This window comes from Haemaphysalis longicornis, unplaced genomic scaffold (genome assembly GCF_048455015.1).
Source record: "Haemaphysalis longicornis isolate Haplotype H1 unplaced genomic scaffold, Haemaphysalis longicornis Haplotype H1 scaffold_10, whole genome shotgun sequence".
Lineage (NCBI taxonomy): Eukaryota > Metazoa > Arthropoda > Arachnida > Ixodida > Ixodidae > Haemaphysalis > Haemaphysalis longicornis.
In genome coordinates this window covers 156,247,551-156,535,908 of record NW_027526204.1, presented here as the reverse complement: position 1 = coordinate 156,535,908, position 288,358 = coordinate 156,247,551, and the positions used below count along the sequence as shown (strand labels likewise).

Sequence of the window (288,358 nt, the reverse complement as noted above, 5' to 3'; positions counted from 1 at the left end):
CAAAAAAAGCATACACTGCTCAACCACCAAAATAGACTATCCATCTGCCAATATGTCTGTATAAAAAGTGCACAAGGAAAGTATACACAGCTCAACCACCAAAATACACCATCCATCTGCCAATATGTCTATATGCGGAGTTGACATGGAAAGTATACACAGCTCTACAATGAAAATGGACCATCCATCGGGTAATATGTCTCTACGCAGAGTGCACAAGGAAAGTATACACAGCTCAACAACTAAAATCGACCATCCATCAGACAATATGTCTGTACACAGAGTGCAAAAAGAAAGTATACACAGCTCAACCACAAAAATGACACACCCATCTGCAAATATGTCTGTACATGGAGTGAACAAGGAAAGTATAAACAGCTCAACCACCAAAAGAGATCATTCATCTTTACATGTCTGTACATGGACTGCACAAGTAAGGTATACACAGCTAAACCACCAAATAGAACCATCCATCTGCCAAAATGTCTGTACACAGAGTCCACAAGGAAAGTAAACAGAGCTCAACCAAAAAAATGGACCATCCATCTCCAAATATGTCTGTACACTAAGTTCACATGAAAAGTATACACAGCTCAGGCACCAAAATGGACCATCAATCTGCTGATATGTCTGTACACTTAGTTCACAAGGAAAGTATACACAGCTCAACCACCAAAATAAACCATCTATCTGCCAACACGTTTATACACAGCATTCTCAAGGAAAGTTTACACAGCTCAGCTACCAAAATAGACCATCCATCTGCCAATATGTCAGTACACAGAGTTCACAAAGAAAGTTTACACAGCTCAACTACCAAAATGGACCATCCATCTGCCAACAAGTCTGCACACAGAGTGCACAATGAAAGTATACAAAGCTCAACTACCAAAATGGACCATCCATTTGCCAATGTGTCTTTACACATAGTTCACAAGGAAAGTATACACAACTCAACCACAAAAATGAACCATCCATCTGCTAAAATGTTCTACACGAAGTGCACAAGGAAAGTTTACACAGCTCAACTACTAAAATAGACCATCCATCTGCAAATATGTCTGTACAAAGACTTCACAAAGAAAGTGTACATAGCTTAACTACCAAAATAGACCATCCATCTGCAATACAATTCTGCACAGAGTGTACAATGAAAGTATACAAAGATCAACTACTAAAATGAACCGTCCATCAGCCAATATGTCGGTACAGAAAGTTCACAAGGAAAGTTCATAGCTCAACAACCAAAATGGACCATCCATGTGCCAACATGTCTGTACATGGAGTTCACAAGGATATTATACATAGCTGAGCTACCAAAATGAACCATCCATGTGTCATTATGTCTGTACATGGAGTGCACAAGGAAATTATACACAGCTCAACCACCAAAATGGACCATCCCTCTTCCAATATGTCTATGCATAGTGCACAACGAAAGTACACGCAGCTCAACCAACCACTATCCATCTGCACATATATCTGTACACAGAATTCACAAGAAAAGTATACACAGCCCAACCCCAAAATGGACCATTCACCTGCCAATATGTCTGTACACACAGTTCACAAGGAAAGTATACACATCCCAACAATCAAAATGGACCATCCATCTGCCAATATGTCTGTACATGGAGTGCACAAGGAAAGTATACAAAGCTACACAACTAAAAAGAACAATCAATCTAGTAATTGGTCTGTATAACAAATGCACAAGGAAAGTATACACAGCTCAAACACTAAAATGTTCACTCCATCTGCCAATGTGTCTGTATGCAGAGTGCACAGGGAAAGTACCCACAACTTACTCCCCAAAATGGACCATCCATCTGCCAATGTGTCTGTACACAGAGTTCACAAAAAAAGTTTACACAGCTCAACTACCAAAATGGACCATCCATCTGCCAATATGTCTGTACACAGAGTTTGCAAGGAAAGTTTACAGAGCTGAACTACCAAAATGAACCATCCATCTGCCATATGTATGTATGCAGAGTGCACAAGGACAGTATACACAAATCAGGCACCATAACGAACCATCCATCTGCCAATATGTCTATACACAGAGTGCACAAGTAAAGTATACAGAGCTCAACCCCCAAAATAGATCATCTATCTACCAACATGGCTGTACATAGAGTTCACAAGGAAAGTATGCATAGCTCATGCACCAAAATGGACCATCCATCATCCAACTATGCATGTACACAGAGTCCACAAGGAAAGTATCCACAGCTCAACCACAAAAAAGAACAATCTATCTGCCAATATTGTTGTACACTCAACCACCAAAATGAATTTTACATCTGCCAATAGGTCTCTACACGGAGTTCTCAAAAAAAGCATACACTGCTCAACCACCAAAATAGACTATCCATCTGCCAATATGTCTATCTGCAGAGTTGACATGGAAAGTATACACAGCTCTACCACGAAAATGGACCATCCATCTTGTAATATGTCTGTACGCAGAGAGCACATGAAAAGTATACACAGCTCAACAACCAAAATCGACCATCCATCTGCAAATATGTCTGTACACGGAGTGAACAAGGAAAGTATAAACAGCTCAAACACCAAAACAGATCATTCATCTTTACATATGTTTGTACACGGACTGCTCAAGTAAGGTATACACAGATCAACCACCAACTAGAACCATCCATCTGCCAATATGTCTCTACACAGAGTGCACAAGGAAAGTAAACACAGCTCAGCCACTAAAATTGACCATCCATCTCCAAATATGTCTGTACACTAAGTTCACATGGAAAGTACACACAGCTCAAGCACCAAAATGGACCATCAATCTGCTGATATGTCTCTAGACTTAGTTCACAAGGAAAGTATACACAGCTCAACCACCAAAATAAACCATCCATCTGCTAATATGTCGGTACAGAAAGTTCAGAAGGAAAGTTCATAGCTACACAACCAAAATGGACCATCCATGTGCCGACATGTCTGTACATGGAGTTCACAAGGATATTATACATAGCTGAGCTACTAAAATGGACCATTCATGTGCATTATGTCTGTACATGGAGTGCACAAGGAAAGTATACACAGCTCAACCACCAAAATGAACCATCCATGTTCCAACTATGCATGTACACAGAGTCCAGAAGGAAAGAATACACAGCTCAACCACTGAAAAGACAATCTATCTGCCAATATTGCTGTACACCCAACCACCAAAATTAATTTTACATCTGCCAATAGGTCTCTTCACGGAGTTCACAAAAAAAGCATACACTGCTCAACCACCAAAATAGACTATCCATCTGCCAATATGTCTGTATAAGGAGTGCACAAGAAAAGTATACACAGCTCAACCACCAAAATTGACCATCCATCTGCCAATATGTCTATACGCAGAGTTGACATAGAAAGTATACACAGCTCTACCACGAAAATAGACCATCCACCTGGTAATGTCTGTACGCAGAGAGCACAAGGAAAGTATACACAGCTCAACAACCAAAATCGACCATCCATCTGCCAATATGTCTGTACACAGAGTGCAAAAGGAAAGTTTACACAGCTCAACCACAAAAATGACACACCCATCTGCAAATATGTCTGTACACGGAGTGAACAAGGAAAGTATAAACAGCTCAACCACCAATAGAGATCATTCATATTTACATATGTCTGTACACGGACTGCACAAGTGAGGTATACACAGCTAAACCACCAAAAAGAACCATCCATCTGCAATTATGTCTCTACACAGAGTGCACAAGGAAAGTAAACACAGCTCAACCACTAAAAAACACCATCCATCTCCAAATATGTCAGTACACTAAGTTCACATGGAAAGTATACACAGCTCAGGTACCAAAATGGACCATCAATCTGCTGATATGTCTGTACACTTAGTTCACAAGGAAAGCATACACAGCTCAGGCACCAAAATGAACCATCAATCTGCTGATATGTCTGTACTAGGAGTTCACAAGGAAAGTATACACAGCTCAACTACCAAAATAGACCATCCATCTGCCAACACGTCTGTACACAGAGTTCACAAAGAACATTTACGCAGCTCAACTACCAAAATGGACCATCTATCTGCCAACAAGTCTTCACACAGAGTGCACAATGAAAGTATACAAAGCTCAACAACAAAATGGACCATCCATCTGCCAAGGTATCTTTACACAGAGTTCACAAGGAAAGTATACACAACTCAACCACAAAATTGAACCATCCATCTGCCGAAATGTCTGTACACGAAGTGCACATGGAAAGTATACACAGCTCTACCACGAAAATGGACCATTCATCTAGTAATATATCTGTACGCAGAGTGCACAAGGAAAGTATACACAGCTCAACAACCAAAATCGACCATCCATCTGACAACACGACTGTACACAGCATTCACAAGGAAAGTTTACACAGCTCAACTACCAAAATAGACCATCCATCTGCAAATATGTCTGTACAAAGAGTTCACAAAGAAAGTTTACATAGCTAAACTACCAAAATGGACCATCCATCTGCAATACAAGTCTGCACACAGAGTGCACAAGGAAAGTATACACAACTCAACCACAAAAATGAACCATCCATCTGCCAAAATGTCTGTACACAAAGTGCACAAGGAAAATATACACAGCTCAACTACCAAAATGAACCATCCATCTGCCAATATGTCGGTACACAAAGTTCACAAGGAAAGTTCATAACATGTCTGTACATGGAGTTCACAAGGAAATTATACATAGCGGAGCTACCAAAATGGACCAACTATGTGCCAATATGTCTGTACATCGAGTGCACAAGGAAAGTATACACAGCTCAACCACCAAAATGGACCATCCATCTGCCAACATGTCTTTACACAGAGTTCACAAGGAAAGTATACACAACTCAACCACAAAAATGAACCATCCATCAGCCAAAATGTCTGTACACGAAGTGCACAAGGAAAATATACACAGCTCAACTACCAAAATGAACCATCCATCTGCCAATATGTCAGTACACAAAGTTCACAAGGAAAGTTCATAGCTCAACAACCAAAATGGACCATGAATGTGCCGACATGTCTGTACATGGAGTTCACAAGGAAATTATACATAGCGGAGCTACCAAAATAGACCAACTATGTGCCAATATGTCTGTACATCGAGTGCACAAGGAAAGTATACACAGCTCAACCACCAAAATGGAGCATCCTTCTCCCAAAACGTCTGTACACAGACTTCAAAATGAAAGTACACACAGCTCAACCAACCGTTATCCATCTGCCAATATATCTGTACACAGAGTGCACAAGAAAAGTATACACAGCCCAACCCCCAAAATGGACCATCGATCTACCAATATGTCTGTACAGATTGTAGGGTTTACCGCCCCGACGCAATGCAGGCGATGAGGCGCGCCGTAGTGGAGGACTCTGGAATAATTTTGACCAAAGGGACAGACAACCCATTTTTGTCGCGTATATATTCTCTAGCTCATAGGAAAGCCAGCGTTTTATATAGCCCGGTAACCACAAGCAATTTCTAAACAAATCGGTGGAAATAATTTTAATTTGGCAGCAAACTTCCCGAATAGTGTCTAAACTTGGCACTACAATATATGTCACTGTCACGTGACCTGCAAACCTAGCAGCTACTGTAACGGCTGAAACGTTTATTTAAGTATTGAAAACCTTTCAACACAAGTATTTGTACAAGGTTAAATTGTATATGTATTTATAAAAATTATTTTCCAAAACAAAACAACATTATTTCTAAGGTTAAGTCTCCTGCCACGCGCGTGGCCCGAGCTGCGCCCCCCTGGCAACGGCTGCTGCCACGCAGAAGTGACGTCAAGCTAAAGTAATCACGTGACTTCCTGTGACGTCACAAAACAAACGTCATATTTACGTCATTTCATCATGCCGCTTTTGAGTGTTAACGACGACGGCAGCCGGGTGTTCACGTCTTGTGTCCCAATGTTCTCCGCCTGTGGTTCGAATGGCAGGCCTGACGCATCGTTACGTCCTTATCTCCCTGTACAGCGGCTGCCTCGGGGCGCTTTTTTCTTGTTGGGAGGTGTGCTTGTAATTATTTAAATTGGGTATTTTTTGTGAACTTGCTGTTGCACGTCTTGGTAAGCCTAACGCATTGTTTTTTGCACGCTGCTTCGCCCCACTTTTTACATGCTCCTAGAACTGTAGTGTTGTCGTTTAATATTGTGTAAGCTTCACGATGTCTTGCAGTTCGCGTGCTATCGGCTTTACGCGCCTGCATTCGTTGTCTACTTGTGCCTCGCTTCTTCCATGCCAAGCCTTGTGTTCTAATTGTGGAGTGGTGGCTCAATTATAAAACGTGGGGATCAGTATTTTCCATCGCGTCGCGCCGTGGCTAACGAGGTAGTTTGATGACATGCCAACGTGAGCGACGTTGTGTCAGCGCATGCACGAATCGAGTGTCGTCAGGTAGCGCACGGCATCATCGAACGCAATCCGACCTCGCATGTAGCTTCTGCAATTTTTCCCCCTGGGGCAGTAGTACTATCGCCGAGAAATGTATCCCGACTATTCCGTAGAAACGATCTGTGCACGCGGCGCTGCAGAATCCGTGCAGGGAGCGCAGCTTCACTTCCGTGGGTGCAGCCCAACTGCCCGTCCAAAGATATCTACTCAAGATACCACTGAAACCATTCGCTGACTGGCTGGCTTCTTGTGCAAGGAGGGTCAAGCTTCAACTGTGCAAGCATGGGAGAAGTGCAGCCGATAAGATCGCCGTGTGAACCAAGTTTGGAACTTCTGCTAATAGTCCTTTAAAAGTCTGGTGTGCATAAGGTTAACAAGTGACAGTTCAGTTATTGTTCATCTATCCCCAGATTTGTTGCTTAGAGTACCATTGTGCTTTATCCTTAGAAACTCTTAATGAAATGATAGGCAAGGCTTAAAATTACTGCTTGGCTTTTATTTCACTTTCCTTCGCTCCAGTACCTTTCGCCTCCTCTAACCTGGTTAGGCAACAAAACTTCCTCCTGCATTTGCTTTGAGTATGTATTTTGATAGGATCGTTCCTTCTTTACTCTTGTGTTTGGCTTGGTTGGAATTGAACATAACCAGCCACAATACTTTCATTCACTCTCAGCAGGATGACCTAATGATGATGAGAGCTTATCTCGGAGGCTTGCAGTCTATGCACAAATTCCAAGTGGCTGTGACATCTATATGCCCATCCCAAGCACTCTGCGGAGTTCAACTTGACACTAATGCTTGTATTCGCAACTGGTGAAGCTTGCTTAAGCGTCTACTGTCCAAGCCTTTTGGGTAGTGAACAGGAAGAGTTTCCAATTGTGAGGGGACGTTTCACATTCTATTGCTTTTTAACTCCGCACTGTGTAAACTGTTTTGGAAAATTGCTCAAGTGAATTTACTTAGTGGTAAGGGGCATTATAAAATGTCCCTCATTTCGTTCACAATGATGCAAGTCTCGTCAGAAGCCAGCTGCTAGAAAACACATTCACGGGTTGTGTGTTGTGTGCCCATTAGCTGTTTTTTTCTTCCACAAAACGGGCACTTAAACAATCCTTTAAGCCAACAGGCTTAAAAATAAGTGTATCAAGTACAACTTCGGGGTAATGGTTGGTGTCGAGCGTGACATTACCCACACCCGAGAGTTCTTCTTAATACCTTGTGCAAGAACTGGAGCCAAGGCCACGTGCGTGGATGTGAATGTCTGTCGGTGTTTGTGAAAGTTGCAGTACAGCTTGAAGTTGTATGGATCATGGGTGGCTTTAACAATAAAATGATTGCTGAACGTACTTTTGCTCTGGTATCAATGAGCAGCATGTGAGCATTGATAGGTGCTTCACTGTTGACATTTTTATTACACAAAAGCAGGCCATGTTAAGGGCCCCCTGGCAAATATTCATGAAAAACACTGGACCAAAAAGCTGCCAACAAATGGAAACCATGTTGATCACGGCACCTTTCCTAGTACTTCTGTACCGTTTAACAGCGCAGGGTTTTTCCCCCCAACTAGTAAACTATCCCAGCGTTGCACCTTAAGCCAGAAATCAAACACTTGCTTGTCAATGACAAGTGATCTGCCAAACTTCCGTGTCTATGCAAAAAGTGAGTAGCTCTACTTTCTGTGCACTGTTTGTGCTGTGAAGCTCCATTTCTAAACAAAATACCAGGGTTCTTCTGGAAGATGCACAGCATTAAAACCTCAACAAAAAAGGAATAAGCAAACGATACTTTATTGCACTACAGTAGAGTCCTGCGGGAAAGCCAAACCAGCAAGTGATCTTTTTCTACAAAGCGCTGCAGAGGAGCCAAAAAAAAGATTCCTTTTTGCGGACACCAAAGCTACGCTGGAAAGCCAAAATGTGTGGTGTCTGTTACTGCAGATTAGCTGCAAGATGGGCATGTTCACGCAAAGATTTATGAACCAGGCTGGCGGGGTAACAAAATCATTGAATGAGGTTACAACAAAATGTGTTATGAAAAATGATATAATACTGTGTGCTATAAATAGCAATTCGAGGTATAAAATGGTTTTGACACTAGTTAAGTGGCCTGTTGGAAATCATTGGCAAAACCTAAAGAGCAACATTTCATACAGCTGCAATTGTAGAATAGCAAAGCGTGGTTGGGGCCTCAATTCCGCAGGCATGCTCCAGCTGAGAATGTATAATTGCAGAGCAAAACCATTCTAAAGGCCTAGGGAAAAGGTGAGCTTAGTTGAGTTACCACCAAGGTATTTGGTAGAGAGAATTGTTACAAAAATAAAGTAGCAACATGAGAAGCTTTATTTCCCCCGATTTAAGTTTATCAGCACTGAGCTTCATGTTCTGCATGTCCCATTGAAGAATGTTACACCTGCATGCACTCGGCACATTACATTTTACGGTATAACACAGTTTACTTCGAACGTAGGTAAATAAGAGAATATTGCATAAGCAGTTCATTTATACGTGAAATAGAAACAGCAGGGTTTTTAAAACGAAGCCCGTAAATGTGCTGAATGAAAGGCACCAATGATGAGTTTATGTTGTCACTAATTACAAATTTCAACGACCTTGTCAGTAACAAACCCCTTCCATGGAGGGACTGTGTGTAATCATAAGATTTTTTTGATTAAAGGTTGTAAATGCCATGTAAATGTATGTCAAAAGGTATTTTAACACCCTAGTCGTGGCCTGTGAGTCATCGGCGCTTTTTTCTGGTGTTTAGATGATCAAGGGCTGTTGTACGGGATCCACCTTCTCTTCTCACTTTGGTCACTGTCTTTCTTAGTCACTGCATTCATGTGCTTGGTCAGGGAGCTAGCAAGCGAGGACGACAGTCGGCATCAACTATCAGCCGAGTTTCTTCAGGCTGGGACAATTGCTGGGGAGGCTAAACAATGTTTTTAAAATCCCTAACTGAGAGCTTTCACTTTTTGTTTTGTTAAAGAACATTTAGGCAACCCTTCAAGAACTGTCCGAAATAACAAAAATGACTATTGTGCCCGTTAAATAGTTAATCTACGCACAGTGAACAATGGCATAAAATCTATCAATGCGAACCTACCCTTTGAACCTGCTTAATATTTAGCAGAGACTCCCTCCATTCATTAGCTGTTTTATGGCACTGTGTGGGTGGGCTACTGGTTTCCACCTATGGAGCCTGTGGGCCGCGCTAGTTTCCAGTCCTCCTGTCAAATGTTTTTGGAGACTAGCACTAGTGTACGAGCCATGGGTTCCTTGGGTTGGCCATGGGAAATTCTAGTGAATCGTTACAAGCCATCAAAAAAAGTGAGCATTTGTTTATCGACCACTGTTTTGTGGCTATGTAAAGTTTCGTTCGTGCGTTCAGGAAATGTGTAAAGCAGCCGGAGCTCCATAGCCACTTTCCAGCTATTTCTCCATGCCATCACAGAATTTTGTTTGTGCGACTAACAGATGCCGACCTATTCCAATGCAAAGAAACATAACTGGGTGATTGCAGTGGGCCTCTAGTTCTGTTTGATCATATCACTTGAGTGTTTACGTACAGTTAACATACTGACGACTGTGTTTATGGTGCATGTACATATAACATCAATGTAGTTTGAAATTGGGATCTTTTTCACCATTTCTTTTTGTTAAATTCGCCCTATGACAGCCTTGACGTTTGTCTATCAATTACATTTGCAGCATGCTCGCTGCTTATACCTGTTTACACAAACAATCCGTTGATGCTTTCACGTTCCAGGCACATCTTAAGATTCTCTTTGACGTCGCTTATTGAGCCTGTGCAGAACACATAGGTTTTCATATGCTGGAGTGCACTGCATGTATGTGTATTAGACATGATGGCCGGCCAAGTGTACACCCTTCCTATTACCGTCTGTACAGCCTCTTCTCTGACCCTATCGTCTGGGTGTCCTGAATTAACTTCCTTTGCATGAGGGACTGAGTCAAGACTGGCCAACATAGCGTATACCACGGCCAAGTGAGACGTGAAAGTTATACCAGTGCAGTAGCTATGAGATGAAGCGCATAGCTAGTCTACCTTTTGAAGGTCGCAGGTCCTAAACTGTCGTAGAATCCCAAGAGAAAATATTCTGCTGGTTTCTGCTGGTCCCCGTTGAGGTGGTTTATGGCCAAATTCCCAGCTGGGACCAGCAGGCTGCTGGTCCCCGTTGGGACCAGCAAGCAGCTGGGACCAGCAGGCTGTTGGTCCCCGTTGGGACCAGCAAGCTGTTGGCCCCAGCAGGCTGTTGGTCCCCGTTGGGACCAGCAAGCTGTTGGCCCCAGCAAGCTGTTGGTCCGAGCAGGCTGTTGGTCCCCATTGGGACCCACAGGCTTGCTGCTCTCATCTAGAATTAGTCACTTGGTGGGGAAAATATATATTGCCAGTGGCATGTGCCTCCAGCTAGAACAGCATGATGTAGACATTACACATGATGCACTCAGATGCATTTTATTTACCAGCAAATGTTGCAACTGCCATGCACACTTCCCTTGTCGTTTTTACAGCGACTTAATTTCGTGGCGTCTAGAACTCCTCTGGACAAATTATACAACGGCCATTGAACAGCATTCCCATTATGAATTTATATCGGAACGGCATTCACCTTTGCACAGCAAGTGATGCAGGTAGCGTCTTTTCACAGGACACACGAACTCTAACAAAGACATACGAAGCGGCGAGTCCTACGTACTACACCATGACGCCGCGAAATGCGGCCGTGTTCACGTTCACAAAAGTTCGGTGGGCAAAAAAAACATCTTCGGCAACACTCCATGACATGACGCCGACTGTTTTGATGTAGAATTACGTTACAAGATGCTCAGTTGGCGCCGTATTCGTCCCGCGCAAACACACGATCACAGAACCGCACACCGCACTTTGTAATCGTCGCCATGTTGGCTAGGAAACAACTAGCTTGGCACGGCTTCAGTTGGCTTCGCGGCCGGCTTGTTAAAAAAAACGTTGCCGGTACGGCCGGTACGTTAACGAACAATCAGCGACAAAAATACATTTATAGCTTGAAGCTGCAAATTCAGGTTCCTTCTACGAATGTCAGCTTTTAGGTCCGCTCCGACTTGGCTGCTTTATGAAGCGAAAAGTGTGGGTTAGGGCATGGCTGATTTTTGCAGTGTTGGTGGGCGAGGGTCCGTTTTTCTTTCTCTTTCTCTTGGGAATTAGAATAGAATATTCGGCGAGTATATTATGCCTAGAAATAGCAAAAAAAACAGGACTCAAGAAACGAATTGGGCACATACACTGCAGCTCTCCAATTGTTTCGGGACCAGGCTTATATTCGTTTTAGGAGCACAAAGTTGAGCTGTAGACGTCCTACGACCTTCGGCTAATGATTTGCTGGTTCCAGTCGGTCTTTATAGCAGAGACCATCTGGGTACCAAGAAGTCCTGGGAGCAACTGTTGGTCCCAAATGCAGCCCTTATGGTCCCAACTGCAGCTGGTCCCAACTACAGCCTTGCTGGTTCCAACAGCAGCCCAGCTGGTCCCAACTGAAGCCTTGCTGGTCCCAATAGCAGCCCAGTTGGGACCAACTGGAGCCCTGATGGTCCCAACTGAGGCCCTGTTGGGACCAACAGTGGCCTAGCGGGGACCAGCAGCGGCCCAGCTGGGACCAGTAGCGGCCAAGCTGGGACCAGCAGAAACCAGCAGCGCCCCAGCTGGGACCAGCAGAAACCAGCAGAGACCAGCTAAAACCAGTTCATATATTTTCTCTTGGGAAGCTACAATTTTGCCCACTAGAAAATAAGAACTTCCCGATTTTCGGAAGTTTTCCTTGCTAATATTTCAGAAGAGGAGATCTACTGTGGTGGTACGTACGCGGTACATGTGTGGGGACACCAAGGATTACCTTTCCTATTCTTGGCGCAATTGTCTGTAATTGTAATGCGCACATGTGTCTAGTAAAAAACAATTGCCGCCACTACCCTTCGTCTTCAGCACTGTACATTCCGATTATCTTTTGGCGCTGCTAAGTTGTCTTCATTTCGAGAACACACACCGCGATTTCAGGTCGCCCATTTAAGCATTCTGAACTTGCCGTGGTGCAAACTGTTGATAGTAGATGCCGCCGCGCCGACATGCGTCGGAAGGTTCACAGAATTACGCTCGGACGGTGTCTTTTCTTGTGTGGAACGTAGCTTGTTCGAACGGGGCCACTCGGCTGTGCGATGTCGTCTCACGTACGCTGAAACTGTACGCAAGTACCATCGGCGTACACCAAGCATAACCAAGCGGTCACAGGTCAACATTACTCGACAACGGCTATTTTGCTGCGGTCTGGAAAGGCTGGCTGGGTCCCCACGCAATACATAATCACAAGCAACTTTCTCAGGTTTTCAGATAGTGCTTCTAACAATGTGAACTCCGGTTTATCTACGTTGTCGGCCCGATAAAATCGGAGCTTCGTCCCGCTTTCGGTTACGCGACTCCATGTACGCGATACGGCAGCTGGCAGCAGCAGGGCAGCAACCTCAAGAACAAAAATTGTTTGTTTAGAAAAGTTTTAGCAGTTCAATGGTGCGTGATTTTGTACTGCAAATAAAAAAATGTGTATTTTGGACTACACTACACAAAATAATGACAATTATTAATGTTATGACGTCTTCATGACGTCATTATGACGTCACGCGTGGCAGCAGCCGTTGCCAGGGGGGTGTGGCTTGTGCCACACGCGTGGCAGAAGACCTTGCCTATTTCTAAACCAACATTAATTCTAAATTTCTAAAACAACATTATTTCTAAACAAAACCAACGCCGCCTGTATAAACATTGCCTAACGCGTGAGCGAAAAATGGCCAAACAGCCACTCTCCTGTTGCTCTCTCCTACCCATCCCCGCTCCGTAGCCTTCCAGCGTACTTTCGTGTCCGCCAGCCAGCGCTGCTTCTCGGAAACTATGCAAAATAGTGGAAAGTTTGTTTAGCGTTCCCGAGGCGGCGCTCCTACGCCTTCTTGTTTTTCACCATGCCTGTCCGTCTTGGTCTGCAGCTGATAAAACTTCCTTTGTCACGAAGCAAAATCCCTTACGCTGCCGCAGGCTGATGCCGGCTTTGCGCGCTTATCTACTTGGATCACAGGCCATGAAATTTTCTGAGTGGGGCATCCCACCTCTATCCCCTCCGCATTTAGGTATTGTTTTGACCCCGCTATTCGCACTCCGCATCGGTACGCACTTCTAAAATTGAGGACCGTACTGTAGAAGCGCCCGGACAGCGTCGCGGGATCCTAGCTGCTTATCCTTTTGTTTCCTATAATTTTCTGAAGTTTACATGCACGTGATATTATTGGAAAGTAATCGTAGAAGTGAGTGCCTGAACAGAAAACGTGCACGCAATTTTTTTCTTCTCTAAATACTCCAGAAAGAAAAATATCAGTAAAATAATGGCTGCCCCATCCGAAAATATCGTTTTTCTGTTAGCTATATGTCTACCCGATCAGAATGGGGTGGGGTGCATATGGCAGACATTCTCAGATAATGAATAGCAGCCTACCATTGTCGCTGAAGAAGAAAGTGTATGACAGCTGCATCTTACCGGTACTCACCTACGGGGCAGAAACTTGGAGGTTCACTAAGAGAACGACTCAGCGGGCAATGGAGCGGAAAATGATAGGTGTAACATTAAGGGGCAAGAAGAGAGCGGAGTGGGTCAGGGAGCAAACTGGTGTTAAAGACATATTAGTAGAAATTAAGAAGAAATGGACGTGGGCAGGGCATGTAATGCGAAGGCAAGATAACCGCTGGTCATTAAGGGTAACAGAGTGGATCCCTAGAAAAGGCAAGCGTTGCAGGGGGCGGCAGAAAGTTAGATGGGCAGATGAGATCAAGAAGTTTGCGGGGATAAATTGGTCACAGTTGGCACAGGACCGAGATAATTGGAGAATAATGGGAGAGGCCTTTGCCCTGCAGTGGGCGTAGATAGGCTGTGATGATGATGATGATGATGATATGTCTACCCGACAATCAGTATGTTCTTACACTATTTCAGTCCGCCTCCGTCTTTATCTTTGGAAAAATGCAGCAAGTATGAAGCGATCGACACGTTGAACGAGATCCCCAGTGCGCCACAGAACTAACGCCCCGTCGCGGCTAAGATGTAAGCGAAACGGCCCTTGAAGCCCAACAGGCAAGCTGACAGACACACGTCGTAGAAGTGGGTGCAGCGTTCGCGACTCGCGAGCAGTGACGTAAGGTGAGATGTCCGCCGGCACGCGCCACATAGCGGATCAGTGCCTGAACTAAGCGTCCCTACCCTTCCCATTGAAAAGCGCGCGACGCGTCAGGCAATGTTAATACAGGCGGCGTTGACAAAACAAAGCCCGCCGCTGCTGGGTTGCTCTCAGTGTGGCTAACTGAGCCACCATGCCCAGAATCAACGGCAGCGTTCAGTAAACAGACCCAGTGAAGGAGCTTTGACGATTCTCCCTGATTCAGAGGCGTTTGTTCTGCCAAAATATTTGATTTCAGTTTCCAAATACGCCAACGGCAGCCTAAAAAAAAACGTCGCGCCCGGGAAGAATCGAACTTCCCACCTCCGCAACGTGAAGCCAGATTCTACCTATCGTCTATCCCAACAGATGGCGCATTCGTGCACAATAGACTCGAGTTCCTGTAAATAGCTCCCGCAGGGACCTGGAGCTATATAAAGGAACTCTACAATAGACAGCTGCATTGAAAAAACACATAAAGGAACAGGAAAGCCTGGGATTCAAACTTTTTTTGCCGGGGACAAGTTTTTAAATATCGTTTTTCATTTCGCATACAGACAAAAGTATGTTGCCGAACTACTCTATGTCATGGTTGCCAGCATCATTTTTGAGGGACACATACGGTTCGCAGATCTAAAAATTTCGATTTAAAAAGTTCTAGGGCGTTATCAGCAAAACCGTTTCTCGTCAAGGTTAAGTGATGCCCTTTCGTTTGGGATAGACAATATATACTCGACGAAAATCGGTTGTCTGTCCCTTTAACGTGCGCCGAAATCTCGTACACACGGGCGTTTTTGCTTTCGCCTCCATCAGAAAAGCGGCCACCGCGGCCGCCTCCCGATCCTATTCTACTAAACATAAGATAACTACAGCATTCCACCCTCAGACTAACGGACTTGGCGAACGGTTCGTATGTTCGGTTAGCCCTTACCGAACAGATGGCTGCTCCGGACCTCGGCCATGACTAGTGTGTACACTCTGCCACGACTACTCGAGACGGGTGCCGGAAAACGAGTGTATATTTCACGCTGGATTGGCGTGAGAAGTGTGGTTGCCAAATGGCACGAGATGATTAAAGGGACCCTACAACACTTACCATCGACTACTCGGAATGTATTTTGGGGTAAAGTCTATTGTCCCAGCAATCTCCTCCCGCAAGAATTACGAAAATCCGTTCGCTATCACCGAAACTACGCGCGATGAAAAATCGCGCATAAATGTTCCCTCTCAACTCAACCGCAGACAACGCGACGAAAGCTGCGCGCTCTCTCCCGGACATAGAGATAATATACTGACTCTAGAGGGAAAGCGCGCTGCTGAGCCAATGCATTGGAACCGTACGACACACAGTGGCAGACATGATACAACGATTTGAAGGTGGCCAGCTGAACTTTTGCTTACTAAAAACGGCGAAAGCGATGGGTTGTAATATGGCAACGTGCTACTGTGGCGTTTCCGCGTCCGGCTAGTGAAGCATGCCGGGATTAATTGTAACATGGCGGACCGCTGGCCAGGCGGATTTTGTGTAGGCGGCGTCGACAGCATTGCGTAGTTTATCGCCTGTGGGTAGGTAACCGACGTGTTTTCGGTTTAGCGTACGTGTGACTTATATGTACTGAGACTATTTGAGCAAGATGTGGCAACGCTCACACAATACTTGCGCTCAAGCTCGAATGCGACTGGTCGCATGCGCGAAGACGCCAGTCAGCTGATTCGTACTGGGCGCACAGAAAAATGAATCTCCCTCATGATCTCCGTGCATTTTTGCGCTGTGCCGCTTTATTTGCCATTCTGCGACATTTTGCGAGTCGCTCAATGCTTTTCAAACAAAGTGAAGTGAACTGTGGCTTTAGCTGAATGTTCAACCTTTCTCGATACCAAAAAAAAAGTTATCGCATGGGAACGCTGATATCGCCGGTGAGTCGCGGCCCTTTGAAGCACAGGAACGAAAGATCGCAGTCGATCGCAGGCCAATGGAGTAGAAGAATGAATGCATGCGAGGGAGTATGCGAAATACAGTCAGCGGCGTGTCCCGTTTTCCTTTCTGTCTGTGTTCGTCAAGTTCTAGCTGCTTTTCACCCCTTCAAAAGGAAAGCTTACGGGACTGAATGGGAAAATTAAATGGCCAGCAATTTGCCGCACAGAGCGCGCGAGGAGAGAACATTGACTTATTGACTCATTGTGACTGCTTAAAAAAGAAACCGCATTTCGTTACCCACTTTTTCGTTCTACCTTCACGAACATTTGCGCGAAAGTTCGAAGCACGAAGAGCTGTAAGAAGTTCAATGAATAAAACAACTGGAACCGAACAATTATAAAAGCTCCTTTTATTTCTCTTCCAACGGGAACGATGGCTGGCTGCCACTCCGTAGCCTATAGTGAACTTGCGGTAGTCAAGGTCAGATCGGAATCGCTGTTCCGGCGTCAGTTCACGTGTAATAGATAGGGTGCTCAACGCGAAGAAACGAATGACAGTCTCGCAAGCGCCCGGAGGGGCACTTGCTCAGCGCGTGCATCCGAGTTGTGCACATTTTGTACGCACGCAGATTTAAGCTGGAGACTGCATACACACTGCGCAAGGGCCTCGCCACTTCCTAGCACACTTAAAGAAAATCGAAACCAAAACTGCACTGCGCACTTACTCTTTGTTCGCTAATTAGAGCTTAATTACACTAAAAGTTTTTTATAGAGCTAGTTTTAATTATTGAGGCAATTGTTTGTAACTATTTTGCTTCAGTTCTTTGTTTGAGTTAATAATTACGGAACAACTTTTTAGAAGGCTGACTACAATTGATCTGGACACCATGGGAATTGTATCATGTCAGCGCCTACGATTCGTACGGTCCTCCATGCGTACGGTCTTGGAGCTTGCTTTACCTAGAGTGAACTAGTTCACTCTACTTTACCCCCCTGCTCCCGGAGAAGGGGCGGCGCGCGGCGTTCTGTTCGGCGGCCTTCGATATGTCACAGGCCGGGGAGTTTCGTCCTTTACCCCGCAACGTGGACGGGTCTATTTCCGGTCTGGTGCCACAAAAAAGCAGGCATGGTGGCCTGCTTGCAAGCAAGCGCTCAGGCTGGTAGGGCGTTTTCGGAGCAATAAACGTTTGTTGTCTAGTGGGCTCGTTGAAAGTGGAATATTTAGTTCGTCACTCAAACTCCGCGCACTCAAAACATAAGAAACACCAAAAGCATGCGGACAGGTTCAGACATAGAAGAGGTTCATAGGCCTCCTGCGCTAGAGTTTTGGCGACAGGCAGCGCCCCTAGCGGCCAACGCCTCTGGGTAGTACAAAAGCAGACGACCCTCGCCGCCCTCCATGTGTTTTCAATTACAAGCCATAGTGAAAGTTCGTTGTGGCGCTTTGTGGCGAGTTTAAATGACTGCATATTGTATGAAATAGCCCTTAAAGTAGTTGCAGAGGCTAAACAAAATAATATCCGCTAAAAGAAGCCGATTTGTCGGCTTTCTTTTTTAGCGAGCTTTCGCGATGGTCGCGGCGTGGGACAGTATCGCCAGGTCGGGTGGTTTAACTGTTTCACGACAGTTAGTTTTTTCTTCTTGCGTGCGGTCGACAAAGGAAAGTTCACGAGTAGCATAAACACGGAACGCTGCTCATCCTATATCCTAAGGTAACTGCAAAAGGTTGCTTCAGCGGGAGCATGCAAGCGAACGCAAGAATTGCGCAGCCGACTCAGCTGACACTGCTGGCCTGGCACCGCCTTTGAAACGAGTGGAAATTTTGTTTCGTATTTTCACAAACTAAATGATTCTTGCGTAACGTTTTATGCCGCACGATTTACGAACGGGAGGGTACATGTATACTAGCGCGTAGGTGGGGCAATAGCGCCAAATAAACAAATTAAGCGCTATTAAAGGACGCAAAACATGCACCAAATCGCACGCCCGCTGCCTGCAGAGATGTGTACTTCTATAACACCACATAACACAGCATAACATAACACCGCCGCATACACGGCGCGGGGCCCCGAATATTTACATACGATCATCACTGACTGTGTTGGTTTTCTAGTGCAGGGGTCGTCGAATCTGAAAACCGACACGCCAGTTTTGACTTCAAATGGAGTTAGACAGCGAGGCAAGAACAGAGAATTGGCGTCCTCCAGTTGAATTGCACCCCCATCTTCACACTTCGCCAGATTATTGTCAAATATTATTAGAAATTCGCTGAATTTTTTGTCTTTGCATTCAAAGCCCCCCTCCTCCCCTTCCCCCCCCCCCCCCCTTCCGATTTGCCGTCCAGCCCTCCGCCGTGTGGGCTGCATGGAACTCAGCCGTTGCTGACCCTCATTCTAGGCTATTAAGTGCGAACTGGGAATGTATACTGCAAGAGCGTAATTAGGTTAAGTGAGAGCAAACAAGGAAAGTGAGCGGCCTCTTAGTTCACCCGACCACTTCGTTTTACGGCCACTATTTTTCGGAATCGCAAAACAGATTTCACGCTTCTGACGGTCGCGGCATTTTGTCACTGAGACACGCAACAAAACGGCAAGCTAACGCTGCACCGTGTATTCGTAACGGCGACGCAAACGAGCACTGTTTAATGAAAGTGCACGCATAGTTATGCAGGTACGCAAAAGAGCGGCGCACCGCAGCAGGTGAGCCTGCGGTTCGCCGGACTCGCTGGCTTTTTAAAGCGCGATCATCACCGATTGCGTCACTCTTCTTGGCCTTTTTGAGAAGTCTCCATCACCTAGAGTATAAGTTTAAACTAGAAATTTCACTTAAAATTTCACTTCATACGACCATCGATCGGTGAACCTGCGAGTAGCAGACGCCGTCACGGTCCCGGCACTTTCGTCGGTGCTGTAAACTTGTTAAGCGCTGCAAAGCTTTTTCCCCTAATGCCAAGTTGATCGCTGAAATAGATCGGACGCGTCGGGGATGAGCTGGTGACCACGTCGCAAAATAATCGGGAGCGTCGAGCTCATTTTGCTTCTGTCAACACGGGATCCTATGGGACCCGCGCAGCTTTGTACTACCCGGAAGTACTGCCCGGAAGCCGCTTGCGCAGCGCCCCCTGGGCAGCGCAGGAGGCCTATACACGGCGCCGACTACGGCTGATCGTCACAGGAAATGCCAGAATTTAGCCGCGAAGTTGACCAGCGACAGCCAATAGGGCAGCCAGGACAGCCATGGCCCGATTGACGTCGCAGAGGCCATGCCAGGGGTGCATAATGAGGAGAATTGAAGAGAGAGCGGTTGGTTTTTCCGCGTCTTTCAGGGCGATTTGCGCGCTTACCGCTTCACGTGCACGTGTAAAATTTGGCTCGGGTGTTCCTGGAGGTCTAATCTAAACGTCGCGCAGGTTTACTTGCACTGCACGAAGAGTGTTGCGGGTCCCTTTAAGGCACCCGCCTTAACGACGCCTAGCCCAGCGTTTATACGTCGGCCTAGCGAGGCAGACGCTTTTGCTCGATATTTGAAACGGTGCTTGTTGCTTTTGAAGGAGGCTTCACTAGCGGCTGGTTTCATGGGGTCTGGGTGTGCGGTGTAAGCAGGCACACCGAGCGCTTGGGCATTTCAAAGAGTTTCTTCAAAAGGGTTTCCGTCGGTCAAAGTCCAAGCCAGCCTCCTCGACCGGAGCATGGCGATGGCCTGAGAAGCGTTTGAAAAATGTTTAGAACCGATGGGAGTAGCGGAATGGAATGCTTCAACTGCCCATGTACGCGCGTGCATGGTGTCATTACAACACGACCAAGCTCGACATTGACGCGAACGAGCGCCCAATGAAAAAAAAACCGAAGTCGATTTGGAACTCATGTACGTGCAGCTTTTCCAGCCGTGAGCGGACTGCAGGATTCATAAGCTAAGTGATAAAAAACAGCCCAAACAGAATGCAGAAAGTCAGACGGCCCCGTCCCAAAAGCAATGCTGACGCTTAGAATATCGCACAAGCAGACGATGCGCGCCACCGGATGTTCTTGCAGACGTCCCTGAGAAGAAAGTCATCATGGGCAGTCACGCTCGCGCGATGCGAGCTTACCGAAACGATGAAGAATCACGGCGCTGGCGAAAATGCGCTGTTTTGATTTGCAATAACTCCACTAGTACTCGTCGCTGTGACAAAATTATTGAAGTATATAGGTGATTACAAGGACATTGATCTACCTGAAAATGTGAACACCCATGTATCGGCAAAACCTCTTTCAGGGCCCCTTTAAGTGGGATACTCATTAAGAATATTTTATGAAGCCTTTCGTGAAGCCCTCCAGTATTTTCCAGTTTATAACTTGTTTGCGCAAAGGTTGATGGGTTGCTTGGAACGTCGTAAGGCTAACTTAAAAGTTAAGGTTTAGCCTTAACATAGGACATAAGGCCTATCATCGCTGTAAGGTTTAGCGACATCAACCAGTACCGGTGGAGAAAGTACTCTGTACTTATTGTACTCATTGTACATATCAAGCTAAGGGTACTGGTTAACGCTGTAAAACCTCAGAGTAAAAAAATGTTAGGACAAAGATCAGGCACATATGCGACAGTTACTTCTGCTGGTCTAGCAAAGTGATACATATCCACAGAATAGCACACACTTCCAGTAGTGTATTTATTGGTCAGTGCTTTTCCAGCTATGTACATGCTGAAGCAAGCAATAAATAAAACTCAATTACTTTTAATCAGAGTACTGTGAAGGTCGTTCCGAATAAATCTTTGTTGTACTTTAAACCTTGTGTGCGTACTCTGAAAATCACGAAGTAGCATATAGCTGCTGTAAGGCATTGCACGCTTTTAGATGCCGAGCATCTGATTCACTCGCCTTGTCCCTCCGGCGTCGTCGTCGTCGTCGGCGGCGTTGTCCACCCCTCCCCCATTCTCCTCGCCGCGCCAGCTGCGCTCTCCGCTGCTCACCCCTTCTCCTCTCCGATAGCGAACACTCTCTCGCGAGCGGCATTTGATTGGATTCGATTGAATTGGATTGGCTTGGCTTGGATTGGATTAAAGTGGATTGTGTTGGATTGTGTTGCGTCATAGCCGCGGCAGACGCGCTGGGGCCGGCGCATGTGCAGTACTCTCTCTTCCGCGGTTTCCTCTCCTTCGGGCGCGCTGCGTATTTAACCGGTGTGCTGTTCTCCGGCGAAGCAACATCCACGCTTGGCTCAAACACCTAGAGTCCACACCGCTTTACAAGTACGCCAACGTCATCATCGACATGGACCGGCTTACGCAGTCCCCCCCAACGTTATGCGCGCTATAAAACGCGGTCCCTTCACCGCTCCGCCTATGCGTCGCATCTACACTGGGGTTCCCGCGAGGGGAGGTGGGAGTTTTTTTTTTACACAGCTAGTTGTTTTGCAAAGCATACCCCGGCAGGCCCAGCCAAACCATTCTAAAATTTTTTCGAGCATTGCTGTCGATGAGTCTGACTGCATAATATAAAGGTTAAGTCTCCTGCCACGCGCGTGGAACGAGCTGCGCCCCCCTGGTAACGGCTGCTGCCACGCAGAAGTGACGTCAAGCTAAAGTAATCACGTGACTTCCTGTGACGTCACAAAACAAACGTCATATTTACGTTATTTGCACATGCCGCATTTTTTGTTATAACGACGACGGCAGCCGGGCGTTCACGTCTTGTGTCCCGATGTTCTCCGCCCGTGGTTCGAATGGCAGGCCTGACGCATCGTTACGTCCTTATCTCCCTGTACAGCGGCTGCCTCGGGGCGCTTTTTTCTTGTTGGGAGGTGTGCTTGTAATTATTTAGATTGGGTATTTTTTGTGAACTTGCTGTTGCACGTCTTGGTAAGCCTAACGCATTGTTTTCTGCACGCTGCTTCGCCCCGCTTTTTACATGCTCCTAGAACTGTAGTGTTGTCGTTTAATATTTTGTAAGCTTCACCTTGTCTTGCAGTTCGCGTGCTATCGGCTTTACGCGCCTGCATTCGTTGTCTACTTGTGCCTCGCTTCTTCCATGCCAAGCCTTGTGTTCTAATTCTAGAGTGGTGGCTCAATTATAAAACGTGGGGATCAGTATTTTCCATCGCGTCGCGCCGTGGGTAACGAGGTAGCTGTCTTTGATGACATGCCAACGCGAGCGACGTAGTGTCAGCGTGTGCACGAATCGAGTGTCGTCAGGTAGCGCACGGCATCATCGAACGCAATCCGACCTCGCATGTAGCTTCTGCAATTTTTCCCCCGGGGCAGTAGTACTATCGCCGAGAAATGTATCCTGACTATTCCGCAGAAACGATCTGTGCACGCGGTGCTGCAGAATCCGTGCAGGGAGCGCAGCTTCACTTCCGTGGGTGGAGCCCAACTGCCCGTCCAAAGATATCTACTCAAGATACCACTGAAACCATTCGCTGACTGGCTGGCTTCTTGTGCAAGGAGGCTCAAGCTCCAACTGTGCAAGCATGAGAGAAGTGCAGCCGATAAGATCGCCGTGTGAGCCAAGTTTGGAACTTCTGCTAGTAGTCCTTTAAAAGTATGGTGTGCATAAGGTTAACAAGTGACAGTTCAGTTATTGTTCATCTTTGCGCAGATTTGTTGCTCTTTCAACTTAGAAAGCCTTAATGAAATGATAGGCAAGGCTTAAAACTACTGCTTGGCTTTTATTTCCTTTTCCTTCGCTCCAGTACCTTTCGCCTCCTCTAACCTGGTTAGGCAACAAAACTGCCTCCTGCATCTGCTTTGAGTATGTATTTTGATAGGCTCGTTCCTTCTTTACTCTTGTGTTTGGCTTGGTTGGAATTGAACATAACCAGCCACAATACTTTCATTCACTCTCAGCAGGATGGGCTAATGATGATGAGAGCTTATCTCGGAGGCTTGCAGTCTATGCACAAATTCCAAGCACTCTGAGGAGTTCAACTTGACACTAATGCTTGTATTCGCAACTGGTGAAGCGTGCTTAAGCGTCTACTGTCCAAGCCTTTGGGGTAGTGAACAGGAAGAGTTTCCAATTGTGAGGGGACGTTTCACATTCTATTGCTTTTTAACTCCGCACTGTGTAAACTGTTTTGGAAAATTGCTCAAGTGAATTTACTTAGTGGTAAGGGGCATTATAAAATGTCCCATATTTCGTTCACAATGATGCAAGTCTCGTCAGAAGCCAGCTGCTAGAAAACACATTCACGGGTTGTGTGTTGTGTGCCCATTAGCTGTTTCTTTTTCTTCCACAAAACGGGCACTTAAACAATCCTTTAAGCCAACAGGCTTAAAAAATGGTTTATCAAGTACAACTTCAGGATAATGGTTGGTGTCGAGCGTGACATTGCCCACTCCCAAGAGTACTTCTTAATACCTTGTGCAAGAACTGGAGCCAAGGCCACGTGCGTGGATGTGAATGTCTGTCGGTATTTGTGAAAGTTGCAGTACAGCTGGAAGGTGTATGAATCATGGGTGGCTTTAACAATAAAATGACTGCTGAACGTACTTTTGCTCTGGTATCAATGAGCAGCATGTAAGCATTGATAAGTGCTTCACTGTTGACGTTTTTGTTACACAAAAGCAGGCCATGTTAAGGCCCCCTGGCAAATATTCATGAAAAACACTGGACCAAAAAGCTGCCAACACATGGAAACCATGTTGATCACGGCACCTTTCCTAGTACTTCAGTACCGTTTATCAGTGCTGTGTTTTTCCCCCCCAACTAGTAAACTATCCCAGCGTTGCACGTTAAGCCAGAAATCAAACACTTGCTTGTCAATGACAAGTGATCTGCCAAACTTCCGTGTCTATGCAAAAAGTGAGTAGCTCTACTTTCTGTGCACTGTTTGCTGTGAAGCTCCATTTCTAAACAAAATACCGGGGTTCTTCTGGAAGATGCACAGCATTAAAACCTCAACAAAAAAGGGATAAGCAAGCGATACTTTCTTGCACTACACTAGAGTCCTGCGGGAAAGCCAAACCAGCAAGTGATCTTTTTCTACAAAGCGCTGCAGAGGAGCCAAGAAAAAGATTCCTTTTTGCGGACACCAAAGCTACGCTGGAAAGCCAAATGTGACGGGCATGTTCACGCAAAGATTTATGAACCAAGCTGGCGGGGTAACAAAATCATTGAATGAGGTTACAACAAAATGTGTTATGAAAAATGATATAATACTGTTTGCTATAAATAGCAATTAAAGGTGTAAAATGGTTTTGACACCAATTAAATGGCCTGTTGGAAATCATTGGCAAAACCTAAAGAGCAACATTTCATACAGCTGCAATTGAGAAATTGCAAGGCGTAGTTGGGGCCTGAATTCAGCAGGCATGCTCCAGCTGAGAATGTATAATTGCAGAGCAAAACAATTATAAAGGCCTAGGGAAAAGGTGAGCTTAGTTGAGTTACCACCAAGGTATTTGGTAGAGAGAATAGTTAAGCGCTAACCACATGGAGCGATTTTTCCAGCGACGCGACGAGCGACGCGACTAGGATCCGCAGTCGCCGAACCGAAGTCGCTCGCCGAGGCAACCACATGACAGCGACTGCTCGAGCGACTGAGGATGGCGATTTCAATGTTGCCGCACACACGCGCTTGGTACGCTGGTTGTTTGCAAACATTTTTTTGTTCATTTGTCATAAAAAGCATGACTAAAAAGTATTACGCCTTTCTACCTTGCTTTTTGCACTTCATTGCATCTTTAAAACTGGTTTGGGTTAGCGATAGCGCACGCTTTTCCTTCTGCGCCTCGTCTCTCGGCTCCAACATGAACGCCGTGAAGAATTCGCTTTCTTGACGTCATTTTTCCCACACGGGTCTCACCCAGTGTGTGCGGGAGCCTTCTTGCTCCTGCTTCAGCGTGTACACAAGCTTTGCCACGCGAAGCTTTCTTTTCCGCTGCACCGCTGCGGAAAATCCGCTGCTCCGCTGCGTGGATTTGCAAAGTCGTCCCCCCGTTCTCTTCCAAAACCGGAGGTTGCGTGCTTACGTAGGGGCTCTCCTATTGGCTAGTCGCTGAGGCCACTTCCGGGAGGCGAGCGACTGTTTCTGGCGGCCCAGAACCGAGCGATTCGATGAGCGACTTGGTCCGCGGCGAAAAGTAGTTCGTCGCTAGTCGCGTCGCGCCCCAAGTCGCTCGCAAAATCGCTCCATGTGGTTGGGGCTTTACAAAAATAAAGAAGCAACATGGGAAGCTTTACTTTCCCTGATTTAAGTTTATCAGCACTGAGCTTCATGTTCTGCATGTCCCATTGAAGAATGTTGCACCTGCATGCACTCGGCACATCACATTTTACGGTATAACACAGTTTACTTCCAACATAGGTAAATAAGAGAATATTGCATAAGCAGTTCATTTATACGTGAAATAGAAACAGCAGGGTTTTTAAAACGAAGCCCGTAAGTGTGCTGAATGAAAGGGACCAATGATGAGTTTATGTTACTAATAACAAATTTCAACGACCTTGTCTGAAACAAACCCCTTCTATGGAGGGACTGTGTGATCATAAGATTTTTTTGATAAAAGGTTGTAAATGCCCTGTAAATGTATGTCAAAAGGTATTTTAACGCCCTAGTCGTGGCCTGTGAGTCATCGGCGCTTTTTTCTGGTGTTTAGCTGATCAGGGGCTGTTGTACGGGATCCACCTTCTCTTCTCACTTTGGTCACCATCTTTCTTAGTCACTGTATTCATGTGCTTGGTCAGGGAGCTAGCAAGCGAGGACGACAGTCGGCACCAACTATCAGCCGAGTTCCTTCAGGCTGGGACAATTGCTGGAGAGGCTAAACAATGTTTTTAAAATCCCTAACTGAGAGCTTTCACTTTTTGTTTTGTTAAAGAACATTTAGGCAACCCTTCAAGAACTGACCGAAATAACAAAAATGACTGTTGTGCCCGTTAAATAGTTAATCTACGCACAGTGAACGATGGCACAAAATCTATCAATGCGAACCTACCCTTTGAACCTGCTTAATATTTAGCAGAGACTCACTCCATTCATTAGCTGTTTTATGGCAGTGCGTGGGTGGACTACTGGTTTCCACCTATGGAGCGTGTGGGCCGCGCTAGTTTCCAGTCGTCCTGTCAAATGTTTTTGGAGACTAGCACTACCCTGCAGTGTACGAGGCATGGATTCCTTGGGTTGGCCATGTGAAATTCTAGTGAATCGTTACAAGCCACCAAAGAAAGTGAGCATTTGTTTATCGACCCCTGTTTTGTGGCCACGAAAAGTTTCGTTCATTAAAAAGACTAACAAATGACATCAATTTTATTGCAAACTTCAAACAAATAACTGGTATTACAGAAAATGTGTAAAGCAGCTGGAGCTCCATAGCCACTTTCCAGCTATTTCTCCATGCCATCAGAGAATCTTGTTTGTGCGACTAACAGATACCGACCTATTCCACTGCAAAGAAACATAACTGGGCGATTGTAGTGGGGCCTCTAGTTCCGTTTGATCATATCACTTGAGTGTTTACGTACAGTTAACAAACTGATGACTGTGTGTATAGTGCATGCACATATAACATCAATGTAGTTTGAAATTGGGATCTTTTTCACCATTTCTTTTTGTTAAATTCGCCCCATGACAGCCTTGACGTTTGCCTATCAATTACATTTGCAGCATGCTCGCTGCTTATACCTGTTTACACAAACAATCCGTAGATGCGTTCACGTTCGAGGCAGATCTTAAGATTCTCTTTGACGTTGCTTATTGAGCCTGTGCAGAACCCATAGGTTTTCATATGCTGGAGTGCATGTAGGTGTATTAGAGATGATGGCCGGCCAAGCGTACACCCTTCCTATTACCGTCTGTACAGCCTCTTCTCTGACCCTATCGTCTGGGTGTCCTGAATTAACTTCCTTTGCATGAGGGACTCAGTCAAGTCTGGCCAACATAGAGTACACCACGGTACACTGAGACGTGAAAGTTATACCAGTGCAGTGGCTATGAGATGAAGCGCCTAGCTAGTCTACCTTTTGAAGGTCGCAGGCCCTAAACTGTCGTAGAATCATGTATTCTACTACGAAATCTTTGGTTTCTACTAGGAAATCTTTTTAAGCGCTGAATATCACGCAATTATGATGCTTGTGGCGCATGCTCACAAGACTTTTCTGCTCATAAAACGTATCGTGGGTGTAAAACAAATTTTAAGCTACAATTTCGCCCACTAGAAAATAATAATAATAATAATAATAATTTTATTTGCAAAGTCAGTGTGCCCACCCAGGGGCGTGCACGGCTAGGCAGAAAGGTAGAGACCCTTACGCAGGTGCGCCTGCTAGCCCGCCACTGAGTGGGTGGAGGGAGCGTAAAACGCGTTGAATAAATAGACAGGGATTGGAAAGAAAACAAAACAATAAGAACTTCCCGATTTTCGGAAGTTTTCCTTGCTAATATTTCAGAAGAGGAGATCTACTGTAGTGGTACGTACGTGGTACATGTGTGGGGACACCAAACATTACCTTTCCTATTCTTGGCGCAATTGTCTGTAATTGTAATGCGCACATGTGCCTAGTAAAAAACAGTTGCCGCCACTACCCTTCGTCCTCGGCACTGTACATCCTGGTTATCTTTTGGCGCTGCTAAGTTGTCTTCCTTTCCAGAACACACACCGCGATTTCAGGTCGCCCATTTAAGCATTCTGAACTTGCCGTGGTGCAAACTGTTGATAGCAGATGCCGCCGCGCCGACATGCGTCGGAAGGTTCACAGAATTACGCTCGGACGGTGTCTTTTCTTGTGCGGAACGTAGCTTGTTCGAACGGGGCCAGTCGGCTGTGCGATGTCGTCTCACGTACGCTGAAACTGTACGCAGGTACCATCGGCGTACACCAAGCATAATCAAGCGGTCACAGGTCAACATTACTCGAGAGCGGCTATTTTGCTGCGGTCTGGAAAGGCTGGCTGGGTCCCCACGCAATACATAATCACAAGCAACTTTCTAACGTTTTCAGATAGTGCTTCTAACAATATGAACTCCAGTTTATCTACGTTGTCGGCCCGAGAAAATCGGAGCTTCGTCACGCTTTCGGATACGCGACTCCATGTACGCGATACGCCAGCTGGCAGCAGTAGCAGCATCGCCGGCTGCTCCCGCAGTCCCGCAAGAACGAAAATTGTTTGTTTAGAAAAGTTTTAGCAGTTCAATGGTGCGTTATTTTGTACTGCAAATAAAAAAATGTGTATTTCGGACTACACTACACAAAATAATGACAATTATTAATCATAGAGTTAATACTACTGACTCTAGAGCAAAAGCTGCCCGGCCAGCCCGTGCATTGAAACCGTGCTACACCCGGGCGCTGACATGATGCCACCCTCACAGCGTTGCCCGCTGCTTTTTTGCCTACTAGAGTTGGCGGCAGTAGTCGGTATTCACCTAGTAACCAACGCATTCCATCATGGCAGCCACCGTTGCTGCGAGTGCGCCGTGAAAACTTTGCTGCGCAGAAACGTTGTGTGAAGTTTTTCCTGTGGTAGGTAGCGAACTTTTGTGCCATGCTGCCGCGTTAGATGCAGTTTTGCATTCTCCGCAACTGAAAAGGGTAGGGCCTAGATTAGCGGGTACTTCGTACGCTCGGAGAGGTAGCTTTTGCGATTGCGTCAGGGGAGTTCGGTCGTCGATTCGGAGTTGAGCGGACGTGTTTTTTCGTGCTCCTGTGCTTCGGAGGGGCTTCATTTCGGCGGCCCGTTGCAAGCGCGGGCCGTTGGACGTCGCCTGGCTTTCGCTCTGCTGGTGTGGGCGGTCGAGTGCCAGCTCCCGCCTCCCCCAGTACCCGTCTCCAAAGCGGTCGGGGCCGCCGCAGACTTCGCTCTTCGTCGCACCATGCTCGCCTCCGCGCTTCACTGTTCCCTTCGAGGTTTCTCGTCTCCCGGACGCAGCATTACGCCAGCCAACAGTGTTCGCGGTGTGTTGTGTGCGACGGAATCGACCACAGTGGAACTACTCTTCTCTACTCCCTAGTAGCACAGAATGTTGCCCGAACATTTCCACAACGTTTCCCCTTAACGTTGCCAAAACGTGGCTAATGTCCGCTTTTTTTAACGTTAGTGCAATGTTTCCCAGAAACATTGCGTCAACATGATTTTAGCATTGCTCCAACATGGGGGCAACGTTTTAAGGGTGTTGTTTTAATGTTTGGATAACGTTGTTTCTGACGTTCGTCAACGTTGCTACACTCTTGGAGCAACCTTCCAGCCACGTGCGGGACACATTTGAACAACGTTATGAGACGTTTTCTGATGACATTGCAGCAACTTTTCAGCTACATTTTCGCAACGTGCATACCACAATTAAGCATATCCCTGTACCATTCGGACGTTGTGATAACATTGCTACAATCTTGTAGCAACTTTAGATCCACACTTTTAACATGAAGTTAGCATACAAAGAACGTTGCTACAACGTTCAAGCAATGTTTTTATGAAGTTGCAATAACATTCCTACAATTTCGCGGTAACTTGCCAGCTATATTTTTCCAACGTGCGGGTAACATTTAGAAAACATCGCTATCATGTTCAAGCGATGCTTCCTACAACGTTACCGCGACTTTACAGATACGTTTTTTCCCCACGAGGGCCGCATCCGCGCACTGTTGATATGACGTTCAAGCAATGTTTCTCTTACGAAGCGATGATATTGCAGCAATGTACAGGTAACTTACAGTTACATGTATCTAATATACATGCAACAATAACTAGATGAAAATATTATAAGTTAACTTTTTCCTAGACAGACGATTGTTGACTGCATGATAAGCGAGCACTTCAAACGTCGTCCTCATAAACTCCTGAAAGGTATAAACTGGCATTTTAGACTGCATGTTTATACATTTGATCCCTACACTGACCAACACACACAATTAAGGCAGTCCGCCAAAATAACAAACTAAGAAATGGCGGAATTTTAAAGCAAGGAACATGCCAGCTAGCGTAAATAACAACACTGACACTCTTTAAGATGAAAGAACATGTGCGTTTTATTTTACCATTAACAATCGATCCGAATACGTATTGTGTTAAAGCAATTGAATTTCGCAAGTACGCTGTTTCAGCCGTTGTCTTCGTTTTTCTCCTCCTGGGCTTCCTTGTTCTTCTGCCTTGACAAGTCAGTTTGATGACATACTTGACGGCCATGAACCCAGTAACATGGGGTTGTTACTGCCACGCTTCTGCGAAATGAAAAAAAGCTGTAGTTTAGGAGAAGTTGCAAAGTTGTTACAGCATAGACAATGTCTCACCTCTCAGAACACCAGGACTTTTGGCATACAATATGTCTCACCTCTCAGAACACCAGGACTTTTGGCATACAATATGGCCTCATCAATTTTCTTGTACTGGCACTTCAAATGAGGTTTGACTGCCATTCCTGGAAAACAAACAAGATGGCATTGCTCTAACACACAGGGTGCTCAGAAGCTCACCTGCAGTTTGGATGACGCTTGCTGCCAGATGAGCTTATTCGTGTGTCAATGTTGTGGTGCTGGTAAATCATAAGGTATTTCTGAAACAAAACAGAGTGTATAGAAGTGGTTCAGAAAACTGCAGTGAAGCAAATTTTAGCTAATAGAGAAAACCTTACCTTTAGGAAGGAATATTATAGCAAAACAGGCCTCTTCACTTTTCACTTTGTCTTGCTTGTTTAACTTTTTCTAATGCCCGTGCCAACTTTATGACGCACATCGCTTGAGTTGGTTTCTCAAGCATCCCTGGAAAACAGAAAAGGACAAAATACTGAATTATATAAAATACCTTACAGCTTTCTTTCCAGGCCATTGAGTAATTAAGTGAAAAGACTTCGATCAGACAGCTTGCCAGAGAATTTTCAATTAACAAGAGAAGCCGACCAACTGATGACGACGTGGTACGTCGGCAATCATTGAAAGAGGACGATAATTACCTCAATGGCCATAAACATAAAAACGCAACGAACAAAAATTAGTAAACAGGCAAATGTAAAGAAGGGAAACATTACATGTACAACTAGATGAAATTACAACCGTGTATTTTCTTGGTTGCCTAATTTTACCTTTTGCTCTCGAAAAATGTGCTAAAAACTGGCTTGAGCTGTTTTATTTTCTTATTTTTATTTATTTTTGATCATTTTATTTATTTATTTTTATTTGTCATTTATTTTCTTTATAGTTATAAGCATCCGACGTAGACCAGCCTTTCACATGGAAAATATGTGAATACTACAAAGACGTCAGGCGTTGTTTTACATCGTAAGATGGTTCGCATAAGCAGCTGATAACATATGGCTTAACTGCAACGCTAAATTGTGTTCCGTTACAGCATGCCGCCGAAACTCGCGTGAAATTAAACATAACAAAGTTATATTTATTAGTTGTATTTTTCGCGTTCGTGAGCAGCTGCGGCGAGAAGTAAATTAAAAGCCAATCGTACATATCAAGGTTCTTGCAGAACATATATACACTCGATTTCAGCATCATAACAAAAAATCTACTACTGAGCGCCCACCTGATTTCTCATTATACTCTTTCCATAAAATTTAAGTGAATACGTGTTCCCCTTTTACAACCGTACGCATTCACAAAAGCAAGGATATGCTTAGAAGTTAGAAACGGGAGGGCAATCCTGTTCCCGCTCTTTTACGAAGTAAACTGCATTCGAAAGAACGAGGCGAGCTCAGAAAATCGAGCGCTTACCTTCACTGGTCGGTTGCTATGAACTTTCCGGCCCGCAAATATTCGCCGTAACATGCGGCCACACAACAATATTTCGTATGACATGGTTCCTTCTCCATTCCGTTTGATTGTCACTATGGCTGCTCCTTTCTGAAAAAAGCGCGCGCATTTCGTCTACTCTTCCCAACCCACCGCCGGCTGCCAGTCGCAAAGGAGCATGAGGGGAGGACCCCTCTGCGAGGGGCGCGCACGTGTGCGCGTGTGAGAGGAGGGTAGGACGCTGGCCAAGGACAAAAGCGTTTTCTTTCTGTCTTTTTTTTTTTTTTTCGGCCATCCCCAACTCGCGCTCGGCTGCTGAAACTTCCTTCGCGACACACAGAAGGGACGGGACGGGACGGAGCGTCGACGAAAACAAAAAATAAGGCATGCAGGAAGAAAGGAATGCGCGAGACAGCGTGCCTGATTCCCAGCTGAAGTCTCGGAAAAAGGCGGGGTTCCGAGAACGCCTGGCGCCCTGCTGTACTTCGTTTCGCGCCAAGCAGAACGCGACAAGTGTTCGATGCATTGGAACCTCTTACGAATAAAAATTACACCAGGAAAAATCTGAAGATAGTGTGTGCAATGCTATTGGAAGGGAACAAGAGCAAAAATTTTCAGGTTACTTGGAACGTTCGTTTGTATAATGAGAAAAGATCCTTGAAATAGGCCAATGAGCTTTCGTACAGGCAGTATCTCCTGGAAAATGGGTGTCACACCAGGGTTAGGTCTTTGTTTTGTTTTATTGTTTCATATATGTTACAATATCATGGTGCTCTGACTTTGGCGCTCGAGGTAGGTGAAATGTCTATGGGGAAGTTGAAATATAAAACAGCCCACTTCATGTTGTCTATTTCAAACAAAGGTGCAAGGTGTGGACTAGTTGGAACGTTCGCTGATCAGAGGGGCTATAACAGTGACTAAATGTCACAAGAAGGGGGCAATTTAAAGTACATGAACTTTGGGCTTGAATCTATTTCATAAATCAACCGTAATTACTGCGGCAATGTATATATGAAGAGAAAACACACGATTGTAATTAGCTGGCGACATGAATACGGCTCGCACACCCATATGATGCACAGAAATTTATATAGCTTGCATATAAAATTTCTCCAGTAAATTAATTTTTTCGAGCAATTATGAGGATCCAGCAACAAGGCAATGTTTGAGCCTTCTATCTATATTATTTTTGTTTAAGGATATACAGGCGGCAACATAAAACAACCCGGCCATGCATGCTTTAAAGGGGCCATAAATAGGCTTCCGAAGGTCGCCATTGTAATCGCGCAATCGCTAGAATACCCATTCACGGCAACATTTACCAAATATTACACCTATTACACCTAACGAATAAAAACATGAAGCAAAAATTTGGTGTCAGTACTCCTTTAAGAGAGAAAGTTAACAGTGCGAGTCGCTTGTGAAAACTTAGCAAAATGGAACTGGAAATTTTCCTTGTCGATGCACGATTACCTTTTTATAATGCAACCGTTTACTACCAAAGGAAGGCGCGCAATGTTTTAACAATAGGAAAGGAAAGTTGGGAAGTCATTTCTGGATGCTGTTTTCAGGCAGTTATGAAAGAAATGTGCGCGAACTTCTTAAAGATACGGCCAACACGTCGAATGAAAAACACGGCGTATACCCGATCACTTTGTCTTTCCATATGGTGCACGTTTCCCAAAAGAACACATCTCCATTGTAAAGAGGCCGCGTTAAATTTCGGTATGATGTCATGGTGAAGTGAGCGGCTATGGAACGTAAATGAAGCCAAGTCGGAGTAGATACCATTTGACGATGGCATAAAAAGCTATTTTCTTGTTGAAATTCCAGTTTGTTTATTTATTCAGCAAATAATGATTGCAAGATAACACACGGCAATGAAACCCAAGTTCTCATTCGTGCCTCACGACGTCGAAATGCTGCGCCGTCCGTTTCACGCGCGCGTTGGGTTAATTAGCAGGCGCTGTGCATTTGGTCAGTTTCCTGGATATGTGCGGCATGCACATGGACAAAAACGCACCCGAGTGGCATTTGTAAAAGACTCACGAAAACAGCCCGATAGTTGGCCATACGTGACAACGCACAGTTGAGGGTGAAAGCTGCGCGGCTTTATCGGTGCTCAGCAGCTGTGTTTTGCTCTTTAAGTTTAATGATGTGTTAAAATCGCCCTAAAATATCTGATTTGACTGATTATGAGGTTTCATGCGCCGACGCTACACAGGCGATGAGGCGCACCGTAGTAGAGGGCTCCGGATTAATTTTGACTACCTGGGGATCTAATTAACGTGCACCGAAATCCCGAACACACGGGCATTTCCGCTTCTCGCCTCCACACACACACACACACACACACACACACAAAAAGCGGCTGCCGCGGCCTGCAATCGAGCCCGCGTCCTCGGGCTCAATCCTTGGACTCAGCGCTAGCACAACAGCCACTGTGGTGGGTTTCTAGAATAACTAAATCACACTATAAGATGAGACAATCGGTATACCAATTGCATGAGCGACACGGCCTGCAGGGGCTGGTGCGAACCGTTGAGCGCACGGATGTTCCAATAAGAGCGCATTCGCAAAATGGAAAAGTTGGTTTCGTACATCAGTGAAATTCTGCTTAAAACACGTCATTATTTGGGTGTCATTTACACGGATCTAAGTTGATTTACACTGCAGGTATTGATTTTTCAGAGCGTGACTGTCGTGCCTAATTGATTGGCTTTTTACTAGGTGTGGCACAGTGACGCTTCATTGCACACGTTCACAAATTTCGCGGGGACTGGACTTCACGGAAACGCGTCCATAGCCAACAAAAGCGGCCGCTTAGAGTTATTGTAAGTCCAATCTGTCCTCAAGAAACTCATGTGTCAGATGCACGCCGCCAAGAAATTTTTGCGTGTATACGTCGTATGCGTATATAATGAAAAAAAAAAAAAACGGGTATAGAAATAAGGTGCTTCGTTGTTGAGTCATATCTTCAAATTATTGTGGGCACCTCACCGTAAAAAAGTAAAAATTTGTTCATCAACTCCATAAGAAAAGTGCGACTAGCACGACGAGTATAGAAAAGTCATGATTGCTTTTGAAAGTGACTGTTTTTGAGCGATATTACGAAGGCTGAAGTTCAAATAAGACATATAAATGGAGCAGGGATAAGCAACAAGTAGGGGGCGAGGGGGAACACAAACTTCTTGTTATTGCATGTTTACTGATGAAAACAAATAACGCGCTGCAAAGATTGGCTTAAACTGAGCTTGCTATTCCGTAAAACTAAGAGGAAACATGTAGAATACAGATACAGTAATCCCTCGTTATAGCGAAGTCAGCAAGACGGCGAGAAATTTCGTTATAAGCGGTATATTGATATAAGCAACCACTCGAGAAAAGCTAAACCAGTTTAGCTTATTATACGCCACAGCTGCGAGGAATCAAACCATAATGTATTCACTGAAGCAAAACGTTATTCAGAATAAGCTGTGGTGGCTGTTTCATGTTCTTGCCGGGCGAGAGCAACCCCTGCTACAATTTGACCATTTGACCAAGCAATGCAGGAGGCTATGGTCGCCGCCCACAAAAATTGGCAGCGGCAGTGCCCCTTTTATAGGGGGGCGTGCGGGCGTCACGAAACGCTATACGAGAGTTTTGCGCTGAAAAGCGCCGCAGATGCCGTGGCTCGAGACGGAGGTTGTTTGTTGAGCTCAAAAAATAAATAAATAGTAATAATAAAAAGATTAACCGCTAATTGGGCGTACAAAGCACAATCATGAAAACTGATCGGTTTCGCATTAGGGGCATTGCATGATCACTGGGAATTGTTTTCCCGAGTTGTGCAGCCGTGAAGTTTGCAACACAAGAGTTCTTCGGCGCCTCGTTGTCGGCGACACTGCCAATTCTACGGTTCGATTGCCAGTGTTCGCGCACCGTCGTGTCCACGCCCTTGACCAATGTGTTGCGACGAAGTTCAATGACCCTACCACGCATTTGGACCGTTTGCCCAAAATGGGGATCACCCGAATCGAGCATGACCGGCTCGAGAAAACCGCCGGCGAAGTACCAGCTTGTGTTGACCTGCCATGTTGACAGCCTGACTCGCCACTGGGTCACCGCGGCACGGCGACGCCTCCGCTCGCCACTTAACCCACACCCGCCATGTTGGAATTAGCTCTTCTGGCGCTTCGAGTAATGCGGCCTAAAATGCATCCGTTTGGGTTGGGACCAGAATAAATTTCGAATGAAGCGATTTCGTTATAACGAGTGACTACTGCATTTATATTTATTGGGCGTAGTTTTTCGATGATTATAATAATTACGCCTGCGTGACTAATAATAGAAGTTCGATTTCTTACACGTGGAGGAAATCGCCGCGGGCTCATGTGCAACACAAAGAAATGCCACTGCCAACACGATCATTGCGGGGGAATTTGCGGATGACGCGAGCTCACGCACGACACTGATAACTTAGTGAGGCTAGAAAGTATTGACTATGATCGGGAATCTGCCTGCCTGACCTGTTAAAATTCTGTTCTCCAACGTAAACGAAGCCTGTTAGTGTATTTTTTTAGCTTTACAAAATGATACAGCAATAAATGAGTGTTTTTGCAAGTTTTTCCTGAACAAAAAATATTTTGTTCGCGCTCAACCTTCCATCGAAGGTGCCATATTTGTGGTATATTTTCATTAACACCAAGAACAGCGATGAGATTTACCCGCTTACTAAAAAATGAAATAAAAACGAATTTCATTCATGGAACAGCCGGCGGCCATCTTGAAAAAAATGACCGTCTTAGAACGGTGCAGCACCTGGCTTGTAACGCACGATGCGCGGAATGGCGGTATTATTTTATTCGAGGCTGCATCCACTCTAAGAATTGTGTGATCATCCAACAAATGAGGGACTAAAATAAACGGATCTGCCGCCGAGTTTGGCTACGCCATCCGTCGGACCGGCACCACGCGTTTCTTTCGTTTTGAGAAACGTTCAAACGTTCACGGTTCCTTTAAGATTTCATGGGGGAATCTACACGCTCAGCGTGACACTTCTCCACATGCATTTCTGCAGTTTTTCGAGAGCTGTGTTTCTAAATGATCACACATCGATGTAGGGTTTTTGCGGTCTGCCTCTGAACCCAGCAAACCACGAAAGTCCATAGGATATCCACAAATGGTCACAATATCCAATGTCATTTCAGGACATTCATGTGATGTCCATACAATATGTTTCACCCAAGATCATCTGCTTGTGGACATCCATGCGATATCACTGCAAGTGTGTTATAACATCATTACGCGATATCACTAGGATGTCCACAAATTTACATTTTTCCTTACACTGAGAATTCGCATTCATAGCATGGTGTACATATAGGGGCCCCAGCCACACAAAGTGTGTCTTAGTTCAAATCTCCCCTCATCCCCGTCTTTCCAGCTCCAAAATATTTTCTGGCCTGTTTCTAACTCATATTTTAAATGAAGAGCGGGTAGTTATTTGATTTGGAATTTGAGCGAAATCTGGTTTGCCTTTTTTTGATTCGCGAATTGGATTCTATATTTTAGGCTGCTTGATTTATGTGGATGAAGAACAAGTGGGACTGTTGATTTTCTCATTCAGTTGTAGGTGAGCACTGGTACGGAGGCTGCAGTACGGAGCCAGTTACGGAGCCTGCTGAGTAGGCAGGATTCTTGTCACCCAAATTTGATGCTTGGGATGCGAGCGGGTGCATTGCATGATGCAACCCACGCGTATGGGTATTGCTTGTTTGGTTCTTGCGCGATGGAGTGGCGGGCCTCGTCCAGTCTTGTAACGTCGGGGGAGATGAGGGTGACGGCCGAGTAATTTTGCAGCGTTTTACTGCATCGTGAATAGCCTCGTGGCGTAAGCGGTCGAAGGCTTTGCGAATGTTCAAAAGGACGACAAAGGCCACGGTTTTTGGTAGCCTTCGCGTTTTCTAGTGCAGAGACAAGGTCGGCAATTGAATCCAATGGCACTGCGCTGGCGAGGAAAACCCATCTGCGGCCCAGGGTTCAAGTTGCATATTCGTGCATACTTGTAATTCGAGGCGGGCGAGCGCCATGGATTCGAGAATTTTGGAGGCAACGCTCGTGAATGAAATAGGACGAAAAGAGGAGAAAAGTTTGGGAGATTTGTTCTTTTTTAGGATGGGAGGGACAAGTTGGAGGCCAAATTGATCAGGGAGGGTGCCGGAAGACAAGTGGAAGTTGCAAAGTCAAGAAGGCGCGAGTGCTGCCTCTCGGCTACGGGCGCACTTTTCCTTTTTGCATTTTGAATGACCCGCACCAGCTCGGCCGCCATGAAAGGAGCTTCAAAAGCCGTGCTCAGGGCGAAGGAGGGAGCCGGCGCGGGGGCGTCAGATTCTTCGTTTTGGGCTGCGGCAGGGTTTGCGTGAGAAGAGAAAGCTCGGCCACGTTTTTTCCCCTTGCGATGGAGCGGGCGAGGAGGGAGGGGGGGGGGGGGAGGTTGTATGTCGGGGCAGGTCGGGGTCGCGGAGATGGCGCGAAGCAAGTGCCGTGCAAGGAGGAAAGAATACTTTTCTTTCCTGCATGGGTGAGGCCCTCGTCCTGCAGTAGACAGGCTGACGATGGGGATTTCATTTATGTGCGTGCGTGTGCGTGTAAGTGCCGTATTATATGCAGCTAAAGTACAGTAATTAAAGTACACGAGGCGATGGTACAGTGAACCAACATTTTCTAAACCAACCTAATCTAAAAACGTTGCAGTGAACTGTGGCTAAGACGTCCATTGGGCATAACCATTTGAACTTTTATAGGCGACGTAATTTCTCCAAAACATGGGTTAGTGTGGTGTTTCACATAATAAATAAATGGAAAGGTGCTATACATTCAACATTCCTCAATATTGCGGCAACCTAGATAAACATGTACACAGACAATGTTAATTTGAAGGTTTTTCGTGAGCATTGCTAAATATGTAGAAACTGTACGTACGCGTTGATCACTTTTAACCACACTCCCGAAATTAACGTATCCTGTAACTATATCGCAAACATTCAAGTGGGCTGTACGGGATCATTTGAATTTTTAGGCAGCTTATGTAACTCCACGTGAAATCGTTTATCATCATAAATATGACATTTGCCAACATTGCTGCAACGCGAAAAAAGCGTGTAAATGGCAGTTTCTCATGCGTTGTTTTTAAACGTTACATGAATGTATCCAACGTTGGCCCACATTTGGCAACATTGCTGCAACGCAAGAAAATGTGCATGTGGGCAACATTGCCTATGCGTTAAACGTTGCGTGAATGTTGTTGGATGCGTCCAACACTGATTTTTCGTTGGCCCACATTTGGCAACATTGCTGGAACGTGAAAACACGTGCATACGGGCAACGTTGCCCATCCGTTGTTTGTAAACGTTGCATGAATGTTTTTGAATGGGTCCAACGTTGGCCCACATTTGGCAACATTGCTGAAACGTGAAAAAATGTGCATACGGGCAACGTTGCGCATCCATTGTTTGTAAACGTTGCGTGCATGTTGTTGAATGTCTCCAAAGTTGGCCTACATTTGGCAACATTGCTGTAACGTGAAAAAACGTGCATACGAGCAACATTGCCTATACGTTGTTTGTAAACGTTGCGTGCATGTTGTTGAATGTCTCCAACGTTGGCCCACATTTGGCAACATTGCTGCAACGTGAAAAATGTGCATACGGGCAACGTTGCCTATACGTTGTTTGTAAACGTTGCGGGAATGTTGCTGAATGTGTCCAATGTTGGCCCACATTCGGCAACATTGTCACCACGTTGTGTAACGTTGCCTAACGTTACACAACATTGGCAACACGGCAGAAACGTTGCGGCAACAATTTGTGCTACTAGGGCTCTTTCCTCACCTTTCTAATCTTTACTTTTCTTTCTCCTATCCTATTTCCCCAACTATTCCCGCTTCCGGACTGTGTTTAATGCAGGTGAGCTCCCATGAGAGCTTAATAATATCCCCATTCCATTTATTTTCCTGCTTCCTTTAAAAAGAAATCACTTCCCCCTGATTGCTTTTTTCCCTTATTTTTTTCCTGATGGCTTCCCCGGTATTCGCGCATGCGCTGTTTCTGTATATATCATTTTGTGTGTGCTAAAAGAGTTCAGTTGATATGCAGCGCTAGTCCTGTGTAGTCTTTTCTTTGTTGTCCCGTCTGTACAGCGCTATTTTAACATGTTTCACACGCCTCCCCCCCCTGTATGCGGCAGCTGATTGTTTTCGCAATCTATGGAGGTGCTCTTTACAACTACTTGCTTTTCTAGCGAATGGAAGTTCGAACTGGACAACGCTTCCAAGAAATGCATGTAAATGGAAATCGTATTTGTGACTGCACTTTATGCTAAACAAACATGCTTTCTGTGCCTGTTCCTGTGCCTGTCTACGAGGCCACTGCAGCACGTGTGTCAACTTTTTTCTCCAGTTGAAATGCTTTTAGGTAGTGGCCCTTGCATTAGCTTAGATTCAATAACCGTGAAATACCCAAGCCTAATATTACTAAGTTATGTGCATCAAGAAACTCTCTCAAGATATTTTCCGTTTTTCTAGGTACGCTTAGAGGATTTGTCATTAATTGTATGCTTGGGGACGTCACACAAGGTACATGATTAATGTTGTCAGGTTACATTAGGTCGCAATAATTCTATTTAATAGCAGCTTAAGCAAAATCTCGACAAAAGCAAACCAGAGACTAGAAGATATCATGTAGAACACGCATTTCCATTCTCGGTTTGTGGTACTATAGCTTTCAGTAATTCCAACTACAAAGAAAGTAGTGCAAGTGTTCATTAGTCGCTGCAGGGCTCTTTACCTTTTAAAATTTCATGCCCCCTCTCCCAAATAAAGAAAGAGGAAAATTGTGTGAGGAACTAACTATTTCCAGCAAAGCTATGACATGTTTAAAGCCAATAAACAGACAGGGTTAAAAGCCAAAAAACCTTTTTGAAGAAAAAACAATTTCATGATAAAAAACCTAAGCACTGGAGAAGAGAAGAATGAAATAAACAAATACAAGCAGACGCAGCATAAAAGACCAAAAAATGAACAAAGCAAATGCAATTCTACGAGGCAGTCGAAAGCTTCCACGAAGGAACAGACACTTCAGGAAAAATTTTAAGAAATTAGAAATTATGTACCCTATTTACATTATGTACACAGAAAATCAGACATATTTCAGTGGTTTTAGACAAGATGGAGCTGAAGTAGCCAAATCAGTTCTTGCCTTGAAGAAGCAGATTGCAGTGACTAAGAGAGAAAAACAGTCACAGGGGCTGTAGGGGTGTTACCAGCATGCAGCATCCTTCGTTTGCCCATTTTGTCATTTTACCTGCTTGTTTTATGCCTATCTTTTTTTCGCCCATGGTGCTGTCTTTGTACTGGCCATTTCCACGCCATGTTTTCTTTTCTCCCGAATTTGTTATCCTTTATTTTATGCCAGTCCTTTCCTTTCAAGTTTCCTGTTCCCATTTCCACATGTAGCACAGCCAGCTGGACAGTTCTTCTTCTTTCCTTGGTTACCCTCCCTAGCTTTCTTCTACAGTTTCTTTCTTTCTTCGAAGTCGCACATTAGGTCATCTTAGCCTTGCTCTTACCATCACAAACTTCCCTAGAGGTCTGGTGGTATTACTGGTGGTGAAATAAAATTTGTTGGATGAGAATTGCTTGTACATATGACCCTCTTGCTTTTTCTATGTTTTTTTTTCTTATGATACACGGGCTGATGGCATTGCGATGGCCCATTATTTTTGATGAAAATAAGAATGCTGATGACCCCAATCTGAATGAGCATTGGCCAGAACTTTCATAATCAGCTACAGCATTACTGGAACCCAGCTTCGGTAATGCAACTTCGTCATCATCCTTGTTGCTGTGAGCACGCTGGAATGGAAGCGTGGAAATTCTACAAGGTCTGGTGTGACACCTTTGTGGCCACCGGTTCCAACCAACCAACCACCGGTTTGATGTTGGCATAAATGAGAAGGCTGTGCTACACATATCGAATTCCTTCGTTCTATCGCGTATTGCATTCGCATATCGCGTTCCTTCCTTTTATCTAGCGTATACAGCTGAAGAACGTCTCCAGATGGCCCTGGCTGAACCGATACGTGCAGACGTAACTGTCGCAAATAATAAAATTGAGAGTTCAATTTATTGTCGGCTTTCTTAATGACTGCCTGAAGTGTCTGAATACTCTATATTAGCGATTGATAGTCTCATGCTAGGCAGTCTGATTCACCTACTATAGTTATGTTTGGCAGCTGTTTCAAAATTAACCACTACGATTGAACTAATGAGCGGCAATAACAATTTATAGGTGCACTCAAATTAATGTACTTTTCAAGGGGACGTATATCCTTCGTCGACTTCGCCTTGCACAAAATACATGACGGTCCCATCGCGACCCAAGAAAGCGCATATGTATGTTACCTCAACATGCTCCCTAGGCGGTTTCTGTTGACAGACAGATTTCCGGCCGAACCCGCAGGCATTTCAGGCAAAACCGCCTGCAGGCGGGGTGGTCCTGATAATTGGGCGTGAACAGAAGTGGCCGTTTCCGTTCATTGGCGAAGGCACCCAGGGAAGGACAGAATAACTTTTCTTAACGCCCCACCACACGGGTGCCCATCTCACATGAACGAAGTTTACTCCTCCCTCACCTCCTCTGTGCAGGTATATACATGGGCCATATGAGAGCAGAGGTGCAAGTATACGTAATTAAACAACGTCGCTGATCCACCGAATTTAAGGAATGTGTCATGCAAAGCATCAAATATATTCTCGAAAATTTCAGATTGCGTGTTTCAGCGATCGAAGCAGCATGCACCAATCGCACACACCCAGATTTCTGCACCTACATTCGGTGTTACCTTTCGGCTTCGCCTTGTCCTCCTCTAGAAAACCACCTTATTGTGCAAATAAAGTCACCATTATTATTATTAGTTGGCGGTTGTTTTATCTCTGACTCAAGTAAAACACCGTTCAGTGAAAGTATAACAGCACCCGTAAACAAGAGCCTAGTTATACGCTAGGCATGGTAAAATGGTTCGTACATTTGTTAGTTTTTAATTTACGAATCATATACGATTAAAAGGAGCCGATCTGCCCAGACATGTTTCGCGTAACATGATATGACCGGCTGACGGCGAGTTCAAATCGGCAGCAGCCACTACGGACATGTAGAGAAGGTGTCCTTGAAGATAGGCGGCGGCGGCTTTATTCCGCATCGTCGGCAGTCTTTGCAAGCTTCTCTTCGCTAGCAACGAAGTGACACAGCAGACACTAAGGCGTGTTAGAGTGAACATTTGTAAATTAGCCCCACACGGCTGACGCTCCTCACAATATACCGAAACTGAATTTGGCGCCTCAGCCCGATGTCCTCTTTTTGCTTATAATTTCATTTATTTTTGTTCGTCAAGCATAAATACTTCAAAAAAACTAATAAAAAGCATACAAACTAGTACAGAAACTCAGTTATTGCCATAAAAGTTGCCTAATTTTAGCTTAGGGCCCTAAATTTGTGCCTCATTTTCAAGAAAAATTGTTAGCCATATCTTCAACTACTGATCTGGCAACTACAGCGTGGCATCATGGCGGCATTTGTGTTTAGACTAGACCTGTGCGCCGGTCAGAAATCGCCGGCGGCGGCGCGCCGGTGTTCCCACCTCCGGCGGCGGCGTGTAAACGGCGCGGGGGTCCCCGGATCGGCGGCGGCGCGGCGCGGAATAGCGGGTGGTGGGGGTGGTGGTGGTGGAGAGAGAGAGAGAGAGAGAGAGAGAGAGAGAGAGAGAGAGGAGAGAGAGAGAGTTACGAATTTACTGCAAGGAAAAGAACGCTAACAGAGGCGGAGCATTAGCGCCTAAAACCCAATTTCGAAATTAAATGTTAAAAATTACTTACGTTGTTAATTTATTTCCCTTCTACCTTTTTGTTTTTATTTTAGCAGTCACGTGAACAGCTCTAATATTTTAATTCAAGTTTTACCGAAAGGCTTTGATTTCACTTCACCCACCGCTGCAAGACGCTGCTGCTTTTAGTCCATTCCTATCTCCCCCTCCCTCCCCCCTTCCCCGTCCGCCAAACCACCGCGAAAAGAAAGGAAACGAGCTAGCTTAAGCACGCGTGCATCCATTTTAATAATTTTCTCTGCCGATTTATTCTAGCAGTCAGTGTTGGTTCTACTCAAAAACTAGCCATTGATCGCACTTACGGTGGAGTGGCTAAAGGGGTGGGAGTGGGGAGGGCTAAGCTCTGCCAGGTATAACCAGCAGTGCTTATACCAGCCCCCTTGGTAGAGAGAGGGGGTGTCACTTGTGCTTCTTCAAAGTGTAAACTGGGCATCGAAAACGTGAAAACGACTGTCGCGGCTCTCGCAAAACCAGCCTATTCAAAATTTTCCCCTCTTACAATAGAAGAAAAGGAGGAATGTCTGTGGTGTCCATGATATGCGCGACTTGAAGAGTTAATTGCAGGTGGAGCGACTGAAAGGAAAGACGGCGGTTCCTGGAGAGGGGCGCCTTCCGTGTGGCCTCGACGCGCGGAAGCCTTGCAGCCATCGAGCTTGTTCCTCGATGGGGGTGACAGGCGCCAACGATCCTGGTCATTGTGTCCTCAGCGACTTTTCGAGTGGCTTTTTGTTGTGCACTAGAGAGGTTGTGTGAGCTCACGCCAAATGTATCGCTTTTGCATCAATGCGGTGACTCTTTGGAGAAGGTGATGGCCGCTATGCCAGTAAGATTTTCACGGGAAATTAAACATATTACTGAAAAAGAAATCTGGGCAGGCTAAACCTTTCAGACGGAGACGGGTAGGGGGGGGGGGGGGGGGGGGCTGGAAGAATTAAAATGAAATGAAAGTAAGCATGTAAAGCTAAAACGGAGGTTGGTTTGACCGAACAGAATTGGTGGTATTTGTACGCACAACCTGTACGCGCTTGATCAGCATTGCGGAGATATAGAAGCTGCAGCTGTTTTCAAAAGGCCCGTTCTTCCTCCGCGACAATATCCTAGACTTGTCCATAAAAAAAAAAAAAAAAGCTGGCGAGAACAGTGTCTCCAAATTCATTTAAACATGACAGCGCAGCCTAAATAAACTTTTCATAAGATTGTCTGCATTTTTATGGGAAGCCGAATGTTTGTAATGTTTTGGATTGTGAGAGTGTGCATTTTATTTAGAAAAAATTACATAAAGAATGCGTTAGCCATCGTAAACATCAGCTAATTGTCTTTGCTGATTAGCATGCCCCAAGAAAGAGCGAATAAATAATGTCTTGTCGTAAATAAAAAAAACATGGGCAAAAGAATTCAATTAGCTGGCTGCAAAACAGGTGTTCCCTGAACTATGTTCAGTTTCTAAAAATACCTGGAAAAAAATCGCGAACACGGCATCAATATTAAAATGCAATCGCTGCCCTAGATTGTTGTCCAAAACCCATGTTAAGCGAAAATAAAAATATAACGGCTGTTTCAAATTAACAAGCACCCGATAATGCGGTCACAGAAATGTTCGCGCAAGGAAATGCCGTGCGCCGAAACGTCCGTACACCGATATGTGCGTCCACCGAAATGTCCGCACCGAAACGTCCTGCACTGGATTATTCCAACTCACTATACTGGAATGTCCAGCAACGAAATGTCCTAGACCTGGGACGACGCTGTGCGCTTCTTTGGTGGAGCTCCCACGGCTTCTAGTGCAATTTTCACCGATACTGATGAAACCTCGCAGCGTAGAGCTTCTATGACATTCCAGACACTGGGATGGCTAGCTGTGTCCGACTAAGCTACTAAACCGACGGTTCCAGGCTTCGCAGTTGTTGTTTGTGCGGTTTAAATGCAATTACTTGCATTAAAATTTTTAATCGGTGCTCAGCCCTACCATCCATCCATCCACCCACCCACCCATTCATCCATCCATCCATCAAACCGTCTGTCTGTCGACCCAATTTGGTTTGTTAGGTTTTAGCCTCCAGAGGCGTTAATTTCTGCACCTATAGGAATATTAAAGCATTCAATCTCTTCCTCAACCCTGTGACTAAAACGCAAAGGGGTAATATCAAGGGAAACATGTCGACTGGAGTATGGGACCATTTTTTCCTATATGGCCACTGGGACCATTTTTTTCCGTTTCCGGGGTTCACCCATCATAGCCACGGTGGCTGCTTTTCTGATTGAGTGGAAAAGCGAAAACCCCCGCGTGTTGAGATTTTGGCGCACGGTAAAAATCCCCAGGGCATCAAAATTAATCCGGAGCCCCCCACTACAGCGCGCCTCTAGCCCATGGGTTTTTTTTTTTTACTCACAGGTGTCGAAAAACACCTGGGCTATGAGGCGCTTCGGATTAATTTTGATCCAGTGCGGACGACCAGCTTCGGTTGGTGGAACTGGTCGTCGCAGCTGGCACCACGAATGGGGTCCTGAAATGAGGACACTACTCCGCAATTTTTGTGCTGTCGAAATTTATTTTCTCTCTGTCTCGCTCTCTCTCTCATAGCCCATGTGTAGCTTCGGTGCGCTAAATCCCACAATCAATCACGTTCACGTCACGCAGCAAGCGTTATTAATATACAACTTTCACGTTTCAAAATCATACTTTTTGTGAATCTTGCGAAGCGTGGACATTGCACGTCGAAGCTCTGTTTGGGCACTCATAGCCTAATTCGGCTGTAAAGAACTCACAATGAACGCAAGGAGTAAGAATGCATTGGTAGACAACCCTCTGAATTTCTGTAGATTTTCTTATGGTACCTTTCACCATTATTTCTGAATTCTTTTTCTCCAAATCTTCTAGGTAACTGGCTTCCAGCGCAGAAAGGGCAGCATGACGTACGCTCCTCTGCCCTCGGGGACGCTATTTTTTCACAGCTGCATGCTCAAATACGACATTGGTTATCTGAAGTTGTGCGGGTATTAGAATTTCCTTCCAATTTTGTGTTTCACATTCGTTTAAGTAATGCATTGCTGACGTTAATGAGTTGTGAATGCTTGTACCAGGCTCACAGTTGCGGAGATCCTAGCTGCGCTTTCATAGACCCTTCCTGCGTATCAGGACAGTTCATTTATTGACCCGCTTCCCGTGCACTCTTCCCGTAAAGACGCTCACAATTCAAGCTTGCGCGCTACTGCGGCGGCTTCTTGTGCACTGTTCCCGTGCTGATTATGGGGTTTCTTTCTTCGATGTTAGCGGCTTGTCCCCTTGAGAGAATCGACGAGTGGTGCGAAGGAGCTGGCGCACTGATTTTGGAGACTTGTGTACTCCGGTCGTTCTCTTTCATCCGCATTTATTCTTCTCAGTCTCTCTGCGACCGCTACATTTGTGTTAATGTTTTATTTTCCTTGCAGTGTATACTTTTATCCCCGTTGGATGATGATGTTATTATTACGCCAAGAGACCGGACTTTATCAAGAAGGAAGGTGCTCAAACACTTTTGCTCATGTTTGTATAGCAGAACGAATATGGCTTGAGGGGCTGAAGTTTGCGTTCGCTCCTGTCCTCCGTCCTAGCTCCCTTTGGAGAAGAAAGAAAGAGGGCTATTGACACAGAGAGAGTTAGGTGGGCCGGTTTAACCATGGATGCCTTGGAGTAACATGGGTGCCTGGTCATTTTAGAGTTTCTGAGAAAGCGGCTAAAACAAGAAAGATGTCGCGCTTGTGTGGCAGCGAGAGAAGCTGGGGTGCTCTAAGAGGATTCAGAGTCAAGCGCGTCGAGACGGTAGGCAATCACGCATTTATCCTTTGTTAACAAGGTCGCGGTACGCATACAATGTAAGAGGATTGGTACGGGACGGGCCGGGAAGAAAAGGTATTCGGAGAAGGAGGAGAAGGAAGGGGACTAGAAGTCTCCCCACACGAGCAGCAGAGTGAGCTGATTCCAGGCAGAAAGTACAAATCATCCGTTGATGCATGGTGTATCGCGATTATTTCCCGACGAACAGCACCTCTGAGAGAGGCATTTCTTGCAGAGGGAGAAACGACAACTTCCAGCGAAGCGACGTGTTTTCCTTTCATACTCCTTCGTTCTTCAGAAGAGTCGCCCTTCAGCAGCTCCCCTCAAAGAAAAGAATAATAGGCGGGGCGCGGGGCCGGCGGCGCGCCGAAAATTTTGCCCGGCGGCGGCGGCGGCGTGCTAATTCCCGCGACTTCGGCGGCGGCGCAGACGGCGCGACCAAAACAGACGGCGGCGGCGGCGTGGCGCGGAGGCGCACAGGTCTAGTTTAGACACATTTTTGAGCCAGCTTTACCCGCCTGTTATTAATGTTATGACGTCATTATGACGTCACGCGTGGCAGCAGCCGTTGCCAGGGGGGCGTGGCTGGTGCCACGCGTGTGGCAGAAGACGCTGCCTCCTGTAAGCGCGTCACTGAAATCCCCCTAGCGGCCCGTTTCGAAAGTAGCCGCGGGAGTTCCCGGCCCGCTCACCACCGTCGCCGCTGCTTTTGCGACACGTTCCCGTTTGTACGCGTTGGAAATACATATTTATGTCGAGTAATTTATGTAGAGTAGTCATTCTGTTAGCAAATGTGGTGCATTAACGAGAGCGTAAATGTTTCTGACGCTTAGTGTGGTATATTCGGTTTTTATAAGCGCCAGGCGTGTGTCACAGTCCGGCGCCGCGAAACCGGCATTTGCATGTAGCTAATTGTAATTTCACTGCCCGGAAATTTACTATCTCCGCAAGCATTTCTTCAAAGGGTCATGCTACGGCTATACGACGTAAATTGGTTTTGCGTGCTTACATAATGTAGCGGAGCACTCATACGTACCTGACCACGCCAGTTCCGCTTCATACCTCAGATATAGGTCGCTACCCTTGACAAGCCAGTGCGGCATAAATTTCACGAACATTCTGTGAAATAAGTGCGATGGATAATTCAAAGTTCCACGCGGGCATCAGCACGCGAGAAAAAAATCACCTTGCCATGAGGTGAGCGCTCGCAATCGATTATCTGCTACATGTATCTCCCGCGATCAGCACGCGAGAAAAAATTCAATGCTGGGTCACCTTGCCGTGAGGTGAGCGCTCGCAATCGATTATCCAGCTGCTCTCCCGCGAGCAGCGCGGAGACGGGCTTATAGAGTCGTCGGCGTCCGCGACTAAACGCGCATCTTGGAAACATCGTCATACGACACATCGATCCTGCAGAATCTAGTACAAACTGAAATCAGAGGGCCTTATAAAATACCGCTCTTCCAACGACACCTTTAGTCGCTTGTGAACTTACTGTATACTTAAAAAAATGCGTCCGACGAATGATCAGCTGTTAGGTGAAGTAGAAAAACAAAAGCAAAGTGAACGCGCAGCTTGTGTGTGTGGTTACTAAAACGTTCATTCCTTGATTTCGCTCCGCATTTGTACACAACGATAGTTAGGTGTCCCCCTCCCCACCCCTTTGTGTCTTGAAATATCAGGGCATTTCGCACACAGTTGGTCCGGTGAGTCCTACCTTGCTCAAACGTCGTTTGCATTTCCGAAGCTGCACTGGGTTCTTTTTTTCATTCCCGTACGAGCTGTTCTGTTTCTTGCGGACTTGGCAGACCATTTATTTTTCCGTGGTTTCATTAACTTTCCTTGGTGCTATTATCAAGTATTGAATAATCACATCCCCGAAAGATATTTTTCTACGACGCATATATTCGATACAAAGCCGCATTCGTTGTTCCTCGCTGTAAAACGAAACCAACCTCTCACACGTGCTATTATCAGGTCTCAACGAAGCGACAATATAATCAGCTTGTTCGTATTCGGAGGTGACAGTGGTTATATGCAACTGCCGTCGCCGACGCCCGTAAAAGCGACCTCGAAGCCCGCAGAACTGCGTCCTTGCATAGCTTTGTTGGTGTTCGACCACTCTACCAAGACGCAGCTATTTTTTTTGCCCTAAATTAAAGTCCCTTCATCAGCTTTAAAGGAGTACTGACACGAAATTTCAAAGCTGAGATAACTATGTAAAATGCTTCCTTTTTATCAGGCGATATCTCCCAGCAAGTTTCAACAGCAACCGTTCAGCGAAACATATTTAAAATCCATTTTAATCTTCGCCCGCACGAGAAAGCCCAGAGCGGGCCGACGTGACATCATCTGCTACGTGCCCCAAACTGCCGACGTCGGGGCTCCCGTGACGAAGCTGACGCGCTGGCTGTGGTTGGCACGCGCTGCTAGGGCGTGTGTACACGTCATGGTTTTGGGACTGACGTCATGCTGCCCGGGCCTGTGGGGACGGCGAAGACCTCGGCCGGTCTGGGCGCGCGCGTGCGCTCGCTAGCGCGCGCTTCCAGAGAGGCAGCGATACGGCAAGAATGGTGACGCCATGTCATACATGCTGTCATGGCGGCCGCTCGGCGTTTTTTTGTCGAAACCGAAACTGGCACGAATAAACGACGCCGTAAATGAATGTTTACGCTGCGCTCGACCGTCTAATCTGTCATTCTATGATTAGTGGGCTGGTAGGCACGCATAGCAGCGAAAAAAACGTAACATAAAAATTTCGTGTCAGTACTCCTTTAAACGCCGATCGAGGGACTTTACCCTAAATGTACTATTTGCTTACAGACATCACCTTAACAAGTTGTTTCGTGCGCGAAAAGGGAAGAAAAATCAAAAGAAAACCAAAACACTGCATGAGCTACTATCAGGCACGCAGCGCGCCTCCCGCAAGCGCCACGGAGAAACGGCTGCAGGAGGCGCAGCGATCGCAAAGCTCGAGGCGTATAGAGCTTGCGAAGGGGGGGTCTTGGTGTGCGTCAAGTTCAAACTTTTCCGTGGACTTCCGTGGATAAAAAAGGCTGCCGGTTTTCAATAGATAACTACCGACCCATATCTTTATATTATCTACATGTTCGAAAATAATGGAGCACATTATTGCCAACCACATAAGCGATTTTCTCCAACGTAACTCTGTACTAACCGGGCATCAGCACGGATTTGGGAAAGGCTATTCCACATCCACACAATTAGTCTCTGTTACTCCTTCGCTTCGGTACTAGATTGCAATGGCCAAATTGACGCAATATTTTTGGATTTTAGAAAAGCCTTCGACAAGGTTCCCCATCACAGTTTAATCAGAAAATTAAGGAATATTGGACTTTCTAATGTTATTATCTCATGGATAGTGGACTACCTATCTAATCGTAAGCAATTTGTCTTGCTCGGCGATGAAAAATCTGACTTTCTTCCAGTTCACTCTGGCGTTCCCCAAGGAAGCGTCTTGGGACCATTGCTTTTCTTACTTTTTGTGAATGATATCGTATATGAAGCTTGCCCTGGTGTGGAAATGCGGTTATTCGTGGACGACTGTGTCCGGTTTGTAACATCAGCTCTCCAAGTGACCAAGAAAACCTGTCTTAAAAGTCTCGGTAGAATAGGTGATTGGTGTTCCCGCCGGGGAATGGTTTTAAACACAGAAAAAAGTGTCATAATGCGCATTACACGCAAGAAAGCGCCTTTAAGCTTTAACTACAAGTTGGGATCATCAGCAATGAAAGAGGTCACTTCTGTAAAATATTTGGGTTTGACATTAACGAATACTTTATCATAGAACGAGCACATTGACAATGTACGTTCATCTGCGTTTCGTAAGCTGTGTTTTTTAAGACAAACTTAAAGCCGCACCCTCTAATGTTAAGCTGTTGAGTTATTATTCCTTGATTAGACCAAAACTCGAGTACGCATGTATAATTTGGGACCCGTTCACATCTTCAAACATCAGTAAGTTGAAAAAAATCCAAAGGAAGGCCACCAGGTTCATATATTCTAAATTTTTCCCTTACGATTCCCCCTCAGATTTACTGCGTGATAATAACATTCCATTACTTCAGGCACGTCGGAAGAAACTCCGTTTAGATTTCCTCTCTTGTCGTCAACATAAAGCTTGGGCTAGACCCCAGTAACTATTTAATTCCTTTGTCAAGAAGGTCTACACGCCACTATCACCCAGGAAAGTTTACGCCATATTTCGCTCGCACAGACCTGTTCGAGTTCTCTTTTTTCCCCCAAACGATAAATGATTGGAACGCTGATATTCAATCCCGTTGTGTTAACTCCCTTACTTGATGTTCTCATGTTTATTGTGCATGGTTGTTTATGTTCTTCTTTTTTGCGTCTTGTTGTAAAGCGCCTGTCCTGCTTGGACCTATGAAAGGTCTGCAGTATGTACATAAATAAAAAAATTAAATTAAATTAAAGCGTTGTAGGGGCAGTTTGCATGATTTGTGACGTCACGTTTTAGGGGCCAATGAAAAGGCGGGATAAGCCTCCCTCCTTTTAGCCATACGCCGTAGAGTTACCGAGTGCCCTTCTGCCCCCCCCCCCTTCTTTTGTTCGCTGGGTGTTCTCCATTTCGCAACATGAATTTCAGATGGTATGAATTTTCGCGGTTCCAAGTGATTGCGCCATTACTACTTTATCAGTGAAACAAATGAATTTAATCTCATTTAGCTTGTCACAACTTAGATATGAGACAAGGAAGCGGGGATCTGTACATAAGTGTTTATTCCAAATTCATCAGCACTAGAGGACCCCCGCTCAGTTGAGCGTCTAGAATAGCTTTCCACTGAACAGGTCTCCAGCAGGCTAGGATGTTGACCTAAACTGGTCTAAGATGTAGCCAGGAACATGGTTGAGAACCACCTGCACAACATGATAAAAACTTGGGTTAGATGAGCAGTAAGCTTTCGGGCACCACCTTTCATGACAATATAGAGCCATCCTGTGAACACTATGGCCAAGACAGGTTTACTTCAAACGGTCCCCATCACAATAATAAGTACTATAGCCCGGACAGGTTTACAGAAAGGTCACCACCACAACAATAATTAAAGTTCAGATTTTGCAGAATACCGTATTTACTCGCGTAATGAACCCACCTTTTTTCCAGAAAATTCGGCATGAATTTGGGGGGAGAGTTCATTATGCGGGAAAAAATTTGCAACAAATTTTTTAAAAGTTAAAATTCCACACAATAAAGTTGCTAAGAGAAGCGAGGCAGAGCCTTACCATTACCGTAAAAACACCTGGGTGATTATGTAATGGAATTTCTTTTTTATTTTCTGAACATGCCAGTGGCCCTTCCTACTTCACATGGAGCAGTCCTCCTCACTGAAGTCGCTTGCGGCTTCACATTCGTAGTCGGCCCACAGCGCACAGTCTTCCGTGCCGTCAAGGCACTCCAAAACTTCTTTTCTCACACCCAAAACTTCCCTTTTTTGGGCCCACGAAACACCCGACGATCCTTGTTCACTGACCAAAAACCTTGCTTTCACCCGTAGCGTACACGCAGTGGGTCAACACTGAAATGCTGCCCAGCTGCGCGGTTTCCATGTGCATCAACGCATGCTCCACCACCTTCAGTTTAAAACCGTCTGTGCAGCTCGTACGGCGCACACCAGGAGCACAAAAAAAAATTACCGCGCCTTCCCGCGAGGGGAACACGAGTAAATGCAGAGCATTGGGGCCTCAGTACTGGTTGAAGGCAGTGTTGCTTCCATCGCTTCTTCCGTGATGCTGGAGTAGCAGACACGAGTAAACGTGGGAGCGAGCGTTAACCAAGGAAGGAAGGAGCAGTGCAGTGACTGAAGCACGAGCGACCGCTAGCCGCTTTATATTTGCAGCGCGCGCAGTAGAGGGAGAGCAGTACGGGGGGGGGGGGGGGGGGGAGAGCGCGCATGCGCAAGCAGCGCGCGCCCTTCCACGCCCCACCGCGCTGCTATCACGCACCTGTTACGCCGAGACCGCGACGGAGCGAACGGGCTGACTACGACGCATGCGCGCGCCAGCTGCTGTTGAGAGAGAGGAGGGAAGGAGGAGAGGCGCACCTGCTGCGGACGCGGAGCTGTGGACGCCATCCGACGCAGGAAGAGGCGAGGCTAAGAAATGCTCTGCATTTAAAAAGGTCGGAACACAGCCGAACAACAACACCATGGGTCGTCATGGCAAAGTCGCGGAACAGCAAGAGCAGTAAAGTGCGGAGTACATTTAGTGCTTTGTTCGCACGCCGCCAAAACCAGCCGGAATGGCAAAGAGTCGGGAAGGAGTGTAGAGTCCGTTTTGCGCTTTGTTCGCACGCCGCAATGTTTTTATGGCGCAAGGTTTTTGTGTTTAGCAGGTGGCACACCGCAAGCATGCAGTTTTTAAATTGTGAGCCACAGCATTCTCACTCACGTCTCCGGCTAGTGTTGAGATTTCTTTTTGTTGTAATACGTTTTTAGCATTTATGCATGTACTGTGGCGTGATATCAAGTTACAGCATCAGCAACCATGCTGAGATGAAAATATATCTCCGCTGCATTTTTTATTCAAAGTGACAAAAAAGTAAATTCTCAAGAATAAAAAATTACGCCCACCTCCCCTCGCGGGAACCCTGGTGTGATGCGACGCTGAAGGGGTTCCATTTTGCGTTTCCGTTGGGTCGATTACTCAAATTGCGTGGGCAATCGTCGGGTAATGCAAGAGAGAGAGAGAGCAAGTGTAGCGCGGACGACCGTCGACTGAGAGACCGGCCGGAGCGCGGCACTCCGCTTATATGCGCAGCGCGCCCTAAGGAGAGGAGACCGCGGAGAGAGAGGGCGCTGCACATACGCACAGCGCGCTTGCGCCGCGCGCAGCGCCACCCACCGGCGGAGTGAGAGAGCGCACCGCACTGCACGCGCCACAGATGTTGGGGGAGAGGGCGCGCTATCACGGCGAGAAGAGAGGGGGTGAGCGGAGGAGAGACGCAGCTGTGCGGACGCGGACAACGACGACGCAGGAAGGACAGGGCCGAGAGTAAACATTTATTTTCTGAAAATTGGGTGAGGGTAAAAAGGGGGTTAAAAGAAGACGGGCAAGCCGGCAAGAGATGCTCCTCTCAGCGTCGCATCTAAAAGTGGGGCGAGGGTTCATTACGCGAGTGGGTTCATTATGCGAGTAAATACGGTATTTCAAGCTCATAAACACCAATAATTGTAAAATCTTCAGGGAAAGGTTGCATGCACATAAGATATGATGTTTCCATCAAAGTGCAGCATTAACGCATCATCACACCTGTTGTTAAATTCCATTCCTATTCGCCGCGAGCTCGACATGTAGGTGGCGACAGAGTCGCGCTGTGGTTCGGTTCCTCAACGTTCAATGTATACACCATTTTCCTTGCTAGAGGTGGGCGCCGCCATTTGCTTTTTCTGACCAGACGCTAGCGCCGTCTATGAAGCGACCGCCGAAACCTCCGCGCTGGGCTGTTAAGTGCGCCGCAAAACGTTGGTGCGCCGTTCTTTGCGTGCGTCTGCTCGGTATCCGTGCATTACCGAGTGAACTGTAGTGGTTTGGCGTTAAGTTAACGGTTGCAGTGCTTGTGTATGTGTGTTCTGTTTTGTTTTCATCATCTGCGGACGGATTTTAGGTCCTAATTTGCTGACAGAGCGGGAAATTCCGACCCCGGCTGTTGCGAGCAGCAGTAGCAGTGTGGTGGTGGTGCCGGTGGTGCTCCGCAGTTCCGCGATGCAAACGGACCGGTATGGCACCGACTGACATAGAAATCGATATCGGGGAGTAAATACGTCTTTTCAATGCCACCGTGCTTGTTATGTTCACCGATTAGTCATGTTTACGGAAGCGCGGACGTCGAATGCGGAGCGCGCACAGCATATGTGGGTCACGGTGGTCCGTGCTCGCGATGGATTTTCGACGAGGCGATTGCTACGCTGTTGACATTGCAATGCAATATAATCTTTCTTAACTAGACTTATGACGGTTACTGACGAAACGAAATTACCGGGCGGTAATTTAACACGACCGGGCGGAACACGACATTTCACGGGCGGAAAATAACACGACCGCACAACCAGTCAAATTACTATTCGAAGGTTGAGCAAAACGGTTGACGTTCGGGCGAGTTAATATTGGTTGATCATGATCGTGATCATGATTGACCTAACTCTGCGCAGCGCATGTGGCCTGTCGCTCGGTGCCCACCTTTGTGAAACCGCTGCTTGCACCACAAATGCTTTACGCGACCAGCAGTAACTGTTTTGTAATTGTAATACTTTAGATTCCGTGGCAACGCAAAAGGATTAGAAGCTTTTCCTTTGACCGCGTTGTGAACAGGTTGAGCTATTTTCCAAGTGCAGCGTTCACGCGTATCTCGAGCTGCGTTTCCACATCTGCCTGCTTATCCTCGACCAGCAGTGTGCGATGGAGAAAGTTATCCTTTCATATCATCTGGCAGTGTAATGCGTTGGCCTGAAAAAAAGTAAACAAAACGCTGTGATTTTAAAGGTTAGATTAGATGAAAAGGGTATTGTTTAATGCCAATCGGCTGTAATGACCAAACAATATATGGCAGTTTAAATTTACTACAAGGAACCAGAAGTTATTGTAGTGTTGTATTGTATCGGTGCTCGTGAAAAATCCCCAAGTGGTCAAAATTAACCCGCAGCCCTCCACTACGGCGCGCCTCATCACCCATGAAGCGTCGGGGCGTTAAACACCATAATGAATGAATGAATCAATCAACCAATCAATGCTGTATTGTAAAGGATAAAGTTGCTTCTAACATTTCAGGGGGTTCCGTTCCCTGTCGCAGCTTTGCGTGTGATAAATGGATTTTGCTCCGTCTGCTTGCCGTCCAAGTGCACCCAACAAACCCTGGAGTTGGCCGTTGGTACAAAGTCGTTGCGATTTATCAACGGAATCCACCGATATCTCAACTCGGCGTGCGTTGGGAAGCGATGCCGCAAAAACACGCCGCAACCGCACTGCATTTTCTCCAGGCAGTGTCGTGCACATGCGTGCTGTCAGCGACTGTTTCTCGCTTTTTCTGGCTGTTCAATAACCCACCACCGCGCAGTGCTGACCAAGCGACGTTTGCGCCTTGAACGGCATCGCAGCATTGGCTAAAACAGTTGAAAGTTCCGCAAAAACTAAGCACGTGGTGCGAAATACTCCTGAACTACGCAGCAGAGCACAACGCGCCGAGCGATGTTAGCAGCCCAGCGCGCTCAGGCAACGCTGGTCGGCCGCCGAAAGAACTGGTTTGAGAGTATTTTCCTCCTTTCCCGGCTGTTTATGGAAAATGGTGTATAGCTTGGAGGCGGCAGTCAGTTTTCATTACTACGCCAAAAAAAGCAACGACTCATCGGGAATCTCAGAATGGCCGTAATTGTCACAATGAACTTGCATGCTGTGGCTCGTAGCAAGCTCGATCTTTCCAGACCATGGCTTTGAGCCTTCAATAAAAGCATAAATAGAAACAAACCAGGAAGCCTCGATCTCTGAAATTCAGCTTACAACGGCAATGACGCATTCTTGCATTTGTGGGATGCCCTGAAATGATAACACTACTAAACTGCCCCGAAATTCTTTCTAAGAGCTTACGATATTTTTTGTGTTCAAAAGGCAACATACATTACTGAATTTTGATCAGCGCAGAGATATAAATGTAACCGCTCTAACGGGTCTTTTAAATGAAATTTTAACGACTCTGACCGAAGGTTTGATGAATAACGGTTTCGGATCACTTATTTACGGCTTTCATCACAAGTGAACTTGCGAAATGAATTGTCAATGCCGCAGTACAATCAACATCTCATGTTTAGCTAGGTTTTCGCAAAGTGTGCAAACCAAGCTTCTGGGACCTCACAGTGAGCACAAGTTTTCTGTTGCGGCTGCTCTGTTGACCATTTGCGTTCCTTTTAAAATCTAACAGGTGCCTGCAACAGCGAGATGTGTTTGCATTCTTGCGTATAAGGTCACTTACAAACCCTAAAGATGGCAATAAATGAAGTTGCGCTGTTGCAGATGTAGTAAAACATTTCCTTTTTATTTCTCGTTGCGAATCAGCGCAACGGGTTCCCAGTAACTACTTTGTTTTGTAAACTGAATAGCGCTTTTGTCTTGGCATGTAATTCTTGAGGATTGGTTAAAAAATAAAATTCTGTGCATTCAGTTTTTTTTTCGGTAAGGGGGGTGGGGGGGTCCTGCCAACTTGCAAGAGCAGCGAGAAGAGAACGCGTGTTAAACTATAGTTAAACTATAGTTATCAGTATTACCTACAATCGAAACTACACTAGGCGTCGTGATCTGTAGCGGTGAAAAAGCAGTACGTATTTTAAAAACTGATTAACCACCCTTTGGTCCGGTATTGTCCAGGAATTGTGGCTCGCCTTTTTCAAAATTGTATTGAAAGCAAGCATTGTGGGAAAAAATAAAAAAAAACAGCGGGCACACACCCCTCACACATGTGGGCAACAACGCGCATTATATTACCCGTTTTCCCCTCTTTCTTTAAACTTACGTCCACCTTAAGAGGTTAAGACGTGACCATATTAGGCATTTGGTTATGCTGAGTGAGACACGTTTCTGGACAAGGTGATTCATGTCGGATTTGGAAATGATATATATGAAAATGACACACGAAATACCACATATGACAGACGCAAACTCACAACTGCTTAATTTCACCGAAAAATCCCCCCTAAATACTCCTGCGCAACCATAGAAACGTATTTTAAATAATACGTAAAATTAGCAACTCGATACAGTTGAATAAATGTTTATTCCTCCTCCTCAGTATAAACAACGACTGTCCAAAAATGGTATTTATTTTAGGAAAGGTACGGGAAGGACACGATCACACAGGCGCTTGCGGGTGTGAAATACGTGTCCCATAATGTATGGGCGATAGTGCACGGGTCGTGTGCAGTGTAAATGTTTTTGTTTGTTTCTTCTTTGTATACAAGGGTGCGGAATTTGCACGCGTATGCACAGGTCTTGTCGCTGCTTACCCGTTTCGCGTACTAAACTTTTATCCTTTAAATAATCACCACGCCACCTTCAAAAAGCACCCTTCGACGTTCCCGAAACGGCAGACGACTGCACTCAACAATAAGAAAAGTGCAATGTGTGGAAGCAATGTTTACAACAAGTTTCACACTCAAGCGGTGACCAGGGCGAAGATGTTTCGTGGAATTAAACCAGCGCATTAACCCTCAACGGCTGCTGATTATTGCGTTTCTAGAGGAAATGCGCAAGCAGAGGTAACTATGTCATTGCTTACTGCCAAACGAGCACACATATTGGCTGTTTTGTAGTGTGGAGCACGCGTCTTGCGCCGCACGCAACATGAAAAAGCAGACGACGCGAGAGCGCCATCCACACTAGGAGCGGTTCGTCCCGCCGCCGCCAGGGGCCGACTGTGTTTGCGCTTGGGGCGAATAGGGTGTATTCACAGAGCCTTGAACCGCGCAGCGGCGCTACCTGCGCGACGGCGGCGATGGTTGCACTCCGCCGCGCGGGCAGCACGTTTCCCGACGCGAAACGTTGTTTGCGGCGTGGTGCTGGCAAGAACGTTCGTGTGGACGGTGTTTTCCTCTGCGTGATTCGTGTGTTTGAGAATGCCTGGTCGTAACGAGTAGCCAGCATTGTTTTCGCTGCGAAATTCCGGGTGCAGCCGGATTACAACCACAGACCCGAAGCATGCCGAACAATGAAAGCAAGCGCGCCTTTTTTTTTTTTTTTTTTGCTGCTGTTGTTGTTGTTTCGAAGCGAAGGCCAGGGCAGTGCTTGAAGACGATATGATTTCGCGGGACGAATGCAACTGTCCGATGGTTTGACAGGCGCGGCCAGCGGCGTGAATAACCCGGTCCGTTTTGGCGCTTTTACGCTATCTAGGTGTCATCCCCGTGCGCCGATTTCATTATTTCCTCCGTTGCTTGAAGCGACCGTGGCGCGAGTTGAGGAAATTTCTTCACCCAAGGCTGATTGATTTGATTTGATTGATTGTGGGGTTTAACGCGCCGACGCAACGTAGGCGATGAGGCGCGCCGTAGTGGAGGGCTCCGGATTAATTTTGACCACCTGGGGATCTGTAACGTGCGCCGAAATCTCGTACACACGGGCGTTTTTGCTTTTCGCCTCCATCAGAAAAGCGGCCGCCGCGGCCGGGAATCGAACCCGCGACCTCGTGCCTTCACCCAAGGCTGCAAGGATATTTTATGTGGTGGTGGCGTGTGAGAGAGGAGCTGGTTTTCTGCGAAATTCCGGGTGCACTGTTCACGTCTACAACCGCAGACCCGAAGCAGGCCGAACGACGAAAGCAAGCGCGCCGTTTTGTTGTTGTTGTTGTTTCTAAGCGAAGGCCAGGGCAGTGCTTGAAAATGGTATGATTTCGCACGACGAATGCAACTGTCGATGATGATGATGATGATTAAAGGCCTCCCCTTTGAATCGGGGTGATGGCGTGCGCCATCTAGCCTATCTTAGTAGTTTGAATTTAAATTTAGTCCCTCAACTCGGATTTCTTTTTAATTCTGCCCTGCCGCTACCCCTGGATGGGCTGTTATTTTATCGACTTCCCTGCTTTTTTTCCACCAATACTCTAGCCGCTGCTTAGTAATACCTACTGCTGACCAGTTCCATCTATTGCAAAGCCCAGTGCCTCAGGAAGTAGGACTTTCCCCCCAATTCTATCCGGCTGAATCTTTTGGCATCCTATTACTATGTGGTCGATTGTTACTTTGTTTCTGCCACCTACAACACGTCTCATCCTGGGACGAATATTTGCTCATGTAAGTTCGAGTTCTCAAGCAGCCAGCCCGCGCCTCAAAGAGCAACGCACTACCTTTATTGTTGTCATAAAAGTTCTCTTTCCGGATCTCTTTTTTGCTTGCTTTGTAGATTCCCAGCGATGCCTTCTTTTCCATCCTCTCTTTCCACATGAGCGTCTCTGTTTCCTTCACTTGCTTTTTAACTGCCCCCCCTTGTTTATTTGCCGCGGTCAAGATATATTTAGTCGCCAGCTTTCGCGTCCTCTTCCGCCATTGGGTGTCCACACTTTTAAGGTACATGTACCTGTGCACTCTGGCTGCCCAGTTCTTCTCATCTAAATGTCTCAGCCGCTCCTCAAAACGTATTTTGAACGTAACGTATTTGAATGAAACGTATTTTTAACGTAGTGTGAACAAGGCTCCCATTCGGGGTGCCGAAACGTCATTGTTTTATTTTCTCTGGTGGTCGGCGTATTCTTTATTATGTACTTCAGTGTCATTCCCGACCAGACGGGCGTCTGTCGAAGCCTCGATTTCATTTCAAAACATATTTTACTTTGCGCTTCCCTCGCCTCAAATGAAGCCCAACCCATATCGCCTTGTACCGCCTCATTTGTAGTCTTACTGTGAGCTCCCAGTGCTAATCTGCTGACTGCCTTTTGGTTAACCTCCAGTACCGACAGGATATCGGACTTTAAGCATAATACGGCATTAGAGAACGTGAGCGCCGGCACCATTACCCCTTTCCAGATGCCTCGCACTACCTCGTACTTATTGTAACCCCAAAGTGCTCTATGTTTCATTACTGCTGCATTTCGTCTCCCTTTCAGTTTGAGGTGTTCTTCATGGGCATTCAGGTAGCCTTTTCCTTCATTCAGCCAGATCCCCAAGTATTTGTACTTATTTACTAATGGTATGGCCTCCTGTTGAATTCTTATTGGTGCTGTATGAGCTTCCTCGTTGAACACCATGACTGCAGATTTCTGTGGGTTAAAATGTAGGCCTAGGTACGTTGCCTCATCACCACAAATGTCGGCCAGTTTTTGAAGGTCTTCCGCATTATCTGCCAGCAACACTATATCGTCCACGTACATCAATTCCGGAATCCTTTGCTCCACCAACTCTCCATTGCTTCGGTACGACAAGTCAAAGCCTAATCCACTCTCCTCCAATCGTCTTTCCGTTCCTCTAATGTACAGTGTGAACAGCAATGGCAAAAGGGGGCACCCCTGCTTTAAACCTCTTCGAATGTATACGGGCTCTGTGCCTGTACGCCCTTCCCATGTAATATGCGCCTTGTTATCCTCATATATTGCCCTTAGCAGCCCCACAAAATCTGACCCAATCCCCTCTTCTTCCAGTATATGCCACAGCAATCCTCTATCCACGTTGTCATAGGCTCCCTTTATGTCCAGAAACAGTAGCCATGTTGGTCTGCCCTGTGCTGCCGAAATTTCGATGGTCTGGGTTATTATGAAAATATTGTCTTCTAAGCGTCGACCCAGCCTAAATCCATTTTGCAGTTCCCCTAAAATACCGTTACTTTCCACCCACTTCAACAACTCGACTTTGATGGCTTGTATCGCTAATCTATAGAGCACTGATGTGACTGTAATCGGCCTGTACAAGCTCGCCTTGTCCTTCTCTCCCTTGCCTTTATAAATCAAACTCATTGTGCTTTTTATAGCGCGCTCGATGGCTCTATACAAGTGCGTCTTTCCCGCTGGCCCCAAATGGTTGATAATCTCTATTGGGATACCATCCGGTCCTGTTGCCGTACTTTTGGGAACACTGTGTTATGCCTTTTTCCAGTCCAAAAATTCGATATTAAATTCTTTATCTGTCGCTCTTCTATTGGCCACATGTGTCCGGGTAGCCGATATCTCACGTGTTTGGCCGAAAGTATTTGCTATGACTCCATGTAGGTATTTTAATGCACTGTCCCCCAGAAGAACGTTACCGTCCCCGTCCTGTATCTGAGTCTGCACCTATTTAGTAGTTGTTCCCAATGCTTTCAAATGATTCCAGAATTTTTGGGGGGCGCTCTTATCCATCTTACGTATACCTGATACCCATTTCTCACTCGCAGTTTTAATCTTTGCTTGTACTAGTTTTTGCACCTCAAATTTCTTTTCTCGGTATCGGCTCCACCGTAACTACACCTCTTCATCCTGATATCCCATTTGTTTTGCCTTTCTGTGCAATCTAGAAGCCCGTTGTCGCTCTTCAATAGCCAGTTTAATTTCCTTGTCCCACCAGCTTCGTGGTTTCCTTTTACCCCTCCAGCGGTTTTGTTTCCTTACTTTGTATATTTCCTTCTGTATACAACTCACAACCTCGTCATATTCCCACACCTTCGTGGGCTCGGCCTCTAATTCTCTTTCGATGCTATTGACAATGTCTGCTACCTGCTTTTTGCTCAATTTCGGGCGCCCAACCTCCGGTGTTTCCTGCCTAGCCCCTCCACTGTAAAATTTCAGGATTATACGCCTGTGGTCGCTGCCCAGGCTGTTTTCTCCTTCTTCATCTATCGTCATTTGGTTCCACCGCTCGTACGTGTGCTCCGAGACCAGGCCATAGTCTATGCAAGACTGTCTATTGCCGCTTTGCCACGTTATCTGCCCGTCGCATTTATGCTCCCGGTTAACTATTACTAGTTGCTGTTCTTCACACATATCTAGAACCATTGAGCCGTTATAGTCCGTATATCCATCTAGATCCTCAATGTGGGCATTTAAGTCGCCTACTAATATCACCTCGCCGGATTCTTTAAATTTCTTTATGTCCTTCCTGAGGCAGTCCACCAACTCTTTATTTTGTTCTCTGGCGTCATTCCCTGTCCACAGATAGGCCACTCCCAACCGTGTCTTTTTTCCACCCACAGGGGTGCTACTGACTAATTTCAATTTGGAGCACAAATATTTAGGTTTTGGATCACTTTTGGAGCAGCCAAATACAAGTTTTGGAGCACTTTGGAGCAATAAATTATGAATTGTATAGAGACATATAGGAGGGTTTTTTGGGAGGGAAATCGCAAGTAACAATGGGTTGCATCGAGAATGAAATGCTGCCTTAGGAAAAACTAGTAAATGCCTAAAATTGGGACACTGAACACAGTCAGAAGATGATCACAATTTGTTTATTTGAAATGAAACTGATGACCCCACTGCACCGCATTCTAGAGCTTCTGCAATTCTACATTGACAGCTGCCAGCTTGGCCATGTTCTCGGCAAGGCTAGAATTAGCCTCAGAAAGTAGCACCTGGCCACATTCAACATCATCCGACTAACAAAACTCTTGAGGCTAGGGCGCCGGGGGATTATATGCCCTCAGGAGTGTCCCCCCGATACAAAGGGGCAGCCACCAAGCCATCATCATCAACCATGCTCCTCCTAGTCACACCAGACTTGATGAGCCCCTGGGCCCTTTCAAGCATTGCCTTTGACGAGTCCAGTACTTTTTCAATCCTTTCTTTCTCGTCACAAAGCTTCCGCTTTTTCTCAAGAGTGGACTGATTAGCAGGCGATGGTTTTCTTTTTTGTGCCTCCCGGTCTTCTGCTTCTCGTTTTAGGCGCTCCGCGTAGGCTTTGTGTGAATTTCTGACTGACTTGACCAGCTCTCGTCAGTTGCACATGGGAAGGCTCGCTTTCGTAGCGCTTCAAATAGCTCTTGACTTGGCGGATCCCATTGATGGTTGTGATAGCCAAGCGTGACCGGTTATACGAAATATGCTTATTCTCACTGAATCCCCTTTCACAATCGGCATTGCCGTGGGGAAGCGGTAGCATATAGCACACACAAGCACTGAGAGGAGAGGGTATTTTGCGGAGTCGGTGGCCAGCAGTGAAGCCCAGTAGCCGTCAACTGTGGGATGATGCCCCATCAACTACAGGCCGGCAATGAAGCGAATGCCATTCGCCAATAAAGCAAGTCACCTGTTCCGTTTTGACAATATGCGGAACACAAGCTGCAACGTACTTCAATGACTGTACTCTTTCTTCCATGGTCAGGTGGCTAGATGGATCCAGAAAGCGCAAGTGAAGAAGCAACTTGTTGTCAAGTGGAAGCTGCTTGATGAGATGCATGGCCGTCGCAATGTATAAAGCTTGAGCACCAGTCCTGAAGGCTTCCTTTTCTTGTGGATCCCAAGCCTTTATCTCTCTCTCTGTGTCTAGACCAATCTCGGGGGCTTGTTTAGACCAGTCGCTGCACCCACATCAAGACAAAGAAGCATACACTTCATGTCTTACGAAGCGGCTCAGCAACTTCTTCACGAGATTGACACACTCGCAGTACACAATGTGAATCAGCGGTTCATCTTTCTTAAAACTTGCCTGAAATACTAGAAATATTTCAGCAGTGTTCCGCAGAAACAGCATCTTGGCCAGCATCTTCTTGTCAGCAAGCGCAGCTACCAGTCTAGTCTTGAGCACAGCACCCGATGGTCGAGAATCGGTCTGGGTGTTGAAGTACGCCTTTAGTGCTTCATGCTGTTCAATTACTCGTTCAAAGCTGTCTTGAAAAGTCAGCCATCTGTTGCCGACGTGTCCAAGGAAAACGTGCTCTTGTATTCCCAGCTCTTTTTGATGTTCCTTGAGGTTCGATGATCGAACGGCATGCTTGAAGTAGTAATATACATCTAACACCATGAGCTCGACATCACTGCCGAAAGAGTTGAGGCCTGTGCCGAAGGCATTGTGCACTTTATGCAAGTTGCACTCACCGATGTCCAAAAGATTCGGACAGACTCCTTGCTTCAGCTTTGTTTTGACACTCTTCATAGTGTTAGGGCCGTCACTAAAAAAACAAAGGAACTTGTTCCTTGGCAGGTCGGCAACACTTTTTTCAATACAGTCAACCAAAATGTTGGCTGTGGCACGACCCAAGTTAAAAGACTGCAAGTGTTCAATGACAACTTTGCACCAAGCACAGCACATGAAAGAAAACACAGCATGTTGACGGAGTCACGAAATGCTTTCACCCGCGGCTGTACCGTTCAATAGCATCCCAAATCGAATGCACTGAAAACGCAAGTTTCTCGCACAAGGGCGAAGACAAACGCAAGCGGAAAGAAGAAACTTTTAGGGCAGAGACGCAACTACACCGCGGCCGCAACTTTCAGCCCAGTGGACCGGCCGCGCACGCCGTCAACGCTGCCGCCGCAGCCGCCGACACAGCGCAACTCGCGACCGGAGCGCCCTCTCAGCACCTAGGGTAAAGTCGCGCCCGCTTTGGAAGGCTCAGTTTCGAAACTGGTGAAAAAGTATTTATAAACGTTGTACCGAGTGGTACCTGTGACAAATTCAACAAATGGCGCCGAAGAGCAATGCCTACACGCCTACAAGCATACAAGGCCCGCCATTCTCGCGCTGTTTTGGTCCGCCAGGGGGCGGTAACAACTGACAAAAAAATGCAGGCAGTCATTTTGGAGCACACTGGCGCAATATTTTGTGTTTATATCAGTTTGGAGCACAGAATTTGCCTTGGCGCAAATTGGCGCATTTGGCGCAAGAATGGAAGCCCTGCACCCACCGTTCCACAAACCCATAAGTGCTCCTTACAGCCCTGATTCTCCCTTTGCCAATTCCCTCCTCGCCTAATCAACATGCCCACGCCCCCACCTTTCCTCTCTCCCGCTGCCCTGTTGCACCCCACCCATACGTAGTCATTCATCACTGGTGGCTCCTCCATATCTCTCAGGTGGGTTTCAGTCAGGGCGTACACGTCAATTTCTTCTTTCTCGAGTTGGGTTTGTATCTCAATCCCTTTTTCCTGCTTGCGGCCGCCTTGCATGTTTATATAACTAATTTTAGTTCCACGGTTTATTTTCCTTTTCTTTGCTTTACGTTACCACCGCCGTGCATCAGTGCCCCCTCCCTCCTGACCTTTGTTACCGCCTCCACTCAGTCCTCCTTCTTCTTGAACGTTCGGGGCCCCCCTAAAAAAGCCACTGCGCGGGCTGCCAGTCGGTGCCCTACAGGCTCAGCTAGACGGCCACTGAAGTGTATGCCGTCGAACACAAACGCCCCGTTGCGGCCTGCACAGACCAGGTCCCAGTTCAGGTTGACCACCTCAAACTTCACCGTTTTACCCAGGGTCCAAAGCTCCCTGTTTGCCGCAACCACCGCCCTTTCTAGTGGACCCCTGGTTTCTGCACCTCCGGCACCGTGCAAACCGCAATCTGCACATCCTCTGAGACCGCCCTCAGCTCGGTGACCCCCTTCGCAATCTGCTTTGCGAACCCTCCCCCGCGTCCCTGCAACGCATCGTTCACACCCCCCCTTATCACTACCAAGCTGCGGTCCTCCATTCTATCCCACAGTTGCCCCTTTGCTTGTTGCATTACTTCCCCGACTCTTTTTCCGGGAAGCTTACTCACCTTCACGCGTTCGTCGTCTCCCACCCTCCCCTTAATCACCTCTCCCACCCTGGCCATGTTGGAGTCGCCGACAACTATGACTTGGCGCCTCCTCTCGCCTTTAACAGGCCCTTTTGCATGTGTTCGGGGTCTACTGTGGTTGACCACGGCAGCAAACGACCTGGCTGGCGATCCACCACTTTCCGGCGAAGCCTCGGTGCTTTCTTTGCGACCCGAGTCCGCTCGGCGTTGACGGACACCGCTCTTGCGCGCAGCATCAGTCGCTCCCTGGGGTTCTGCGTTCTTGCCGGCGTGCCGCTAATCGTGCTGATGCCGCGCACTCACATCGTCTCCTACCGCCGGAGTGACGAGCTCTTCCACCCGCTTTTCCAACTGGGCCTGCCTTTCTCGCGCTTCGCCTAGCTTGGCCATCGTGCGCACCAACTGGGTGGTCTTCGCCTGCCCCGCCTTGTCAAGCTCGGCAACCCGCGCCTCGAGAGCCATCCGCGCTTCTCTCTCCTCCCTTAGGTACCCCTCCAGCTCCTCCACCTTAGCATTACACTGCTTCTCGAGTCGCTCGAAGCCTTGTCTTGTTCGTTCGCAAGGCCTACATTCGAAGGGCGCCTTCTTAGCGTCGGCCACATGCTCAAACTCGGTCTCTCCCAAGTAGCACCAGCGCAGGCACTCTTGGCAATGCACTTGGTCTTCGTCCCTAGTCCTCGGGGCCATCGTTCGGCCAACCCCTAGGCCTAAGTCGCCCCGTCACACAAACAAAGCCCGCTTAGAATTGTTTTTTTTTTCCTCCACTCGATCCGATGGTTTGACAGGCGCGGCCAGCGGCGTGCATAACCCGGTCCGTTTTGGCGATTTCGCGCTATCTCGGTGACATCCCCGTGCGCCGATTTCATTATTTCCTCCGTTGCTTGAAGCGACCGTGGCGCAAGTTGAGAAAATTTTTTCACCCAAGGCTGCGAGGATATTTGATGTGGTGGTGGCGTGTGAGAGAGGAGCTGGTTTTCTGCGAAATTCCAGGTGCGCTGTTCACGTCTACAACCGCAGACCCGAAGCAGGCCCAACGATGAAAGCAAGCGCGCCGTTTTGTTGTTGTTGTTGTTTCTAAGCGAAGGCCAGGGCAGTGCTTGAAAATGGTATGATTTCGCGCAACGAATGCAACTGTCCAATGGTTTGACAGGCGCGGCCAGCGGCGTGCATAACCCGGTCCATTTTGGCGATTTCGCGCTATCTCGGTGACATCCCCGTGCGCCGATTTCATTATTTCCTCCGTTGCTTGAAGCGACTGTGGCGCGAGTTGAGAAAATTTCTTCACCCAAGGCTGCGAGGATATTTTATGTGGTGGTGGCGTGTGAGAGAGGAGCTGGTTTTCTGCGAAATTCCGGGTGCGCTGTTCACGTCTACAACCGCAGACCCGAAGCAGGCCGAACGACGAAAGCAAGCGCGCCGTTTTGTTGTTGTTGCTGTTTCGAAGCGAAGGCCAGGGCAGTGCTTGAAGACAGTATGATTTCGAAGGGACGAATGCAACTGTCCGATGGTTTGACAGGCGCGGCCAGCGGCGTGCATAACCCGGTCCGTTTTGGCGATTTCGCGCTATCTCGGTTACATCCCCGTGCGCCGATTTCATTATTTCCTCCGTTGCTTGAAGCGACCGTGGCGCGAGTTGAGAAAATTTCTTCACCCAAGGCTGCGAGGATATTTTATGTGGTGGTGGCGTGTGAGAGAGGAGCTGGTTTTCTGCGAAATTCCGAGTGCGCTGTTCACGTCTACAACCGCAGACCCGAAGCAGGCCGAACGACGAAAGCAAGCGCGCCGTTTTGTTGTTGTTGTTGTTTCTAAGCGAAGGCCAGGGCAGTGCTTGAAAATGGGATGATTTTGCGCGACGAATGCAACTGTCCGATGGTTTGACAGGCGCGGCCAGCGGCGTGCATAACCCGGTCCGTTTTGGCGATTTCGCGCCATCTCGGTGACATCCCCGTGCGCCGATTTCATTATTTCCTCCGTTGCTTGAAGCGACCGTGGCGCAAGTTGAGCAAATTTTTTCACCCAAGGCTGCGAGGATATTTTATGTGGTGGTGGTGTGTGAGAGAGGAGCTGGATTCACCGTGCTACTCAGGCATGTTGCACACTTCTTGAGGAGTATGAGAGACGGTGAGGTGCTCTGGTGACAGTGTTCTGTGCGTTGAACGCACGAAGGTCGTCCATTTGAGCTCCTAATGAAGCGGAACAATTACGCACAGGGTCTGGGTGGAAACCATCGCGAGGTAAGTATGTGGTAAAATTAGGTATGGTGGTGACAACAAAGATCCCACCGATGATTTTCAAGTCTTTTCTTTTCGGTAAATACGAAGCGGAAATTATAAGCAGAACAAGATTATGGAACACGTACGCTTTGGCTACTTCGAAAGCAGCGCAGAGACAAGTGACAAAGGCTGCTCTAGTTTGTCCCTGCATACGTTAACGTTTTAGTCTCTGCGCTTTTTTTGAAGTAGTCAAACTGTGTACCCAGCGTCAAGCTTTAGTGTCTGATCACGTAACACGCTTGGTCATTAGAGAACAGTGAAAGGGGACGAAAAAGAATTGGATCAATTTGGATGCCCGCAATTACCTGGGAAGCGATATTGCATGTACGCGGGCGTTCACATCAACACTCGAAGTATAGCCCATGTTGAGGCTGGGAGGCCAGTATGGTTCGTCTCATCAATAAAGTACGCCGGCTACCTTAATTTGTGAACATTTTAAGTATGCGAATGTTTCAAACATGTGACGAGGTGCGAGGTGAAAGCTCCGGCACCCATCGTCCCGGGGCCCACCTAGATGAAACAGGTTCCAACAGATTCGATACTGATTAGCCATATTATCGATAACTTCTTTGGGAATTCGTCGAATGAAGACAGACAGCTTTCAAGCAGTGCCCTAGCCGTCGCTTCGAAACAGCGAAAGAAAAAAAAATACACGGCGCGCTTTTTTTATTGGTTAAGTCTCCTGCCACGCGCGTGGCACGAGCTGCGCCCCCCTGGTAACGGCTGCTGCCATGCAGAAGTGACGTCAAGCTAAAGTAATCACGTGACTTCCTGTGACGTCACAAAACAAACGTCATATTTACGTTATTTGACCATGCCGCTTTTTTGTTTACGACGACGACGACGGCAGCCGGGTGTTCACGTCTTGTGTTCCGATGTTCTCCGCCCGTGGTTCGAATGGCAGGCCTGACGCATCGTTACGTCCTTATCTCCCTGTAGAGCGGCTGCCTCGGGGCGCTTTTTTCCTGTTGGGAGGTGTGCTTGTAATTATTTAGATTGGGTATTTTTTGTGAACTTGATGTTGCATGTCTTGGTAAGCCTAACGCATTGTTTTCTGCACGCTGCTTCGCCCCGCTTTTTACATGCTCCTAGAACTGTAGTGTTGTCGTTTAATATTTTGTAAGCTTCACGTTGTTTTGCAGTTCGCGTGTTATCGGCTTTACGCGCCTGCATTTGTTGTCTACTTGTGCCTCGCTTCTTCCATGCCAAGCCTTGTGTTCTAATTCTGGAGTGGTGGCTCAATTATAAAACGTGGGGATCAGTATTTTCCATCGCGTCGCGCCGTGGCTAACGAGGTAGCTGTCTTTGATGACATGCCAACGCGAGCGACGTAGTGTCAGCGTGTGCACAAATCGAGTGTCGTCAGGTAGCGCACGGCATCATCGAACGCAATCCGACCTCGCATGTAGCTTCTGCAATTTTTCCCCTGGGGCAGTAGTACTATCGCCGAGAAATGTATCCTGACTATTCCGCAGAAACGATCTGTGCACGCGGTGCTGCAGAATCCGTGCAGGGAGCGCAGCTTCACTTCCGTGGGTGCAGCCCAACTGCCCGTCCAAAAATATCTACTCAAGATACCACTGAAACCATTGGCTGACTGGCTGGCTTCTTGTGCAAGGAGGCTCAAGCTCCAACTGTGCGAGCATGGGAGAAGTGCAGCCGATAAGATCGCCGTGTGAGCCAAGTTTGGAACTTCTGCTAATAGTCCTTTAAAATTATGGTGTGCATAAGGTTAACAAGAGACAGTTCAGTTATTGTTCATCTATGCTCAGATTTGTTGCTTAGAGTACCATTGTGCTTTCAACTTAGAAAGTCTTAGTGAAATGATAAGCAAGGCTTAAAATTACTGCTTGGCTTTTATTTCCCTTTCCTTCGCTCCAGTACCTTTCGCCTCCTCTAACCTGGTTAGGCAACAAAACTTCCTCCTGCATCTGCTTTGAGTATGTATTTTGATAGGCTCGTTCCTTCTTTACTCTTGTGTTTGGCTTGGTTGGAACTGAACATAACCAGCCACAGTACTCTCAGCAGGATGGGCTAATGAGGATGAGAGCTTATCTCGGAGGCTTGCAGTCTATGCACAAATTCCAAGTGGCCCATCCCAAGCACTCTGCGGAGTTAAACTTGACACTAATACTTGTATTTGCGTGCTTAAGCGTCTACTGTCCAAGCCTTTGGGGTAGTGAACAGGAAGAGTTTCCAATTGTGAGGGGACGTTTCACATTCTATTGCTTTTTAACTCCGCACTGTGTAAACTGTTTTGGAAAATTGCTCAAGTGAATTTACTTAGTCGTAAGGGGCATTATAAAATGTCCCATATTTCGTTCACAATGATGCAAGTCTCGTCAGAAGCCAGCTGCTAGAAAACACATTCGCGGGGTGTGTGTTGTGTGCCCATTAGCTGTTTCTTTTTCTTCCACAAAACGGGGACTTAAACAATCCTTTAAGCCAACAGGCTTAAAAAGTGGTTCATCAAGTACAACTTCAGGGTAATGGTTGGTGTCAAGCGTGACATTGCCCACTCCTGAGAGTACTTCTTAATACCTTGTGCAAGAACTGGAGCCAAGGCCACATGCGTGGATGTGAATGTCTGTCGGTGTTTGTGAAAGTTGCAGTACAGCTGGAAGGTGTATGGATCATGGGTGGCTTTAACAATAAAATGACTGCTGAACGTACTTTTGCTCTGGTATCAATGAGCAGCATGTGAGCATTGATAAGTGCTTCACTGTTGACGTTTTTGTTACACAAAAGCAGGCCATGTTAAGGGCCCCCTGGCAAATATTCATGAAAAACACTGGACCAAAAAGCTGCCAACACATGGAAACCATGTTGATCACGGCACCTTTCCTAGTACTTCAGTACCGTTTATCAGTGCTGTGTTTTTTTCCCCCCAACTAGTAAACTATCCCAGCGTTGCACCTTAAGCCAGAAATCAAACACTTGCTTGTCAATGACAAGTGATCTGCCAAACTTCCGTGTCTATGCAAAAAGTGAGTAGCTCTACTTTCTGTGCACTGTTTGTGCTGTGAAGCTCCGTTTCTAAACAAAATTCCAAAGTTCTTCTGGAAGATGCACAGCATCAAAACCCCAACAAAAAAGGAATAAGCAAGCGATACTTTCTTGCACTACACTAGAGCCCTGCGGGAAAGCCAAACCAGCAAGTGATCTTTTTCTACAAAGCGCTGCAGACGAGCCAAGAAAAAGATTCCTTTTTGCGGACACCAAAGCTACGCTGGAAAGCCAAAATGTGTAGTGTCTGTTACTGCAGATTAGCTGCAAGACAGGCATGTTCACGCAAAAATTTATGAACCAGGCTGGCGGGGTAACAAAATCATTGAATGAGGTTACAACAAAATGTGTTATGAAAAATGATATAATACTGTTTGCTATAAATAGCAAGTAAAGGTATAAAATGGTTTTGACACCAATTAAATGGCCTGTTGGAAATCATTGGCAAAACCTAAAGGGCAACATTTCATACAGCTGCAATTGAGAAATAGCAAAGCGTGGTTGGGGCCTGAATTCAGCAGGCATGCTCCAGCTGAGAATGTATAATTGCAGAGCAAAACAATGATAAAGGCTTAGGGAAAAGGTGAGCTTAGTTGAATTACCACCAAGGTATTTGGTAGAGAGAATAGTTACAAAAATAAAGAAGCAACATGGGGAGCTTTACTTTCCCTGATTTAAGTTTATCAGCACTGAGCTTCATGTTCTGCATGTGCCATTGAAGAATGTTACACCTGCATGCACTCGGCACATCACAGTTTACTTCTAACATAGGTAAATAACAGAATATTGCATAAGCAGTTCATTTATACGTGAAATAGAAACAGCAGGGTTTTTAAAACGAAGCCCGTAAATGTGCTGAATGAAAGGGACCAATGATGAGTTTATGTTGTCACTAATTACAAATTTCAACGACCTTGTCAGAAACAAACCCCTTCCATGGAGGGACTGTGTGTAATCATAAGATTTTTTTTTATAAAAGGTTGTAAATGCCCTGTAAATGTATGTCAAAAGGTATTTTAACGGCCTAGTCGTGGCCTATGAGTCATGGGCGCTTTTTTCTGGTGTTTAGATGATCAAGGGCTGTTGTACGGGATCCACCTTCTCTTCTCACTTTGGTCACCATCTTTCTTAGTCACTGCATTCATGTGCTTGGTCAGGGAGCTAACAAGCGAGGACGAAAGTCGGCACCAACTATCAGCCGAGTTCCTTCAAGCTGGGACCATTGCTAGAGAGGCTAAACAATGTTTTTAAAACCCCTAACTGAGAGCTTTCACTTTTTTTTTTGTTAAAGAACATTTAGGCAACCCTTCAAGAACTGTCCGAAATAACAAAAATGACTATTGTGCTCGTTAAATAGTTAATCTACGCACAGTGAACAATGGCATAAAGTCTATCAATGCGAACCTACCCTTTGAACCTGCTTAATATTTAGCAGAGACGCACTCCATTCATTAGCTGTTTTATGGCACTGTGTGGGTGGGCTACTGGTTTCCACCTATGGAGCCTGTGGGCCGCGCTAGTTTCCAGTCCTCCTGTCAAATGTTTTTGGAGACTAGCACTACCCTGCAGTGTATGAGCCATGGGTTCCTTGGGTTGGCCATGTGAAATTCTAGTGAATCGTTACAAGCCACCAAAGAAAGTGAGCATTTGTTTATCGACCACTGTTTTGTGGCTACAAAAAGTTTCGTTCATTAAAAAAGACTAACAAATGACATCAATTTTATTGCAAACTTCAAACAAATAATTGGTATTACAGAAAATGTGTAAAGCAGCCGGAGCTCCATAACCACTTTCCAGCTATTTCTCCATGCCATCACAGAATTTTGTTTGTGCGACTAACAGATACCGACCAATTCCAATGCAAAGAAATATAACTGGGCGATTGCAGTAGGGCCTCTAGTTCCGTTTGATCATATCACTTGAGTGTTTACGTACAGTTAATATACTGATGACTGTGTTTATAGTGCATGCACATATAAAATCAATGTAGTTTGAAATTGGGATCTTTTTCACCATTTCTTTTTGTTAAATTCGCCCCATGACAACCTTGACGTTTGCCTATCAATTACATTTGCAGCATGCTTGCTGCTTATACCTGTTTACACAAACAATCCGTAGATGCTTTCACGTTCCAGGCACATCTTAAGATTCTCTTTGACGTTGCTTATTGAGCCTGTGCAGAACCCATAGGTTTTCGTATGCTGGAGTGCATGTATGTGTATTAGACAAGATGGCCGGCCAAGTGTACACCCTTCCTATTACCGTCTGTACAGCCTCTTCTCTGACCCTATCGTCTGGGTGTCCTGAATTAACTTCCTTTGCATGAAGGGACTCAGTAAAGTCTGGCCAACATAGCGTATACCACAGGATATACAGAGAGACATGAAAGTTATACCAGTACAGTAGCTATGAGATGCAGTGCCTAGCTAGTCTACCTTTTGAAGGTCGCAGGTCCTAAACTGTCGTAGAATCATGTATTCTACTATGAAATCTTTGGTTTCTACTAGGAAATCTTTTTAAGCGCTGAATATCACGCAATTATAATGCTTGTGGCGCATGCTCACAAGACTTTTCTCATAAAACGTATCGTGGGTGTAAAACAAATTTTAAGCTACAATTTCGCCCACTAGAAAATAAGAACTTCCCGATTTTCGGAAGTTTTCCTTGCTAATATTTCAGAAGAGGAGATCTGCTGTAGTGGTACGTACGCGGTACATGTGTGGGGACACCAAAGATTACCTTTCCTATTCTTGGCGCAATTGTCTCTAATTGTAATGCGCACATCTGCCTAGTAAAAAACAGTTGCCGCCACTACCCTTCGTCCTCGGCACTGTACATTCCGATTATCTTCTGCGCTGCTTTCATTTAGAGAACACACACCGCGATCTCAGGTCGCCCATTTAAGCATTCTGAACTTGCCGTGGTGCAAACTGTTGATAGCAGAAGCCGCCGCGCCGACATGCGTCGGAAGGTTCACAGAATTACGCTCGGACGGTGTCTTTTCGTGTGTGTAACGTAGCTTGTTCGAACGGGGCCAGTCAGCTGTGCGATGTCGCCTCACGTACACTGAAACTGTACGCAGGTACCATCGGCGTACTACACCAAGCATAACAAGCGGTCACAGGTCAACATTACTCGAGAGCGGCTATTTTGCTGCGGTCTGGAAAGGCTGGCTGGGTCCCCACGCAATACATAATCACAAGCAACTTTCTAACGTTTTCAGATAGTGCTTCTAACAATATGAACTCCGGTTTATCTACGTTGTCCGCCCGAGAAAATCGGAGCTTCGTCCCGCTTTCGGTTACGCGACTCCATGTACGCGATACGGCAGCTGGCATATAGTGTACTAGAATAGCTGGCAGCAGCAGGGCAGCAACATCGCCGGCTGCTCCCGCAAGAACAAAAATTGTTTGTTTAGAAAAGTTTTAGCAGTTCAATGGTGCGTTATTTTGTACTGCAAATAAAAAAATGTGTATTTCGGACTACACTACACAAAATAATGACAATTATAAATGCTATGACGTCATTATGACGTCACGCGTGGCAGCAGCCGTTGCCAGGGGGGCGTGGCTGGTGCCACGCGCGTGGCAGAAGACGCTGCCTTTTTTATTTTGTCGTGTGGCCTGCTTCGGGTCTGTGGTTGTAGGAGACCAGCGCAGTCCGGATTTTCGAAGCGAGAACAATGCTAGCTACTGGGAAGGACGAGGCATTCGCAAACGTTCTTGCCAGCAGCACGCTGCAAACCACGTTTCGCGTCGGGAAACGTGCTGCCCGCGCGGCGGAGTGAAACCTCAAATATGGCGTCGTCGCCGCCGCGCAGGTAGCGCCGCCGCGCGGCCCAAAGCCCTGTGAATACACCCTATATTTCTGCTAAAAAAAAGTCTGGAGTTTTACTGCTCCGTTCTCATCTGGCAGTACAGCAGGTACTCAAACTGACAGTTCATGGTTATTCACTACTATATGCAACAAATTTTCGTAACCAGCAATGTTTGTAGAACAGTTTAGCTAAGCTCGCTGTGCATGGTTGCAATGACCTCCAAACAATGCAACAAACGAATTCCACCCACCTTGCGGGGTATATCACAGTGCTGGACGAGAATCTCAAAGTAAGCCAGAATAGATGTCGTCTCCGTGGAAGCATCGGCAAACTTGGTAACGCTGTAGAGAGAGGATGATTAGATTAGGACTAGAATACGGCTAGACTGGGTTCGATTGGATTAGGGCTGAAGGATTAGATTAGATCGTGGGGCTTAACGCGCCGAAGCTACACCTGCGCTATGCGGCTTGTTGTAGTGGAGGGCTCTGGGTTAGCTCTGCCGAAATCTCAACGCTTTTCCCCTCCATCTGAAAAGCGGCCACCGTGGCAAGTGCAGAACCTGCAAGGTCCTTGGACTCAGCAACGCAACGCCTCAGACACTGAGCCGACAGCGGAGGAGCACTGCCACTGATGTTTCATTCGAGGTGTGCCAACCAGCGGTGCCACCACTCATGATTAGTGGCTGCTTTCTCTAGCCATCCTGAAGAGCGCCCACAGCGTGGAGAGGTAGCCGACACTCCAAGCAGGCAGCACAGCACTCTTCCACAAGGAGTGCACACACCTGACAGAGCCTTCCTCGAGCAGCGAGCGGACGTACTGGCCAAGGTAGGCCAGGAACTGGGTCAGGTTGTCCTGGTGGAACTGCTTGAGGAATGTGAAGGAGCCCAGCACGAAGGGCAGGCCGTCCAGGGTGTCCACACCCTTCTTGCTCACCAGGCCACCTGCGGCAGTTTGGCTAACGCATCACCCCAAAGTCTCCCTCTCGGCACCCCTGCAGTTGCTCCTTCAAACCCGCTGCGATCAAACGTGCAAACGGCATGCGAGTCCAAGTCAAAGTCCGAACTGTCTGCGAGTCAAAGTCCAAACGCAGACAAGAAACAAAAACTCCCTCACAAGAAAGCTTCGTGTTCAACGATCGTCGCGATTAGACGAAGGGGTACATCATTTTTTTATCACGGCACCAACAGTGAGTCAGAGTATGATTCGACTGCTGCATTTGCGCACTGATAGTAATAATCAGTGAAATGAGCTGAAATTTCTAAAGGTGGCCATATGAAACATCAATTTTCATCCTATCACAGTCCTAAATACCGTGAAACGAGTTGCAAACAGTTCAATATAGCTTCCGTTTCACTTCTGTGCTGCGAAATTTATACTTGGTAGTGCTACCCACCTCCGAGCTGATTTGCCATGAGAACCTTTATCAGAAGTTACTGTTTCTCGAATAAAAAAGGTTCTTGTAATTTTACCACATCTACACCCAGTTTGTACAATAAGAGCTCCAGATGCAGGTTCAAAGATAACAAAATGTCGTTAAAACAAGGATAGCACTTCAAATTGGCCTCGCACACTGCTAGCTGACTGCCGACCAGCTTGGTTTCCAAATGTGGGCGTGCGTTAAAAATCATACCGTATTTACTCAAATTTAGACTAGCCTTGATTCTAGGCCGACCCACGAAATTGGGAAGGTCAGGAAATTAAAAAAAGAAAGCCTACCTCGATTGTAAGCAAAAAGGCATAGACTGGAACTAGAACATGCACTTTATTATGCTTGCGGCCCTCATTGTAGCATGTTCAGTGCTCACTCATCATTGTCGTCTTTGCTGGCATCACTGTCCTCTTTGTTGCTGGCTCTTCCCACAGTGCACTGTCCTCACTTCCGTACAGCGCATTCAAGGTGCTGCACTAATGGGAGGCCTGCATAATTAGCTCGGCCAGAACTTTGCCCCATGCCACACTGACCAGTTCCCCACTTGGCTGAGTGAAGCGCATTTGATGGCAATCTTGCAGCGTCAGCCAGTCGTTGTGGTGCTTCCACCGCCTGTTCTTAAATGGCTCATTGATGGCCATGTCAAGCATCATTACCGCAATGTCCGTGCGTCCCCTGAAAGCACGGACTTAATGGCATCTATGAAGTCACCGCGGTACGAGCCAAGAGCCAGGAGTGAATCCTTAAACAGCAGAGCCCCAGCATGGCGTTACCAAACAGTCTTCAAACCCAATCTTCCACAAGGGCCCTACTCATCCACCCATTCTCATGAGCTCGCACAACAACGTTTTTAGGAAAAACTTTCCAGGTGGCAGCATTCATCCACTGGCCATGCAACACAACAACACGGTGGTGCGCTGCTTCTGTAGCCTGCAGTTTTCACTTTCACTTGTTTCACACCCTTCTCAATCACTGTGTAGACCACAGGCATGGCAAAACATGCCACGGTTTGATCAGTGTTACCAATCTGGCGCAGTCTGTACGCCTCTTGCAGCCACTTCTTGATAACAAAAGACTGGAATGGGGCTAGCTTCTCCTCAAAGACAAAGGGCAGGTTTTGGCACACAGAGGTCTGCCGTCGCAGGCTCAACCCGAACCACTTCATAAAACGAGTGACCCCAGCCCCTGCTGGCCTTGAACTGAGTCCGTGTGACGCTTCTAATATTTGTTATTTCCCTCGCCTTCCCCTGTATTATATCCATCGTCACAAGCATTCCACTTTCTTTTTGCTTCCGGACAAAGCCAGCAACATCCTTCTCCACCTCATTGTGTTGACCTTTTTTTGGGTCCTGTGAAAGCCATTCACTTGGCAGTGCAGTTGAAAAAAGTTCATTCCACTGCTTCCGCCATCGGCGCACATTCATTTCATTTACGCCGAAGTCGCGCAGTGCTTGGAGGTTTGAAGTTCTCTCGGCCTCCACAACTACTTTCCACTTCAAAGCCATGGTGTGGGGGCACCGCTTGGTGGGCGCTATTGCGCCGCGAACACGGGCGCTTCTCGATCTCGCACGGCGACGTAAGCACGCAAACACAAAGCGCTGAGAGCTGTGTTCACAATGTTCGAACAAGCAAAATGGAGTCTTCAAGTGGCAAGCCTGTGGCCGCAAGATGGCGTTAAGTGTCTAGCGCCTCGTCCTCAAAACGCTAAGCTGACCCCCTGACTTTTGTAAATGATTTTTTAAAGACAGAACCGCCCTAAATTTGAGTAAATATGATAAACAAACACGTTGTTTCTCTAGGCATACATCCTGCGATTCTTCGGTGCAACTGGAATATCTGAGTTAAGGACTATACAAAGATATGTTAGGCAGCCTTGTTTTCATGGCAGTCCACATATAGCGATGATCAGTCATAACGATAGGTACTTTTTTTCGGATTTTTCGATGTTATTACACGGAGACTGCACTGTGAAACTGTCGAGTCCACTAGCACACATCTTTAGCAATATTATCTATGGGTGCTTCGCCTAGTTGAGCTAAATGTCCTTGGCGGAAAGGAAGTCCTCGAGGGACTGTTACCACGCGTTGGGCCTCTTGCGAAGACCCCCCTATATTGTGGACTGGAGAGGGAAGCACGACGCAGACGCCCTGTTCGCGTGAAACAATGGAACACACTCTGGGCGAGGCTCCACTTTGTCCTCCTCTTCACCCCAGCTATTGCCCTCTGCCTACGCCCATGTTATTCTTTATTTACAACTCACTCCCCCCCAGCCAGAAGGGCTCAAGGCTCGCCTAAAAGTTCAGCCTCATTTCTGTGCCAGTGGACTGGCTGAGTTGAGTGTTGCCGGGGTTGTTTCATCGGCCGAGGCAGAGGTACGGTAACGTCATGTGCGGCAGCAGGTTGTCGCGGTGGTAACGGCACCCTGCTCGTGCGCCGTCCCCCGGGAGATCTGAAGAGGAGCGCGAGTTATTTGATGAGCGGTACAACAGTGACGAATACTGAGAGCAAAAGTGGTGTCACCTTGTGGTGTCACACGACCGAGATCAATGTAACCATCCTCGTCTTGCACACTTCGTTTGACTATGGCTTGGAGAAAATGCGTGGTGCTTCAATGATGGCAGCTGTGCTCTGCAGTTTAATAGAACATGCTTATGATGATGATGGTGGGCACGAGCATACCTGCCAACCTAGCAACATGAAAATTCGGGAGACCGCAGCGGGAGGGGGGGCAAGGTGAAGAGAGAAAAAGGGATTTTTTGCAAATTACTGAGACTGGAGATTGACAGCAGAAAGGGGTGAAGATGTTTATTTTGAGCTGCTTTGTTCTTTTCCCGAAGTCACGATGCACGGAAACTCAGCTGTGTATGAGTCCAGAAATACTTGCAAATACTTCTTTGCTTTCGACAGCGCCATCGATCTTACAACTGAACTCGGGAAAGCATGCAACTGACGCCTAGGCAGGCGGCGTAGGCCTAGCGTACAAAATGCGCTCGCACTTTCTTCAAACCCGGCCGTGCTCTAAACAACGACCTGCCGCATTCATGAAAGACCTGTTTTCAGTGGTGGTAGCTAGCGATCCTTGCGGAGGTCGCTCGCAACACATTTCCGCACCGACGGCCACGGCCGCCTCGGTCGGCGCCGCCTCTATGGTGCGCATGTCCCCCTTCCACCGAACCAACCGATCTCAGCAGTTGGTGATTCGAAGTGGCCGGCGTTGCCACAAATTTCAAGTTGACAACACGCCGCATTAACGCAGACACTATCGAAGTACTCGCATCAACGCTTCGTGCCAAAACTATGCGTGGAATGTCAGCTACGACAGACAGACGCGAAAGTTGTGGTACCATTTCCCTCGCCTTCTTTCAGTACGGTGGCGAGCGCGTCTCACGGTGCCTTCGCCCAGATGTGCGGTACTCTATAGCAGTCTAGCGGTACTCCACGGTAAAGTTACAATAAACTAGAAGTATAGTGGCGAGTGCTCTCCTGCAGCACCACAACTGTCGCAGCAGGAAAGACTGACGTACGCGCGTGTTTAAAAAAAAACTCCTCTACTGTGGCGGTCACTTTTTGGGAGATTCGAGATAGCTTTTGTACAATGGGGAGATTAGGCCAAAATTCGGGAGTCTCCCGGACAATCCAGGAGAGTTGGCAGGTATGCACGAGGGAGGCGAGGCGTCATCTTTTTGAACATCCTCCCCCGCACGAAGATGGCCACAAAATTTCCCAGCACGCTAGCATCCATGCCGTAAAGCAATCCTGTTGACAGGCATCAAGAATTCCTGTTTGTTGAAGCATGCAGAGTCGGGGACCTCGCCGCTTCTGCTTCCACTGATGAAAACGATTCTTGTTAGCCTGCCGAAGCATAGAACTCTGGCCTCAATGAGCCGCTGCTGAACCTTTCGCATAGATGAGAGTCTTCGAACTGACCAATTCACCACTTCTTGTGGGTCCAAAACACTTTGTTTGCCGGCAGGCCTCTTCGTTCTTCACAGAAGTTTGCACCGTTTGCAACCCCTTCAGAAGCCTTGGAGAGTTTTTTTAAATCAAAGGCATTGCTTCCTTTTCACTTCCTTTTCACTTAACTCTGTCTGTCGTCCTGGCCCGTTCGCAACTCTGTATATCCTGTGCATTTTGGCACACCGCATCCATTGGTGCCGCTTGCGTATTACATGTGCCAGGTTGCGAAGCAAACCACCCCTAAATTTCTTCTCTATCAGCATGGTTGTCCCTTTTCTGCTTTCCGATGACATTTCAGGGGTTTCATGCGATCTCTTGCTTTAGGGAACATAAACATGTGCAGACGCTCCAGAAACATGGTAGCTTTCTTCTCTTGCCCTTCTTTTCTTGCGCTGCTGTCTATTTCTCGCGATTTCTTGAGGGTGGATACTTTGCATTTGCCAAGTCGCCAACGGTGTTTTGTGCTTGCTCTGGTCTCTCTATATTCAGAAGAATTTTAGTTTTCTCTGAGCAGTTATTGTCCGTTAGATGGTACAAAGTATTTGCAGCACAGCACCGTTCTCCCTTGGAGGTATATCCTGCAAACCGAATGCTGGTGTGTAGCGGCATCTGTGATTTGGAGGGCCAAGATTCAGTATTTATATCTCAATTCTTTTGGTGCTGTCGGAGCTCTGACCTAATTCGGGCTTTGATGGATGCTGAGCGAGCTTACCAGCCAGTTCTAGCATGGGTCATCTTCATTTCCCGTTTACCTTTTGCCCATATTACCCTGCCTTCAAAGTCAAATGCATTAAACATCTCAGATTCCAGCTGTTCAGTGCCCACCGCACTTTCTACACCTCTGTTAATCTAGGTTAAGCAGTCGTTTTGGTCAGTCAGAGTTTTTTGAAGATCAGTCAACTCACGTATCGGTGGTTGCTCCATGCGCAGGAAGTCCTCAACCTTGCCGATCACATCTTTCAGTTGCTCGCGGACAAAGCGTCGTCTTTCGTATAGAGCCTCCATGGTCCGGTCCAGCATCACAGACGTCGATAGAGATGGGGATGGGACTCATGGGGCAAAGGTCGGCGTGATCATTCCAGCAGGTACACAGCCGTGAAGACACACCTCATGTGTGTCGGCAAAGGAGCAGCACGAATGGGTCCGGTTCTTACCTTCTTCTTCTTAAGCCGGCCCCAAGCTTTCCCAACGGCTTCGTTCAAATGGCGGCATTAGTATTCTTGTTCCCCAGAGGTGACAAGGCGGTCGAAGACAATAAGGCAAATCCATTCGGAGTGGCTCACCTTCGGAGGTCTCTTGGTCCCAGGTTTCTTGCACCAAAAATGTGGGAAAAGTGACGAGCCGCCAATACCCGTTCTGATGAGTGCTTTTATTAGAACATGCTTATGACAATGATGGCGGGCACGAGGAAGGCGAGGCGTCATCTTTTTTCAACAGTCTAGGCACGGCGGGAGGGTTGACCAGACAATTGGGCAGGCCTGGTAGCTTGCACGGGACCTGGCTGAGCCACGCCGCACAGCAAAGTTAGATGCCGGCGTGAACAGCGGCTGCACCACAAGGTTCAAGCTACATGATTTTGCTTGCCACACTGGAAGCAACGTCTGCCTGCATGCAGTCGCCGTCGCTTCTCATCTGGGTGGTACATTTGTGGTGCATGGCGTCTCGCCCGTAACAACGGGGCCAGCAATCCTGACCAATGACTCTGCATGTAGCATTACGGTTGACGGTAGAAAAAACTCCTCGTGCAGTGCCTGCTGGGGTGCTGGAGGGCGGCAAACCTGAGGGCCGGTGCTGTCCATGTGCCCTTCCTCCCGAACTTCAACCTGAATTCGGAGAAACTCAATGATTTCCTGAATTTGCTTGGCGTCACTGGTCGCCTCATCTGTTGCCGATTCTTTCATCCACTGCTGCTAAAGAAAGATGTCGCGTACCAACGCCTTGAGCAGGACGCGATGGATGATGACAGCGTACTGGCTGGGCGCCACGCCTAGCCAGTCCCTCGAATGCGTTCAGGCGAAAGGCGATCTCGTCGTACAAACTGCGCAGCCTCTTGACATCCCCAGAGGTCTCCCCTGGAGTTATGGTGAGGAGAGCATCAATAATATCCAACATTAACAAGTCTCTGCGGCCAAAATGGTCTCTGAGGATCTTGACCACAGCATCATATCCATCCTCCACAAGCCTGATGCCCTCGATCGTGGTCTTAGTGGTACCAATCAAGTACGAGCGCAGGTTTCTGAATTTATCGATTTTCGTCAAATGTTGACTTGTGTGGATCGTTGTGTCAAATTATTCCCAGAGAATGGCGCGATCTGCAGCTTGGGGAGGGCAACGTGGGGAACTGGCGTGGCAGGATGAGCCGTGGATTCACTCACCATTCGACCTTGCATAGGCTCACCAGCAGCGGAGCTCGACGGACTGGCGACAGCAGGAGGCGACGACTGGGCAGCGTTTGCACGGGCCTGAATTTGGAAAATGCCATGGTCCCAGGCTGTGGCGCAATCGGCTTGAAAGGCCTCGTCCGTGAGTCCAGGGCGCTCAGCTCTGTCTGCTTCTCGGCCAGGAGGGTGACATAGCCCTGAATTCGGTGCTCGGGGGCAGCCAGATCCTCGAGTAGAGCGTCACGCACGGCGATCGTCATCGTGACGGAGGCGTGCAGGCACCCCCAAAGAAAAGGAACCAGGTGGGTTTTCGGCGCCAGCGTGTTGCGCATCGGAGAGGGAAGCACGGCCCAGAGGCTTCGTTCACGTGAAGCAATGAAACACACACTGAGCTTAGGCAGAGGGCGATAGCTGGGGTGATGAGGAATACGAAGCAGCGCCATTCTCTTGCAGCAATGGAACACACTCTGAGCGAGGCAGTGGGCACCGTTTTGGCTTCCTCTTCACCCCAGCTATTGCCCTTTGCCTACGCCCATCTTATTCTTTATTTACAACACCCTACCTGAGTAGGCTGCTAAACCGCGTCGTCTGAGTATCACTGTCAGCGCTGTCTGCATCACGTATCCGCGCAACAATCGCCTCTTCAGTGAGGCACTTGGACGTTTTTAAAACACCGGCCCTGACGTCCCTTTCACAGAAAAGCAGAGGCAGTTGATGAGGCCAAAATATAGCCGGTCATGGAAGAGGCACCCAGTCAAATTCAAAGCAGTGAGCACGTGACAACAAGCGAATTCGCAAGCGGGCAGCGATCTCATGAGCGGGTGCGAGGGAGTTGCCAAAGCGGCAGCGCCAGGTAATGCTCCCCTCCTCCTCTCGTTTCCTCGTAAGCGGCGCAGTCGACTCGTTTTCCGAGAGCTGGTGGCAGCTCACATTTTGGGTGCACGCTGAAAACACAGTCAATCATTATATCCGATATCGTGGCCCTGGAGCATTGTAAAAAGCAGTTAATTTTACCACAGAAAGCATACAAAAGTGGACAGTTTTTTTCAGTGAAATACCCGATGTATTGTTATGAACGGCATCGTTATAAGTGGACTCAGCTGTATAACCTGCAGGCCTAACTGTGTTTACACACTGGCAGCCCTGTTTAAAAGCGGTTTTCTCCACTATACTGGTTGGAATAAGCTATCGTTATAACAAGGACATTTCCTGGACATTTCAACAATGATGTGAGGCGGTCCGACAGCACGAGACTGTTTTGCTCGGTGGATGCTGGGCCCATAATCAATACGAAAGAGAAAGGACACGAAACCTGGTGACGCTCTCACTGAGCTGGCCGACTGCAAATGTAGACTGGCACTCACAACTGGGAAGCATTGCTGGAAGCACAGCACACCGACCACTGGTGAGCCGAGAGTTGTTGTGCCTGTGCAACACACGGCCCTTTTTTCCTGCTTTCGCTTGCCCCCAAATTACCTTGCGAGCTGATGTAGGTGAACTTCGCCATGTGGGTCACGGTGAACAGCATCATGAACAGTGGCAGGTTCCCAATCGGCCTTGTGGTCACGTAGATCTGGCCACAGACACAAAAACAGAGCACGTCATCGTTCAATGCAGCTCACAGCAGGCACACAAAAACATCGCAGCTGACCAGAGCACCCACTGAGAGAAAGCTAGAGATACGCAATAGCTACACCCGACTAGTCTTCACACAAATTAGAAAAGGTGTTCGTGTTATAGTACTGCAATAACACTGCTGACATGAGAAGCAACCAAGAAAAGACCAGAGACAAGTAAAATGCACCTACTGATGAGAAAGTTCACCCTCATTTTACACCTGGAAAGGCTCTGGACAAATAAAAAAAAAGGTTATGCCCTTGTCAATATGGCACTGGCATGCGAAACTAAAAGGGAAACAGAGATAATTCTTGCAACTAAACCCGGTTATGCCTCAGAGAAATTAAAAATAAACATTCATCTTGACAAAACCCAAGAGAAAAAATGTTGTCTGTAGCATATTACCTGCTCTTTTGACCAAAATAATGCATGCTTCTATATACATAAGGAAATACCGCACAGCTATAGGGTTTATCCAGATCACGAACATACCAGTGTTCGTCAACTTTTTCTTTCCAGTGTAAACTAGGCTTACGGAAGAGGGGGGTAGGGGCATGGGGAAAAAAAAAAAAGCGTTGCTGTACGGCAAGCCACACCTACCAAATTTTTCACCCCTTCCCTCCGCTTATATCAAATCCTCATCGCATCCTTTGTGTCACTTTTACTTGTCATCACCCTTTTAGCCGTCACAGCCAGACTTTTTCACACACTTCATGCCAAGCATCATTTGCTCTTTGTTAATGCCAAAACAGTTAGTTCCTGAACAGACCATTAGGCAAACAGGACTGCGCTCAAAGTGCTCTTGTCAGTTCCAACGCCTACTGTGATTCACTGGTTGCGAAGAAGCACTTTGGCAATTCCGAGAGCATTTCTCGGCAGTCCATTGCCAACAGCCAGTGGCAGAGTGACAGGGAGCATGGAGGAAGCCACATTTACATCATCCAAAAAGACTGCATGCGAACAATGCGAGGACAGGAAAGGTTTTGTCCCATGACACTTGACATCTCCCTTTTTGTTGCTCAGTCCCCAAAACAGCGCCACATCTGGGAGACGAGAGCCCGCATCCCGCTTCTCTCGCAAGCCGCTCTGGCTGACCATTGCTCTAGCTCCTGTTCACCCATTAGAACCCAATAAGGCGCATTACTGTGTTTGCCCGTGTGTATTCCTTGGGTGGACAACCGATTTTTTCCCAGTATATTCTATCTATCCCAAATGAACAGGCATTACCCCTTACCCGAAACAGTTTTGCTGATAGCGCCCTAGAGCATTTGAAATCAAAATTTTTACATCTACCACCCAAACGTGGCCTGCCAAAATGCTGGCAACCATGAATGTGAGTCATGTGTCAACACACTTTTAACTGCACAAGAGCTAACAAGAGGCGCTTGAAAACTTGTCCCCAGCGACTGTATTTATTCGAATAGTATAGGTGGTATTCATTGAAAAGTTTAGCTGTCAATTTCTTCGCTTGGCAACACTGTAGACGGCCACAGACATGGCCGATGCGCCACGGCCATGGCACGGCTTGGGCCACTGCGCCCGCACGCCGAAGAAAAAAAAACACCGGCATGTGTCGTCTGCTCCGTTTCAACCCGATTCTCATAGGTGGTGTCAACAGAGATGTTATTGATCGCACTCACATTGGACTCGAGGCAGTACTTTGCGTTCAGTGAGGTAGAGTTTGTTAACGTGCAACACAGTCATGTGCTTAGCACGGACAAGTACTGACATCCCGCGGAGCCCGACGTAACGAGTGTCGGCGCACACACACGGTTGCCTTGCATGCGCACCTCGCCAGTGAATACAAGCAATAGGTCTACCTTCTTTTTACACAAGTGTTGCGTAGAATTAGCCATCGATATATAATTCGTGACCAAAGAATTTCGACCTATATCTGTATCAAAGCAAGCAAAAGTGCTGAGCCAAAGGAGTTCCAGTGTCGTGTCCTGCATCCAATTCTGCCATTCTTTGAGCAGCAGCATATATGTAGGTACGATACATATGTACATTTCTAGAAAATGGACACACCGCAGAAGTAAACAAAAACATTAAGAATTCTAAAAAAAAGTTTGAAAATCCCCGCTGATGTTGACGATTGCAGTGGAACCCACTGTGCTGTCTAGCCAACGATGCCAATGATATGTGGCTGTATCTTTGGAGGCCGGTGGATAAGGGCAACATAAAAGCGAATATAATATAGCTGTATGCACCTACATTGCTCTTTTACTCAGTTATTTTAAAATGACAGGCAGCGGAGCAAGCGTATTTACGTCATGAGGGTGTTGAGGGTGCATGTTCACCATACATCTGTCAAGTCGTACACTGTGCAAATAAAAAACTAAACTTGTGGCAAATAAAAATCTAACAAAAGCGATAATTTAACAACTCACAACAACACCTGAGGCAAACGAAACGCGCTTGTTCATTAGGTTTTGTTGCGCACAAGGGTCGGGCAAATAAATGGTCGGGCTATGGTGGCTAGAAGGGGGAGCTGTGAGCATCGGAGTGCCAGTGAACCAACAGCACCTCATGATGAGACGGAAGCACTGCTGTCGTCTCCAAGGCATCTCCGAGGCTGCTCCCAGGCGCTCTCACGTGCCTCTGTTCCTTCACAGCGAGAATTTCCCTCATTTATTGCTGAGCGTATAACTTCTTTACAAGATTATTTCTATCACTGCGGCAACTTTTGCCAATTAAGTCACTAAGCATGGTTCTGGCATCGCTAGTACTTTTGCAACGAGTGCATATCTCCATTATGAAAGCAGGAACCTCCGCAGGAGGAAAAAAAAATCTTCCAATAGCAGAGACCACCTTCGGCAAGAATCTTAAATAATACTAAGAGGAAATTGTGCAAGCTATTGTGAAGGAAACGAAACTGCAGATTAGTTTTCGTTGTGATATACTATGCTTGCGTTTTAGATATACAGTCAAACCTCGATGTAACGAAGTCGGTAAAATTCGTAATTTCGCTACAATTGAATTTGTGGTTAAAATGAGTAACTGTGTGAAGTGGTTCCTGCAAATGAAAACGTGGCGTGCATACACAACTGGCGCACTGTTTGTTTCCGTCGGAGCTTAACTGTCTACATGGGCATCAGCAGGAACCGCATGGAGCATTTTCTGCACGCAAAAAAGTGCCTTGAAAGCCACAGGCGCGCGCCGCTGACGCAGCCGGGGATACCACCCACGTGATGTGGGCAGCTCCAGCGACTGCTCCTAACCGCCTGCTGAAACGCAACATGAGGGGCAAACGATGTTGTGCATGCAGAAAAACAGCTGACAAAGTGGGTGAAATTTGCACTTTAAAATGTCATATGCGCTGCTTAGAAAAACGCCCCTCAAATATCCTCCGCAGTGGTAAGCCTAATCGTCTCTGGCGGGGCGAGCCGACATCCCCGAGCGCTTCGAAGCTCCCGCCACGGGGTGCGCACATCCCCACTGGTGCAAGTCGCTTTTTGGCCGAGGCAGAAGCCGCCAGATGCGTGCGTGACGCGGGCATGACACGGACGCAATGTGGGCATGATGCAGGCGGCGACGGCACCATGTGCAGTTCGTAGGGAAGGAGCTCCCTCACAGACTCCGTGGCTCACCGCATCCGTAACATGGGGCAGCCCGTGTCGCCATTAGCGTCTTATCGAGACCCCGTTTCATTCCGTGCGTCTCCAAAATCTACTTCTACAACTGAAATTTCGAGTCTAGTTGTCTATAAAACTTCATTACAATGAAATTTCGGCAAACGGGACTTTATTTCACAGAGGGTGAAAATGCATTGTGCACATACACTTGAAGTTAAAAAGAATTCCGTGGTTCATTACATGAGGAGTTTCATTACTTTGAAGTTCATGACGTTGAGGTTTGGCTTTACATATACACAGAAAGTGAAACCATGCATGTCACCTGAGTATACAAAAATATCGCAAACATTGAGCACCAGCACAAATTATGTTGCGCGCCTCAACTTAAAGGGACACTGGAGTGAATTTTTCAAGCTCCCGTTTCTGCTTGCACTGAGTAGACTGGCTCAAATTAACACACTTTTAATTGTTTACCCGGTTGATAAGTCGGTAATTATTTTATAAACCCCGAAAGAAGACAAACTACCATGCGCAGTCTGCGGCGGTTGCACCAAAGGCTCTGCCGTCAGGAGGAGGCGCCCCGTGATTGGTTGATGTCCACGATTAGCATTCAAATAAGTTTCGGTTTCAGTTCTGTCAAACAACATCCTTGACATCCGAAGTTATCTTTGGATGGGCATCCTCGATATCTCAATAATCGCCATACCGCGCTTCTGCCATGTTGTCGGCTGTAAAATGCCTAAGATAATCCTCCCAGGACGGCTTGGAATCGTAGAAATCACTAGCCGAGGCCTTCGCAGTGGAAGAACGTCCTCCGCGTTACCGCAGACGCTCAAATGCCATGTGCTTTTCCCCTATATTTGGAGCTTGCCTCACTCATGCCTGTATCGTAAAAAGGGTGTTCGCACCAGGCCGAGGCTCTGCTGATTCTGGCCTGTGCCCACTGCCCGCAAGCAGTCGGTGCTTATGGCAACAGCACGCCAACGAGAACTCGCTAGCGCGCCAGTGCCAGCCTGCGCGCGTTCTGCGAACTCACTCGTGGAGCAGTGAACGTTATAGCCCGAAAGTGGTGAACTCAGTATAGAAAACACCGGCCAAAAATGAAAAAAATCAACTTACAAAAAAAAAACAAAAAAGAATATACCCTCGGGGATTCGAACTTGCGACTTGCAATTTTACACATCTAGCGCCCCAAACCACTCGGCCACTGGCCAGCGCTGCCAGCATGGGAAATACTAGGTATATAAGGTATAAAATGTATAACGAGTTTACACTTCTATTTAGTTTTAGCATTTCACGCAGCTTAGGTGACTATTTGTTGTATAGCGCTCGTGCAGTAAGCGTCCCCCAAATTTACAGAATATCTCATGTCTAGCAATTGCATTTCTTAAACGGCAGATGTGTGGTCGTGCTGCTGACCGCTGTGCTTGTTCCCCCAGCGCAAAAAAGTGCTTCCTGCTCCCTATTTTTATGCTGTATGGTAAAAGTATGAGTTGATTTTATTTCCTTAGTACCTATATCGACTTGCTGAGTCTTCTCCCACCTTCAAGTGGCCTTAGATTGTCCTACTAGTGTACCAGTCAGCAAAGCGTCGCATGTGCGCTTGTGCAGCGCTTGTGTGGAGCGACCTGGACTTGGAGCCTGATACAGTGCACAAACTAACAAAGTAAAAAAAGGCACATTCTTCCAATCACAAACGTGTCGTGGCTTAGTTTCAACTGAGCGAACGAATTGCGACGACCCGTCGGCGGCCAGCGGACTAAACGCTGGGCCGACTGTGTCGGCAGGTCGGCGAGCCGTGCAGTAGTGCAGTCAAGCCAAGTCATTTCCTCCTGACATCACACAAAAACGCTAGAGAAAACGGGCGAGGATGCAGAGAGGAGGACAGCATTTTCGAATTGATTTTCCTACTAAATAAATTCGCCTAAATACACTCATGGCGGTCGAAACATGGCCTATGGACTCCGAACTACAATTTGCACTAGCAATCCCGCAATGTTTACAAATCACTTCGGTGTCCCTTTTAAGGTACTTGATCTTTTTTTTCTTGCCTGGATGCATTTTCCTCGGCGACAAGAAAGTGCACAATTGTGAGCGCGAAAAACCGGATGACCTGGCTTGTCACTTTTTTTCTCGTTCGTGTATGAATAGGCAGGAAATCCCGTGCATGATGAAGCTGAAGCAGTGCGTGAAGGCATCCTTCAATGGCAGAAGCCAAATCTTTAAAGGGGCAGAGTAAGTAAGCCCCCCTCATTCATGTGGGTCATGATCCTTGATCCTTCCGGTAAATCCTTGGCTTGAAGTAACATCCTAGTGGAGTCGCTGCACTTCTTCCTTTTTAATGCGTAGCAAGTTCCCGCAGCCAGGACCGTGTAACGCCCTGCATTTCCATAAAAATGCCGACATCGTGGAAGTTCCACCTGTAATCGCGACAATGGCACAAATGGAGATAATTGGTTGCCGTCCCCCACACTTGCCACAAGCTGGTGGGAGTGTGCCCTTCAAAAGAAATGTGTGTGTAGCTCAAGTGTGGCCTATGCGCAGCCTGCCAATGGATACTTCAACAAACCGGTTCTGTTTCTCTGTTGTGCATTTTCCCAGGTGTGGTTTTACTTAGTGGAGCTTGATGTCTGTGCGTGTGTCCCACGTGTGCCTTCAAGATTTACGGATTCACCTTCGGATCACTGGCTTCAAATCGAGGTGAGGGACCCGCAGTACGTCAGTACCACTACGGAGGACAGCCAAAGTGGCGTTCTGGTCAGCAATTTCATTGCCTAAAATTCCACAGTGTCCAGGAATCCAGCAAACAAGCATTTTTTGTACTGACTTATTGGCAGTCATAAGAGCTTTAAAAAGGTGATTTAGGACAACGGTTTTTGTTGGTTTAAAGAGTGTGTAGATGATTGATTCTTGTATTTTGTTTTGTGTAATGCGTTCCACTGCGATTAAAATACCCTAAGCTTCTGCCGTAAAGATACCGCTGCTTTTGCTCAATGTGCTTGTGCTGGCAAAATCCGGGCCATGCGCAGCACAGGACACGGCAGAAGAATACTCGGAAGCACCCGTGAAAAATGAGGTACTATCAGGATGTTTGTGTTGTGAATGTGAAAAAAATGCTGTCAGATCGATTGGTGGGGTGCACGACGCCTGTCAGTTAGTTTAAAGGATGTGCCACAATGAACAGTTGGCTAGTCCCAAGGTGGGACTATGTCAGCGATAGAGGTCTTCATGCCAGCATCAAAAGACTCCCCTATTTCCTCTGCAAGGCCTTTGAGATGCAAGGATAAAAGGGCAGGTATCGCTAAATACAAATGGGCAGACGAGACGTCATTTACAATGGAATTACACGGGTGATTCTTCATAGGTATTGCCCAAGTAGCATACATGAACCAGTGGTCACATTCTACATAGAGACTATGGATGGGACTTGCACAGAAGGCTCCGAAAGCAAGGCTGGGAACAACATTTTTAAGGCAGATTTAGACGCAGACCCTTACGTGACACTTCCACAGTCTATACGTGACCTAACTAAACTGACAAAGAGTCATAGAAGGCAGTCTTTGTCAGCCCCATATGAGACCGATGCGACAATGCTTTTAAAGGTTCATGGTGTTTAAGCATTTTTGTTTGACTTTCTTTATATGCTGTATGAACCTTAGCTTTTCGTCAAGTACTACAACACCTAAAAACTTCTGTTCTTTCTTGACGGGAATCCGCTGTTCGTTCAGTGTAACGTCAGGTTTGGGACGAATTCCACGTCTTGTGAATAAAACACATGTACTTTTTTGAGGATTCAGTTTAAAACCTTTTTTTTTTTTCGGTCCATTTTGCAAGCCTGTTCACGCCTAAGTGTATTTGCCTTTCACATATATGGACAGGTTGCATGACCTAAAGCCAATCTGGACGTCGTCAACATACATTGAGCAGGAGATCGAAGGTGGCAATGATTTCCCAAGCGAATTCATTTTAACTACAAACAGAGCACAGCTTAATACCGTCCTTGTGGAATACCATTTTCTTGTACGTATGTTCTGGATACCCCTGTCCCTATTCTTACCCTAAATGTTCGCTGTGAAAAATAACTTTCAATAGTGTTTAGCCAGACACACCAAATGTGTCCAGACACACCAAATGCCTTGAGATCAAGTGGTATGCCATGGTGCCAAGTTGTGTCGCATGCTTTTCCAAGTCAAAGAATACAGAAAATCAGTGCTGTTTGTGGACAAAAGAGTCTTTGACATACGACTCAAAGGTAAAGGTGCTTCAGCCTGACCGAAAACCCGCCTGTCCAGGATGCCGCTATGTTCAAGAATTTTTTCGAAAACCTTTCCCATGCAACTAGGCAGAGAGAGCTATTGGTCGGTAACTGACAGGTAGTGAGGCATCTTTCCGATCTTTTAACCCAGCAACTACAACTGCTTCTCTCCAAGCCCTCAGAAATTATCCTGCTGCCCATATTTTATTAAATAAGTGCAAGAGTGTTTGGAGAGTTTCTGGGTGCAGATGTTGAATCATTATGTATGATATGCTATCTGCTTCTTTACATGTTCCCGGGGACACCAAAAGCTATTTTACGAAAAAAATTACCCCACCTTCCCACGAGGGGAACCCTGTGGAGATGCGACGCATCTTGGGGGTTCACGCTGACGAAGTTCAGCATCGGCCGCTCGCTTCTCGCGTACGGCAGCGGCTTCACGTTGACGAAGTTCAGCATCGGCTGCTCGCTTCAACCGTTTGCGTTCGGTATCACGTTTACGAAGTTCGGAATCGGCTGCTCACTTCAATCGTTTGCGTTCAGCATCACATTCACGTTGCTTCGCAGCCTTGTCTTCAGTGGTGCTAGCATTCCTGTTATCACAGTGATCGGTGCTTGTTACGGTTGCGCGGGCGATAGCAGTATTGTTAGGCCCCATTCAACGCATCGATAGAAATCGGAACGCCGGTGCTAGAACGATCGCGGCTATGACGCAACGTGGCACGGCTATGACGCAACACAATCCAACACAATCCACTTTAATTCAATCCAAATCCCAATCCAATCCAAGCCAAGCCAACCCAAGCTAACCCAATCGAATCCAATCCAATGCCCCTCGCAAGAGAGTGTTCGCTATCGGAGAGGAGGGGGGGTGAGTGGCGGAGAGTGCAGCTCACACGGCGAGAAGAATGGGGGAGGGGTGTGGACGGACAACAACAACGCCGTATGGAGGGACAAGGCGAGTGAATGAGATGCAGTCGCATCTAAAATTTGGAGTTGTATGGTTCATTAGATCTTTTGTTATCATGAATCGGTTTTTTCTCCATAGATGTTTTGTGTTGCAAGAAAGCATTCGTGTAGTGAGTGGAACTTGATACATATGAGAAGTCTTTTGCCAGTGTGTTTGCTTGGTCCTCCAGGGTGTCACCTGTACTGTTGACCTAGTGTAGGCTGTGTGTTTTCCGTCCATCAAGCTTTTTAATTCTGTTCCGTACTTTGCTTGTACCTGTGTACGAATTGATAGAGGTTACAAAAGAGTGCCAGCTCTCCCTTTTGTCTTACTGGCGAATGTGCCTTCCTTGTGCTTTAGCACGTTTGGAAATCAAGTTTTGCGACGTGCGGTACCTGCGAAGAACAACCCGCGCCTTATTTCGAGCCTGCCATGCATGCCTAAACTCCTCATTGCACCACGGCCTCCTAGTTCTAGGTGTGGCACCGGATGTTTGCGGAATTGAGCACTCAGCAGCATGAAGAATGTGGGCCGTCGCCAGTTCACAGGCTTCGTCAATGCCCAAATGGTCTAAAGATGTGTGTGGAAGTTGCAATAATTGTTTAAACTTTTTACGGCAGACGGAACTGTTAGGGCTCTTGTCAATGCCTTTCAAGATGACTGGGAAGTGGTCACCCCCGTAAGGGTTGTCGTTCACGCCCCATTCAATGGGCAAAAAGGGGACAGAAAAGCCTATGTGTGAGTCTGTGTGTGAGTATGTGTTGTGTGCAGTGTTGTAGTAAGTCGGTTGTTTTTTCTTAAAGAGACAAACTCTGGAGGACAAAAGGAATTTTTCTATCAAGCGGCCCCGCGAATCTGTGCATTCAGATCCCCATAGTGGCTGTGCGCATTTGGGTCACCTACAAGTAAAAATGCTTCTGGCAGCTCATCTATAAGGGATTCATCTTCACAGCACACAAATAATGGGACAAAGGGGAGAATAACACTGGACAAGCGCTGGACAAACAATCTAGGTTTCAGCACTTGTCCAGTGTTATCCTCTCCTTTGTCCCGTTATATGTGCACTGTGATGATGAATTGGTGCCAACTAGCCCGGTCTTGCATGCTATACGGGATCCAAATTCGGAGCTGGACAATCGATATTCAGGAGGAACGTATAGCAAGCAAATAGTTGTTAACCTTTAAAAATTATTGCCCATACAGCAACCGCTTCTGGAGCGGTGCACAACTGAACAAATTGGCAAGGGACAGATTTTTGCATAACTATGGCTAAGCCACCATAGGAGTACGTGCAGCTATTGGCAGTGAACGCAACCATGGGCGGCGCTGCGAAGCACATCTCAGTGATGTCGGCCTAGGATTCTCGCATTTGTCGTCTGCTTCACTGGGGCTCACTCTCCCTGCTGTTTCTCTGCACTCGGTAGACTCGATGCTTGTCCGCACCACATTTTGCATATGCACTCATTTTTATCACCATAAAATCGCATAACAACATCGTATCCTAGTAAAATCTGTAGAAACTTTCTAATCATCATCGCGGCACCGATGAGAACATCATCATCGGTGCCCGAAATCTCTCGTGAGCAGCTCTCGCTCGAGCTGCTTCGTCTTTCTCCATCCGCCATCTTGATAATAGAACACCACCGCATCACCGGGACGTCTCGGACCTTGGTCGCTCCTCTTATTTTATATGGTGCCGATAAACCCGGGAAGAAGGCCCTCCTGCGATTCGGAGTCTTCCGAACTTAGGCCTTTTCGAGGAGGAGGACCCCTTGATACCGACGACGGACCGGTGGTGGTACGCGAAAGTGACCGAGGCGATGGGCGGACTAGGCGACGACGGATCCTCACCTCCGACGAATCCCTCAATGGGCGGTGATTCCTTAAACGGTGAGGGGAAGCGCATGCCACCGCTGATCGCGCAATGCAACACGCAGTAACTTTGATGTGTGACCAGAGCAGTCTTGACAATACGATGCGCCTTAACGAACTGAAGACGAAAAGAGAAAATGTGCGGCTATACGCTCATGAAGTACGCAGAAATGCAGAATCCGCATTACGGTTGACTGTAATGACGAGTGGTGTTGCCGACAGGTTGAAGGAATTGATGCGACAGCTATGGAAAACAGAAATTGTATTGCGAACGTTGAACGAAGAAATCGAACCGTTTATTCACAGCGACTCCCTGGATGAGGAATATGCCACCGATATAGAATATCAAAATGAAATAACTCATGTCATGATCCGTATCTACTATGAATTGAAATACAAAAGGTACGACGCCGCAAAACCGAGCCAGATCGACGAGATAATAAATTTTTCTACAAACTTCAATGAGTTCTATACACTGACAGAAGGATTATGTGACTCACTTCATGTGAAGCATTTCCAAGAAGCCTCTGCGATAGAAACTTTGCATGTGCCGCAGTTCCTACCGCAAGAACAGCGTGACAATGTGACAACTTCGTTGGCTTCGCGTGATCTTCGGACGGAAGACGCCTTGATATTGTGTGCCTTCCAAGAGACCACCGACATTAGCATGAGCAAGTCAGGCATCTCCTCGACTCCCTTGGCATCAGCGCAAGCCATGTATCAGGAATGCTTCCAAACTGAGATAACGGACCTACCCCCTGGAGAACTCAAAGTGCAGAATGAGAGATACGTTTTGGCACCCAAAAGACAGTCGATCGTCGACGCTGAAGAGCGGGATACTGACCATCAGGACGGACATCTCAATAGGATTGTCGTACGCATCCTACAACAGAGCTGAAAAGTTTGCGGCAAGCGCTCTTTTAAGAAAGGGAATGCATCACACAATGATTCTTCAACCAGGAAAGTGAAAAGATCCAGAAAGAAGCATCAAGGAGCTACGAAGGTGTTTTCAGGCCGAGATGTACATAAATTGGTTGAATACACATCCGAGTTCAGAGGCATCGAAGATCTGCTTCGAATTTCCGCATGTCTGCGTCGCCTGCACCGACTCTACCGCCATGTGCTCCGAAGACGGCCCCAGCTGCAGTTTCGCCTACCGATTGCCTCAGAGTATCGAAAAGAACGAACGAACTAAAGGCACCTACTGGACGCGGACTGACCACGCAAACTTTGTGGGTGGGGAAAATGGGGCCGGGGAAGATGTAGAAACTTTCTAATCATCATCGTGGCACCGATGAGAACATCATCATCGGTGCTCGAAATCTCTCGTGAGCAGCTCTCGCTCGAGCTGCTTCGTCCTTCTCCATCCGCCATCTTGATAATAGAACACCACCGCATCACCGGGACGTCTCGGACCTTGGTCGCTCCTCTTATTTTATAAAATCAACTTAAAATCGCATACACCAGCTCAAGGCGTGATTTAAAGCGTAGTCTTTGATAACGCTGCGGAAGAAACATTGCCAGCATTGCCTCATTTTCGCGAAGGCGGTCCTGTGCAGAGCACGAAGAGCAGGCAGCTAGTCGTCAGCTTTTGTATGCGACAATCTTTCGAACAAAGGGAGCAGCCACAGTCCAATAGCTGAAAACAGCACAAATGCAAGACCAAAGCAAATTCCAGGCCTTCTGGGCGGTCGGCTTTGGCAGAAAGCCCATTACGGTACCTGGTAATCGTATGCAAGGTAAAACAGTGATGGAAAGCTTTCCCAACGCTTGAAGCAATTGTATCACATCAAGCAAGGGCAGTTGCGGTTATCATGTGAGTGTGAACGGAACATGCAAACGAAAAGGTGCCTATATTTTCTTTTCTATGCTGAAGTTTGCGAAGAGCAGGGAGCGAGTGCTTCATCGGATGGCTGATTCCATCTTTTTTTCTTTCTTTCTTTTTTGCAACCCTAAAACGATGACCCAGCTGCGCCAGTGGATCAGCAGACCCATCAAGAAACTGCACCATAAACAGTATTGTGCTTCGGGTAACCACATTTTAAGCAATACATATACGCATTGAGTTCTATGGGAGGCCTACCAGTGGCCAGGCAAGCCTGTGTTACATCTGGTCCTGCACCATAAGCGGTTAAGGTTATAAATGACTTACACTGTACTTTTTTTGTTTGCCTTTCTTTATTTCAAAAGAAATATGAAGGGATTTACTGGCAGTTTTTAGAAACAGTATTCTTTGGTTTATTACTGAACAAGTTTCTTGTCTAGTGATGCGCCGCTGCTGTCGAGGCTACTCATTTGGACGCTGAACGAGCTCCCCAACCTTATTTAGTCGCTAAACGCCATTCGCCTGGAATGTCATTCAGTATTCTGGTGTAGCGCCAAACTAATGACATTTAGAACAAATTACATTTAGAGCAAATTACATTTAAAGCAAACGACATTTAGAACAAATGTCATTTGCTCTAAATCCCCAACAAATGCCTTAGATTTCATTTCCTAGGGGATGTGAACGCCCATGTATCTCATATCTCTAAGCAATAAAATGTTTTTGAACAGCAATCTCGCTTAATGTTATTTGCTGCAACTGGGCTGTCAAGTTGCTGCCAGGTGAGGCTCTGAAAAGTAGACAAACCAACTTTCAGAAACAAATTTTCCTTGAGAAAGCCATCTGCCTTGTGTTGTTCCGATTTTGCAGGAACGAGACTCTTGCGAGATTGTTTTGGCAGAGACCCTCCAGGTGGGTCCCCTAGCAGCATGGAACGCACCTTGGACAGCGGCTTGTACATTCCGCACCAATCCAAGTACGTGGCCAGCTCATGGAGGAGCGGATTGTCTTCCTGGGGGCACGGCCGGCTGGGGTCCTTGTGGAGCGCGTTCACTTCGGCTAGCACGGCACTGGGAAAAAAAAATAGCAGTGGCTTTGCTCGGCTATGCCAGGATATACGTAGCGTGAGCTAAGGTTCAGCTGCAGGTTATTCTTAGGTTCTCTGGTTGTCTAGGATTAGCTGATTATCATGCTTACTGCTGCTGGAACGATTCCCAATCCAATCCAGCTGTGCGCCGTGAGATGTCACTGCTCCTCGTGCATGCGCAGCACGACTCCCCAGGAGCCACGCGAAATCACAAAATTCGGCACAACAGACTCGCTCACCCAGGGAGAGTGGAAACCTAGGCACGCCAGGCCACCTGGGGCAAGAAGAGCGGGGCTGCACTGCTGCCTCTGAGAGAGAAAAGTGAAGAGACAGGTTCACCTCGGTCTGTGGGCAACAGTGCCGTGACTGCAATTACGCCACTCATAGCATTCTTACTAACGCAGAAAATTCCAAAAGCGTCAAAGCAGGTGTCGCCCCCTGCATTCACTTTTTCGCACCAAGGTTCGTGATGTCACGAATCTTGAATGGCATTGGTGCAGCTTGTTTAAGCATTTTTCGGAACAAACTATTGAAATGAAACAAGGAACCTCCTGAAATCATCAAGCCTAAAAAGACTCCCACATTCAGAATTCAAGACGTCACAATCTTGGTGCAGAAAAGTGAATGCAGAGGGCGATACCTGCTCTGACGCTTGTGGAATTTTCCACATTAGTAAGCAAAGTAAGCAACAAGTTAGTAGTGGCCCACCGACAGAGGCAAACTTGTTTCTTCACTTGTGCTTTCTTTCACCAGCATGCCCCGCACCAAACATTTTTAGCTTGCACAGCTGACCAGCAAACACACCGCTAGCGCAATCATGGGTGGAAGTGGGCTTGAGCATGTGCGGGAGCAGCTCAGGGAGCAGGAATAATGCTGCTTGGCAGCAGCTTTGGAGCATCAAAGGACAAGTTTTAAAGCTGTGCAAGTCTCTCTGGGAGCAGATTTCCAGGGCCAAACGTGATTTAGTTGACATTTTTTGTTTCTGGTAAGCCCACACGAACAATAAATTTTCGGGTGGCTTTTATTCAACGTTTACTGCTGAACCGACATTACTTTCGACAAATTTAAAGAATATGCTTCATGACCAAAACATTACAGGTGGCTATAGAGCTCTTAATAACCGAAAGCTAGACATAAACGCTTTAGTAGCTACACCTGATTAGTCTTCAGACCAATATTTAATAATGTTTGCGTTATTACAACACAACTGCTGACATGTGAAGCAAACTACAGAAGGCTACAGATACCTAGTAACAAAAATTTACCTTCACTCTGCACCTAACAAGACTTGAGACAAATAAAAAAACTTTTGCTCTCGTCAATATGTCATTGGCATGAAAAACTCTCAGAGAACCTGTGGGGACCCTTGTTTCCATACGCCTCGCCTGCACATGTATTGGCGAGCTGGGAGCCGGCATTTTAGCAGCCGACGAGTCACGCGAGTCATGACCTCTTCGTGACCCCATGCGGCGCGAGGGCATGGGGGAGGGAAGACCAGCTTGTCACCTCTTCGACCAGGGGAAGTCTTTGCCGTGGGAGCTTTCCGCCGGGAGTCGACTGGGCGATTTGGTAGGAATCGGTTCGCTCAGTAGTGCCTATTCTGAATGCCCCGATGACGGTGAACCACTTGGTTCCACAGCACTCTGCTGAGAGGTTCGGTCCTGACTGGTCGCAAGGGATGCCTCCCCCGCTCCCGTGACTGCGATGACAGATATTGAGGTCTGAGTCCCGCGGCTTGAGCGAGCAAATGGAGCCACTGTCTTCCCGCAAGCGATAGTCGTGTTGTCTGGTATATGCCCTGTATCTGCCAGGCAATAAAGCCTCACTTTGTATTGCCGGAGTATCCAAACCCATGCAAGAGTTGGGGCTAGTGTACGGTGCGTGGCACTTTCTCCAGCGAAGCTAGCCGGGGTCCTTTGCTATCCCGCAGGTTTTCCCACAAACTAGAGATAAACCATGCACTGCAAAACTAAAACTGATCATGCTTCTGAGTAATTAAAAATAAATGCTCATGCTTATAAACAACAGCAAGAGAAAAAAACATTTTACCGCCTTACTCCCACTCTAGAACACGTAATGCAGGCTTCTATCGACATAAAAAAAAATACCACACCACTACGCTGTGTTAGGAGCGAAGCCCCTTAGGGGCTGGGGCTGTTGGCGTCTCCTGTCGTCGTCGTCGTCGTGATCGTCGGCTCATGTAGTCATGGTACTAAAACACCGGGACACTCGTTTACGCCTCGCACTGGAGCACTTGGTGCTTCGAAGTCCAGAGATTTTCACAGCAAAGCTGTATACCTCTACCCACCAGCGATTTCATTTCCGTTGGCAAAAACTCCAAGGCGCTAAGAATACAGTTATGCTTCGCCCCTCCCCAGGTTTTACGCAAGCGGAGATGGCCCGGGACTTTTTATCCAGGCTACAAACCTATTGCTGCTTATCAAGCTTTTTTTCTCAATGACTGAGAACAGCTTGTGCAAGTACAACATGATTGTTTACAGCACAGCTTTCGTACCCTTAGCCCTATCCTGCCTGGCCAGAGTGGGATTTAATCCGACGGCCACATTTTTGTACAAACACTTTGATCATCTCCTCACTCGTTCATGGCCTGCAGGGCCCCCGCCAGGTCCTTGGACTCAAACTTTGCCGCTGTGCAGAGCTCGTGGGCAATCGCCTTGCGCAGGATCTGCATCTGGCCAACCTGGAAGAGAAGAAATGGTGGGCGTAAAGGGCACTCCGAACCGGGGGCTGCTTGTCAGTTAAACCTGCCTCAAGCCCCTGCCACGCTCTCGAGAATGACCGGTCTCACACCTTCATTGCCCTGGGTGGGTCCTCGGGCAGCAAGGAATCGATACAGCTGGGAGAGCCACCTCCTCTCCCTCCCTTTGAAGAAGTTCGCCCTAAATGGCTCCACCAAGGAGACAAGTTATTTACTTAAGCAACTCTCTGGAAAGCACAGAATGCACCTGCAGGCACATCAGTTATCCGCTGCCCAATAACATGCATGCACCGCGATGGTTATTCACGGGCACTCGCAAAGACAAAGGAGCACTGTTGATTGGGTACTTGGGCACATTTCCACGTGAGCTAGGTATGCGAAATTGACATTTATCTGAATGAAATAATCCCGTTCCCTCTAGATAACTTCAAACTGGGTTGGACTGTGACTAGTCTGCTTTAACGACATTCCCCTGTGAAGAGTGCCTTACACTGCAGAGTGCCGGTGTGGTTGTTGAAAGCGTGTGCTCAGAGTGGCGCGCGCTACACGCCATGCTACAGCTGGCAGCTACACTGCCATTGCAATTGAAGAACCCTAGTGTCCTGCGCTGCCCTAGCCTTCGTAGAACGTCCCGACAGGCAGCACGAACGTCTTTAGAATGTGTTGTGCATTTCACATTTTGCATGCAGCCCTCTATGCTGTTCAGACACCACCTGGGGCGTTTCCTTTTCTTCCCCATTTTATATCAAATAGTTGCACACCTGCATGCTCTGTGAGTGCGCTGTCCAAGACCGCGGTACTAATTGACCTCTTTTAAAGGCTACCGTTCGGGTGTTTCGCCCGTTCACTTTTAATTGGCTCTAAACCAGCCATAACCTGGCTCGAGCAGTTGTTGTTGCCCATTTTTACTTTGTTTTTCACTTTTTGAAGAAGAATTGCAAGTACTGAGCAAAGCACTTCTCTGGCGTACATCTTGGTACATGTAGACCTCAGGCTCAGACACTTGCGCTGCTAAGGCTGCACAAAACACGGACGGAGACGGGGAAAAACACAGCACAAACGGACAGGCGCAAACTACCAAATGTTTATTCTTCAGAAAACCACACGGGAAAATAAAAACTCTGAAAAAGTGGCTGACAATTACTATACTCCCCTAAGCAAAATTTGTGCGCAGCGCAAACTCCAGTTTTCTCGGTCACAGGGCATCTGAGGAAGTGATTGCACGATGAGCGAATGCAGGGCGGTGCGCGCTACTCTGCCGTTACCTTCACAGCACATCGCCGCCGTTGAGCATGAACCTCCCGGCGCAAATGCCACGCAAGGCGAGGCGAGAGACAGAGTTGCTTCATTGAAAGCAACAGGAGCAACGAGGAAGGACGTTGAAGGACCTATTGTACGTGCAGCACACAGCATGGGCTGGGCTTCTGTGGCGCAGCCTCGACATTCCGCCCTCCCCTCACACTTTCCTCCTCCGCGTTCCCTTCAATCTTTCGGTTACGAGGCCGTCAAACAACAGCAGTGGACGCTTAAAGGAGCCATGAAGAGAAAATGCAAGTTGGTTTTATTCGAAAGATTTCGTGTTTTATAGTGCCCCCAGCGCTTGTCCGGATACAAACGGTGCTTTATTCACTGAGAAATTAAACAATTTAGGTTAAAATTTTGATTTTCCCGCTCAATCGTGCGTTTTCGTGGTCCCAAGTGACATCACTGAAACCGACTGCTCTGCAGCCTAGAGTACCTTCATTCACGCATCCGCCATACAGGGTAGAGACACGTATACGCTGGCGCCGCCATTTTCGGTTGCTCGCTCGCCGCCGAAACAAGTCATTGTGTCAAAACCGCGCTAAAATTATCGCCGCAACGCGGTTTACTGAAGAAGTTTGAATCATATTGTCTGTTTCGCGTTGCTAGGTCTCGTGGGAAACGAAAAGAATAACGCGTTGAGCCCGTTGGCCCAATTGCGGCGGCACGGGACCGTTCAAAGGTTGTCTCCACCCTGTACAGCGGTGTTGGTTTGTTCCCGCGTTTCTTTACGTTCCGTAACCTAGATGGCGCCACCATACCGTGGCAAGCATTTGGTTTGTTTTTGACCGCATTTAAACCTGGCTTGTTTTTGTTCTGGGAGAAAATATTCGTTCCCTGAAACAGTGCTCGCTCGACAAATGGGGTCACGTAAGACACCGTTGCTTGCGTCAATCGGCCAGTGTCGTCTGAGACAACCCCAAGCCCCGTAGTGCTGTGCAGCGAAACCAAGCATGCTGTGCGCAGTACGAACAGCAGAACGCATCAGTACTTCTATGTTTACATGTGCTTTCGTAACTTCCACTGTTTGTCCCATCATTCTTATTGCTTTGTAAAGAATGTGCCCTAAATTTAAGCGCAAATCGCTCGTTCGTCTAGTTTGTAAGTTCTACCTAATTTGCGTCTGCTTCTGCCAGCCTCCGCCAATCGCAGAGCTTAGCTCATGTGACGACATAGGTTCTGTTGCGGGAAATGAGCTGGTGGGTCGCATGACCATTCCCGTTTTTCCTAATTATGTAGCTTATTTGAGCGAAGTTTACGTTAAAAGTGGTGTCAGTATGATTCTAACGAGACAATCTTTTGAATGAACCAAACTTGTGTTTTCTCTTCATGGCTCCTTTAAGTGCTGTGCACTACACGAAGGGGAGAGGCAGCTGAGATGGAAAAAGAAAAACAACGCAAAACATACGGACTGCTCAACTATCCAGGTGGACTATGCAGCCGCTTAATCTCCAGATTCCTTCACACGTTTGCAGCAACGGGGGCCAGGGCACGTCTTTAAAAAAATGACAAGGATGGAATGCCCACACATTCACTGCACACGGCTGATACCATGCCAGCATCATCATCGTCGTCATTGTCGTCAGCCTGTCTACACCCACTGCAGGGCAGAGGCCTCCCCCATGGATGCGACCAATTTATCCCCGCAAACTTCCCATCTAACTTTCTGCCACCCCCTGCCACGCTTGCCTTCTCTAGGGACCTCCTCTGTTACCCTCAACTCTTTCATTACCACGGGAAATTGATTAATTTTGAGGAGTCTAACAAAACATTTTTTCTTTGCTATACATAATGGTTAGGCACACGTTGCAGTGACATAAAATGCAGATGATTTCAAGCGCTGTCCAACGACACCAGTTCTAAAAAATGTTTTCATAAATAATGATTGCAAAAAAAATTATCAAATTCGAAATTTTTGCCCAGGCGTCAAAGAAAATAAAAAATAGGAAGTTTTGTATAATAAACCACCAGTAGTAGAAAAAATTTACATTATATATTTTGTAGGTAAACATTTCAAAACCCCGTCCTAGAAAAAAATTGAGTTGCGCGGTACAATTTGTCAGATATAAAAGAATATGTTAGCTGGTGTGGTGCCAGTGTCTTGCGGTGAAGCCGAACCTCTTTTTCAAATTTTGCTATTTTGGATGGTTCTCTGGAAGAAAACTAGTGGTTTGACATCATTAAAGGCCCCAATTAGCCTGCATGTGATGTAAAAACACCTTGCCAATGATTATTACCAGCACAATATTGAAGGCAAGCAAGCGATGCGAAAAAAATCCGCTTGGAGTCGAAAACCAAACTCTGGTCGATGCTTGTTGACGTTCTGATCTTCACTTATCAGTCAGAACTTTAATTTGCAGTTTATTATCATGTTCTCACTCGTTATGGCAGCCCTGCTTGCAGGTATAAGGTACGATGCGCTAGAATCGTGCCCAGCAAACTTTCACCAAGCCGCCGTCGTGCTACGAAGTGAGTTCAGTACTACGAGCCTACTACATTGCAGCGCCACCTAACACATTCGAAAAGAGACAATTACAAGGCTGTTGGACACTTTGTCAGAATAGACAGCTCTACTAAGAAGCGACACTAGACTTCCGGAAATACCCCCAGACAAAAACGAAACTGGCCAGTGAGCAGCTGGCGGTGTTCAAGGCCGATTGGAAGCGTTCTCCTCGTCTGAACTGATATTCGCCGACTCGGTGTTATCTTTCGACTTTCAGCGGAAGCTGCTATCGCAGAAGTAAGGCTTGGGTAAAGTGGATGCACGAGTGGCATGCTTGTTTCGAGGAACAGTAGCGGGCCACGGAGGCGCCATGGCAAATGAGCTTGTAGTTGAGTAACAGCGTAGTAGTGCCAAATATGAATTATTAGGTGTACGCATTAGGTGGTCGCATTAGGTGTACGAGAAAGGACTACAACATATCGAAATAAGCAATATAAATCATCGATCACCGGTGATCAATTTGAATGGGCATGGTAACAAAACAGCTAATGACCAGTGGTTATCTTGTCTTCGCATTACATGCCCTGCCCACGCCCATTTCTTCTTCTTAATTTCTACTAATACTATGTCCTTAAAGGGACACTGAAGTGATATGTAAACATTGCGGGATTGCTAGCGCAAATTGTAGTCCGGAGTTCCCAGGCCATGTTTCGACCACTCTAGGCGCGTTTACGCGATTTTATTTAGTAGAAAAACTAATTCGAAAATGCTGTCCTCCTCTCTTTACGCTCGCCCATTTTCTGTGGCGTTTTCGTGTGACGTCAGGAGGGGATGAGGTGGCAATTGGCTGCGCTACTGCACGGCTCCCCGGCCTTCAGACAGAGTCAGTCGGCCCAGCGTTTCGTCCGCCGGCCGCCGGCGGGTCGTCGCAATCAAGGAGGTTAAAAAAAATTGCTTGGTCGCAATTCGTTCGCTTAGTTGAAACGAAGCCAGGACACGTTTGTGAATGAACGAATGTGCCTTTCTTTACTTGGTTTGTTTGTACACTGTATCTAGCTCCAAGTCAAGTTCGCTTCACACAAGCGCTGCACAAGCGCACATGCGACGCTTCGCTGACTGGTACGCCAGTAGGAAAATATAAGGCCTCTTGAAGGCGGGAGAAGAGTCAGCGAAGTCAATATAGGTACTAAGGAAATAAAATCAACTGATATTTTTACCGTACAGCGTAAAACTAGGGCGCGGGAAGCACTTTTTTGCGCTGGGCGAACAAGCACAGCGGTCAGCAGCACGACTACGCATCTGCGAACGCTTTTCCGTCTACGAAATGCAATTGCTAGACGTGAGCTACTGTGGAAACTCGGGCGACGCTTATTGCACGACGCAGTACAACAAATAGTCACCTAAGCTGCTTGAAATGCCAAAACTAAATAAAAGTGTAAACCGGTTGGCAATATATACCCTATATTAGCAACGCCTTCGGATCCCGTTCCGTGGCTCAGTGGTCTGGGGCGCTAGGTATGTCACCGCAAGTGTTTTGCAAGTCACGAGTTCGAATGCCCGCGGGTACGTGCTTTTTTTTTTGTAAGTTAACTTTTTTGTTTTCCGCCGATGTTTTGTATATTGAGTTCACCTTTTTTTGGGCCGCAACGTTCATGTCTGCACGAACTAGTTCACAAAACGCGCGCAGGCTGGCACTGGCGCGCTAGCGAGTTCTCGTTGGCGTGCTGTTGCCATAAGCACCGACTGCTTGCAGGCAATGGGCACAGGCCAGAATGGACAGACCCTTGGCCTGGTGCGAATACGCTTTTTACGATACAGGCATGAGGGAGGCAAGCTCCAAATATGGGGGAAAAGCGCATGACATTTGGGCGTCTGCGGGTACGCGGAGGGCGTTCATGCACTGCGTAGGTCTCGGCTAGTGAATGCTACGACTACAAGCCGTCCTGGGAGGCTTATCTTGTGCATTTTACAGCCGACAACATGGCAGAAGCGCGGTACGATGATTACTGAGATATTGAGAATGCCCATCCAACAACGCCATTGGTTATGTTTTACAGAAGCGAAACCGAAACCGAAACTTGTTTGATTGCTAACCTTGGGCATCGTCCAATCACGGCGCCCCTCCTCCCAACGTCACAGCCTTAGTTGGTGCGGCCGCCGCAAACCGCGCATGGTAGTTTTTCTTCTTTCGCGCTTTGTAAAATAATTACCGATTTGTCAACCGGATAAACGATGAAAAGTGTGCTAATCTGAGCCAGTCTACGCAGTGCAAGCAAAAACGGGAGCTTGACAAATTCACTTCAGTGTCCCTTTAACCCGCGTTTGTTCCCTCACCCACTCCGCTCTCTTCTTGTCCCTTAATGTTACACCTATCATCTTCCGTTCCACTGCGCGCCGAGTCGTCCTCAATTTTAGTTGAACTTTCTTAGTGAGCCTCCAAGTTTCTGCCCCGTAGGTGAGCATACACTCGAACCTCGTTATAACGTAACGGCATATAACGAAATAATGGATATACAGTGTAGACCGCTTATAACGTATGTCGCGGGAGCCGCAAAAATCCGCACTATAAGCGGTACCGCACTATAACCAAAACGTGCACGAATTCAACCATATCACCACCTACCTCTCAAGTCATCCTAAATTTTTTATCACCCAAACGCACAGCGCCTGAAAACGAAGGAAGGGTCTTCATTTCGTATTATTTTTAACATCAGCCGCTGCTGCCGGGTCTCACACATTACAAAAGCGCGGTATTACAAACGGCGAGTGCGGCTTTAACTTCCGTTGTGTTTGTGTTTTGAAAGACCATGGCTGCGTATTTTGCGTCGCAGGACATGATAAGAAAGGCCAGCGGGATTTTTTTTTTTTTTACCCCACCTTGCGTTCACGATGCCGACGGCGGCTGCTTATCAGCGCAACGTACTGGTGGTGGAAATCTTCGCGCGGCTCGCTTGATCGGGAAAAGCGGTGGCTTATCTGCACAACGTTCTAAAGCGTGAACCGCATGGAGCGATTTCTCGCGAAAACGTGCAGCGCACGCTGCAGGCGCGGCGACGCCGGCGCGGATACAACTTACGTAATGTGTGCGGCGCGATAAGAGGCGGCAACATGGCGTCGGCACTGGCCGTGAAGCGGTGCAGGCAGCTCCAGCGACCACTTCTAACCGCTCGCTGAAATGCCGCACGAGGCGCAAGCGAAGATGCTCATGCAAGAAAAGAGCTGATAATGTGACCGCAAAGTGGAATATAAACTGCCATCCACGCTGCTTGTGAAAGAGCCCATCAAAAAATACCGCGGCGGTAAGCCTAAACTAAAGTCCCTTCGTCTGATCGAGGGACTTAAGCCTAAACACCTCTGGCGCGGCTAGCCGGCTCGGAGCGCTTTGAATCTCCCGCCACTAGGTGCGTTTCCATTGGTGCAAGTCGTCAGGCTCCTCCCACTGCCACGCGAAGAAGCCACCGCGAGCGCGGAATCGTAGACGCGAGCATGAAAAAAACGCACGCGCAACGCCGATGTGCACAATTCGTGTGCGAAAACGGCCCATGCGGTTCACGATTAATAGAAACAACTTTCCACGCGCGTACGGGGAGCCGGTCGCTATCTTCCGAGGTGCATCAAGCAAGGTCAGCTGTGGTTATCACGTACGCGCGAACTAAAGGGTGCCTATTTTTTGCTTCTGTGTCGAAGTTAGAGGAGAGCAAGGGGTGCGCGCTGCGTCAGATGGCCGATTTCATCATTTATTTTTTTTCTCTTGCTACCCTAAAACGATGCCCCAGCTGCGCCGGTGGATGAGCAGACCCGCCGAAAAACCGCACTATAAACGGTATTGTGCTTCGGCCGACCGCATCTTAAGCGGTATGCTTATGCATTGAGTTCTATGGGAGGCAAACCGGTGGTCACAAAAACCCGCGTTATATCCGGTCCCGCACTATAAGCGGTTACGTTATAAATGGTTTACACTGTAATGAAGTAAATTAGATTCCCCTTGAAATCCCCATAGACATACATGTATTTTAAACCTCGTTTTAACGAAGAAAAACTGACTTCCCAATTGGATATAACGAACCGAATTGGTCTCCGCAGGAAAAAGAAATGCATATTTTACGCCGCCAATACCAGTTTTCACTGCATTAGCAGCCGCGCGGTGTGGCAATTCAACCCTCCCGCCTCCCAACAGCAGCCGCGCTGCGTCACGGCTATCTTGGAGGCGACGCGAGCGGTCGCGCAAACCTCCTCGTTCTCCCAGCTGCATGCCCAGCGATGGCCCAGCTTGGTGGAGTGGGGCGAGGGGGGCCACGTGACAGTGGTGAAAGGAGACACAAGCGGCGGCGCGGCTCGTTGCCCGTATTTGCGGACGGTCTTGTTGCCCGTCTTGTCGTTGCAGTCAATGAGTTGTTCTTCGATTACGTGAACGCTGACGCCGATGCGGTGACTACCGAATAACAGACCGATGACAGCATCGTGGCAGATGTCGCCGGACTAGCGGACACAAGCGATGACGAAGATGCCATGGGCACCAATTCCCGCGCGTTCACCGTGCGTACGTTGTCACAGGCGCTCGACGCTGTTGACGTGCAGCGTCGTTTTGCTTGTGTCGTCCAAAGCAGAAAACTATTGTAGACTTTTTTCGCGAAGCGGCATCGGACAATAAAATAGTGCGTGTACTGAATAAGCCAAATATTTGTCTTGTAATCAAATTTCTTTGCATTTGAGGTCGCGTAGCAATGGGGCGAGCCGCACGGCCATCTTTTCTCCGCATGCTTAAAGCGTCCCAATGGGCATATGCGGCGTTAAACGGCGATAATTGATATAACAAAGTAATGGATATAACGGAGTAATTATGACTCCCCCTTCAACTTCGTTATAACGAGGTTCGAGTGTACCGGTAAGATGCAGCTGTCATACACTTTCTTCTTCAGCGACAATGCCATTCATTAACTGAGAATGCCTGGCAAACGCACTCCCCCCCATTCTTATCCTTCTAATTATCTCTCCGTCATGGTTGGGATCCGGGGTCACAACTTGGCCTAAGTAGATATATTCACTTACCACTTCCACTGCCTCACCACCTATCTCCAACCGCTGGGCTCTTCTGAGGCTATTGAGCAATACTTTATTTTAAGCATATGAATTTCCATGCCCAAGATTCTACTCTGCTTGTCCAGTGAAGTAACCATGCTTTGCAATTCATCCCCCGAGTTTCTTAGCGAGGCAACGTCGTCAGCAAATCTGAGGTTACTGAGGTATTCTCCATTAACCCTTACGCCCACCTGTTCCCAGTCCAATGTACTGAATACCTCTTGTAAACATGCTACGAATAACATTGATGAGATTGTGCACACTTATGGACAATCAAAAAAATTCCGTGGACACCAAGCCTTGCATATAAGTTGTGAATTTGAAAGTGTTGCTGTCTGATTGTAGGAGACTGTGGAGGCATATAGTATGTCTGATTGGAGTAAGACCTCAGTGTGCCCGAACGAAGCCTGGCATCCACGCCCTCTGCAATGGGCAGCCAAGTTCCTCCCAGCAGGGCTGCTAGTGTGCGCACACCCGTGCCGGTGCTCCCTGAGCCTAATGTTCCGCCTCCCCTCCTCTATGACAGCGGAGCTGTTTAGGCCTCTAGTTTCGCTGGCCAGAGTTGCACGTTTTCAGCATGCATTTCTTCTCGCCCTGACCACCATTTAAAAGTAGGCGTGCCAAGTAGCAACACCAACCTTCATTTCGGTTCGAAAACCAGGGTGGACTGGAACAGCCTTCCTGCCGCCATCGTTTGTACACGTGAACTGGAGAAAAGTCTGCACTCGCGAATCATCTTTAATGATCCCTTCAATGTTTGTTGTGTACTCATTTTTTTTTACTTACCCCACTCCTCTCTGCAACGCCTGAACGGCCCTGAGAGTAAAATAAATGAAATGAAAGAAATACCAAAAAAAAATGCCGAGCACACGTGAGCGTGCGCTTCATGAAGAGCGGCCGGCATCAGCCAGCTCAACCTTTGAGAACACTCTGGCCGGCTTTCGTGGTGTGATCTCTGGCGCGCTGTCCTCCTTGCCAGTTCCCGTGCGTTTGTGCCTGAAGTGGGGAGCACAGGACAGCGCACACTACAAACGCCGAGCTCACGAACCCGGCTGCCGCGGGTCGCAGCACATGCTAACACGGTCCACTTTGGGAGAGATGTGAAAGGCTGCGGACAAAACCATCCGGGCCTGCCAGTCATGGAGAACTTTCAGCGCCAAGTTGGGAAATCCGTGTCTCAGACGCCGGGAGAGAGAGCGCCAGCTATGCCCTTTCTCCAGCCTTGCCCCACTGGTGCATGCTGCGCCCATTTTTTGTTTTCTCTTAGGCGCAGCCACAGGAGGCGCTGCTCTAGTTGCAGTTTGCGCCTTTCCATCCGGGCTGTCCTTAGCAGTGCACGTGTTCTAGCCTAAGCTTAAGTAACTGTTTAGAAAGCACTGCAGCAGTGCTTTCGTCCCATTAAAAGCCCGGCAAAAACCCATTAATACCCAGCCCAGACGAGTGCACAGAGCGTTCTGAAAACCGTCACAGCCCAAGGGCACGACAATGAGCAGCGAAGAAAGTGGGCACTGACCTTGAGCACGCTCTCGAGAAAAACTGACCACGTCTTGGCAACCTTGGTCAGGGCTGCACTGTACGTCCTCCCCACATTTTCTGCGCCACATCGTGCAAGAAAGCAAGAGTCAACAGCTGCTTCCAAATTAAAGAGGCCACAAAGACGGGACGTCGGTTTAATTGGTTCATTCGAAACACTGCACTGACCCCGTAACAACGATCCCAAAGAGGCCAGGCACGAGTCTTTGGACTCCACATACAGTATGCAGCCAGTACAACTTGGTAGTCGTTGCCCTAGCGCAGACTTGATAGTCTGCGTATGGCCAAGATTTCGTAGCTAGCCCAGAACGTGACTGCTCCTTCCCAAAAGGTGGTGTACCCTGCCAGCACAATGGGGAAAGTTCTGATATTTTTCTGACTCCCCCCAAAACTGTGAGGAAGCTGTGGGCCTGGAAAGTTTCGGCACTGCACGCCTCCCTGGAGCTCAACAGGTGCTTTCGGTCGGCAGTGACAGCGTGCCCAAGATGGCCACATTCGTCCGCCCCTTGCAGCATTCCATTGCCTTGGCTTACACGAGCGTACCTGGTGCATTCCCATGGAGGGAGATCATTTGTTTTCTTCGCCCTTCTAATGCCTAAATACGCCCTATTTGTGAACACATGCCTTGGTGCCTCTGTATCAGATTACCCCTGTAGGAACCAGTACCCGAGTCTTACATAATTCAAAGGCCACAACGCGTTCACTACGTCCACCTTTTATTCAAGCGAACCTTCAACGGGCCATTAAGACAAAATACTAGTTTGTTTTATTCAAAAGATTTCGTGTTTCATAGTGCCCCCAGCACTTGTCCGGCAGCAAACGATGCCGTATTCACTGAGAAATTAATCAATTTATGTGAAAAATTTTGATTGTCCCACCAAATCGTGTGTTTTCGTGGCGTCTGCCATGAAGTCACAAGGGCGAATATTGAAACGAACTTCCACTGCGTCATTAGGCTCTGCAGCGTGCTTAGCGTCAGTCCTCCCAAATGGCGCTACCGTACTTACCCACGGACTGTTGTCCAGTGCTGCTTTCTTTTTGACCGTATTTGCACCTGGCTTGATTCTATTACGGTAGAAAGCAACTGTTCCGCGAAACAATAAGGGTATGCTCGACAAACAGGGTCACGTAAGACAACGCCACTTACGCCAATCGGCCAGTGTCGTGGAAGACAACTCCAAAGTGGCGGACTGCTATGCAGCTAAAACAAGCATGGTGCACCCAGTACCAACAGCAGTGCGCATCGGTACTTCTATGTTTACGTGTATTTTTGTAACTTCCATTGTTTACCCCACCATTCTTACTGGTATAAAAAGAATGTGCATTAAATTTAACCATAAATAGCTCACTTGGCAAGCTTATAAGCCCTGCCTAATTTGCGTTTGCTTTTTCTGGCCTCAGCATATGACATCATAGGTTCTGTTGTGGGAAACGAGCTTCCTAATTATGCAGCTTATTTGAGTGAAGTGTGCATCAAAAAGGCATGCACAGTGTTTGTCAAAATTTTCTAGGCCACGCCAAAGGTTTCTGGGCTACAAATAATTCAAAGCATAAGCTTAACGTTTGACTGTGACCAAAATGTTTTATGACAGGAAGAAACACAGGTGTTTTTTCTAGCTTTCTAGCATAAAATGTGCAAGTCTCGCTCGAGAGGTAAGCTTGCACTTTGGGTTTTTTGCGGGCTGTGCACTTTCGCCGCGGCCTAGAAAATTTTGACAAAGGCTGTACGTTCCTTGAAGTACATGTCCTCTAAATTTTGTTTCTCTGTCCTCTAAACAAGCATTCTGGGTATACTCAATGGCACATACTGTTGGTATATGACTACATAATGTGTGCTTTGATGATTTCTAGTGCAGCGCTCGGTGATTTCGATGCTCTGCGAAATCAACTGCCAGCACACTAGGCTCCGTTTTGTCGGCACCTGTGCACACTTCCTGCTGGCCAGCCCCTCAACTGCTCCCGCCCTCTCCCCTTCTGTGGCTCAGTGAAGACGTGTGTGCAGACAGCTGGCGCCCCAAGGCGACGCACCAGGTGGCCGCAACAAAAGCTACGCCACGCCGTCCTTGCATCTACGACAGCAAGAGGTCAACGAACAACAATGCCCGCTAACAGTTTCCCAGTCAGCACAGCCAAGCGACGCTCGGCACCATCTAGGCACTCACCTAGAACCATTTGGTCTGCTCCTGAGTAGCAAACGTCTATACCCGGGCTCAAATCCTGTTTTTTACTGCGAAGCTCTAAACAGCCAAGGAAATTTTCGTCTCCACATCAACAGAAAACTCCCAGGCTACTACTGGCTACACCCAGGCTACACAAACAAGCCACTGGCACCACCAGGGATCGAACCTGGGCCCAAACAGAAGCAGCGCCAGAGCCCATCGCCTTGCCGACTAAGCCACGCCCGCACGTGCGCAGACGGGGAGACAGACAGTGCTTTGGTTTGGGCGTATGGGAGGGGGAGGCAGTGAGAGAGATGACGCCACAGCTGTGCGTGCATTCCTCCTGCTGACCCCACGTAGGCTGCTCGTCTCCGTTTTGTTTCTGCCGACGCTGCTCCGTTGGCAAGCCGTCCCCGCGTATCCCAGATAACGGCTGGCAGAGTCTCTGGTTTCAGTCTTTGTAGAGCCCCGTGTGTGAATACAAGTGACACTGCATGGATAATCATTGTGGGTGTCGTTTACAGCTTCGCAGTACAACCACCTTCCCAGACTGGATTGGAGCCTTTGCTTGTTTGTTTTTTTGTTTTTTTTTTTTGTTCCAATGGTTTGTCATACTTCAGAATTAATATTTTTATTGCATATATAATCTGTTGATGATATCTTTATGCATTATAAATTGGATTTTGGCCAGTTTCATTACCTTATAGGTCCACTTCAGCTGCTGTTTTTTTAGACCCTTTTGTGGTTTTGCTTCTCTTAGGTCGGTTTTGGCTATTTGGGTTGAGTACTTTAAACACCGTAGTTTTTTTTTTTCGATTGTGGTGATTTTTTCTGCTTTAGGTTGGTTTCGCCTCTCCATAGAGGTCAGCAAAGGGCTAGCTGAGCTAGCTGTGGTGAACCTTCACGTACGTTATTTTTTGCAGTCGCATGTGTTCATTCATTGCAGGTCCGTTTTGGCTGTTATTTATTTCAGTTCGGGTGGTGTTGTGTGCTGCCAGCTCAGATGACGGCTGGCTGTGCTGACCAGGAAAGGTGACGCCGCAGCAGCAGCGAGGCCGGCCACTTACGGACCAGCCCGTCGAGCGGCTGCAGTGCCTGGCCCATGCCGGCGAGCAGCTCCTGCCACGACCTGTCCCTGAGCACGCCTCTCTCCAGCGAGCGCAGCACAGCCTGCAGCTCCTTGACGATCATGAAGGACAGCAGCCGGTCCAGCCCCGTCAGGCCCGGGGTGCCCACGCTCTTCTGCAGGCAGCACGCCACCAGGCAGGTACCACAGCTGGCAGCAAATCCTCACCATTGGGAAAGCAAAGGCCGAGCAAGGAACACGAGCGCTGCTAGCAACAGAATTTTATTCTGGAAAACGAACACATACACGGAGCAAGAATCTGCGTCACCACCAAAAACATTGATAGCCTCTATACATTTGAAACGCCACTCCATCAAATGTATCGAGGCTACCAATGTTTTTGGTGATGACGCAGATTCTTGCTCCGTGTATACGTGTATGTGTTCGTTTTCCAGAATAAAATTCTGTTGCTAGCAGTGCTCGTGTTCCTTGCTTGGCCTTTGCTTTTGAGTAGTGCATGGATGCACACCAACCCGCCCAGCTGGCATTTCTACTGAGCTAAAGTGTGCAGGCACGCGGCCCGCAATGTCTCTCCCCTGACCATCGTTGAGAATATTCAAGGGGCCCCACACAGGGGTTCGTTTGAGTGATGGCTAGTGAAGAGTGCTTAGTGTCGGTGCACATTTTGGTCCCAGTGTGGTACCACTCAGAGTGCAGGCCTTCGCAGCATCTGCAGCATACATCATAGGTGGTCTGCACCGCACAAGCATGAAACAGCCAGGCAGTCGCCCTGTGCAGCCCTCTCGGCATGAGCGCAATGAACAAGTGATTGCGCTTCTGTGACTGCCCCGTTGCACCCCACCAGTGCTGCTTCCTCCGCAACGTTCCCACAGCCCCTCTACTGAGCACCTTTGAAGCTTTGTGGCAGCCGTAGCACTGCCAACATGCACTTACCTGTCGTTCTAGTTCCGAGGTTTCACGGGGAGCCACGCAACAACAGGGTCAGAGCAGCACGTGTCGCTCTACTGGCCCCCCCCCCCCCCCCCCCCTTTCTTTTTCCTGTCTCTGATTAAGCAACAGCCAAGCCTTTTGCCCCTTCGGGAGAGCCTACATGTGCCTGCAACGAATCGTTGCCCTCATCTTCCTGTACACACGTCGCACAGAGCCTGTACGGCACCATGCCAAACGAAGGGGGGGACACTGGTCTCGAGGATATTTTTGTTATGTTTGAGCCTGCGTGCTCGAGATTTTCACAGAAGGTGTACTTTAGCATCCCGAGCACAAATATGCAGTCTGTTTTCATCTATGTAGTATAAAATCAGAGCTGCGCGACACAATATGCCGTTTCATTTCGGGCAGTTTTCACATTATTTACTGAAGAATTACTCGAATACTTCTTATCCCTTTGTGCTCTAGAAGGACCAGAGAGTGCAACTATACCGCAGAAATATTTTAGCTTTGTTCCTGCAAACACTGTAAACCTAATAAATGTCAGGTGATGAATAAAAGCAACAGCATGTGCTAGCAAAGAGAAATTCTACACACCGTTGCAGTTTTGTTGCCCTATTCAGTCCACAAGCTTTCAAAGACAGCAAGAACGATGCAGATCTGACCAGTGCATCCCAAGATATTGTGCCCCACAGTTCACCTCGTGGGAGAAAAATTGCTTCCGAGAAAACATAAGCAAAAATGGTCATTTAGGCCACTTCAAAGGACGGCAGCTTTGTAAATACCGTACTTCTGGTATAGCTTCAAAATTTTGCACGAACATTCTTTAGGACCTGTACATTGCAAATGAAATTATTACAGAAAACTGATCTTTTGGAAAATTTCCACTCCTCAAACCCTTAAAGCACGTGCCACTGTGGCATGCTCAGCCATTCCTCTGAGAAAGCAGTCTGCTTTGGGGTGATGCCGGGGGATCTGGGGCTAGGGGGCCACCTGTCCCGGCATGGGTGAGCCTCTCGGGGCAGCAAAGCTACGGGGCCAAGTGTAATCGCCTTCTCAGTGACAGGCACATCCCTGTAACACGGGCCGGTCGTTTCCGTGCGTGACGGAAAACGTCATGGGTGCAGCAACTGTGACACCGCCCCGCATGCCTGACGTGCCACAGTGGAGCCGAGAAATGGGAGCCATACCTGTAGGAGGGAAAAGAGGCTCAGGTTGACCACCTCCGCATGCGACTTGACATCAAACCAGGCGTTGGACTGGTCCACATACACCGTGGTCCTGCACGTGCAAAGAGAGCAGTGACTCACCAACCGTGCCCACTCAGTGCGACACAAGCTGATGCTCCGCATATGGCATTTTTCTCAGGGGCAAGTCAGCCACCGGGAAAATGCCGCCACTACTGTTGCACACATGGTCACGGAGCAAGAACAAGACAGGAGGAATGGGGGATACGGCGCTTCCTAGGGCAGCCAGATAAAGCCGCAAGCACTTAGCCTGGGTAGACTCGTTCACTCCGGTGCCATTGGTAATCGGAAGCCGGCTTCCGATGATTTCAAATCTCCCGCAAAATCTAAAACCCGCGCTCCACAGACAACTATCGCCATCTGGTGTGTTCATTGGCAACTTCTCTTTCAGTTTTGGTTTCGTTTCTTCCTGTGTCGCGTGTGGTGGCGATGTAGCAAGAGAAATTTCAACCGAAGGTAGAGGGGATTAGGAGGAAAATGGCGTCGGGTTCGCGCCGCACTTCGCACAGTCCGACTGTTGTAGCAAGCACTTCGGCAGCTCCTGCTGTCGATTTTTTTTTATTCCAGCAGCAGCAATGGGTCAAGCAACGATGTTGGATATTCAGATTTCAGTTTGGACGACGAAGCTCTGGTTCAGGTGCCTCGCACTTCATCAAGCGCTGGCACGTAATTTCTTTGCGACTCCGCGTTGTATTTAAAAACAAAACTTGCTTCTTATCTGACGACTGCGGTTTTACTTTTTTGTTTAGGGTCTTAAAGGGGTCCTGAAATGCCTTCCGCCGATGCATGGATGTACATGTAACCAAATAAAGCAATGTATTAGCAATCTCCTCCTGCAAGAATTTTGTTAAAGCGATGAGTATTAGCTGAGAAATCGTAAATAAAAAACCGCAAATTATCGTCGCGCCGTATTTCCTCCTCCTTTCAACTGTTTCTTCTCTGTTGGCCTCCCCTCCCATGATGCTCCACTCCTCAGCGGTGACGTACTTCCGCTATTGCGCTCCCACAGACTGCCGTCTGCTACGGGCCAGCTCTTTCGGCTTTTTCATCTCTGTAGACACCATGGACACAGGCTGGAAAAGCGAACGAATGACCTGGCCGCATGTGTGCGGCCTGGCCTCGCCCTTTCGCGGTGTACCTGCAGTTAGTATCGGCGGCGAACTCGCAGCCGCGTGGGGAGAATCGTGCGCTCGTTCCCTTTGGTGCACCGCGCACTGTTTATCCAAAAAGCGCGGTCTCAGATGTGGCCCCGCTGGTGCCGGGTGTTATTTTGCGGTGGTTGTAATTCCTACTACCGGCGGCATGTGAAAAAAGACATTTTCAACCGACACAGAACCCGTGCACAAAACGCGCCGGATCGGATCGCTTTATCAGCGGCGATGAACGTAAAGGCGAAGAGCAAACCAACGCTGCACTCGATCAGCGAGAACCCGTGTTCTGACAAGCTGCACCCATGTGTTGCATTCAACACTGACGGGAAAGCGTTTGTTTGCACTTGTTTGGATAGTCGTAAAATGTCCAAACACTCCGGCACTCCGCTAGCAGATCAGCCGGCGAGACATTTCGGAAAACATTTGACAGATGGCGCCGTATGCATTAGTGTGTCGCTACGCAAAACTGATGAGACGCTCTACTAAAACTCCCATCGCGATGTCACCTAGCAGGACGCAAAAATTTAGCGTTTAGCGTATGCAAAGGCCACAAACGCTGTACTAAAACTCTATTAGCAGCAAAATAGCGTGCGTATGTGAAACCGCTTGCGTTTACAAAGCTGCACGCCGAGCACGTACGTTTCAAACCTAGTGACATCGTTTAAATACACTGGCAAGCACAGTGTAACGTAGTCAGATATCAACCGTATGCTCAGGCGACAAGCAAGAGCTTGTTTTATGTGGGGCGGAGATTGCGCATAAAGGCCCGTTCGCACTTGCGACGAAAGAGAGTGAGAGCGGCAGGAATTCCGTCGCTTTGTCGCGCGACGATCGTTTTTGTCGAATGGTTGGGACAAATTTTGGTTGCGCGACAGAATTCCCGTCGCTTTCGCTCGCTTTCGTCGCAAGCGGGAATGGAAAGTTCTGCCGCGCTGCCGTCTGCTACGCAGCTCGGAGGTAACCGCGCGATCTGCTCGGGCCGGATGAACGCGCACACTCCCGCACGGCAGCGCCCCAAGCGGCAGACGGCCGCGTACATCGCTCCCGGCGCCCGCCTGGAGCCCGCCCTCGGCACACTAGCCAGTATATTTCAGGCACTATAATGGAGGAAAGATTTTTTACTTCCGATGAACCTAGTTCTTTGCCCCTGTATTTTTAAATACGTGAAGTGGTTAGCACGTCGTCCTCACGCAGCTCTGTATCGTCGTAGCATCGCTGATTGTCCGAACGAAGCTTGCAGCTAAGCCAATGCAGCGACCGAAGCTGTGTGTGTGTGTGTGTGCATCGCCTCCTGTGTGTTGTGGACGCGTTCGTTTCGCGATGAAATGCGACATTGTACTTCTGCGGGTGGATAGTGCTTCCCATGGTCTGGATTATCTTTCTCGAACGACGTACCACTCAACCTCGCATGGGGTATGTGCAGTGTGCCTGGCTAAAAGCCTTCTCGCTTGCGCGCCATAGTTGTGACTTGCTGCTCGTCCCCGCAAACCGGGTGTGAGGTGAGTGCCGAATTTACGACGGGCAGGAGGAGGCAACTCATCGTCTGTCAATCGCGGTTCAGACTTGCAACGCATGTTGTGACGTTGCGTTCGTTCGAAACGCATCTCTGGATTGTTTTGAAGTTGAATAAAATGTACGCGTCAAACCCGGGCATTCGGCTCAGGGCGTTCTCTGCGATTGCACCAAAGAAGTGCCACGGGACTTTCTTTATGGTACGTACTCACGTAAGATAAAATCCACGTCGTGTTATGGCCGTGTTGCATTCAATACAAACGGTTAAGCGTTTGTTTACACTTGTTTCGTTTGTCGTAAAATGTCAAAGCACTTCGGCACTCCGCTGGCAGATCAGCCGGCGAGCCGACGCTGAGCAGACGACTCATCTCTTTGCCGGAAGTGCGTGAAAAAGCCGCCCAATAGCAGGATGTCTAGCTCATGACGAACATCTGGGAATCGATGATGTAGACATGTGAAGATGGCGGCGTCCAAAAACACGAAGGAAAGGGTGAGAAAAAAGCGACAAACTTTGCAACAAAAGTGTGAGCTTTCCGCTGCGCGTAAAAGAGTAATACTTGGCACAGGTGACGTTGGCGACCCAATCTAGCGATTGCGCTAGTTCATTTAGTGTGCTCAAAATGCCTTTCAGGGCCCCTTTAACAACGTACGGCCAGGATATTTTGCCAATTGCATCGCGCCGTATCGCGCTATCACCTTCAAGATAACCTGGCGCTCGTGTCAGATTAGCGCTGCAGGGCGGTGCGAGACGCTTCTCAAGAGTGCTGGATTTTTTTTTTCGTGTTTTTTTACCACCGAACTGATATGGATTTTGTGCGAGAACACAAAAGAGTATGCTTTGATGCACATTTTACAGAGACTCACTCACCCTTCAGTGCCTTTGCGGTGTGGCACAGCCGTCAGTTCCGCTAGGGTGACGGGGCCTCAAAACTCCAAACCTTGGTGTACACTGTTGATTTATATATTGAATCATAGCCAAGGAACGTAGGAACAATTTGTTTATCTTAAAATTCCTGAAATAATTTTTAGCCTCGGTAAAATTGCCGATTTGTGTTTTTTGTGTACTTTTCTTGGGGCTTTTTTCTGATTACTTGACGAATAAACTAAGTAATTGTACCTTTAACAAAACTGCTGCTTTGTGTTTGGAAGAGCAATCTATGAGCTACAATTTTATGCATAGCAAGGCTAAGCGTGTCCAGTAGCTCAAGAGAAAAACAAACCTTTTGTGGAAGCACTCAAAATCGGCCATTTTTCTGCCGTAACGAAAGAGTTAAGCCAAAGAGATAGTATACTGACTCTAGAGGGAAAGCGCGCCGCTGAGCCAATGCATTGGAACCGTACGACACACAGTGGCAGACATGATACAACGATTTGAAGGTTGCCAGCTGAGCTTTTGCTTACTAAAAATGGCGAAAGCGATGGGTTGTAATCTGGCAACGAGCTACTGTGGCGTTTCCGTGTCCGGCTAGCGAAGCATGCCGGGAATAATTGTAACATGGCGAACCGCTGGCCAGGCGGATTTTGTGTGGGCGGCGTCGACAGCATTGCGTAGTTTATCTCCTGTGGGTAGGTAACCGACGTGCTTTCGGTTTAGCGTACGTGTGACTTATATGTAGTGAGACTATTTGAGCAAGATGTGGCAACGCTCACACAACACTTGCGCGCAAGCTCGAATGCGACTGATCGCATGCGCGAGGACGCCAAGGAGTCAGCTGATCCATACTGGGCGCACAGAAAAATGAATCTCCGTATGATCTCCGTGCATGTTTGCGCAGTGCCGCTTTATTTGCCATTCTCTGACATTTTGCGAGTCGCTCAATGCGTTACAAACGAAGTGAAGTGAACTGTGGCATTAGCTCAATGTAAAACTTTTATTGACACACACACACAATGCTCGCGCGTGCCATGGCACATGGACGTTTCACTTACGGCTTCCCGGTCTATGAGCTACGACAGTCACGTGTTAATGCTCTTCACAAGATGAATCGGCACCTTCTCCGGGTGATTAGTGGCCTCCCCTCATTCACCCGGGTAGATACTCTCCACGAAGCAGTTCCTCTTCCGCCTCTCACTAATCTGATTGAAGAGACCAAACTGCGTTTCCAATATCATCTGGACCATTCGCCACAGGGAAAAAGACTTCAGAAATGGGACCGCCTAAACAGCGACTCTGACAGCACGGATTTGCCGCCAGCAATTCCTCCGTGGGAACGCCCCTCCATCGGTATTCCACGTCGATGCCCGATCCGGCGCCATAACCGAATAGTGCGCGAACAATACGTTCGCACGCTCGCAGATGACAAGGCAGGCGACGAAATTGACATTTACACCGACGTGTCTTTGAGTGGGATGATGGCGGCCATTGCCTGGACATCTACAGACCTGCCAGAATTGAATGGATCCCGGCAAATTTCCAACACATACGGCCTTGTAGAAGAAGTAGAACTTCTGGGAATTCTGGCAGCCACCCGGCATTTTTATGACCATTCCGCCCATCTTAGCGCGAAGAAATTTCGCATTATCACGGATTCTTATGTTGCTGTCCGAGAATTGAACCGTCCATTTTTCCCGAACATCACGGCGACAAATATCCTGACCACGATACGAGACCTACAAATTGAAGGATTCAAAATTCGCATTGTTTGGACTCCGGGACATACTTCCGGCGCACAAGGCAACCGCATGGCTCACGACGCAGCCAGGGAGAGGCTACTATCACCTCCCACGGTGCCCGCCACGCCCGTCCCCTCTCTCCAAGCAGATTGGCAACTCCGGCTACGTCTCCTCAAAAAAGAAAGCAGTAAGCGTTTGCAAGCTGAAACTCCGGTTGGCATCCTTGCGCCTCTCAAGCCCTTTTCACGTTCGGGCGAGGTATTTGCCAATAAAGTGTATGCAAATGCAGCGTACACACCACACATTGTACATAAGTGGTCAGCCCCGGCAGGCTCTCAACTGCACCGATGCCCCCACTGCAGTAGTAATGCCATACCAAATCTATTCCACTTAATTTGGGTCTGTCCTATATTCGCCCGTAACCGCCGTCAACTGCTAACTGTGGGTCCTGCACCCACGACTGAACTGGAGCATGTTAGTCGCGTCCGTGAAGACCCCGCTACTCTAGAAATAGTTACCCAGTACGCGCTTGAAAACGGTCTGTACAAGGTGGTATAGCGGTCTGACAGACTTTCCCGGACTGGCCATTCCCATCCACGACCAATGTCAACAGTGCAAACTGTGCATTTTGGTGCCACTGACAGAGTGAAATGTGCATCTTGTGAATAGGACCTTACAACTAGAAGTGTGTACACTGTGTGAATTGCGATGAATTGTGACCTCTCCCTTTCTGCTCCCCCTCCGCCATCCTCACTTCCCCACAGGGCCTCATGGCCTCTCGTCCTTAATACAGTATTTCACTCACAAAAAAAAAGCATCGCATGGGCCAACGCTGATATTGCCAGTGAGTCGCCGCGCTTTGAAGCACAGGAACGAGAGAGCGCGGTCGATCGCAGGCCAACGGAGTGGAAGAATGCATGCCAAGGGAGTATGCGAAATACAGTCCGCGGCGTGTCCCATTTTCCTTTCTGTCTATTCGTCCAGTTCAGCTGCTTTCCACCACTTCAAAGGGAAAGCTTGCGGGACTGAATGCGCAGTATTGGATGGGCAGTAATTTACCGCACAGAGCGCGCGAGGAGAGAACATGGACTTATTGATTTATTGTGACTGATTAAAAAAGAAACCGCATTTCGTTACCTATTTTTTCGTTCTACCTTCACGAACGTTTGCGCGAAAGTTCGAAGCACGGAGAGCTGTAAGAAGTTCCATGAATAAAAAAACTGGAACCGAACGATTATAAAAGCTCCTTTTATTTCTCTTCCAACGGGAACGATCGCTGGCTGCCACTCCGCAGCATGTAGTGAACTTGCGGTAGTCAAGGTCAGATCGGAATCGCTGTTCCGGCGTCAGTTAAGGGGCAATAGATAGGGTGCTTAACGTGAAGAAAAAATGACAGCCTCGTGTTACGAATCGGCCAGCGCCGCAGTACTTCCCCGCATCACTCCTCGGCTGTGCGGCGAAGCCACTACGTGCGCCTTTGAAAACAGGCGCCACCATGTCGGTGACAAGTTGCGACAAGCCGCGTCAGACGCTTCACTTTCGGCACATTTCAAAACTTCGGCGGCTGCCTGCGAGGCTCGTCTCCACGCTCTTCAAGAACACAGCGAACTCAGCGAAGTCCTCCTCTCCCCTCTCCCGGACTCGACGTGCGCCGAGGCTATGAACGGCTTGCGAACTCTGGAAAGAGCGTTGTGTGTGTCTGTGACGTTCGTGGCGTGTTGCAGCTTGTTGCGTTTTGACCGTTACCGCTTTTGGGTATAAATAGACCCCCGCAAGCGTTGTAAACCATTCCTGTTAGAGCAGAGAATCGATGCTGTCGCTCTGCTCGAGTCCTGTATTGTAACCTCGTCCGTCGGGGCATTGTTCTTTGGCTTCGGCTCACCTCTCGCTATGAAGTAAACAGTATACGTTGGCCTTCAGCTCTGGACGTCTTCCCGGCTGCAGTCGGCCTTCACGGTCGCAACAACTGGTAGGCAGCGGTCGGATGGCAACTTCGTAACACCTGAAGCCAGCGGTGCGAGACCCAACACCACGGACGTCAAGGCGGCTTCGGACTTCGCAGAATTCACGGCGGTCAAGGGTGAGTGCGGGACTTTTCTTCACTGAGTTTTACCAGGCTTCTGAGGATAGCTGGTAGGGCGTGTGTTTTTGTCACGTGGGTTATTCGCGCAAAACATTTTTGGAGCAGTGGGACCGGCCATGAATTTGAAGGCGTTGAAAAAACCGCAGTTGTTGGAGCTTGCAAAAGAGTTGCGCTTGGATGTTACGGACGCGCTGAGAAAGCCAGAGCTGATACAGGCTATACTCGCTGTCGGCGCTGATGATGAGGAGCTGTCGGAATGCATTGAGCGGATCAATGGCAGGGAGACCGCGAAACGTCAGGCCGCAGAGGCGGAGGCAGAGGCTGAGCACCAGCGTGAGGAGTTCGAGAGGCAGAAACGACAGCAGGAACGCGAGGAAAGACAAACGAGAACACGAGAAAAAGATGCGATGGTACGCCCTCGATATCGAGCGAATCCGCAGGGAAAAGAAAGAAGCTCGAAAGAGAGAGACTCTAACGGGAGAACAAGCACCTAGAGCATGAAATTCAACTCGAGCAGGAAGAAGTGAAGCCCGAGTTAGAATTGTTGCTCGAAAAAGACCTCGTTGTCGAGGAAAGCACCGTGCCAGCGCTGCCAGTAGCAGACGCTCGGGAGCGCGAGTCGGAGGTGACGGTTGCGGCCCAGCAGCGCAGCAAGGTTGCTGAGAGAGATAACGACGGCGCATTAGCTCAGACTGTCGGCAGAGGCGGCAGAGGGCAGTGCGTGTCCACTGAGTGCGATAATGTGTCGGCGTTTGTTTCGGAGATCTCGGCGGAGTGTTTGGACGGTTCAAATTTGCGGGAGGCCTTGGGAACGGCTACCGACTTTAAAGTGAACATTTGGCGAGATAGCGACGTTTCGGAGGAATGCGTAAACGATGAGGTTACCAAAAGGCCGCACGAATCCGCTGAAACGGAGGTTGTTCCTTCGGACGGTAGTGCGGAAACGAGCGATGTGGTGGCAAAGCCTGCAGCCGAGGCAGCGAACGGTTTGCACGGTTCAGTTGGGAGAAATGACGATCTCGCCACTGAGCAAGCCAATTCCGTCATGACACTAGCTCATGTAGCTGACCTCGAGCAACGGCCAGCCGAGCTCGTAGAGATTCAGGTGTCTGGGGCGGCTGAGCCGTTTTTTGAGACAGGGCAGCTTGGATCTAGTGTAGCCTTGACAGCCGCAAAACAGAACGAAAACACCCTTCGGTGTTCGCTAGATGAGGCTGTCGCCGAAAGCGCGAGGGACAACGAGGTAGTGACTGTTCGAAGCTACCAGGTGTCTAATGAGCACGTCGTGCCCTTTTCACTCCCAGCTGATGCTCCCGATGATAGGCCAACATCGGCTGAGCTAGTTGAGGCTCCCGGGTCGCCTGTGGCTGAGCCGAAGTCGGGAACCGACCAGCCTAGACAAGACAACGTAAACGCGTTCCGATGTTCGCTTGCCGAACGCGTTCGCGAAAAGGCGAGCAACGAGGAGAGAGAAAAAACTTCCGCGCGTAATTGTGGCGCGTGTTTCAGTGCGGGCACGCGAAGGGGCAAAACCGTGAGCTCGCATCGCGCCAGGGGAACGCCGCCTCCAAAAAGGAGTGCGCGCCTCTCGTTTGAACGTTGGAAAATCTCGTTCACTCCTCCGCGCGCTCGACCTATGTCGAACAAGACGACCGGTGTCCTTTCACGCGGTCGCAACAGCGTTCAGAGAACGGCTGCACCTAAAGTGCGGTACAGAAGGGGAAAAGCTCGGAGCAATGATGAGAGCTCGAATCGCAGCTCTCAGCGCGAGAAGTGGCTTGTAGATGCCTGACTTTCTCAATTTCATTGTTTTTCCTGGAGCAGGTTTCACCCTTTACGATTTCGTTTCTTTTTGTGTGGGACATTTCCAATCACGCGAAATGTCACCTTTCAGGTTTGTCACTTGTCTAAAGTACTGCTGGGCTAAAATATAACTAGAGTAGTTAGTTATTAGCGTATTTTTTCGCAATTAAAAGCCTGGTAGATCTTCAGTGTGGATTTGTGTTCGCACTTGCCGGCGATGCGGTTGTCTTCCTGTGTTGTTCTGTTGCTTGCCTGACCAAGCCAGAGACGTTCTTGAGGAGCCACTACTCGTCCAGTGACCCGCCCGGTGAAGCTCCAGTACGGTGTCGTACAGCCCAGGCCCGGAGTTGAGCGTCTGCCGAGCACTTCACTTCGACAGCATCCCTCCGGACAACGGTTGAAGACCCTTATCCATCGGGATCTCGGACCCCCAGCGGAGAAGCTGTTACGAATCGGCCAGCGCCGCAGTACTTCCCCGCATCACTCCTCGGCTGTGCGGCAAAGCCACTACGTGCGCCTTTGAAAACAGGCGCCACCATGTCGGTGACAAGTTGCGACAAGCCGCGTCAGACGCTTCACTTTCGGCGCATTTCAAAACTTCGGCGGCTGCCTGCGAGGCTCGTCTCCACGCTCTTCAAGGACACAGCGAACTCAGCGAAGTCCTCCTCTCCCCTCTCCCGGACTCAACGTGCGCCGAGGCTATGAACGGCTTACGAACTCTGGAAAGAGCGTTGTGTGTGTCTGTGACGTTCGTGGCGTGTTGCAGCTTGTTGCGTTTTGACCGTTACCGCTTTTGGGTATAAATAGACCCCCGCAAGCGTTGTAAACCATTCCTGTTAGAGCAGAGAATCGATGCTGTCGCTCTGCTCGAGTCCTGTATTGTAACCTCGTCCGTCGGGGCATTGTTCTTTGGCTTCGGCTCACCTCTCGCTATGAAGTAAACAGTATACGTTGGCCTTCAGCTCTGGACGTCTTCCCGGCTGCAGTCGGCCTTCACGGTCGCAACACTCGCAAGCGCCCGGGGAGGCCCTTGCTCAGCGCGTGCATCCGAGTTGTACCAGTTGTACACATTTTGTACGCACGCAGATCTGAGCTGGAGACTGCACACACACACTGCGCAAGTCAGGCGCAAGTGCCTCGCCACTTCCTAGCACACTTTAAAAAAAATCGAAACCAAAACTGAACTACGCACTTACTCTTTCTCCGCTAATTCGAGCTTAATTACACTAAAAGTTTTTATGAAGCTAGTTTTAATTACTGAGGCAATTATTTGTAACTATTTTGCTTCAGTTCTTTGTTTTAGTAAAATAATTACGGTACAACTTTTTAGAAGGCTGAATTTAATTGATCTGGCAAGCATGGGAATTGTATCATGTCAGCGCCCACGATTCGTACGGTCTCGGAGCTCGCTTTACCCCCTTGAGTTAAGCTAGCAGCACCTGTCGCAGGAGAAGAAACCACGCGGCTGCCGCGATCAGCATTATGCTTCGACCCTATGCTGCACTTGTCTGTCAGGCCTCAGCATGTTCTATACCTGTTCTTCATGGTCTGTCGAATCATCAAGAGCAGCGACTGCAAGCATTGGTAACGCGAGGCCTCCATCTCTGCCGGAGGCCTCTGACCTGACCAACTAGCAGCAACCGCTCATTCAAATTCCACGTGCAACACCGTGCCTTTTACCAGATGTGACGTCAAAAATTATTTGAAACAACTGAGCACACACATTACTTTGAAAACCAGGTTGACCGATAAATACCGTTCGTCGCTGTTATACCAAGTGGACCTGTCCCTTGCATACCCGTGTGCGTCTCATCTCGGTGGTTCAGTTGACACGTTATTGCATTGCCTTCGTCTTGACGTGGCCTAAACTAAGAAATTCCTTTAACGTATTTGATTTGCCGATGACACATGCTGTGCTTGTGAGCACCAAACTGAAGACGTGCATCATGACCTGCTTGAGTTCCCTCTATATGTGACCGGGCGGAAAAAATTGACAAGCTTAGTCTGCTATCTCAGACACGCCTATCTTTGCAGAAACTGTTCGGACCGTGGGACAATGTACGTAACCAAACCAAAGCCTTCCCTGCCTTAACCCTTTGAGGGCCGAATTTTTTCGCCAAATGCGTCCCCCCAGGATCAATTTTTTTTATTACGGATTTAAATTCTACTGACGAATACATATCGAGAAAAAATAATCAAAACTTTTTGGGGGGGACCGTAAAGTGACAAAAAAATCATTTGTGTTGTCACATACATGTGGTTTATTATGGCGTTACTCAAGAAAAATTCTAAATAAAAACGAGAGAGTAACCAGCCGGCACCTTTTGAGTGAATCGAAATCAGATAGACATCAGTTTCGTGGGCGCAAAATGCGGGAAGTGCCCGGAGGACGATAACGAAACCAGCCGCTGCGCGCCCGCCGGCGCGCTGCCGGATGCGGGAGCGATAGACGGCGCACCGCTCATAAAATACAAAAAGAAAACGCGAAAACCGCCTCATCAGTGTCGCAGGCGACCTTGGTCTGTAGCAGGTGCAAGAAGCGAGAGGCACCCGGGTACCCGGTGGGCGATACCCAGCGCGCCCCCTCGTTAGCGGATGCGCAAGCGATAGCTGGCGCGCCGCTGAAGTAAATCATAAAAAAATAAAAAGAAGAGCCATCGGCGCAAGAAAAAAATTTGACGTATTTCCGAAGTGTGGCAGCACATGCCAAGCAAGAGAAGTTGGCGGAAAAGGCGCGCTTTTTAAAGATACAAGCGATGCCGTACATGTACGTCATTGACCATTTTGAAAGTGTTTGCCGATGCCGTACATGTACGACCGTGACCCTCAAAGGGTTAATCTCTGACTGGGCACCACGGCATTTGACCTTGGCAACCAAGGCGCGTGCGCTTGCATTTATCGCAAGCACGCACTCGTGATTAGAATAGAATGGTGCGCTGATGATGATGATGGTTGGTGTTTTATGGCGCAAGGCCAACGAGGGCAAACAGCGCCAAAACGGTGGTTAGGTATGAAGGATGTGACCGTAAACGCTAAAACCGTTCAACAAAAACCAAAGTGAATTAAGTAAAAGACAATGAGGATGGCTGGTGTAAAAGGCCAGGTTGTGATGGTGCGTGGCATGAGATCGGGTTTAAAAGCAACTACGCGTGATAGGAAACCAGGTGTAAAAACTTGATGTCACTAAGAAACTTAAACGTGCGTTGTACAGGAACCATGAGGTCATCCGCTAAAAACAATGCTGGGTGTAGTGGAATGTGTTGTCTGTAGAGGTCGGCGAAGTGTTTCTGTCGTGTTGTGTGGAGTGCTTTGCATTGAAGTAGCACATAGATCACGGATAGGCCGTCTCCACACCTGCTACACAAGGGTCTTGGAGATCCCGAGAGCAGGTATGAGTGTGTTGCATGCGTGTGGCCTATCCGTAATCGAGCCAGGGTAACTTCATTGTGCTTGTTGTGTGTGTCAGTGGTGTATGCTCCCAAGAGTGTCTTTATAACGTGTAGCTTGTTGTCTGCCTGTTCATTCCAGTGTGCTTGCCATGTATTGCGAAGGTGTTGTCTGATGTGTGACTTAAGGTCAGTGTACGGTATTGTGGTTATGTCAACCGTGTTTGCAAGTGCAGCAGCAGCGGCCATTTGATCTGCTGTCTCGTTTCCGGCGATCCCCGAGTGACCTGGCACCCAGCATACGGTTACTTCAAGACTTAATGCATAAGCTGACATAATAGTTTTGTAAACTAGATGAATAACATGGTTTTTACAGAACTGCTTAGATGACAATGCACGTACTACACTCAAGGAATCGGTGAAGATGATGGACTTGGGAATTTTATGATGAACTATGTGCTTTAAAACCAGAAATATCCCATAGGCTTCAGCCGTAAAAATGCTGCTTTTCGAGTTTAAAGTGTTAGATACCCTAAAATCAGGTCCGTGTGCAGCACACGAGACGATACGGGCTGTTTTTGATGCGTCGCTAACGAATTCTGCACACTTGTATTTATCTTGAAGGAACACGAAGTGCTGAAGAATTGCAGCTGTGGGTACTCGTTTTTTATCAATCGCTACAAAGGACAAATTGCACGACACGGGGCGCAGCTGCCATGGTGGTAAAAAGTCGGAAAGGGTTGATTTGTAGGTGTCTGAAAAGGTGACAGATAATTCTGACACTTCCTGTTTCACCCTATGTGAGAATGGAGCAGAGATAGATGGACGATTAAGAAGAAGTTGGGACGTGGGTGTATCACAAATAAATGGTTTGAAAGGATGGTGGGTTATCGACGAAATTTTAAAAGCGTACAGAAGATCTATGTATGTTCGCTGATGATCTAGGGACCATTTGTCGCACTCGACGTATAGGCTTTGTACGGGGCTTGTATGGAAAGCGCCCGACGCGAGGCGAAGCCCCAAGTGAAGCACTGGGTCTAGCATTTTCAGCGCTGTTTTTGTTGCCGCCCCATAAACCACGCTCCCATAGTCCAAGCGGGACCCCACCAAGCTTGTGAAGACACGTAAGAGGAGTTGCTTGTCCGCGCCATAGGAGTGGTGTGAAAGGACCTTAAGTATGTTTATTGCTTTGAGGCATTTATGTTTTAGTTGTCTGACGTGAGGGATGAATGTGAGTTTCTCGTCAAACACCACACCCAAAAACTTGTGTTCTCTTTTTACTGGAATCGAGTCACCAAAGAGTTTTATGTCGGGATCAGGCAGGATGCCTCGCCTTTTTGAGAATACAACGCAGGTACTTTTAGAAGAATTAAGTTTAAATCCATTTTCATCTGCCCAGCGGGAAAGTTTGTTTACCCCAAGCTGGACCTGACGTTCACAAATGGATATGTTACATGATTTGAAAGATATTTGAACGTCATCTACATACATCAAGCAGGATATGGTTGGCGGCAGTGCCTTTCGGAGAGAGTTCATCTTAACTATAAACAAGGTGCAGCTCAATACGCCACCTTGAGGCACGCCATTTTCCTGCACGTGAACGTTTGAGAGTGCTGTACCGACTCTGACACGAAATGTTCGTTCAGACAGGTAACTGGAAAGAGTGTTCAGCATGTTACCTGTTACACCATAGGATTTTAGGTCTGCAAGAATGCCATAACGCCATGCCGTATCATAAGCTTTCTCGATATCAAAAAATACGGTCATGCAGTACTGTTTGTGTATAAAGGCATCCTTAACTCTTTCGCTACCGCGCCTATCAAAATCGATCAATTTGATCGATACTTTTGGGAGCGCCTTTTCATAGCGTTCCAGGCGTTTCTCGAACAAATAAAGCTGTTCGGAGTTAGATGAGGAAATGGCCTTTCAAAATCAGTTTTGTTTTCATTTTTGCAACGGAAACGTGATTTTTGACACGCTTTTGAATCACCTGGTTGTGGAAAAGGGGCGTGGTCATCGCGCCTCAAGGCTACCAACGAAGAATGCGTGCAACTCGTAATTACTCTGCACCAGCGCTTGTTTTTTGCTATCAGGGCGTGAATGGGGAACTAGCAAACGATTTTCAATCGTCAGGTTCACGCTCTGACAGTAATAATCCCAGAAATCGGCTGAAAATGTCAAGCAGTGCCTGGTTGCAAAGCTACTTTATGATTTTAGGCAGTTTTATTGCCTTTGCGCAAGTTGTCCTAAGTACTCTGGTAGTTCTACTTACCCCAGGACCATTCCCAAACAGTTTACAACAGTTTCGGTTTCGTTTCTGCATCGCGAAATTCATATTTAGCGCAACTACGCAGTTACCCAACTTCAAGGCTAACTGCCATGGCGCCTGAAGCGTCCGCGACTGATCCTCGAACAAAGCACGCCGCTCCTCATTTCCCCCCACCCTAACCCGATTTCTGCGATAAGAACTTCAGATGCAAGTCAAAAGGTCACACCCAGTCGCCAGATATCTGTTCCGCCGAGGACAGCACTTCAAACCGGCCTTACACTGCCAGCTGTTCGCCTTCCAGTTTCGTTTTCATGCGAGGGTATATCCGGGTGTCTAATGTTGCTGCTTAGTTGAACTGTCTATTCGGACGGAGTCTCTGATAAGTTTTTGTACTGTTTCATTTGAAAAATGTTAGGTGACGCTGCAATAGAGGAGGCTCGTTCTGCTGATCTTTTTTAGCGCGCGACTGCTACTCGGCCAAAGATCGCAGGGGACGATTCTAGCTCATCGTACCTCATTTTTGCGAGCAAGGCTACAATTGCGAGTAAGAAGATGATAATAAAGCTCAGCTTTATGTTTTGAGAGATAACTGACCGTGAACGACAACAAACATCAGCCACGGCGTTCCGTTTTCAACTTCATGCATGTTTTTTTCTGCATCGCGTGCTTGTCCCAAATATTGTGCTCGCTGTAAATGCAAAGTCAGCCATTGACAAGATGTTTTTACGTTATGTGGGGGCAAATTGGTGCCTCTGATAACGTCAAACCGCCAGATTTATTCCAAGTAACCACCCAAAATTGCACAGTTTGAATTAGAGGTTGGGCTTCACCGCATGACACGAGCACCGTGCGTGCTAACATTTTTTTTTTATATCTGAAAAACTGTTCCGCGCAAGTCGACATTTTTTTTAGGGTGTGTTTTTGAAATGTTTCCCTGCAAAATGTATATTCTAATTTTTTTCTACTACCGGTGGTTTGATATACACAACTCCTTTTTTATCATTTTTTTCGACAACTTGACAAAACTTTTGATTTTGATATTTTTTTTCACAACTATGATATATGAAAACCTTTAAAAAAGTGGTGTTATTGGAAAGGCCGTTAAATAATCTGCATTTTGTGCTCCTGCAATTAGTGCCTAAATAATTTTTTAGCAGAAAAAAAAATGTTTTCTTGGACCCCCCAAAATTGGTCAATTTTCTGCGGTAGCGAAAGAGTTAATGTAAGATTCCAGTGCAACTAATTGATCGTTTGTGGATCGCCCTGCCCGGAAGCCTGCCTGGCAGCTCTCGAGAAGACCATTGTACTCAAGAAAGTACATGAGCCTCTGGTTAATCATCTTCTCGAAGAGCTTGCACAGGCAGCTTGTCAGGGCAATAGGTCTATAGCTTGCGGGAGAAGAAGGGTCGTTCCCTTCTTTTAGAAAAGCCACAACTATGGCCTCCCTCCAAAGCCTTGGAAGGTGCCCTGATAGCAATATTTGGTTGTATAGGTGCAGGAGTGTCTCAAGGGTGTCTGCGTGTAGGTGTTGAATCATAGTGTATGTAATGTTGTCTGCACCTGGAGCAGAAGGTTTACAAGTGGCAAGAGCAATCTTCAGCTCATGGAGTGTAAATTCACAGTTGTATCCAGACTTTGACTTGTTCTTGTCGCGTATAGGCTTCTTTTCGGCAGATGTTTTGTGTTGCATAAAAGTGTTTGTATAGTGCGCAGAACTAGACACGTGTTGGAAGTGTTGTGCAAGTGTGTTAGCCTGATCTTCCAGAGTGTTCCCTGTCGTGCTAACCAGGGGCAGGCTATGTATGTGTTGTCCTTTTAGTTTACGTATTCGGGTCCATACCTTGTGGGTGTCCGTGTATGAATTTATGGATGTGAGAAAGGTGCGCCAGCTCTCTCTTTTTGCCTCACGGCGCACACGCTTACCTAATGCCTTCGCTCTTTTGAAAGAAATAAGGTTAAAACTTGTGGGGTGTCTACGGAGGATGCCCCACGCCTTGTTTTGGGCCTCCCGCGCACGCTTGCAGTCGTCATTCCACCCGGGCCTTCTCGGGTTGCACGGGGCCCCAGAGGCCTGGGGTATTGACTTTTTGGCTGCGGCGAGAATGTGCTCCGTGACGAGCTGGGTTGCCTTCTCTACAGGTAAGTGTGTTATGTCTGTGTAGTGTAGTTGAGATGTTTCTGTGAATGTGCTCCAGTTTGCTCTTGCTTCTATAAACTTGCAATGGGAAGGGGAACTGGTAGGGCCTTTATCTATGTATGTTAGTGAGGTAGGGAAGTGGTCACTACCATATGGGTTAGTGCCAACATCCCACTGAAGTGATGGAAATAGTACTGCAGAGCCAATGGCCAAGTCGAGGTGTGAATAAGTGTTGTGTGCTATATTATGGTATGTAGGCTTGTTTTTGTTAAATAGGCATGCTCCTGAAGATATTAGAAATTTTTCGATTAGGCGACCTCGGGCATCTGTGCAGTGAGAGCCCAAAAGAGTGTTGTGTGCATTAAGGTCACCTATAAGAATGAAAGGTTCTGGTAGCTGATCTACAAGGCCCTCGAAATCGGAGCTTGAAAGCTGGAAATCAGGAGAGATGTAGATGGAGCACACTGTTATTAGCCTATTGAAAATTATTGTTCTAATGGCAATAGCCTCAAGGACAGTCTGTAATTGGATAGGGTGGCATGCCAATGATTTTCGGGCAATGATGGCCACACCACCTGAAGATGTACCACCACCAGCCCTGTCCTTCCTAAATACCATGTAACTATTCAAGACATTTGTGTGTTTGGAGTTTAAATGTGTTTCTTGTCGACACATCACACTTGGCTGATTGGAATGCAATATTTCGTAGACATCATCAAGATTGTTAAGGAGGCCTCTACAGTTCCACTGGATGATATTTTCTGTTCCCATTATGTACCTTTAAGGGCTACTGGAATCTGTGTGTGGGTTCATGTTTTGTCTATCCGGGCTTGTATTCTTGGAGCGGGTTTCTTTGGCTTTTCTGTTGGTTTGGACGCCGCAGCCCGCTCCTTGCAGAGCGATGCAGACAGGAACGGTCCGACGTCCATTTCCTCATCAGATGTTCGGGGGGTGTCCAGCGGACCGGGCCCCCTGGACTTGGCACCCTTACAGGTGCCTTTGGTTCCAGCCGCAAGCGCCGCGGGCGGGGCAGGCGGCGGGGCTAGGATGGGTGCTTCTGTGGGCCCTACGGTGTCCATCTCCTCCGTGCCCTCAGGTGTCCCTAGGGCCTGTGGAGAGGACACAGTGAGAGCGGCAGAGCTCCCAGCGGCGATCGCACTCACCACATTCGCTGGAGTTGCCACACTGGGCGATTCCTGACTACTCTGGACTACCGAAGGCAGTCCGGCAAGAGACGGGGCCCCCGCAGCCTCTAGAGGTGTTGTAGAGGCAGCAGGTGGCTGCTCAGCTGGGGGTTGGGACAGCAACACATCAGCAAGAAGGCTGCACTGTGTTGCCATGCTGACCAAACGCCGCCCCAACCCCCGGCGGGCGGCGTCTGCGTACGATGTGGCCGAAAGCAGCTTGTGCTTTTGGCGCGCTTCTGGATAGGTGACGTTTTCATTTACTTTTATGTGAATTATTTCCTTTTCGGCCTTGAATTGTGTACACGCACGCGAATAAGCAGCGTGCGGTCCGCTGCAATTCGGGCACTTCTGAGTGGTGCTTTCACAAGCTTCTGAGGAGTGACCTGTCTCAGCACAGTTGGCACATGTCAACTTCCCTCTGCATGATTGGGTTCCATGGCCGTATCGTTGGCACTTAAAGCAGCGCCTCGGATTTGGGACATAATGTCGTACGTTGCAGCTAAGAAAACCCACTTTGACCGTTTCTGGAGGCGTTGTGCGATCAAACGTTAGGATTAGATGCTTTGTCGGAATTTCTCGGTTTTCTCTCCGAATTACGATTCGTTTTACTGCCGTTACATGTTGAGGTTGGAGCGCCTCAAGAAGATCTGCTTCCGTCTCAGACTCTAGTTCTTTCTCTGATATGACTCCTTGCGAGGAGTTGAGGGTCCGGTGTGGTGTCACAGTGACAGTCAAGTTGGCCAACGTCGTCTGTTTCAGTAGGTTCTCACTCTGATTTTTCCTTTTTACTTCGACCAGTACATCACCTGAGGCGAGTTTCTTAGCGTCATAGTCTGAACCAACAACAGACTCAATGCACTTTGCCAACAGAATGACAGACTTCTTTGCAACAGGGGTGGTTTCTGCAGAGTGAATGACAAGAAATTTGTGGAAATGTTCTGGTTTACCTTTAGCTAGTACTTCGGTGCGGCCCCTTTTAGGGGGCCGATCATTGGATTGGGGGGATAACGAAAAAGCCATGCGATATTGAAAAAAGCAGGGGACGGGGGTACTTCCTTCGCTCGGTTTACCCTGATGCCGAGAGAGGTCCCGGAGCTCCCTGCCTGGTAAACAGACAGGGAGCCCATCCACCGGAGCTTGACCTGGGCTCCGACGGCCACCGTTTGTGGTTTCTGCCCTTCACCTTACAACTCGTAGCCACGGTAGATTACAGCAAGAGTATGGGGGCTCGGGGTCCGCGGTGTCGCCAACACCGTCACCAAGATTACTCAAGGTGCCCCGTGCGGGGAGAAGAATGGTGCGCGTTTAAGACGAAACATGAAAACATTATTTTTGCTTTTGACTTTGAAGGAGGGTAGAAGAAAAACTGCAGTGACAGCTGCTCACAATGCATACATGGCACAGAGCCAGCAGGGAACATTTGCACGTTTTCAACTGGATATGGATTGGCGGTAGCAGCTAAAGCTTTGGCTTGGTGAACTGGGCCTGCACCTCATGTAAAGACAGCCAGCCACATTGTTATCACAACTAAACAATGGCATCCATCGATGAGGCTTTCCTTTTTTACTCATGGGTGGTGGTTTGGGTACCATAGTGAGGGTGCTCAGTTTTTGGTGAAACTAAGTGCTCTGAATCTATGAAAAGCTACAGCTGGCTAGTGCTACACTTAATTTAGTGTAAAATAAATGTTCAAACCCATTCTCATTGAGTGAAAATTTCGTTACAGTGAAAGCAAGCCAGACAAATGGGTCGCTGTGGCAAGGACTTGGTTGCATCGACTTTTACGGCCAGCTGACAGGGGAATCAAAATATTTTGGCGAAGCGGAGTTTGTTGTAGCTGGGTTCCATCGTATGAGCATATTTTTCAAACAATTGTAATGTTTGTAATTTGCAATGAAGAACTGCCGTTAAAAAAAATTATTTTCCCATTTGACCCCTTCCTTCAACTCTAAATCTATGCAATTCAAAAACGCCCCTCAATTAACCTTCCTTTTCATGGGACTTGCGTATTTTTAAGACCAACAGCTTTCATGCAAGCAAAGCTTTACCGGAACCCACAAAAACTGAAATCCATACTCTTTTTCTCAGCACGGAAGGAGTTGGGATTCTCAGCGGGCAATTTCAGGCGCGAAAGCATTCGCAACAAAGGGCAAATGGTCTCCAACGGGACTCCGGAAGGGCCACTCCAAGTCAACCCACAGGCTCCACAGGTAAATGCAACCAACTACCAACGCAACAGGCCACTGGCTCAAGGCAATGCAACATACCGAGAAATGGGTTCACTGAAAAGTCGAGGGCCCACCCGGTCGCAAGGGACCACTAGAAGCCAAGTGGCGCAGAAGGAAGGAGCACCTGGGATCGGTGACGCGTAGGACCTCCCGGGCCAGCCTGCCAATGAAGTTGACCGACGCCTGGTCCAGGGGCGGGAAGCTGGGGATGGGGATGGTGCGGGACTGGTACACGCTCTGCCAGTCCTGGACCTGCACTCGGAGCATTCGTTCCCACTCAGGTGGGCTGCTCTCCCTTCCGCATCCTAACACTGACGCCAGTTCTCCCCACCCTTCTCAGTGGCCACGCGGCCCGGGCACTTGTAGGGATGTGCGTATCCAAGTAGCCGCACCAATAATTCCGCTCAAAGTTTCAATAGCAGCAGCCTCAGATTTCAGCCTTTGGTTGAACACTTGCAACAACAAAAAAAAAACTACAGAAACTCTCAGCTTTGTCTACGGATGGGCAAGCAACTAAGCATTTTTCCTCTGTTAAAGGGGCCATGAAGACAACATACAAGTTTGTTTTATACAACTATAGTGCCCCCGGCACTTTTCCAGAAGCAAACAATGCTTTATTTTTGATTCTCACGCCAAAACATGTGTTTGAACAATGTTTTGCAATGACATCGTAAGAACAGGTCTTTCAGCTAAACTTGGTGTGGAGCGGAGACTTGCTTACTGTTAGTCAACCTAGATGGCGTCACCACACCACGGCAAGCCTTTTTCTGCCTTTGGTTTGTTTGCGACCGCATTTGAACCTGGCGTGTTTTTTTCATGGAGAAAATAATGGTTTCTTAAAACATGGTGCTCGCTCGACAAATACGGTCCCGTATGACACCGTCGCTTGCGTCAATCGGCCAGTGTCGTCTGAGACAACTCCAAAGCCCCGCAGTGCTGTGCATCTAAACCAAGCATAGTGCACGCAGTACCAACAGAAGTGCGCATCGGTACTTCTATGTTTACGTGTGCTTTTGTAACTTCCCCTGTTTGTCCCACCATTCTCACTGGTATAAAAAGAATGTGCCCTAAATTTAAGCGCAAATAGCTCATTCAGCAAGCTTACAAGCTCTGCCTAACTCGCATTTGCTTCTTCTGGCCTCCGCCAATCGCAGAGCTGTCTGGTATGACATCATAGGATCTGTTGCTGGGAATGAGCTAGTGGGTCGCATCGCTATTCCCTTTTTTCCTAATTATATAGCTTATTTGAGCGAAGTTTACGTTAGCATGATCCTAACGAGGCAATCTTTTGAGAACCAAACTTGCATTTTGTCTTCATGGCCCCTTTAAGGCTGGCTTCAGAACTATACACATACGCACTGCTGCAAAGACATTTAAGCTGCGGCAACATTGGCCGGTATGATGATCCCATGTATCCCTGTGAATGCTACACACTGTGCCCCTTCAATACGAAGTTGGTTTCACTACTACATGCACACAAATGCATTGCTAGCACATCACGTAGCACAGCTTGTTCTACAGCGAAGCTGCTCATGACCGAGTCAACAAAAGCCCTGCATAGCGTGTGTGGCTAGATTCTTCCAGCTTCCCCCAAAGTGGCAGTTGGCCATGATGGAGCAGAGTTTTATACTAATGCATACCATGGGCGCTGCTGCCATAGAAGCGGGCAACGTTCTTCGCCGTTTTGGCTTGGCTAGCCCCATGGCTCTTTTTTTTTGAGAAGTATTAATTTACTGTAATTTAATTACTGTAATTTAATTACTCTAATTTCATTACTGCCGAGTGTGCCCAGATCATGCTGTCTCGATCGCACCTTCCCGACCAGGCTCTTCTGGTTGAGATAGCTGAGCTGGCGAAGACGGCACATCGACTCCTGAACTGGAGAGCCACTCACTTTGAACCCAACGTTCGAATAAATGTTTTCCCCTTCCTCTTGAAGCCACAGTCAACAAAAAAGGGCAACATTTTTTCTTCTTCTTCATCTTGAAATAAGATTCTAAATAACGCCTTGCAAATAAATCTTTCTGGAGCTCCATTTTTACAATAATTGAACAAATTTAAGTATTCCTTTACAATAATATTGCAGCCAGAGGCAACTTTCCAGCCTGTTTGTGAGCCATGCCAAGGGCAGGCAGAACGTGCACACCCAGTGAATGAGGGAACGCTCGATGAAGCACGACTCCCCTAGACAGTGGCGCCAGATTTCCCTCTAGTAAAGTGAAATCTCGTTAATTCGAACCGACATCCTGGTCCCGGCACAGCCTTGTGGATTTCAATGGGGGAAAACTCTCGATAATTCGAACGCATTGCTATCCACGGTGTTCACTGGTTTCCATCGCTCTTCGCAGAAGAAGTCGGTCCGGAGTGATTACAATGGGCTGCAAATCTAAACCAAACCAAATTTACTAGAGATGCAAAACAATGTAACAAAAAAAGCCCGTTTCACTTCCACTGCAGGTGCCATGACGGCAGTGGCGTTCGCTATTCAAGTTCCATGAACATCATCTACAAATGCCACTGCCACAAACATCTAGTAGCACTTAATGCACGATACTGAGTCCAGAGGTGGCTTTTTTCTGCTCTGCCTGCACGGTGTGGCGCGAAGTCCATTCATTCCAGTGCCCCCCTGCTAATTCAAACTCCGCTTAATTCGAACAATTTTACGATCCCCTTCGAGTTCCATGGTGGTGGTGGTGGGATCAGGCGGGGTTAGCCTGGCTGGATATGCCGGCAATTGCTCCTCCGCCCAAACTCCTCCTAATTCGCCAATGGTAGTGTCCTTTCACCACGAGTTCGCCAGACACGCCTCTGCGCAGCATCCAATGTCCCCTTGGAAAGACGATGTGGTCCAGGGTGCTGTGTGGAGGTGCCAGCTTCCGAATCACTGAGAGCACTGCAGACCGCTCGACACCATGATCTGGGCAACACATCCCCTGTCACTGCACATGATGAACACTGAGGCGATTGCTCAAGGCCCACCTTGAACAGCCATGCTGTGGTCTTCGCTGAGCCCATTCGGATGCGGTACAGCAATGTTGCCTCCGATCTTGTAAGTCCCTTTGTGACGCAAGGCTGGTGAGAGGGATTTCCCAAGGACTTGAAATGTTCGGCCACTGTTCGCCTGAAGTGGTTCCAGTGATTGGGGGAAACTTTAACAGTCGGTGCAAACTGCAGCGCACTCTGTGCCATCTGATCAGCGGTCTCATTGCCCTTGATGCCAACATGGGATGGAATCCATTGAAACCCTTGCTGCTGAGTTCTTGCACAAGCCGTAAGGAACACTGACAGTCCAATTAACGAGCTTTTACAGTACATACATATTCATATGAAACTCTATGCAATAGAGCACAAGCCCAAAGCTCCACGTATTTTTGAAGCCCAAGGAATTTGTGTGTGGACGCTTATTTGCATTTAACTCGCTTTTTAGGCAAACGGTGCCGAAGGAGCGCTTTCCGCCGGGGCAGAAACTTGAACTCTGGCGATTGAGCACGTCTCCACTAATCTTGATGGCAGCACGGCTCAGGTGGTGCTACATTACGGGCCAGGGTCGTTTCGAAAGGAACTCCGATAGCACGAAGAAAAAAAAATCTACCTATTCCCACCCTGAGTCCGTCTCCTCTGTTTACAATTCTGTGTTGCTGGTGATCCCCTTTTTCATTCTTTCTTATCGATTACAGCACGCGTTGACTTGACCAGGGAGTAATCACGCGTTCATTGTGCAGATGTAAAGCATCGTGTATATAGCTACGTTTTCATAGAATGTTTACATCTGTGCCAGAAAACTCTCTGGGTGTACAGCCGCCATGCGGCTCAATTCTCTGATCAATTCTCTAAAGCAAGAGGCTGTCGTTTTGAAACGCCGCTTTGAGGGGTGTAGGGAGGAGGAGAAGCAGGGAAGGGAGCGCTCCCACGAGGGCACAAAGTGACACGCATTTCCCCTCGTTGTTTTGCGTGTTGCTTTGTGCCCTTGCGGGAGCACTCCCCTCCCTGCTTCTCCTCCTCCCTACACCCCTCAAAGCGCCGTTTCAAAACGACAGCCTCTTGCTTTAGAGAACTGGGCCCCAAGTCGACTGGCTGACTGACGGGGTTTAACGCACCAAAGCTGCACCCAGGCTACGAAGTGCGCTCCAGATTGATTTCAACCACCCGGGGAAATATCAACCCACTGGGGGCGTTCCCGCTTTTCGCCCTCGGGCTCAGCAGGCCCGGTGTGCAGCCCACCTTGTGCCGGAGGAAGGCGTTGCACTCCTGCTCGACGTTGTAGCTGAGGATGCGCGACACCTCCTCCTGCCAGACGCGCAGGCCGTAGATGCTGACGTAGTCCTGGATGTACTCGAAGGAGCGGTAGTAGCCGTCCATCACCTTGCCCAGGGCGGTCAGCTTGGGCACCAGCTCGCTGCCGCGGCCGGCCCTCGTCGGGCTGAAGACCAGGCCCGTGTGCAGGGCGCGCGAGACCTGCTGCACGAGCTCCTTGCGGATGCCGTCCTCGAGCAGCTGCTTGGGGTCGATCTGCACTATGCCCACCAGCGTCTTCTTCATCATCAGGATGCCCTCGGTGAACACCGAGATGGAGTGCGTCAGGCGGGCCACCTGCGGCGACAGAGGGCGCCACCGCCGGCTATTACAGCACACACTGCAGGGCGCTCCCATGCCGCCGCAGCCACAGGGTATTCGTCGCGAGCTCGACATGTAGGTGGCGACAGCGTCACGCTGCTAGTGTGGATGCTCCGCTGAGCGGCGTAAGAATGCACACTGTGGGCGCCCTTCGTGCCTTTTCCCCGCCGTATGTGCGCACGAAAGGTGCAAACAAGAGTGGTATGCTGTAGTTCGGTTACTCAACGTTCAATGTATAGCATGGAAGCGGCAGTCAGTTTTCATTACTACGCCAAAAAAAGCGACGACTCATCAGGAATCTCAGAAAGGCCGTAATTGTGACAATGAACTTGTACGCTGTGGCTCGTAGCAAGCTCGATCTTTCCAGACTATGGCTTTGAGCCTTCAATAAAAGCATAAATACAAACAAATCAGCAAGCCTCGATCTCTGAAATTCAGTTTACAACGGCAATCTCAATCGCTTTCACTGGTAGCATGATATTCTTGCATTTGTGGGATGCCCTGAAATGGTAACACTACTTAACTGCCCCGGAATTCTTTCCAAGAGCTTACGATATTTTTGTGTGTTCAAAAGGCAACATAAAATTACTGAATTTTGATCAGCGCAGAGATATAAATGTAACCCCTCTAACGGGTATTTTAAATGAAATTTTAGCGAATCTGAAGGAAAGTTTGATGAATAATGGTTTCAGATCACTTATTTACGGCTTTCGTCGCAAGTGAACTTGCGAATTGAATTGTCAACACACGCAGTAGAATCAACATCTTATGTTTAGCAAGATTTTCGCAAAGTGACAAGTAGGTTTACAGTGTGCAAACCAAGCTTCTGGGACCTCACAGTGAGCACAAATTTTCTGTTACGGCTGCTCTGTTGACCATTTGCGTTCTTTTTAAAATCTAACAGGTGCCTGCAACAGCGAGATGTGTTTGCATTCTTGCTTATAAGGTCGCTTACGAACCCTAAAGATGGCAATAAATGAAGTTGCGCTGTTGCAGATGTAGTAAAACATTTCCTTTTTATTTCTCATTGTGAATCAGCGCAACGAGTTCCCAGTAACTACTTTGTTTTGTAAACTGAATATCGCCTTTATCTTGGCATTTAATTCTTGAGGATTGGTCAAAAAATGAAATTCTGTGCATTTCGTTTTTTTTTTTCGAAAAGGGGGGGGAGGGTGTCCTGCCAACGTTGCAAGAGCAGCAAGAAGAGAACGCATGTAACGCGAAAAGCCAAACTATGGTTATCAGTATTACTTACAATCAAAACTACACTAGGCGTCGTGTTCTGTAGCGGTGAAAAAGCAGTACGCATTTTCAAAACTGGTTAACCCCCCTTTGGTCCGGGATTGTGGCTCGCCTTTTTCAAATTGTATTGAAAACAAGCATTGTGGAAAAAAATTTAAAAAGAAACAGCGAGTCATGGCACACACCCCTCAAACATGTGGGCAACAACGTGCATTATATTACGAGTTTTCTCCTCTTTCTTTAAACATAGGTCCACCTTAAGAGGTTAAGACGTGACCATATTAGGCATTTGGTTATGCTGAGTGAGACACAATTCTGGGCTAGGTGATTCATGTTGGATTTGAAAATGACATACATGAAAATGACACACGAAATGCCACATGACAGACGCAAACTCACAACTGCTTAATTTTACCGAAAAATCCCCCTAAATACTCTTGCGCATCCATAGAAACGTATTTTAAATAATACGTAAAATTAGTAACTCGATACAGTTGAATAAATGTTTATTCCTCATCCTCAGTATAAACAACGACTGTCCGAAAATAGTATTTATTTTAGAAAAGGTACGGGAAGGACACGATCACAAAGACGCTTGCGGGTGTAAAATACATGTCCGGTAATGTATGGGCGATAGCGCACGGGTCGTATGCAGTGTAAATGTTTTTGTTTGTTTCTTCTTTCTATAAGGACACAGCGCAATTTTACAAGGGTGTGGAATTTGCACGCGTATGCACAGGTCTTGTCGCTGCTTACCCGTTTCGCGTACTAAACTTTTATCCTTTAAATCATGGTTTCTCAAAGTGGGTTCCGCGGAACCTAGGGGTTCCGCAGGCCCCTCCTCCGGGTTCCGCGAGCCACTGATAAATTTTCCCTGGTTCCGCAGTCACAAAGTTTTATATGGTGAACTTGAGGTTTGATCGATCTAAGGAACCTCCATTACTCACGCCCGAGTGTCAGTAAGCACATCTCGGCGCATAACAGAAACGCGCGAGCTGCGCAATAATTCTCGCCAGCAGCTTGTAGCCAGCCAGACTCCGAAAACGGGCGACGTGGTTAAACTATTGCACTTGAATCTCGGCCTTATATTACCCCCATGCGCATTTCTCCTGTTTGGAGATAGGTGCCGCTAGCGTACGCATTCGCGCAAAGTCGACGGGAGAAAAAACAATACCCTTGCTTGCTTTTGAATTTATTGCACGTTAATGTAGCATGAACGGAATGAAAACTGGCGGGAGTTGGGGGGAAGGGGGGGGGGGGTTTCCTTGGCACTTGACGAAACTTAGCAGGGTTCCCTGGGACCAACATGCTTGAGAACCTCTGCTTTAAATAATCACCACGCCACCTTCAAAAAGCACCCTTCGACGTTCCCGAAATGGCAGACGACTGCACTCAACAATAAGGAAAGTGCAATGTGTGGAAGCAATGTTTATAACAAGTTTCACACTCAAGCGGTGACCAGGGCGAAGATGTTTCGTGGAATTAAACCAGCGCATTAACCCTCAACGGCCGCTGATTATTGCGTTTCTAGAAGAAATGCGCAAGCAAAGGTAACTATGTCATCGCTTACTGCCAAACGAGCACACATATTGGTTGTTTTGTCGTGTGCAGCACGCGTCTTGCGCCGCACGCAACGTGAAAAAGCAGACGACGCGAGAGCGCCATCCACACTAGGAGCGGTTCGTCCCGCCGCCGCCAGGTGCCGACTGTGTTCGCGCTCGGGGCAAATATCATACGCGGGGGAAATCTGGCGCCACTGACTAGGCGAGCCAACCTTCAGCAAGCGCTCCGTCATGTACCGGGGAGGCGCGCTCCACTTGTCCTAGCCATGGCTCATGGACAGGATAGAAAGTTGCCTCTGGCTGCAAAAAAGCAACAATTCTGTTTTAAAATATTTTTTAAATGTGGTGAATTATTATGAAAACGGAGGTTTAGAAATGTTTATTTGCCAAGGGTTATTTAGAAGCTTTATGCTGGATGAACAAGTAAAAAATGTTACATTCATCGTTGATTTTGGCTTCAAGAGCAAAAACAAGCCACGTGGTTAGCCAAGTCAAGTAGTCGAGGAACGTCACTCGCTGCTAAGGCAGCGCCCACGACGACACGCGACTGCAGCGCCAGATTTCCCTCTAGTATATGATAGTATTAAACTCTATGGCCGTAGCAGCTAGCCCCGTTCCTCGCCTACTTGACTTGGCTAGCCCTATGGCTTCTTTTCCTTCTTGGAGTCAAAATCAAAAAACGTTTTTTCTTCATGAAGTTTCCAAATTTTCCCTGACAAATAGATCTTTTGGAGATCCTATTTCATAATACCAAAACAACTTGAAATGATTGCTTTTGCAATATTATTATTGTTGTTTTTTTCAGCTAAAGGAAACTTTTGAGTCTGTTGGCAAACCATGCCAAGGACAACTGGAACACGCCTACCCAGCACATGATGGAATGCCCGCTGAAGAGCTGCTCGCCCAGACGCTGGCGCCAGATTTCTTTCTAGTACATAGTACTAGTATGAAACTCCGTGGCTCTGGCCTCTCCCCCTGCTTTCCACCTACGGTCCTGTGACAGCCGTTCGATACTAACTCATGGGCAAACCCTATGGTTGGTCCCTGACAGGGGGGGGGGGGTCCGACTGCAGGCAAGACGAGGGGCTTCCACTATCACCGGACACTGTAAAAGCCACAGTGAGCCAAACATAGCCTCCATTTTTATGCACTTGGCTGCAAATTGGTCCTCTTTACGAGAAGGAGGACATTTGTGGCAGCTTTTGCTTTTTGAGAGCAACACGTAACCAACCTTGTGGGATATGAGGGGTTCCTCGGGGACCTTGCCAGCACTCTGGGGTAGGCCCCCACGCTAGCTCCCGGCGTGTCAACCATGTGGGCTCCCATGCCTACGGCAGCCCAGCGAGGTCCGCCGATACGAGAACACACTAGACAGCAGTGCCGAAGCACAGCCGTTTATTTGGGGAATCCCAAAGCATGCGAGCACAAGGCTCGACGGCGTTCACGAATCACGCCGTCCGGATCGTGACCGCGAACGGGAGGCAGGCACTCACAGCGCGCAACAAACAAAGCTCCCACCTGAGATGCATGTATCCGCCACCGCCGCCATGTTCCGCCGAACCAGCCCCGACCGGGTCTCCGACGAGACTCTCCCCGTCTCCCTCGCGCACACGTTCGCGCCGCCCGCGTGCCTATGCCTATGCCACCACGGACCGGTGGTGCCATCTCTCGGGGGTGCCGACGAACCAGCGGAGTGCCGGACCGGTTTCAGCGCACAAGCGTCTCTCCCGAAGCGCGTGCCGGCTCGGGATCGCGGGCCGTGGTTCTCCGCGATTTCCACAAAATATAACTACTAGTGAAGTACGTGGTTCGAAATATCATCGTTATAACCGGTGACTGTGATAACAGAGTTGGGTGGGGGTAGACAATTTTCTAAGCTTTTGGTAGTTTTTTTACCCAGCCCTGAAGAGAGAACATAGCTCTTGGACTTGGAAGGTCTGCCAAACAGTGATTTTCGCTCTCCATTTTCAGATTCCTAGCCCGCTTCCACAGCAACACACAAAGTTTCATTATAATGAGTGAAATACATGTTTGTGGAATTGTGACGCCCTAGAAAAGCAATGTCACACCTACTGCGCCTTAAAATGAGGTCAATTTGGGACAAATCTCTACTGGCCGACACTCACAAAGTACCAGCATCACCATGGCTTTCTTGGCGTTGGTTGAAAGCGTGCATTTTTAGAATTTTTTTATTGCTCATAATGTGAGCATAACAACTCCTCCATCACGAACAAAACAAACGCAAGAGTAACAGGCAATGCATGCGGCTACAAGCTCCAAGCGCTGGTATGGTGGCGACACCGGCACCTGAGCAACTAATGCCACCACTGGCCACTGGCAGCATTTTACAGATGTTGACATCGTCAGCGCCAACATCAGTAGAATAAAAGTTTCAAAGCTATGCGGACCGCCTCTCCGGCGGTCCGCGTTGCCTTTTCCTTTTTACTCAACCAAAAACTGTTTCGATGTGGTATTGAGACATCTTGCGCATGAGCAAATTCCGCAGCTTCCCTGGCACCACAAACCTATCAAAAGGTGCTATGACGCCATCATACATATAAGGAGCCCTGCAAATACGGTTTTGTTGATGCCCTCAAACACTGGTTTTCCTTGTGAATCTTTGAGTCCTGTTATGCACAATTCATACTTGTTTAAAAAAGTCCTCATTGAAGCTTGATCCGCCTTTTGAAGAGGCGCTTTGCATGATCAGCTGAACAGATTTCTTGAGTTCAAGACATCAAAAAGGTGCTCAAAGATCGTTATGAATTCAGGCTTACCATGTGTACCTTTAAATTGCAGATTCAAGCTTTAACGTGAACTCGCAAGAGTCGAGTGCGTCTGCCACAGATCAATTGAGTGCCAGAACTGAAGGCTATGTACACTTTGCGATTGCGTGTCATGCGCCACAAATCTCCGAGGTGATCTTCCCACACTCGAACCAGAGTGTCGACCTCGTTATCTGCCCAATAAGTCCGCTGGCTGAACCGCAGGACGAACTTGCCGTCATGGTCGAAGCAATTGAAACACAAACACGTGTTGGCAACCACGCTTTGCGCTCTTTGGGGGCGAGATTTTTTTATGTAAGAATGGGAGCGGCAGCGCTGGAGCGACCATGTCGCCTAAATATGCCTGGGTTGTTTTACAGATATTGCCGCTGATTACGAGTTACGTCACAGCAAGCAACGGAAGAACTGCCTTTTTGCTGGATACGCCGCCTGACATTCAAGTAAAGAGCGCCACCCCGTGGTGTCGCCCAACCGGAGGGACGTCAGCGACGGCCTGGGACCATATAAAGCCTGTCCTGCAACCGACAACCTTCAGTGGGAGCGGCAGCGCTGGAGCGACCATGTCGCCTAAATATGCCTGGGTTGTTTTACAGGTTCGTTACTATGCTTACGTATCACATTTTCATTCAAACGATCCTTGCATTATTGTGCTGCCGCTCCCAATGAAGTGTTGTGAAATTTTGCGTATGTTATGGTTGTGCTTTGAAATTTTACTTTCCGGGGATGCGGAAACTAACCCTGGTCCTACGGTTGAGGAAATGCTTAAAGAAGTATTAGCCAACCAAACGAAAGCCGAGGCTAGGCTTATCAACCTTGAAGATAAAGTCGATGGCCTCAAAGATGTGTGCAATAAGGTACTAGAACTTGAAAGTACAGTTAGAGATCTTGAGCGGACGATCAGAAACCAACAAGAAAGGATAACTGACTTAGAAGACAGATCGAGGCGGAATAACGTCATAGTTTACGGTGTCAAGGAAAGCGCTAAAGAAACACGTGCCGATATTGAACGCAAAGTATTAAAAGACATTTTTTTGGACCGCCTTGAAGTTGACGTATCGTCAGTAGAGCGAATTCACAGGCTTGGAAAGAAGAAAGATGACCGGGATCGGCCAGTCATCATGAAGCTTTATAACTTCAATGAGAAGGTAGCTCTTTTCCAAAACTGCCATAAACTAAAAGGCTCAAAAATAAGCATTTCTGATGATTACTCGCCGGAAACACTCAAAAAGCGAACACTTCTTTGGAAAACGGCTGAGGCAGATAAAAGTCGAGGAGCCAAAATTAAGCTCGTGCACGATAAACTTTTTGTGAATGATGAAGCGTTCTTGTGGGATGAGCAATCTGGCAGGCGGGTAAAGATGCGCGGTAGCAAAGAGAACCCTTCGCTTAACCGGGATTGACAAGAAAAGCAGCATGAAATACGCCTTCTGAATTTGAATGCCCAAAGTATCGTGAATAAGACGGAGGTGCTCGAAGGATTGGCCTTAACGCATGACCCAGACGTAATCGCTATTACAGAAACATGGTTGAGGGTTGATATCGCGAGTGATGAAGTTTTTCCTTCTTCCTATAGCGTCTTGCGAAATGACCGATTAACTAGAGGCGGGGGCGTGGCGCTATTGGTAAAGAAACCACTAAAATATGAGCCATTACCATCGTTTGAAGGGCACGAAAACGTTCGGTGTCGATTGTTCCTTGGAAATACCGTATTGTTGGTGTGTGTCATCTATCGGCCTCCTGGCAGCTCGGTGGAATTTTTTCAAAGCCTTGATAATTACCTAACAACTTTAAGCAAGAAAGCTAGAATAATAATCACTGGTGATTTCAATTTGCCGGGTGTAGATTGGGATGCAAGAATCCCAAGTTCCACTGATAGGCCTCATGCAGATAGTATGTTAGAAACAATGGCTAAGCTCGGTCTTATTCAGGTGGTGACGTTTCCAACGCGAATACATGCGGCAAGTTCGACAATACTGGATTTATTGTTTCTATCCGAGGGAACGTTTGATTATGAAATTGATGTGGAAGAAGGAATATCCGACCACAAAGCAGTAATTGCGTCTCTTAAAGTCAGCAATAAACTCTTAATAAAGAAATCGGCTAGCAAAGTATTTGATTTCTTACGAGCCGACGACACATCAATTCTCGACCGCATGGAAATCGGTGTCGATGAAATGCCACACCATGCAGACGTAAATGTACTCTGGTGCCACTTTCTGGGAGTGGTAAATGATTGCTTGTTCAAATATGTTCCCCAAAAAAGAAAAAGAACTGATAGGCCACACCCATGGATAACACGAGATATTATTCATCTAAAACGACGACTGCGCCGCGCACGTAAGAAAATTCAGAGATGTGGCAGCTATCAGTAACCTCAGTGCGCAAGTGCGTAGCGAGTTGAAAAAAGCAAAAAGCTTTTTCTTTTCTAATACGTTGACTAAATATATGCAAGAATCACCGCAGAAGTTTTGGAGGTACATGTCAAGGAGTAGAGACACAATCGAAGCCATTCTTGTAGATGGTATGCCGTGTTCTGAGCCATCCCTTATGGCGGAAGCATTTAACAAATACTTCTGCTCTGTATTCACTCCAAAGGATGACAGCACTGTTGTAAATCACTCAGACATGAATCTTTCCGGCAATGATATTGTTATCACGAAAAAAGGCATAATTTCTGCCTTGCTAAATCTAGATGACAAGAAGTCACCGGGCCCGGACAAGATTCCAAACGCTTTTCTGAAACGTTATTCTGAATGGGTAGAGTGCTTTCTCAAAAAGATTTTTTCGTTATCGCTTCATTGTGGTATTATACCTACTGACTGGCTGATGGCAAGAGTAAAACCAGTTTTCAAATCTGGAAGCAAGCTTGCTATTGAGAATTATCGCCCGATTTCTATTACGTGCACAATATGTAAGGTCCTGGAACATACAATCGCTAAGGAGTTAATACAGTACATAGAAAATAATAATCTTTTCTACAGTAAGCAACATGGCTTTCGCAGAAGTCTGTCAACTGTGACTCAATTGTTCGAAACTGTCCACAGCTTCGCTGAAGCTGTCAACTCGAAAGTGCAAATTGACGTAATTTCAATTGATATGTCAAAGGCATTTGATAAGGTCTGCCACAGGAAACTCGTAAGCAAGCTTTATGACCTTGGGGTCAACCAACAAATTATTAATTGGATTCAAGCGTACTTGTCAAATAGGCTGCAATTTGTTGAAATTCATGGTCAACACTCCCAAAGCTTACCGGTGTTTTCTGGTGTACCGCAAGGGTCTGTGTTGGGGCCAATATTATTCTTGATTTATATTAATGATATAGCCGAGCGTGTAGATACCAGTGTTGAAGTTCGTTTATTTGCGGACGATTGTATATTGTACTGCCCAGTGAAATCAATAGATGATCAAGAATTACTTAATAAATCCTTGGATGTAATTCATAATTGGTGCTCCAAATGGAATATGGAAATTAATTTTGAAAAGACCAAGTGTATGACTGTGTCGAACAAGAAGATGCCACTTATGTTTAATTACTCTGTAGGCAATAAGCAAATAGCTCGCACTACAAAGCTCAAATACCTTGGTGTCACTATTTCGAGTAACCTCAATTGGAAGGATCACGTAACTAACATATGTGGAACTGCTCAGCGAAAACTTGGATTTTTGAAATGAAAATTGGTGCATGCAACATCTGCAGTTAAGCTTAAGGCGTACACAGCCGTCGTACGTCCTTCTTTGGAATACGCTAGTGGTATATGGGACCCTCACCAGCAATATCAGATTAACCAACTTGAACGAATACAGAGACTTGCAGTGCGGTTTATATTTTCCGAGTATCGCAAAACACAGTCCGTAACCACCTTGCTCGCTAGGGCAAATTTATCAACACTGTCAACACGCAGAAAAATCGCACGACTGAAGTTTTTATACCAGCTCTCTACTAATAAATTCAATTTAGATCAGTCGCGCTATTTGTCCCGCCCTGGCAGAGTCTCTCCCCGTGTGAATCACCCGTATGTTTTTACGCCTTAAAATGCCAGAATTGATGTTTTTAAATATTCTCCCCTTGTTAGGACAATAGAAGATTGGAATGCGCTCGATGCACAGATTTTTCATGACTCAATGACTGTACAATCATTTGAATGAAAGTTGGAAATGTACCTCTCGTGATGCGTTTATTTTGTTTCATTGCTTGATGTGTTGACAAAATGTGTATATCCTCCCACCCTGTACCAGCCCGAAAAGGGCTAACAGTATTCAAAATAAAAAAAAAATAAAAAATAAAAAAACATTTGTGTGTCCTTTTTTTAACTGAAAAACAATATGAAGAGGGCAATATGGGATGAGATTTTTTTATGTAAGTATTTGTGTGTCCTTTTTTTTAACTGAAAAACACTATGAAGAGGACAATATAAGTATACTAACACTTTTTACAAACAATGTTCTTTGGTTTATAATTGAACTTTCTTGTCTAGTGACGTACCACTGCTGTCGAGGCTTCTCATGTGGCCGCTGAGTGAGGTCCGGGAGCTCAGTTAGCCGCTAAATGTCATTCGAGTCAAATGTCATCAGATCTAACGTGTGACAGGAATATAACATCAATTCTAACTTGTAAGTTTAAAGGGACACTGAAGTGAATTTGTCGAGCTCCATTTTTTGCTTGCACTGCGTAGACTGGCTCAAATTAGAACACATTTCATCGTTTATCCGGTTGACAAATCGGTAATTATTTCACAAAGCGCGAAAGAAGAAAAACTACCATGCGCGGTTTGCGGCGGCCACACCAACTAAGGCTGTGACATTGGGAGGAGGGGGCACCGTGATTGGACGATGCCCAAGGTTAGCAATCAAACAAGTTTCGGTTTCGGTTCTGTAAAACAGAACCAATGGCGTTGTTGGATGGGCATTCTCAATATCTCAGTAATCATCGTACCACGCTTCTGCCATATTGTCGGCTGTAAAATGCATAAGATAAGCCTCCCAGGACGGCTAGGAATTGTAGCATTCACTAGCCGAGGCCTACGCAGTGCATGAACGCCCTCCGCGTCCCCACAGACGCTCAAACCCCATGCTCTTTTATCCTATATTTGGAGCTTGCCTCACTCATGCCTGTATCGTAAAAAGCGTGTTCGCACCAGACCAAGGGTCTGTTGATTCTGGCCTGTGCCCACTGCCCGCAAGCAGTCGGTGCTTATGGCAACAGCACGCCAACGAGAACTCGCTAGCGCGCTAGTGCCAGCCTGCGCGCGTTCTGTGAACTAGTTCGTGGAGCAATGGACGTTGCGGCCCAAAAAAAGGTGTATAGAAAACATCGTATAGAAAACATCGGAGGAAAACGAAAAAGTTAACTTATAAAAAAAAAAGCACGTACCCGCGGGGATTCGAACTTGTGACTTGCAAAACAAAAGTCCTAGTGCCTTAGACCACTCGGCCACAGGCCAACTCAGCTGGGGTCGGATATATAAGCTATATAATGTATAACCAGTTTACACTTTTATTTAGTTTTAGCATTCCAAGCAGCTTAGGCGACTATTTGTTGTTTTGCGCTCGTGCAGTAAGCATCCCCCAAGTTTCCACAATATCTCACGTCTAGCAATTGCATTTCTTAGACGGAAAAGCGTTCGCAGATGCGTAGTCGTGCTGCTGGCCGCTGTGCTTGTTCGTCCAGCGCAAAAAAGTGCTTCCCGCTCCCTAGTTTTACGCTGTACGGTACAAATGTCAGTTGATTTTATTTCCTTAGTACCTATATTGGCTTCGCTGACTCTTCTCCCGCCTTCAAGAGGCCTTATATTTTCCTACTGGCGTACCAGTCAGCGAAGCGTCGCATGTGCGCTTGTGCAGCGCTTGTGTGAAGCGACCTTGACTTAGAGATAGATACAGCGTACAAGCTAACCAAGTAAACAAAGGCACATTCTTCCATTCACAAACGTGTCCTGGCTTCGTTTCAACTGAGCGAACGAATTGCGATGACCCGTCGGCGGCCGGCGGACGAAACGCTGGGCCACAGGCTGGGCCGACTGACTCTGTCTGAAGGCCGGGGAGCCGTGCAGTAGCGCAGCCAATTGCGAGCTCGGCTTCTTTCGACGTCACACGAAAACGCCACAGAAAATGGGCGAGCGTAAAGAGAGGAGGACAGCATTTTCGAATTAATTTTTCTACTAAATAAAATCGCGTAAACGCGCCCAGAGTGGTCGAAACATGGCCTGGGGACTCCGGACTATAATTTGCGCTAGTAATCCCGCAATGTTTACGTATCACTTCAGTGTCCCTTTAAAGTACTCCTGCAAAGAAATTACAAATAATGCTAATTAAACAATTATAGAAACATGAAATGCGAAATTTGCTTCCCTTATTGCAAGGTTTTTTAAAAACATTCAGCTTTATGCCGGGATGTACCTTTCGAGAATTTGCTACCGCTGCGATACCACTCGTAGTGGAGACGTGGGAAATTACAGAAAAATTATTTTTTCGTCAAAATCAGGCCTGCACGGCTTTTAAAAGTCCCTGGTACTGTTCAGGTACCGACTTTTTAAAGAAAAAAACTGCAGTTGATTCCTCTGTCATAGGAATTCGTAAAACCCGAAAGTGAAATGTGCAGCAAAATCTGCAGCTGAGCATGATTCGCGGGTCGGCGGCTGTCTTTTGGCTGTGCTTGGCGAGTGGCGTCCTGATGGCGGGTCACTTCGGCAAAGGTGTACTGGCCTCACTTCCGTGACGGATATGATGTCAGTGAAACCTTGGTGTATCCTGGCATAAAACATTTCTGTGTTAAAATAAAAAACCTGAAAAACATCCCAAAGTATACCGTTCTCTTTAGTACTAAAGGTTGCTTCCCCGCACGAAGACCCTGTGTGCAGGGATGCACCCTTTACAGGCCGCCTGCTTCGTTACACTGGCCTCGCTTCCGTGACGGATATGACGTAAGTGAAATCTTGGTGAATCCGGGAATAACACACTTTCGTGTTAAAAACTGTGCAAACCGAGAGAAAAGTGGTCCCAAAAACATGCTTTCTTGGCCGCTTTTTTGGCACCAAAGACCCCCCCCAAATAATCGCAGGCCACAGGATTGACATTTAGACGAACTACGAGCTGGGCTTGTTGGTAAATGTTCATGGTGGGAAAAGCGCGACGAGGACGAGGACAAGCAAGTACATGGGACAAAACGCTTTGTCCCGTGTACTTGCTTGTCCTCGTCGTCGTAGTGACCATGAACACCGGATTGAGCCCGACATGCACGAGGGGGGAGCGCACCTCGTGGCGCTGCTCAAGCTGCGCGTAGGAGCGCAGCTGGTCCTTCATGAGGCGGGTGGGCAGCTCGCGGACGGCCGAGGTCTGCAGCTGGACGATGCGTGCCAGCAGGCCAAACATGGTCTCGGGGATGATGTGCAGCACCCTGCGCACATACTGCACCAGCTCGGTGGAGTAGTACTGCGAGACGGACACCAGGTCGGGGCTGTTGGCCTGGTTGATGCGCAGCAGTGGCAGGTCCAGCGCCGTGGCCAGCTTCAGGAAGGTCGCCCGCAGCTGGATCACCATGCCCGGCTCGCTCTGGATGCCCTGCTGCATGTACGGCGTGTAGCTGCACAGACCCCGTCCCCGATGCGCGTGGGCAACGGCTGGTCGCCACAGCTGCAGGCGCTTCGCGGAAAGGGCATCCAATTGGTCGCCAAGCCTTCGAGGGCCCAAATCGAAAACCAAGAATGAGCCCCCTCCAACCATTTCTTGCGCACTAAGAAAGCACATCTACGGACGATCTAGATGTGTGATGCATGGTTTGTGAGATAAAGATATACCATTGTACCCCTTCCTCATGATCGATGCATGAATTGTGTCTAGAACCGTCATTTCCTTTCTCGCGATTTTCAAATAACTGTTTTGACACAACGGAAGCCCGGTTTCACGCACGTGCCATGTGTCCAGAGATCTTACCAGAGCTTTTCAGCCGACCAACCGGTCTTAGGGGAAAGGCATTCGTTATTTGACAGGATGCCACTGGTCCCACTAAGGAAGTTTTCACTTTAAGAGAGCCCCACTGTTTGGCACCGGCAGTCTGGGAGGTAGAAGCACAGCTTTTGGCCCAAACACCCTAGGTTTGAGCCCCAGCAGAGGCAAATTATTTGCAAGACCTGTGACTTTCTTTTACTTTAGTAAAATGCTCTTTCGGGTCATTGCTACGCATACTTTTCATAAATCAGGGTGGTTGGCACCTTCAGGTTTTGCACAGAATATGTGGCCAAAAATTCAAGGACTTTTCGAGGTTTTCGAAAATGAAAAAGCCAAAATTTAATTTCCCAACAAGAGTTGGAAAAGGAGGCCAGTTTTCACACTAATCTCTCCTCCAACTACTGCTCCGTCCGACTGCTTTCCTTCGGCTGTTCGACAGAAACTGTTGGCCGTGACTAAATAAGTCGTGTCATTTTTTGCTGGTCGGCACCTTCCGAAAAGCGAGCTGCGGTCTCGCAAGCACTTCAGAGTTTTCCGGAGCTGTGTCTTCTTTTGCTGCATCCTGCCTGTCTCTGTCTCCAGGTCAACTTCTTCTCCTCTTTTCCTTTCTTCCGCATGTCCATGTACACAGCACACATAACCTGGCTCAGAACACTGATGCCTTCCATTCTTTCAACAGCGGAACGTTAAGTAGGCCACCATGGGAACTTTTCACAGCCTCGCAGATGAATCGTTGAAAAATATATGTCAGCTACGACATGTTTTCAACTGCAATGTGTTCTTTACACTGAAACCTCCTTCTACTAAAGTCTGTCCATGGCTCCCAGACGAAAAGAACAATTGGAGGACCCTTTGGACCTGCCGAAAACAGAATTGGTTCAAATGGAACCATTTGAAAATGCAAATGGCTCCATTTGGCCCAATCGTGTTTTCGACAAGTCCAATTGGACCTGCAATTGTTTTTTTCGCCTGGGCTAAGCAAGAGAAGGACCCTCAGGACTTTCCATAACTTCGAGAACGAATCGTCAGGCATCAACAGGCACGCGAAAGAAACGTAGAGATCTCCCCGGTCTTTTTCATAGTTTTGTGGTTCACGCCAGTTTTTTTGTGGGGGCAGAAGTGAATGTACGGTGCCCATAAAATGTTTCCCAAGTGCTTGTTGTCAATTAGGCATTTAAGCCCAACTTTCAGCTCCCCAAGGCATGTGTCTGTCTTATACCTGTGCTACACGGCCGTTTCAAAGGCTTTCCGAAGGCCTTCGAACCGATTGTCTATCGAATGCCCCATTGCAAATATGTAGTACATAGCAAAAACTTCCCAGGGGGCGTTCAATTTCCAATTGGAAGTTGTCGTGGAGCACGTGTATCTCAGCTGAGTTCTTCATTACATACTAAATAAAAGCGCAGAAAAACGCGGGACAAAGAGAAGAACTACACAGGACGAGCGCTTACTAACAACTGAGTTTAATGAAACCAAAAACGAAAAATCTCGACACAGCGCACGCTTGGGGCGCATCATACACACAAAACTGACATAATTCAACAGCAATAGGGAAGAAAACAGCAATCACATGCGCCACAACAAATTACCCAATGATCCGCGCGAATGTAGACAGATCGATAACATCAGCAACGAACACTGCGAATCCAAGAAATTTACTGCCTTTTCACTGAACGCTATCTTTAAGATAGGCGAATTCCTCATGAAGGAGGGCGACGGATGGGGCGCTTACACAAGTTCCATTCTTATTGCACAAAAAGATAAAGTAAGCCTCTGCCACCTCGCGTGTACGTTGCTGAGGGTGCCTAAACAGGACTTCTGTTTTTTCCAGCAGAGGCACACACCCATGCTTCCTACAGTGGTCAGATAGATGGGAACATGGGGTGCCCTTCAAAGAAGACGAGTGCTCTCGAAGGCGGATGTTCAGGCACCTGCCCGTCTGGCCTACGTAGGATCCGCCGCAATCAAACGGGATTTGGTAAGCAACGCCTTTCGCGCATTTTACGAATTGTTTTCCATGCCTGACCCCGCACCCGTCTGCTCGAGTTTCTTTCTTTTGGTTGGCTTTTCTTGCAATAGCCCCACACAAAGAGGACAATTTGTTTGGTGCTGAGAACACTACCTTGACATCAAACCTCCCCGCGACCTTTTTTAATCGGTGAGCCACACGACGGGTGTAAGGTACAACCACCTTCTTCTCGTCCCGACGGGCCACTTCACCCTCTCCCTCAGCGAGTCCATGCGGGCGCTTGATGTCTTTTACAACGCGTTGCGCTGCCGAAGCCAACACTTCTTCAGGAAACCCTGCCTGCTCTAGGCGAGTCACCTGACAGAAAAAGCTGGACTGCAGTCGGTGCTGGCACGACTTTTTCAATCAAGACCTGAGGCAGTTCACTGCTAAACCGTTCCTGACTGTCTTCGAGTGACAGGAGAAATTCAAAAGGCGTTTTGCACTCCTCGGGCTGCACTCCCAGCAAACGTGGTCTGAACCGAAAATTAGAACCAAATATAGCGTTATCAGTAGGGAGGGACCTCAGTGGTGAAACTCAGCCCCATCCCGCACTGCTTAAACTGCTTCAAAATATCAATCATGTCCCGCATCAAGTCCGCTCTGCGGCAGAAGACCATGTGGTCGTCAACATATCTACATACATTTAGAACTGTACCCTCAAGCGCACGCTCAAGGGACCTGTCCACATAGCTGAGAAAAATGTCGCTTAAAACTGGCGCCACTCTTGAACCAATACAAACTCCAGATCTTTGAATATGCACGTTGCCTTCCCATTCAACGAAAGTGGACCGCAGGTAAAATTCCAACAGTTCAAGAAGTCCCTCACTCGAAATTCCGCAGCGATCTGAAAAAGCAACCTCATCGTTCAGCACAGTAATGCAGTCTTTCACGGATTGCATAAGTTGGGCATGCGGCAGGCTGTAGAACAAATCCTCAACGTCTACACTGAAGCTAGTGCAGTGCCCAGGGTTTTTCGTTACCAAAAACTCAACCAGCTGCTGAGAAGAGGACGAAAGAAATGGGTCAGCAAGGCTCAGTGACTTCAAATCACCGATAAAGACTGCCCCATCAAGAGTAAGGCAACGCGTGCTAAGCGTCGTGCATGGCGTGCTCGTTCTCAGCCAGACCCAACCTCGACATTCAACCGATTCAATTGCTTGATGGAGGAGGATGAGGATGCAATGGAGGAAGAAGCCGCAAGGCCTTCCTCGCAGCCAACATATCGAGACATTGTTCGCCATTCGCGCCATCGTCGGCAACCTGTTTCTGAGGTTCCTTCGTCCCCTACGGAAGACGAGCTTGTTGCCCTGGACCAGAAGCTGGCTTTGCTGCATGGTGAAATTACCAAACTCACCAAGCGCAAGTCTCAATTAACTCGCCGCCAGCAACACTTACGGAAATCGTCCAAAGACCATTCAAGTCTGCCCCGACGTTGCTCGGGCCTTGTTTCCTGCATTTGATGTTGTGCCAGTGGCCATGCCGTCTCTGTTTCCCTTGCCGAACGATGTTGGATTACGGCCTACTCATGAAGCCGTTTTGGGAATTCAGGCACCGTTCACAGTGGCTGAATTCCTGGCAGCGATCGATCACGCTAAACAGCGGACTGCTCCAGGTCCCGACGGCATAACTTACAAGGTGTACAACAACATCGACAACCCAGCCCTCGTGCCGCTTTTGGACTCTGTTAATCAGGTGTGGCTCTACGGTCAACTACCTGACTCTTGGCTTCGGGCAGATATTGTTCCCATTCCAAAGCCTGGGAAACCACCACATGCACTTCACAACTTGCGCCCCATCGCCCTGACATCGACGCTGAGCAAGTTGTTAGAGCGAATGCTTGCAACACGGCATCAGTGGTGGCTTGATACCTTCCAATGGTATCACCCGGCGCATATTGGATTCAGGCCCTATCTCGGTACTGAGGACGGGTTGGAATACCTCTCATCGATGGTTTTAGTTGGAGGCCGACCCCGCCGTGCGAGATCTGTGCTCGCCATGGATATATGCAAGGCATATGACAACGTTAGTCACGCTGCCATCCTACAAGTTCTAAATGGCCTCCACTTTCCAGACAAAGTCTGCGATTTCGTCCAGTACTTCCTTCAACACCGTTCTTTTTCCATCCGAATCAACGGAGCAAGTTTCGGTCACTTTCAACCAGTCCGAGGCGTACCACAAGGGTCTGTTCTGTTTCCCCTTCTTTTCAGCATGGTCATGTTGCCGCTAGCTTGGCACTTTGCTTCAATCCGAGATCTATATTTTCTCATGTACGCGGACGACATTACGGTGTGGTCAGTGCATCCAGACCTGTCACGACAAGCCGAATGCCTCCAGCAAGCACTAACGGACTGCCAGAGACGGTGCGAGTATGCGGGCCTCACTCTTTCGCAAGAGAAGACTGCTTTACTTCCCATTGCCAACGCTTGGGGCCGCAGCCCCCTTGCAGTGTCTCCCATTTCACTGCAACTGAATGGGAACGGCATACCCACGGTTGACCGCCTTCGGGTCCCAGGACTAGAAATATTGGCATCAGGGTCAGCAGCTCAGTGGCTCCGATCTGCTCGACAGCAAGCCGGACAGATGCTCCACCTCGTTCGTCGCATCTCTCAGAAGTCTGGCGGGGCCTGCTCGATGATTGCCCGTCTCCTAGCGAGTGCCGTACCACAGCCACAGCTTGTGCATCAGGCACAGTTCCAGCACATGACGCAAGAGGACTGGGCTCGGCTTGAGGCCATCAACAGGGCCGCCATGCGCACCATTACTGGCCTCCCTCGCATAACACCAATTCCACTGCTGCAAGCTGGAGCCCAGCAGCTCTCGCTGAATATACGGGGCAGGTTCCTGATACGATGCCAGCTTTTTCTGCGGCTAGACCAACCTGGCTCTACCATCAGGTGACGGACAACAAGCCTCTGGCAAGGCTACATGTCCGAACCTCTGGCCTTCATCAACCTGCATCCTTCATGAAGGATGCAGCCCTCCTTCATGTCGGTCACTGGGCACCTGCGACGCGGCCACGAGTCATGCAGGCTTTCGTGGACGCCGGGGCACACGACTCCATCGTAACCACAGCCTTGACTTGTCCCTCTCACCCAACCTTAAACCAGTGCTGCGCCTACGAGACCCTCCGCCCTCTACCAAGCCTGTTGGCAGAACTTAATGCTATTCGGGATGGTCTCCAAGCGCTAGCATCGACAGTAACTACCGGTGTGAAACTGGAAATTTACACGGACTCAATGACAGTGATACGTGATCTACGTCGCGTTGCACGTAGCACCAGCATTTCGGCATGTATTCACACGATCCTGGACACATACCCATGCCCTGTGCGTGTTTTGTGGGTTCACCGGGACATGCTTCCTGCCCACATAGCGGCGGATCGCGCCTGTCGCCGTATAGACCTTCCACGGCCACTACCACTTCTTCCGGTGGCCACCCTAGAAGAACTGCTGGTGGAAAAGGAGAACCTCCGCCGCGCCACGCGTGCTTTACTTCCACCGCGTGGAACTGACCTTCCTAGTGGGCTCGCTCGCTGGGAGAAGGTCGTGCTGCGGAGGCTTCGAGTTGGGGTGGCCTTATCCCCAGCAGTGACCCACGCTTGTTATGCCCGCTACCACGCACCGTTTCCGGACACCTGTCCCTTTTGTACGGTCCCTGCGCCCGAAGCCAACATGAGCCACCTTCTATGGACCTGCCCTGCCCTTCAATCCTCTCGCCTGCAACACCTCCGGGGCACAGGGCTCCATCCAAGACTGGCGTTCAGACACAATGGCCCTGAACGGAATGCCCGTTTTGTGGGACTTGGCTGTGAAGAACACAGCCAGCTGCCCCTTTTTGGCTTTCTTTACAGAAGCAGAAAAAAAAAAGTTCCTGCATTTTTGCAGCCGCCCCTTTCCATGGGGGCAGTTTCCCGTGTGCAAGCCGGGTGAACTTCCCAAGCGTTGTAGTCCCACACAAGGGCCGAGCGCCAGCCCGAGGAGTCGCTTGTACCTATTTTACAAGGTAGGTGCCCGGCGCTACCAAGGCACACAAATGTACATGGTGCTTTCCACAGCCACGGTGGATGCTCAACTCGCAACCGTCCGTGGCAGGACATGCCCCCAGACTCTTTCACCCCCGGCAATGGGGCAACGCGGCATGATGGCTGGGGGCCCCGCCAGATGGACAAGTCAGGGGCCCCTCGAAAGGGTAAAAGCAGCTTTCCAGGCGTGGATTCCCCTTTTCAAGGGTCCACACTCGACCAGGGACGCCTGTACCCGTCAAAAAAACCGGTGGGTGCCCGGTGGTACCAGGATTCAAACCCGGTACCTCCCGCATACGAGGCGAGTGCTGTACCTCTGAGCCATCGCTGCTGTTAAAAGTTCCTGCGTTTTTGCAGCCGCCCCTTTCCATAGGGGAGATTTCCTGTGCAAGCCGGGTGAACGCGAGGAGACTTTCCAGGCTTCTTCGGTCTGAGTGGAACCGGCAGGCACGATTTTTAAGAGACTGCCTGCGTGTGTGCTGTGCCCCTTCTGTCGATGCGGTTGGTGTCGGTGGGTCTTTTTCGCAGTGGAGTAAGCAGGCGGATGAACTTACAGAAGTTCTGTGGAGGATGTTGTTCCCAACGCTTTCGAAGAAGAAGCGACAACTTCCTTTGGATGGCCAAGTCTTGGTTCTCGGTGACTGTCAGGTTCCCAACCGTTTCCACAACGTTCTTCAGCATGGGCCAAAGTTCTGCCTTCCTCCGGACCTCACACCGTTTGACTAAGTCGCTATGACCCGCTCCTGCTCGCGCCTTGCACTGGAGTCAGATTTCACCCACTTTCAAAGGGAGTGTGTGAAGGTGATTGCAAGTCCAGATGGGAGGCCACAACGATGTGCACAGCAGGGAGCGATGGTGAACTTTTTTGCGACTAGTGGCACGAGGGTCCTTGTGTCTGACAAAGGGGGCTTTTTTGTGGTGTTGCCTGAGGGAATGTTTTCTCAAAAAGCCAGTGCTGCAATACAGAAGAATTTTGTTCCAGTGACTCTTAAACCGGAGGCTGTAAAAAGGCAAGCCCTTGAGCTCACTAAGAAGCTGAACCTTCTTGGCCTAGCAGCTTCTGTAAAGAAAGCCAATGGGGTGCAGCTGGGCGTGTTCTTCACAGCCAAGTCCCACGAAACGGGCATTCCGTTCAGGGCCATTGTGTCTGAAAGCCAGTCGAGCATGAAGTTTCGGGGTTCCTATTGATGCATTTGAAGACGCTGAGCCTTGCTGACCCATTTCTTTTGTCCTCTTCTCAGCAGCTGGTTGAGTTTTTGGAAACGAAAAACCCTGGGCACTGCACTGGCTTCAGTGTAGACGTTGAGGATTTGTTCTACAGCCTGCCGCATGCCCAACTTATGCAATCCGTGAAAGACTGCATTACTGTGCTGAACGATGTGGTTGCTTTTTTAGATCGCTGCGGAATTTCGGGTGAGGGACTTCTTGAACTGTTGGAATTTTACCTGCGGTCCACTTTCGTTGAATGGGAAGGCAACGTGCATATTCAAAGATCTGGAGTTTGTATTGGTTCAAGAGTGGCGCCAGTTTTAAGCGACATTTTTCTCAGTTATGTGGACAGGTCCCTTGAGCGTGCGCTTGAGGGTACAGTTCTAAATGTGTGTAGATATGTTGACGACCACATGGTCTTCTGCCGCAGAGCGGACTTGATGCGGGACATGATTGATATTTTGAAGCAGTTTAAGCAGTGCGGGATGGGGCTGAGTTTCACCACTGAGGTCCCTCCCTACTGATAACGCTATATTTGGTTCTAATTTTCGGTTCAGACCACGTTTGCTGGGAGTGCAGCCCGAGGAGTGCAAAACGCCTTTTGAATTTCTCCTGTCACTCGAAGACAGTCAGGAACGGTTTAGCAGTGAACTGCCTCAGGTCTTGATTGAAAAAGTCGTGCCAGCACCGACTGCAGTCCAGCTTTTTCTGTCAGGTGACTCGCCTAGAGCAGGCAGGGTTTCCTGAAGAAGTGTTGGCTTCGGCAGCGCAACACGTTGTAAAAGACATCAAGCGCCCGCATGGACTCGCTGAGGGAGAGGGTGAAGTGGCCCGTCGGGACGAGAAGAAGGTGGTTGTACCTTACACCCGTCGTGTGGCTCACCGATTAAAAAAGGTCGCGGGGAGGTTTGATGTCAAGGTAGTGTTCTCAGCACCAAACAAATTGTCCTCTTTGTGTGGGGCTATTGCAAGAAAAGCCAACCAAAAGAAAGAAACTCGAGCAGACGGGTGCGGGGTCAGGCATGGAAAACAATTCGTAAAATGCGCGAAAGGCGTTGCTTACCAAATCCCGTTTGATTGCGGCGGATCCTACGTAGGCCAGACGGGCAGGTGCCTGAACATCCGCCTTCGAGAGCACTCGTCTTCTTTGAAGGGGACCCCATGTTCCCATCTATCTGACCACTGTAGGAAGCATGGGTGTGTGCCTCTGCTGGAAAAAACAGAAGTCCTGTTTAGGCACCCTCAGCAACGTACACGCGAGGTGGCAGAGGCTTACCGTATTTACTCGCGTAATTTGCGCACTTTTTTTCGCGAATTTAGGGCCTCAAAAAGGGGGTGCGCAAATTACGCGGGTATATTGCAAAAAGTCCAAAATAACGTGTAAACGGTCCTAACGCGGACTATACAAATAAGAGAAAATAGAGTATGATAGCACAAGCGAACGATACTCGTTTATTTAAATGCGTACACAGTCAAAAGTACACATGAAAAGTAGTTGAAAGTACACAGTCAAAAGTACCTACAAAAGTCCAGTCTGGTTGTGGTCTAGTCGGAATCGCTCGTCGAGAAATCCAACTCCGAGTCGTCGCTACGGCCGCCATCACTGCCCTCCCAAAGCGCATCATCCTCAGTTCCGTCAAGTGCATTCGACAGCCCCGTCTTTTTGAAGCTGTGCTCCACGATGCCGGGTGAGACCATGTCCCACGCTGCCCCGATCCACTCGCAAACCGTCTCCAGTGGCGGTCGCTTTATCCTCCCAGTGGGAGTGAGCCCGTGCTCTCCGCTGGCCATCCACTCGACGTACATCTTGCGCACGTAGTCCTTGAAGGGTTTGTTGACCGACACATCCAAGGGCTGCAGAACAGATGTTAGGCCACCTGGAATAACGGCCAGGTGGGTCCGCATGTTGCACAACTTCTCCTTCACACTCTCCACAAGATGCCCTTTGAAGCTGTCGAGCACCAACAGTGATGGCAGTCGCAGCAAAGCCCCCGGTCTCTTGCCCGAGACAGTGTCGATCCAGTCCTGCATCAGCTCCTCGTTCATCCACCCGTTTTCTTGGGCACGGATGTGAATGCGGGCCCCCAGCTTCATTTTGGGCACTGTCTTCCTCTTGAAGATGACGAAGGGTGGGAGTTTGCGGCCATCCGCTGTCACGGCAAGCATCACCGTGCAGCGTTGTTTTTCGCAGCCAGTAGACTTGATGGGTACAGACGAGACGCCTTTCTCGCTCACTGTGGTGTTGGGCGGCATGTCGAACGTCAGTGGCGTTTCATCAGCGTTCCCAATCTGGGACATGATGAAGTTCCCCGTTCGGCGTAATCCAATCACGAAGTGGTGAAACAACACAATTTTCTCCTCGTAGTCCTGCGGTAACCGCTGACAAAGGGTCGTTCTCCGTCTGAGAGACAGTTGGTGGCGTCTCATGAACCACGTCACCCAGCCTCTGCTCGCCTTGAATGCCGCAGCAGGGATCCCTTTCTCGTGCACAATCTTTCTTGCTTCAAACTGCAGCATCTCGCACGACACGGCAAGACAGGACGGCCTCATCTGTTGAACATACTTCAACAGCTCTTCTTCCACGGCAGGAAACTTTCCTTGCTTTGGTCCCCGAAACGCCCTCCTTCCAGGTTTGGTATTTTGGAGGGAACTCTTCTGCTTCTTCCAATACCGCATGTGGCTCTCGTTCACGTTGAAGTGCTTTGCGGCGGCACGGTTCCCTTCTTTCTCAGCAAACTCAATGACACTGAGTTTGAATTTCGCCGTATAGTTATTGTAGCCCATCGCTACTGTAGCAAAAGGTGACTGACTGACGGCGACGGCAAAACGTGAACACAAAGGGAGGATTCCGTCGCAGCGCGCACGCAGGAAAGAGGCAGAGGATTCTCTCGCAGCACAAACGCAGGAAAGAAGAGGCGGCAAGGCGACACCGCGGCAGGGCTGATACGCCCTCTCACACCTCCTATGCAGAAATTAGTGCTTCCAACTCCGCGTCTGCCTTTGTGTGTGTTGTGTGCGAGTTCTCACGGCGCAAAAGAAAGGAAAGGAGGAGGAAGGCACACACTCGAGCAGTTTCGACTCCCAGCGGAAGGACGAGAGGAAGGGTGTGCATGTGTCGGGAAGGGCAGAGCAGGGGAATGTAGCCGGGTAGGGCGCCTGGATGTTCCTCCTCGCCTGCGCTCCGTCACAGAGAGGCGGAGTGGAGGCGCACCCAGACACGGAGAAGGGAAGAAGTGAGAAAAGAATGAAGGGACTATTGGCGCGCAGCATCATGTATCACTACTCTCCCATGCGCCATGCCACCGTCCAAAGCGTACTTGTTAGTGCGCATGTGCCAATGGGTTCTCTTGGGCGAGACAGGGAGCGCAAAATATGCGAGTAAAATTTTTTTTCTCTAAACTTGGAAAAAAACTTAAGGGTGCGCAAATTATGCGAGTAAATACGGTACTTTATCTTTTTGTGCAATAGGAATAGAACTTGTGTAAGCGCCCCATCTGTCGCCCTCCTTCATGAGGAATTCGCCTATCTTAAAGATAGCATTCAGTGAAAAGGCAGTAAATTTCTTGGATTCGCAATGTTCGGTGCTGATGTTATCGATCTGTCTACATTCGCGCGGATCATCGGGTAATTTGTTGCGGCGCATGTGATTGCTGTTTTCTTCCCGATTGCTGTTGAATTATGTCAGTTTTGTGTGTATGATGCGCCCCAAGCGTGCGCTGTGTCGAGATTTTTCGTTTTTGGTTTCATTAAACTTAGTTGTTAGTAAGCGCTCGTCCTGTGTAGTTCTTCTCTTTGTCCCGCGTTTTTCTGTGCTTTTATTTAGCATGTCTCCATACCAACTTGCCCACTTGTCGGTGCTCCTAAGATTCATTACATACACTCGTCGCGAAACTCCGCTTCCGAATCTGGGCGGAACGGGCCTCCCTGCTCTGCTGAAGCTGAGGGACCGGCATGGCACCTAGGGGACCATGACAGACCTTAAGGGACCCAGAAAAGCCTTTTGTAAAAGTTACAAAAGGCCTTTATTGTCGCGTAGTACCAATGTAGCGATGCAATGCCGTTGGAATTATTGATCTATACTCAGTATTAGCTGCGCCACCCCTTGCCGATCGATTCCTCCTCCCTCTCTGCTTCTTTAAAAGCAGCTGGAAACACTGGGAATAGCCATGTGACATCGCGACGCTCGACTTCCGTTCTCCGCTAGCTACATTCCTGCGCCTAGGCACGCGTCAATCGCTGCTGCAGACCCGCCTTTGCCTCGGGATCGCGCAGGAAGGAGGACGAGCAACTGGAAGCCAATGGCAGTGACTTTGCCGGCGACCGACGATCGGCCAAATCGGGGGGACGCCTCGCCGTTGCGTCAGCCGCAGTCGGCATTGCGTCAGCCGCGGTCGGCTCGCTGCAGCGGCGCGCTCATCGGCTGAGAAAGGCGATCTTCAAAAATTGTTTACAAATTATCCGTACAACGTATGGGGCTCACACTTGGTTCAAAAATCCTCCGTTATGTGTTCTACCCCCTGAATGCATTTTATTGCCACCTTCACAAAGCTTCTCTGGGTCCCTTCTGGGTAAAACAAAGCTTGCCTTTCAAATAAGAAATCATAAACTAGGCACCATTTCCCGCTTTTTCTTTTCACGACTTACAGCAGCAGCCGCAAGAACTTGAGTACTGCTTCAACTTTCTGCTGACAGATGGCTGGCTCGTCAACTCGCCCCTGTTTGGCCCAGCGCAGGGGGGGGGGGCAACCGCACACCAGCTGGCGATACATGGCGCCTCAGGGAGCTTCCCAACAGGGGCAGTACTCTCAGATTGATTGTAGGGTTTAACGCGCCGACGCAACGCAGGCGATGAGGCGCGCCGTAGTGGAGGGCTCCGGATTAATTTTGACCACCTGGGGATCTTTAACGTGCGCCGAAATCTCGTACACACGGGCGTTTTTGCTTTTCGCCTCCATCAGAAAAGCGGCCGCCGCGGCCGGGAATCGAACCCGCGACCTCGTGCTCAGCAGCGCAACGCCTTAGCCACTGAGCCACCGCGGCGGGTAGGGGGCAGTACTCTCAAGTTTTGGCCGTTTCAAAGTGTCCCTTCTGAGCGAGCCCTGACTGGCTAAAAGCAAACGTCAGGATGTGATGCAACGCAAGCACGGCGGAGCTACTGCGTTGAACCGCAGCATCAGATGATTTGAAGCGGACATTTTCGGCAGTTCAAGCATGAATTTACCGGACATCGCACGGTTGTTGGCTCGCCGACGCAACAGGCCGGCAAGAAAACATGTTGACCTGTTGAAAATGCCTGCAGAAGCATTCCACCAGCATTTCCATCTACTAAAGATAACTGTGCAGTGGCTTTACGACAATCTGCAAGACGGACTGAACCTGGCCAGTGGCAGCACAGCTACTTTCGTTGCACCATCCTTCCAGAACACTGAAGTGAACGATCGTCTGCTAGCTGGCTAACGGACGGCAGGTTACACATACCAGCTTAACGTTCGTAAACATTACCCAAAGCAGGCATGTAGCTAAGAAACAAAACCACTGCCACATTTTTAAAGTCTCTCTTGGGCTACTTGAACAGGAAAATTTTGGCCTGTCTGTCTGTCTGTCACTCAATTCAGCTGCCCAGTCAAATCTATCCGTCTAAGTCCGGTAGCAATGTCAACATTCTTGAACAAGAACAATACACTGAAGCAAATATGAAGTAGAAAATCAATGCGTAAGTAGTACTTGCAGTGTTCCTCACAGAAAAAAATCCTGGATGCTTGATTATTGCGATAGCAAATGCAATGCTACATCCACTGCAAAAAAAAAATTCACTCCGCTTGCCGTCGCCCGCGCCACTATAGCTCCTGGTGAAATTTTAAGAAATCAAACTGCCACAGTAACGAAAGGTTCTGCTAGATAGGTACCACATTCCACTTGGAACACATGTGGAGCAGGGCAGCATGGTTCTATAAATGTTGCAGTAGGCTGCCTCGATTCATGCAAGCCTCCGCCGTGCGGTGGCGCTGGCATCATGGCACCTGTCCTGGAGCAGTGGAACGCGGTAAATTTAAATTGACTTGAGCAAACCGCTAGCATGTTCATATTGGTTGGAGTGAGATGGGAGAGGAACAGCATAAGAGGTGAGCAGGAAAGAGAAGGGAGGCATTTACTTGGCAGGGGCGCCAAACGACTCTCGTCTTTCATCGAAATTTGCAACGAGATGAGCAGATACACAGTCAATTTTTTCACTCGGAGAGTACCACAGAAATTCCAACGCCATTGAGGCTCTTGGGAAAACTCGTGTCAGCATGCTGTAAGTGCGCCGATGCCCAAATACGTAACAGAGAGTGATTATCTTGATGCGCAGTCATTGTCGCGGGCAGAGAAATCTTGGTCAGAGTGCGAGAAAACTGAGCAGCCGTAGCGTTGCTTACACTTCACTGCCACAGAGGGGGGGGGAGGAAGGGAGAGAGAGAGAGAGAGAGATGTGGTAGAGGGTGCCAGGTGGTAGAGGGTGCCAGGCTGGGGACAGTAAGCACAGAGGGAAGGTTGTTGGGTGGGGAAGATGAGGTGGAGGTGGGTGTGATGTTGGTAGGTATTTGTCTAGAGACGCCGCCAAGTTGTAGCTTCCTCTCTGGAGAGGCGCCAGTGTGGTGGTGGGAGGCTGCGGCGAGTTTGCTTGTAATGGGAGAAAATCTCTGTGTAGCTGCTCAGTGGGTGGGGTTTATCTTGAGGGGGCAGACATTGGCCACTGTCGGCAATGGCTCGGTGTATCAAATCGCGAGCCGCGGCATGAGCCGCTTCATTGCCGGGGATGGCGGCGTGTCCAGGAGACCAGACGATGAAGATATCAGGGGTTGTCGAGCAGTTTTGGAGAATGAGTAGGGCTGATAATGATCTGGTAGTTTCGGCAGGCTGTCTGTGAATTGGCGAGGATGGTAACTGGTTGAGGGCGGGAAGTGGCGGCCAGGGCAACGGCTAAAACAGCTGGCTGCAGCTGCCATCTTTCGACATTCGTCCCCTTGAGGTGAAAACTTTAAAATTCATTATAACAAATATCTTGTGTTTAGGTCTTCAAAATTCGTTCAAATAAACACATAAAAGATATTTTAAAATATGTTCAGTTGCTTAAATGGTGTTTGCAAAAGCAGTAGTGCAACTGCAAACCAAAGCGCGCCTGCAAATGGAAGCACAGGCACATGTGCCATTAACCTTGCGGGACATGTGAAATTACCAAAATTAGTGCCAGAGGTGGAGGTAGCTGGCATTGCTTGCGCACATGCAGTAAGGTTACCGCAGTGCCGACGGTGGCACCCTGCACTTGTACATCATGACGGAATGTACAAAAAACAAACCAACTCAGAATAGCGCCCAGGGTGTACGCTGAGTAGCTCTGGGGTCAAAACATGACAACCTTCGAACAGAGCGCCTCAAAGGACTTCTTCCCATGACTGCTTCTTCCAGCCATGTAGCTGAAACTTGCACTTCCTGCCCGGCGTCATGTCAAAGTAAAATTGCACGCATGGCACACAGCACAGACACGACCTTTAGCATGGAAAAGGGCACACAAGAGGCCGACCATAGACTCTTTTGGTAAGTATACTAGAGAGAAAACTGCACCTGGGAATCCATGTTCGCATGGGAGATTATGCGAATAGTATGGCTACTGGCTTGGGCTTGGCATGACATTTGGATTTTTAAGCATTTTCTTAGATTTGCTTCCTTCACTATGCATCGATATGCCATGGCTTCCTTTATAAAGCAGAGACAACCATTCCGACAGACTCTCAGTAAAAGGAATACGCTTCACTTCCCAGTGTCAAATAGCAATCTGGGCTCCAAGCATGGATAACCTCTCAGCCTTTCCGTTCGCTTTTCTCCTCCTCTTCTCCCTTTTCATGAACTTGAGCGCGTTTTATTTTTACCAATATAGTAACACTCTTCTTGGGGTTTTTGTAGCACTGTGTTTGAACTTACGGCCACTAAATCATGTTAATCCAAGCCAATGACGAAAGTAAGGCGAGCGTGTGGCATCATGGAGGTACAAGACTCCATGAATGGTCTTGATGTGAGCCACTTATACGCTAGCGCCAGATTACTCTCTAGTGTACCGTATTTTTGCTCGTACCTGCACGAAAAATGTGAAAATTTCAGTGGCAAAGTAGGGGTGCGGATAATACGCAGGGTTTTTCCTTTAATGCAGCTTCATGGCAATGCACGTTGTGCCGTGACGCTCATATGCAGTAACACTGACTAAGCCTTCAATGGCAGCAACTGCGCAAGTGATAGCTCTGGCGAGAGCAGTGACAATGAGTGAAAATTGTGACTTTTGCCTTGCAGTCAGTGTATTCTACTTGCTATATGCGCTTTTTCTGTCTGCATAGCACGTGATGTGTTGCTTGAGCAGTAGCTTTGGTGCAGCCTTTCCTGTATTAAATGTGCGAGCAATATGCGAGGATTTTTTTTTTTTCTCTTCTGGCGGTCTGAAAGTGGGGGTGCGGATTCGTTATAAAAATATCTTGTCATGTTTAGGTTTTCAAAATTCGTTCAAATAAACACATAAAAGATATTTTAAAATATGTTCAGTTGCTTAAATGGTGTTTGCAAAAGCAGTTGTGCAAACGTCAACCCAAAGCCCGCCTGCAAATGAAAGCCCAGGCACATGTGCCATTAGTCTTGCGGGTCATGTGAAATTACCAAAATTAGTGCCAGAGGTGGAGGTAGCTGGCACTGCTTGTGCACGTGCAGTAAGATTCCAGCAGTGCCGGCGGTGGTGCGGGTTATACTCAGGGGCGGGTTATACGAGCGAAAATACAGTATATTGTGATGATGATGATGTTAGGTTTTCTTGGCGCAAGGGCATCAAGGCCAAAGAGCAGCAGTACTATGGTGAGGATTATTCAAGTGGGAATATAAAGTACAGAATATATAATAAAAGGTATCTCAAATTTCTGTTAAAAAAATAATTGGTGTAGAGGGCCAAGTAAAAACAATTGTCACTGTGTCAGGAATTTTCTGCGTGCACCCCTTGCCACCGTCTTTGTGGTAGCAGTGAGAGGCCCTGCCGGGTTCTAGCGTGCGATGGTGGCTCGGCTCACGGGTGACATGACACGTCTGAGAGGTACTTATTAAGAACACGGTGAACAGAGAAAAATGGCTCGTCTGATAAAAACAGCAACGGGTGTTGAGGGACCGTGCATGTGTACAGTTCTGGGAAGTGAAGCTTTCTTTGCGGTCCAAGTAGCTTGCATTCTACCAGTACGTGAATGACTCCACACCTCAAGCAGCGTGGCTGTTCTGTTCCTTTCAATAGGCACGTGGTATGGCCTATGCGCAGTCTACAGAGAGTCTCTTATAACCAGGTGTCCCTTGTATCAAGGTTTCACTGCATTGCCCTTCTGTCTAAACTACTTGCTAAAGCGAAGCTGTAGTGTCCTCACTAATGCCGCTGTACGCCAATACATCCTGCAGGCAAGCCAACTTTCTCTGACAATGAAGATCATGGGTGAAGTGAACAAAAAGCTGTGGGTGATGTCTCTGTCACAGGAATCGGTAAAACACGAGCGGAATCTGCAGCTGAGCCCGATTCCTGTGGGTGTGCTTGGCCAGCACCGACAAGTGGGCAAGTTGGCATGGAGACAGGCTAAATAAAAGCGCAGAAAGGCGAGCGACGTTTTGCTGGCGGGTCGCTTCTGCAAAGGTGCACTGGCATCATTTCCATGACGGATGTAACGTCAGTGAAATCTTGGTGTATACCGGCATAAAACACTTTCGTGTTAAAATATAGAACCCGAAAGCGAACAACCCTAAAAATAATGTACTCTTTAGTACTAAAGTTTGCTTCCCCACAAGAAGACCCTGTGTGCAGGGGCGCACCCTTTACAGGCCGCTTGCTCCGTTGTACAGTTAAACCTCGATGTAACAAGTCGGTAAAATTCGTAATTTACTTCGTTACATTGAAATTTCGCTACATTGAAATTCTCGGTTATAATGAAGTGTTCATCCCGTGAAGCATTTCCTGAAAAAGAAAACATGGCGCGCATACACGGCCGGCGCACTGTTTGTGTTTCTATCGGTGCTTAATAGTCTACGCGGGCATCAGCGTGATCCGCATGGAGCGTTTTCTTCCCGCAAAAACGCGCCGCGGAGACCACCCGCGCGATGCGGGTAGCTCCAGTGACCGGTTCTAACCGCTCGCTGAAACGCAACTCAAGGGGCAAACGAGAGGGGTATGCGAGAAAAAAGAGCAGATAAAGTGGGCGAAATTTTGACTATAAAACGTCATACGCGCCGCTTACGAGAGCGCCCATCAATCCTTCGCGGCGGCCTTATCGTCTAGCCAGCCGGCATCCCCGAGCGCTTCGAAGCTCCCGCCATAGGGTGCGCGCCTCCCCATTGGCGAAACTGGTCAGGCTCCTCCCACTGCCGTCACTTCCCGCCGCCGGCACGCAATCGCGGACGCCGGTGTGAAAAAAAAAAAAAACGCGCGTGCAAGGCTCATAAAGATTTACAAATGCTTGCTGGGGCGACGAAACCCAACAAGCATGAGCGAACTCGAACGAAGTGGGGTCATTCCACGCGAAACGTCCCAGGCCAAAAATCGACCATTGCCAATTTCATTGAAAAAATTTGTGCTAGGTGCCGATGAAGTGTAGGAGGTCGGCACGGAGTATTTCCCTTGAAAAAAAAATTTCGGTCGTGGGAGCGCTCCTTGAAATTTCTGAAAACACGCAAAATGTGGTTGGAGATAATAAATTTTAAATAAATAGTGAAACTATGTGTAATGACAAATATTATTTTGGATCATTCCCCTTGCATTGTTCTTTGATGTGGGACTGTGTCTGAAGCTGTGTAAGTATTTTTGGCGTTGTATTGGCTAAGTAAAAACACAAAAAATGGCACGTTTTTAGGAATTTTTCGCAAAGGCACGGTGAAAGTGTCACCCAAAATATTTTTATCGTGCATTGATGTTGCCTTTGAGTGTCGAGTAAAAGTAATTTAAGCCGATTACAGAGCGTACTTTTCAAGCAAATTGCTTACAAAGATGCAAGAAAATGAGTTTTTGCCGAACTTCACACCTGAAAAAAGCCCCAAGGCCCTCGAGGTAAAATTACATGAGATGGCTCATTATACGCACCAGCACCTTGCCTTTTAATTTAGAAAATTTGATTCGGGTAAATTTTGTTTGGGGCAAGAAAAAAATTTTTAAAGTTCACAATCAGCCGCACTTGTGTCCACTTTGGAACTGCGCCCCCAACTCGGAACGCGTTCGTGCCGCCACCCCTTTTTGTGGCAGGCATGTGCACACGTGGCTCGATACTGAATGAACATTGGTTGTGTCGCTTGACAACACAAAAAATACACCGTAAACAACATGCTCCACTCTGCCACTTTTTTATTTGAAAGTCTTTGCCCAGTCACTTCCCATCATTGCAGTTTACATATTTAAGAGCGCAGTGCTCGGAATACAGAAACAAAATCAGCCTCAACTAAATGAAGAACTTTATTATTTCTTTGACGGAGCTTCTTCGCAATACAAGAAAAAAAAGTAACTTCGGGAGTCTCTTCTACACAAGGATGGCCATAAACTGTCGGCATAATAGAATTTCTTTGCCACTTTACACGGCAAAAGTGGATGTCACGGCGTTGGCGGCGCACTTAAACGTCTGATGGAAAGAGCATTTCTCCAGACACCTTCTCAAGATCAGATTGAGAGCCGAAAGGACCTGTATGCCTGGGCTAAAACAATATCAAAGGAATAATGGTTCCAAGTTCTAAAATACAAGAAACAAGGGCACAACTTGGTGGCAATCCCAGTCAAAGGAGCGCGACAATTTCATCACTTCAGACCAGCTACTCTTTCAACACTTTTTTTTACCATTGCATCCTAATCCAGCTAGAAAGAAATGAAGGTAAAAAAAAGAACAAGGCAGACTTCGTTGACGGTGATTATTCACCTGGTGAAGCGTTGAATATCTGTGAACAACAACAACAAAAAAACCGTAGGCAAAAGAAACAAGTGGCAAGAAATGGTATGTTTGCAGTGAGAAATATTGTGCGTTGAATTTTCTGGGGCTATGTGAAGTGTGGTGCGCAGGCAAAATTACTCTGCGATCGTTCTTCCTCCGCATCAGACAGATTAGGTCCAGCTCGCTGATAACTGCCACTACAAAACACTCACTTGCTGTGTTCACTGTACGAAGACCCAAAAATAAAAATAACGGAAACTCACACTAACACGCAAGACTTGAAAGTAGCGAAGCTGTAAGCAACAGTAGCGTGTTTCCTGTTTTCCACCTCAAGGCGTCGTTTAAGCCTCGCCACTTTATGAGTGACCACAGCTGGATTTTCATCTTCCTTCATCGCACACGGCTCTGCGCCGCACGTGGCCTCCTGGCCTCCATTCGTGTGGCGCGCTTATTACTGCGGCGGCGGCGGCGGCTTGCTTGCACATTCCCGTTCCCTCCTCGCCTATCTCTCCCCTGCCGTCTATCTGTCCCTACCCTAAGGCTGCTGCTCCGTGATGGGCACTTGCGGAAGGGGGTTGACCTCTAGCGCTCAATGTCAAAACTGGTCATCCCGCGAAGACTTGCCGAGATAGTGTAGTGTAGCTCCCACCACAAAAGTAGCAGAGTGGAGCATGTTGTTTACGGTGTATTTTTTGTGTTGTCATGCGACACAACCAATGTTCATTCAGTATCGAGCCACGTGTGCACATGCCTGCCACAAAAAGGGGTGGCGGCACGAACGCGTTCCGAGTTGGGGGCGCAGTTCCAAAGTGGACACAAGTGCGGCTGATTGTGAACTTTAAAAATTTTTTTCTCGCCTCAAACAAAATTTACCCGAATCAAATTTTCTAAATTAAAAGGCAAGGTGCTGGTGCATATAATGAGCCATCTCATGTAATTTTACCTCGAGGGCCTTGGGGCTTTTTTAAGGTGTGAAGTTCGGCAAAAACGCATTTTCTTGCATCTTTGTAAGCAATTTGCTTGAAAAGTACGCTCTGTAATCGGCTTAAATTATTTTTACTCGACACTCAAAAGCAACATCAATGCACGATAAAAATATTTTGGGTGACACTTCCACCGTGCCTTTGCGAAAAATTCCTAAAAACGTGCCATTTTTTGTGTTATTACTTAGCCAATACAACGCCAAAAATACTTACACAGCTTCAGACACAGTCCCACATCAAAGAACAATGCAAGGGGAATGATCCAAAATAATATTTGTCATTACACATAGTTTCACTATTTATTTAAAATTTATTATCTCCAACCACATTTTGCGTGTTTTCAGAAATTTCAAGGAGCGCTCCCACGACGGAAAATTTTTTTTCAAGGGAAATACTCCGTGCCGACCTCCTACACTTCATCGGCACCTAGCACAAATTTTTTCAATGAAATTGGCGATGGTCGATTTTTGGCCTGGGACGTTTCGCGTGGAATGACCCAGTGCAAAGCGGCGGCTTGCGGCGGCGGCGGCAACGCCAGAGGCGATTAGGCTTATTACCACCGCGGAGGATATTTGATGGGCGCTTTCGTAAGCGGCGCGTGTCACGTTTTACAATGAAAATATCGCCCACGTTATCTGCTTTTTTTCTCGCATGCCCCTCTCGTATGCCCCTCGAGTTGCGTTTCAGCGAGAGGTTAGAAGCGGTCGCTGGAGCTACCCGCATCGCGTGGGTGGTCTCCGCGGCTGCGTCAGCGCGCCTGTGGCTTGCGAGGCGCGTTTTGCGTTTTTGCAGGGAGAAAACGCTGCGTGCAGTTCACGCTGATGCCGATTAAGCCGTAGACGATTAAGCTCCGACAGAAACAGTGCGCCAGCCGTGTATGCACGCCACGCAGTTTGTAGGCAAGGGACTTAATCAAAGACTCCGTGGCTGGCTGCATCCGCGGCATTGGGCGACCCGTGTCGACGTTCGCGTTTTATTGGGACCCCATTTTGGCGCTTGCGTCTCCCAAAATCTACTTCTACAACTTCAATATCGTGCCTCGTTCTCCATGAAACTTCGTTACATTGAAATTCCGGCAAACAGGACTTCGTTACACAGAGGGTGAAAATACATGGTGTGCATACACTTGAAGTTACGAAAAATTCCGTGGTTTGTTACATCGAGGGTTTCGTTACATGGAAGTTCGTTACATCGAGGTTTAACTGTACTGCGTCACTTCCGTGACGGGTAAGGCGTCCCGGAAATCTTCGTGTATCCGGGAATAAAACACTTTTGTGTTAAAAAAAACGCTTCCCGTGGCCAGAATCGAACGTGGGTCCCGTTGTGTTAAGCCGGCATCTATCTGGTAGCTCCACACCAAGCAGCAGGTACCGATTTGCACCGTACACCCTGTGGGAATGCTGAATTATTCCCGCATTCCTCCAAGGCGGTCTCGCTCTCGCGACGAGTGTCGCGGCGCGCATGAGCGGTGGGGGGCGAGACACGGCTGTTTCGTCTTCCCGTACGCCGCGTAGCCCGCGGGGGCGCGCTGCTGTCCGTCGAGGGAGCGGAGGAAGTGGGGAGTGGTGGTCGCCTTCTGTTTTCCGCCAAAAAACCCGAGGGGACGCTCTCTCGGGTTCAGACCACCGAAGGAGACAGACGTAGGCCACCCCCGCTCCGTCGACCAGGGTCCCTTTGTTCTTTGTTGGAGCGTCCCCAGCCCAGGTAAGCCTGACCGACTTTTGTATTTTTTATGTTAGCGGAATAAGATCTTGCCAGTGTGTTTTTGTACGTCTTAGTGATTCATTAAATGTGTTTGATAGAGTTCAGATCTCCATTGTCGCCCGAACCCGCCGTGGCCGCTGTCTCGCGCGGGAGCCGCTAGGCGAAGCCCGCTTGCCAGGCTGAGCGAGTGAGGCGACCCCATAACCCCAAACCCAATCGTTAGTCCTACGGAGCGCACACCTGAGAGTTGCTGTGCGTATTCCAGAAGAGCGGTACGTGCGTCCAGAGAAGCACATACTCACAGTGTGGGACTGACGAACCGAAAGATCCGTCATGAGAAAGCTTCGTGTTGCCCCATCGTCCTCAACAGACGGAGGAGGGGTGCATGATTTTTTTTCCTGGCCAATCCTCAGTGAAGGCATTTTGAAAATGAGCATATGACTTGCAGAAGTACGTTGCTCATTTGCCTTAATAGAACAAATCCCACCAAATTTTCAAGGATTACATGGAACTCACTTGTATTCAAAGAGTTTCAAGGGCCCTGGAATTAGCGCTGTCAAAATTCAGTATATCCAAGGATTTCAAGGTGCCGTGTGAACCCTGCACCTTTTAGGTCAGCTTAGGGGCAGGACATGGCATGGTTAACTTTTTGCATTGCACTGACAGTGCCTGGCTTGTACCCATCTCGGAACAGAATATCACCACTTCAACAGGGGGCGTCTCACACGCACCACCAGGCATAGGTGGCAGAAGTTGTTTGAACTGAGGTTTTACAGCGGCAATGGGGGCAATTTTAGATGTCATTAATGCGACCCGAGGCTTCCTTTTGTGAAGCTTTTCTCAACTTTTCCCAAAGCAGCGATCTTTTGTGCCCGACTGACTCGTAGAAGCTTACCTGTCTCGTTCATTTCCTCCTCCTCTACTTCGCTCCCAAGATATTTTTGGGCTTTCAGACCCCTCCGATTACACCTGCCACAGTTTTGCCACATTGGACGCAGCAGTGCCCCTCCTCACCTGTCGATGATCTCCCAGGCGTAGGAGAGGTCCGCGATGACCTCAAGGGTGACGAGCACCTCCTCCTTGACGTTGATGATGCGCAGCATGCTGTGCAGCTGCTGCCGCGTCTCGCTCAGAAACTGCTTCACCTGCAGGTTGCTCTCCAGCTGGTGGAACTGCTCCACCTGCACAGCCGCCGCGTCCCTCCTCACCCGTGAAGCCAGAGGCTAGCGTTTGTTTCAAGTAGTCCCCGACACTTTGGAGCTCCGCCTTTCTGGTTATCCGACAATCTTTTACTTTTCTACCACAGGCAACAGTCGAGCCTGTTGGCGAGCCATGCCAAGGGCAAGTGGAACGCTTCGTCGCCCTGCATGACGACGTGTGGTGCGGCTCGGGAGAGCCCCTTCTGCAGCCCCCGCCCCGATGCCCATGTTACCAGCTCAAAAATGCTGCCTGGCACGGTCATATCACCACCACTGGAAGCTGCAGTAAAACCTCGCTACAAGAGACACTTGGTTATAAGAGACATTTGAATGAAGGCGGTTTGGTTGGTGTTCCTATGTTCGTCATGTTAGCAACACTGCATACAAGGCACCTTGGTGACACACATTTTTTTGGTTCCCTCGAGTGTCTCTTGCAACGAGGTCTTACTGTATCCGTACTTACTCGCATAATGAGCCCACCCCAACTTTCCTTTTTGAGAACTTGCTTTTTTGTAACTTTGCATGCGTCTCTATCTCGGCACGGTTGCCGATGCCGTCCACAATCCCAGTGACTGGTCATCTCACCACAGCAGCGGCACAAATGGGTGAGAAAGCTATCTTAAAGAAACCTGAACAGTAGCTGGCAACATGAGCATGAGTGCCGTGAGTCACAACAAAAAAATTGCATGGTGCAAATAAAATAACTTTGTACGTGTTTTTACTGAAAGGGTACACCTTTTCATAGCGATTCTCTTACTGTCTTTCTTGTGGTATAAAATTTACACTTTCAAAAATCTGTTGCCTCATTTCCTCGGATAATGAACCCTCCCCCCAAATTCATGCCGAAATTAAAAAAAAAAAAAGTGGGTTCATTACACGAGTAAATATGGTACTAGAGAGGCGCAACCATACTGGACAAGGCTCCCTGAGACACAAGCGGCATTTCCTCACCAGGCAACTATTTGGCAACCCTGGTTGAGTACTGTATTTACTCGCATTAGGAACCCACTTTTTTTCTCTCAGAAAATTCGGCATGAGTTTCGGGAGGGTCCATCATGCGGGAAAAAGTTGCAACAGATTTTTAAAAGTTGAAATTTTATACAATAAAGGTGCCAGAAGAAGCGCTGTCATAACATTACCTTTCTAGCGAGAACACTTAGGTAATTATGCAACCAAATTTTTTTTTATTCACGACAAGCTAGTGGCCCCCTACTTGCCATCGGACCTGTCCTCCTCACTTGAGTCGCTTGCGGCTTCAAGTTAGCACATCATCTCCCGTGCCGTCAAGGCACTCCAAAACTGCTTTTCCCACACCGAGACACTTCCCTCCTTTGGGCCCAAGAAACACACAGCCATCCCTGTTCATCGCCCAAACCTCTGGTTCTTGCCAGTAGCGTGCACGTACTGGGTCAACACTGAACTGCTCCCCTGCCGCGCGGTCTCCGTGCTTCAAAGCGTCCTCCACCATGTTCAGCTTAAAGCCCGCTGTGGAGCTCATGTACCGGCCCATCATACGCTGTGCACCAGAAGCACAAAAGAAGGTCGTGACACAGCTCAACAACAAAACCACGGAGCATAATGGAGCAGTCGTGGAACAGCGCAGAGCAGGGATGGAGCGCGGAGTACTTTGGGTGCTTTGTTGGCACGCCGCAGCGCATCATGGCGCTATATGCAAGAAGGTTTGTTTTGTGTTCAGCAGGTGGCGCTCCGCAAGGCATGCGATTTTTAAATTGTGAGCCACGGCCTTCGCACTCACGCGAGTCTTTGGCTACAGTCAAGATTTATTTTTGTTAGAATGTGTTACATCATCATTTCTGCACGTACTGTGGTGTGATACCAAGTTACTGAGATCGTCTAAGGCATCAGCAACTATGCCGAGATAAAAATGTATTCACGCTGCATTTTTTATGCAAGGTGACCAGAAAGTAGATTCTCAAGAAGAAAAGTGGTGGGGTCATTACGCGAGTAAGCTACATTTGCCAGGAACCAGCCACATGAATTTCCAGCCACACTTGAGACCCCAGCGGCTGCACCACCCCTACTCCAGGTGAAGGGAAGGCAAGCAATGTAGCAGGAGGCACCAGGAATCTCTGGGTCCACTCGGAATTATTCATCGCTACGTTCAACAGTCGAACCCTTTCCAGTGAGACTTGCTCGCCCCGGTTTGCTTATTTTCATTGGGCTGCAAACCTGCCACAGCATCGCTGAAGCGGGTGTTCCTCGTTCCTGGGGCTGACTGGTTTCACTGCGGTGTCTAACGCCCTGCAGCTACACCTGTGAGGGCTTTGAGGCGTGCCACGGTGACCACCTGATTGACTGCTTGCGGGGCTTAACGCGCCAGAGCGACACCTGGCTATGAGGCGCGCCGTATCCGGATTAATTTCGACCGCCTGGGGATCTTTAACGTGAGCCGAAAGCTCAAACACGGACTTTGTCGCTTCTGGCCTCTGTCAGGAGAGAACCAGTTGGGCTTGTTGGTACATAGTTAAAATGGTTGCAGCGCAAAAAACGACGACGGACGAGTGAGGAACAGACGGGACGAGCGCTATCCCGTCTGTTCCTCACTCGTCCGTCGTCGTTTTTTGCGCTGCAACCATTTTAACTCTGTCAGGAAAGCAGCCACCATGGCCAGGAATCGAACGCAGGGGGCGCTTCTGCCCCCGTCTGAATGCAATGCAGCCTCTGCAGCGGCAGGAATGGAACCTGCAACGTCCCCAGGCTCAGCGGCACAACTTGGCCACCACAGCGGCCGCACCGAGCCCATCCCCGCGCAGAAGCACCTCTTCGAGCGCCTGTATGAGCTGGACAATCTTGCGGCCCGTGCCCGTGGTGTCCTCGTAGCTCAGGGACTCGACCTGCCGGCTCATCTCGGAGAACCAGGCTTGCAGGTTGGCTGCACGCAGAGGGTGGGAAAGAATGAGAGCCGGCTTTGCTCCAAGGGGCATGTGCATTTTTCAAACTTCCATCGATGGCTTTTGGCCAAAGACAGAAATAAAATAAAAGCTTCACATGTGCAAACCCCTTCCACACGACAGAAACAAAAGAAGGGACCTTTTATCTTCCTTTGCACTTTGGTAATCGTGAATATGCACACCAAGCTTGCCGAGTATGCCACACCCATGTGCTTCCTGAAGCTGAGCCAGTTCAAGTTCAGCCCAGTGACTCTGTTCTCTGTTTCCACCCGCCAGTACTGGTGACACTTTAACATGGCGCACTTGCACGAGGCTTTGCACTAACAGCTGCCAAATGAATTAGGACGCGGCTTTCAACTTCGGAAAAATGACCAAAACATCGTTTTTTTGAAACCCACATATTCGGCTTCTATGTTTCCTATTCTATGCGTCTGCAAAGTTTTTAGGCTGAAAAGCGTCGCAAAGTGGCATAAAAAAATACTTTTGTCAGGCGCGGTGACAAACCATCAGCGCAAAAGGGCGAAAAAACGGCAATTTTCGGAGCGCTCTATCTCCGCACCGGTGCCACAGGGCGCGGCCATTTTGATATGGTTAGATCGGCCGAGCGATCAGGTGTCTTCGATTTTACTGCACTCGCTGCACTCATTCAGGTAGTGCAGCACTCGTCTCTTCGATTTTCGAGTGCAGCGCGCGGCGCCTGCACTTTCCTCTTCGATTTACCGACGGTGCAGAGAGTGCAGGATGAGTTCACGCTTTCCCTGCACCTCCCAGGGAGGAGGTGCAGAAGCAGACGACAAAAGTGCAGGACCGGTTCTGCAGTGGCGGCGCCTGCGCTGAACTGGCTGAACTCATCCTGAACTCGTGCATAAAGTGCAGGCCAAATCGAAGAGACCTATCGTCTTTCCGGTTCTGCTCGCCTCTTTTATCTTCGTTCATTCACAAACGCACAAACGGCAGAAAAGAAACGACGCACAAACGAAGCTAGAAATAGATGCTGAAGCGCTATTGGTCCTCGGTCGGGGCGCGGAACACCGACCCTCCTGATTGGATGTCACGGGCGCAATGCAAGATGGCGGCCGCCTGAGCTGCGTAGCGAGCGGGTTGAGTTCATTTTCGCCGCTTCGCTCGGCCGAGTTTCTGTTCAATCTATGGCATTCAACACGGACGTTATCGCGGTGGGAATGCCGGAGATAACGAGCCAGATTACGGGAAGTTGTGTGGCTCGAAAGGAGGAGGTCATCGAACGCTTCGTGGTGCGCGTGACTCTACCGTCGCCAGACCCCGGAGGGTGACGCGGTGTGCGCGCTTGCAATAGCGGTTCGTGAAGTGAACTTTTGGTCGGGTTTGCGATGTTTACACGCTTAGTTATTGCTGTGTTTTGACTGTGGGCTCGCTAGCCTTGAGAAAGAAACGGTCGACGCGTCAAACGCTGCGGCGCGCACGGCATAGCCGACGCGCATTGGGGCAGCACATGACTGGGCAACCGGTTACGATTGAACGCCAGTAGTTGTAATTAATGCCTGCGTCGTTAGATTTAATCTTAAAAGCGACCTGACCAGCCATATCAGCTGTAATCAAAGTTCGATATGTCGCGGTAAGCGTGCGCTAAGATGCGCGCGAGCCATATCGCCTTTCTTGCGCAACGTTTCCCGTGCACTTGTAATTTTCATGCAAACAGGTTTGAGTTAGTAATATAGGAATAAAAATATGTTCTCTGCATTAAAAATGTACGTTTGTCGCAGCATTTAACAGTGATTTTTTAGTGAAATTATTGGTTCCATTGCTCAGGGCATACTGGCTTTGCTGCGAGAAATATTGGATGCCTTGAATGTCAAAAGTAGTAAAAAAATATGCTCTTGCATTGAAGTTGGGAGTTATGCAGAATACTCTACCAAGCTTCAAAGTAGCTCATTTTCATCCTTGTGGTATGCAAACTTTTGGCAATGAACACCTGCACGTATGAGTACTAAGTTGCTGTGCCAGGCAAGATGATAAAACATAAAAAAAAAGCCAAAAATGTTCAAATTTAAGTAAAAAAAATGCTTAACTTGTTGCCATGGTGACAACACTGCAAAAGGAGGCTGTTCAGTGCGATACAGCCAACCAGCTAACCTACTTTGCATTGAAAGCCCATTGAAACCTATCTCCCCCTTCATTTGATCTGCAAAGTGGGGTATGTACTCTTCACAGAGGAGCTGAAAATGATATTTTCTGGAAAGAGAAAGGCTGTGAGAGGCACTCCAATTTCAAGGCAAGGCATTCCAGAAGCCCCATGTTCAAAAGGACATGAAAGGCTACAACCGTGACGACTTTTGATAAGTGAAACCTATGTTGCAACTTTGGAAGCCGTTTTCTCAAAACAGTTTTTTTTGCCACCTGTGTCGCTTGTACCAGGGATTTCTTTGTGACCGCTGGGTCTATTTTGATTCCGTTTCTTGCATTACATTCCTTGATGAACAGTTCAGGTCGTGACACTCTTGGTTTTCCAGATTTGTTTTTTGTGATTTTTTTATTCACATAATCGTTCACAGTCAACATGCCTATTGCACATTAACCTCTAAAAAAATGAAAACTAAAAAACATTGTGTTGTAAAAAAAAAATTCTAAAACTGTCACGACCTCGTCCATTCATTTGGGAATGCAAAGCACTTCGAACAAATTTTCTATCATGTTTTATAAGCCGCTCAAGCTCGGTACAAGCGGAACAGAAAGAAAATTTAATACATAAAAAAGTTTTCAGAATATTAGCTTGAAATTTTTATGGTGTTATCACGGAAGCATTTCCAGTTGCTGTGCCAATTTTCATCAAAATCCACAAAGAAATAAAAAAGTTGATTTTGAAAGCCACGTCCCCCCTTAAGGCAGACTTTTGGTCAAGGTGGTACTCCGTTGTAAGCATGCAAAATGTAAAATGCGGGCGAAGGACAAAGAAGGATGAAAGGGACGAGCGGTGCTTCCAACTAAGATTTATTTTTAAAAACGATAAAGTCGACTCTGTACACATGCGAGTGTTTTTCACCAGTAAATCTTAGTTGGAATTGATTGATTATGGCACCGTCGGCAACCTGCGGTCCACGGGGAAGTATTATGCGATCCCCGTCACGACGTCAGGACCCCCCTCACTTCCTATCTAGCGGAAAGCTAACGCGGCAAATTTAACCTCAAATGGGCCTAGAGAGGAACAAAGCAAGATCGCTTCCAGTTGGCATTACCCCCCATCCTCACGCTTAGCCAGATAACATCTTCCCTTTCTGTTTGTGCACCGGTCCAAAAAGAGCCCCTCCTTCCCTCTTCTGCCCCATCCCGATTCGCCATCCGACCCTTGCCGTGTCGGCTTCATGCTCGGCTGCCGACCGCTGGGTAATGGGGTTTAACGCGCCAACGCTACACAGGCGATGAGGTGCGCCGTAGTGGAGGGCTCCGGACTAATTTCGACCCCCTGCAGGGTATCTTCAACGAGCACCGAAATCTCGAACACACGGGTGGCGTTGTCGCTCTTCAACTCCGTCAGAGAAGCGGCCGGGAGCGGAAAAATGTTAGTCGGAAGTACCGCTTGTCCTTGGTGAACCTTTTGCGCTGTGCAAGCCGCCCCCTGCCGTACAAGTGGGACTAGGGTGCAGCCTCACCGTTCTTCTCAACCCGGGCCAGGGGCTTGGTCCCGGAGTACACCTCGGACAGCTCCGCCAAGTGCTCCGTGCTCTCCCTCTTCAGGGTGCTCCACTTGTCGTGCTTCACGGACAGCAGGTGCTGAAACAGCTGCAGGGCCACCAGTCAGGGACGGAGGTTCATCACATCCCAGGACGCATTAGGGCCGCCAGGACTTGGCCACACTGACCTCTTTGAGCTTGAGCTCAAACTGGGCCGTGTGCAGCAGCAGCTGGAAGACAGCCAGCGGCTGGTACTTGCTGTCCTGGTGAACCTGGTCGCGCAGCTGGCGGCACTTCTTGTTCAGCTCCCCTCCGCCAGCAGGGAAGCCTGCAGCGATGGCAAGCGAGTGAGGCACCCACAGGGCCCTCTGCACAGTCGTCGGGGGGGAGGATTCCGACTTCAAGGCCCTGGGCCGAGACGCGCTTTGCGAGGCCGTGCACGCGAGCAGACAAACTCCGGTGCAGGGGGCCCAGTTCTCACCCTGGTGCGAGAGGCTGACAGTGTGCAGCAGCAGCCAGCGAAGGGTGACGTTGCACTCGCGGGCCGTGTTGAGCAGCTTGGGCACGCTGTCCAGCACAAACTCCTCCCGCAGGGCCCCTTCCTGGAGCAGCTGCTGCAGCCGCGGAATCAGCCGGCTCAGGCGGCCCTGGTACCGCACCGCCTGCACGGGGGCACCAAGCCGCTGCCGTGCCCTTCTCCACGGCTTCCCCTACCACCCGCTGCACACTGCCACCCTTTCCCGACAAAGCTGAGAGAAGCCCGAAAGCGTCTCCACATCAAAACTGTGCCAAAAGTGCGTCAAAATCTTCGCTAAGAATGTGTCCAACCTTCGCTGAAAGTGCATCCAATCAATCATCAGACCTTCAAAGGCCCAAGTTGCCAACGCACCTACGAATGATCGAAATGCACACCGATACGCCGTGTACGAGACAAAGGTATGCTATTGTACTCGTTTTTATGATCGGTGCGTGCATTGTCTTATCTAGAAGCGTTCATTTTTTGCGATTTAAAGGCAACCGTAGTGACGCAACAGACGCCGCATGTCCAGATGATCCCATCAGAGCTTTCCGGTCCACCACCTATGGGTGAATGCATTAACTGCCCCACTAGTAAAGCTTTCCCTTTACCAATTGCGCGGCGACTACTACCCCGACCAGCCCTGCGGTTAAAAGAGCTGCCCCAACCGCGTGCCCTCCTGCAGTGCCCTCGGGGCCCCAACCTGGTCCCGGACATTGGCCGTGTCCAGAGTGTTGAGAAGTGCCTGTCGAGCAGCCTTGTACGGCTCCCAGGCGTCCACCAGGTTCACAGTCATGCCCATGTAGACGCTGATCACCTGCACGGGCAGCCACGAGTCACACGCTGCTGGACATGCAGGCCACCACAGCTTGCATGGAAGACACAACATTTGCAAGAAACCACAACATAACGGTGGCGGCACAAACAAAAGCAGCATCCGTTCATTCCATCAGGCAGCTGTGGGAAATGGTGTGTGCACGAGCGCAGCCGTACCGAGAACGGGGGTTTCCCTGCGCCGTACTGCAAAACGTGCAATCTCAGTCGTCCTGCTATCCAGAAGTGCTCCCCCTTGACAAAACATCACCATCAGGCAACACCCGAAATTATTTTGGTCCGACCCTGGGGGCCCGGGAGCTTGGTTACGTGATCTGCGTGCACTAGAGATGCGCCCCGTGTCTGTATACAAGAAGAGCAGCACCCACCCAGTTGTCGGGGAAGTACTTGTCGACGATCTCGCGCATCTTGGCCTGCTGGTGGTGGAGGACCTCGGGCGCAAAGTACAGCACCACATACAGCATGGCGGCCTGGGTGGCCAGCGCCATGCTCCGGTGCTCAGGCAGAGGATATGCCGAGATCTGAAACACACAGGCGCACAGGCTGCCAAACAGGAGGAACAACTGGCCACCTGCAGGGGAAGCCACACTCTCGCTGCCAGGCCCCTGTGACGTCACGGCTGTACAATCAGCCCAGCCAAGAAGCACAACTGTGCGATGCTGGTAACCGTTTCCAGCATTAGCCCTACTTGGGCACCACTCACATCCTGTCGCATGAAATGGGAATGCAGTTTTTCAAATCTAGAAAAATACCACTTTCGGTGCTGGAATTGAGTTGGGCACGTTACCAAAGGCTACTTTTTTCCAATTAAACTAAGCTATATTTTGGCTCCACTACCCCTCTGCGTGGCTCGTTTATTCTTGCAACAGACTGACCATTAGGCAATCCATAATCAGAAACCAGCCACAAGTTTTGCAAGTCATTTTGTGAACTGCCCCAGAATGAGTGGGTAAACATAACAACGCAAGGTCATGCCCCCGCCGAAATCTCAGTACAGTTTTTCGGACTGATTTTAGAAAAACAAGGGTTTCAGGTGCTGGGAGTTTGATGCACCGAAGCTACACCTGGGCTATGAGGCACGCTGCAGTGGAGGGCTCCGGACCACCGCCTGGCAATGTTTCAAGGAACAGACAACTGATTTTTGCCAAGTGTAGTTTCTCTATCCCAAATGAAAGGGCATCACTTAAAGCACCGTATCCCTGATTTGATTGAGTGATCAACGCAGACGATGAGGCGCGACGTAGTGGAGGGCTCCAAATTAATTTTGACCACCTGCAAGGGATCTTTAATGTGAACCGAAATCTCGCACACACGGGCATTTTTGCTTTTCGCCTCCATCAGAAAAGCGGCCGCCGCGGCCGGGAATCAAACCCGCGTTCTCGTGCTCGGCAGCACAACGCCTTAGCCACTGAGCCACCGCGGCGGGCAAAGCAAAGCAAAGCGCCTTATCCCAAAACGGCTTTGCCGATAGCGCCCCAGAGCTTTTGAAATTAAATTTTTTGATCCACCAGCCGCACGTGTCCCGCCAACAGGAATGCTGGCAACCGTGACAGCGAGCCGTGCAGCAACACACTTTTAACTGCATGTGAGCTGAAAAACTTGTCTCCAGCTAAAACAACAACACAGTGCAACCTTTCCTATTCCTGAATCACGCGTTGAAATCAACGTGTGGCCACCTTTCAGACAAAATTAAAACCACTAGCGCCTGCTCGCCTAGAGATTCCCCGCGGTTGCCCGTCCTTGAATTGCCATCTGAAAAGCAGCCCCCGAGCCACAGTGGGGATACCTGGTTGTAGACGTCGTCCGACCTGAGCCGGCCCAGCACCATGCTCACGTAGGCCTCGGGGAGAGTGACCCTGCGGAAGTAGTCTTCGGGGTAGTTGGCCGGCCGCTTGCATCCCGGGGAGAAGCCGGTGCTTCGCAGCAGCTTGCACACGTCGTCAAAGTTGGACTCGTCGTTCGACCGCTGGGCACTGCAAAGGTCCGCCAGAGTCTGGCACATGGGCTGGCGGGCAGCACCTCAAAGATGCTGTCACACAGCGAAGGAGGGAGCAAAATTCTTGCGGAAGTAAATGTCTGTGGCAGCAAAGTTGTACCCTTCCTTAAACTTGAAAGAAGACACAAGTGGCAGAGAAGCAATCCACAAAACAACGTGCAGACATGAGAACCGCTTAACCAAATGTGGTGCCATTACAATGGGCACAGGTGGCAGCGCAGTTGCTCACCACAACGAGGCAACACAACGCCGAATCCCGTTTGGGTGTGTCGTCCGCACAGCACATGTGCCACCACAGCGGATATCAGCACCGCAGCCCTACAGCGGCGACCATCAGCGTCAACGCAGCATGCGGCGGAGCCCAGGGGCCGCACCTCGCGCCCAGCATCACTGCTGGACAATGGGCACGGTGGCACCGCAGAAATGAAGTCCAACCCCTTCGTCTTTCTTGCGCAGGTAAGAAAACGTTGTGGGAAGTGCTATCGGCCAAACGGTCTGTGCCTACTTGTGCTGCTGTGCCCAAGGCTGCTGCGTTTATTTTTGTATGCCTCGTCATCTCATGTTGTGAACCTGTTGTTGCTTGCTGGCGATATGGAGACAAATCCTGGTCCAGACTTAGCGCACCTTGCGAAACAACCGCAGCAAATCGCAGGCGACCTAAAGGAAATAAAAGAAGAAAGGCTAACCGCCACAGACAAGAAACTAGAATTGCTGGACTCACTTTATAGCAAAATAACAATTTGCATGGATAAAGTAATGCACCTGCAAAAAGTAGTCTCAGACCTTGAACTAAAGCTTGACGACATGGAAAATCATTCTAGAAAAGGGAACCTGATTGTGTACGGCATACCCGAAAAGCACGATGATGTCTCGCTCGAACAAACTGTTAACGACGTGATTATTAAGGAAACACTGGAACTAGAGCCTGTAACAATTGAAAGAATTCACAGGCTCGGAAAGCCAGACGCGAATAAAACCAGGCCAGTTATTTTAAAACTTCTCGACACGCGGAACAAAACCAAAATCCTAAAAAACTGCCATAAGCTCAAAGGAACTAAATTATCGATCAGTGAAGACTTCTCAGCTCGTGTTCGAAGCACAAGGAAAAAGCTGTGGGATAGCGCCAAACATAACAAAGAATCTGGTGACAAAGTATGGTTAGTACACGACAAGATTAGTATCAATCGAGTACTGTACCGCTGGGATGATACCGGGGGCAATAAGGTTGAGATCAAAACTGAACGCAATGCTCCCTCCAAGCAAAAAAAACCAAGAAGGAACACCACCCATGCGCACTCGCCGCCACCAATCTCGTCCAAAATAGTTTTTGTCAATGCGAATGCACGCAGCATGCTGAACAAACTCGACTCGCTCGAATCACTACTTCTCGCTGTCGACCCTTACTTCTTGGCTGTGATGGAAACATGGCTTTCAAACGAGATTGGAGACACCGAAATAGCACCTCCAAACAACGGCATTGTGAGAAAGGACCGAGTAACACGCGGCGGTGGAGTTGCCATTCTTACTGACAAACGTATCCGGTTCACACAGATGCTTGTTGTTGAAGGTGCTAAAGCGGTGTTCTGTAATTTATTGTGCGGCTAATGTGCAATCGTAGTTGGTAGTGTTTATCACAGTCCAGGGTCAGATCATATCGCTATGCAATCACTGCACGCATACATGCAGCGCAATGTGAAAGGCAAGACGCTAATTCTTTTGGGGGACTTCAATCTGCCCGACATAAACTGGCAGACCATGCAGCACGAGTTCTTAAGCTCAGAAACCCTTTTTGATGCAATGCTATCTTTTAACCTCAATCAGGTAATAATGGAGCCAACACGGGTGCAGGTGGAGAGATCCAATATACTCGACGTGGTATTCTTGAGCGACCATTTTCCAAGTGATAAACACAGAGTAGAAATTCTCGATGGGATATCGGACCACAAGCTAATCGAGTGCAGCGCATCAATTTGTGCCAAAAAAAGTCACTGTCTTTCCCAAAAAAACGTTCCAGATTTTCAGAACGCGGATGATACCAGTATAATTGATCACCTATCAATGGAATTAGCACCATTTGAAGAAGATTCACAACGCGCATCTATGAAGTGTCGATGAACTGTGGTTAAAATTTAAACATATCGTAATGCACTGTATGAAATTATATGTACCAAACAAAACAAAAAGAACAAAGAAATATAATCCCTGGATTAATCGCAATATCATTCACGTGAAACGCAAAGTTAAAAGACTTAGGAAATCTCTAAAAATAAGTAATAGCAAATCTAAGACTGCTCTCACAACTGCCATCACCGACATGAAATTAAAAATAAGAACCGCAAAAAAGAACTATTTCAACAACAGCCTTCCTAGTTTCATCAAAAATTTGCCGCAAAAATTTTGAGGCTTTCTTAAAAATTCAAAGACTAGCGAAAACGCTAGTCATTATCAAGATGGCCTTATTACCCCTTCTTCGCTCAATGAGCACTCTCAATCAGTTTTCACAGCTGATGACGGCAGTCAACCCCCAATCGACATTTTGAACAAAGAACCATTGGAACTGCCCCTGATAACCGAACAAGGTATCTTTCATCTGCTCCTCCAAGTTGACACAAAAAAAAGGCTCAGGACCAGACAACATTCCAAATTTGTTTCTTAATAACCGATATGCGGAGTGGATGGCAAAATATCAGTGCATCATATTTAATAAATCCCTAGCAACGTGCTCCATACCGGATGAGTGGAAAAAAGCGAAAGTTAGACCGATACACAAATCACGCCCAAAAGATGATGTAAATAACTTCAGGCCTATATCTCTTACTTGCACTTCCAGCAAACTTCTTGAACATATTATCTTAAAACATATCAATATATATCTTGAACACGGACGCATCTTGTCGCCTTCTCAACATGGTTTTCGTAGGGGGCTTTCTACAGTCACGCAACTAACAGAACTAACCCATGATGTATCCATAAGTGTGGACAACCAAAAACAGGTCGACCTTATCCTATTAGACTTTTCAAAAGTCTTTGGTAAGGTTTCGCATAAAAAACTGGTACAAAAGTTAGAATGTACCTTAGGCAATGGCTCCGTTACGACATGGATCAAAAACTACCTTGCCGGCCGCACACAATTTGTTCATTTCAATGGCCAAGTATCCACAACAGTTCCCGTCACGTCCGGTGTTCCCCAGGGTTGTGTTCTTGCTCCGACCTTATTCCTAATTTTTATCAATGACCTACCCTGTCAAATTCCTGTCCACGTCAGACTTTTCGCGGATGATTGTATAATTTATCATGAAATTAACTCTGCAGAAGATCACCTTGCCTTAAACAAAGCCCTTGAGATAGCATCAAACTGATGTTCAGATTGGCAAATGGTACTGAATGTAAAAAAAATCAGCTATAATGACAGTAACAAGAAAAAAGGAATGGTCAGAGTTCTCATATACCATCAATAGCATCCGACTTCCTAGAACAAGTCATCATAAGTACCTTGGCCTCACCTTTACTAGCGATCTCAGATGGGATGCCCACGTTTCTAACGTTACAGCAACCGCGTTGAAACGACTATTTTTTCTGAGACGATGCCTTCGGCTAGCACCTTCTGAAATTAAACTGTTAGCCTACAACATGTACGTGAAATCTGTTCTTGAATATGCGAAAATTGTTTGGTTCCTGTACGCAAAAAAACATATTGCGAAGCTAGAAGGCGTTCAAAGAAAAGCCGTCCGATTCATTTATAACAAGTTTAGGCAAACGAACTCAGCAACGAAAATGCTTGAAGAAGCAGGCATGTTACGCTGCAAAATTGAGCAAGACTAGCACGCCTACGATTCATGTACCAGCTACACCATAAGCAAACCAACATCGATGCCTCCAGATACATTACAGTTGAGCAATCACGACCCACGCGTAAACAGAACCCCGAAATACTGCAAGAATACGCATACCACACAAAATGTTTCAAACACTCATTCTTCCCAGCAAACAATAAGGGAATGGAACAGCTTAGCAGCCATGATTAATAGCAGCAATTCTTTAAATATACTTTCATCTCTTGTTGAAGAACATTTGCGCCCGGAACCCTAACATGGCGCTATTGTAGTGATATTTGCGAAATCGATTGTTTTAGACTGCGTTATTTTGACTCTTTCACACTGTAATCATTTGGATGTAGTACAATTATTGTTAGAACTTTGTTAGAACTTGGTAGAACTTGTTTGAATTTGGTTGTTAGAAATTGTGAGAACTTGGTAGCATCAATGTAACGCGTATCCTAAACGATGTATAACTTTCGGATATTTTTATTGTGTGTTTTTCCGATGTCCTTCCCGCGAAAATCCCGACAAGGGATTGGCAGTATTTTTAAATAAATACAAATAAAATAAAATTTCCTTAGCGTGCATTTATCTACAGTGCCCTCATTACTAGAAACATTGATTTAGACCGACACAACATTTTAGACTAAACAAGGACAGCCTGGGAAAGCAACCGCAATGCCTTTTTTTATAAAAGCAAGACTGGCGGTGGAGTGCACAAAAAGAAGCGGACTTCGCCTAGAACACAAGATAGAATCGCCGGGCCTGGCCAGGCACTGGTGACCAAACAGAGCCAAAAGGCGTTGTGATCTTGACTGGCCACCTAATAGCCGCTAGCTCCACTAGACTGCCACACTGTTCTGGGGTCCAAACTCATTAGGAGGGCCGAGGCTGCCCCCACGCAGGACCTGTTGAGCCCACTCGCCTGTAGCGGTAGTAGGCCACCAGCATGCGTTCTCGAACAATGCCGTCGATCTTCTGGTCCACCACCAGCAGAATCACGCCGCACAGGAAGAGGGCTTCGCACTGAAACAACACCCACGGTGATCAGGCAAGGCACAAGCGTGCAACTGGCTACTCTCCTCACCTTGTACGGGTGAGGGTACCTCCTGAGGGTGCCTCCAACAAATGGGGCATGTATTTTGTACAATTCAGATCAGGGGTGGAACAAGATACATGGGTTTGGGAGCAGTCCTGGGAGCAGCCAGAAAGGCCGCTAGCATGGGCTGCTGTGCCAGCCCCCTGCCAATTACGTTTAGTCTACTTATCCGCATTCCACCGTGCACCAGGACCTACTCCGGACCAGGAACTTAGTTCTTGTACTATATGCGGGAATTTACAATATGTGGAGTTATCTTTGTTCGCCCCAGCACCACCGTCAAAGCGTAAACCTCACGCGCCGAGTCGAAGCGGATCAGATAACAGAACTGTACACGGCAGTGTTAAAGGCCAACTGCGCTCAAATTTTCGACTACGTAAAAATAATGTCACCTAATAGTACACATCAAAAGAATGTGAAAAGCAAAATACTAAGTTTCAAACATGAATGCCAGCGATCCAAACGGCTCACGGCATTGGCGTTTTTTATTTGATTTGATTTTGATTTGATTGTGGGGTTTAACGCGCCGACGCAACGCAGGCGATGAGGCGCGCCGTAGTGGAGGGCTCCGGATTAATTTTGACCACCTGGGGATCTTTATCGTGCGCCGAAATCTCGTACACACGGGCGTTTTTGCTTTTCGCCTCCATCAGAAAAGCGGCCGCCGCGGCCGGGAATCGAACCCGTGACCTCGTGCTCAGCAGCGCAACGCCTTAGCCACTGAGCCACCGCGGCGGGTATTGGCGTTTTTGGAACCGAAACTAAATAGAAAAGGTGGCCATTACCGGCGGCCAGACGTGACATACGTGATGGAACAGAAGTGGCCGCTCAGAGCCGCCTTCAATTGCGCGTGGTAGCATCGCATTTCGCACTGTTCTTTCCACAGAAGAACTCCCACTAACGTTTGCCCAGGATAGTGGAGTTAGGCGCAATTCCGACATCGTATTGCTATCAATCGAAATGAAGTAGACCGTACGACAGTTATTTTTCCATCAGAATAACTGCTGTTTTAGCATTACTAGGCATTGCGAGTAAAAAAGTGGGCCCTGATTTACAAAGCTAGTTGCTCTTACGATATCGAAAAGCAGCTGTGGTTAGCCAGCGCCTCAGCTGTCACATCACTCTGCTTGAAGGGAATAAACCGCAGGCGGGCGGAGATCAATCACTATTTTTACTATACATTACGTGCAAATAGCTTCGTCGATACCAGCCCAGTTAAAAAGCCTTGCTCCACATCGAAAATCGAATTACAAAAGGGATCTAAAACTTTAAGCCAGCTTCCACAACTCAATGATGCCCTAGAACACGAAAAAAATTACCTATCTAAAGCTGTTTCCTACTTTCACCAAAGACATGTGCTGTTGAAAACATTTTACCTTCAAGTAAATCAAACCTAGCGTTCTACAAAAGTAAATACTTCATTTGGGAATTGAAAAAAAAATCAAATTTATTGTCTTTGAGAGGATTGATTTGATTGTAGGGCTTAACGCGCCGACGCAACGCAGGCGATGAGGCGCGCCGTAGTGGAGGGCTCCGGATTAATTTTGACCACCTGGGGATCTTTAACGTGCGCCGAAATCTCGTACACACGGGCGTTTTTGCTTTTCGCCTCCATCAGAAAAGCGACCGCCGCGGACGGGAATCGAACCCGCGACCTCGTGCTCAGCAGCGCAACGCCTTAGCCACTGAGCCACCGCGGCGGGTATCTTTGAGAGGAGCAGTTTTGTTAGCTTTCGCATTTCGCGACGACGACGGCCGATATTTGTGCGGATGTATTTGTTACTACGAGAAAGGCTGATTTTGGTTCACTTAGCGAGTGAGGAAAAAGTCGCACAAATGTTTATACCCGCGTGTACAACAACTCTAGTTAGGCCGCAAAACTTTGGACAGGTCTAAGGGATGGAGGTGGCATTGACCCAGCCCAAACATTGCAAATATTGGACGAAGAAGTGCAAGTGGTCAGGAATTTATAAAAGATCCTTTTCTTCTGGGATAGATGCAATAGGAAAGACAAATAAAAAACAAGTGTGCGTGCCGTGCTATTTTTTTAGTAGAAATATTATTTCCAAGTAAAAAGAGTTTTGCTAGCTCCCGAACATTTGGAAGCGTGTGTATAGGCGGTATTCGTTGAAAAGTTTAGCGGTCAATTTCTTCGCTTGGCAACACTGGAAACGGCCACAGACATGGCCGATGCGCCACGGACACGGCGCGGCTTGGGCCACTGCACCCGCACGCCGAAGAAAACACCGGCATGCGTCATCTGCTCCGTTCCAATCTGATTGTAAACGGTGGCGTCTACAGAGATGTTATTAATCGCACTCACATTGAACTCGAGGCAATACTTTGCGTTCGGTGAGGTAGAGTTTCTAACGTGAAACACAGACATGTGTTTCACAGTCGTGCTTAGCATGGACAAGTACTTCCATCTCACGGAGCCCGACGTAACGAGTGACGGCGCACCACGGCCGGGCTAGAGCGATGTGTTGATACGGCGATGTGTTGATACGGCCTCCACAGCGGCGGCGAGAACAATGCAGCCCAGTCTCGACGTAAAGTTCCGCCACCAACGCGCGCACGCCGCTGCTCTGGCCCGGCCGTGGGCGCACTCACACGGTTGCATGGAGGAGAAGAGGGGTGCCTGATCTGCGGGCCGTGCGCACAACGTCACCTAGCAACAGACACTTGGCCACAGATATGGCGGCGCACACTTGGTTGCCTGCATGCATTCCACGCCATTGAATACCGGCTATAGTTTGTAGGCTTCTAATCTTTTTTATTGCACTGGGATAAAAAGGCGGATATTGCTACCTGGAATCAGTTCGAAATGTGATGGCGACAGCGGTACAGCGTGGTGGTGTAGCAGAGAAACCTCGGGCGAACGCGTCCCTGCGCCCGGCGGAGCGCCGCGCAGGTCAACGGAGAAGCGCGAACTCTACAGGATAGGTTCCCCAAGCTCCGTCACAGGCCGCTCGGAACTTGTTTTGGCGACTCTCCGCCAGGTGCAAACGTCTCTGCACGGAGCTACTTTGAACGATGGTACCCAGTGTGCTTACGAACCTTAAGATTTCATCATGGTGATTTTAAGAGCTTAGACTGCTTATTTGGATCAAATTTGGACAAAGAAAAATTTGAGTGCAGTTGGCCCTTAAGCGAGCATACCTAGGGTGCCTCGATTCATGTGCGTCCGCCGTGCAGGGTTGAGGTATGTATATGTTGGCGCGCCATTTTGGGTCTCTCGCACGTCGGCACAGCAAGCACTGTAGCAAGACCGCGCTATAATTTTCGCCGCAACGCAGTTTACTCGCCAAGTTTGAATCATGTTATCTATTTCGCATTGGTGGGTCCTGTGGGAAATGAAAATAACTATGCATTGAGAACTTTGACCCACAAGCGGCGGCACGGGACCATTCAAAGAGTGTCTCCATCCTGTATGGTGGCGTTGGCATCGAGGCACCCTAAGCTCAAGGTGGCATTCCGTAAAACAGGGTATTTGCTTGCATTTTTTCTACTGAGCAGCAGTTTCAGTGCATGCAAAGCAGAACTATCTTTGCCCGCCCCGGGGTAGCGACAGTCAACAAACGCCCGCTGTAGACTTCGTAACGAGGGCGCATTAGCAGGCATAATTAATGCTGGACCACCCTCCACTTCCATGGATACTTGCTGATAGCCTTGATGAAACCAAAACCATAAGCTCCTTGAAGCCAGCCAAGTTTTTGGGCACGGGGCGTCATGGTGGTCGTATCTCCCGGCTCAATTTGGGCTCTGCAGTGCAGGACCGCGCTGATAAACGAGTTTGGCACAATAACGGCGGTTCGGCGCAGGATGGCGCAGGCAAACAGGTTTGGCGCTCAATGGCGCAAATGGCACAGCTGTTCCACTCCTGAAAAACTCGCCCAAACGTCCACACTTGTGGAAGAGAAAGCGAGACGCCCACCGCAAAACAGAAGGAAAGAAAGAGAATTAGGGTATCTGCAATGCTGTGTTCAAATGTGGGAACACAAAACAGACACAAACTGACTGGGAACAAGCTCTGGTTAAAAAGCGGCACCGCAAAGCGCCATCAATAATTTTGGCACATGACGAGCGTGTCACACTTGGAGTTCTACGAGCGGCATCAGCAGCTTGTGGCCCTGGCACCACTGTTCGCCTGCTGATCACGAGGTCCACATCAGCCCGTACAAGAACACATACGCGATTTGTAGACAGTGTGGGGTTACTGGCGCAAACTGTAGTCTGCCGTCTCTAGGCCATGTTTCGACCCCTCTTGGTGCGTTTACGAGACTGTATTTGGTAAGGAAACCAATTCGAAAGTGCTGTCCTCCTCTCTGCATCCTCTTTTTTGCTAATCTCCTATGATGCTTACTCGAGCACGCTTGGCACCACTGCACGGCTCACCAACCCTCGGACAGAGTCAGTCGGTCGGCCACCGGACGGGTTGTCGCAATATGTTCACTCAGTTGAAACTAAGCCACGACACAATTTGCTTTTAGTCTGTTAGTTTGTAGATTGTATCAAGGTTAGTAAAGTTTGTGAAGTCAAAGTAGCTCCACACACAAGCGCACATGCGATGCTTTGCTGGCTGGTACTCTAGCAGAAAATCCAAGGCCAATTAAAGGCAGGGGAAGAGTCAGTAAAGCTATTATTGGTACTAAGAAATTAAAAACAACTGGAACTTTTATTGTAAAGCGTAAAGCCAAACCTTGGGAAGCACTTCTTGCTCTGGGAGAGCTACCACAGCGGTCAGCAGCGTGACTAGACATTTGTTATTCCTTTCCTGCCTAAGGAATGCAGTCGCTAGTGATAAGATATTCGTGTAAATTTGGGGGACGCTTACTGCACAGGCGTTATTCAAGAAATAGTCATCTAAGCTGCTGGGAATTCTCAAACTAAAAACAAAAAAACAGCCTACACGATACGCACTTTACATTTCCATCCCTGACAGCGTTTTGGCTACAGCCAAGTGGTCTGAAGCACGACTTGCAGTGTGTTGCAATTAGCAAGTTCCGACTCCCCCACTAGACTCGGGTTTTTTTTTTTTGTGCTTAGGTAATGTTTTCTGCACTGCATTCCCCATTTTGCACTGCAACCTTCATTGCTCCACGAACTGAAGGCAGGCCAGTTGGTATATAACCGATTTACAAAATAGTGCGGAAAACGTGACTACAGAAACAACACACGGCGCTGTGTGCCGTGCCTGCGTGCCCTTTCTGTAGTCTCGTTTCCTAAGCTGTTTTGCAACTTTCACTGCATGCAGATTGACACTGGCGTGCTGGCGAGATCTCGTTTGTGTGGTGTTGACATAAGCACCCACTGCTTGCGAGCACAGTGCTGAATGAGCCGACCCTCGGCCTCGTGGGAGCATGCCTCTTATTTACGACATGGGGACGACCTGGGCAGGTGCCGCCGAAAGTGGGGGTGAAGCGCGAGCTCACAGCTGAGCGTCTCCGATGATGCAGAGGGCGTCCAAGCGAGCTTTCCGAATTCCAGTGGTGCTGGCAGGTTTGCCTGACGCGTTCTACAGCCGACAACACAGCAGAAGTGCGGTATGCAAATTCCTGAGATGTCAAGATAACACTGAACACCAGGCATGTTGTTGCAGAGAACCAAAACCAAAACTGGTTTGATTTCCAATTTTGGACACTGTCCAATCGCATCACAATTTGGATACGCATCACGGCTACAAATGTCACGTGGTATTTCTCCTTCTTTCAGGCTTTATAAATTGGGTACTGCTTTATGGTCTGGATAAATGACGAGTCTGTTTATTTGAGCCAGTCTGTGCAATGCAAAGAAATTAAAGGCCAACTGCACTGAAACTTTCGACCTCTTGAAGACCCTGTTTCTCTGCCTAAAAAGACCGCAGCTGAAACGCACATGCAAGTCGCAAAGAACCATCAGTAACCCACACTGAGCAGAGTGCGGCGGCCATCGCAGCCAGGCCGATGTTGTGGCTGGCGAGCGAGCCCGAGCACACCTGCATGCACATGGTGGTTTGCGCATGCGGTAGGTAGCCCTCAAAGAACTGCGCCCAGCAGAGCTGCATCAGTTCTCCTGGCTGGCCGGAGGACCAAACCACCCAGCCTTCCACTTCATGGCTGCTTGTGCAATGCGCCCAAAGCGCCGCCTGCTACAGAGCCCTTGTAGAGATCTCTGACTGATTAACAACACATTTCACAGGGCTACCAGTCCCGTCCCAGTTGATTTGGTGGTGCGCATTAAGAATAAATTTGGCCTTTAAGCTGCCACACTCACCATCAGCTGCTTGCCATCTTCATTGACCAGCACCGATTCCAGAGACTGCTGGATGTAGACGCCCTCGTCCAACTCTTCAAGAAACCTGCGGGTGGGCAACCAAGCAGGCATTCTGGCACGGACCTGATCATCCACCCCGCTCAAGGCAGCAAGGCGGCTCAAATCCCCGCACTGAAAGCTGCACAAGCGCTGCACAAGCGCTGCCCACAAGTGAAGACAAAATACAAGCTTGGTGGTGCATTGAAAAGACTGCCTTGTCCCAACAACAAGGAAGCTAAATTTTAGGCAAACTTTAAGCGACAATTTTAAGGAAAACATCTGAAGCAGTGGTGACTTGTGACATGAAAAAACCTCGTTTGTGCAGTCGGCAGCCGCCCACCTTGGCTGCTACCGCCGAGAACCGTGACTGGGCAACTGAAGTGGGTGTCGCGTGTCCCCTGAGAGGGGATGCACCAAAAGCCCCTCAAAAGAGAACAAAGCCCAGGAATTTGAACTGCGCGCCACGAACAGACCAATCCATGAGCGCCGCGACGGAGCCCCACGGCATCGTGAACAAATATGGTAGTGAAATGGGGGGACAGTCCGAGAACACCGCAGAAGTGAAGAGGGAGAGAGCCCATCAGAGTCCTGAGGGCATATAAGCGAGGCACCCAAGGAGAAGAGAGGGGAGGTAAGGAACTACGAGTCAGAAGGAGCTTCGAGGAACGAGCCAGGGGGACTGTGCCTACCAAGCCTGGGCAGGAGCGGGCCAACCTCGCATCGGCTGCGGTGTCCTAGTCGCCCCACCAACCTGCGTGACGGTCGGGCACCTCTGGCCGGGCCCTAAAGGCCACTGTCAGCATCCTCGTGGCTACCACAATGGTTGCCACTTGGGGACGCTCAACACAGTCACCACGTGCAGCTATGCCGGCACCACTACGAGACGGCCGTGGCTACCACCGTGTCGCGGCTACGCAACGGGCCCGCCACATCAGCACCGACCAACGTTTATAGATACTTTTTCAGTTTCGGAACTGCGCCTTCCAAAGCGGGCGCGACTTTACCCTAGGCGCTGAGAGGGCGCTCAGGTCGCGAGTTGCGCTGTGTCGGTGGCTGCGGCGGCGGCTCCGGGCCTCCGGCGGCAGCGTTGACGGCGTGCGCGGCCGGTCCGCTGGGCTCAAAGTTTCGGCCGCGTTGTAGTTGCGTCTCTGCTCTACAAGTTTCTTCTTTTCGCTTGCGTTTGCCTTCACCCTTGCAGGAGAAATTTCTTTCATGTGCTGGGCTTGGTGCAATTTAATTCGCAGTCGGCTGTAGGATATTTTACAGCCCACTTCGGCAGATGCTTGTGAGGAGGCTGGGCACATGCATCGTGCATGGGGCACGTGCCCTTTACAAAATGTACAACTGTGAGGAGGAGGACGGAATGTATATAGCTCCTTATGCTAAAGAACTATTATTAAAACAAAACAGTCTAGTGAACAAAAAAAAAATCTTAATGCTAACAATATAACCGGAAAACATGCATATCAATACAAAACTTCCTAATTTATCCAGGATTTTGGGTTAGCTTTAACCAGTGAAACAATTTGATTTCTTCGGAACAATAAAGGATACGCGGATGTCTTTCATAAAGAAAGCATGTAGTTGCTGCGCATGGCTATCAGGAAATATCAATCGTGCTGCAACGAATTTGCGCGATTGGCATGACAAGCGAAATCGTGTGCCCACTTGACAGCTGTACACTGCTACGTGAAAATTCGTCGGTATTTTATCCCCCTCTAAAAATCACTGGGCGTACATACACTTACGTGAAAATTCGTCGGTATTTTATCCCCCTCTAAAATCACTGGGCGTACGTACACCTCCTTGCATAATAGGCCCGTTTCAAATAAATCACGAACTGGAATAGCGCGGCAACAACGTTGAGAAACTTCCGAGAACAGTTATTCCTTTTCGAGTACGCAGCCAGAGCTAGCTGGTTACAACCCGAGATGCCGGGGCGGAACGTACGCTACGGGAGGGCCGGTTTTTGCATGAGGGTGAAGGAGTCCAACAGCGAAAAAAAATCACCTGACCACCAACCCTACGTAACGTGTTACGCCACATAGTTTTTTTTTGTTGTTTTTTTTTTTGCTTTTTTTCCTGGGGGTGGTTGTATTTCTCTGCCATTCTTTTCTCTCTCTCGCACGCGCGCGCTGCGTTTTCCCGGCGTTGCACGCGCGCTCCAGCAAGTCGACGTTCTCATGTGGTGCTGATTATTCTTCTCCGGGCCTGCCCTAGGTTCAAGCGCACCGAGCTTTTCTTGCGCGCTGACATCCCGGCGCTGACATGCAGTTTCAGTTATGCTTTCTTTCCGAGCGTGAGTGGGCGCACACATCTGGTAATTGTGTACATTCTTGGAAGCAAACTGCTACAATAAACAGAAGGCAACACAAATTTTTTTGCCCCTTGTAGTGGTTCTTCTGAGTCCACTCCTCCAGAAGAGCTGCATACGCGTGCTCCAGTAGGCTGAGTAATTGTGTGTCTCTACAAGTTTCTTCCTTTCGTTTGCGTTTGTTTTTTATCCCTGTGCGCAAACCGTGCCCTTACAGTGCGTTCAGTTTGTGACGCTATTGAACAGTACCGATTTCATCGAGGATTTCGTTGACTCCGTCAATACGCTGTGTTTTCTTTGATGGCTAACCGAAATATCAATGTGCTCCACACCTGGCTGTACGGGCAGATACAGAAGCAACACTCAGAAGCGTCACTTTGTAGCGCCACCATCGAATCCATATTTCCCCGCGCGGTCAAAGAGCTAAGGAAAGCGCGCAAGGTATATGGACTTCATTTTCTCGAAAAGGACGTTGCGAAGAAGTGTATCATTAACGTTAAGTCGCCGAGATCTACTGGGCTTACACTGAAGGAAGGTGCAGTTTCCGTTAACTTTCCAAACTTTCCCAGCAACTTAATTTGTTGTGGAAGCAGACTCGGCGGCGACCTCTGAAAAAGAGAAAGGCAGCGTCTGCGCACAGGCTAGGTGATTACAAAAGGAGAGCACTTGCCCATGGAGCGACAAGAGGAGTTGTCCAACCATGAGGCGCCTGTTCCCCTGCAGTGCACCGATTTTGCTCAGATAGTCGAGAATAGTGCGGTAGTACGGCTCCCAGCCAACTTTATAACGGCAGCACTCGAAAAAGAACCGAGGCATAGTCGGCAAATTGTTTTTTACGCGTCCGGAATGAAAGCGGGGGCGTTGTTGTGGGGCACGATACCACCTATGTTGTCCACGAAACGGAAAGCTGCTCCAACAGTCGTGTGAGGGAATATCATTCGTAATGCAATAAATTTGCACAATTGGCATGGCAAGATAATTTGTGTGCACGCTTGGCAGCCACTGCTACGCGAATGTACATTTAAAACACTGTCATTCTTGATATTTAAGCCACCGCTTCAGATCCCCGGGCGTACGTACACGACTCCTTGCATAATACCGTCCGTTTCAAATAGATCTCGAACTGCAACGGCCGCAACAAAACGATGAAACATTGGGAGGAGTTATTTCCTTTGCAGTACGCAGCCAAAGTGGTGAGGACCGAAGATGCCGAGTGGAACGCTCCCCGCTAGCAGACGACGCTCGCTTTCGTAGCGCAACTCGCAACCACAGCGCCGCGGTGGCGAGAGTCGCAGCCAGCCGCCTTCTCTCCATGGCCGCGGCGGGGAGATACGGAACTGAAAAAGTATCTATAAACGTTGGCACCGACGACATGGGTAGGCCAGTCCAATAGGGGCAAGTTTCGTAAGACACAACTAGGGACTAGTTGTAGAGACAGCACCTAGGACGGGATGATTATTTCCTGATGGGTGGCTTTGGATGGGTTGAGCAGGAACTTCAGTGTAGTGACTTTTGGTTTTGGTTTGGACTGTTATTTGTGATACTTAGTTATGGGTTGCATTGTTGATCGGTTTTGTGCGGTTTGTTGCTAGTGAGGTTGACTTTAGGGTTTTTCCGAGTGTGTCGAATAAATATGGGTTTTTGTTAAATCCGCCAACGCCTCTCCCGCGTCCATAGGGGACCTGCGCTGGAGCTTTGACTGACAGGTAGCACCGCCCTAGTGGGAGCGCCATTTTATTTTTGGTAGTACCACCAGCAGACGCTCAAAACAAATGGCTGCTAACGCGAGCGGCGGCGGCGGGGGGTCACGACGTTCCCCCGCAGAAAGCCTCGTAAAGTAAGGTATTGCTGTGTCTACCAGTACCACAATCAGAAAGGATTTGATGCGAATATTATGTTCTACACCTCTCCGTCGAAACCATACGAGGTCGAGTAGCGATAGCACTGGATTCAGGCTGTCCAACGGGCAAGGTAAGCAATCGGACTACTCGTTGCGGCGAATCTTGACATTGCGATCTTTTGCACGGCTAAGTGCGAGGAACAACGAGTTTACGAATATTTATTAAATCCACAGGCGAGACTGCACACCAGGGCGGCCCACATTGGACACCAGGATATGCAGTGCACTTTTGGAGGACAACGCGACAGGTGAAGGGGTGACCGTATGCGGCGACGAGCGACGCAAAAACCGTAACTCATTGGGTACAGCCAACAACCACATTGGGTACAGCTAGCAGGTAGTGAGCGCGACAGCGACAAGCGAAGAAATTTATACTCAGGCCGCCTGGGTCGACTACAGCGGCAGGCGACGGGTCGTCGCTGTCGCTCGCTTTTTGCCAGCCAGCAGCGGCTGACAAGCGATCGGAGTGACGAGCGATGACGACAGAGAGCATTGGCGGCAGTGTACTTTTTTTTTTTTTTCGCTTGTCACTTTCGCCTACACTATTTGTTTGATGTGCACATTGAGTTACGTACGTTTTTCACGTCGCTTGTCACAGCTGCTGCATGTGGTTACCCGTCAAAAACATGCCCTACCCGGCGTACATTACATCGTTTCCCGCATCTGCGTGCCACTGAGTAAAGCCTTGTGATGCTTGATCATCGGTGGAGCGATTAGAGAGGTAAGCCCTCAGTGCGGTAAATGAAGTAGTTCTGTTAGTAATCTGCACGTTCTTTTTAGTGTCACCCGCTGCTGTGCGAGCCGCCCACTTCTCTTTTTGTTTTCTGGATCGCCCAGTCCCGACTACAAAGTGCGGCGAGCGGTCGAAAGATGGCGGTACCTGCGCGGAAGATGCTCTTCGAGGCTCGTGCGGGAGCCCTCCGTACTCTTGTGCGCCAGAAAACGTTCAATGACCAGGTGTCCAGTGTGGTGTGCCGTGCTTGTGGTGAGGGTGACGAGTCCGCCGAACACTTGATTTTAAGCTGTGCAGGTCTCGAAAATGGTCCGCCTCTGACCCTGCAGGAAGCTCTCGGCTTCGGGGACGCCGACGGTGTGGTGGACGTGCGCGCTGTTGCGCGTACAAAGCGCCGCCTGGAACGCTCATGTGCGACAGCAGCCCAGGGACGTTAATTGTACATTCTCAGAGTCTTCGTTATGTTTTTTTTGTTTGTTTGTTTTGTTTGTTTCTCGTATGTGGCTGAGCATTGTCAAGTGTTTCCTTTTGGTGTGCCACATGCTTGTGTCCCGTTCGTGCCGCGTTATTGTCGTTATATTTGTCATGCATTTCTCTTTCTGTTTGTCCTGGCTAGTGTGTGCGCGGCACACCCACTCGATCGAAAGGGTACAGCCCAAATATCATCATCATCATCATCAATCAAAACAGGCCACGCAGATGCCTTGGTCACCGATCGTCCAAATGGCAGTTATTGCGAAAATAAAGCTCCACATTCGGGAAATGAGATGATAGTGTGGTGAAAAGCTGTGATAGGGATTGTCATTCGCAGTTGTACAGATAGCGGCAATCAAATATCCGCCACGATGCTAAGCCTAAAGTTCCCAACACCCGAGCCGACCTGAGCAGCGCAAGGTGGTTGCGGGTTAATTGTTGGGGAAGCCCTCTAAAACTCGCCGCGCACAAGCGCGTTGCTTTTGGGTTCCCCTAATTTCTTGGGGGGAAACTGATTTTTTTAATGCTTTTAGTCACTCATTTCGCCCGGTCAGGTGCAAGGACTGCGCTCTCAAAAACATTCTCTAGTTGTTTGGTACCACATTCGTTTTTTTTCTTTTAGGATTGAAGGAACTCCTTTCTGCCTACTTGCACAGGTGGGCAACACGAGCTCGGAGCAGCGCAATCCCAGCGGAGCCCGATGCAGAAGGCACAGTTCTAAATGGGACCGCGAGGAGCGACAAGCCAGAAAAAGGCAGCCAAACAGCACAACAAAACTAGAATTGTCTTTTCTCTTTGACAGCAAAAAATAAAACACTATTTGGGTGCACAGCTGTATAGTGACGTTGTAGGAAATGTCCTTCTCTTGCAAACAGCACTTGGCCGTCACACGTGAACCGCCGGGATCTTGCGGTTCCTCCACATCGTACACGTAGCTTGCTGCATACAGCTTCCGCCCTTCATCCATCAAAAGCTTTCATAGAAAGTCTTCTGGTAGTCGTACCATCGCAGATCCATACAAAGAAATGACCGCCGGCATTCTCCCCTGGCAAACACGGCACAAAATGTGTTCAAACAGCACAGGCCGGTACACGCACGGACACGGGCGGGTCATCTGCTTCTGTACTACTAAATGTTTCTGCACCGCTCCCCTAGGCGGCGCTCAGTGTACAATGTTCGGAGCACCTCCTACCCAGCGCAGGTTCCCTATTTCTCTAAGCTGGTCGACACACCAACCACTATCATACCACAGTGGGGCCTTTAGGTCTGTTTGATTGTATTTTTTTGAGCGCCAACACTTAGTCATCACATAGATTACTACTGTGTGTTTAGTGCTGGCCCACATTATGTCCCTCCCACCTACAATACATCACTGCAGCGCAAAATTTGAAAATGTTTCAAAAATTGTAGCACCTTTTAGGTTAAAAATGTATTTCATGGGTGGCATGGAGCTCACTGAGTTACAAAAAGCTACCGGTAGTTCTCCCAATTCAACTATGCTGAATTTTGTCTTCATGGCCCCATGGACCTGCAACAGTGCCGTTTTGACACCTGCCGAAAGTAACGCGCAGGATCCATGGTTGCCCTCTGCTAGCCCAAGATGCTATGCCCGCAGCGATGCTGGTGTGCAGCTTCAAGGCTATCCAAGACTCGCTCAATGGGTGCGCACTGGCATTGACAAACGGCTACCAGTGGCCTTGCAATGCCCCAGGGTGGCGAAGGTGTGGCTAGCCCAAGCATTACCAACACAGCGGTAGGCCAACTCCCCACAGCCCTTCCCAAACTATGGTTGGCCCACACTCAATGGTAATCAGCGAGCGCTCCAGAGTTCCGCAGTGCCAGGGTCTTCTGTTTCAACCAAATGGAACAGCCTTTGCAGATCGCGCCACGAGCACCACAGTATACAAGTAAACGTGGAGAAGAACTCCAGGCAATCTGCCGCTACCAGTTACTTGTACTTTCAGGTCCCAGTGCATGTTTTCTTACCCGTTCTTGCTATTCTGGCATAACGTTTTTCTTTGTGTTCTCGCAGAAGCGTGTACTCGAAAGATGAAGACAGACCAATGGTAGTCGCAGCACTTAGTGACCTTGCGGCATTTTTGAGTGCGACCTCCATTTCACAGCGAGATTCCGCCCTCCCTTCGTCGGACCAGGTGCCAGGCCAGGCTATGCGCGGGTAACACAACACAACACAAACGACCAGAAGGCCTGGTTCGTGCACCATCGGCACAACCAAAGGGGGCCCAACGAGGAAGGTAAAAACGTGGCGGCAGTTCGTGGCTACGCCTCAGACTTTGGGCAGGGGTAGACCACCCACGAAAGTGGGAAACTCACCGACTCAAATCAATGGTGTACTTGTGAATGCTTTCAAACGCCAAGTAGAACCTGGTCAGAATCTCAGTGTAGTTCTCCCGCAGCTCTTCATCCCGGTCTTGCAGCTGCTGCACGAAAGAGAGCACCCAATCAGGCCGTTGTCACTACAGCCCCGACATCGCATTCATGGCTACTTTTCTAAGTAGCACCACCTAGTTTTACTTCCACTGGATTCTGAAAACCTGTTCTCTTCCGCCTTCCACTCTTTTGTCCCGTTTGGTGAGAACACTCACACATGGTAAACACGTGTACTCATACGGAACTCTTCAGCTGCCTACGCTGGCTTTCTGCACTTCAAAGTAACGATGCGTAAACCGGTGGGCCATGATGACACGGCTGCAGTAGTAAGGTAGTAAGTGGTGGCGGCACTTCCACTTCTGCAGCTCGAGTAAAACAAGAAAAAGGATACAGCCCTCGATCTGTTCACTGAGCCGAGGACAAAAGCACTGTGGGAGGGGTCTCAGACATAGCTTGCAAAGCAAAATAACAATGCAGCTCCACCCAGTGCATGCTGTAGTGGACGGAGTCGGCGGCGAAAACACCAGAGAAAACATGGCGGCACATTTTTCGAGAAAAGAAGACAGGGAGGGCAGGTGAGCACTGCAAGAGTCCTTCAATGCTGCATTGGTCGTGAAACTTCTCTGGAACTTTATGGGCGAGCTTCATATGCTGCCTTTGGCTCTGGTGCGTGGGGGCTTTCCTTGGGCAGCATAGCACTGGCCAGAGCGATGAGGATGCAATCAGTTAGGAGTGTTTGGTGCAAGAACATTGCCCAGTGAGCTCCACACACTGATTATTTACACGGAAGTGTTTTACGCCGGGGTCCACCAAGATCTGACTGATGTCATATCCGTCACAGAAATGACATCGCCAGAAAAACTTCCTTTTGATGCGGCTGCGTAGGGATTTCAACCACGAATTCTTTTGCCGCAACGGGAGATACAAAACACGCTCCCAACTGCGCCATGAACAGGCGCGGAAACAGGATGGCAAGCACGCCTTATATCCATTCCTTCAGATGGCGCTGCCGTCTAGGAGAGCCGAAGAGTAGTAGTGCATCATGGCACTAATGAGCGCCGACAGGTGGCGCCTTGATGCCAGCGCGTACGTGTACGGGGGACACGCAGCGTAACCTGCGGAGAGGCCTGTAAGGCAACGACCACAAAGTAAGATTGACGTCAAATTGCTAATGTGTGTTCACCAAACGATTCACTGACAACCCACTTGGTTTCATTCGCACGGACAGTTTGCGAGCGCCTGTGGTTTCAGTTGGATTTACGCACTGCTCCGGCGCGTGCAATCCGGCGTCTAACGTTTATGCATATAACGGTGCCATACTGACCAAATATAAACAGCGATGTGCAACTTCATTTTGATGCACAATAAACATTCAACTGCCCCTGTGAAGGCACATTTCACTTTCGTATTTTACCGGTTCCTATGGAAGAGGGACCAACCACATTTTATTATGCGACTTAGTGCATGTGAAGGGCCATGTCAAACACACGTTGTGTCCCGGGCAACCGTTGTGGTTCAAGTGTGCAACAGAAAGAGTCTCCCTGTTATGTTTACCCAGAAACACAGAGCAGCATGAGAAACAAAGGCAAGCCACGAAGCCCGTGGCAAGGAACGGACGACTCCATCTTCGACTACAAGTAGACATGTGTATCCGAGAAGTATTTTGACGACATCATCTGCGCCCATTAATTCACTGTCGAATTCGGCACAGTGTCACTGCAGCGAGACAAGCCTGACGCCGTTCCCAGCGGCATTCCAGCCTGTTTCAAGTCGCGATCTCGGGCACGGACAAGACCGCCAGAAACAACATCGCCGGCCGTTCTCCAAACTGCCCAAGAGCTCATTACACAATCAACCGCAAACAAAATTGCTTGTGCTCCTGTCCACACAAGCACTGTTGGACAGGCTTTGCTTGACATTTGTACAGTTCAGCGACTTTCGGTTGCTGCACCCGCTTTGTGGGAACGTCGGCTGAAGTGATTCACTTTCATCTTCGAGGCCATCTCTGCTTTTTCAAATGAAAAAAAAAAAAATAAAATAAGCGGTTTGGAACAACATGCGTAACAGGTGGAAGGATAAAATTAAGCTGACATAGCACTGGTCAAACAAAATGAGCACTTTTGCAGGCATCCTGGACCTATTGTTTACAATACTAGCTGAACTTCGCTTGATGCGTAACTTAGTAGCTGTCATTTACTGCTTGCCAATTTGTGCTGCCTTGTACCCAGGCTGGCATGTTAAAAAAGGTTAGTAATGTTGGCTTTGTGCTCTTACTTTCCATATTTTGTTTTCACCGTGTGCTGCACACAGGGGTGGAACGGGGTACATGGATTTAGGAGCAGTCCCAGGAGCAGGCAAAATTGCCTTTCGTAGCAGACTTGGAGCAGCCAGAAAGGCTGTTTGCCAGGGGGCTGGCACAGGCCGCTGTACAACCTCCTGCAATTAAGTTTAATTGGTTTATCTACTACACTAGCCGTTGTACTGTGCACTAGAAACTACTCTGTAACGAGGATGCAGTTCTGGTACTATATCTGGAAATTTACAATACGCGGAGTTACCTTCCCTCTGCAGCCCCCCCCAAGCGCGCCGCATTACCACCGCTCAAAGGGTAAACCTCATGTGCAGAGCTGAAGAGGACCAGAGAACAGGCCTCGCTTCATGTCCAGTAGACGGCAGCGTCAACAAGTGAGGGAAAAGCATCCAAGAACCTGCTTGTCCAATACATGCTACTGCGCTCGTCAAAAATGGTAGACTAAATTGATGTTAACCTCCCATAACTTACAACCTCTCATACGAGAGTATTATTCAGCTTTCTGTTTGTTTGAGATGTGACACAAAGACATTTCACTCACTTATGCTCATTTTCCGTTGATTGTGGAGCAGCGGCCGGCACCGGCAAACAAAACCGTGCAAATGTGACACAAATAAATTTACAGTGAAGGCAGAAAAGGCACGTAGTGCCTGCAGCCTTACAGCAAAGCAAAAGCCAACTTCCATAGCCGCTGACATCCATGATGAAACCGAAAACACGATGTTTCAGCCAAGTTTTCGGGCACGGGTCTTAATGGCAGTCATATCTCACGGCTCAACTCAGGCTCTGTGGCACAAGACAGCGCTGATAAACAAGTTTGTTGCAATAGGAACGGATTGGCACATGATGGCGCTCTATGGCGCAGCCGTTCCACCCCTGCATTAGAGGAGCACGCCGATTTGCCTTCCTCTATAGATTTTGGCTTCAATTTTTTAACACGAGACTGTTTTAGTTCCGGATACACAAAGATTTCGCTGACGTCATATCCGTCATGGAAGTGACGCCAGCACAACGCAGCAAGCGGCCTGTAAAGGGTGCACTCCTGCACACAGGGTGTCCTTGTGGGGAAGCAACCTTCAGTACTAAAGAGTATGTTATACTTCGGGTTGTTCGTTTTCGGGTTTTACATTTTAACACGAAAGTGTTTCATGCCGGGATACCCCAAGATTTCACTGACGTCATATCCGTCACGGAAATGACGCCACTACACCTTTGCCAAAGCGACCCGCCAGCAGGACGTTGCTTGCCAAGCACACCCACAAGACAGCCGCCGACCTGCAAATCATGCTCAGCAGCAGATTTCACTGCACATTTCCCTTTCGTGCTTTACTGATTCCTATGACAGACGACTCAACCACAGTTTTTTTTTTTTTTGTAAACTGTGAGAAAATCCATTTTTATCTTCTTTTTGTGCCTTCAAATTCACGATTTAAAAGCACTGCTGCGGAAAGACACAGTGTAGCCTGCCTTTCCGTCTGAAGTCCCTTGCCTTTCTGCACCAGCCTCAATTCCTGGCAGGAGTGTATTGTGCTTTCACTTTCAGTATTATTCTCTATGTGGCGCGATCTGTGCATTGTAGTGCAATTAAATTATTAATAGTATAATATTGTTACGTGGCGGCAGGACAATGATGAGGCGAACCATGGGCGACGATGAAGTGATGTATTTACAAGATGTTGCCGCAGAGCGATGCGATCTATTTACAAGCGGCCATGATCGCTCGGGCCAGCCGCATCCTCTTCGCCGTCTTTGGTGACGGGTTATGGCGCTATGGGGCATTGTCCACATAGGTGTTCCGTGACATCACCCCCCCCCGGCGGAGGACGACCGACCCGGTCGAGGCCAGGGCAAAGACAGGGTGGCGAAGCGGATGATCAAAACGATGAGAACATGTACAATGAAGTCCTTGCCGCCACTGCTGATGTTGATGGTCGCGATGAGCACCGGCCCCGGAACAGCTGTGACCACCGCCGACCCCACGAGGCAGCGTCCAAAGCTTTCGGAGAAGCGCCGGAGATCTGGGCGGGGGGACATCGTCGGCTATACGTCTGGTCGTGGCTGGTCAGTTCGTCTGGTCTCGGCGGGGCATGGGCAGGGGACACGGGGCTGGGGAATGTCGCATCCGTGGCTCACCGGGGCTGGGGCGGGCCGACGCTTTCCAAGAGCCAGGATGAGACCGCTTCACGAGGCGAGACGGGGTGAAGCTCGGGGCCGGGATGGGACTGGAACCCGCACCCTCCACCAAAATGTTACGTGGCGGCAGGACAATGATGAGGCGAACCATGGGCGACGATGAAGTGATGTATTTACAAGATGTTGCCGCAGAGCGATGCGATCTATTTACAAGCGGCCATGATCGCTCGGGCCAGCCGCATCCTCTTCGCCGTCTTTGGTGACGGGTTATGGCGCTATGGGGCATTGTCCACATAGGTGTTCCGTGACAATATGAAGGACTTGCATTTGCTTTTCTCATTCCATTATCAAGTAGCCACCTACAAAACTCCTTGACTATGAAGCTCCCGTATTTTTAAGGGTTATAACTTATATGTAAGAAAAAACGACAGCAAGTTTTAAGGAAACCCATAAACATGATGGTGCACTAAAGCCCGAGGACGTGTGTGCAGTCATTGGCAGGGGCAGAAGTGTAGGGGTGGCCATAAACGGAAAGCAGTGTGTGCTGGGCAAGAAATTAAGGAAAACTAGGGACTCGGGGAAAAACTGGCTAAATCAGAGTGGAGTGACGAAACGCCATGAGCACCCACAAGTTGAGACCAGACAAATCACAACCGCTTACGGCACGCGTGGTTACTGGATGCCTTCTTAGAACCAGTGGTGCCTGCAGCAGAGCACGCTGTCCTTATGTGAAACGGACGCCGAAGTTTCGTGACCTGTAAACGCATTGAAGGACTCTGGCACTTCTTGACCTGGGTGGCGGACGACAGCAGCATGCGGGGGCTGCAACGTGCCACAAAGTGCGCTCTCCAATGGGTATTTCGAGAAGGCTCTTCAGTACACACAGTGGCCCGCTCTCATCTGCTCGAGCTGGCACGTGACTGGTCAAAAGCAGCTCTGCCTAATAAATGGCCTCCCCCTGCACACTGTCCTCTAATTGGTTGCGCGAATACAAAATTTTGTTTCCTTTTTTCTTCTTGCACTGCTGTCGCTGAAACAGGGCAGGCCAACTACGTGGTAGGCCTTTCGCTAGCTTCATGCGAAAAAACAACTCTGTTCAGTTTGAAAGAACTGGCCCTTGGTTACTCACTCAGCTCCATTCCAGACAAACAAGACATTTGTCTAACCAAAAAAAAAGAAGGCAAATTCCGCACTACAGTGATGTAATATGGGCGGGAGGAGAGACCAGCACTAGAAACACTGTGTGCTAAATGCACGTTAACACTGAGGTCATACCATCAATCAGAACTAGAAGCCCCCAGTGGTGGCTTTGCTTGGGGGCTGCCAATCGCACAATCACGGCCCCGCGAGAGATGACGCACCCTCTACCGCCAAGCAAAATTCCCAATCCCAACTAAGATGCTCCAGAAACGGCCATGGCCAGGGAAAACATGAAGGGCTCACGTCATTGTTTTCAATCTTGTTCTCCAGCTGCTCAATGGCCTTGAAGTAGTTGTAGTCGAGGAGGATGTCCCCGTACTTGGCGACGTCCTGACGATTGTCCAGCCTAAAGATGGATGGCACCACATCCGCAAGCCGCAAGAGCTCAGCCACAATGGCATTGCCCCGGGACACCAGGCGGAGCAGCGTGGAGCCGCACGCATTGTTCTCCGCTAGGAAGTCCATGCCGCTGCTGCCGTTCTGGGTAAATGGAGGGGGAGAAACAATTGGCACCTTTCAACGTGGTTACCCGAGCAACAGCACAGACTGCGCACACAGTGTTTCGTGAAATAAATAAATAAACTGATTGATTAATTGGGGGTTTAACGCAACGACGCTACAAAGGCGACGAGGCACGCCGTAGTGGAGGGCTCCAGATTAATTTTGACCACCTGGGGACCTTTAACGTGGGCCGAAACCTCGAACACAACACACGGGCGTTTTTGCTTTTCGTAAAAGTCTGCTTTTACCCCATCAACTGAAGAACCAAGCGGCGGAAAAGCAGCACACTAGCAGGCAAGCACTGTGTTTCTCGGGTCTTCGCTGCTGCCACGGCCGTCAGCATGGTGTTTCCCTATATCAGTCATTAATCCCTTGCCTAGTCCTGTGGTTCGCTTGCGCCGAATCACACGCGCAGACAGCCCACCGCTGGATCCGTTTCGTCCTCACCTAGTGACGTGGTGATGATATCTGTACATGACTGCCCATGTACCCAATAATAACTGGGTGTTGAGCCAAGCTCCCACGAGAAGTGGTGCTCCCCCTAGCTATGCAATACCCTGTAGACACCAGATGTGGTGTAGCACTAGCCAGAGTCTGTAGCAAATCCTCTCTCTCAACACTACTGCCCTAAGTGCGTCTGACAAGTGTGATGAAGTTTTTGGGACAATAAAGAAAAATAAAATGCCAACCATATCACAAAGTGCACCCCGTCTCTGCACCGAAAAAAAACAATGAATCACATCAAAATGCCAAAACTCCATCTAAATAAAATGAACGCACTGTCTATAATGCCAACTGGCGGCCGGGCACTGACGTGCCATCTGACAACGCTACAAGCATACTATGCTTCTAGGCGTCCGACTCCATATGATGGAGAGACATTAGCAAAAAGGTGCCAGCATATAAGGCCACGGGTTAGCAAGTGGTTCGCACTTGCTAACACATGGCTCATGGAATTCGCCGGGATTCGCAGCTTCGCGGCATTCGGCTGTAAAGCCTTTTTTGTAAGCATCAGTCGCCATCTGCTGGAGGGAAATTGTAATCTGGCATGAACTATGACCAACACGAAGGATGCACTTGCGTCCTTTGCTACAAGACAAGATAGAAATGCATTCGGTAGTAATGAAACATCAAATGAAACAATGAAGGACAAAGCTTTCATGCCACGGTCAAAGGCGATAACAAGACGAAATAAAATTTTGACAGTGGCACAAGTTGCCTAATTGTGCTACAGGGCCCTACGAGCCAATCCTCTTTTAAACCCACATTCGCATCTCGGTGCTGAAGAAGAATACTACAGCAGAAAAGTTTTTTCTTCCGATACACAAACTAGGAGTCATAGTAGAAACGCGAGGAGCCGCATTTTGAACCTCAGGAAGTTGGTGCAAGTTACATATGACCACCGCAAATTAAGAAAAAGAGTACAGAAGTGCACATTCATAAGTGCAAGGAGGCATGCACCCACCTCCCTATACCGCAACCAAAGGTGTAATTTTTTTTTTTTTTTTTTCAGAAATATAAAAGTAGTTGTAGTTGAGCCCCGTACCACCCGACCCCGACTTTACATTTCCAGCAACCAAGGCTACAACAGAACATTGTTGTTCTGTTTTGTGTCAAAAGCACCCAAGGCCATTTCGGAGGGACCGAATTGGGAGGAGGGGACAGTATACTTTAATGCCTAGTAAAAGAGCCATCGAACCCCAGGGCACTTTTCTTTCTCTATGGGCACAGGAACAGACGCTTGCATCGGACGGCGCTCCAGCACCTGGGTAAAGGGTCTCCAGAAAAGTGTAAAATGAAGCCCTTCCCTTACGCAGTTATTCCAGTGGAAGAGCGCGCAAGGCAAGTACGACAACAATAAAGCTAATGAGGCGTGAAACGCTGTCGACTCATTGAAGCTAGCAAAAAGAAAAGAAATGATGCAATTGACGGCTTATATAAATGAACTCGCATGAGGCAAAAGGTAGTTCAACCCTAAAATTTCGTAGACTGCCAAAAGCTAAACCAAGATTAGCTTGGAAGGATGTGAACTTGCCGTTGTACATGGTTAACTTTTATAAAAGTATGCTAGAAAATGATGCTATCACCGGTCGCCATCAAAACCTGATAAAATGCTGAGCGTTATCGCCATTTTGTATGGCAACACACTTAGTTCAAGGCAAGGAAAAAGTTGTAAACAAGATATCCGTCGTAAACGATCGGTGAACAAAGATCTTTCTTTTCACAGCACGCGTGAACAGCGCCTTTACTCGAGCACGTATTCATCATTTCCACTCGTGTGTACCCGCTTATGTTTACTTGCGAGTTCGCATGCATTGCGTGCGCATCACGCCACCCCTGTTCTGTGCTGTCCAGATCTTAAGCGGGGGGGGAAGATTTTGTCCATCCAACCGAGTGTGTTACTTGAGCAACTTTTACGTTCCTCGGCCTTCTAGCCGTCAGCATTGCTTAGCCCAAGGTTGTTCCCAACAAAGAGTTCAAAACTGGCACAGGGCCGACAAGCACACGCTTTCTCGTGTACTCATCACGTTTCTGTTCAAACTTTAAGCGTTCTTCACTCCAGCGCACAGCGCCCGTAAAACCCCCGCCGGCGGGGTACACTCACGGCAGACGCCTTAGTACTTATCTCCCCGTTCTGCCATTAGAGAGACAATGGACGAACTATACCCAGTTCACTGCGAACCGAAGTATCCGCCCCTCTACGCATGGCTTCGGCAAGGAGCATGCTCGCGCTCATTAATCTTACGTGCCGGCTCATGCCGGCACGTAAGATTAATCTGTGAGCACGCGTTATAGAACCTCTATAAAATGCCAACAGGACAGTCAGGATTCTGTAACCTTCGCCACGCTTACAGAACCAATGCCTCCTTTAAATCATTTAATACACCGTAAGCGAAACTTACCACGGACCACGGACTCGACCACAGCCTCCTGTATACTTAGATTGCCAGCCGTGTCGCGCCGAAACCTGGCAGCCCGCATAGAGTTGCAGCCCGTTCACACTGAGGGCGCGCGTTCACAAGTTATTTAATGGCCATCTCGATGCGTACTGCTACTTCAAGCTGACGGGCACTGAAACGCACCTCGGCGTCGTCTGCTACGCGAAAGCTTCTTGTTGCTTGCAAGAGTGAATAACCCCCATACAGATACCTACTGCAGAGTTGAACCGCGTGGACTTCACTAAGCCTAATATGCTCTGCAAACCACTGCAAACTAGTGAAATGGAGCCACATTGGGCTCAGTTTTCACCTTTGCGATCGCCTTCTGATGACCCGTCAGCGGTTCGGCGAGCCGCACAACCAAACCAATGCCTGGAATAGGGTTAGAACTCAATCATGAATTACATAAGTACAATGCATGCAGGTACACCCCACACGTATAGGATCTCTGCAGAAGCACGACCTATGTTTACAATACCCACATTACTAAATAATCGTGCTCACAGCAAACAAGAAATCAGCTGAAAACTAGCGCACTCCATTAAGAAAGTTTCGTGTGAATCCAGGCAAGCAGCATAAATGAAACCTAACATAACATACAGGGTGTTGCGACGATAATTGGAACACTTTAAAAAATTTTCCTGGGCTCTGTCCTGGGCGAACCGCCGCTCTATTCGCGCTCAAACTTGCCACGAAGGTCGCAATTTGTGGTCTATTTTGTTTGATACCGGAACGATGGTACTTACCTGTGTATTCTGAAAATAGATAAAAACGATTTTCACCTATGGGAAAATTGCGGCTGATTTGGACGTGCGAGCCAGCGCAAGTTGATGTTAAAACGACGGAACCACCTGCAGAGTGAAACGCACGTTTGGGATTCACGTACGGAGCCAAATGGTGCACCAGACGATCAGAAAATGCACCTAGAAATGAGCTAACAGACGATCAGAAAACCGGTCCCGGTTTTCGGACTCGCACGTCCAAATCGCCGCCATTTTCCCATAGGCGAAAATCGTTTTTATTTATTTTCAGGATAAACAGGTAAGTATACCGCCGTTGTTTCCGGTGTCAAACAAAATAGACCACAAAATGCGACCTTCATGTGAAGTTTGAGCGCGAACAGAGCGGCGGTTTGTTCAAGAAAAATTTTTAAAGTGTTCCAATCACCGTCGCAACACACTACACAATATTGAAAAAGATGGAAGCAATGCACTATTATCTGAGCTATACAGCATAACTGATTTTACTGACTCTCTCACCAAAACACCAATCCACTATGTTTCCAAGGGCATGTAACCCTACTTAATGACACCACAACATTGCCTACATTGAAAGCCCGCGTGTTCAACTTATCAGAGCGGCCTCTCTAGTGGGATGCCAATTTCTCAGAAACAGAAGCGTTGCAACAAAATTTGACAGATAAAACTGCAAATAGCAAAGCACGGCACATATTCATTACATGTGACAATACCAGTTTTGTTGAATATACAAGTGTAGAGTACACAGTTCCTTCAAATGTATCACAACAGGAAGCTGCTTCTACCGACTCACTAATGACTAAACCAGAACAGCTACGGGCATGTGAATTGTTGCCTTTGGTAACTCCATAACACTGACCACACCTAAAAACCTGCCTGTTGATCTTACCGCAACTCTCTTTCCCTTACACAACACACATGTAACAGAATACCTTCACAGGTCAAGAAAAACAATTAAAGGACACATCCTTGCAAATGACAATATCGTGCTTGCATTGTGGAGTCACCAGGATAGAGTGGAAAGCCAAGGACGTCGATGTAACAAGCGATCATTGTGATGAAAGCTAGAGGTGGATTATGCATGCATACTGATTGATCGATGAATGCATTAATCGCGATGAAACTTAGTGCCATTTAATCGCTTGAGCGCATTAAACCAGAAATCAAGCTTCGAGATTATCTCACGCTGTCACCTAGATAATAACAGCACACTCGTATAATGATAATGACATTAGTAAAACCAAAAGTATGAAGTGGCACCAACGAGAGGCTCCGTGTTTGCTTCTTCGAGAAATAGCGACACTAAGCACACGTTCCAGCCACCATATGCCAGCCACATTTACTGCCCGAGGACCTGTTCAGCGGGCCATCTGGACAACCAGACACACGTATTGCCTTAAAATTCAAGACTGTATGTGGTTTTGTCTCTTCCGTGGGGAAGACCCCATAGCGAAAGAAAAAAAAAAAAAAAAGACTTTGAACTCAAAATGTAGTTTTTGGCACCAACCGATCAATAAAATGAATAATGCCCATCGACTAATCAGAATAATTTTTTAAATCAATGCCCAGCCCATGCTAGGGCCGATTAGCCTAGCCACAACCAACGCATATCGAAATTTGACACGAATCGTCCATCGACAGGCTGATCTAGATGCGCCAAATGCCTCGTGGTCTGCGTTCGCGTTATTTATCGCGATTGGATGGGCGGCGACAACGCTTCTCGCTGCTGACAGCGCGTTTCGACTTGCGGCGTGCAACAACACCGCGCCCTCCCACTTGAATTTGGCGCCGCGGCGTCCTAGAAGCAGACGACGCGCCCCTGTTGCTATAGCAACGAGGCGCATGCGCAGAGAGCAGTGGGGGTGAGATCAAGTGCGAAAAACTGCTCCCAGCGCCGCAGCATTCCTGGATCGGCTGCACACACCGGCTTTGTATGAGCATTTAGCTGGTATATTCCTCGATACGCCCAACTGCATGCAGGCATGAAAAATTTGCACCAAGGAACAGACTTTCACTTTCAGCTTGACTTCCAGCTTGACGCATTGAGTGTGGTCCGCTATTTGTAATTACTGAGTATGGGCATAAATGGCACACATGGCAGGCCTCGTAAAGGTTACCTCTACGGTCAAAATTTACCGATCTGAAAAAAATCTTAGTGGTTATCTACGCTTTGCAAGCCGCATTGCAGCAGAACGGCAGAGAGCCATGCCCAACAACGCTGCGCTGACCAAGGGCGCTGACCGCCACCAGCATTCCACTGAGGAGCGGTTCGCCACGGGCGGCGCTGTTCGCTGAAGCGACGGTGATGCCATACAACGGAAACAGGCAAGGATGCGGAAAGGATAGCATCACTTTTAAATTTATTTTTCTAGATAATAAATTCACGTAAACGCACCCAAGAGTGGTCAAAACATGGCCCAGAGCAACTGTGCTGTAAAGCTACACATTATCATTCATTCAGAGTACCCCTAAAGGCCCTCTAGGCGAGGGTATTACATAGGGGGGATGGGGGGCAAGACAACATTATACAAAAATACTGACAAAAATACAAAACGCATTAGAACCAGTAATTAGTTGCAATGAAGGGAAGAAACAATAAATACAACCTACAGCCATACCACGTTGTACAATCGTTAAACAATTACATAAATTGGGAACATAGCTCGCAAGACCACAAGAATTTGTTTGACACTTTTGCGCCCATAATATTGGCTGAAAAAGAAAACAATATAACACAAAAACAAATAACAGAGAACATAACAAGCGGCAGCGTATGCAGAAATAGCCTGCAGCAAGAGCAAGAGCAACGTATGCAAGCTACTGCTACAATTTATACAAGAGGTAAAAGCTACAGGAAAAAAAAAAGTCTAGTTAGTGACTGTAGTGTGCAAGAGCTGCAAGAATTTATTGTAATTTTTTTCAGTAGGTAAGTAATAAGTAATAAGGTAAGTAGTAATAAGGTAAGTAGGTAAGTAATAAACTGACTTACCTACTTTGAAAGAATGCAGATATGTATATATTCGGCGCATGGCGTATGTGAGCACACATAAGGTCACTAGCAATATGTGAGCACACAAAATGTCACTAGCAATAAAAATGTGAACAAACAAACAACTGCACGCTGGTGGCTATGATGCTTATCATTGTAGCCAGGAACCCTTTGTGACAGGTGGACACGCAAGTGTCCGAGCCGAGCGAACAAAAAAAAAAAGTAGAGTGCCTGAAGCTACTACACCATCACCACCAATGAGAAGACTGAAGGTAACACTGCTTATGTATGCGTATGTTGTATGTTCACTACACTGTCACCATTCACTGCAGTTCACTCTTGGGTTCTATAAAGAAAGGGACGGGCAGAGAAGACCGAGACTGGAGGCCACCGTTCCGAGCTACTTCTACTTCTTTCTCTACTACTTCATTCGTGCCCGAGACCTTGATAAGCGACGAGAATGAGACAGTACAAATGCATACTTCTTCAATGAACGAAGCGATGCAAGGGAAAACTGGAAAAGATCAGCTAGAAAATGTGAAGGGAAAACGGAACCAGAACGAAGCGAAACCTCGAGGGAGAACAAAGCGAAACCTCACGTGTCCTACTAACAAAGACTGTTGAGCTGCAGGGGGAGACACCAAATGCTTGAAAACTTACAACACAGTTCGTCCAAAAATGGCAGACAAATCAGCACCACCTACGTTTCAGCCAAGTACCCATACACCATCACGAAGGTCATATTGAAACGTCAGAGGCTGCGGAAATGGACTGTCAAAGAGTGCCTTCCGCACTGAAGGCATCAACCTGAGCAGGACTACAAACATTATGGCTCTAGGAAAGGACCTTTTGACAGAAACCTGGGGACGCTGTGAATAATCGGTGTCCATATAGACATTAAGGGAGCTGGACATTATAATTTCTGAGATTAGGTCTGCATCTCCCTTCAAGGAGGAGGGGATTGGGCCTGCATCTTCCTGGGAAGGGGGGGAGAATGTAGAAAAACATGAAGTAGAGGAAGAAGTAGTAGCAGCTCGGAACGGTGGCCTAGAGTCTCTGTCTTCTCTTTGCCCGTCCCTTCCTTTGCAAATTCACTGCAATGTCGCCACAGCCGCACCTAGCCGAACCTATCGCTGCCAGTGTGGTGGCCTCTCTCGAAGCCCAATGCTGGTCGTAGTCATCCTAACAGATGGGAGCAGCTTATGGCTGTGCAGCACTAGCTGTTCGATGCTTTCTTCATGCGCACCGCAAGCCCTGCACTTTGCGTTTTGTCGCAGCGCTGACAGCACAGCATTATGTGCAGTGCCCCTGCACGGGCCTCAAAGAGGAGCGCACTGACATGCACCCGGCCCATTTCTTGCTTGTGGCCAGGGTGGCCTAGCTTTTGGGGCATTGCGGTCCACCACCGAGTGGTTTCCTCATCTTTCACTCTGGCTCACAGCTTCTCATTGATTGTGCGCACAGGGCCCACCTCCATCGGGCTGGTTCGAGGGAGCCGGTTGCGTCATCGTGTCCGTACTCCTCGAGTCCCATGTAGCGGAACAGTCATCGTGCCCAGCAGTTGTCGTTCACGGCTCAGTTTTGCTCCTCAAACGTTGACCATCCCACCCGGTATGGCCTCCACTGCCACCCACACGAGGAGGGCTGCGAGATTTTTCACTGCACACATGTGCACCCGGCTTTGCCGCACAGCGCGCTTTCAGGGGCCTTTTTGATTTCGCTGTCCCAGCACCGCTTTCGTTGTGCCCCTCCACGAGAGCCCAGGCGAACCTCCTGCATGCACACGATTATAGTCAGCTCATCGACAAACTCATAGTACGTTGCCTTCCTTGCGTAGATGGGGCTGGGCTCCAACTCATTGGCAACTGTCTTGTATGCGGCTGCCTGCAGGTAGCGCTTTACAGGTTTTCTAATGGGGCGATGAGGGGAAAGCTCGATTCGGTTGTGGTCACTCCCCAGTCGGAAGAGGCCTCCTTCATCAATGTGGACTTGCCTGATGCAGGCTGCCAGTGAAGACTACATCAGTGCATAGTCAATGCAGCTACGCCTGTTGCTAGCACACCACGTAAAGCCAGTCTATGCGCAGGTCTCTCTCGAGACAGGCCAACCTTGAGGCTACCACTGTAGTCCCGGAACCCATCGATGGCCTGAATGTTGCCCTTGGTGCGCCGTTGCCCAAAGGGCGCACTGCCCAAGTGCGGCATGCCCTCTGGAAACCTTTCTGTCCAACCGGGCCATTGGGTGCCACAGGATTGCTTCCTCTGTGGCTTTCTGCTCTATGGTCTGACTGGACTAGGAATGCCATGTTCCTGGACTAAGCAACCACCAGGCAACCCTCCCACTAGGAGACAGACTGGGCGGGCTGCCGTAGACGGCCTAGCAAGATCCCAACTCAGGCAGACGCTTCGCTGAACACGGTGGCCCATGGGGGGGTCTGCAGATTAAAGCAGACTTTGTTGACTTTGCCTCGAGCGCTTTCTTGACAGCACCTTTCGGTGAGTCAGTCAAACTTGTGGGAACATCCACATGACGCCGCAAAGCGGGTCGAGGCCTTCGGCGCTTGTGTCCTGCCTTCCTAGCAGGGTAATGCAGCCTGACTGCAGCCGCAAACAAAACAGCAGCTTTGAACGTACCTTGCATCCAGAACAGGGAAGATAACTGCTGTCACATACCATCTCGGCGGGCAGAAAAGAATGGCCATAAGAGGCATTGCAGTGATGTACAAGAGAAATTTATTACACAGTAGAAGACCCCGAAGAAAGCATAACACTCAAAACACTTGGACAAGACAAATTTATTACACAGCAGAAGACCCCGAGGAAAGTATAACACTCAAAACACTAAGCCGAACAAAACAAAACCACACAAAAAACTTCACACCAAAATAAATTTAGTGCCCTTCCACTTTGAGAAAAGGGATGACCTGCGAAGCTGGACGCAGTCCACACTGTGCTCAAAACAAAACATGTTTGTTTGTAATTTGCCATTGAGCATACTTACTAGCCCATTACCTGAATGAAACTTGGAAGGACTCGAGCTTTATTCTCGTGGACAAACATAGGGCTGGCTCTCTGCCTCCCGCACCATAGGCATCTCAGTGCATGTGTAACACCAACCCGATTAATCACTCTGCCACTGAAGACACTGGAAAGGTCACAGTGGGCCATTTGGCGTCCATGTTTGAAGGGACACTGAAGTGATTTGTAAACATTGCGGGATTACTAGCGCAAATTGTAGTCCAGAGTCTATAGGCCATGATTCGACCCCTCTGAGTGCGTTTACGCGAATTTATTTAGCAGAAAAATCAATTTGAAAGTGCTCTCATCCTTTCTGCATCCTCGCCCATTTTCTGCGGCATTTTTGTGTGACGTCAGGAGGGGATGACTTGGCTTGACTGTGCTACGGCGCGGAGTCAGCCCAGCGTTTAGTCCGCTGGCCGCCAACGGGTCGTCGCAATTCATTCGCTCAGTTAAAATTAGCCACGACACGTTTGTGAATGGAAGAATGTACACTGTATCAAGCCCCAAGTCCAGGTTGCTCCACACAAGCGCTGCACAAGCGCACACGCGACACTTCACTGACTGGTACGCTAGTAGAAAAATCTAAGGCCACTTGAAGGCGGCAGAAGAGTCAGCAAGTCGATATAGGTACTAAGGAAATAAAATCAACTGAAACTTTTACCATACAGCGCAAAACTAGGGAGCAGGAAGCACTTTTTTGCGCTGGGTGGACAAGCACAGCGGTCAGCAGCACGACCACACATCTGCCGTCTAAGAAATGCAATTGCTACTAAGAAATGCAATTGCTACACGTGACATATTGTAGAAATTTGGGGAACACGAACGCTATAAAACAAACAGTCACCTAAGGTGTTTGAAATGCTAAAACTAAATAAAAGTGTAAACAGGTTACACATTATATACCTTATAGTTCCCATGCTGGCAGCGCTGGCCAGTGGCCGTGTGGTTTGGGGTGCTAGGTATGTTATATTGCAAGTTGCAAGTTCGAATCGCCGAGGGAACTTTTTTTTTGTAAGTTGATTTTTTTTTTGTTTTCGGCCCATGTTTTCTATACTGAGTTCACCACTTTTGGGCTGTAACGTTCACTGCTTCACAAGTGAGTTCGCAGAACGCGCGCAGACTGACACTGATGCGCTAGCGAGTTCTCGTTGGTGTGCTGTTGCCTAAGCGCCGACTGCTTGCGGGCAGTGGGCACAGGCCAGAATCAGCAGACCCTTGGCCTGGTGCGAGCACGCTTTGTACGATAAGGCATGAGTGAGGCAAGCTCCAAATATGGGGGGAAAGCGCATGGCCTTTGAGCGTCTGCGGTGGCGCGGAGGGTAAGCATCCACTGCGTAGGCCTCGGCTAGTGATTGCTACGATTCCAAGCCGCCTTGGGAGGCTTATCTTAGCCATTTTACAGCCGACAACATGGCAGAAGCACGGTACGACAATTACTGTGATATGGAGAATGCCCAACTACCGATGCCGTCGGATGTCAAGCATGTTGTCTTACAGAACCGAAACCGAAACTTGTTTGAATGCTAATCTTGGACATCGTCCAATCACGATGCACCTCCTCCTGACCGCGCATGGTAGTTTTTCTTATTTTGGGCTTTATAAGGTAATTACAGACTTATCAACCGGATAAACGATGAAAAACGTGGTAATTTGAGCCAGTCTACGCAGTGCAAGCAACGGGAGCTTGACAAATTCACTTCAGTGTCCCTTTGAGGCCCCTCCTTATGAAAGAAAAGCGCCCAGCAATCGTGACATGTGACAGAAGCACAGCTCTCTGTCTCCACCCGACTCTTCCACCAAGCAAGCACAAGCCGAGGGTGTCGGCCAGTGCTGGTTGTTCGCAGCACCCAGCACAGGGCGAGGCAGTGCGCAACAACATTCGGCCCAGGAATTTTGCAAAGCTAAATTGTGGCAGCTGCAGGAACGCTCCCACCATCAGATCACAAGGGACTGCCTCACCGAGTCGAGGCAGCACTGCTTGCACCAACGGGCTCAGAAACCGCGCCCCACCTGCTCAGGGAAGCAAAATCAGTCTCTTGCACACAGGGAGCGAGGAGGGTCCACAAGAACCTGGAGGAGGGACCCCGTTGTTTCAGCAGATGGTGACTGAGCAGGGCAGAGGCCATCGTCAGTTGGCTGGTCACAAGGCCTCTGGAGAAGGTACTCGTCATAGGGACGCACCTGCTGCTCAAAAATGCAGTCTGCAACAGAGGTTTCCAAACGGCATTTAGAACACACTCGGCACAGGCCTGTCACATCAAACGGGACGTCACGAGTGCTGCCATTGCACACGTTTTTTTCACCAAGTGTTATTGTGCTTCACTTGACAAGTAGCGCAGTCAAACCTCGTGAAAATGGCCTCTTTGAAACGCACCATGATTAGTTCGCCATAGGCCTCGTGCGCTGGTATGGTGGCGCCACTAACAGCGATGATTGGTGACTCTCCCTTTGAATCGGGACGTCGACTTGCCTGTTTTATTGCACTTCCTTGCCCTGCTCTTAGCTAACCTAATAAATGTGCCCCCCTCCACACCCTTTCCCTTTTCTCTTCCCCACGCTGTTCTCAATCCTCATTCGTATGATTACTCCCCCTGCGTACCCATCTCTTCCCTGCATTTCAGCCACCTCTTTGTCACCTCTATGGCCCTAAAGTTGAGGCTCCCCCTCACCCAAAAAAATTCCAAAGCCTCCGCCAAAGTTGTTTCCCCATTGCCCAGCAGCGGTCATATCTCTGTGCAGTCCCCGACCTCTGCCGCAGCATGCACGTTTCATCCTGCGGCCTGTAGATGCTTGTGTATGCCCAGGTTCGCTTCGCTCGTATTGCCATAGAGACCTTCCTTCCCGATTTCTAGTTTCTCTGTCCTGTAATCTTCCATTCTCTGTGCCCAATTCGTCGTCTCCGCCGCCTTTAGCTGCTTTTTAACAGCTGTGTATGCCCCACTTTCCCCTATACCGACTTTCCATACCGCTTGATCCAGTGTCCTCCATGCTCCTCATATAACACTCTCACAGCCCATTTTTCCTCCTCCATGTCACGAAGTGCTTTGCGCTTCCCTCGCCTCAAAGGACAACCAGCCCATATCTCGCTGTACAGCCTCATTCGCAGTTTTGGTGTGGGCCCCAAGGCCGCCCTCTGATTTACCTCCAGGCCCGCTGGTACCACGACCCCCTACCACCTCACATTTGGTGCAGCCCCACAGTGCTTCATGCTTCATTATAGCTGCGTTCCACTTTCCTTTTGTCTTGAGGTGCACCTCATGCGCCATGCTCCTGGATATCTAGTATACTCTTGTACCCGAGTTTGTTGCACTGATACTGTTTTGCACTCCGTGTCATCGTGAAGACCCCGATGCCCAATTTCGCTCTGCTAAGGGCTGTCCATCAAGCCCTGCATACCTATCCAGTCGTCCCCCATCAGACATTAATCCTGGAACCCATTGTTGCACCACTCGCCCGTTTTTCATGTCAGCGTACTACCCTCTAGCTGCCTTTCTGACCCCACCATGTAGATCATGAACAGCAGTGGAGAGAAAGGAGGACATCCTTGCCACAAACTCTTGTACGTGTATACAAGCCTATTATCATGTTATTCCCTCCCACACTATTTGCACTTGGTTTTTTTGGCAAAGTTCCAGAGTAAGTTGATAAATTCTGCACCCACTCCCTCGTCCTCCAGGATATTCCATAGCCGCTCCCCGTCTACGTTATCACACACCGCTTCAATGTCCAGAAAGGCAAACCACAAAGGTCTGTTTTGCATCTTCGCCACGTGTATGCATTGGCTTACACAAATACCTAGGTTGTCATCCAGACTTGTGACTTTTTGAAACCCATTTTGAAGTTCCCCTAGTATCCTATTTTCTTCTGCCCACTGCTCTAGCTCGAATTTCACTGCCTGCATTCCTAACCTGTACAGCACTGACTTGACGGTGACTGGTCTGTACGAGATCGGTTTAGTCCTGCCTCCTTTGCCTTTGTACATTAAAGGGACAGACAACCGATTTTTGTCGAGTCTATGTTCTCTATCCCAAATGGAAGCCAGCGTTTTATATAGCCCGATAACCACAAGCAATTTATAAACAAATTGGTGGAAATAATTTTAATTTGGCACCAAACTTTCTGAAATCGGATGGGTAGCGGTTCGTAGTGTCGAAACTTGACACTAGAATATGTGTCCCGGTCACGTGACCTGCAAACCCAGCAGCTACTGTGACAGCTCAAATGTTTATTCACTCATTGAAAACCTTTTAACACAAGTATTTGTATAAGTTCAAATTATATATGCATTTTTTAACATTATTTTGGAAATTTTTAAGACACACCGCCCACCGCCACTGGGTTGCTCTCAGTGTGGCTGGCTGAGCCTTCATGCCCACATGCCCAGATTCAACGGCATAGTTCAGTAAACCGACCCAGCGAAGGAGCTTTGACGATTCTGCCCGAGTCAGGGGCGTTTCTTCCGGCGAAATATGCGATTTCAGTTTCCAAATACGCCAACGGCAGCTAAAAAAAAAAGTTGATGCACCCGGGGAGAATTGAGCTGTCGACCTCCACAACGTGAAGCCAGATTCTACTTGTCGCCCATGCCAACAGATGACACCTTCGCGCAAAATAGACAAGTGAATTTTAAAAAATACAACAGAATAAGAAAGCCTGCGATTCACACTTTTTTTAGGTGGGGACAAGTTTTAAAATATCGCTTTGCATCTCGCATACAGACAAAAGTATGTTGCCCCGCTACAGTATGTCATGGTTACCAGCATGATTTTTGGAAGGACACATACAGCTCGTAGATCTGAAAATTTTTATTTAAAAAGTTTTAGGGCGTTATCAGCAAAACCGTTTCTCGTTAGGGTGCTTTAACGGATGCCCTTTCATCTGGGATAGAGAACATATACTTGACAAAAATCGGTTGTGTGTCCCTTTAAAGTTCATCCTGCTCGTTCGCCACATGTCCGGTATCGCCTTCTTTTCCGCCCTGCGCCGATGGCTTGAAGTAGCCTCCCCTTGCTCTTTGGCCCTAACTGGTTGACCATTGGTATCCCATCCGTGCCTACTGCGGTACTTTTGGGTCCACTTTTTTCCACTTGAGCTTATTCCCATCTATCTCGAGACACTCCGGCCTCCCCGCCGCGACATCTCTGCGACACTGCGAGCCGCTTCATCCACCTTACAGAATTTTTCCGTGACAATTTCATGAAGGTATGCCAACGCCTGCTCTCCCTTGAGCATCTGCCCTTCTTCGTTTTATGTAGTACCACGTTCTGTGGGTCCCAAGCATTTCCCTCATGTCCGTACATGGTTCCAAAAATTTTTCGGCACGTCTCTACCCTTCCCTCGTATTTGCGCCCCCCATCGCTCGCTGCCACCCTTTATCATCAACTGCATAAACAGTTGATGTGCTGCGTCCAGCGCCATCTTGCGGACAATGGAAGCACAGCTTCTGAACTCCGTGAGCAGACGACGTCCCGCAGCATGGCATTCAGTGCAGTACGATCCTCAGCAAAAGAAAGAACGAATGGCCACTATTCTGTTTCAGTGTGATGCAATCAGCCAAACAGTATTTTAATAAACAAAATGTCTCGCAAGGGCGACAGGAAAGCGATTCGTCACAACAAAACCAGTTGTATACAAGCACGGGACTGCATGGACCCTGCTATTCGCAACGGCTCCAAATGAACCCTATTGGCACCGCTCAAATGAAAGATAGAAAATAAAAAGGCGAAAACCCGCAAGCCCACTTCCAAGAGAGGGGTGCAGTGGTGTGTGTGAGAGAAGGCGCGAATGCTCCACCAATGGAGAAACTGTGTGTGGGGCCGTGGGCCCCCGAAGAGAATGACACGACCTCACGGTGCTTGTAGAAGCGAATGTCTCCCGTGCACTGTGCCTTATCGGTGCCAGGAAGCGATTTTATGTCTGTTGTGTGTGGAATTTCAGCAAAATGTTCGTGTGTATACATTGTGACACCCGGGATATGAGGCCTCAAGAGCTAAAGATTCAGGTTTGTAGAGGGAGGTTTTTGAAAATACACCTGCACACCAAATCTTTACCTGAAACTGCTGAAACTACGGTGAGTGTTCATTGAATGGGTTCAAAAAATGTCACTTGATGCTTTTTTTTTTTTTTGTTCAAATGCGTTCATATGTTGATAAACATGTACTAAACATGCGAACATTTTTGGATGTAGATGTGCATGAGGAATCTAACGAAAGCCCCCACAGGTGGTATTCTTTGAAAAGTTTAGCTGTCAATTTCTCCGCTTGGCAACACTGTAAACGGCCACAGACATGGCCGATGCGCCACGGACATGGCGCGGCTTGGGCCACTGTGCCCGCAAGCCGAAGAAAAAAAAAAAAAACACCGGCATGTGTCGTCTACTCCGTTTCAACCCGATTCTCAACGGTGGCGTCAACAGAGATGTTATTAATCACACTCACATTGAACTCGAGGCGGTACTTCGCATTCAATGAGGTAGAGTTTGTAATGTGAAACACAGTCATGTGCTTGGCACAGACAAGTACCGGCATCCCGCGGAGCCCGACGTAACGAGTGACGGCGCACTCACATGGTTGCCTGCATGCATGCCTCGCCAGTGAATACAAGCAACACGTTTACTTCTGTTACTCGACATAGCCACAGGCCTGGACATGGTAGAGCGCACAACGGTAGCTACGATTTTATGTGAATGGTTCCCCTAGCATTCTCAGTGCCGATGAAAAAAAAAGCCGCTTGGAATAGATGAGATCGTTTCAAAGCCGATAGAGATATACGCGATTGTTTGTGTAACTACATGCCATCATACGTGTGCTCGTGCATCTTATCTGTGTCAGCAAAAATATTTTGCGGAACAAGCTCCACTTTAATTCGTTTCCTTGGACCTACTACGGCAGAAAGGCAAACTACAAATTGTGCAGGACCATATGTTTGAGATATTTGAGAGTCATTTCAATAAAGCTGTAGTATATGCGAGCCTCCGCATTGTGGCTGGTGTGTGTCCATCTATTTATTGTTGTGCTGCTGCGTAACGTAAACATTTACGTTCCTCGTGTTTTTGTTTATATTTTGCCGGCATGACTATGCGTACTATGGAAGCAAGCATATACGTGGGATGCTCCATGTGTTTCCTGATGCGTGCACACTTGTACTGACACCAGAAGTCTACATGGGGAGCTATATATAAAAAAAAAAAATCCTTCACTCCGTTTTGTTGAATACACAGTATTTTTTCCCAACGGTCTGACGTCAAGTTGCATGCAGATACGCAACTGCACCTATGTTTCTGGTTTTCTTTATTTCGTGACAGGTACTATTTGTTCTCCGGCACATTGACGTCACAAGCAGCTGATCCATGTCGTCTGCTTGTATAAGAGAAGTGGCGCTTTCTGAAATGTTTTAGCATGCATTCCCACACAAGGGGAACATTTATATTGAAATAACAACTGCAAACGTAACCAAACGCAGTGATGTCTTGTATGCAAACATCCCGGTTGGTGTTGCAATTCAGCTCCATAGCGAACGGCTGTACGTGTTCATTTTCTTCTTTGGAAAAAACACCGCTGCTGTTACCAGGTGGCACCACGTGTCTCCTTGAAACTGCAGGGCTCGACGCTCATAACCATTATTTTGTTGTAGCCGTAGGGAACACTCACTGCAAGTATCATCCATCCCAAGCAAGAATCAATGTCGTTGCACAGGCGGAGGCTTGCCACTTCCTTCCACTGCTGCTGCCATGGCCCCCGGGAATAGTCAGTGGCCATGGCAGCAGCTAAACCGGCAGCATGTCCAGCAACCCTTTCTGCTTCATTCTACAGGTTAGTTGCTATCGGTGTACAATATGTTACCGCTGCCATGCCCCCTTTGTGCTAAGTGCCGATGTATTTTTGTTGCAAAGCTTTTGTTGCTGGGAGGCGATGTTGAGCTCAATCCGGGGCCAACTAAACCCGACCACAGCCAGACTTTCAATCACATGTATACCCTGTCGAAAGCACTAGGCGCGAAGATTGATAAAAACCATGCCGAAGTATTGTCGCAGCTGTCTGATGTGAAGGCTATTCAGCTGAGTCTCGAGAAACAAAAGTCAGAAGATAAATTATCAGCAATCAAAGGCCAAAGTGACCTTGACTTAACCCGCACAGCATCTGACGCTGTACGCACCGAAACTGCTCCCCTCGCTCGTCGTCTTGACAAGTTTGAAGACAGATCCCGGCGCGAGAACTTGTTATTTCGTAGACTTCCTGATAACCTAAATGAGACTTGGGAAGATTCTGAGAAAAAGGTGCGAGAGCTGTTGATCCACTTTAAAGCTGCAGCTTTCTGATGAGGCTATTTCACGAGCGCATCGGCTGGGAAAACTTTCTTCTGGTAAGTGCCGTCCATTGATTGTAAGATTTTCAAGCTTCAAAACTGAAGAAGTCTGTTTGTCTGCCCAAAAAGAGCTTAAAAAGGGAGATGCTAGCGTAAGCAAAGACTTCTGTGTTGCCACACGTGCATTGCGGAGAAAGCTCACCGAGTTCGGAAAGGCCAGTGGCAAGCAGTACTCCGTTAGGTACAACAAACTGTTCATTAATAAACAATGCTGCGTGTATGTTCCTTCGGCCGACTGCGTCTCCGAAATTGATTCCCAGAACGACACCCCGGCTCAGGGTAGCGAAACTAGTGTTTCCGCATCAAAAGACGTGCCTTCCGCATAGCCAGGCCCAAATCGCCTCCTAAACTCTATGACTGATGTTAATCTTCTTTTTACTAATATCCACAGCAGCGTTACGAGTAAGCGGGATGGCCTGTCATCATTCGTCGACACTTGCGGCGCTGACATTACAGTCCCCACTGAAATCTGGTTGTCAGCCAAAATTCCAAACAACGGAAAAGCATTTCGATCTGTTTCGAGCTGACCGCTGTGAAAGATCGGGAGGAGGCGTACAAATGGCGGTTGCCGACAGCCTTTCGTCTTTTCACGCACCCTCACAATCTTGCCCTGAATTTGTTTGCGTGTGCATGCGCATTAGCTACTGCGACTATCGGCCCCCCACTGCTCCTTCGACATTTTGCGCTGACCTTCACGATGCACTAGACAGTGTTACCTTGCGTTTCCCGCATGCTCCCATAATTCTGCTAGGCGACTTCAGTTTCCCTAAAATTACGTGGCCCGTTTCTGATCTTGCCACTCCTGGTTTAACTAGTGAGGCCGCAAGTTTTATTAATTTATGCTCAGATCTTGGTCTCACCCAAATTATACATGAACCTACAAGGATTTCTGATACAAGCGCTAACACAATGGACCTTATTCTAACTACGTGTCCCAATCTTATTCATTCCTTATTATTTTTTCCTGGCTTAAGCGATCACCTCTTGATCAACTTTTCCCTCAAAGGCGTAATTACTCATCCTCGGACAAAATCTAAATATATTCAAGACTACAGTAAGGCTGATTTTTCATCTATAAACAATGAACTTGCAAGTTTTTTGGACAGTTACATGCCTAATTTTTTCGAACGGTCTGTTGAAAGTAACTGGTCACTTTTCAAGTCTAAAATACAGTACCTTGTAAATACGTATACACCGCTGCGCATAATTGCCTTCGATTGTGATGGTGCTGCAATCCCGCCCTCTCAGTGTTGTGTTGTGTTGTACTCGGTATTTTCAAAATCATTTTCGCACTCCCCTGTTGTTGAAATGCCACATTTTGTTCATGCTGATTTTCCTACTATGGATGCTGTACTTTGCGATGTGGATGGTGTGGTGAAATTGATCAGAAACTTGAAAATGTCGTCGTCATCAGGTGTAGACGGCATCAACGCCAAGTTCTTAAAAAATACAGAAATGTACTTAAATACAGAGATATTATGCAATCTATTTCATGAATGCTATATTTCAGGCTTATTACCTAACGATTGGAAGGTCGGTAAAATTGTGCCATTATTTAAAACTGGTGATCCATTTTCCCCCCTTAATTACAGGCTGATATCAATAAGGAGTGTTCCTTGCAAGATTTTTGAGCATATAATATATCCTAATTTGGTTAAATTTCTAGGAGATAACTCATTTTTTACCCCTACGCAACATGAATTCCGTAAAAAATTTTCTTGTGAGACTCAACTTCTTTGTTTCATACATGACATTGTCACTGCTGTTGATAACGGACATTGCATTGATAGCATTTTTATTGATTTCTTAAAGGCTTTCGATTTAGTTAATCACCAATTACTATGCATGAAGTTAAGCAAACTAAATGTTGATCCAAACATTCTTTCTTTGATTGAAAATTTTTTATCTAATAGAACTCAGTTTGTATCTGCCAATGAATTTGATTCACCACACTGTCTTGTGACATCAGGGGTACCACAGGGTTCCGTGCTGGGTCCTTTGCTCTTCTTGATTTATGTTAACGACTTGTCTTCAGTAGTTACTTCAAGCATTAGTTTGTTCGCAGATGACTGCGTTATTTACAAAACTATCACTGCAGATTCTGACACTTCCATACTTCACAGTGACCTCCATAATATAACTACATGGTGTATTTACTCGCGTAATCCTCGCACTCGCGTAATCCTCGCACCCCTAATGTGAGCCACCAAAACTTGAATTTTTTGGTTCCTCGCATAATCCTCGCACCCCCAACTTTGCAGCGGCGAAAGTTGCCTGCTCGCGAAACCCGCATGGTGCACGCGCTCTCCAACGCGCGCCCTCCCCCACCGCCTCTCGGTTCGGCGGAGAGCGCTGTGTATCCAAGGCCATCCAGGTGCCCTAACAACCTGCATGGCTACTCCCTAACAGGCGCCCTAACAGGCTATACTCACACTGTCCTTGAGCCGGTTTCGCGCATGTTTCGCGTGCGCGCAACTAGACGGTGTTCGCGCAGCCCGCTGTCGTGTCGTCGTGTCGCCGTCGTGGTCCCGCCGTTGAGCGGCAGCAGTCAGTGAGTTACTCGCGTCAGTGGTGGATAGCTCGCTGCCGTTTTGATAACTTTTTGATCTAATTGTTTTGTGCTTGGTGCCGCTTCGCCATGGGGAGGAACGCCAGCTACACTGCCGCTTTCAAATTGAAAGCGAAAGAGTACGCGATCGAACACGGCAACCGTGCCGCAGGCAGGCGCTTCGGCGTCACCGACTTCAACGTGCGTTACTGGAGTGCAGGAGTAGGACACGCACATACGACGACGAGATAAGGCGCGCACCAGAAAGCAAAGGCAGCAATTTCATGATCGCTGATCGACGGGAGACTGTTTACGTTGTAAATAATAAAATAAAAATAAATAACTGCTGTTGGCAACACTGAGCTTACCTATACAAAAAACGACCGCTACATTTAGCGGGATTGGCATAAGGCAAATTGGCAACACTGTGCACCGGATTTTTTTTTTCCCGCATAATTCTCGCACCCCTAACTTTGCATTGAATTTTCCGAAAAAAAAGTGCGAGGATTATGCGAGTAAATACGGTAACACATGGAAATGCGTCTAAATACTAACAAATGCAAAACAATTACATTTTCACGCAAGCCTGGCACCTCCAATATTTACGACTACTATATCCAGGGCTCTAAACTAGAACTTGCTGCTTCATACAAATATTTAGGAATTTTCCTACAAATATTTAGGAATTCATATCACCAACAGCCTTTCTTGGCAGCTTCATGTAAATTTTATTGTTAATAATGCGAACTATATGCTTGGGTACTTGCGACGAAATTTCTCTATGGCGCCTTCACACCTTAAACTACTGTTATATAAAGCTTTAATTCGGCCTAAACTTGAGTACGTGTGTACGGTGTGGGATCCCCATTATGATTATCTCATTAACATGTTGGAAATGGTACAGAATCGTAGTACACGCTTCATCCTTTCTAACTATGCTCGGACATCTAGTGTTTCTGCTATGAAACGAACTTTAAACCTTCCCAACCTAGCCCTAGGCAGAAAAATTGCCCATTTGTCAGCCTTTCACAACATTTATTTTTCAAACGCATACCTCAAAGCTGAACTTTCTGCGTCGTCATATGTATCATCCCGTATTGACCATCGCCATAAGGTGTACATTCCCCACTGCAACACTAACTTATTGTTTGCCTCTTTCATTCCCAAAACTGCCAACGAATGGAATCGCCTGCCCCCTGCAATAGCTAGTGTAATTGATGTACCTTCATTTAAGATTGACATGGAAAATTACTTTTGTTCCTTATAATTGCATTTATGCTATGGACTCTGTTGTGTATGCTACTTGCATTTTTTGTTGTTGTTGTTCCCAGTGATTTGTTTCACTTTTGTTTTTTCTGATGATAATGCCAGTGATGTACCACCCTCCGGGCTTTGAAGGTATTGAAATAAAATAAAAAATAAAACTGTGGCCACCAATGGGGATGGCGAGGCAGGCAGAGGCCTCCGGTCACGATCTGGATGCGTCGCCACCGTTCTCGTGCAGGCACAGCCGGGGACGAGACAAGGGGCGAGAACTGCTGCGGGTGGGGGCCCAGGAGGAGAAGTGCACACGCTGGGACGCCCCCGTGGCAGTGGCCGGCCACAGTGACAACGGGCGCAGCCAAGGCCTATGCTCACAAGCACGTTCCCCCTCTCATTTCAACAAAGAGCTGTTTGAGCTTTCAGTTCCGCCAGGGAGCATTACCAGAAAACTCCGCCCAGCTGTGCACCAGCTCGCGTCGCCTCGCAACCACCTAAGCTGCACCTAGCCCAGCCTAGCTTAGATACCGCTTATGTGATCACGTAATGCTAGTCACGTCGCCCAAATCACGAAACTGAGCCCATCTCGCATAAGTTGGATCCCGCTTGTATGACAACCTAACTTCATGTAAAGCTGTTCACGTGACATGTTCCCTTTAAAGGGAAACTGAAGTGATTTGTAAATATTGCGGGATTACTAGCGCAAATTGTAGTCTGGAGTTCATAGGCCATGCTTCGACCACTGAGTGCGTTTACGCAAATTTATTTAGTAGAAAAATCAATTCGAAAATGATGTCCTCCTCTCTGCATCCTCGCCCATTTTCTGCGGCGTTTTCGTGTGACGTCAGGAGGAAATGACTTGGCTTGACTGCACTACTGCACGGCTCGCCAACCTTCCGACACAGTCGGCCCAGAGTTTAGTCCGCCGGTTGCCGACGGGTCGTCGCAATTCGTTCGCTCAGTTGAAACTAAGCCACGACACGTTTGTGGATGGAAGAGTGTGCCTTTCTTTACTTTGTTAGTTTGTACACTGTATCAAGCTCCAAGTCCAGGTCGCTCCAAACAAGCGCTGCACAAGCGCACATGTGACGCTTTGCTGACTGGTACGCTATAGTAGGACAATCTAAGGCCACTTGAAGGCGGGAGAAGAGTCAGCAAGTCGATATAGGTACTAACGAAATAAAATCAACTCATACTTTTACCATACAGCGTAAAACTAGGGAGCAGGAAGCACTTTTTTGCACTGGGTGAACAAGCACAGCCGTAAGCAGCACGATCACACATCTGCAAATGCTTTTCCGTCTAAGAAATGCAAATGCTACACATGAGATATTGTGGAAATTTGGGGGATGCTTACTGCACGAACGCTATACAACAAATAGTCAAATGCTAAAGCTAAATGAAAATGTAAACTGGTTATACATTATATACCTTATATTTCCAACGCAGACAGCACTCTGGCCCGTGGCCGAGTCATCTGGAGCGCTAAATATGTTATTTTGCAAGTCGCAAGTTCGAATCCTCGAGGGTACATTCTTTTTTTTTTGTAAGTTGGTTTTTTTTCGTTTTCGGCCCATGTTTTCTATACTGAGTTCACCATTTTTGGGCCGTAACGTTCACTGCTCCATGAACGAGTTTGCAGAACGCGTGCAGACTGACACTAACACGCTAGCAAGTTCTCGTTGGCGTGCTGTTGCCATAAGCACTGGCTGCTTATGGGCAGTGGGTGCAGGCCAGAATCAGCAGAGCCTCGGCCTGGTGCAAGCTCGAAATATGGGGGAAAAGCGCATGGCATTTGAGCGTCTGCGGGGACGCGGAGGGCGTTCATCCACTGCGTAGGCCTCGGCTAGTGATTTCTACAATTCCAAACCGTCCTGCGAGGCTTATCTTAGGCCTTTAACAGCCGACAACACGGCAGAAGCGCGGTACGACGATTACTGAGATGTTGAGATGTCAAACATGTTGTTTGACAGAACCGAAACCGAAACTTGCTTGAATGCTAACCCTGGACACCGTCCAATCACGGTGCACCTGATGATGATGGTTGGTGTTTCATGGCGCAAGGCCAACGAGGGCAAAGAGCACCAAAGAAGAAGTTATATGATGAAGCGAAGTGATTACCACAAAAAGGTCGGTATAAAAACATGTAAATCGGACATAATAAAATCAATTAAAGGTAATGCTGATGGCTGGTGTATAGGGCCAGATTTGATTATGCGTGATATGAGATAAGGTTTAAAAACTTAACATCTGACAAATAATCAAACACACGTTTCATAGAAACACTGGCATCGTCACCTAGAAATAGCGATGGATGTAGTGGGATATGTTGTCTGTAGAGTTCTCTGAAGTGTTTGTGTCGTGTTGTGTGAAGTGCCTTGCATGTTATTAGTAGGTATGTGGACCACGGATAGGCCCTCCCCGCACCTGCTACACAGGGGTCTTGGAGATCCCGTGAGCAGGTGGGAATGTGTTGCATGCGTGTGGCCTATCCGTAATCGAGCCAGGGTAACTTCGTTGTGTCTGTTGTGAGTATCAGTGGTGTATGCTCCCAAAAGTGGCTTTATAATGTGTAGTTTGTTGTCAGTCTGTTGATTCCAGTGCGCTTGCCATGTTGTGCGAAGGTGTTGTCTGATGTGTGGTTTCACGTCGGTGTAGGGTAATGTGGTTATGTCTACTGCATTCGAGAGTGTAGCAGCAGCAGCCATTCGATCCGCTGCTTCGTTCCCGGCTATACCACAGTGGCCAGGGACCCAGCAAAGAACAAGTTCAAATTTGCGTACATACACAGACATAACACCCTTGACTATTAAATTTATAACCTGATTTTTTGAAGACTTTGTTGACGACAACGCCCGCACAACACTGAGAGAATCTGTATATATAATGGATTGTGGGATGTGGCTTTGAAGGATATGATTAACAACCAGAAGTACACCATAAGCCTCTGCCGTAAAGATACTTGTATTACTGTTAAGAGTTCTAGTGACACTAAGCCCGGGCCCATGCGCCGCGCAGGACACCGAGGTGGAAGTTTTAGAGGCGTCCGTATAAAATTCAGAATAATGATACTTCTCCTGCAAATACAAGAAGTGCTGCAGAATTGCACATGTGGGAGCTCGGTTTTTATCTACATGTGTAAATGATGTGTCACATGAGACAGGGCGGAGATGCCATGGTGCTATGAAATCTGTTACAGAACTTTGGATGGTATCTAAAAAGGAGACAGCAAGCTCTGACGCTTCCTCTCTAACTCTGTAAGAGAAGGGCGCAGAGAACGATGGTCGATTTAAAAGGAGTTCAGTCATGGAGGTATCATGAAAAACTGATTTAAAAGGATGGTGAGGCATGGATGAAATTTTAAAAGCATAAAGGAGGTCTGTGTATGCTCGCTGACGTTGTAGGTTCCATTTGTTGCACTCAACATACAGGCTTTTGACCGGACTAGTTCGGAAGGCACCACATGACAAGCGGAGCCCTAGATGAAGCACTGGGTCCAGCATTTTGAGGGATGTTTTACTTGCTGACCCATAAACAACGCTACCATAGTCTAATCGTGAACCTATCAAGCTGGTAAAAACACGCAAGAGAAGTTGTTTGTCAGCACCAAAAGAGATGTGCGACAGAACCTTCAAGATATTCATTGTTTTTAAGCATTTATGTTTTAGTTGTTTTAGGGCGGTGCACCTCCTCCCAACGTCACAGCCTTTAGTTGTAGTGGCCGCCGCAGACCGCGCATGGTAGTTTTTCTTCTTTCGGGCTTTACAAGATAATTACCGACTTATCAACCGGATAAACGATGAAAAGTGTGTTAATTTGAGCCAGTCTACGTAGTGCAAGCAGAAACGGGAGCTTGACAAATTCCCTTCAGTGTACCTTTGAAGCCCTGTAACAACTGGTCTCCCTAGGCGCTAGGGGATCACTGCACAACGAGAGCGAGCTGTCAGAGCGGAACAGAGCTGTCACGATGCCCCCTCAGCCCACTCGGGCACTTACCAAGAAGCCAGCGCTCCGAGGCGTGTGTGACTCGAGGCAGCCAGCGGGTCACCTGCGGGTCCCCCAGGCACACTCGGCAGTGCGGGTAGGACGGGGAGACCTGCACCCGGGGGAGGAGGAACAGCAGCTTGAAATTTGGCTAGTCTGGGCCAGGTTTGCACTACAACATAGTGTGTCGCCGCAGTGATGAACTGCAACGCCCTCTCGGCGTACTCTCTGTGTGCCATGCAGCACACTCACTGCATTTGCCATCGAGGCATTTTTAAGAATGAAATTGCCATTGCGATATCTTTTGATTGCAAATTTTTTCGTTACTTTTTCATGCGCGAATAACTTTTTCCAAGAATCAAAAGTGAAGAGTTAGCGTCTTCTGCTTGCACGCCACTTTTAGCGGTGGTCGTCTGCCCTCAATGGTGAGCAGACGACCAGAGGCACACTTGGTACTGTTGTACAGCTCTAAAATTACTACATAAGCTTATTCAGACACGAAAAAAGATGCAAGATGATGAAAAGCTATCAAAACAACCATTTAGCTTTCAGAAAGATGTCTCCCTAACAAAAAGGGCCAGTGGGGTCAGCCGGTGTGCTGTCTGCCCACGGCCTTCATCAACAAAAGACCCTTCTTAAGGCCTCGGACAGCAGACCAGACAAATTTTTAGGGCCTATCATTAGGGCCTATCATATTACAGTAACCTCAGCCCTAAGGCACTCTCAATGGCCTGTGTGCCCCCCAAAGTGCAACGGTGCAGTCGCCACTCTCCCTTCAATTTGTTTCCTACGCACGTGAAAAAACTGGCAAGACTAAATGCGACGTTGCCAAGCTGGCAGAGGGATGCCAGGACCAAGGTGTGCGCACCTTGAAAATTTTATTATTATTATTATTATTATTATTATTATTATTATTATTATTATTATTATTATTGTGTTTGTGTTTAATGGCACCAGGGTATCTGCGACAAAGAGCACCAAGACTTTGTTAGGTGGTCCTTCTATGTCAGGTTTGTACTTAAAATGTGCATGAAATGGGCAGGGGCTTGGGACTGCCTAAAAAACTATATATGGGTGTAGAGGGCCCGTAGACTAAAAGGTAAGAATTGTGATGATGGCGGATGAGAGGAAGAATGGTTGATACATGAGAGCGCCTGAAGCCTCAGAGCATGCTGCGCAGCCAGGCTGCCTGTGCGCACAAAACAGTCTTCATAAACTTCCTGAAATCGGAGAGAGTCTGAGGTCTGAAGTGACACCCTGTATGAAATGAGTTTTAAGAAATTGACATCTGCAAGATAAGTTAAGAGAACATTGGTTCTTCTCCTAAGAATAGTGAAGGGTGCAGTGGAATATTGCGTGTGTAGAGTTTAGGGAAGTGTCGTTTTCTGGCATCATTCATGGACGTACACTCAGTTAACACGTGGAGAACAAAGAGCCCCCCACACTTGTCACAGACTGGAGGGAGTGCACCATTCAAAAGATATGTGCGCGTGGCTTGTGTGTGGCCTATTCGCAGTCCACAAATGGATACCTCTGTGAATCTATCTTGTTTCTCGGTGAGATATTTACCTTTGTAAGGTTTAACTGTGTGTAATTTGTTGTTGGATTCTTTGTTCCATTCCTGAAGCCACATTTCACGAAGTCTGTCGTATAGCTGGTTTCATGTCCAGATATGGAACCAGAGGTTCATCCACGCCAGTGTGAAGAGCAGCTGCCGCAGCATACCGGTCGGCGAGTTCGCTCCCCCGTATGCTGCTGTGCCCCGGCACCCAGCACCCTACTATCCTCATATCTGAAGCATAAGCCAACATTACCTTCCTCATGAACAGGGTTTTTACTTGGTTCGGCCAAATGTAATGCCGGCACGACACTGAGAGAATCTGTAAAGATAACAGACTGGTGTGTATTTGTTTCTGCGATGTACTCTACCATAATTAAAATTGCATATGCTTCTGCTGTAAAAATGCTGCAGTTTGCGTTCAGTGTCTTTGTACTAGTGAGTTTGGGGCCATGTGCAGCGCATGAGACAGCAGAAGCGGACTGCGAAGCATCTGTGTAAAATGTAGTGTAGGGGTTCGTGTGTTGCAAGTGTAAAAAATGCCACTCGACGCAGGTCCCAAGGGGCAACGAGGTCGGTGGGAGCAGTCTTGCTTAAGTCATTAAATGAAACCCCAGGTTCCTGTGCCTGCATTGCCGTTCGGAAGGGGAATGGCATGGTGATAGATGGACGGTTAGAAAAGAGGTTGCTAGCCGACGTGTCAGTGATGATAGCATTACATGGATGATTAGTCAACGATGCTACCTGGAGAGCATACGTTACTGCTGTATACGTCCGCTGGTGCTCTAAGCACCACTGGTACCACTCAACATACAGGCTTTGGATGGGACTTGTCCGAAAGGCACCGGACGCAAGCCGGAGCCCTAGGTGGAGGACTGGATCCAACATTTTTAAGGCTGTTTTAGTGGCGGATCCATATGCGACACTGCCATAGTCAAGGCGCGATCTCACCAAGCTGCTGAAGAGACGCAGAAGGCGCGTTTTATCTGCTCCATAGGACTGGTGGAACAAGATTTTCAGTATGTTCATTGCCCCGATGCATCTATTCTTTAGTTATTTAATGTGCGGAATAAACGTAAGCTTGTCGTCTAGCACAACACCAAGGAATGTATGTTTCTTTTTTTACCGGAAAGGCCGCACCATTCAGAATAATATCAGGGTCAGGCCTTATACCACGCTGCCTCGAGAACAAAACACAGGTACTCTTTTCAGGGTTCACCCAGTGATGGAAGCGGTATTTTACTTCTCGGAGCAGCTGTTGGAGCAGGCAAAATTCCACTTTGGAGCAGCCATAAGCCACTTTGGAGCAGATGCCAAATTACGCTCTTCAATGCAGTTATATAAGGGTAGATATAATTCACAAGAAAACCGTTAAAGTTTCCAATATTTATTACTCAGCATACTTCATGTAAAAACCAATGAACAAATGCAGTAGGCGCATCATTTCAAAAATCAGAACAAGATCTTTGTTGCCTTCAACTTTCGGATAAAAATACTCGAGGTATATCACTAAACTGTCCTAGTTTTAAAACGTACCTTTTCACTTGCAGCCAAAAACTACAACAGGGCAAACACAATTAGAGCAAAAGCCACAAAACCACAGTCATCCTTACATCAAGTTTTAAAAAAATTGAACATTTTAACTTCCGGGTTTGTCTGTATATGTAGTTCAGGTACACCACAACAGTGTTAGAGTTGGACCAATGCAGCATGTAATAAAAAATGATTGCAGAAAAAAGTCTTGAAAAATATAAAGCCGAACAATACTAACTCTACAATATTAATAACACTAGTACACGCCACAAAGAACCATTCATATGTTCTTTGTGACAAACATGGTAATGCCCCAGGGCGGCCGTAAAGCCATAAAAAAAGCCATGGACGATCACAGATAAAGAAAGTCATGTCTACAGATGCGCAGACACATCGCAGCAAACTCAGTTTACAAGCAGGTTTGACTTGGATGTTTGAATAAAGGTGACACTAGACAGAAGTTTACTTTCAATTTCAGTTTTGCATCAGAGTTAGAAGTGCTACCACACGCTTTCGAAATGCCGCTTCGGCGCACGTTTGGAGCAAAAATCCCTTAAAACGACCATTTGGAGCAGCATGGAGCAGAAGTTTCGTCTTGGAGCAGTTTGGAGCAATTGGAGCAGCACTTCCATCACTGTCACCTTAAAGCAATTCTCCTCAGCCCACTTGGCAAGCCTGTTCACACCCAGTTGGACCTGCCGCTCACATACGGATAGGTTACAGGATTTAAAACTGATGTGTATATCATCCACATATACGGAGTAAAAAATACCGTATTTACCCGATTCTAACGCGCACTTTTTTTCCGAAAAAAATAGGCCGAAAATTCGCATGCGCGTTAGAATCGGATACAAAACCGAAACTGCAGAAACAGCGGAATTTTCGTCCCACCCATCGCCATCTCAAGATGGCGCAAAAGCTTTTAGCAACGATTTTTTCGACGCAGCAAGTATTCTATAGCAGCAAGCCTAGGCGCCTAGGTTTTTCTATCGGCGTTCACACAAATCGTCAAATCATTTCCCTTGCGCGCTTGATAACAGCAATGGCAGCAGCGGCTCCCACGCGTTAAAAACGAGTGGTTGACTGAAGCGTGTACCTCTGGAGAAGCTCTCGGGATGGGCGTGCGAGGCGTGGGCCATGATCCCATCGACCATGGTTGAACGTTCGTTCAGAAGTGTGGCATCGCGAACGCGCTTGAAGGCACCGAGGCCGAGATGTTGTGGTCAGTGGAGAGCGACGAGGAGTGAGATGAGTGAGATTACTTCGGGATATAAATCGCCCGTTTCTCTCGCATTCATTTGTCTTGATCACAAAGTCCCGTGCGCGTTACAATCGGAGGTGCAAGTTTGTTCGGTTTTTTTGCCAGGAAAATCGGGTGCGCGTTAGAATCGGGGGCGCGTTAGAATCGGGTAAATACGGTAGTTGGCGGCAGTGCCTTTCGAAGAGTATTCATCTTAATGATAAATAGTGTACAGCTAGTACCCCGCCCTGTGGAACTCCGTTTTCTTGTGTGTGTATTTCCGAAAGTGCTGCACCAACTTTTACTCGGAAGATACGCTCAGACAGATAGCTTTCTAGTGTGTTCAGCATGTTTCCTGACACACCGTATGACTTCAGGTCGCGCAGGATACCGTAACACCATGCAGTGTCATACGCTTTTTCCAAATGAAAGAAAATGGACACGCAGTGCTGCCTGTGAACGAATGCATCCTTGATGTACGACTCCAAGGCCACCAACTGTTCAGTCGTGCATCTGCCCAACCGGAATCCTGCCTGTCGTGCATCTGCCCAACCGAATCGAACAAGTTTCTAATTCGATTCCATACCTTGGCTGTGTCAGTGTAAGAATTAATAGCTGATATAAAAGACCTCCAACTGTTGGTTTTGGCGTCTTTGCGGTTCACTTTCCCATGGCTTTGGCGCGCTTAAAAGCTATGAGGTTCTGGGAAGTGGGGCATCTACAAAGAACACCCCAGGCCTTATTTTGTGTTCGTAGTGCAAGCCTGCATTCCTCATTCAACCAAAGCCTCCTCAGATTAGAAGTACCACAAGATGCCTGGGGAATGGGACTTCGGGCAGACTTAAGGATATGACACGTAAGAAAACTACAAGATTCATCGATGCCCAAGTGACTGATGGTTGAGTGAGAGAGTTTCGATTTTTCCTTCAACTTTGCCCAGTCAGCACCGGATTCTCTGAACTTTTTATGTAAGATGGAAGTGGAGGGGCCTGTTTCTAGACATCCGAGGGTAACTGGGACGTGTTCACTTCCGTAGGGGTCAGTATCAACCTCCCATTCAACGGACGGAAAAAGAATGGAAGACCCAATAGCCAAATCGATGTGCGAATATGTGTGGTGTGTTTGACTGTAGTATGTTGGCTGTTTTTGGTTTAATAGGCAAGCTCCGGATGATAAAAGAAACTTTTCCAGCAAGCGGCCCCGAGTAACTGTACGTTCAGACACCCAGAGTTCACAATGAGCATTGGGATCGCCTACTAACACAAAAGGTGGTGGAAGTCAGGAGGAATGTATAAGCAGCAGACTGTTAATAGCCTATTAAAAATTACTGCCCGGACAGCCACTGCTTCGAGAGCAGTAAGTAACTGAAGGAATTGACAGGGGACAGATTTTTGCATGACAATCGCTACACCACCAGAGGAGTGAGTGCAGCTGCCTCTGTCTTTCCTGAATACTGTGTATTGGGTGAGGAAGTTGGTTTGTGTGGGTTTCAGGTGTGTTTCTTGTAGGCACATGATATTCGGCTGATGTCTGTGGAGGATTTCATAGACATCACCGAGGTTCTTAATTAGGCCCCTACAGTTCCATTGCATTATACTTTGGGCTACCTTTAAAGCCTAGGAGGATTACGGTGCTGTGTATGGGGTTTTCTGGGTGATGCTACCTACGTCACTGCACCTGAATCAGGCTCCGTGACACGGGGAGCTTGGGTTTTTTTCCCGCAGCCAAAACTGCCGCGATGCTCTTTTGACGACTGGGATGCAGGCCGAGATGGCGTAATATCCATGTCGTCATCGGAGTTTTTAGGCGTTGACGAGATGGAGATCTTACGACGCCCACCCCGAAACGTATTTGATGGAACGGCAGGAGATCCCACCACTACCTTTTTTGATATGTTGGACATGGCTGCGGAAGAGGGGCCTCGCGCTTGTACATCCATTGCCACTGGCGTTTCGGCGGCCGGAGTGTGTGGAACGGCAACCGAAACGCCCGTTCCAATGTTTTTTTTGTTCTTGCGCAACACCTGCAGCCGCAGCAGGAGTTTCAACAGCGCTTTGGGCTGCCACAGGCAGTGCCTCGGGGGACGGAGGCTTCGCTGACCGGAGTACCCGTGGAGAGCAGATGGCGCCCTATTCCCCGGCGGGCTGCGTCGGCGTAGCTCCCTGAAGGGAGCAGTGCATGCCATTTACGCGCTCCTGGGAACGACAGATTTTGGGTCACTTTGAGGTTGATGATCTCTTTTTCTTGTTTGAATTTCTGGCAAGAGCGAGAATATCCATCACAGTTGCTGCACTTGAATTGTGTTGCTCTGCACTCGTCAGTCAGATGGTCGTGTCCGGCGCACTTAGCACACGTTTGTTTGCCTCAGCACCCATTGGTTCCATGCCCGTACCGTTGGCACTTAAAGCAATGGCGCGGGTTGGGCATATAATCTCTGGTCTTGCAGTAGATGAAGCCAGCGTTGACAGACTCTGGCAAAGTGCAACAATCAGAGGTTAATATGATGCGCTTTGTCCTCATTTCCTTTCCGTCTCGTCCCGTGATGCGTCGAGCAGCGGTTACCCCTGCTCACGCAAACGTTCAAGGAGGTCCGAGTCAGTTTCATTTATCAGTTCTGCTTCAGAAATGACACCTTGGCAGCTGTTGAGGGTGCGGTGGGGAGTTACAGTGATGTCAAAGTCGGCTAACTTCGTCAGCTTCAGTAGGATGTTCGATTGGTCCTTGTTGTTCACTTCGATAAGCAGGTCTCCAGAGGTTAGTTTTTTCCCTTGGTAGTTTTTGCCTACGAGACTTTCAATAAACTTTGCTACTAAGAACACAGACCTGCTGGTAATGGGTGTTGCCTTATCAGCTGCCTGCATTATTAGAAAGCGTGGAAAGTTGTCGGGATTGGGAAAAGCAGGTTTGAAATAGGCTTGAAAATTGCTCTGGTGCGGGCCCTTTTCGGGGCCCGATCATCTGAAGAGAGGGGTTTTGAGAATGGCTGTGTCTAGCGTTCCGTCCAGACGGAACGGCAACTGTCACTAAAGTTCCGTCCAGAGGAAACACAACTCGCGTTGAGAGCAGTCTTTCTTGATTTTTACCTAAACGGCCAAACCGCTACCACTCACTGACTAGCCAGAATCACTGATAATTATTAATCATTATTAATAGGTACAGATGACACAGATCCGGACAGATCTCAAAGCCGCCACCCGACGCCCGCTTCACAATATTTCAGCGAGAGCAGTCGGTCTTGATTTTAACCTAACCGGCCAAACCGCTTCCGCTCACTGACTAGCCAGAGTCACTTAATTATTAATCACTGGTAATAATTACAGAAGATCGGGCGTAACTGGCGATGGCTACGTCGGCCTTGGCTCCAGTGAGCGGGAGCGGTTCGGCCGCTTGAGTAAAAAACCAAGAACGACTGCTCTCATCGCGTGAATTGCAAAGCGGGCGTGAAGTATATCTATTACAAAACACTAACCACGACAGCAAAAAAAAAAAAAAGTTATAAGAATCAAACCAGGGACTACGTACAACGTCCGTAGCCAGTGGCGGAACCGCTACACCAAATCCCACGACAAGAAATGGCGGCTAAGCGGCTGTTTTTGATTTGGTGTTCAGTCTGGACGGAACTTTAGCAGTTTTTAGCGTTCCGTCTAGACGGAACGCTAGACACTTTCTTTGAGAATACCATGCGCCTTAGTATAAAGCAGGGGACGGGGGTTCTTTCTTCATTGACCTTACCCTGGCAGTCAATGAGGTCCCGGAGCTCCCTGCCTGGTAGACAGGCAGGGAGCCCATCGGCCGGAGCTTGACCAGGGCTCCGACGGCCACCGTTTGCGGTTTCTACCCTTCACCACGGTCGGACACAGCCTATGCATGGGAGCTCGGGGTCCGCGGTCTCGCTGCTCACCGTCACCGTGACTACTCAAGGTGCCCCGAGCGGGGACCTTGGAAAAAAACACACAAAAGAAGGGCATCGGACGGATTGAACAAGGCCACCCACACTTGAAAGAAAAGCATTTAGGAAATGTTCACCGCGCATGCGTGCTCCCGAAGTAAGTGAAATGTCACAGTACTTTTGCTTGTGTGGACATGCAGCGTGGTCTGCTCGCTGCTTACTGCTTTTTCCTTCTGCCAACAAGCTGCCCTCCGCGGCCCTTCCACACTGCACAACTAACGAGTACCTGCCTGTCGCAACTCTCACAGGGTGCGCTCCCGTTTCCCCTTTAGATCGGTGCGCTGCCGTCTTCACGGACACGTTAAGCCCCGTTCCAATCAGAAGGAAGCCGGCAACGAAGCCTGCTTCGTGGAGAAGTCAACAACGATGCAGGCTGCCGTCCACTTTAAACTGAGGAACAACGCCAGCGCCACCTTTCTTTACACATTAGTGTGGTAACAAACTAATGTGTTCTTTTATTTAAGCATGATTTGCTAGCCACGAAGATGCTATTGTTTACTTTTTAAATCACGCTACCGTTTTTTACGAAACTGTGACCTGTGTTTGTCAACACGTGCTTGGAGGTTTTTGTCTGCGTTGGCAACCGCTGCGCATTTCCAGCTCTTGTTCCCTTAGACATCTGTCCACAAGGCTGTCCACGTATCGGAACGCAGCCATAATTACAGTGCTGGGAACGCTGGAGCAGAGATACGTGGCAGCCCGCTGGTGCCAAGAGCAAGGCTGCAGCACCCACCTGGGCGCCCATGAGCCGAAGGAGGTGGCGGATGTGGTGGGCTGGCGGTGCCGTCTGCAGCCCCACGTAGAACGGTCCCAGGCCCGACAAGAGCTCGGACGGGCCAGGCTTGGACCGGCCAAATGCAAAGGGTGCTTCGTCCAACCACCGGCCACACTCCAGAGACCGGTAGGCCTGCAAGTGGAGGCCCACCACGGGCCACCAGAGCACAAACGACAGTGTGCACCACACTCCAGGTATGCACCACTTGTGAGACAACGCCACAGGTGAGACGCGCACGTGTTGAAGTAATTTTCTCCGCCCCTAACAAGCTTTCAAAGCTGTGTCCAATAGTGAATGGCGGTGGCAGAGAAAAAGTGGGCTGCTCAAAGAAACACGGGGAACAATTTGTTCAGTGCGATGAAGGCGTTATTTATTCTCTCCCCTTGGATTGTGGAAAAACCTACCTATATAGGCCAGACAAGTAGATGCCTTGACGATAGGCTAAGAGGGAGCATAAAAACCTCGTAGGAAGGATGGTTGTTTCGGGCCACCTAGCCGCACACTGCAAAGATTCTGCCTGCATCCCGCTGTTCGGGGAGTGCTCAGTGATTGGTAGAGAAAAAAACAGGGATACGCGAGAGGTTATCAAGGCACTGGAGATTGATTGTCTTGATGAAAACTGCATCAGCATGCCATCTGCTGCGCTCTCAGAAAATGAAAAACAGTACCTGGAGCAACGAGCGGACAAGGCAGGGTGTGAGATAAGTGTTTACGTCATTTTTGTTGAACCTTGTTATTGGATGTGTCTTGGTTTGTATGTCCTTCATGGTGGAATAAAAAATCAGTTGTAGTTCAGCACTTGTCCTGTCTTCTCTTCCTTGTGTGTCGTTGTCTTTGTGGGCTGTTAAAGGAGCCATGAAGAGAAAATGCAAGTTGGTTTTATTCGAAAGATTTCGTGTTTTATAGTGCCCCCAGCGCTTGTCCGGATACAAACGGTGCTTTATTCACTGAGAAATTAAACAATTTAGGTTAAAATTTTGATTTTCCCGCTCAATCGCGCGTTTTCGTGGTCCCAAATGACATCACAGGAACCGACCGCTCTGCAGCCTAGAGTACCTTCATTCACGCATCCGCCGTACAGGGTAGAGACACATATACGCTGGCGCCGCCATTTTCGGTTGCTCGCTCGCCGCCGAAGCAAGTCATTGTGTCAAAACCGCGCTAAAATTATCGCCGCAACGCGGTTTACTGAAGAAGTTTGAATCATATTGTCTGTTTCGCGTTGCTAGGTCTCGTGGGAAACGAAAAGAATAACGCGTTGAGCCCGTTGGCCCAATTGCGGTGGCACGGGACCGTTCAAAGGTTGTCTCCACCCTGTACAGCGGTGTTGGTTTGTTCCCGCGTTTCTTTACATTCCGTAACCTAGATGGCGCCACCATACCGTGGCAAGCGTTTGGTTTGTTTTTGCCCGCATTTAAACCTGGCTTGTTTTTGTTCTGGGAGAAAATATTCGTTCCCTGAAACAGTGCTCGCTCGACAAATGGGGTCACGTAAGACACCGTTGCTTGCGTCAATCGGCCAGTGTCGTCTGAGACAACCCCAAGCCCCGTAGTGCTGTGCAGCGAAACCAAGCATGCTGTGCGCAGTACGAACAGCAGAACGCATCAGTACTTCTATGTTTACATGTGCTTTCGTAACTTCCACTGTTTGTCCCATCTTTCTTATTGCTTTGTAAAGAATGTGCCCTAAATTTAAGCGCAAATCGCTCGTTCGTCTAGTTTGTAAGCTCTACCTAATTTGCGTCTGCGTCTGCTTCTGCCAGCCTCCGCCAATCGCAGAGCTTAGCTCATGTGACATCATAGGTTCTGTTGCGGGAAATGAGCTGGTGGGTCACATGACCATTCCCGTTTTTCCTAATTATGTAGCTTATTTGAGCGAAGTTTACGTTAAAAGTGGTGTCAGTATGATTCTAACGAGACAATCTTTTGAATGAACCAAACTTGTGTTTTCTCTTCATGGCTCCTTTAAGCCCTTCATGATGCTCCACCAAGCCATCCTCTTGAAAAAACAGCAAAGTCTTGCCCTCACAAATTCAGTACGGAACATAAAGAAAAAAAATACAAATGCAATTCCAATGAACAGTTCCCGATGTATTGCTGGGATGTGCAGTCATCCCTCAGACTGTGCTATGTAGGTGAACCTATGTGCTGTGTAGCTTTGACAGAGGGCGCTGCAGGGCCCCCTTAATTTCGAACATTACTGAACGCTGCACAATGGGGGAAAAAAAGTCCCCCAGAAAAAACTAGGCAGCATCGATTTACCAGTGCAAGCTAGTCCGAGAACTGCCTTTAGACTGAAGGAGTTGGGGAAATAGAGTGCCGGATTGCACCCCAGCCACCTTGATAATCCAGGAGGCCTTACTGCCTGCCGCATAAAAATTAACCGTGACACATCACAGGCCAGGTCACAGGTCAGGTGAGTCAAACTAATGCATACTCGAGGGAAATCTGTCGCTGCCATCACTCTCATTGACGTTCCTTTCCTACTTGACTTGACTAGCCAAACAGCTTCTTTTTGCTCTTGGAGCCAAAATCAACAAAGAAGGGTAACATTTTTTTTTCTCAATCGTCTCGCATGAAGCCTGCAAACAATCCCCAGCAAATCTTTTGGCACTTCACTTTCTGAAAAATAAAGCAACTTCAAATAATCTTTTAACAATAATGCATTTTTTGCAGCCAGGGGAAACTTTCCGGCCTGTTGGTGAGCCATGCCAAGGACGATCGCTAAAGCGCGGCCTGCCTGGACACTGCCGCCAGATTCCTCCCTGGTATAATGCTCCACTAGTCTCTAGAAATTTGGCTGGTCTGCCATCTGGGCCAGTTCTGCACTATAACAGTGTGTTGCCGCAGCGATGAAAGCACGCAAAGAGCAGCACACCGGTCAACCATGGCGCCCTTCAAGTGTACCATGCAGTGCAATCAGCGCTTACCACCGAGGCATTCTTAATTAAGAATAGATTTTTACTGAAAAATTTATTTGCGTATTTTTTCTTGCCTGAAGTACTTTTTCAGCAATTTAAAGTGGAAAATTAGTGTCGACTGCTGGCACACTGTATTTAGTTTCAGTTTATTTTGCATAACAAACATTACACAAAATAATTAAGAAAAAAGCTGGGAACAGCTTGATGGACCCTGGTCGCGCGATTGTTGAAGGGCCTCTAATTCCATTGATCCTATCATTTGAGTTCTAACATGGTGCTAACACTCCTCATAACTACGTCTCAGTGCTGGTGTCATGTGTCAAGGGCACCCCCTGAGAAGGGTGCATCAAAACCCCCCGAAAAAGGGAAAACGCCCATTTGAATGGCACGCCAAGAACGCACCAATTAGATAACGCCGGCGCCTAAACCCCGAGGTATCACGGTCAAATGTGGCAGCGCGCTGATCAGCCAATTAAAGAACGGCGCCGCGCAGGAGCCCAGTGGCATGATGACCATATATGGGCAATAAAAGGCAAGCAGCCAATGACAGTGCGCCACGAGAGAGCCCAGAGGGGTTAAAAGAAACGGGGAGGCCAGAAACCAGGAGGAGCACGTGAGCTTCACGGAACGAGCCAGGGGGACGACTATGCCTGCCAAGCCTGGGCGGGCTTCGCATCGGCTGCGGCATCCTAGGCGTGGTGTGCGCGGTGAGGTAATCACGCCGTTCGCACCTCAAATGCCATGATTGGGAAAAAATGTCCTTGTGGAAAAGTAATTTTATATGCGCAAAGGATCACTTGCAAAAAAATTCATTATGGGCTACTTTTGGGCTATTTGAAATTTTCGCATTGGGCTACTGTTGGGCTACCGTGGAGGCAGATTTGGTGGTTTGTGGTTCCAACGATCTGGTAACCGTGCCGGTTGTAAAGCTAAACGATAAAACAGCATGGGTGGGGATCTAGAGGATGCATAGGAATTTTGTAGTTTTCGTTAGCGACATGGGAAATGGAAATTATGTTGGGAAGCTCCTTGGTCCACCAGAAAACGGAGCATTGGGCAGTTGTGAAGAGCCAGCATGACCTTCGGGCATGGGTCGACGCTCGAAACAAGTTAGCATTTTGTTGCCCGCAGTGCACCAAGAAAACATGCGCAAGGGCATGGCCCCGCATGCATAAATGCTGCAGACTACCGTGTTTCAGCACGAAACACACAGTAATAGTACAGTTAAGGCCCTCGCTTGGTTGGCAGCGACCGTGATGTTCAAACTGAAGCATGGTTTCAGGCTACATCATAATAGATTGGCAAAAAATTGCAAAGTTTACGGTGATGATTCCTCGGTCATTTTGGTTGACCGTTGCTCAAAATTTCCTTCATGCGACATTTTAGGACATAAAACAGTATTGGATCCAGGCAGAATCACATCAGCGCGCACCCGTATGTAAAGGCGGAGAGGGAAGGGGGGAGTGCAGAAGTGTGCTGGTGTTCTTGAGAAGGCCTGTGGTCTGTAGCCTGTTTTTTTTTTTTTAATTTCTACATTCGTTCATCATGCCAAATCAATTGAGCACTGAAAGAACGATACTCTTGAGTCCACAAAACTTAAAAGGTCAGCATGCTCCTCCCAGGACCCAATTTTACTATAGCAGGGTGGCGAGTTGGTGTACTTGCATCTTGGGGAACAGCGCGAACTAACAGGGACACAATAAGAAAGAAGTGGACAGGACTAGCGGTATGCAAATCTGACGGTATGCAAATCTGACAAGCACTTCTTGAGATATCACTGGGATAAGCAGTCACAAGAGGGAAAAAGTTAATTTTGAGAAAACGGCCTTCAAAGTTTGTGTACTCATTTTCCCTTCTAACAGGACCCCGCAGCATAGCTAGAGGGGTCTTGGCGCACTGTCTTCCTCCTCTGTTGCTTTTCCATCTTCTCCTGCTTTCGTTTGCTGGCCTTGTTCATGCGCAGGGCGTCTTTTTCAGCAGCTCGCTGGAGGGCTAGATGGCCTGGTGTGACGAGCCCCACAGACGCGGATATTTGTCGGGTAGCCCTGTAGCAGCCCGCATTGTACCTCAGCATAGCTTCATGCAGTGCTGTCTCGACAGCAATCAATGAAACATGCTGCTGCATGGGCATCAGGGACCACAGGACTATTTGCATTTGCGCTAAGCGAAACTTCCCACCTTCACCTGTAACGATGGCAGGACAGGGTAGGGCTCCGTGGCTTGGAACTTCCTCTGAGTCGCCAGCATAGCACCAAGTTCGTTTTGATCAGCAGCACGTTGTCTGTTCGCTGCCTCGACCTCCTTGCGTGTCAGGAGAAATGTGTCTCCAAGTGGACTGTACGCGACACGTTCGCGCTTGTCGAGGTTGATGCGAGACCGGAGACGGAGGCCGCGGTCGCAGAGGTCGATGCGCTCTAGACGCCGGACACACTCGCAGCATCAAAGTCTTGCACAGACAGGGCAGGAGATCGTCGTTGGAAGCGCGGACACTATCGCTATCAGTGCCCTGCGCCACCTTCTTGGCAATGCGAACGAGCTTCATGGAACGCTTCTGCACACCGAACGCATGTAGCGTACTGAACTTCACTCCGCGCATCGTGTCCGACCACGTACACGATCTGGCAGGCTACTCCGAACTATTGAAGTACGTCAGCGATCGTAAGCACGGCAAAAAACTAAGTAGAATGAGCGGACAAGTGAACGTAAAGGTGGTAAACAGTGAGGCAGAACAACAAAGGATCAGCGAAAAGCAGACGATGGCGCAGGGCGGCAGGGTATAGGGAGGGTTTGCCGGGCGAGGGAAGCACTGCCCTCTCCCCTCCGGGGGAGTACGTTGCAGCGGCCGCCGCTTTGGCACGTGCTTTTTCCGCTGCGCGTGTGCTGCATTTTTCGCGCTAGGAAGAGGGCTGGGCAAAATTTTTTAAGTGCGATGCACTTTATAAGCGACCCTGAATCCGCCGTCCGCATTGCTCCTCCTTCTCTCCCCTAGCAACGGCGCGAGGAGCAGAGAGGAGCGTCTGTAGCAACGGCGCAGCGACGTCACACCCCACGTGACCCGCGCGCGCTCCGCCTCCCGCGCCGTGGCTGCGCGCGCCCGCGCCGGCTCCCGCACCGCTCCTCGCGCCGTGACGTCACACTCCCACGTGACCGCGCGCTGGCGCCTTTGCGTCTGCTCCCCCTCTCCTCGCGCCGTGACGTCACATGCTCTGCAGCTGGCGCGCCTCTCCCCCCGTTAGGTTTGCACTCACCCTCGGCGCGCGCCTCTCCCCTCGCCTGACAGCTCCCCCTCGCCGGTACTGCGCCTCTCAAGGCGATGGCAGAATTACTACGCCGTGTACTCTCGGCGCAAGAAATGCATTCGCACTTCCTCACGATTCCCTTCGGGGAGGTGGGGGCATTTTTTTCTGACTTATGAAACCATACGCGTCAGCACGTGTCCAGCAAGTTCGGTTTAAACGTAGAGTAGTTACTGAGTTCATTTTTGTCGACATTTGTCTTGTCTGCTACAGACGCGCCGCCTGCTTCCCGCCGCTCGACCGGCAGACTGCCCTGACAATTTTAAGGGGGGAAACGCATTGTTCGGCGGTCGTCAGTTGCTCTTTTCTTCTGCAAGGCGACAGCTGTTCAGCTGGTCACAGCGTACTTTTCTCTTGTTTGTTACTCATTTCGTGTGCTCGCGCTTCGGACATCCGGACTTTCTGGACTGCAGAAACACTGAGGCTTGCAAGAAATGTAAGATAAACGTGATTGATTATGGTTAATAGGTTATTTCTTACTCTTGAAACAATCAGCTGCATCTTATAAAGACGCATTAGAAAGGCACACGCTAATTAAGGGGTGCGCTGACAGCGCCGCATTTCCATTTTACTTGTCCTTGAAGAAATTTTTGTTCGCAATGTTTGTTACCCGCTTGAAGTACAAGTATGGGTTAGCGTGACAGTTCACGGAAACAACAGAACAGCTAGTGGCGTATAACTTTTAATTACTATTACTACGCAGAATTTGGTGTATAACTCTTTTAATTACCAGTATTTGTAAATGTGGGAAAAAAACGAACAACGCAGCAATCCCGTCCAGAACACAAGTCACAATGACAAGACGGACCAGAGCTACTACAGCCAGGTAAATCGCTAGAAACTTTTTTTTTTTAACCCATGCAAAATGTCAACCTATTGTGTTATATATGGACGATATCGAACGGCACCAGCTAAACAACTCCGAAGTTCATTTATTATAGCGGAAAACAATCATTGGCAGCATGCATTAAAAAAAGTGCAGAGGGGAGGACTCGTTAGAACACTAGTTCGCATTTTCAAAGCCGGGTAATGTAAACTGAAAGCACACAGATACAAACAAAAATGTGTCAACTTATTTCACCTTTCGAACTGCAGTGATCCATGCTTACCGTCTATCCTTTTGGTGCGCTTTCGCGGGGAATACGCAGAATTTAACGAATGGATCCTCTTCTTTACTGTCGTGGCAGCTGACCATGCAACAATATCGGGGGTTTGCTTCGCTTTCAGTTTCATCTTTTCGTTTCGGGCTAGTAAGGAGTGTTCCCGCCGCTCTTTGTACGTGCTGGCTTAAGTGGCTCGCGCAGCCGGCGGTCGCGCTGGATGCCTCAGGCGGTGCGGGAGACAGCGCGAGCTGCGCGTGCACTTGCCAGACGCGGAGGAGCGGGCCGGGGGGCGTCTGCGCGCTGAAAAGCCGTTCACCAGACGCAGTCGTTTCGCGATGACTGAGGTGGTTAGACCAGCCAAGAGTCGCCCACAAGAGCACTCTTTATCCCGTGAAACCGCCGGGGTGCTCGGCCGTTCGACTGGCACGTAGCAGACGACGTGTCTCTAGCAGACAACAAGACAAGCACCGGCAAAAATGGACCCAGTAGCTACTCTACGTGTAAACCGAACTTGCTGGACACGTGCTAATGTGTATGCTTTCATAAGTCGAAAGAAAATTTTACCCAGCCCTCTTCCTAGCGCGAGAAATGCAGCACGCGCGCAGCGAAAAAAGCACGTGCCGAAGCGGCGGCCGCCCCGGCGTACTCCCCCGGAGGGGAGAGTGCAGCGCCACCCGGCGATCGTTCCGGAACCTATCTGGTGGATGCGAGCGGCATAGGCCGCCGGCTGGGGCCGCGTCATCACGCGCAGCAGCCAATAGCATTCGCGCGTCGGCTCACTTGCCTCAAAGATCCACGTCGAGGCTCCTCGCTCTTGTTGCTCGCCTACCTATCTCTCTATCACCCCCTTTCTCCTCTAATCTTTATAGCCCCCTCCTCCCCCTCCCTACCGCACTGGCTTGTATGCAGGTGAGCCCCCAGTTGGGCTCAATAATATCCCCAGTGCACTTCCTTTTCCTTTTCACCCGAACCACCTAAGAAGAAGCTCGCTTGCCCGAGCAGCGGGCGCACGGTCCAATTGTAGCTTCACACACGGGACGCGGGAAACTCGAAAGCGCTGCAAGTCCCCCAATCACAAGCGTATCACGCCTCGACCGCCAGCAGTAATGGCGGGGAAAAAAAACGCAAGAATCCACAAACAAAACAAGATAAAAATGGCGGCTGCGTTCGCGCCATGTTCGCGCGAAATTTGCGTCCGTTTCGCGTTGTCTCACTCCTCGGGAGATGCCACGGCTGGTTATATATTCGTTTTTTGACATTTTTACGATGAATTAGGAGCTGATAATTTCAGAGAAGATAGTTTATGACATATACAACCCAAATACATGGCTTTCCAAAAATCACTTATTTCGCGATTTTTTAGTTTTCAAAGGCCGCGGGATCAGATGGCGAAAAGTGACCAAAAAATCGTTTTTTCGGAAGTCACATTTTCGGATTGCGTTTTATATTCTATGCGTCTGCAAAGTTTCCCCGTCGAAAACGATCGCGAAGTGCCAAAGAAAAATATTTACGTCAGCTGAGGTGACAAATTATTTCCGCAAAATGATGAAAAAACGGCAATTTTCGCAGCGCTGTATCTCCGGAACGACGGCACCGGGCGCCGCCATCTTGGTCGCGTTAGATTGGCAGAGTCTTCAACTTCCGATTTCCTGTCGCTGCTTTCATTGTCGCTCATTCACAAACGCACAAACGGCGGAAAATGAGAGACGGTGAAACGAAGCAACCGATAGAATCTAACACGCGATTGGCTCTCCGGCCGCGTTAGCTAAGACGGCTCTCCGGATTGGGTGCCGCCATGGCCACAACAAGATGGCCGCCGGGCGTTTCGGCTGACGCGCAGTTCGCACGCACTCCGTGTCGCTCGGTTTCGCGGTCGGCTCGGTTCCCGTTCAGTGGTTTCATGCTTTGCGATTCCGTACAGTGACGGTATCGTTATCGCGGCGATAATGCTTGAGATCGTGCGCCAGATAGGGAAGTGCGCGGCTCGAAAGACGCATCGAAAACGTGCCCGCGACATCGCCGTGGTGCGTCCTTGAGTGGGAAACTCGGTGCGTCCGTGTACAATTGGTGTTCGTGAAGTGAACTTTTGGACGCATTGCCGTGTTATAAAACGCTTAGTTATTGCTGTGTTTTACAGCGAGCTCGCGAGCTTCAGGAATGGAATCACCGGCTCGCCAGAAGTTGCGGCGCGCGCTGCATTGGCGCGACGTGTTCGGGCAGCGGCCGATAGCGGGATCGGTTGCTATTGCGCGCGAGTACTAATAATTGATGTACGCAAAGTGTAATTTAATGGCAAAAGTAAAGTTGCTAAACATAGTAAGGTTGCCTAAATTACGATCGTGGTGAACGTGCGCGTCGGGGATTGTAGGGAAGGGGGGGGGGGGGGGGGGGGGGGTGCAATGAACCACGTAACCCGGCTTATTTGAGAAACTTTTTCCGTGGATCTAAACTAGTTCGTACAACCAAGTCTGGGATTACACAATTATATTTTCAGTATTAAATTAATTAGAGAAGATGCCTTAATGTTACAGCGTTTAAAAAAAATTTAGTGTCACTATTTTTTTTCTATTTTTGCAATGTTTGCAATTATAATGTCCATTTTGCAATGCTTTTTTCGCCTGAAGAAGAGCATGGCATTCTTATAATATTAATGTTGTAATTATGTAAAACAAATGTATATTCTTCCTTCAAATAGCTCATCTTATGCGTGTGATGCCCTGATATAATTTTTGACACTGAACAGCCTCATGTACTAAGCTGTAGCTTCATCAAGGTTATGACACCCAGAAATAAGCTGAAAGTCTGCTGGCACATTAATAAAAAAAAACCATGCCTTACTCTTCATTTTGGAGACAGCTATGCATTAGGCATACATGAAGTAAAATATAGGTACCCTAGTAGCCCATAGTAAACTTTTTGGTACACTCTGCGTAAAACTGGTGCTTCTGCCATCTAAAGGCCTACACATAGAAACCTCCAATGAGCCAGGAAGGCATCCCAGATGCACCAAATCAAAGGGCAAAGGTATGCGAGGTTGTCCCCAAGCAACGACAGCAAGGACTATGCTGCTGGTGCAGTTTGAAAATTGTGACATCATCGTAAACTTTAAGAGCCGTTTTCTCAAAAGTGCATTTTACGAGTTCTTCGTTGCTCGTGGAAAGGATAGCGTGGCAACCACTGGGCAGATTTTGACCCTGTCTGTTTTATTTCGATCCTTGAAGAGTTCTGCAGGGCGAGACAGTCTTGGATTTTCATTTTAGGGCCTCGTTATTTTTTAATGTGGAATTTATGGCTAGGTCAATTATGTCCTATAGGTTACAAGTGAAATTATTCTTTTCTGTAAAAAAAATGAAGGGTGTAAAAAAAATTTGAAGACTGTCTTGCCCTGTAGTGTTCTTTTGACTATAATTGAGAAGTATTCAGAACTTCCTAGCATGTGTCAATACCTTGCTAGGCTTTCCACGAGCGGGCAACATGTAAACCTCTGTAACACAAGAACTACTGAAGGTATCATCATGAAATTTTAAATTTCACCATTTGGAGTGCTTTCCAATGTGCTTGCCGAATTTCATCACTCTACGCCAAAAAACAAAAAAGTTCACTCCGATCCCCACGTCCCCCCTTAAATAACCCAATGATTTTGGCAGTCTGCATTTTGCGTGGGAAAACACCAGCCGATATGGAAATAATATGAGATAGGCAGTGTGCAACTACATCGACAACAAATTTTCGGGTCTAACATGCATTCCCACATTATCAGTTGCATTGCTATTAGTATTTAAATTCATGAACGCTGCTATGACCTCGTGTATGGTTTGCGGGGATCCGCTTGATCCCCTTTCCTCCTCCCCCGAGCGCGATGTTCGAACGAGCGCGCTTTCCCGCGCACGTGACGTCGCCTCGCGGGCCGACGCGCCGGCGGGCACCGACTGTCCCGCCGCCGCTGTCGCTCCTCCTTGCGCGGGAACCTGCCTACTCTCCTCCGCGCCTTATAACCGCGACGCGCACGTTTCGCGGGTCTCTCTTGCTCTCGGGGATCGCTCTCTTGGCTCGAAAAGGAGATGGGGGCCAGAGGATAGGGAACGCGAGGGATCGCGGCTCGTATCGCACCCTCGCAGCCACCCGTCCGGAGCGGGGCCCCTGACCCCAATCGGACGCGCGAGGTAGGCTAGTCCCGCCTCGCCGGCAACCCCGTGTCGCCTCAGCCGTCGCGGCCCGCTCGAGCCCGACCTTGAGGCGCGCGTCGGTACAGTGTAGTTCTTAAAGGGGCACTGACACAAAAATTTTGCATCTTGTTTTTTTTGTTGCGATAAGTAGCTAGTGACCTACTTATACGCCTCGAGCTCGGCCTGTAGGGGCGCCACTGAAATCCCCCTAGCGGCCCGTTTCGAAAGCAGGCGCGGGAGTCCGCGTCCCGCTCCCCAGTGCCGCCGCTGCTTTTGCGGCACTTCACGACTGAGATTTACCGTTTGTGGGCGTTTTAAATCCATGTTTGTGTGGAGCAGTCACTCTGTTCGCAAATGGGGTGTGTTTACGAGAGTGTAAATGTTTCCGACGCGATCGTAGTGTGGTATTTTCGGTCTGTATACGCCTCGAGCGCGGCCTGTAGGGGCGCCACTGAAATCCCCCTAGCGGCCCGTTTCGAAAGCAGGCACGGGAGTCCCCGGCCCGCTCCCCCCTGTCGCCGTTGCTTTTGGGGCTCGTTCAAGACAGCGATTTATCGTTTGTCCGCGTTCGAAATACCGAATAACGTGGGGCAGGCACTCTGTTTGTAAGCGTGGCATGTTCACGAGAGTATAAACGTTTATGACGCGATCTTAGTGAGATCTATATGAGCGCCGGGCGTGTGTCACAGTCCGGCGTCCCGAAGCCAGCATTTGCATGCAGCTGATTGCAATTCCGCTGCCCTGAAATTTAGTGACAGTGTCTCCGTAAGCAGTGTTTCCTCCGATGGTCATGTTGCGGCCATACACACTATGATGTAAATCGACTTTGTGCACTTACAAAATCTAGCGGAGCACTCATACCTGACAGCACGCAAGTTACGCCTGCCAATATCACATATCAGATATTGATCAGTACCATGAACAAGCCAATGCGGCATAAATTTCACAAACATTGTACCAAGGAAGTACGACGGATAATGCAAAATTACACTCCGGAGTCAGCACACGACGACAAATTTAATGCTGGGTCCTCTTGTCCCGAGGTGAGCGCTCCCAAAGATTCATCTGTTACATTTATCCTCCACGAGAAGCGCGAAGATGGGCTTAAGAGTAATCCGCGTCCATGACCAAACTCTTATTCGAAACATCGTCGTAAGAGTCATGACACAGGGAGACTGCAGAATCTAGCATAAACCGAAATCAGAGGCCCTTATCAGATACGACACTCTTCGAACGAGCCCGTGTATACGAGATTTTGGCGCACGTTAAGGCTCTCCAGGTGGTCAAAATTAATCCGGAGCCCTCCACTACGGCGTGCCTCATCGTCTCCGTTGCGTCGGCGCGTTAAACCCTGCAATCAATCAATCAACTCTTCCAACGACACCTCGTATCGCTTGTGAACTGCCTATCCTGTATTCTTCAAAAAATGAGTCCGCCGAGTGACCAGCCGTTTTTCAAGGCTAAAAACAAACGAAAAGTGAACACGCATCTTGTGTGTGCGATTACTAAAACGTTCATTCGTTGATTCCACTCCGCATTTGTAAACAACGATAGTTAAGCGTCCTCCTCCTCACCCCCCCCCCCCTTCCATGTCTAGCGAAATATCAGTGCATTTCGCATCTAGTTGGTCTGGTGAATACTACCTTGCTCGAACAAACGTCTTTAGCATTTCAGAAGCTGCACTCGTTTTTTTTTTTCATTCCCGTACGACTATTCTATTTATTCCTTACTTGCAGACCATTCATTTTCCCGTGGTTTCATTAACATATACCTTGGTTCTTACTATAAGGCATGAGTGGGCACAATCTGACAATGCACAGCCTTTGAGTCTACTTAACATTTTCGCGTGGCTTATATTCCCATAAAAGGCACAAGTTTTTGTCAGCTATTGGGTTATCACGTCCCCGAAACATATTTTTCTACGACGTACATATTCGAAGCAAAGCCGCATTTGTTGTCTGCGCTGCAAAATGAACCAACCACTTACAGTGCCAATATCAGGTCTAAGCGAGGCGACAATAAATAGAATTCACTTGTGCTGACGTGTTCGAAGGTGACAGCGGTGATATGCTGCTGCCATCGCCGACGCCCGCAAGAGCGGCCAAGAAGCGCGCAGAACCGCCTCCCCGGGTAGCTCTTGTTGGCGTTACAGCGCTCTACCAAGACGCAGCTGTTTTTTTTAGGTGCCCTAAACGTGCAGTTAGCTTACAGACGTCACCATAACAAGTTGTTTAGAGCGCGGAAAGGCAAAGAGAAGCGAAAGAGAACCAGAACACTGCATGACCACCTATCAGCCACGCAGCGCTAATCTCGCAAACGCCGCGGAGAAGCGGCGGCAGGCGGCGCAGCGATCGCGAATCTCGAGGCGTATAACCTGTAGAAACCTCATTTGCTTCAGCGTGCGACGGTTGTTTAATTAGAGGCATTTTCAATGCGGCCAGTCGCAGTTTCGGTTTCAGCGAGTGCCGCGAAACGATGGATTGTGTGGATTTTGTGTGAACAAAGCTGACCACGTGACCATCGGAGGGATATCACAGAGCAGAGCCGCCGTAGCACTGTCGAATCCGCATCGACGGCAGTTTCTGCGAATGCCCCCACGTACTGATCTCGTGAGGCGCTTAATTAAAAAGCGACCGTGGATGTGACGCAGGCGCTGCGAGTGCAAATGCTACCGCGGCTAAAGAACGACGCGCGACGCTCGAGAAGGTGGGTGGCAAGACGCGCGCTTGGGAGCAGCCGGCCGGTCTGCCTACAGGTCCGCCTACAGATGTGTTCGGCTTAGCACTGCGGCGGATATTCCAGTGCCGCTCTCGTAAGCGGTGCAGATGACAATTTTTAATGCAACCCGCCATCGCATCATTAACTCCTTTCTTATGTAAGCCACCATGGTCAGGACTTGGGGACAATTTCGTGCAGCGGTAACAAGCTATCACTCGAGCTACCTGCGCCGGCCTGGGCCACTTCGCGGCCGTGGCCGCCGCCTGCACAGCGACCGTGCGGCTAGCTCAGTCGGCTTTTCGTGCCTCCGGCGCGTTTTCGCATCCAATGGTAATAAACAGTAATAGAAACAGAGTGCCTGGAATCGCTGTAGAACTTTGGTCGCGGCCAGCTGCCCGATGAGCTGACGAAATCACGGCGCCTCCGCCGCCAACGATCGGGCCGTTCGTTCTCGAGAGCAGAAGCTCCGCCCTCCGGCCCTCCGATTGGAGCGGCGAGCCGGGAGAGCCGGCGAAAAACGCTGGCAGTGCGGAAGCGGCGAACACACACTCGTGACGTGTTTGGATGTTGTTTATTTACAAAATATTTGCGGGATGTCGATTGCGCGTGGTCCTCTGCTGGCTGCTCGGTTGCGTTTCGCACACTTTAAAATTTATTTTAAATATGTTCTAGGCTGTATTCGCCGCTGATATTTTGCAGGTGATGTATATGTGTTCCCACCAATCTATCTCCGAAGTTATCTCGCCTTCAAAATTTTGTGTCAGTGCCCCTTTAACCCGGTCTTGGCGTTATTATGCGCTGTACCACTCGGCCAATAAACCCCCTGGTTCGTCCTGGCCCCTTGGAGCCTGTCGTCGCCTGTGTCGGTGAGTCGAACCCGTCGCGGCGTCTCCCTTGTGGACGCCGCGTACCTCTCTGGGGCATTTTGGATGGGTCAGTTCCAGGCGTAGGGGGAACACCCTGAACCCCACTTAGGCCCACAAGGGACCATCGAGCCCAAATTGGCGCTCAACGTCTCTAACGAGGCTAGCCAAAGTGGTTTGCTATCCCGCAGCTAGACCCAGTATGCTCACAGGTTACGGGATCTAGCAAAATTGTTCTATCATTGTAAGACTTATACCCGTGCCACACGTACATGAAAAATGACAGAAGTGTTTAAGGCCTTAAGATACTGAACGACTACCGTATTTTCCGGTCTATAAGTCGCATCTTTGTATAAGTCGCACCCCCCTCAAAATGACAGTTTTTCCAAAAAAAAAAAAACGTATATAAGTCGCACCGTTGTATAAGACGCACCGGTATATAAGACGCACTGGTATATAAGACGCACTTGTTAATTAGGTAAACTCATAGTGAATCAGATCGTTAGAAAGTGCGGCGAAAGTACATGGTTGCGGCGGCCGCTGCCCATTAACGCATCCCCCTGTAAGCAGGGCTAGACGCGGGCAAATAACATCCAAAGTCTGGACATAACTAACTTCTCAAAAATGGTTTATGGATACACAGAGATGACATGTACGTACGGACGCCGTTTAGGCAAAACCATCGAAGTCTTTTTCCTCAGACTCGCTAACAAATAATTCAGTATCTTCAGTGGGAGTTCCACTGGTGCATCACTGTCGTCCTCCGACTTTCTGATGTCTTCTTCGCCAACATCGTTACCATTCGCGGACCGGATTACTCCAGCCTTTATCAACCCGGCTACAACTGTTTTTGTAGAAATGGAGTCCCAAGAGTCGGAGACCCATTTGGCCACCTCTCCAAACGTCGCACGTCTCTTGTGTGCTGTCGTAAATCAGCGCAATAAAGGTGTCGTGGCGGACGGAAATGACGCGACGGGAAGCGGCACGAAAATCAAAACTTATCTCCAAGCTGTCATTTTAAAAATTAGCAGCACGTTTACCTCCTTCAGAGTAACTGTCTGTAATAATTCATGAGCTGCATTTTGTTTTTGCAACCCAGTTTGGTGTTACTTTGAATTTATTCTGAACTGTACTTACTGAGCATGGCCTAAAGTGGCGCGTGGTTGTCGCAGGCCATTATCATTCTTTTTGACTAGAAAAAGCTGCAAATTCTTTGGTGCAATGTCCCGAAGCCACATATGGGCTATGAGAAATGCCGTACCGGTGGACTTGGGATTGATTTACACTATAGAGCTGTGTCTCAACGTGTGCTGGCCACGCACGGCCGCCGCCAACCAGATTTATTCCATACATAAGTCACACCGGTGGATAAGACGCACCAACGAAAATTTCAGAAAAAAAAAAAAAAACGCGACTTATACATCGGAAAATACGGTATTTGGGCGGGCCCCACTACACGCGAAAACACAAAGGCATTAAATGTGTTATGCATGATGGCGATAATGACCGAAAAAGAGAAATGCACTCATATATTAAAACTTGTAAATATAAAGAAAACTGTCTTACAAGGCTTAAAAATGTTTTTTTTTCTCTAAGAAAACATTATGAGAAATAGTGTCTACTAAAAAATAGTGTGAGCCGTTTCTAAAAGTGGCTACAGCTGCTGCCGTTGCCGGCCAGCAGTAGCCAAATCCGAAAAATTCAAAACGATGAGTAACACGATGTTTTGACTTTTGCCGCTGATTTGTGAACTTTGTCTCCTTCAGAACTTCGCCACCAAGAGTGCACAAAAACTTGCCTTATTTCGAAGTTCAGCTACGTTTCCGCGTCAACATTCTGGTGCTGAGAGTTTCGCTGGTTTCATTTGGTGCACATCGCGTTCAACAGTAGGCAGATTTAAGGCATTGTGGAGGCAAACGAGTTGTGCAGAACCCCTTAAACCAAAAATGACAGAGCGAATGGCATTAGATTTTTGCGTGTAGCAGTGAATTAATGGCATTAAACCCTTAATGTTATTTTTCGTGTACGTGTGGCACGGAGTGCTCGAGCGCATTCTGATTTGTTGAAGTTGAGAGAGAAGAAAGAAAAAAATCATTGAAATCGTCGGATAACTCTTTACCCTTTAAAACCTTGCCATTACGCGTGATTTCAGTAACTTGGTTAGAGCATTTTTTTTTCATATATCTTTTGCCAGATCCTTTGATGCATTTAAAATACTATGATAGTTTTTTTGCATTACGAAGTTCCTTGGTTAATTTTTGTAAGCCTTGAATTCTTTTAATACATCTATAGACTGTTTTAAGAAATTTTTTGTATAATTTGTCACGTTTACAGATGGTCTTCAAAAGTTCCGTGGACTCCCAGGGCTTGCGAGCTTTCCTAGGGCAGGTGGTTGTTCTGTATGATAATTTTATCATTAATACGATAATTTTATCATTCATTCGTTAGAGGTTTCATCAGGATCATGCTCACTTAGCACATCATCCCAACTAAAGCTTCGTGAAACGAAGATGGTATGGCATCACGATAAGTGCATGCTTGTCTTGAACATTTTGTTGCTTTCAGGGCAGATGAATAAAAAACTGGTACATCATTGCCAATAAAAAAATGTGGTCATTTGCACTCTGCGGTGAGCAGACGATCAAAGGCGTCAACAGCACTGTTCACAGTTTCGAAATTGCCAAACAAATTCATTCAGACCTGAAAAAAGATGCAAAGAGATAATGTTGCCAGGAAAAGATATTAAAAAAAACCATTTAGCTTTTAGAAAAATGCCTCAGTAGCAAAAAGTGCTAGTTTACTGAGAGGGCGCTGCAGTCGACTGATGTGCTATCTGCCCGAGGCTTTCATCAGGCCTCGGACGGCAGGGACTCACCCAGTGGACAGGCAGCAGCCAGCAGTGGCCCCTGGCCAAGGCCAGCAGCACGCTGAGAGTGCGGCGTGGCTTGCCCTGGCTGGCCCCGCAGACGACGTGCGTGGTGTGCCTGCCCACCTCGGCCTCCACGCTGAAGCCGCCCAGGGCCCGGACCACGGCCACGGCAGCCTCTCGGTCGGCCGACTCCAGGCCTGTGAGCACCACGCTGGGGCCGGCCAGCCACGAGGGCCGAAGGGGCGAGCAGGACGGCTGCCGGGGCGGGCACGTCGCAACGCAGCGGGCTGCCCCCGCCGCGTCCGGCTCAAAGTCGTCCAGGCTCCGCCGGTGCGAAGAGGCCCTGCTGGGGCGCTCGGCGGCGGACCCCGGGGGCTCCAGTGCTGCTGCAGCAGGACACAGAGCGAGCACAACACCGTGGGCTGCTGACAGGGGGCTCCCGACGTGAAGAAGAGTCTCACACTCACCGCGGACAGAGGTCAAAGGAGTGACGAATAAAACACCGGATCGCCTCTCGAGTTGTCCAAGACCGGCAGCCGCACTGGCCAGAATTCAAGTGGCAACCAGCTCCTTTCGTGGCACATTAAGCCCTCGTCAATGCCATAGTGGGAACATTCTTACCTGGAAACGTTACTGGCATTCGAGTGTGTGGGTTTTTCTTCACCAGTATTGAGCGCATTTCTTCCAGAACAAACATTTCACCCACACGCTCTAGCAGACCTAGTCAGTGCTTCCTTTGTTTAGGAATTAATGTGCGTAAAGCAATTCCCTAGGGTTTCCTTTCCCACCACGGTGCAGCACTGAAGACAGAGCCTCCACTTCCACACGGGAAGGAAACTGCGCGCGCTTCAACCAGTCGCTGCACACCAACTCGCTGAAGCCACTGCTCCTGCCCCAGCACGAGGCATCCCAGCTCCATAACAGACACAGAGAGGGTGCGATCGTGCGAAGAAATTTAACACCCCTTCCAATATGAACCGGCAGGTCTTCTTCCTGCCACCAAGGGCCGTGACCATGAGGGGTGTTTCAGTGTCAGAACACCCCCCAAAATTTTCTAATCGCCGTGTCAACCCTCCTTTGTTGGTTTGTTTTTTTTTCGTCCATATATACACCATTTTCCTTGCTAGAGGTGGGCGCCGCCATTTGCTTTTTCTGACCGGATGCTAGCGCTATACACCATTTTCCATAAGCAGCCGGGAAAGGAGGAAAATACTCTCAAACCAGTTCTCTCGGCGGCCGACCAGCGTTGCCTGAGCGCGCTGGGCTGCTAACATCGCTTGGCGTGGTGTGCTCCGCTGCGTAGTTCAGGAGTATTTCGCACCGTATGCTTAGTTTTTGCGGAACTTTCAACTGTTTTAGCCAATGCTCCGATGCCGTTCAAGGCGCAAACGTCGCTTGGTCAGCACTGCACGGTGGTGGGTTTTTGAACAACCAGAGAAAGCGAGAAACAGTCACTGTGCGGTTGCAGTGCGGTTGCGGCGTGTTTTTGCGGCATCGCTTCCCAACGCACTCCGAATTGAGATATCGGTAGATTCAGTTGATAAATCGCAACGACTTTGTACCAACGACCAACTCCAGGGTTTGTTGGGTGCACTTGGACGGCAAGCAGACGGAGCGAAATCCATTTATCACACGCAAAGCTGCGACAGGGAACGGAAGCCCCTGAAATGTTAGAAGCAACTTTATCCTTTACAATACAGCATTGATTGGTTGGTTGGTTGGTTGATTGATTGATTGATTCATTCATTATGGTATTTAACGCCCCGACGCTTCATGGGTGATGAGGCGCGCCGTAGTGGGGGCTGCGGGTTAACTTTGACCACTTGGGGATCTTTCACGAGCGCCGGTACAATACAACACTACAATAACTTCTGGTTCCTTGTAGTCAATTTAAAATACCATGTATTGTTTCGTCATTACGGCCGATTGGCATTAAAAAATCCCCTTTTCATCTAATCTAACCTTTAAAATCACGGCGGTTTGTTTACTTTTTTTCAGGCCAACGCATTACACTGCCAAACGATATGAAAGGATAACTTTCTCCATCGCACACTGCTGGTCGATAGCAGGATAAGCAGGCAGGCAAATGTGGAAACGCAGCTCGAGATACGCGTGAATGCTGCATTTGGAAAATAGCTCAACCTGTTCACAACGCAGTCAAAGGAAAAGCGTTGCCACGGAATCTAAAGTATTACAATTACAAAACAGTTACTGCTGGTCGCGTAAAGCATTTGTGGTGCAAGCAGCGGTTTCACAAAGGTGGGCTCAGAGCGACAGGCCACATGCGCTGCGCAGAGTTAGGTCAATTATGATCACGATCATGATCAACCAATATTAACTCGCCCGAACGTCAACCCTTTTGCTCAACCTTCGAATAGTAATTTGACTGGTTGTGCGGTCGTGTTATTTTTACGCCCGGGTAATTTCGTTTCGTCAGTAACCGTCATAAGTCTAGTTAAGAAAGATTATATTGCATCGCAATGTCAACAGCATAGCAATCGCCTCGTCGAAAGTTCATCGCGAGCACGGATCACCGTGACCCACATATGCTGTGCGCGCTCCGCATTCGACGTTCGCGCTTCCCTAAACATGACTAATCGGTGAACATAAGCACGGTGGCATTGAAAACACATATTTACTCCCCGATATCGATTTCTATGTCAGTCGGTGCCATACCGGTACGTTTGCATCTCGGAACTGCGGAGCACCACCGGCACCACCACCACACTGCTACTGCTGCTCGCAACAGCCGGGGTCGGAATTTCCCGCTCTGGCAGCAAATTAGGACCTAAAATCCGTCCGCAGATGATGAAAACAAAACAGAACACACACACACAAGCACTGCAACCACTAACAACGCCAAACCACTACGGTTCACTCGGTAATGCACGGATACCGAGCAGACGCACGCAAAGAACGGCGCACTTAACAGCCCAGCGCGGAGGTTTCGGCGGTCGCTTCATAGACTGCGCTAGCGTCTGGTCAGAAAAAGCAAATGGCGGCGATCACCTCTAGCAAGGAAAATGGTGTATAGTGAACTAGAATGATCTAGTGACGCGAACAGCGAGAAAGGGGCGTGCTCTTTTGTGTAGAAAACACCAGGTGTCGCTCCTGCGCCCTCTTCGAGAGGCGCCGCCGCGGCAGTCGCTGTACTTCAGGCGATCGGCAGTGGTTACGGCTGTCGTCGTTCCGATGTTGGGTAGTAATTAACCTTTACAAAAAAAAAGGCTACTCGTGTCTGGCATCCCCGTACCTTGCTAGGAACGTTTTGTTGCAAATCTGCCCGTTTGAGCAGTAGGGGAACGGCTATAAATTGAGTTGTTTGGGGTCGTCTGCTACCTGCGCAGACGATTGATACGAGCGTACGCGTTCGATGTGCTGCCGGCGGGCAACTGCTATGTTTAATTCTTTAAGAATGGATTTACTTTTTTGTATTTACTGTAATAAAGTCCCGGCATGAACTTACTTGTGAATTTGCCTCTACAGAAGCAAATTATACCCAGTATTCACGCGTCCAGTAGCACCCGGCTGATTTTCTCAGCAGCAAAGTTTGCAGTGAACAAATTACGTTCAGAGGAAACTTTCCCCAGGCACTTAGTGCTGAAGGCAGCGTCTCCAAATGTGGACATTTGAGATCGCAGCTTTGGTGTTAGCACGTGCAGTATACATCACTAAACCCCGTAGCCGTCATTGCAGGCCGAACTGCTGCCAGCTTCTTGCAGCACACTGTTTGCAACAGCTAGGGAATCTATTTCACCGCTTGTGCATAACACACGGCGAAAAAATGTTTGCGCCGACACTTTGTCGTCATGTGGGCAGAAGAGCACGGATTTCTCGTGAAAAATTTCTAGCTTTTCTTCTCTTCGTATCGATGTGGTAGCGAAAAGAACGTTTCGATCGTCGGCACAATTTAGCCGGCACCAGAGCTTTGAAGGAAGCTTGACTGCTTGAAGATGGCTCATTGTGAAAGCATCCCATTCCACAGAACTTGCGACTTCATTTGATGAGCCCTGCGGAGAGAGAGAGAAGCCTCGTGGTGCAGCTGGCGCACCTCATCTTTTTCGGCTCTCGAGCTTTGTCGTGGCTTCTTGCTGGCTGCCGAAACTGAAACTCTTGTTGTTGCCCGCCTTTTCCTTTGCCGCTTCCGCGTGCTCCGTACAGAATTCGACGCACAGTCAGGCAGGATGGTAGGTGCTGCACCTGGAGCCAGTGACAGCTTCCCGCGTGCAAGTCGCACTTCACAGCCGTCTATTACGTGGGTGTAATCCCGCAATACGCACTCGGGCTCAAAGTGGCACTCACCGACGGCTGAAGATATGGTCAAGGGTTTGTCCAGTCTTCCCAAATTTTGTTCCCCCTTTTTGCGAACAAAGACGCCTTGGGAGCACCTGGGTAACCACTGTGACAACCGGGAGCAAAGCAATAGGTGTCCGTCATTCGTTTTGACATTGTGGTCAGCGGGCCTGTCCAACCTCTATTCGACAGCACTCGCAATAACTATTTTCCTGACGATTGCACACCTCTTGCTAGGAGGGGAACATCACGGAAACGTAAAACGCGCAGAAAATGAAAGGCCGGCCTCGACCATAAACAGGCGGACAGTGTGTCTGACAGCACGCCGCCAACGCATCGCACATCCGCTCGGATCGTCTGCACCGCTAGCAGATGACACAGCGCTACTTTATTTGTAGCCGTTACCCGATGGCTGAAACGGGTCTGACGGTCTGATAAGCAACAAAACGTTCCTCGAAAGGTACAGGGACAACAAAAGTGAGCATCTTTCTTCCATAAAGGTTAATTACTGTACCACACTAAAAAACGGCAGCGGCAATAGCTGGCGAGCGCCCCAAGCAACGGCCCATTCAACCGCGGTACCGCTTTCGGAGAAGGCGCAGTGGCGCCTCTGGCGGCGGCAGACACGTTTTGCTTCAGCCGAACGCTGCAGAGCGCTCTCGTTCGTGCCACTGGATCAAGACATTCTAGTTCACTGTACTAGCGCCGTCTATGAAGCGACCGCCGAAACCTCTGCGCTGGCCTGTTAAAGGGGCCCTGAAAGGCGTTTTGAGCACACTAAATTGACTAGCGCAATCGTTAGATTGGGTCGTCAACATCATCTGTGCCAAGTATTACTCTTTTACGCGCAGCGGAAAGCTAACACTTTCGTTGCAAAGTTTGTCGCTTTTTTCTCACCCTTCCCTTCGTGTTTTTGGACGCCGCCATCTTCACATGTCTACGTCATCAATTCCCAGATGTTCGTCATGAGCTAGACATCCTGCTATTGGGCGGCTTTTTCACGCACTTCCGGCAAAGAGATGAGTCGCCTGCTCAGCGTCGGCTCACCGGCTGATCTGCCAGCGGAGTGCCGGAGTGCTTGGACATTTTACGACAAACGAAACAAGTGTAAACAAACGCTTAACCGTTTGTATTGAATGCAACAGGGCCATAACACGACATGGATATTCTCTTACTTGAGTACGTTCCATAAAGAAAGCGTTGAAGCCCCGTGGCACTTCTTTCTTGCAATCGCAGAGAACGCTCTGAGCCGAATGCCCGGGTTTGACGCATACATTTTATTCAACTTCCAAACAATCCAGAGATGCGTTTCGAACGAACACAACGTCACGACATGCGTTGCAAGTCTGAACCGCGATTGACAGACGATGGGTTGCCTCCTCCTGCCCCTCGTAAATTCGGCACTCACCTCGCGCGCGGTTTGCGGGGACGAACAGCAAGTCACTTAACTCTGGCGCACAAGCCGAGGTGGCTCTTAGCCACGCACACTGCACATACCCCATGCGAGGTTGAGTCGTACGCCGCTTGAGAAAGACAATCCAGACCATGGGAAGCACTATCCACCCGCAGAAGCACAACGTCGCATATCATCGCGAAACAAAGGCGTCCACAACACACACACCATCGCCTCCTGTAATGCCAAACGCATCTCGCACTTCCAAATGGGAGTGAGTAGTATGCCTGCAGTGCCCATATGCCGCGAGGTGGGGCCCCAAGCTGAACCGGGATCACGCAACCGTAACTGACTTCCAGAGTGGTTTGTGCCTTGTTGCCAGGGCAACCGATGTTTGATATTGTCAAAGAAATGGTGCTCGCTCCAGCGCTAGAAAGCTCACAGCCGCGGCGGAGCATGTTTTGCCAACGTTGCCGCTCTCCACCATGCGTCGCCCCAAGCTGAACTGGCGTTTTGTGCACAGGTTCTGTATCGGTTTAAAATGTCTTTTTCATATGCCGCCGGCAGCAATTACCATCCGCCACAAAATAAGACCCGGCACCAGCGGGGCCACATCTGATACGGCGCTTTTTGGATAAACAGTGCGCTGTGCATCCAAGGAAGTGAGCGCAGGATCCTCCCCGTGCGGCTGCGAGTTCGCCGCCGATAAAAAGTCGCGTGCCGCCGATAGCAAAGTTCTGCAGCAACGTACACCGCGAAAGGGCAAGGCCAGGCCGCCGCACACATGGGACCAGATTTTTCGTTCGCTTTTGAGCGTAGTGCAGGCTTCATGGTGTCACCAAAGCTTGCCCGTAGCAGACGGCTGTGTGAGCAGCGCAATAGCGGAAGTACGTCACCGCGGAGGAGCGCAGCATCATGGGAGGGAAGGCTCGCTCGCCGTCAACAGCGGAGAGTAAGTTGAAAGGAGGAGGAAACGCGGCGCGACGATAATGCGCGGCTTTTGATTTACGATTTCTCAGCTAATACTCATCGCTTCAACAAAATTCTTGCGGGAGGAGATTGCTAATACATTGCTTTATTTGGTTACATGTACATCCACGCATCGGCGCAAGGTATTTCAGGACCCCTTTAAGTGCTCCGTTCTTCCCGTGCGTCTGCTCGGTACCCGTGCATTACCAAGTGAACCGTAGTGGTTTGGCGTTAAGTTAGCGGTTGCAGTGCTTGTGTGTGTGTGTTCTGTTTTGTTTTCACCATCTGCGGACGGATTTTAGGTCCTAATTTGCTGTCAGAGCGGAAGATGCCGATCCCGGCTGTTGCGAGCAGCAGTAGCCCTGGTGGGGGTGGTGCCGCTGGTGCTCCGCAGTTCCGCAATGCAAACGTACCGGTATGGCACCGACTGACATAGAAATCGATATCGGGGAGTAAATACGTGTCTTCAATGCCACCGTGCGTGTTATGTTCACCGATTAGTCATTTTTACGGAAGCGCGCACAGCATATGTGGGTCATGCTGATCCGCGCTCGCGATAGACTTTCGACGAGGCGATTGCTACGCTGTTAACATTGCAATGCAATATAATCTTTCTTATCTAGACTTATGACGGTTACTGATGAAACGAAATTACCTGGGCGGAAAAATAACACGACCGCACAACCAGTCAAATTACTATTCAAAGGTTGAGCACAAAGGTCAACGTTTCCTAAGGGAAGTGCACCCAACAAACCCTGGAGTTGGTCGTTGGTACAGAGCGGTTGCGGTTTATCAACGGCATCCACCGATATCTCACCTTGGTGTGCGTTGGGAAGCGATGCAGCAAAAACATGCCGCAACCGCACTGCATTTTCTCCAGGCAGTGTCGTGCACATGCATGATGTCAGCGACTGTTTCTCACTTTCTCTGGTTGTTCAATAACCCACCACCGCGCAGTGCTGACCAAGCGACGTTTGCGCCTTGAACGGCATCGCAGCATTGGCTAAAACAGTTGAAAGTTCCACAAAAACTAAGCACGCGGTGTGAAATACCCCTGAACTACGCAGCGGAGCACACCGCGCCAAGCGATGTTAGCAGCCCAGCGCGCACAGGCAACGCTGGTCGGCCGCCGAGAGAACTGGTTTGAGAGTATTTTCCTCCTTTCCCGGCTGTTTATGGAAAATGGTGTATACACACCGCATCGATATATCAATATGTAAAAACGAAAATAAAAAGGACAAGAATGAATAAAAATGACTGAGACATTAATTGAGGCAGGTCCTCTTTCTTTTTAGTTCTTTTTCATCGCCCCTGAAAAATATTTCTGGCTGCTGCCACCTACTCAAAAAAAGGCATCAAGCCTCACTCCTGCAGTCTCCCCACTGCCCTCTGAGAGGGGCTGCTGCCAAAACCTCTCGTGCAATACCTGTGGCAGGAACTGAGCCCACAGCCCTGGATGGCGGTGGCAGCGCTGCTTGGCCTCCCTGCTCAGCCTCAAGGCCGTCGGACAGCAGCCGCCTGGAAGCTCGCCGCCTCAGCGGAGATGGCATGTCCGCCTTGGTTCGCCAGGAACGGGGCTTCTGCACAGACGTGACCAGGGAGGGATGCACTGCACGACGCACCAGAAGTGGAGGCCAGGCAGAAAGGACACACAATGCCTGCCTGTTACACCTGGAGCGCTTTTTAACTACTACACCACATGCAGCAGCTAGCCCAGCTTTCAGCGCTCCCAGAACGGGCCCTTCCCAGGCCACCCCGCATGAATGCACCCACAGTGCGCCGAAACTGAAGCTGGCCTTTGCACAAGGAGTGAAGGAGGCCAGCGAGGGCCCTTCTGGCCACACTGCTTCCTGCCCACCAAGCAGCTACCACGGCCTGAAAGAACTAGCCACTAGGCTCTGAATGGGCTCTGGCAGCCACTGGACCCTCGGAATTCTCCCCTTGACTGGGCCAAGGTGACCAGGCAGCGCATTTCCCCACCACTGGTGTCGACCGTGTGCTGCTGCTGTGGCAGGCATTCCTGCTTTCACTGGGAGCAAGCACAGCTCTTGCGGCCCACACTGCACCCCCCTTTCAAAAGCCCACTTACCCTGATTTGGCGGCTCAGGATGGGGCAGTCGTAGGCTGCCGACACAATGGCCGGGAACCGGTCCGGAGTTACCAGCCGGTTTTGAGAGCGGCACCTGCACGCAGTGGCCAAACCCCGAGGCTGATCAGCCAGTGAAAGGCTCAGCATGAAAGGCCCAAGCCTGCACCGCTGGCCGGTTCAAACCGCACAGCCTGAAGAGCCACCAACAAGTCAGCCCGCCCTCCTTCCAAAGCAAGCTTCACCGTAGAACACGGGGTAGGTTTTCATCCTGAGCACAGCCCTTTACACACGAAATAACCCTGCACCGCGGACAGACAAGTACCAGGGACTGCGCAATGCACTGCCTAAGCGAGCAGACCTTTGTTGAAGCTGGCTTCACACTCTTTGGACAAGTTTAATTACAAAAGTGCCCTTTCCTTTCCCCCACCCCTGAACTGGGCCACAGTTGTGTAGAACGGGTCACCACTTGCAAGCGTCACCCAAAAACCAATGTCAGCATTTTGTCTCAACAAAGCCACTGCATCGGACTCCCTTCTTTCCGCCCCTGCTCGAACCACCTGTGGTTTCACTATGACACTAGTAACGTAAACGCACAGACCACCGCATCCTCTACGCTAATACATGCCCAGAAAAAAGGGGAAAAACCAGAGCACCGAAGGAGACGCTGCCCCGCTGGCCTGGGTGAACGGACCAAGCTAGCAAGCTGTGCACTCGACCTTTGTTGAGCTTCAACAGCAAGCTCAGGTCCTACCACTGCACTGGATGATAGAGGCACTGCTCCGTAAACACTTCCCAAATGCCAAACACCGCTCGTCGCTGTCTGCCTTTGGGAACACGAAGCCGTCTCAGCAAGCTAGCTGTTCAGCCACCCGCTGAGAGAACATTTCCCGTAACTGCCTAGCAATGTTCCGCACACATCTCTTTCCCTATTGGCCGTGAGGGCCACCACCGGAGAGGCCAGCACTGCGATCGTTTCAACGTCACTTGCTGGATCCCCGTTCCTACCTTGCTGCGTAGTTGGCTTGCCGCGCGTGGTATTTCATTTAGGAAGCGCCTTCTAAATGTATTTTTGTGTTAATTTTTGGCGTTTGAAGTTAATTATCAGTGCGTAAAGCGTAGCTAACCTCATGGGGACTTTATAACCGTGTCAACCGTGGCAGGCTGCCCGCAAACGACTTGAGCGTGGTGGTGTATGCGAACGTATGTGACCGAACTCTGTAAGCGCAAGCTGCGGCTCGTTTCCCCGAACAATTGTAGGCTACGACGATTGCCGAGCTGAATTACTAGATTTCGCTTGTCGTTTGCAAGAAATGGATGAAGCAGGAAATCATGAAGCATTAATTGCTCGCAGAAACGCTCCGCACACACGTTCGCTGTGCCTGCCCGCCGGCGGCTCGAACCAGCGCAGGTCGCGGCAGCAACACCTTGTAGCCGCTTTTTAAATTCACACTGATCAGGGAGAAGGAGTCCCACATTATCGAAAGTGGATCTAAGCGATGCTCAAATACCTGCCGCGATCTGCACCGACCGGCGCAGGCGTCAGTCGCGGCAGCGCCGGCCCGTTCCCGTACAGTGGGGTGAGCGGCCGAAGGGTGGCGATAGCTGCGCGCAAAAATCGGCCGAGGCCATGGCAGGTATCTGAATCCTCGATTGCTTAAACAGCAGTCACCACAGATACAAACTTCCACATACGAGAAAGTGGGTGACAGTGTAGTGAAAAGTAGTGTTAGGTACTGTCATTCATGACTAACAATAGCGGTGATGAAATATCTGCCGCGACGCTAAGCCTAAAGCTCCCAACATCGGATTCCGCGCAGCCGAAACCGGTGGTGAGCTAGCCTTCGGAGAAGACCCTCTTCTAAAACTCGCCGCGCGCAAGTGTGTTGCTTTGGGTTCTCCTAACTTCTTGGGGGCCCCCAATGCTTGGTTACCCTATTCTAAAACTCCCCATTACCCCACGTCGTGTTTCGCCTCGTACAGAGCCGCGCCTTCAGTGAGCAGTCATGAGTTCTTGTGATGCTAGAGAAAGGCGCAGACTCATTGTAAACAGCCCGTGTTGTGTTATGAGCCTGTGCTGCAATTACAAATTTCCACGGCGAGGCCTTCATTAAAAATAAACATAGGCACGTCTAAAACCAGGCGTTGAAAACTGGCATTAATACCATTTATACATTGCGAACAAGTCGTCGCGAAAAGTAAATATATCAACAGTACTGAATACTAGTGATTGTTAATCAAATCAGGGCCTAAATATTAAAAAAAAAAAAACGGGAGGGGAAATAAGCACTGCTTAAGCCAAACTGCAGATCGTACCAGCACTTTTAAGCATTTGCGGTGAAGCAATCCACTCACCGATCTCACGTAGTCATTCATTTACCAGGCAATGCGCGCAGTACGCATGGCGAGATCACAACTGAATGGCACGTTTCTGCACTGTCGCAAGGTCTGTCTTTGCACACACAGTCTCGTACATGTCACGTCACAGGTATTTCATAATGAATTAACAGCGTACTTTGCTCAGCACCAATTGCATCGTCCTTGGCGTGAGCTGGCTGTGTACGAGCTGTCGGTGGCGATGGTAGCACCTAGCCGCAGCGGTGTCGCCAGAAACAAGCGAGTCGCTGATTGCATGGCCGGATCATTCTGTCTGTAGACAACTTTTTTCTGTAATTTGCATCAAAACCGCAAGGAGGGGGCACACGGTGGCCACAACAAGAAACGTGCGGTTGCATTAATTTAGCACAGGAAATGTGTTCTAACAGACGACAACATAACCTGGCGTCCTACAAGTGACGTCACTCGTAGGTGGCACCACGGTATGTCCTCGAGGCCCATTCTGCACACTCCCAACAGCTTTACTTTACCCAGCACTGCATGCGCCGCCTCCCACAGCATTGGTGTGCTGCCCTGTTTGGTCACCTCACAAACAACGAGCCACCTAACAGCCACTGCAGTTCATGGATGACTGACCGTGGACTCGGCTGTAATGTCATCGAACATCGACCTGGCACTCGTCCCCACCGTGTTCACGACCCGCAACCTCAACACAAATTTAGCTTCTGCCAACAAACCTTGTCAGACTATGGCGGTGCTGCCACTGTTGGTGTGGTTTTTTAGGCCCTTTTTACGAAATTCGCGCGGAGATTAGCTAAGCTGAAGCTGCTGTCAGAGAGACATACGGATTTTACAACAAATTTGGGAATGCTGGAGTGGCGGCTTGGGACGGCTTCTGTTTCACGTAAAACTACGAGGTTTAACACTATGTAAAACGAGGCGCGAATCTTCAAATTGAGCAGGAAAATTCAGAAATTTGACGTTAACTAAAGCAAAGCTACCACTGGTTACCACCATGTGCCAGCTCGCTCACACCAAGCTTCTATTCTGCAACTTCAAATTGGGGCGCAAACGCTCAGTCGTGCCTGAAGTGCGCGGACACGGGGGCTTCCATCGACACAGCTACCAGACGGGTGGACTGAACACTCACTCTTCGGCCCAGAGCGGACCCACGACCGGTATGCCCCGCTGTCGAGCCTGGTTGCGGGTCGAGACACGGCCCTCGCGGAAGACTACGTGCGTCACGCTGGGGCCCAGGCGACGGCGGACGCTGGCGCCAAGTCGAGTCAGCAGGCCCTCGATGGTTGCCGAAACGTCCTCGCTGCCGACACGCACCTCCACGAAGGTGCACACTCCGCGCAGTGGCCCGTTCGGGTTGTGGGCCGGCTGCGCTAGGAGCTCCCGGTACACGGACTCGGGCACGACCTGCGAGGAAAAAAGCCATGCTACAAGTCGGCCTAGGACTTCGCCCCCTTCTTACCCTGCCGGTCCTCGGCGTTCTCGGACTGTCGGCAGCATAGCGTGCCCTGCCTAGCTCTGCTGGAGGTGTTTCCCACCGAGACATCTGCCACGGAGGATGCCGCTTTGCCTGCTGGAACAAGCAAATGACCCGCCGTTGACACTGCGCCGCTGGCGCTGGCGCCGCGTAGGAAACAACACTTTCGGCTAGTGGCGGCGACGATGAAATTTTGTTCTAACTGAAAGATCATGCGTTTCGTAGCTTTCCCTGCTTGTGTTCGACGAGTAAAGATGCGTTATTTGCTGAGAAATAAGTAAACAAAGCAAGCGCGGCTAACGTGTCTTTTACGGCAGCGTCTCCTGCCACACGTGTGGCACCAGCCACGCCCCCCTGGCAACGGCTGCTGCCACGCGTGACGTCATAATGACGCCATAACATTAATATTTGGGCAGCGTCTTCTGCCACGCGTGTGGCACCAGCCACGCGTGACGTCATAATGACGCCATAACATTAATATTTGTCATTATTTTGAGTAGTGTAGTCCGAAATACACATTCTTTTTTATTTGCAGTACAAAATAACGCACCATTGAACTGCTAAAACTTTTCTAAACAAACAATTTTTTTTTCTTGCGGGAGCAGCCGGCGATGCTGCTGCTGCTGCCAGCTGCCGTATCGCGCGTATCGCGTACATGGAGTCGCGTATCCGTAAGCGTGTGAAGCTCCGATTTTCTCGGGCCGACAACGTAGGTAAACCGGAGTTCATATTGTTAGAAGCACTATCTGAAAACGTGAGAAAGTTGCTTGTGATTATGTATTGCGTGGGGACCCAGCCAGCCTTTCCAGACCGCAGCAAAATAGCCGCTCTCGAGTAATGTTGACCTGTGACCGCTTGGTTATGCTTGTTGTACGCCGATGGTACCTGCGTACAGTTTCAGCGTACGTGAGACGACATCGCACAGCCGACTGGCCCCGTTCGAGCAAGCCACGTTCCACACAAGAAAAGACACCGTCCGAGCGTAATTCTGTGAACCTTCCGACGCATGTCGGCGCGGCGGCATCTGCTATCAACAGTTTGCACCACGGCAAGTCCAGAATGCTTAAATGGGCGACCTGAAATCGCGGTGTGTGTTCTCGAAATGAAGACAACTTGGCAGCGCCAAAAGATAATCAGAATGTACAGTGCGGAGGACGAAGAGTAGTGGCGGCAACCGTTTTTTACTAGGCACATGTGCGCATTACAATTACAGACAATTGCGCCAAGAATAGGAAAGGTAATCTTTGGTGTCCCCACACATGTACCACGTACGTACCACTACAGTAGATCTCCTCTTCTGAAATATTAGCAAGGAAAACTTCCGAAAATCGGGAAGTTCTTATTTTCTAGAGGCCGAAATTGTACCTTAAAATTTGTTTTACACCCACGATACGTTTTATGAGCAGAAAAGTCTTGTGAGCATGCGCCACAAGGATCATAATTGCGTGATATTCAGCGCTTAAAAAGATTTCCTAGTGGAAACCAAAGATTTCGTAGTAGAATACATGATTCTACGACAGTTTAGGACCTGCGACCTTCAAAAGGTAGACTAGCTTAACGCTTCATCTCATAGCCACTGCACTGGTATAACCTTCACGTCTCACTGTACCGTGGTGTACACTATGTTGGCCAGACTTGACTGAGTCCCTCATGCAAAGGAAGTTAATTCAGGACACACACCCAGACGATAGGGTCAAAGAAGAGGCTGTACAGACGGTAATAGGAAGGGTGTACACTTGGCCGGCAATCATGTCTAATACACCTACATGCACTCCAGCATATGAAAACCTATGGGTTCTGCACAGGCTCAATAAGCAACGTCAAAGAGAATCTTAAGATGTGCCTGGAACGTGAAAGCATCTACGGATTGTTTGTGTAAACAGGTATCAGCAGCGAGCATGCTGCAAATGTAATCGATACGCAAATGTCAAGGCTTTCATGGGGCGAATTTAACAAAAAGAAATGGTGAAAAAGATCCCAATTTCAAACTGCATTGATGTTATATGTGCATGCACTATAAACACAGTCATCAGTATGTTAACTGTACGTAAACACTCAAGTGATATGATCAAACAGAACTAAAGGCCCCACTACAATCGCCCAGTTATGTTTCTTTGCAGTGGAATAGGTCGGTATCTGTTAGTCGCACAAACAAGATTCTCTGATGGCATGGAGAAATAGCTGGAAAGTGGCTATGGAGCTCCAGCTGCTTTACACATTTTCTGTAATACCAGTTATTTGTTTGAAGTTTGCAATAAAATTGATGTCATTTGTTAGTCTTTTTAATTAATGAACGGAACTTTTCGTGGCCACAAAACAGTGCTCACTTTCTTTGGTGGCTTGTAACGATTCACTAGAATTTCACATGGCCAACCCAAGGAATTCATGGCTCGTACACTGCAGGGTAGTGCTAGTCTCCAAAAACATTTGACAGGACGACTGGAAACTAGCGCAGCCCACACGCTCCATAGGTGGAAACCAGTAGTCCACCCACAGTGCCATAAAACAGCTAATGAATGGAGTGAGTCTCTGCTAAATATTAAGCAGTTTCAAAGGGTAGGTTCGCATTGATAGATTTTATGCCATCGTTCACTGTGCGTAGATTAAATATTTAACGGGCACAATAGTCAATTTTGTTATTTCGGACAGTTCTTGAAGGGTTGCCTAAATGTTCTTTAACAAAACAAAAAGTGAAAGCTCTTAGTTAGGGATTTTAAAAACATTGTTTAGCCTCTCCAGCAATTGTCCCTGCCTGAAGGAACTCGGCTGATAGTTGGTGCCGACTGTCGTCCTCGCTTGCTAGCTCCCTGACCAAGCACATGAATGCAGTGACTAAGAAAGATGGTGACCAAAGTGAGAAGAGAAGGTGGATCCCGTACAACAGCCCTTGATCATCTAAACACCAGAAAAAAGCGCCGATGACTCACAGGCCACGACTAGGGCGTTAAAATACCTTTTGACATACATTTACAGGGCATTTACAAACTTTTATAAAAAAAAATCTTATGATTACACACAGTCCCTACATAGAAGGGATTTGTTTCAGACGAGGTCGTTGAAATTTGTTATTAGTAACAACATGAACTCATCATTCGTCCCTTTCATTCAGCACACTTACGGGCTTCATTTTGAAAACCCTGCTGTTTCTATTTCACGTATAAATGAACTGCTTATGCAATATTCTCTTATTTACCTGTGTTCGAAGTAAACTGTGTTATACCGTAAAATGTGATGTGCCGAGTGCATGCAGGTGTAACATTCTTCAATGGGACATGCAGAACATGAAGCTCAGTGCTGATAAACTTAAATCAGGGAAAATAAAGCTTCCCACGTTGCTTCTTTATTTTTGTAACTATTCTCTACCAAATACCTTGGTGGTAACTCAACTAAGCTCACCTTTACCCTAGGCCTTTATAATTATTTTGCTCTGCACTTATACATTCTCAGCTGGAGCATGCCTGCTGAATTCAGGCCCCAACCACGCTTTGCTATTTCACATTTGCAGCTGTATGAAATGTTGCTCTTTAGGTTTTGCCAATGATTTCCAACAGGCCACTTAACTAGTGTCAAAACCATTTTATACCTTTAATTGCTATTTATAGCAAACAGTATTATATAGTATTATATCATTTTTCATAACACATTTTGTTGTAACCTCATTCAATGATTTTGTTACACCGCCAGCCTGGTTCATAAATCTTTGCGTGAACATGCTTGTCTTGCAGCTAATCTGCAGTAACAGACACCACACATTTTGGCTTTCCAGCGTAGCTTTGGTGTCCGCAAAAAGGAATCTTTTTCTTGGCTCCTCTGCAGCGCTTTGTAGAAAAAGATCACTTGCTGGTTTGGCTTTCCCACAGGACTCTAGTGTAGTGCAAGAAAGTATCGCTTGCTTATTCCTTTTTTGTTGAGGTTTTAATACTGTGCATCTTCCAGGAGAACCCTGGCATTTTGTTTAGAAATGGAGCTTCACACCACAAACAGCGCACAGAAAGTAGAGCTACTCACTTTCTGCATAGACACGGAAGTTTGGCAGATCACTTGTCATTGACAAGCAAGTGTTTGATTTCTGGCTTACGGTGCAACGCTGGACCCACCGCGGTGGCTCAGTGGCTAAGGCGTTGCGCTGCTGAGCACGAGGTCGCGGGTTCGATTCCCGGCCGCGGCGGCCGCTTTTCTGATGGAGGCGAAACGCAAAAACGCCCGTGTGTACGAGATTTCGGCGCACGCTAAAGATCCCCAGGTGGTCAAAATTAATCCGGAGCCCTCCACTACGGCGCGCCTCATCGCCTGCGTTGCGTCGGCGCGTTAAACCCCACAATCAGAAGGTGCAACGCTGGGATAGTTTACTAGTTGGGGGGAAAAAACGCAGCGCTGATAAACGGTACTGAAGTACTAGGAAAGGTGCCATGATCAACATGGTTTCCATGTGTTGGCAGCTTTTTGGTCCAGTGTTTTTCATGAATATTTGCCAGGGGGCCTTAATATGGCCTGCTTTTGTGTAACAAAAATGTCAACAGTGAAGCACTTATCAATGCTTACATGCTGCTCATTGATACCAGAGCAAAAGTACGTTCAGCAGTCAATAAAATTATTGTTAAAAAGCCACCCATGATCCATACACCTTCCAGCTGTACTGCAACTTTCACAACCACCGACAGGCATTCACATCCACGCACGTGGCCTTGGCTCCAGTTCTTGCACAAGGTATTAAGTACTCTCAGTAGTGGGCAATGTCACGCTCGACACCAACCATTACGCCGAAGTTGTACTTGAACTATTTTTTAAGCCTGTTGGCTTAAAGGATTGTTTAAGTGCTCGTTTTGTGGAAGAAAAAGAAACAGCTAATGGGCACACAACACACAACCCGTGAATGTGTTTTCTAGCAGCTGGCTTCTGACGAGACCTGCATTATTGTGAACGAAATGTGGGACATTTTATAATGTCCCTTACCACTAAGTAAATTCACTTGAGCAATTTTCCAAAACAGTTTACACAGTGCGGAGTTAAAAAGCAATAGAATGTGAAATGTCCCCTCACAATTGGAAACTCTTCCTGTTCACTACCCCAAAGGCTTTGACAGTAGACGCTTAAGCACGCTTCACCAGTTGTGAATACAAGCATTAGTGTCAAGTTGAACTCCGCAGAGTGCTTGGGATGGGCATATAGATGTCACAGCCACTTGGAATTTGTGCATAGACTGCAAGCCTCCGAGATAAGCTCTCATCATCATTAGCCCATCCTGCTGAGAGTGAATGAAAGTATTGTGGCTGGTTATGTTCAATTCCAACCAAGCCAAACACAAGAGTAAAGACGGAACGAGCCTATCAAAATACATACTCAAAGCAGATGCAGGAGGAAGTTCTGTTGCCTAACCAGGTTAGAGGAGGCGAAAGGTACTGGAGCGAAGGAAAGGGAAATAAAAGCCAAGCAGTAATTTTAAGCATTGCCTATCATTTCATTAAGACTTCTTAAGTTGAAAGCACAATGGTACTCTAAGCAACAAATCTGAGCATAGATGAACAATAACTGAACTGTCACTTGTTAATCTTATGCACACCAGACTTTTAAGGGACTATTAGCAGAAGTTCCAAACTTGGCTCACACGGCGATCTTATCGGCTGCACTTCTCCCATGCTTGCACAGTTGGAGCTTGAGCCTCCTTGCACAAGAAGCCAGCCAGTCAGCGAATGGTTTCAGTGGTATCTTGAATAGATATATCTTTGGACGGGCTGTTGGGCTCCACCCACGGAAGTGAAACTGCGCTCCCTGCACGGATTCTGCAGCGCCACGTGCACAGATCGTTTCTGCGGAATAGTCAGGATACATTTCTCGGCGATAGTACTACTGCCCCAGGGGAAAAATTGCAGAAGCTACATGCGAGGTCGGATTGCGTTCGATGATGCCGTGCGCTACCTGACGACACTCGATTTGTGCACACGCTGACACTACGTCGCTCGCGTTGGCATGTCATCAAAGACAGCTACCTCGTTAGCCACGGCGCGACGCGATGGAAAATACTGATCCCCACGTTTTATAATTGAGCCACCACTCCAGAATCAGAACACAAGGCTTGGCATGGAAGAAGCGAGGCACAAGTAGACAACAAATGCAGGCGCGTAAAGCCGATAGCACGTGAACTGCATAACAACGTGAAGCTTACAAAATATTAAACGACAACAGTACAGTTCTAGGAGCATGTATAAAGCGGGGCGAAGCAGCGTGCAGAAAACAATGCGTTAGGCTTAGCAAGACGTGCAACAGCAAGTTCACAAAAAATACCCAATCTAAATAATTACAAGCACACCTCCCAACAAGAAAAAAGCTCCGCGAGGCAGCCGCTGTACAGGGAGATAAGGACGTAACGATGCGTCAGGCCTGCCATTCGAAACACGGGCGGAGAACATCGGGACCAACGATCGGGACACAAGACGGGCGGAGCGGCTAAAAGGAGGAAAGAAATCCTTGGGTCACGTGATCAAAACGTGACGTCACTGGGCTTGTTTTTGAGCGCCTAGGGACAACGCCGAAGTAGGCGCAGCATTTCCCTGGGTCCCCCGAGTGAACGATTTGAGTACCCAGCGTGTGTTTGTGTTGATTGCTGCCAAGTGAAGCTGCAGATGCGTGAATATACCGTGAATGCTAGTATTGGTGCGATCTCCGTATCCGACATACCTACTACGACATTTCAAGAGAGACTTGCAGCCTGAGCCATCGCCTCCTGTACCTGAGCTCAGCGTAGATCAGCCATGCCGGTCTCCGGCGTTTGCAGTCACAGATGGAAGAGCGGAAAAGAGGGCATCGATGCGCTCATTTTCCCAGCAAGTTCAGTAACATCGCTATTTTATGTTTGTTGTAGTTTTTGTGTTCATACCACTGTACTGTGTACCCTAAAGCTGCGTGAATTCTTGCTTACGTGGCCGCCTAGCTCGGCCTCCTAGCTGTATTGTGATGTTAACGATTTTTGTATAATCTTGAATCAAATTTAGCGTGCGCTGCATACTTGGGCGAGGAACAGACACAGTGGAAAACGACAAACCAGACGTTGGCGCGCAAACCAACACCTGCTCCGTGTTTCGAACGTAGTACGTGTGGTTTCTTTTCCCACTCCCTGTTTCTCGCCCAAGTATGCAGCACACGCTCAATTCAAACTAGGATGCTGTGTCCCCAAACACTCCGGCCGCAGTTTCAAGCGTTTCATTTTTCCTTTTGTGTAGGAGCCCATAACATTGCTCAAGTTTGATCGAACCGGTGGCCTGTACTCCCCGAAGCGCTGTCCTGGATGTTTGAAGTGCAGTGCCTCGATCGTAAGTATGCATGTGTTTGATAGCGTTAATCTCGCGAGTATGCCGTGTGCACGCATCAACGTTCTAGCTCTTCGGGCAGTTCAGTTGCGTTGCGGGAGATGAATGGAAAACGTCGCTTCTGTACAGAGAACGTAAGGATATCGCGGCCAAAGGGAAAAACAAAAGCGTGAAATCGTGAGCCAAAAAAGACGGAAGAGGGAGAGAGAAAGGATAGACCAAATGACAGCGGCAGAATCAGATCGTCCAAGGGGCTGTGAAGGTTAAGCGGCATTTTGGGCCCTTTATGAGGAGGCACCAGGAGCAACTGTCAGTAAAGTGTACATTGAAGGTGAATGGAAGAAGCTGCATATGGGACAAATAGGATGTGGCAGGGCATAAAGCCACTGAAAATTTGAAAGCACACAAATAACGCGTACAGGCAGGAGGGACACACCACAGCCTCGTCAAACAAAGGGTGGCACCCACGCTTTTTATCATGTGCAGGAAGATTTGCACCCGTTGATTTCGTTACCGTAAACAAGTGCTCTCCGAGATGGACGCTTGGACGGCGTCCTGTCTGGCCCACATACACGGACTTACATGACAACGGAATTCTGTAAACCATGCCAATCGTACAATGAACTAAAGGCTGCGCAAGGTTAACACTGCACTCGTTCCTCCCTTTACTTCAATAATCCTTGTTATTAACAATGCAGCAGAGATTGCTCACTTCTGCTTTTGCAGAAAACACAAAGCAATGTGCTGTATGTGTGTTCTTTTTCTTGTAGTCGGTTGTCCTGTGTGGTCTTATTCCACGTCGCCATCTTTTACGCATTTTGTTTTTCAAAGATGTATTATTAGCCTACCCAACTTTCAGTTGTGCTGACACAGCATTTAATCCTGTTCCTGCAGCATCTGCATAGGAGGGCTTCCAGTGGAAAAAAAGAAGTGCTTGGACTTGGCCCCTACGATGTTGGTGCAGGGCCTGGAGAGCAAGGCTTGGTCTACATCCTTTCTGGGTACCCATGGAAAGCAGGTGAATGCCTCCACAAGTGGGTCGTTTTGTGGTACACTCGAAATTAGCCGCAGACAGACTGTGTCTGCTCGCAGACCACCCTGGTAGTATGACAACCAAATATGTAGCTGTGTCCTAGTTACTGACGGGAAGACTTAACAAAAAATCAACTGCCCATCTGTTGAAACGACAAAAATGGGGGATGTGAAGCTTTCCGAAACCAAGTCCAACACCAAATTAACCAGCCCAGTACTGAAC

At 48.3% G+C, this 288,358-nt stretch overlaps 2 protein-coding genes and 1 long non-coding RNA gene across 11 annotated transcripts; all 3 read right to left on the bottom strand.

The window, feature by feature from the left end:
- Positions 1–30,515: 30,515 nt before the first annotated feature.
- LOC144159724 (uncharacterized) lies at positions 30,516–32,491 on the bottom strand. Of its 3 annotated transcripts, none has more exons than XR_013320356.1 (5): positions 32,230–32,491; positions 31,143–31,269; positions 30,985–31,064; positions 30,843–30,929; positions 30,516–30,801 (listed from the first exon to the last, which is right to left on the bottom strand). It is a non-coding gene; the product is annotated as an uncharacterized LOC144159724 (long non-coding RNA). The 3 variants fall into 3 exon arrangements; XR_013320357.1 differs by having other exon boundaries at positions 30,516–30,750; XR_013320355.1 differs by having other exon boundaries at positions 30,516–30,732.
- A 20,233-nt stretch (positions 32,492–52,724) lies between these two features.
- Positions 52,725–217,434, bottom strand: Strump (WASH complex subunit strump). Of its 7 annotated transcripts, none has more exons than XM_077691422.1 (25): positions 217,278–217,434; positions 214,117–214,353; positions 208,173–208,279; positions 200,379–200,463; positions 193,953–194,053; positions 189,000–189,186; positions 187,582–187,734; positions 187,083–187,196; positions 186,344–186,524; positions 186,051–186,190; positions 185,842–185,971; positions 182,084–182,196; positions 179,119–179,285; positions 155,533–155,953; positions 142,299–142,667; positions 138,202–138,329; positions 117,652–117,742; positions 115,515–115,689; positions 112,269–112,348; positions 101,810–101,913; positions 99,066–99,195; positions 85,509–85,605; positions 77,047–77,206; positions 76,516–76,606; positions 52,725–52,879 (listed from the first exon to the last, which is right to left on the bottom strand). In XM_077691422.1, exons 2-25 carry the CDS (start codon positions 214,336–214,338, stop codon positions 52,823–52,825), a joined length of 3,603 nt encoding a protein of 1,200 aa, XP_077547548.1. In that variant the 5' UTR covers positions 214,339–214,353; positions 217,278–217,434; the 3' UTR covers positions 52,725–52,822. The 7 variants fall into 7 exon arrangements, with proteins under 7 accessions (XP_077547548.1, XP_077547547.1, XP_077547546.1 ...); XM_077691421.1 differs by lacking the exon at positions 217,278–217,434 and adding an exon at positions 216,074–216,880 and having other exon boundaries at positions 208,173–208,276; XM_077691420.1 differs by lacking the exon at positions 217,278–217,434 and adding an exon at positions 216,074–216,877.
- A 3,009-nt stretch (positions 217,435–220,443) lies between these two features.
- Positions 220,444–286,234, bottom strand: Mcph1 (Microcephalin). Its single transcript, XM_077691418.1, has 9 exons — positions 286,107–286,234; positions 279,785–279,895; positions 279,455–279,729; positions 275,971–276,064; positions 275,308–275,461; positions 267,233–267,612; positions 249,250–249,423; positions 240,249–240,348; positions 220,444–226,281 (listed from the first exon to the last, which is right to left on the bottom strand). The coding sequence occupies exons 1-9, from the start codon at positions 286,182–286,184 to the stop codon at positions 226,109–226,111; spliced, it is 1,539 nt and encodes a 512-aa protein (XP_077547544.1). The 5' UTR covers positions 286,185–286,234; the 3' UTR covers positions 220,444–226,108.
- Between the last annotated feature and the right edge of the window lie 2,124 nt (positions 286,235–288,358).

Coding starts and splice junctions, on each gene's coding strand:
- Mcph1 (XM_077691418.1), bottom strand. CDS start 286,184: ATGGCAGGCCTGACGCATCGTTACGTCCTTATCTCCCTGTACAGCGGC. Junction 279,730..279,784: donor GAACGCCGAGGACCGGCAGG/GTAAGAAGGGGG, acceptor TTTTCCTCGCAG/GTCGTGCCCGAGTCCGTGTA. Junction 275,462..275,970: donor TCCTGAGCCGCCAAATCAGG/GTAAGTGGGCTT, acceptor ACGTCTGTGCAG/AAGCCCCGTTCCTGGCGAAC.
- Strump (XM_077691420.1), bottom strand. CDS start 216,121: ATGCAAGCGTCTGTTCCTGTGCCCATAGAGAAAGAAAAGTGCCCTGGG. Junction 187,197..187,581: donor AGTACTTCCCCGACAACTGG/GTGGGTGCTGCT, acceptor CTGCCCGTGCAG/GTGATCAGCGTCTACATGGG. Junction 52,880..76,515: donor ACTGTGATATACCCCGCAAG/GTGGGTGGAATT, acceptor CATGTTGTGCAG/GTGGTTCTCAACCATGTTCC.